This window comes from Podarcis bocagei, assembly GCF_964188305.1.
Source record: "Podarcis bocagei genome assembly, chromosome: 2".
In the NCBI taxonomy this organism is placed as follows: Eukaryota; Metazoa; Chordata; class Lepidosauria; order Squamata; family Lacertidae; genus Podarcis; species Podarcis bocagei.
This window is the reverse complement of record NC_138126.1, coordinates 70,370,613-70,658,336: the sequence shown is the minus strand read 5'-3', so window position 1 is coordinate 70,658,336 and position 287,724 is coordinate 70,370,613. Positions and strand designations below refer to the sequence as shown.

The following is a 287,724-nucleotide window of genomic DNA, read 5'->3' as shown; positions in this document are numbered from 1 at the left end:
ACTTCTGCTTTTAAGTAATGCAAGAATAAGAAGAGATACGAAGGAAAAGCTTAGCTAGCAAAAGAAGACACGTGTACAAGGAGGTGGGAGGGAGTGCTTGGCTTAGCAGAAAGACAGGAATGTTTAGCAAGCAATAAAAATGTGTTTAGCAAGCAAGTCTGCGGGTATAAGAAAGTCTGCTGAAATGTCTTGCTTTACAGCCAGTATATTTTAGGAATTATCCAGCAGGCTGTCTCTGAGTACAGACCTTGACTCTGTGCTCAGATCTCAATAAACTCTTTTTCTCCAAAGAAGATTTCGCTTTCCTGGTACTTTTGTTCCCTCCGAGGTCCAGGGGATGGCGTGGCTAATGGATCCCTAGGTAAATAAGGCTTCATCTCTCTGGGGGCTCGCCCGGGATAAGCCCCCTCTCCAAATACGGACCGGAGGGCCAGGCTCAACCAAGGTGAACAGCTCCGATCGGCGTTCGCATTTCCAGTGCACACCCTGCCAGTTTGTAGGGGGAAATTGCCACACCGTCCTGGAGTGGAGACATCTAGTTGAGGGAGAATAAGAGGACAGAACGGCGCCGAGGGGACAGGTCCGCAGCGGAAAAGGTAAGCCCGAAGGAAAGGGCTAGGGGCCCGAGGGAAAGGGCTAGGGGCCCGAGGGAAAGGGCCAGAGGCCTGATCAGCCTCACCTGGTAGTTGGCAATAGGGTGCCCGGCAGTAAGAATGCCACCAGGAAAGGAATTGGTAAAGGTTTGGGAAAGGGAATGGGGCAGAGGGAATTAAGTGTTTTGTTGACATGTTGTGTGTCAGATACTCCAGTGGATGAATTGTTGAATGAGGGCCAAGGCTTAGTGTCCCCTTGGCCGAGCAATTGTAGGGTTGTGCATTTTCTGACAAACTGTAGCATGTGGAGTGTGAGAGAATTTTGAAAACCCAGTTAGGAGGGGAGTATCTGAGAAGAAAAAAAAAAATAGGGTCTGGAGCAAGCCAATGTATTCCTCTGGAATGCTTTTTAAATAACTGGAAAACAGCCACGAAGAGTGATGATTCAAATTGAAAAACAGAGACTCAAAACTTTATGCGAGGTGGACTTGCCAACCCAGGGAACTGCGTGGCTTTGATTTGCAATTAATCAACCCCCTGTGGCAAATCAACCCCCTGTGGCAAAATATATTAAATGTCCACCCAGACCAGATCCCCTATATTTCTACATGGAAGACCAATGTAAAAAAGAATCTACCATGGCTAAAGTCTTGCTGTGACAGCAACACACAGAACAGGATTTGTACAGTGAAGCCTCTGGTGTTAGAAGACCCAGAAGAAGAGGAGAGGGGAGTGATTAAGCCACCACCTTACACTCCACCAACAGCCCCCCCCAACAACCCCCCCCAGGCCAAGATCAAGAAGCACAGGGAGGTGCTGGTGTAGGGGGAGGAGGACCTGCGAAGGAGGATAGTGAGACGGAAGAAGAGGAAGAGTTTAGGAAGACACTAGATGATATGAATCAAGGAAAGAAAATGTGGACAGAAAGACAGAAAAAGAGACTAAAGGAGTTTTGCAAAGCCATTTGAGGAAGAAGTTGGATATAAGCCCCTTGTTAGTTGAGGCAGCAGAATGCTGCACCCCTGAAAAGAGGAAGAGATGGCAACGTAAGTGGGGACAGGCGGCGAAGAGAGTTATGTCTCACAGACAGTATGAGAAAACCAGGAAGGATCAGGCAACTGGAGAAATGCCCCTTCAGAGGGTTTATGATCCACCAGCCTCTGTCCCAGCTGGACAAACGAAAGCACCACAGACAGCATATACCCTTTTCAAGTGCAGATGTTTGTAATTGAAGAAATCAGAACCCCTCTTTTGAGGAGAATCCAGCAAAGATTGTAAAATTGTTTGAAGGGATTTTTTTAAAAACCTATAATCCCACTTATGATGATGAACAATATCCCCTGGACTCACTACTAACTACAGAAGCATTGCTTGGCCCCTGCATGAGTCAGCTAGGGGAATAGAGAAGGATCTTTTTATATGGGGCAGGAAACAGCAGCAGGCTTTTCAGGATCTCAAAGTGACATTACAACAAGCCCCAGTGCTTGGCATCCAAACCCCAAGAAGCCTTTTACCCTGTTCATAGATGAAGACCAGGGGGGTAGCCAAGGGAGTCTTATGCCAGAAACTGAAAAATTGGCAGCAACCCGTCGAATACTTGTCAGAGAAGCTAACCCCAACAGAACAGAGGTTGCCCCCCCCCCTGTATGAGAGCGATTGTGGCAGTGGCCACCCTACTCACAAAGGCAGATAAATTCACGTTTGGACAGGACACCAGCTGTGTAACTCCAAGAGGAAGTGCCAGATGCTGTTATTACATTCACGCCTGAAGTTTCAGGTTACCACAGCCCTTAACCTAGCTACCTTATTACAGGTAGGAGAAGGTGAACAAGGGAGCTGCCCACTCAGTCTTACCTGTGCCTGTAACAAAACCCACAAACCAAGTGGTTAATATAATTGGAGCCACAGGTAAATCACAAAAGGCCCCGTTTTTGCAGTCTGTTACCTGCTGCCTAGACAAATTTTTGTATATACCAGAGTGTCCCATTCCTGTATTGGGCCGAGACTTGTTAACAAAATTACAAGCCCAGATTTCCTTCCAACCAATGGGGGAAGTAATGATGACAACTGGACCAGCAGGAGAGTTTTCTTTAGAAATACCCCTGAGAGACCATTGATGCTTGATGATGGTAAAAGAAGAGGAGGGAATCCTCCCTGTTAGCCTGCTTCATGATGTTGACCCTGGACTATGGGCGGAAGATAAAAACCAATACCCCATCCCACGACAGGCAGCTGAAGGAGTGTGGGTGCATTTGAAGCGATTGCTTCAACATGGAATCTTGAAACAATGCCAATCACAGTGAAATACCCCACTGTTGCCAGTGAAGAAGGAAGATGGTGGGTACTGCATATAGGCCCCAAAAGTTCTGGAAAATAGGAAAGGAAGAACAGGACTTTGAAAAACCAGTGACCCAAGAAACAGGGTCTAATTGGGTGTTCATGTTGCCCTTGGCTTTGCTTAGAGTTTGCAGCCTCCCATTGAAACGTATTCACTTGTCATCCTTTTGAAGTGATGTTTGGAAGACCGGTTCCTTATGTGTGCATGCTTTCACCTATCCCTGCTCAAGATGTGGAATTGAACAATTATGTACAGTCTCTCTCTCGAGATTTTCTCTCTCAACCCAGGCCCGAACTCCTTGCGTGACCAGTTTGAGCCAGGTGACGAGGTGTGGATAAGACTGGTCCCAGGCACCACTGCCACCATGCTGGAAGGGCCCATCTGCTCTCCACACTGGCACCACCCCTTGGGTCCACCACATTCAAGTGGAAAAAGCTGCTTCAGATTGGACTGTGTCTCAGCATCCTGAAGATCCCCTCCAGTAACGACTGCCTCGCTGATATCACTCCAGAGGCTGATATCTCTACGCACGGTGAAGAATTGGATGGGAGGGGCGCCCGCAGGCAGCGCCCCCAACGTAGACATTTGTTCTCCAGCCAATTTAGAGGCACCACCAGAACTTTTGATATTGGTACCAGAACTCACTCCAGACGATGTGGAACCACGTTACACCCTTGATGAACAGCAGTGGACCAGCCAAGAAGGAGCAACGCTCCAGGAAGGACCAGACAGCCGTGTTTTTGTGCCCCAACATCTGGCCAGCACAATTGTAAAGAATTACCACGAGTCCACCCATTTGGGAGGCCCAGCTGCTAAAGCACATCTTGGGAGAATATTCTACCTCAACTAACTGCTGCTATATCTAACTGCTGCTATATCCCAAAATGTGCCCTGTGCGCCAACCAAGAGACTGAGAACTATCACCCTTTGAACTTCTATATGGCAGGCCAACCCCTTTCGTCCGAGGCATCCCCGCCAGTTTGGGGCAGATGGGAGATCACATCACCCAAGAACAAGTGCAATTCCTGTGTTTGTTGTGTGTGTTTGCTTTCTTTCCAGGTATTCCCTCGAGCGTACACCTGCAGTCCCCCGGCAGTCTCGCTGAGCCGGTTCACCAGTTCCTCTGAGTGACAGCGTCTGGCGACCCCTTCATCCCCAACTGCAGTGAAAGTAGTCGAGGTGATCCCCTGGGTACATCACACGCATCTGAAGAAGGGTGTCTGGACTTGCAAGAGAAATCCTGCTGACCCTCTGAAGTTGATCATCACCTTGTGTCTGACGCTACCAGGAAAAAGCGTTAGGCCACGGGCGACGAGATCCTGCGACTAATCATCACAAGGACAGTTACAAAGACTTTCTCTTTTCTCTCTTATTTTCTTTATTGACTTGCTCTATGTCTTATTGCCCTGACCCTACCGAACCATACCAACCCTATTGGCCTGCTGGCCTCTGCTACGACTGGTTCGTCTTGCCGGTGGTAAGAGATGGCGTGCTCCTTGGCTATTGGAAACTGGGGTTTGATGAGATTGCCGTATTGAGACACCCCACTGCCCCGTTGTGGCTCCTCTCCCACACCACTGACCAGCACGCGTGGACAGTGCTCTTACGGGAAGCTGCAGAGACGATCGAAATCTATCTAGTTCTGGACCGCTCTTGCTGTTGTGGGAGGGTAGTCAACTGTTATCTGGAAGGTAGAGCACTGTACCAACCTCATTTGATAGACCAGGTCCTACTCTTAACCCAGGTCATAGATGGGACAGAACCTATCTTAATGCAAGTATTGCAGGGGTGGGAGCCTTAGCCAGGTGTGCATTGAAATTACTAAACAAGTGCCAGTAAGAATTGCCACCCCAGGATTTCAGCTTCCATATGCTTTGGTCACTAGGGAGGCAGCACGAGAGTTCAATCCACCCAACAGGGTTAGTAGAAAAATTGACCCACATAGTGGGAGCATCAGCTCACCGGTGGGCTCTCATCCTTGAGGCTCAACAGGTAGTCGGGCACAAATATCAGTGGGCTCTTCAACAATGAGCACACCCCCTGAATATTGGTGGGAGGAACCATGGAGATATTGGGTTTGGTGGGTAGGAGTGATATGTACCGCCCTTGTCATATGGATGCTCTCGTATTTCTGTTGGCATGAACGGTATCGTATTTGTGGGAAGAATAGGCCCAATAATGCTTCTATTGCTTTTCTGCTTCTGTATACCCTGCTTAATGCAATGCCTGCAACATATGATGGGAAAGATGATGTCTCGCATGATGGGACCTCGCGTGATTGCTGTAATGAGAGAATATAGACCCCTACCCCAGAACGAATCTAAGTAATAGATTGTTCAAAAGAAGAGGACGGAGTAAAGGGAGATGGGAAAGATTTCTATCAATATTTTATTGTGTTGCTCTCATATATTATCTACACATAGTAAATTCCTGCACTCTGCTAGGAGGGTCAAAACAGCCCAAAAATTGCAGTTGCTTGCAAAAGCCTAAACCAGCTACTTGAAACTGCTGATGCTAGCTACAGGTCAGAAGGTCGCTTCCTGCCCAGCCAGAAACTGCTGTTAACCGAAAAACCACTAGCAAGATGTTTCCTGCTTTACTTCTGCTTTTAAGTAATGCAAGAATAAGAAGAGATACGAAGGAAAAGCTTAGCTAGCAAAAGAAGACACGTGTACAAGGAGGTGGGAGGGAGTGCTTGGCTTAGCAGAAAGACAGGAATGTTTAGCAAGCAATAAAAATGTGTTTAGCAAGCAAGTCTGCGGGTATAAGAAAGTCTGCTGAAATGTCTTGCTTTACAGCCAGTATATTTTAGGAATTATCCAGCAGGCTGTCTCTGAGTACAGACCTTGACTCTGTGCTCAGATCTCAATAAACTCTTTTTCTCCAAAGAAGATTTCGCTTTCCTGGTACTTTTGTTCCCTCCGAGGTCCAGGGGATGGCGTGGCTAATGGATCCCTAGGTAAATAAGGCTTCAGCATCATTTCACAACACAGTAGTTCAGTTTACGTAAATTGAACTAAATGTAAACTGAACTAAATGTAAACGTAGTTTCAGTATACGTAAATCAGTGCCAGATTTACGTATAAGCTAAACAAGCTATAGCTTGGGGCCTCCAAGAAAATGTAAAGGGGGAAGAAGTGGATGTACATTTCCAAAATATAATATAAAAAACAAATAAAATAAAACCCACATACAGCAACAGTGGCAAGTGGCTTTAGATACCTATTGGGTCCATAAATTACCATATAGCATATATTCAACACAAAAAAACAGCGACTATTTGTTGTTGACAAAGGACAGCAGGACATATAAAGGGCCCCATTACCTTCAGTAGCTTAGGGCCTCATCAAACCTAAATCCGGCCCTGGTTCAGTTTTGCAAGCAAACTGGAGTTTAAACTAACCCCTTTCCAGCCCTGGAAGGAGCACGGGGAGCATTTGTGCAACACACCTACACACTGTAGCTGACACACTAATGGGTCATGACACACAGTTTGGAAAGCTCTGGGTTAGAGAGCATTGCGGGGGGGGGGAGTAGGTTGCAGGGTGTGCACCACATGCCGAACAGAGCTGGGCTGAGCCAAACATTATCTGTATCATTCAAATTCCTTTCTTGTAATTTGAAGCCATGGGTTTGGAACACATTGGTTTGGGCCACCACAGCAGCAGCAGCGGGGGACGGGGGACGGGACCCTGCCTGGCTGCATTGGGGAGCAGGGACTTGCTGGCAGCAGCCCCCAAAGTCTGGTGCCAGCTCCAACCCTTGCATCATTTGAACAAATAACAGCTTAATGGTATAGTTCATTTCAAGCAAGTGAATTGCAAGCTATGTTTGTGTTTAGACCAAAAAAGCAGAAAAAAACATTAGGTCAATATCAGGCAGAAATGGCAACAATGAAAGAGAAGAAGCATGATGAGCATAAAAGGGGAGGGAATACAGGCAAGCAAAACGCTAAGAAGGGGTATAATATAGCAGCTGCATAACATTCCTTCTATGGACAGCATAATTCCATCTGCTGCAACTTTTCATATTAGAGTTCAGCCCAGACTAGTTTATTGAATGCTATGGCACAGTGACATTTGTGCTTAGCAACATGTTGTATATTAAATGAAAAGTATTATTAATCCATTAATTGGGCAGCTGGTGTGGGGAGATAGTCTGACAGACACAGAAGCAGCCAACCTGAAGGATTTGTTTCTAACCTGGAGCCACTGGAAGGGATATGAGATACAAATATGCAATAAACAAACAACTCTACAAGGCAGAATTAAATCAATTTGCAGTTCAGACACACCCAACTTTTCACCATGTTATTATTGCCTAAGATTACTATTCCTCTAGTGCTATTTTTAAAGTTGATTTATTTTTTAAGACCTTAAATCAATAGAAGTGCTGTATTCATATTATGATGAACTAGGGTACCTGGACTTTGGTGTCTATAGCTACTCAAGTGAATCTTGTTAGATGCACATACAGTAAATGGATAAAAGGTCTCAATTCCACATATGAACAGAGAAATTGCAATACTGCTGTATCCTATGGAGTTTGGAAAAGCTTCTGCTCAGCAGCTAAAAATTCAGCTACAACAATATGAACTTAGACACTGAACGCCCAGTTTAAATTAATTTCACATTCCCCTGTGGAAAGGCAGGTATATTAATATCTTCACATAACTCACTTTAGACTTATTTGCCCACTTAACTCTGTGATTGATTGAATGAGTGTGTGACAGCTGTCTCCTTGAACCATTATAAGGGTGGAATGTGTTAGTATTTCATTCTCTCATCGCAGGATCATGTGATCCTTATTTACATTCCATGAGCTAATAAAAAACCCAACTGAGTAAAATGTTTTTTTCTCATAAATTGGATATGACTAAGTCCAACACAGGTTCCTTTTCCCCTCCAAGGTGTACATGCTAGAGGGACCAGGTTTCGATCTCTCTTTTCACCATATATATGTCATGCTAAGAACATGTGATATATGAAATGGTCCCAAGTAGTTTTCCTCTGCAGCATTTTACAACTACAGTACAATATACAGCTATAGATTTATCACCTAACAATGCTCATTTTTACCTCTTGGGTCTTGCTATGAAATTGTGAGTTCCTAATTAGATCTATTCAAACATGAATGTGCATCCTATATGTTAACAGTGCAGGAATTATTTTTGTTGTTTTTGCATTCCTTAGTTTTAATTGGCTCTGCTGGGAATATATTGGCTTAACATGTTTCATCTGTATGAATAAATTCACCTTTAGAAACGGATTTCCCTTGCCAGTCATTTGCAATCTGTTACCTTTGTGCTGCAAACTGCATAGTGCTCCATAGTATATTCCAGAAGACATTAAACCCAGTAACTATTTTCATCAGGCAGGTACTATGACTATCTGGAAAGCTAGAATATGAGTTGAGAAATCAAGAAACTACACCACAGCCCATTTAAGAAATCAGGATACACATTTCAGAAATCAGGATTCTTGAAGAACTATATTGCTGCCCATGTTCGCTGGGAAAAAACAAACCAGAATCCCACCCAACCAGGTATGTGACTAGCTCTCTTTGTTCTTAACTTTCTGTTCATGGTTTGTTGGAACAAACATATCGCAATTGTTGGAGTAAAACAAATCACATAAGGCTGAGTCGAGGATTGCGGTATGTTTCCTCCATGTGGTACTGGGGAGGAGACAAGCAGCCCAGATAGGCACGTTTGTGGTAGACCAGTACCTATGGTTTACTGCAGGGATGGCAAACCTCTTTCTGTCCACATTTCATCATGGACAGCCTTCTGGGAGCCACATATCTGTGTTGCATGGGGCCAGATGCAAAAGTGGGCAGAGCAATGACTCTTACCTTTACAAAGTAGGTTACATTCCAGGTACAGTGGTGCCTCGCAAGACAAAAAGAATCCGTTCTGTGATTCTCTTCGTCTAGCGGTTTTTTCGTCTTGCGAAGCAAGCCCATTGAAGGATTAGCGGATTAGTGCTATTAGCGGCTTTTAGTGGCTTATCTGCTGATCAGATCAGCTGATAAGCGGCTTAGCGGCTTAGAAAAAAGGGGGGAAAGGGAAAAAAACCAGCAGGAACTTGCAAGACATTGTCGTCTTGCGAAGCAAGCCCATAGGAAATTCATTTTGCGAAGCACCTCCAAAACGGAAAACTCTTTCGTCTAGCGAGTTTTCCGTCTTGCGAGGCATTCGTCTTGCGGGGCACCACTGTATACAAAAGTCAGAGGTTTCTGTACACCCACCCACACCCACCCCACATCTCTCCATCAAGGAGGGTGTGGCCTGTGGGAGGGGATGTGGTCTGAGGAGAGTTCCAATGGCCAAATTAAGACCACATTGGGTTTCTGGACCTGATGTTCCCAACCCCTGGTTCACTCTGATGTGCCAGTGAGAAGACATCTGAATGAAATGAAATGAAATTCCCTTCCTCTCTTTACAAGCTGGCTTCTTTCTAGTGTTGATCATGTTTCCTCAAATATTCATGCAGATAAGCAGATTCTGTAGCCCTGTAGGTAAGGGATGTTTTAAAAAGAAGATGTAGATGTATTTGCATAATATTCATGAGATTTTCATGTAGCAATCAAATCTGAGGAATAAACATTAATGAATTAAATCCTGGTTCTGGAAAAATGAATGGGTTGGTGTTTTTCTTTTCTTTTTCTTTTCTTTCTGCTCTATGATCCATTGCATCTGTTCTTGGTTTTAGCGAGAAAGGCATGTAAAGAAAACTAGGAGTTTGGGAGGATGCACCCTTTGTTTATGTTTTTTTGTAGTGCAGCAAATGCTTGCCAAACAACTGCCCTATTACTCATACAGGGAGGAATTCCAAATGTCAGTTGAAAACATTTAAAAGTCAAATGTTTTGAATAATTTTTAAAGCCGTTAGATAAGACAAATATGTACGCATCAGTTCATGTTAATAATACATAGATCTTATGTCCAAGGCCTAGTTATTGGAGCAAATGGAACATTCCCATCAACAAGTGGGCCCATAAATGGAAGTCTAATAAATACAACTTAGAACTTTCCAAACATCCAGGTCAAAGCCAGACAATATAGCAGGGATGGGGAGCCTGTGGCCACCAGATGTTGTTGGACACCAACTCCCATCAGCCCCAGTCAGCATGGACAGTGATCAGGGATGATGGGATTTGTAGTTCAGTAACATCTGGAGGTCATATGAACCCCATCCCTGTTATACAGCAATTAGCTGTCATATTCAGTATCAATGACTATCTTGATTCTGGATATGAAATGCCAAATAAAGGAGCATAAACTGCTAGGAAATACCTGAGAACAACCAGAAGGCTGGAGGTTGCCGGGTGTTCTGATCCCTTCCCTCTTTCCACTCAACTGACCACTGCTTCACTTATCAACAGGGCAGTGACCCTGAAGACATACACAATCTAGCCCTACACATTTGATTGACATGCAAGTTCTTTCCTAGCAGGAATAAAAAATCAACTAAAATTTCTTTTAGGATACGAGTGAATCTGTTTCATAGAATTCTAGCTTTTTAATGCTAATGAGATGTCTATTTGCTTTCTGTATACTAAGCTGTACTATATAAACCCTTCCCTTCAACCTTTTTTTATTGTGCACAATTGGTTTGTTTGGGTTTTGGCTGCTCAGGTTCACCCTTATGAGTTCCTGAATACATCATGTTCTAAAATGGGAGACAGATAAACATCTACTTGAACGTCACATTGGGGTGTGTAGCACACCAAACTCATAATGCTGCTCTTTGGGTTCGAGCCCCACATTGGGCAAAAGTTTCCTGCATTGCAGGAGGTTGGGCTAGATGACCCTCAGGGTCCCTTCCAACTTTACAATTCTATGATGTCTATGATGTCTATGATGATGTCTTTGCAGATTCATGGTCTCATTTGGAAGATGTTCAATGGAGCTTTCTGTTCTGTGCACTTTCTACCTAGTCATATTGTTGCCTTTGCATGAAAATGAAAATATCAATGTAATACTGTCACTGTTGTTTAGTCATTTAGTCATGTCCGACTCTTCATGACCCCATGGACAAGAGCACTCCAGGCACTCCTGTCTTCCACTGCCTCCCGCAGTTTGGTCAAACTCATGCTGGTAGCTTCAAGAACGCTGTCCAACCATCTCGTCCTCTGTCATCCCCTTCTCCTTGTGCCCTCCATCTTTCCCAACATCAGGGTCTTTTCCAGGGAGTCTTCTCTTCTCATGAGGTGGCCAAAGTATTGGAGCCTCAGCTTCAGGATATGTCCTTCTAGTGAGCACTCAGGGCTGATTTTTTTCAGAATGGATAGGTTTGATCTTCTTGCAGTCCATGGGACTCTCAAGAGACTCCTCCAGCACCATAATTCAAAAGCATCAATTCTTCAGCGATCAGCCTTCTTTATGGTCCCGCTCTCACTTCTATACATCACTACTGGGAAAACCATAGCTTTAACTATATGGACCTTTGTCAGCAAGGTGATGTCTCTACTTTTTAAGATGCTGTCTAGGTTTGTCATTGCTCTTCTCTCAAGAAGCAGGCATCTTTATTGTCTATGAACTCTTCCTGGCTGAGAGGTTTCACATAGGGAAGGAGTGTCATAGATTCTACACCCCTCCACTATGCATAGGCACTCAATGCAGTGAGCCCATGGATTCAGATCCCCAAACCATGTGAGTCTTCCCCTTCCAAAAAAAGGGGGGAGTGGGGGCAGGTTAAAGACTGTGAATGGGGCATCTCCTTACACAGGCCTCCATATGAACTCTAGGTGTGTGGCAGGGAGGAGACCCTTGCCTATATTATACTGTGTGAAGCTGTTGGAATCAATGTCAGGAACCAATTTGTGTTTTTTTTCCTAATCCCCTTTCCTAGCAATTAGCAGGAATGGCAATATCAGCTGTCTGAGTGTCATCAGTCTCGGGGCCTGAGATGTCACAGAGTGTTTCCTCCTGCTGCTGCTTTCCGCCCACCTCCTCATTTTTCTCCCAACATAAATGAAGGGAGACTACAGCAGTATTATTTGTTAAAGGTAGATAAAGGACCTTCAACAGAGACATCTGACACACAAATTCACAGATGTGATGTGAATATAAACCTGGCGCGACATTTAAAGATAAGATAGACTTCCCATAATTGATAGTAGAAGTTCAGATCCATGTTTGACAAGTCAGTTATTGGCCTTTGCTTTCCCAAGACGTGTAACAGTTTGAACTGGAGATGCCTATGGTCAAGTGGCCCATTTCTTCATATTCCATTTCTTTTGTTGTGGGGCTGCCTTTCAAAGGCAGCCCTGTCAAAGCAGCACAGCATACTGGAAGAGCAAGGTCACATAGGGTAGCTTAGTCCATAGATACCTCAGGAGTAAACTATCTTCTCCACTTTTCCTTATATGGAATATTGCTGAGTATTTAATAAAGCACCGTAAATCCTTCTTCCTGTCCAGCTGCTTTGCCTGATTAAATATTGCTCTCCTCATAACCAAGTCACAGGGTGTAATCCTGAAAGAGCATTAGTTCTCTAGCTTTACCCCACAGAAGTTCCTCTTTGAGCTGCCAGAAGAAGAAATTATCTAATGGCCAAAGCTAAAACTCACTTATATGGCTCTATAATTCTTAAGAGTGTGAGGAAGATCTTCATAAGGAGATACAGGCAATTGCTAGAGAAGGTGTATAACAGTGCAATCCTAATCAGAAGGAAGTTTTATTGAATTCAGTGGGTCTTTCTCCTGGGTAAGTGAGGTTAGGATTTTGGCTTTAATTATAAAACAGTGTAATGGTCTTCAGTTATATTATTCCACTAATTAACTGAAATTAGTAGTCCATTATTTTTGTAAAAATATGATCCCGTTCAATGCTTTTCTTAGAAAATTATTTACCCTTCATAGGGGATTCCAACTTCTATCAGTTGTGGTTTATACATGTGCTCCTATGAACAAGGGTATGTTGGGGAAATATTGGGGTTCAATACCCAGTACCCTTTGGGTTCAGCCTGGATGGCCAGTGGGATCCAGACTCCAAATGTCAGTCAAACAGGACGTTTATTTAAGCCTGTGCAACACAACCTGAACCAGCAGGTAGTTGAAGGGTGGCAACCCAAATTTAACAAAGGCACAAACATTTATTCACTTACAAGCAGAGGGGCAGTTCTTGCTTTGACTAGCTTCTACTGGTTTAATTACAAGGCATAGCAACTTTCTCATCTTTCCCTCCTTCTTTTGTCTTCAACAGTTATAGCAACAACTCCTGTGTACATGTTGTTCTGTACTTCTCTCATGGTTCTCTTGCAAACAGAACCTTCACATTCCAACCTTCACTTGCTCAACCCTTCTCACACACATTTCGACTTTTAATTGTATTATTTCTATAATTTCTGTGACAGACCCATTGAAAGCGACAGATAAATAAAGCATTCCAGCAAATGAGTCATGACCAAAGAAAAATCCCATTGCTTTCAGGGGACCTGGTCTGTGTACACACCAACACAAGCACAAACACACATGAAATAGAATCCTGGGAACTGAAGTTTGTCAGGGGTGCTGGGAATTGTAGCTCTGTGAGGGGTAACCTACATTTCCTGGGATGCTTTGTGGGGATATGCTTGAAAAATGTGGTGCACACAGTTGTAGTAATGGCTAGCTTCAACACAGGGATAACCAACATGATTCCCTCAAGATTGTTGTTGGACTCAAATTTGGCTATACTGGGTGGGGCTGATGGGAGCGGGACTCCAGAACAGCTGGAAAACACCAGCTGGGCTGTCCCTGCTTTGGCGGCACTGTAGCAATGGCCTTCTAGTGCTATCTGTCCAAACTGTAGTTTAATTCAATTAAAAGGAAGACCAAGGAAGTATTCCACTGCAAATAATAATTGCTATTTGTTACTTTATATTATCCCCCAACATGCAGAAAGTGCTTATTCTTTCCAGAATGATGGAGTGTCTATTTGTGAACATAATGTGTAGCATTCATTGTTTCTTTCCAAACACTGATCTTGCAGATTCAGAAATATCAAGTATTCTTAGAGATTAGACTCATCGTCTGTCAGGAAAGTTGCCAATTCTCTTATTCGTGTATATTCAGGAAATTAGACATATTTCCTTGAAAATCCACCAGATGGGTTAGGCATGTGCTTGTTTACTAGAGTGGGTCAAACATTTGCCCAGTTGCAACTGCAGACCATTAAGCAACTTCATGATAATTTATTCCTACCATTTCTTTGGGGATTGTGTCATGTATATGTGTCAGCAGCTGTGAGGTCTGTCAAGCTCCATTCTCAGCTATGTGCTCCAGTTCTCAAACTGTTAATTAACTGGTCCAGAAATGTTTCTGTGAGATTTTACATTGAGCTTGAAGTGACAATTTATGCGAATGAAAACAAAAACTTGCCAGTCTTAGGCTGGCATTTACTGATATATAAACAGGAAAAGAAGTGCTTGCTGCCTAATTGTTAGTGGCTTTTCATTCTGTCCGTAAGAAGGTCCCACCTCCAAATGGAAACAACAAAAGGAATGTACACAGGTCTATAGTGAGGTTAACATACCTCACTATACCTCAGAGAGAATATCCACTTTGATAAAGATATATTCCTTTTAGGATCTTTTCTCAAAGAGTAATTTTCAGAATTTCACTGACAGAACCGAGAAGGGGCAAAATGGATTTAGAGGAGGGTTCAAGCTTTATTTCACATGTCAGATTTTTTAAAGAGAATCATTCATTCCCTCTAGTTCCACTGTTCAACCTTTTGGCGCCATTGCTTAGGAAGTCAAAACGGCACCCCCCACAGGAAATATCAGGGGTTCAGGGGAACCCCAAGGTTCACAGAAGTATTTAAAAAAATTAGGGAGAAAACTAAGGGAAGGAATACCCAATACAGCCTAGTGAGCACTGAGCATGTTCATTGACATGAGATGATGTCTTATTGTTGGGAGAGAGGAAACCCAAAAAACCAAAGTGGAGGGGAATAGAGTATCTAGAACATTTTGTTACTGGTCCCAGTTATAACAGTATTTTTTTCAGATGAACATTCTCATTCTAACCATATTTCTCTGAAGGGTTTGATGGAGTTAACATTAATCAAGAATGCATTGTTATTTGTGGGGTTGCATTCATATTTTTATTTATAATTTATCATTTCTCTGAGAAAAGTGCCTGTCCTTCAGGCAGCCACAGACACCAAACAACGAGGAGGTGTGTCGGGCCCTGCCCCACCCTCATTGTCAACCTCCTTTGGCATTGCCTATGCAGAGGAATAAAGCTATAGTTGGTGACAAGATGAGAGAAGGCCCTGAGCACAGAACAGAGGCTGACAAGGCACTCAAAGGAGTGGATGGTCAATCCATCCCTTAGCATCTAGCACAGCACATTACAACTGCTAAACAACAGGCAGAAAAATCATTAAGTTGTCTGCCAAACTGTTAAGTTGTGGGTGAACATATCAGACGACACAGCGATTCTCCAAACAGCTCTTGTTTATTCACAGGTCAGAACAGAACTGAACTGAAGGGTTCAGCCAGCCTGCTTATATAGAGCTCCAGTACAACGTAACTTTAACAACTTTCTGTAACTATCCAATCACTGAACGTCACTTTCGATCCCTTATTTGCATATGTGGACCTGAGCTATCTACAGTATCCCCCTGCTGGCCCAGGGTGAGAACTTCAGTACATAACACAAACCTTCAGCAATTTTCAAGAGGTCGGGGGGGGGCAGTTTGGGAACCACTGCCTTAGATCATTCCAGTGTGCTCTTTAAAGTGATGCTTACTTCCTACTGATTTACATGAAAACATCGGGACTCAACATCCTTCCATAATTCTTTCTTGTCTATGCTACAGTTTTTGTTTTCTTGTTATCCATAAGTAATTAAATGTTGTCTCCCTTAAGACAAAAAGCAACAACACTTTTAATATGCGACCACTGCAGCAAGAATACTATTAGCCCAAAGATGGAAGCAAGAAGAAACGCCAACAAAAGAAGAGTGGCAAATAAAATTGATGGACTACGTCGAGCTGGCAAGACTTACAGGGAAAATTTGAAACCAGCGGGACGAGACTTTCCTAAAGGACTGGAAGAAATTTGAAAGACAACTGTAACTACTTAACATCACTTGTAGGATTGCAAGAAGTTTTGTAAGGAGAACTATTCAATTTATTGTGAGAAGCATTAAGATTAGCTGATGTAAGATTGGATTTAAAACAATAAGCATAGTAATAAAATCCATAATTAGAAAGGAGTTCAGAAAACTATTAGAAGGGGTTGATGGAAGCCCTAGGCTATGACAGCCAAGAATTTGTTATGTTTTGTTGGAAAAATTGTGTAAAAATCAATTAAAATTATATTAAAAAATAATAATAATAACACTTTTAAACAGACTTAGCCATCTGGAAATAGTAGGAACAGAATTTTCCCTACCATTGTATTTGCTGTGTTCCTCTCCCTTGCCTCTTCTTCAGTTGGCTGCCGTGACATTTCCCCCAGCTTTATACACTTTGCAGGTGCACATCTTTGCATCATCTGGGGGTTGATGTTCTCTCCTTTTAATTTAAGGCTGTTCATTAATTTGTACCCTGCAATGTACAAGAAGGTTAGTCGATAAGAGGCAAATTCTGCTACCTAGAACAAATCTCTTTTACTTGTCCTCGCATGATGAAGCGCTCACTGCCTTGCTGCATGCAAATAGGGTGGTCCAGACTTTCCCAGCCAAGTACAAAGTGCAGTGATTTGGAACAGTCCTAAGGACCAGGTGGTATGCTACAAATCATTACATGTTGAGAACAGGAACCCCCTGTTGCATCGTTCCTGTGGACTGCAGTCCTGTGCAGTTAGGTTATTTGTGGCTCATGGGATTCATTGTGCTTCAAGCAGCACAGATGATAAATCTTCTCAAATTAATTAAACTTAATATGTCAGAGGTCCCTTGTAGACTATCAAGCCATTTGCCTCATATGGACACTAGAGATGGAAGGATCTGCAAATTTTGGCGCTCTGTTCATCATTTTTCCAATCTGAAATTCAGTTCTTCGCATTTCTGTACCAAATTGTGAATTTATTTATTTTTAATTCTCTTGAAATTGGTTCATTATTATAGTGCAAATTCTCCTAGTAAACACAGTTTTGCATGTTTTTTTATGGTACCTATGTTTGCATGCAATTTATCCTAATATTGTTGTACATTATTTTCACTAATATATTAGTTTTAATGCACATTTCTCATTAATATAACACTATTTACAGTTCTGTATGCATGCGTTAACCATTCTTACAGAACACTTAACATAGCTGCTTTTTATAAATACTTAATGGACTTTGGTAAGGTAGAAGTTGAGGAACTTAGAGAGATGTGGAATAGGGAATTTGAAGGTATTATACAGTTTAAACAATAGAAAATTGCTTTAGAATTTATATAGAACGTTTCCTTAGATCTGGAACTGAGACTGATTCAGCAGAATTTTAGTATTTTCTGCCTGCCTCAGGAAGTTCACCACCAGGACCATCAGTGCGTAGACTATGGGATCCTAGCTCAAGTTCTGGTTGATTCTTACAGGACCCAGTTGAAGAAGGATTATTCTAACTATAGGTACAATCTGCATCTCTTCCTGAGCCCAGTTTCAATGCCCTGCTTTACATTGCTGAGTTACAAATATATTGGTTTGGATCCAAAGGTTCACTTCCTCTGATATGGGCAGAGGCATTATTCCCTTCAGAAATATTTCAACCCACTATGTAGAAAAAGAAGCTGAAAGCAGAATTTTGTGGGAAAGAAAAGTGTGTGCCATAAGTTTTGTTAAGAATGATATATCCTGTATGTCAAGCATCTCTTTCCAAGTAATGAGAGAAACAGGAGCATTATATTTGGTTCTTTCTATTAGCTGTCTTTGTTAGAAAATCCCTTCTCTAATGGTCATCAGGGCTTAATTAATTGTCACCTTTCTCCAGGATCAGATTTTTTTTGGCAGTTTCCCCAGCAAAGCAGGCCAAACAATCCAACTGCATGACAAAAGGCCAGCAATCAAAACGAGAAACAAGGACTTATATTGAGGTTTGATTTCATTCAGATTGCAACTACTGTGACATCTGCTTTGTTTTGTTTCTGGCCCTGGTGATGCACAGCCTGGCAACAGCCTACATAGGTGTCAACTCACAAGCTTCCTTTTCCCTGTTAATTAATCGAGGATCAGCAGGTCCTGACCCAAGACAAATATGTTCCTGAAAGGAGGAACAAGGCTGTTCTTGATGCCTAGTAAGGATCCTATTCTGAACTTATTTAACAAAATGCAGTTATATGACAAAAATACTGACTGACTTAAATGGAGAAAGAACTGGGTTTCTATTCATCTTGGAAACCGAATGATAGGTATCCCTTAACTTTTAGCAAGGCTTCATATGGTTTCTCCTCAGAAGCATTTGTTCTGCATTGACTTGCATAAAGGTCCAGTGGCATAGCGTGGGTTGCCAGTGCCACTGCCAGAGCAACCATGCCACTGAAGCCAAGCAAGGCCACATTGCATTGCCCACCCACCTACGCAGTGGGGAGCCTGGCTGGCTGACGTGGCCCTTGGTGGGCAAATTCCCCCAACACCCGTGGAGAGGAGTGTCAGGTTGGATGTGCCAGGCAGCAGTCCCCTGATCCCCACTGAAGCTGGTGCCTGCATGGGGGTGCCCAATTGCGCCCCCTCAGAATTTTGCACCCCCCGTGCTATGCCACTGTAAGTGACCATCCTAGTGGTGACTTTTTGTTCCACGGCTCTCTGAAACCTGGAGTCAGCTTGGCTTTTGCTAAGTTTGCCACTTTGTCCTTATTTCAAGGAATAGTATATTTAGCAATGCTGAATGTTCATACTAACTACAGAACTATTACAGATGTCACTCTCTGCTATTGCAGGCATAATCTTTATTCAACTGAGCCCAAGCATATCAAGGCTTGGTAAAACTCCCCTCCTCAAGGCAACCTGAGGAAAATAAAAGAAAAAATAGTGCGTAAATTCCCATAAAATTAATGCTTATTCCCAATGGCATCTGCCTGATCACACTGTAGCGTGAGGCACATATGTTGTTTTAAAGACAAGATGTATTATGAATTAATTCATATGCTCCGGAACATTGCCGAAGGGTTTCCTAAATATTTGGAGCATCAGTACTTTTAAGAGGAATCTGTTTTGGTTTGTTTTTAAAAACTGAAGCTACCGGAAGAACATGTTGGGAATTTGTTTCCAGGGCGTAGATAAACACTTAATTAAAAAATTAATTCCAAGATACTGGCTTGGTGTCCTGAAAATTGATTAGAATATGCCCCTAAAGCCCAATTAACAAAACTGATTTCTGCATTTGGGCTGTTGTTTTTGTAACACGCTAAAGTTTCCAGATTTAATGGTTTAGTCTGCCTCAATCCCAAGGCATATTTTATAAGTGCTTTAGGCCTTGAAGAAAACATCAAACAAACTAGCAACACAATTTACATAAAAGGGAGGAAATAGCCAAGCTTCCAAAATTTAAAATGAGCATAATCTGAGGCCCTTGAATCTTCCCAAAGAGATTTGTTCCTGTAAGACTGGCACACATTTATGCCACTTTGTGCTTCCCCCTTAAGGAAGCCCCTTCTCCTGGAACATCCTGTTAGATCTGGTAATGATTTGCTGCAGATTCCAGGTGCAAGACCATGTATTGTTAGACTTCTTCAGAAAGCAAGTTTCAGCATGTAAGGGCCAGTTTACATAATCAGCAGAGTATTCCAAGAGTCAAACAAGATGTGAATCTAACTATTGTGTGAATGCAATAATGTGTATAATGCAAATAATGGCTCCCCCCCTCCCCCCAAAAGCTCAACGACTTTCTAGGAAAAAGCCCTGGTGTTCTTGCACTGTGCGTCTGTGTGCAATTATTATTATGAGTCAGAGTGGCTTCTTAGTACTCTTTCACCCCACCTTTCTCCCCCTGCCCCATCTTCAACTTTCAACCTGATGAAGGTGGGAGTGAATCTGTGGGAAGGAAGTGTCTTTCATTTTACTATCAATGATTAGACAGTCATCACAACATAGTTTTCCATTTAACAATAACTCTAATGTTTAATTTGTTGTTGTTGTTGTTGTTTAGTCGTGTCCGACTCTTCTTATGTTTAATAGTTCTGTGCAAATGTTCAGATGCATATGTGTTCCAGATACTTGCTACTACCCTTCATAGCACTCAGTGTTAAGCTATTACCCACTTTAAAACATGTAATTCACAAACCAGCAGATGTTACATCAAGCAGCTAACAATGCTGTAAATATTTGCTTTCATATATTAAAACACCACAGGAGGAAAAGGCAAAAAAGAAGAACTGCAGACAGAATGGAGCAGATACCCCCTTTTTATTAGAGAAAAGTTGGTCCATTTGTAATCCCAGAAGTTTCTGCTCTAGTGCTTAACACATTTCACCTAGTTTAAAATGTACTTTGTGAATTATTGCTGCCTGGTAATCCCTAGTAAACAATCTTTGCTTCATTATTGGATTGTTGCCTATGATCATGCAGAAATGATCAAAATATGAATTGTAGTCAATCTCATATTAAGCTTGACATAATATAGCTGACCTCTTGTCTGACTTTTTCACCTTGTCCTTGTTATTTCCTTTCAGCACAGCATTTTCTCATCAGTAATTGCCAACACAGAATCATAAAACTATAGAGTTGGAAGGGAACCACCCAAGGGGATATTTGTTCACTTTTGCATTCATATCTCTGGAAGAGTAAAGAAGACTTAAGAAGTCTTCTGAAGAAGGAACTTGGTTAAGTTAGTATTATTGCTTGCTCTCAAGTTACAATGTAGTGAAAATATTTTTGAAGCTTCAAAGCAGTTATATTATGGGTCACAGGTGATGAACTAGCGGTAGACTTGGGAGTTACTACAATGGAAATTACTTTATTGAGCAATCTTGGTTTCATAAGATTTTTATTTACAATGAGTCGTCACATCCATTGCCCTGCCATTTACCTGCTGGCAGACTGAGAGGTTGTCCCTTCCACTGGGAGTGAATTATTTACTAATTAACTAGAGTTGTACCTTTTCTGGGGACACAGTGGGGAAATGAAAGGGTTTAGGACAGGGCATGTAACCTGCAGCAAATCCCTGACATGTCCTGTTCTCCTCCACTCTGCTAGTATAACATCACCAGCAGAACAACTACAATGGCACATCTTTCTCACAGTGCATGTGCGTGGGGGAACTTCCAGTGGTGAAAGTGCTACTCACAGGTGTACTTCAATCCCTGTTGGCCCTGTTGGCCGAGCAGCACTTATGATACTTATAACCATATCAGTGAGGCCAAGAGGGCGGCCTTGTTGCCTGTGCAGCCCAGGACCTCCATATACACTGCCCAGGCTTGCACCCCAGGGAAGTCACTTCGGTGCTGCTAACACAGCAGTTTGACTTCATCCCCGAAGGTGTACTCCATTGTCTGAGACAGATAGATGCCAACAACAATGAAGTTTTGCATAGGATCGCACTGCAAACACTGGAAAATCGAATATTTGCTGATTTGAAAGGGATACCCATCGCAGCTTCAATCCAATTGGAAGAATTATAATTGGATAAAAATGCACCAAATGTTATCAAATCTACCAAATGAGACAAAAATTACAATGAAGAATAATGATAGTAAAGTGCTTAACAGACAGCTCACTATTTAGTGGATCCCAATTGCAGAAGCCATTAATAAAGCATTTAAACTAAGCATGGGCATGGTTTCAAAATACTGAGGGCACTGCTGCTTCCTCACTGCACAGCTTGGAAAACTGACTGTAGAAACCCTGGGTAATTCTTAAAGAGCAAATCTTCCGTTGCTGAGCAACAGCACACACTGATATAAAGGATGCAGGATATTGGAGGACTTAATATTTGGGAATTGTGATTTCAAAGGGGAAAAATAAAGAAGCAATTCAATCTAGTCAGACAAGCTCAGTACAACTGAAATAGAGATTTTATTTTATTTTTAAATCGGATGGAGCAATCATGGTAGTATTAATCTTTGTGTAACAGAACTAAGTTGTTGTTGTTTAAAGTTAACATTGAGAGCTAACCAATACTGGAAATGCATGAAGCAACAGAGAAGAAGGAAAAGCATTTCAGAAAAGACCTAACAAGTAGCATTTTCCTTTAGAACCCAATTTCAAGATGCATTTCAGATACAAACCTAGAGCTTCATCCTAAAAGATGATGAGCCTCCTGATTTAATCCTTAAGTAGAAAAAGATATATTTCTATCCTCAAAACAGGGATGAGGAATCTGCAAGCCTCTAGGACAGAAGTTTCCAAACTTATTTGGCCTACCACCCCCATTCCGGGGGGGGGGGGGGTTTACTCAGTGAACAAACAGGAAGATGCAGTGACAAATTTGCATTCTTTTATGTATCTAAATTTCTACCTACATCCTACAATGTAGTGAAGAAAGATGTTGCAAATAAGACACCTTGAAGCTGCAGCCCACCTGCCATTGGCCAAATAGGCAGGCAAGCTGCGATTGATTTCCCAGGCCTGGGAAACTGCCAGATCCAGGGGAGGCGTTGTCACTGTCCCACAACAGCACTCAACCTGCCAGTAAGTGGCATCACACAACAGATGAAACATGCATGAACAGTTTTTCAAAATTTTATTTTCTTCTCTGCTTTCTTTATTCTTCCACTGCCCCCTTATTTTTATTCAACCTCCCCCAATTGCACCCAAGGCTACTACCGCCCCCCTGAATCCTTCCAGCACCCCCCAGGGGGCAATATCACCAACAATGGGAAACACTGTTGTAGAAGGACAACCCCCATAAAGGTCATATTATTTATTTGGAAGGCACTGCTTCTACCAGGAGGTGTAATTTCTCTAAGAGTAACCTGGTGCAGGATCTCAATCATGTTTTCTAAAGACAAATGCTATTTTGGTGAACCCTACATTATTATACTTTAAAGGTCAGATCGATATAAAGTGCAGTCCTATTTATCTAATAGGACTAGGTCATCAAAAACAATCAGAGGAATGGAGTTCAGAGGAAATCTGAGGTCACCAAAATCTGTCTTATTCTAAGAATCCAGAAGTAACATTGTTTACCTGCTGCCTATCTTAAGAACACAAGAAGTGCTGTGGCAGGATCAGACCAAGTGTCCATCTCGTTCAACATCTTTCATTCCACATTGACCAACCAGGTGTAACTTCCTGCTAAACTTGTTATGTACTGAAGTTCTCACCCTGGGCCAGCAGGGGGATACTGTAGATAGTTCAGGTCCACATATGCAAATAAGGGATTGAAAGTGATGTTCAGTGATTGGATAGTTACAGAAATGGTTACTGTTGTGTTCTAGTGGAGCTCTATATAAGCAGGCTGGCTGAACCCTTCAGTTCAGTTCTGTCCTGGCCTGTGAATAAACAAGAGCTGTTTGAAGAATCACTGTGTCGTCTGATATGTTCACCCACAACTTAACAAAACTCCTGTGACTTTTTATACCACAAATGTTCAGGTATATTTTTCTTCCACTTTTATTACACTATAGCTCCTCTGGACAGCAATAATATGCTAGCTTTGGAGCACCCTCACAGAACTACTGGTAAAACAGAGTAAGTCCACCGCTAACACACTATTATTATGTCAAGCAGTGATGAACCTTGAGATCTCAAATTTCAGTGGCACCCTGGGCAATGCCAAATTTTGGTGCCCCCCACCAGTATTCGGAACTCCCATTGTTCTAGGCGCATTTTGTGACAGGGAATATCATTAGTGCAAGCAGTTTCTGAACTCTGGGTGCAGTACTGAGCCTAAGATTAAAACTGTAGAGTGGAAGGAAAGGAGGACCTTTTTCTGCCTCCCCACTTCCACTACTCTCTGAAGACTGGAGAAGAAACGCTCTTAAGATTATTAGGGGGGGGATTAGACCATGTGAAAAATGATCATAATATTTTAGCTGCAGTTCATTCATTTTCAGTTTTGTATTATTGTTATATTAAAAAAAAACATGCCTAGACATTTCACTGTTGCACCCATAACCTAGGTTTAAGGTGCCATTTAGCTCTTAGCTTGCATATCTCAGTTTCTAACACTGCCCCCTGCCTCTTGCACTCCATTCTATATCATAGTTGTATCATCTCCTGCAGTACCCTTGTGGCTCCGTTTCCAGTGTGACCGAACCGAACATGCTCCCCTAAACCTGCGTCTGTGTCAAGAATATACTGTAGACTACACCTGCAACAAAACAGCAATCTGGAATGGTCCTTTTGTCAAGTATCCCCTAAAGTAATGCACATATCAACAAATCTACAACTAACAGATTCATGCACATATGTACAGCTTAAGTTCCCTCAAAAGCCAGCTTATTGCATAGTAAAACTGTTCCCAGAGTCTACCATTTTGCAAATGGGGAATTACATGGCTGACGTGGGGAAATACTTCAATGAACACAGAAATCTGCTCTTAGTGGCCATTCTCTCATGCTTTCTCCCTCTACAACAATCTGAAGTGATACAATCAAAGAACAGTTTTACAGCAATATGAAAGTTTTGACCATAAAATTTGTCCAGGGTGCCAATTAGCAAGGGTAGCTCTCTGTGCCATCTTTCAAACCAGATGTGGGCTGTCTGAGAGCTCAGTTCACAGGAGATATATTGTAGATTGAGACAATGGCACTGAGTGAAAGTCCTGCTCGTGACTGCAATTATTAGCTGCAGACAAAATTTCATCTCAATAACCAGGCACTCTGCCAATTGCTAGGGGGAGCCCTGTGCCCTGTGAGGCCCTTGGGGGAGGAAACTGCAAAGGGTCCTGAGAGACGTTTACCTCTTTGCCATTAAAGCACTGCTTTTCCTTCCCTCTGTGCCTGAAACTTCGCTGTACTCATGATATCCATTCTGCCGCTTCATGCAGCAGCTCTTATCTAACATGTTTAGGGAAAACACTACAGTGGTACCTCGGGTTAAGAACTTAATTCGTTCCGGAGGTCTGTTCTTAACCTGAAACTGTTCTTAACCTGAAGCACCACTTTAGCTAATGGGGCCTCCTGCTGCTGCCACACCGCCAGAGCACAATTTCTGTTCTCATCCTGAAGCAAAGTTCTTAACCCGAGGTAATATTTCTGGGTTAGCGGAGTCTATAACCTGAAGCGTCTGTAACCTGAAGCGTATGTAACCCGAGGTACCATTGTACCACACAGCTTCCTTTATGACCTGCAGTATTTTATTTTATTGACCTGTGTTTCTTTAGGTTCACAGTCAGGTCTCGAGCTGTTGTATTCTATGTGAATTTTCCCTTCAGATGCTATACTGCTAATTTTTAGCAGTTAGAAGTCTATCTCTGGCTGCTATGAACAGCACCTTTTGTCAAAGGGGAGAAAGAGAGAGAACCTTCTTTTGAGGTTGGAAAGGGAGGGAGTGAATACAGATTGCATAAGCCACAAGACAAATAAACATGCTGAGCTTACTCTGCCTCTCTATTAGTGCTCGGAAGAGATTATATAAATATCAGGCTCTGGGAGGATAAGATATTGAGGAGTTTGGAAGATCACCTATAACTTAAAAGGTTTTAATCATGCACATTCAAATGGCACAGTGATGAGAACCTCCATGTAGCCAAGCACCTGGGAAAACAGTTTTCATGTGTTGAAAACGTTGCCTGCTGAAGCGGTAGTGTTTTCTTCCTGACTTCAAGAAGGAAAGGAAGCAGAAAATGTGTGGGCCTGACACCACACATCAGCCAGGAAAAGCTGCTGAGAGATGGAGGGTGAAAAGTTCCAGAGGAAGCCAGGCGCAGAGCAACGGTGAGAATTGGCAAATGTATTTTAATACTGTACTGCGGCTTGGGCCAGAGGCTTCCAAAGCAGTGTACAAATAGCTTAAAAGACATAAGCATACTGTAGAACAAAAATACAGCCCATAACATCAGGAGAACAGGCTGAAGTACAAGCATTTCAAACAGAAAAGGAGACTGAAAAACATTAGAGGCTGGAATAATTCCAGTTTTCACTAACAACTCAGAAAAAGGTGGTTTTTTGCCATCTGCCAGAGAAAGGCAAGAGAAAAGGCCCAATATGCCTCTTGGTCAAAGGAGCTCTACAGTCTAGCTGTCACTGTCAAGAAGACCTGATTCCTATGGCCAAAGACGTTAGGAAAAGCCAGGAAAAGTGGGAGATTCTTCCAAGCAAAATGTTTAGGATTTTGTCATTAGACACCCACATCTATGTGCTACTACTTATTGTATCTCTAACGGGGCAGTGTTATGTTTTTTGTTTTGCTTTTTTAAGTGGCCTTTTTCAAGGGTGCTGAAAGTACTTTATAAAATGCCATTAAGTTCTAGACTAGATATGTATCCTGGTACACATAGCCCAAAGGCATCTGGCAAAGACAGCATGTGGCATTATAATAAGGTAAAATGCATTTTTTTTAGATCCTCTAAGTGTGATTTACATACATTTTAACTTTGGTTCTGTATAGAGCAGTATTTCCAGAGAGAGGAGCGCAATCAACAAAAGCTTGGTGCCCTTTTCAGTTTATAATGTCACCCAAGCTTGTGCCTAGGAAACAGATGTGGACCCATCATTTCACCCTTTATCTTACATTAAGAAGCCTCTTTTGTAGCTAACTAGTCCCATGTGTACCATATAGATGTTGCAAATTCCTAGTGAAGCTACAAAAAGGGAGCTTTTTGTCAACTGCCAAGGCAGCCAGAATCAGTCTTACAAAAATGAGGCTCTTATTCAGAAGTTCAATACTATTATTTATTGTGCTGATGAGAAGTGCACTTCCATGAGAAAAACAGTGTCAAAGAAAGGGGTTTGGACTAGATGACCATTAGGATCCCTTCCAATTCTACAATTCTTTGATTCTTTGAAGTCGATTGTATATTCAGAGTCATATCATCCACAAATAATTATATCTGCATTGCTCCAGTGATCTTCCCAAAATGCCAACTAAACAATAGCCATTACAGTTTGTGATATCAAGACAGCGAGGAAGAGGGAGAAGGGAACCACTGTAGAAATGCACAATAAAATGATACAAGGTTTTGCAGCCACTCAGATGGACATTTTAATTCATTAAAAACAAATGAAGATCCCTACTGGATCATTGGCCTTGATACAGCTGTGGCCTTTACATTTCCTCATTTATATGTGGCAAGCAAGCAACAGGGATAGCGCCAACACTAGCAGACGATCCCTACAGCACTCACCATGGGTTCCTGCTTAAAGCAGTTTAAAGATTAAAATTCCCATACAGTACCATCTCAGCATATGCGGTAACTTGCTGTGAGAAAGCAGAATAGGCAGAATTAATCTCTTAAGGGGCTCATAGGACTCAAAATAACAATGGTCTTTGTGATCTTCCAATGCAAGCCCTGAAACATCAAGTGATGTTTTATCCAGTGGGGCATCTGATTTGCCCAGTGAGTATAACCACAGCATCCAACTAGTCAGTTGTCACACATTATCACCAAATACTGCAGTAGCCTATCAAGATTTGCTATCTGCTTTCCAAATCCTTCATGAAATGCGTCTGTACTCTTCAGCACAGAGAAGGATTCAGTGTTGATATGATATGGTGCAAATCCCACAAGCACTGTGAAACTCTCATAGAAATGCTACGATTCTTAGGAGACTGGCACAATGCTGAACAATACAAGAGTAGGATGACCAGGATTGGTATTGCAATGTCTTCCTCCTGCTGGGGACGGAGAGCTCTATACAACAACAAGAAGAAGAGGAAGAGGAACATCAGGTTCCTAGGTGTGATAAGATAGTGAATAGCCAATCCAGCACTTTGACACAGGCACAAAATGAGCCTTCAGACAATTAAAACTATGTATTTTCCAAGAAAAGCCATTTTATTTCCTGGATTCTTTTAAAACAGAATGAGCCTATTATTTGCTATTGGTTAACCCACAGGAAGACCAAAAGAAAACCAACATGATGTGATTTCTAATCTATTACTTTCTTTCTCTCTCTTTCAATAAAAAGAACTGGCTAGAACTTCAACAAAGCCAACCTTTCCTTTAAAGAGAAGGAAATAAAAGTTTAAAGCAGATAGCATTTCTCTACCAGCTTGGGCTGGGTTCTCTAATTCCAATTTCAGAAAGTCAGCCAGTTCCTCCCCAGCATTATGCTGCATTTTCATTTATGTCAGGTCCTTCTCTAATAACCAAGCTTATTCCCTCAGCTCAGTGAAATAAACATTAATTCTCCAGCAGAGTGAAAGAAATTAAATGTGCAAAGCCCCAAAGTAAGATGGGAAAACAGAATGAAATTAGGTTTGGATATATTTGCAGGCATTTTCAAATTTCCATATTTGTGTAGCGGGGTGGGGCGGGGGAGTTGGTCATCATTCAGAATTTTAGATTGATGTAAAGAATTAGAGAGCTAAGATATAAAGTTACAGTGCATGGAGTCTGGTAATCATTCTCATAATGAAACCTGGATTTGCCTCTGAATACCAGTTGCTGGGAATAGCAGGTTTGGAGAGTGCTGAAGCCAACAGGTTTTGGTTGGCCACTGTGAGAACTTCTTATGTTCCCATGACACAACACAGCTGCCACAAAGACAGCTGTGATTACTAAGACCCAGCATGGGTTTCTCAAAAATAAGTCATGACAGACCAATTTGATTCCTTTTTTTGATGGAATTACAAACTTGGTGGATCAGGGAAATGCTGTGGACATAGTGTATCTTGATTTCAGTAAGGCTTTTGACAAAGTCCCCCATTATATTCTTGTGAGGAAGCTGGTAAAATGTGGGTTGAAAAAGGTAACTGTTAGGTGGATTTGTAGCTGGTTGACTGACCAAACCCAAAGAGTACTCATTAATGGTTCCTCCTCATTAAGTGACAAGTGGGGTGCCGCAAGGTTCTGTCCTGAGCCCATTGTTGTACGAAGTCTTTATAAATGACTTGGATCAAGGAACTGAGGGGATGCTCATCCAATTTGCAGATGACACCAAACTGGGAGGGGTAGCTAATGCCGCAGAAGACAGAATCAGAATTCAAAATGACCTTAACAGATTGGAGAACTGGGCCCAAGCTAACAAAATTAATTTCAATAGGGACAAATGTAAGCTTCTGCACCTAGGCAGGAAGAATCAGATGCACAAATATAGGATGGGGGACATCTGGCTTACTAGTAGTACATGTGAAAAGGATCTAGGGGTCTTGGTGGACCACAAGCTTAACATGAATCAACGGTGTGATGCAGCAGCAAAAAAAATCTAATGTTATTCTAGGCTGCATCAAAAGAAGTATTGTGTCCAGATCAAGGGAAGTAATAGTACCACTCTATTCTGCCTTCATCAGACCACACTTGGAATAATGTGTCCAGTTCTGGGCACCACAATTTAAGAAGGATGTTGACAAGCTGGAACGTGTGCAGAGGGGGGCAACCAAGATGATCAAGGGTCTGGAAGCCTTATGAGAAGTGCTTGAAGGAGCTGGGTATGTTTAGCCTGGAAAAGAGGAGACTGAGAGGAGATATGATAGCCATCTTCAAATATCTTCAGATAGGTGTCACATGGAAGAGGGAGCATTTTTGTTTTCTCCTGATCTGGAGGGTAGGATTCAAACCAATGGCTTCAAGCTGCAAGAAAGGAGATTCCAACTAAACATTCGGAAAAACTTTCTGACAGTAAGAGCTGTTCAGCAGTGGAACAGACTCCCACGAGAGATGGTGGACTCTCCTTCCTTGGTGGTTTTTAAGCAGAGGTTGGATGGCCATCTGTCATGGATGCTTTAAGCTGAGATTCCTGCATTGCAGGGGGTCAGACTAGATGACCCCTGGGGTCCCTTCCAACTATGATTCTATGATATCACAGTCATGGTTGAGTCAGCTGACTCACATTCCACCATTATAATGAAAATTGAAGGCAGTAGGACAGAAAAAGGATGGTGCAGGTGGTGGGAAAGGGAAAGAGGAATGTATGGAGTTTTGTTTATTTATTAAGGGGCCACATGTGTGGCCCTGTTGTTAAGAGAAATGTGAGTCAGCTGAAACTCACCCCACCATTATAATGAGAAATTAAGGGTTCTACAGTCTCTAGTTTGCAAGTGGGTCACTGGATTGATTTGGAACTTGGCAGTGTAGGAGAGGAAGGCTTGAAGACAATGCCAAATTTGGGGTAGAAAGGATAAGAAAAATCTTATTCTGAATGAGTTAAATGTTTGAGAAGAGACTGGCATTTTGCAGAACAGACCTCAGCCTTGAAGAGTTAACATTTCAAATAGGCCCACAGATTAGAACAGGCATAGGCAAACTCTGGCCCTCCAGATGTTTGGGACTACAATTCCCATCATCCCTGACCACTGGTCCTGTTAGCTAGGGATGATGGGAATTGTAGTCCCAAACATCTGGAGGGCTGGAGTTTGCCTATGCCTGGATTAGAAGCTAGGTGTGACAGGTGACAGGGAGAAGAAATTATAGAAGTTGGCATGGGGGTGGGAATATTTCTGAGGTGTACATTTCTGGATTTTCTGAGAAGAGAAAAGGAAGAAGCAGTTTAAGGGGGCCGTGACGATGGATGCTTTATCTGCTGAATTTCCTCTTTTTCTGTTGCAATCTTTATAGGCTAGGCATGCCAACTTTCCTCGAAATCCCCAACCAGGCCTGCTACTGTGCCTTTTTAGAATTATTACATAATTTGTGCACTTGCTTCCTCTAAAATGTATAATGCTGTCCCTAGAAAGTGTCAAAGCCAATCAAAACTTTGTGGCTACAGCAAAATTGAGCAGTGACTGAAACTGTGATATTGACTAATTAATCTTCACAGACTCTCATCTGTTTTGTGAAAAACAAGGTCACAGAAAGGATTAAGACAAAAAATAATTGTGTGAATAAGACCTTAAATTTCATTCCCCAAAGGCAGGTTTCTTTTCTTGCATTTATCTTTTCTATCATCCAGTTCTCAAGCCACCAAGAATTTATGTAAAATATATTGAATGCAATTTTCAAAATTATCATAATCCAGACCACAGTATGACTAATTCTACCTGCACAGCATGGTCTTTGACTTAGGACTTTTTCAACCTTGATGCTAAAAGTGCCTCTTGTGTAGACTTAGACCAGTCAAAACAGTCTGAACTTCAAAATAATTGCAAAAGAAATGAGTTTTTGAGAGAAGAATCAGACAAATATAAGGAACTATGTTCAAAAAGTTGCAATATTGCACCTGATGCAAAATGGGTATTTTTCATCCTCAGTTGTTATCAAAAATGGCTGACAAGTAGCCTTCCCTTGGCATTTAATATGTCTGCTTCTATGGGGTCAAATTAGTCCCTTGTTTTTGGTAAACATTTTAAACATTTAATGGGGTCGTTTGTGTCTCTTTATTATCAGCACAATTATGAAAAACAAAACATAAATCTCTAATGCTTCTAAAGCTCATCTTGCATTAGCACCTGTTGATGTTAACAATCACTGTCATAATCTTCTTGCTCCATGACAACACCATTGTTAGTATTCAAACAGTCTCTGGCCTTACACACTTTGCATAATATTATGCAGTCAGGTCCTTTTTTTCTGCAGCTGCAGGTGACTATTTTCAGGAGTTGTGCAGGTAGAAGATATGTCATGATCAGCTTCAACATGACATCAAGTTCCTTCCATTCCCATTCGCTACCATTCATGCTTGAAACCTCCTTCCCAATCCAAGCCTGTACCTGATAATACACCCTCAAACTGCGGTATTTCATAGCAGCAGGTGTTGGGGGCACTTGCTCAGGGTGCACAGATGGTCAAGAGCTAGCCACTTTCTCAGAAAATACCTGGCAAGACTGTCCGTCCATTGCTATTTTAGGTGAAGCACCGGAGAGGCTTCAGAGAGCTCTTTCAACAGCTGCAGCAATGTTCCATAGTTTGACAGCTTCATTGGATGTCCATGACTTCTAACGTTATGAGAGACGGAGGAAAAACTTTTCACTATCCACTTTCTCCATGGCAAGCATAATTTTATATACTGATATAATGCCACCTCTTACTCACCTTTTCTCTAAACTAAAAAGTCCCAGACACCGCAACCTTTCCTCATAAGGGAGTCGCTCCATTCCCTTCATAATTTTGGTTGCCCCTTTCTGAACATTTCCAACTCTACAATATTTTTTTTTGAGTGAGATGACCAGAACTGCACACAGCACTCCAGATACAATCGTACCAGAGATTTGAATCCAAAAAAAGGTCTTGGTTATGAAAGAGCAATGTTTGATTTTAAAATGCACTACTGAGTGACTATCAATGTCAGTACAGTACACTGAAGTCATCTCCAAGTACATAAACCCTGGGAGGATGCCATCTGCAATTAGTACAAGAGTCTCCATATATTTTTCACTGAATTGCTGTTCACCTACTAATGTTCCAAGACTTTGGGACCTGTCCTTTCTTTGGCTCTGGTGAAAAAGGCAATGTCTTGCATTGCAGGATGAGCAGGTCAGTATCATCTCCTACAATGATGGAATCACTGGACCATCAAGGTTAGCTTGGTAGTTATTTGGGAACATAAGAAGATCCTTGCTGGATCAGAACAAAGGCCGTGTAGTCCTTCATCCTGTTCTCATAGTGACCCACCAGATGCCTATGGGGAGCTCAGATTATGAGCACAACAGTATTCTCCCCACATTGCCTCCAATGCTGGAGGTAGCACATGAATCCTTTTTTTAAAGCCATCCAAGTTGACGGCCATCACTACATCTTATGCTGGCAAATTCCATAGTGCAACCACTGTGCACTGTGTGAAGAAGTACTGCCTGATTCAGTGTTTGAAACTCCCATTGTTCTAGGCGCATGGTGCGACAGGAAATTTCATTAGCGTGAGCAGTTTCTGAGCTCTGGGTGCAGTACTGAGCCTAAGATTTTAGATTAAAACTGCAGAGTGGAAGGAAAAGAGGACCTTTTTTCTGCCTCCCCACTTCCAGCTACCCTCTGAAGACTGGAGAATAGACCCTCTTAAGAATATTGGAGGGGTGGGCAGGGGAAGGACTAGACCATGTGAAAAATGAACATCATATTTTAGCTGCAGTTCATTCATTTTCAGCGTGGGTGGCGCTGTGGTCTAAACCATTGAGCCTCTTGGGCTTGCTGATCAGAAGGTCGGCAGTTAGAATCCATGCAATGGGGTGAGCTCCAGTTTCTTGGTCCCAGCTCCTGCCAACCTAGCTGACAGGGACACGCCCAGCAGAGAGGAATCTCCAGAGGAGGAGGAATTGGCTGCACCTGAGTCTCAGACTTCAGAGGAGGAGGAATTGGCTGCACCTGAGTCACCAAGAAGTAGGAGGCAGAGCAAGCAATTGGAGCAGAGGCGGGCCAGCAGGAGGGGGAGGGGAGGACGTGGCGTTTATCTGGCCTTGGGAAGGGTCAGAAGCCACTCAAGTCAACTGACTCTGATGGCGAAGGATGAGTTGTGGAAGCTTGGACTGCTTTAAGCCTGTTATTGAGAAGTGAACCTCAGCTATTTAACTGCCAGCGTTCTGTGTCTTGTGTGGGGGAAGCGCTAAACCTAACACTAGCAGTTCGAAAGCACACCAAAAAAAGTGCAAGTAGATAAATAGGTACCACTCTGGCGGGAAGGTAAACGGTGTTCCCGTGCGCTGCTCTGTGTGATGGCCTGGGAATCTGATTCAGAGGCTGAACCGGAGGAATCCCAGCCTGCACAGGAGTCCCCGCCTCCAGGGCCGGCTGAGCCGGGGCAGGGCCTTGAATCTGAAGGGCCTGCACCTGTGCCAGATCCTCAGGAGCAGACACCAGATGTATCCACTCTGGCTCCAGAGGTGGTTGAGGACCCATTGCCTGCAGGTGCGCCTCTCCCAGCCCTGTCAGGGGAAGGTGAAGGTGCCCCTGGGTCCAGTAACCCTCCAGCCTCTCCTGAGCTGCAGAGGCTCAGGGCAGAGAGGCGGAGGGAGCTGGGTTCTCTCAGGAGGAGTGCTCGCCTTAAGGCCAGGAGAGGCGGGTCACCTGTGGGCCGGGACCGCCCCTGGCCTCAGAGAAGATAAAGGTCAGTCAGCCCAGTCCCAGGTTGCGGGAGCAACGACGCTAGAAACCTGTTTCTGCCAGCACCCAGACCTCTTTTTCCGGAGTTCCCGACCACACCCGGCTTCTTGCTTTGGACCCCGCTTCACCCTTGGTGGACAGTCTCCAGACCCACAGCCCAGGACCGGACTCTGACCATGCCTCACGATAACCCCCCCCCCCGGGACCAGCAGACTCTCGTTCGCCAGAAGTGGCTTAGTCATGCTGGCCGCATGACCCAGAAAAACTGTCTGCGGACAAACGTCTGCAAGATGAGCACCGCAACCTCAGAGTCATCTGTCACTGGACTTAACTGTCAGGGGTCCTTTACCTTTACTTTTTTTATTCTGGTTATAAAATAAAGCATGCCTTTTTGAGATTTTGTTGTTTCGCCCATAACCTAGGTTTAAGGTGCCATTTAGCTCCTAGCTTTCATATCTCGATTTCTAACACAGCTCTGGTTAATGGAAGGCTCTAACTAGGGTGGGAACCATTTACTCTGCCTACATGTAAAAGAAGCCCTCTACCTGTCTGTGAAGGGCTTCTGTGTTTCAGATGCTGCCAACCCCACTGTGGTTGCCCAAAACAATATCTGTGTCACCACCCAAGGCACACAAGGGCCATTTCAACATAGAGTCTGACCACCAGTCATTCGTGAGGAACGCTGTTCAAGGGAAACGGGAATCAGACTCTTGTGAGACATGCCCACACCTATGGGAATCTTTTGTGTGGCAGCCACGCATTTCTTTCCTAATAATACTTTATTCCATTTTATTTGGTACATATTCTTATCAGCATTGCCATTCACCATAAACAAGTGACTTTACAACAATTATATTTAGATTAGAAAAACCATATTTTAAAATAACATGGAAGTTATATATACACGTTACTGAATTAATGTCAAAGTTCAATCATAAACAGAGTTTATTAGATTTTGTTTTATTCTTCCCTCTGAATTATTCATCGAGCTGCTATAATTTCCCAAAGAATAATTTCATAAAGCACTGCAGCAATAAGGCTCTCCATATACTGTGCAGCAACCGTGGTTGGTATTTATTATGCATTCGCGGAAAAGATCAGCCCATTACATTAATCATGTAAAAGTCCTGGGAAAAAATGTATTTAATCATTTCCATTTGAAAATAAGACCCAATCAGTACTTCAAAACTTGCTTGAAACCAAATAATTAAATTTCATGTGTTTCTTATAACAATGCACGTAAATACTCTCAATCTTTCCAACTTTTTCTGGAATTTGGTTCTGCTTTCTCTTTCACACCCCAGAACTTTGATTGCATTTGATCTCTTCAGTTTAGTGTATTTTCCAAACATTTTATTTATATGCTGATTTATTTATTAAAAGCATTTATGATCTGCCCTTCGGCTGAAGATCCCAGGCTGGAAGGTCCATGAATATTGAAAAATAAGCATCAGCAATATTTGAAAATCAAAAGAAAATAGAGCACTGTCTCATTAAAATTACAATAAATATCAAAAACCACAAGGTAGGAGTGAAACAGAACAGTCTCAGGCCCCCATAAAGGTAAAGGTAAAGGGACCCCTGACCACTGGGTCCAGTCATGGCTGACTCGGGGGTTGCGGCGCTCATCTCACTTTATTGGCCGAGGGAGCCAGCGTACAGCTTCCAGGTCATGTGGCCAACATGACTAAGCCGCTTCTGGTGAACCAGAGCAGCGCACGGAAATGCCGTTTACCTTCCCGCCGGAGCGGTACCTATTTATCTACTTGACTTTGACGTGCTTTTGAACTGCTAGGTGGGCAGGAGCTGGGACCGAGCAACGGGAGCTCACCCCCTCGCGGGGATTTGAACCGCTGACCTTCTGATCGGCAAGCCCTAGGCACTGTGGTTTAACCCACAGTGCCACCCGTGTCCCTCAGGCCCCCATACACATCACCTATCCAAAAAGACCTAGAACGAGTTTCGTGTGGAAGGAGAGCCAAGTTGAGGTGTGATACACCTGTGAGGGGAGGCCATTCCATAGGCATGGGGCCACTACAGGGAAAGCCCTACACTGGATCCCCAAACCACAGTCCAACTGCATGTGTGAACCACCATAGAGCTTCCCCTACAGCTCTTAAGGTGCAGGCAGGTTAGTATGGGAAAGAACATAAGAACTGCCTTATACTGAATCAGACCCTTGGTACATCTCAGCACCAACACAACTGAACACATCCATTTGCACCTATGATGGCACAACAGCCACCAGTACATTCCAGACCAACTCCTGCATGGCACAGGTACAATACTCTAGCTATGGATTTTATAAAAGTGCAGGTCATGGCTACATATGCTAAGGTTACCAGATTTTTTTCAATGAATCCAGGGACACTATAAATACATACATACTACACATTTGGGATGTTGATGCTGCAGTGGTGGCGGTGGCAGAGGGGTGTCCGCCGCCTTGACCTCAACTGCCACGTTTCCCCTTCCTCCGAGACTTCTATCTCCTTTCTCCATGAGCCTGGGCAGCCCCTGAGTTGTTGGTTCTTCGGTGGTGGTAGTGGTGGGGAAGCAGTGTGCGGTGGGTCAGGCATGGAAGATGGAGAAGGAGGGCCGAGAGTGGTGGTGGCCTCCCTTCCCATCGGAGCAGCCCCAATCCCATTCCTACTTGCATGCAAGCGGGAGGGAGCAGGGATCCCTCAGCTGGGAAGGGAGGCTTCACACTGCCTTTCGGAGCAGTTCCATCCCAACTCCTACTTGCCTGCAAGCAGGAGGGGGCAGGAATCTCTCAGCAGCGCAATGCCTCCCTACCCATCGAAGCAGCTCCAATCCCATTCCTACTTGCGTGCAAGCAGGAGGAAGAAGGGATCCCTCAGCTGGGAAGTGAGGCTTCCCGTTGCCTAACTGAGAGATCCCTGCCCCCTCCTGCTTGCACGCAAGCTCTGATAGGCAGTGTGAAGCCTCCCTTCACAGCTGAGAGATCCCCGTCCTGCTCCTGTTTGCACACAAGTTGGGAGGCTGCTCCGATAGGCAGCATGAAGCCTCCCTTCACAGCTTAGTTGCTGGGGTCAGGGAAGGCGGAGGCAGCCCGGAAGCTGCATCTTAGAGCCCCTGCGCCACCATCATATGGGGACCTCTGAGCAGATCCTGAAGCCAGCCAGAGCCAACTGCTCTGGGCTGCTGAAACTGCGGATGCTGCATTTCCCGGGGACATTAGATAAAATCTGGGGACATTCCAAGGATGGAATTTGTCTGGGGACTTATTTGCAAATCCGGGGACTGTCCCCGGGAAATGGGGACGACTGTTGTTGTTGTTTAGTCGTTTAGTCGTGTCCGACTCTTTGTGACCCCATGGACCAAAGCACGCCAGGCACTTCTGTCTTCCACTGCCTCCCGCAGTTTAGTCAAACTCATGCTGGTAGCTTCGAGAACACTATCCAACCACCTCGTCCTCTGTCGTCCCCTTCTCCTTGTGCCCTCCATCTTTCCCAACATCAGGGTCTTTTCCAGGGAGTCTTCTCTTCTCATGAGGTGGCCAAAGTATTGGCGCCTCAGCTTCACGATCTGTCCTTCCAGTGAGCACTCAGGGCTGATTTCCTTCAGAATGGATAGGTTTGATCTTCTTGCAGTCCATGGGACTCTCAAGAGTCTCCTCCAGCACCATAATTTAAAAGCATCAATTCTTCGGCGATCAGCCTTCTTTATGGTCCAGCTTTCACTTCCATACATCACTGGGTAAACCATAGCTTTAACTATATGGACCTTTGTTGGCAAGGTGATGTCTCTGCTTTTTAAGATGCTGTCTAGGTTTGTCATTGCTTTTCTCCCAAGAATGTCTCCCAAGGACGTCTAGTAACCCTAACATATGTAGCACTCACAGGACAGCAGGGTTTTTGCAATGGCCACTCTTTATGTATTTAATTTATGTATCACTGTCCATACTTTTCTGCATCTCATTTCCTTCTGACCTCACTACAGTTGTAACCTCGGGTTACAAACTTAATTCGTTCCGGAGGTCCGTTCTTAACCCAAAACCGTTCTTAACCTGAGGCACACTTTTGCTAATGGGGCCTCCTGCTGCCGCCCTGCTGCCGCCATGCTACTGCCACACAATTTCCATTCTCATCCTGGGGCAAAGTTTGTAACCCAAGGTACTACTTTCCAGTTAGCGAAGTTTGTAACCCAAAGCGTTTGTAACCTGAGGTACCACTGTACTGTATTTGTAATCTGCCCCCAATGTATAAATGTATCTGCAACCCAGGATAACACTTCATACATCCGATGAAGTAGACTGCAATTCACAAAACCTTATTCCACAATGCATTTGTGAGTCTTTAAGATGCCACATCGTGCTTTGTTGTTTTTGCTGCAAAAGACTTTACAGTTACCCCTCTGTAAAAGGAAGCATACATAAGCTTCCACACAGCTTCAAATGGTGTGCAAAGCAGCTAGACTGAAAAAGGTGAATGACATTTCACATAATTCTTATGACACGTGGATGTCTACTTGCATTACGGTGCCCATTCACACATTATGTATTAACTGCAGCAATCAGTACAGTATGTTCAAGTTCTTATAACACCCCCTTGTGGGAAACCCTATTATTGCAGATTAGGAGTCTCACTTCCCGCTACTTTTAGAAATAATGAAATAATTAAGGAATCACTTTTAAACAACTATGTGCACTTTCATCTCCATTACGCAAAATATATGAAGTCTTTCAGAAAAGAGCAGCCTTTGCCATTTATCACTGTTATCAGTAGTAATAATTTTATTATCAATCATTTGTTACATCTCTAGGCAACTTACATACACAGTTAAAAAATAACCATGCAGTTTTAGAACAATGAGACAGAATCACTAGCTGTGTGGAGTGTGAAAAGGAAGGAATCCTTTGCTGTACACAGGCTTCGGGGTCATCTTTCCCCTCCCTGTTTTGTCTACGTGTTAGTGCATCACTCTCAGCAAGTAAACAGTTTGATCAATAACTTGTTATGGAAGCAATTAGTTGGTTCTTGCTCACTGACAGTGCTGTTTAGATTTAGGACAGGGAAAGGTAAAAACTATAGGTTGTTTTCCTCCCTTCCATTGCTATACAAGGCAACTGTGCAAGCTTTGCTGCTGTGGGTCTTGCACATCACTTTGATTATGTGTAAATGACATGCAAAGGCTTTAGCTCAATATTGCTATGGGCAGTATCTCTCCAGCGTTTCAGAGAGGGCCCAGGGGTATTTCCCGGGACTGAACATGGTACTTTCTATATTGACACAGAGCTACAGACCCTTCCCTAGCCTGGATGCCATAGTGGTGATGCTTGTCTTTCATAAGTTTTCTTCCCTCTCATCTGTAGATGATGATGAAGAAACTGAAAACTGCCTTTTACATATACTGTATGTCTCAAGGTGATTTACAGCAGTGTAATCAAAACAGCTAAGAGAGCTGTTTATACAGTACAAAAGCCAAACTGAAAATAGGTTTTAAAATGATACGAAATGAACAGCTAAGGCAGGGACGTTTTCACCCAGCTTCACTTAACTGAAGCTTGTCTTCAGTTGTTTCTGGAAAGTACAGATAGTGGGCACATATGCTTTTCTTGAGCTATGAGCGTTTCCCATGTAGGGTGTTCTTCAATAGGCTTGTAGCAGTTTATTCCTAAACAGGAGATAACAAACAAAAAGAAGGAAAAAGCCAACAAAACCTCATCAGTGATTCAAAGGAAGTAAGCAGAACAACAAGGCAGGGGAAAGAGTGATAATGCATAATAATAAGCTCTTCTATAGAACAAAGATTACAAGAATAGGAATGGAGAGGTAACGAGGAAGTCTGTGAGTACAGAATTTGGATTTCTTTGGTGCAATATGTGAAGTCCCTCCCCTTATTTTTTACGTAGAATATGATTGGCTTTTGCTTTTTGTGGTTCATGCTTCCTTGAAGGGACAATTTACATTTATTTAGTTATTGTGTTTATTTATATCCCACCTTTTTCTCCCATGCAGCTCAAGATGGGGTACATGGTTCTCCCCTCCTCATTGAATCCTCACAGCAACTCTGTAAGGTAGATTACGATAAGAGGCAGTGGCAGGCCCAAGTTTACCCAATTTGCTTCATGGCCGAGTGAGGATTTGAACCCTGGTCTCCCATAGTCCTAGTCCGACACTCTAACCACTACACCACAAGGTTACTGGTCTGGGGGCAGAGGTTAGATGGTGCCTGTGGTGCAACATATTGTAAAGTTAGTATTCCATCCCTACAGTAAACGTATTATATGGGCATTTGTGTGCCACCAGTCAGACTTTTAATACAGTACCCATGTGAGACAGCAATGCAAGAGCAACCCAGAATATCAAAGGCAAAAACAAAAAACAAAAGAAACAAAGCCTCCATGTGCAAACAGCAAAACTCATTTCATTTGTAAACACAACTAGATATGAGAAGGGATAGTGGAATTACTTCTAACAAGCACAGTGGTAAGGTTGATCATATCACTTAAAAGGCAAAATTAGTTTTGACAAGCACAGTTGTCAGGTTGATCCTATCACTTAACAGGCAAAATGTAATAATTCCAGAAAGATCCCATACAAGAAGGTGAGACCAACTGTGGAGGAGGGTTGGAGGAGAAATTTGACTCCATGTGTGTTTAAAGGCAAATCTACCTTTGCCTTTAAACTTCAAACTTTCCAAAATAATACACAAATCATAATACAGCTATCCTTCAAAATTCACACTTAGCCAAACCTGGTGATGCAGTTTTCGAACCAAATAATGTTTATAAAAATGCAGGTATTAGGGGGAAATTGTACATAAAAATGAACGTATCCCTGAAATCAAAATGCATTGCATTAGGAGAAATTGCTTTTAAAAATGTGTCTGTTAGTCAAAACTCAATACAAACAATGTGTTTATTCGGAGAAATAAGCACTAAAATGCTAATGAATGTTCATAACAATTTTTTTTAAAAAAATTTAATTGCTGCAGAAATGTGGAGAACCAAATTTAAGACTGGAAAAAAATAGAAAATGAGTTAACTGAAACTGACACATTCAGCCATCTCTGGTGTGGTGTAATTGTGAGGCTAGGACCAGACACAATTCAAATCCCTGCTCAGCCATAGAGCTTGCTAATACTGCAGTCCTATACACCCAGTGAGACTTAGTTCTGAGAAAACATGCAGCAGTGGATAACCCTATGGCCTTCAAGATGTTGGATGCCAATTCCCATCAGCCAGCATGGTCAATGGTCAGGGATGATGGGAGATGTGGTCCAGCAACAACTGGGGGGGGCGCACAGGTTCCCCATCCCTGTCTTAAGGGGTTGTTTCAGAAGTCCTACACATTTCCCCAGGAGGACCTCAACTAAATCCCAGTATGTTTCCCACAATATCTCATACAGGAAGAAATTTGAGGTTCTGACTGAGGATTTAGTGGATAACGCTTTGATATGATCCCTGCCTGGCTCAGCTCTTGGATGCAATATCTTTGAAGAGTATTAATTCCTTTGAAAAGGTTCAGCCCCCTTCAACACAGTCTGTTCCAAAGTGACTTTATTCTCTTTATGCCAGATTCTTTTCAGCTAATTTTCATCTTAGTGTGTGTCAATAAATTTGGTGCCTCTTGGGCAATGACTTTTACTCAGCAAATGTTACGTAGAAATATAATGGCACACAAGAAACCATTCAAGTCTCCATATATATTGCTATATATTGATTGGCTTCTCTTTTTCTCATTATTGGGTCCTTTGAATCCTTGACCTCAAGAAGGAAAAGGTCTAATGAACACCATATGGCTTTTTGTGCATGTGTGCATGAGCATTTAGAGGATGTGTGCACATCTCCCAAAATCTGCTGAGATCCTGATCATGATAAGTGTCGTCTCCAAAAGCTATTTGCATTATAAAATCATGCATGTTACATACAGAGATGTATTTAACATTCTAGTTTGGCCTGTTGGCTCCATTCAGCAATTAAATAACTCACCTGTTGGCAGAGATCTGAATCTACAGAATTAAATTTTAGCCAGGTCTCACCAGATCTCAGCCTCTGGCACTGACAATAGGTTTAGAAACTGCTACAGAGCACATGCTGAATGCCTGTCCCTCCCAAGTAAATTGAGAAGGGAACATATTACAGTGACAGACCATATGCTTTGAGACTACAAAAGGTAGTCCAAAAAGAACCCTGTCCGAAACCTTGGAGAGTAAGGATGCACGTCAGTCACCATCATTAGAGTAATCAAAAGAGAGCAAAGTGCTCTAAATATTAGGCAACACTGGGCCCCTACAGTATTGCACATTTATGATGATTTGTGCTAGTGATGATATCGGGGCGATCACATGCATTTCCACTTTCAGTGCTGGAGCGGGAGCAGCAGCAGAGCCAACCTGCCGCTCCAAATGAAGCCTCCTGCACGGTAATCCCCTCTTCTGACACCCTCAGTAACTGGCAGCAATAGGCGGTATTGGGAAGCCAGATCAGAAATGCAGCCCCACTTAGAGAATAGCAATGTAGCTTTGCCCATGCTGTCCTGCCAACCACTACTGGCTAGTATATAGCGAGTATGACTAGTAGGCATCAATTGCCTAAACCTCCATGTTCTGGTCTTAGCGCCTTTTAAAGTAGGTGATCATCACTGCATCTTGTGGGAGTGAATTCCATGTGCTGTGTAATGAAGTTCTTTCTTTTCTCCCATTAATTTTCACAGTTTTTGTCATCTTATTCTAAAGCTGTTTTAAAAATAACCAAGAGAATTAAAATCAAATACACTTGAGACATGATCAGGGAAGGGTAATTTTAAAAAAAGAAAAAACTCCACATGTTAGAATAAGCTTGCCAAAAACAACAACCTCAAAGCCAAAACCCTGAAGGCAGAACAATTTGTTCTCTGCTTTGCCAACAATGAAGCACCATTGACTCTAGACATTTTGAGAACAGATTGTTTACTTCATTTGCTTAATTGAATGAGTGTGGGCCTTGAGCGGGCACTCCAGTGTTGGTGGGTGTCGTTCAATAGCATTTCATGGAAATATTTTCCCATCCAGATGTGTGAAATATTTCTGTAGCTGGTCATCTGAAGAAGGGTAGGCAGAAAATCAAGGGAGGACCTCAACATTTTGGATGGCCTCAACCATCAGAACAATTAACAGAACAATTCTAACTCCCTGCTGCCATCGCTGGGGCACCGCAGAGTGGCAGGGCCACTGCAACCTCTGCAGCCTGGCTGCTTACAAGCAGAAGAAGATGGGAAGTGGTCAAAACAATTCCATTGCTAATTGGCAGCAGCTATGAGAACAACTCTGGATCCAATGGATCTCGGCTCAGCTCTGTCTCCTTGCCACCCTCAGAGTGCTCTATTTTGGTGCTCAGCTGGTGGGGATATAAGCAGTGGCCAGCTGCATGCTCATTCTGGTGGCCAGAAGGAGCCCAGCTGAAATGGCAGAAGTGAGCAGAGGGATACTGCTGCTCAACCCACAACCCAGCATAAAGGAGATTTGGGTAGTGGCCTAAAGCTTCTTATTTAATTGCCACTTTACTATAACAGTATCAAATGAAATTGAAGTTCAGAACCAGCAAAAATTATTCAGAGGAGCTAAATGTTTATAAGCAGCATGGTCATCCTCAAAATTCAAGGGCTTCTTCCTTCATTCCTGCTTGTCATCATGAGCTTCTGCTTCCATTCCATTTAACAGGCATCTTCAACAAGTGCTGAAAAGACAGCAGACATGATGGGAGGGAGTTCTCAATGAAGGGGTTGCAACACTGAAGGTCCAATTCCAATATCCTATGGAACTGACCTCTTCACGACATGGTAACTTCCAGAGTCCCTCTGTTGCAGAAGGCAGCGATCGCTTGCATATTTAATGGATAAAATCTTCTTTTAGGTATCCTGGTCCCAATCTGCATAGAGCTTTGTATACTAGTGCCTATGAACTGGACTTGGCTCAGACAGCCCTCCAGATGGAGGGCTGCCCTCTGTAAAGTATTTCGCCTGACCACCCTAATCTCCAGTGACATTAGCTGGTGGAGGGGAGTTCAACTGACTTTGCAGGGTCATGACTGCATCTTTAAATATATCTGCATATATGCTAGTTGTTTTTTATCTGCAGAAACAGATGAAAACCAGTAGAAATATCAGAGATCACTGAAAAGCAGAGATTCTATATTTGTATTGGAATACTAATAAAGATGTGGTTCGGCCTCAGTCATATAAAGGGTGTGTCTCTTTTTTTGGTGATGTTTTGTTTGTGTCTTGTCAACTGTGTTTGACTTCAGGTAGAGAGGAAAAAGAGGGGTTTGTGCTTGTCTGTGCAAGCAAACGGCTTATTTTTACATCTTATTTCAGTGACACTTTTTCTGTTATTCTAATGCTGAAATTGGCTGGGTTTGCTAATTGTTTTCTTTCTCTCTCCCTTTCTCTCTCCTTCCCCTCCTGTTGAGAATATAAAGGTTTGCATATTGTAGGTTTTTGAACTGATTCATGTTCTCAGGTAAAGGTAAAAGGTCGAAGGTTCAAATCTGCATGGCGGAGTGAGTTCCCATAGCTCTGTCCCAGCTTCTGCCAACCTAGCAGTTCAAAAGCATACCAGTGCAAGTAGATAAATAGGTACCACTGCAGTGGGAAGGTAAACAGCGTTTCCGTGTGCTCTGGCTTCCAGAAGTGGTATAATCATGCAGGCCACATGACCCGGAAAGCTGGCTGCGGACAAACCCTGGCTCCCTTGGCCTGAAAGTGGAGATGAGCACCACACCCTATAGTTGAATTCAACTGGACTTAACTGTCCAGGGGTCCTTTACCTTACCTTACCATGTTCTCAGATAAATAAATAAGTAAATAAATAAGTGTGAGATGAACTGCTACACACACAAACACTAAGATACCTAAGGCTGGATTTCTTTTGTGGTTATTACAGACGTCTACAAAGCCTTATCACTATCCCAGGGTTTTACATTAATGAAGTTACTTGATGCAGTTTAGACCCCATTTTAAGTAGCTACTGAGAGTCACCTGTTGCGACAGGAATAGGCCCACGTTTCCCACCCAAGAGTGCTTTGAGTGGAGTGGAGGGGTACTGGTGTTAGTCTTTTGGCTTATGCCATGAGCCTCCTGCTGGAGAAATATACTAACTGTTTCTCTCTTTCTGCAGTCTTTCATGAGTGCATGACTGTGTACGTGGACAGTCTACAATCTACAGCATATGGGACTCTAGATTGCACCCTCTGTACTTAATCCTCAGCTATTGGCTTTTTATTGACTGTGAAATATGCAGATATGCCTTTCCAATGCCTGAACGGTAATTTACTACAACCAAAGATAAAACTACAATTTGAGAAGCACTTTTTAAATTCTGAAGTAGTAAATGTATAATCTTAGGGCCATAAACACTCTTTATGGTATTTTTTGGTCCTCTGATTACTCTGGCTTATAACCCCCCCCCCCTTCTCTCAAAATATTTATTTAAATGGGTGAAGTGAGGAGGGGAATAAAGGTCAACTATCTGGTACATTTTGTTTCTAACATCTGGCTTGAAGAGCAGATGAAAGCGTTATCCAGAGAAAGCCTATAAATTTGCAGAGGAAGGAGAGATGTGGTTGTTAAAGTGCTTTTAAAAAACAGTTTGGAAGCGCACCAGTACTTGCATGCATTTACAAAATTTGAAGTACGGTATGTGTTTGTGAAATTTAAAGCAAATATCTGTGTCAAGTGTCTGAAATTAATTGTTTTCAAGCATCACTTATAAAATGAATGCAAAAATTCATCCAATAACTAAGACCTTAACAGGACTGTGATTCTCTGGCCTTTGCCCAATGTTGCACTTGCCACGTAAACTCTTCTCTGCAACACATTTTTTAAAGTGTCCCCATATACTTTGTGCCTCGCCTATTTCCTCTCTAAATTATAGACTTCAGGAACTTTCCATGCTAGCGAGTAGTTCTGAGGGATAAATTTAAGCTCCTGCCCCAGTACAATTCTTGAGACATATTCAAGGTCTCCACTTATGTGATCCTAGCAGGTTATCTCCTGGCTGGTTCAAAACAGACGTCACTAGGGAAGCAGTGTGTGTGTGTGTGTGTGTGTGTGTGTGTGTGTGTGTGTGTGTGACCGTATATCAGTGAATTAATTTGCTTGTTTGTTTTCCTCTCCACCTTAGTAACAGCTAAGAGCAAATTAAAAAAATTCAAAACATTGACATGAGATAACATGGAAGAGCAATTGCCTTTTCTTACCATGTGGGAATACTGAAAGGGCGTCAAGACGCTCTGGTGCTCCAAATGTTGTTAGATTCCAAATTAATCAGCCTCAGCCAGTGTAGCCAGTGGTCAGGGCTGCTGAGAGCTGTAGTCCAGCAACATCTGGAAGAGCACAGATTCCTCGACCCTGGTTTCACCTCTGCCCTAGCTGTAATTTTTTATCGATGTTTTGTTTTAAGCTGTAAGCGACTTTGAGAGATTGCTTGTATCTGAAAAACCACATCAACAAGAAAGAAAGAAAACTGTTGCGTACACATGTTTAGGTTGGGGGTGTCCATGGGAGCCTACTGCAAGGGATAGGCAGGGGCAGAGTCATGTGAGTGAGTGTGTAGACTCCACCGAAAAGCTCAGAGGAAGCAGCACTGTGAGGTAGCCAGCAGCAGCTTAGTGGGAAACAGTGATGCCACAGGCAAAAGGTGGAAGGTTCATTTCCACCTCTGACAAATGGGAGTCTGAACTCAAGAAGAGGAGGGTGGGGGAGACATTTGGCTCAGCACACATTTAAAGGTGAAACGATATGTGGACTGAATCACAACCATCCTCCAAAATTCGCACTTCTCTCAGTTTTGCAGTGCCGTTCTCCAGCCAAGCAATGTGTACAAAAACCAACATATAAAGGTAAAATGTGCATAAGGAATGAAAATGGTAACACAAATGCATTGTGTTATTAAGCTTATGTTTTGTAAAAATGTGTATATTAGGCAAAATCTAGGCATACAAACATGCCCATTTTGGGATAATTTTGCACTAAAATGCTGGTGAATTTTCATGAAGCCTTAAAAACAAAAAAGCAAAATGATGTGGAAATGTGGAGAACTGGCCTAAAGACTGGAATAGACCAATTCACCTATCCTTACTTGAGAACAACAGTACTTTTCAACAGAATAAAAGGCAGGCTTTCCATTCAACTGACAATCTTTCTAACCACACAGCCAAAAGAAAGTTATGGAATTTGCAATCTTCCAAAGGAGCTCAGTCCTCCTTCCCCTTCTCCCTCAGCCAAAGAGTCAATAAAGACTAGAGTCCACATGTTGCTCTGTAGCAGGGGTGCCGTGTCCTGTTTTGCTGCTAGAGGTAAAACAGGAAGTGCCGCCTTGCCCTGCCGCCACTCCCACCACTACCATACCTGCTGCTACTGCTACCGCCATCTACACCACCCATTCTATACAATAACAGGTCAAGAGAACCTTTTTCTAGCCTTCTTTCTAGCAGCCCTTGCCTGAATATTAGCATGCAAATACAGGTCTCTTTTTCTGGCATGGTGTTGAGCTTCACACCTTTCAAACACCTGTAGCTTTGTTCTCAACTGAGTAAAGTATTTCCATCATGGCTGAGAAACATTGCTGATTTCCTTGTGAAGGTTCAGCGCCATCAAGCCTGACATTCTGTAACTGGAGATGTGATGGTTCAGTGCTTCACGGCAAAATAAGCCAATTTTCTGCCCCTTTCTGGTTTTGCTATAATCTGGAGTGTGAAGCTTCTCAGCTAGTCAGTTCCTGCTCTCTCTTATATCAGAGATTGTTGTGTCCAGGGGCTTAATTTCCACTCTCCAGCCTACCCACTCCACCACATGGCTTTACACTGCTCAGCTTTGGGGAATCTTCCAAAGCTACAAATTATTATTTTCAAATTACACGTGGATGCTCTGTTAGAGATTCCTCTATCCACGTCTAAAAGTGGGGTGCTATCAAGAAGTTTATTGGCTTTTATTCTACTGAAGGAACTATTCCCAGCACCCAGATCCTATGAGTAAAGAACCCTTATTCACAGGAGCAACACACCACACAACCCCCATATGTATGAGTACTGGAAGGTTTAGGCTCAAGCAGCTGGCTGGTTCCTGAGAGCTCAGTATCACCACTCTCCTCAAGAGTAAAGGGCACCTTAGGAATAACTGCACTCAACAGTAAAGAGATCCCAGCAAGCAGTTTTTAAGCATCTGCAGCTGGTTTGGGGCAGGATGCCGGGGGCCGGGATAAATGACCAGTGGTCTGGGATGATGGGAACTGTAGTCTCAAAGCATCTGGAGGATCAATGTTGAGGAAGCCTGCCACAGAATGATGGTGGATTTGGCTGCCCCACCTGCATTTCTTCACTTTTCCTTTTTCTCAAGATTGCTCAAGAGGGGGGAAGATATGCTGCGAGTTGTAGAAATTCCTTTCATCCTCATTGAGAATTTTGCTCCATTTCCTTCCTCCTACATTGCATTAGATACAGTTTGCTTAGCGGAAGTTTGCCTCTTCACTCTAGTTAGCTTTACTGACTTGCTAGGCTCCATACCATATTGATTGGCTACGGAGACTAGCCAGACTTATGTAAATCTAGGCAGCAAAGGTTTGTGTAAATAGCAGCAATGGTTGGTTATGACTGTACTAATTCACAGGACTCAGCTTCATACCGCTCTGATCCATTGCCCAATTCAAACCTTTCCTGGTTAGCAATAACTGCTGGCCTGAATTTATTTATTAACGATATGTATTATAAACCCCATTTCAGCAGAAGAACGCCTAAAATATACTTCAGAATAATTAAGCAACAACAACAACAAAAATATGAAAATTGCCTTGCTGGATCAGGTCAAAGGCCTATCCAGAAAAGCAGCCTATTGTCACAATGACCAATGAACGTGCTCCGCATGACCTCAAGACGGCACTAGGAGGAGCCAAAAGCGGCGGCAGCACAGCAGCTGTGCAGCAGCAGTGCGGCTCCAATGACCACGGCTCCTGCTCCTTCCCCGCCACTGCAGGAGGAAGAAAAGAAGGAGCTGGCCACTGAAGCTGTGCCACCCTCAGCTCTATGCTTGGCCATTTGAACACGGCGAGGGCCTGGGTCCCTCCCAAAAATATTGGGGGGGGGGAGAGCAAAAGGGCTCAGCCCCTAGAAGATGGTGCCCCTGATTCCTAGCAACTGGTATTCAGAGGCATGTTGCCTCTGACAGTGGAGGTAGAGCAGAGCCATCTTGGTTAGTAGTCACTGATAGGCTTATCCTCCATGAACTTGTCCAGTCCTCTTTTAAAACTATTCAAGTTTGTGACCATCACTGCCTCCTGAAGAAGTGAATTCCATAGTTGAACTATGCGCTGTAAGAATTTTTTTTTGTCTGTCCTGAATCTTCCAACGATCAGCAAATTGAATGGCTCTGGGTTCTACTGTTACAACATCTTTAAAAAAACAACCACCCAGAGGTTTCTACCCTACCCACTTTTTCCAAAACATACATATTATACACCTCTATAATGCCCCCCACCATACTCTTCTTTTTTTCTAAACTAAAAAGCCCAAATGTTATAACTTCTTTTCATAGAGGAGATGCTCCTGTCTTTTGATCCTTTTATTTGTCTTTTTCTGAACCTTTTCCAAATCTGTAGGTAAAAGGTAAAGGTACCCCTGCCCGTACGGGCCAGTCTTGCCAGACTCTAGGGTTGTGCGCTCATCTCACTCTAGAGGCCAGGAGCCAGCGCTGCCCACAGACACTTCTGGGTCACCTGGCCAGCGTGACAAGCTGCATCTGGCGAGCCAGCGCAGCACACGGAACGCCGTTTACCTTCCCGCTAGTAAGCGGTCCCTATTTATCTACTTGCACCCGGGGGTGCTTTCGAACTGCTAGGTTGGCAGGCGCTGGGACCGAACGGCGGGAGCGCACCCCGCCGTGGCGATTCGAACCACCGACCTTTCGATCGGCAAGCCCTAGGCGCTGAGGCTTTTACCCACAGCGCCACCCGCATCCCTCCAAATCTATAATATCATTTTAAGGTGAAGGTAACCAAAACAGTATAACGCTGTCTTTTATTTTCTTCATATATTATTTTTGGTGGGTTTTTTTGTATTTTGGTATGGATAATTTTAATTTATCTCTATTCTACACTGCCCTGGATTCCATGGCTCTTTAGGAATGTTTGACAATGCATCAATAAATTAATGGAAGCAACTAACTGCTTCACCTAATCAGCAGACAACTCACTCCACAGTCACAGATGACAGTTTCCAAAGGCTTCAAAGTAAATGCTTAAGAGTAAGGGAGATAAGTTCAAATAGCTAGGAACCCTATGGTAATACAAAACACATACAGAGCCTGCTGGATTAAGCCAATGGCCCATCTAGTCCAGCATCCTATTCTCACAGTAGCCAACCAAATGCCTGTGGAAAACCTGCAAACAGGACACAACCACAAGAGCCCTCTCCCCTCCAGTAGTTTATGGCCACTGGTATTCAGAGGCACAGGATAATTCACACAAGGATATGGAGGGAAATCAGTCCCCCAACAGAACTTCCTGCACCATGCCCTCTTAGAAGGAGGTGAGCCACCGCAAAGTCTTGCCTATTGTCCCCAGCACTTGGCAACCCAGGTCGTGGTCCAGAATGCATATCCCTGTTCACACTAAATCTTAAAAGCAAGCAAGATCATGCTGGTTCAACACATTGATAAGATATTTAAACAATGCTGTGTGAGCATGGAGAGATTGGTACTGGGGTGAGATGCTGTGAGCAGCTTTTCAAATACATAATGCATTCTGATCACATCCCAAACCAAACTTCATTGTCAGAGCCAAACCAGACAAGACACAGGAAATGTGTGAGGAGCCTCCTGATTTTTTAAAAAGCTGAAGTACAGCTGGAAAGGGCTGAGATGTGGCTGGAGTAGCAGTATGAAGGAGTAGGCAGTGATTTGCTGTTTCCTGTGGGCTGCCATCACTATCCTCACGCCTTCCCTTAAAAAAATCCATAGAAGAAAATATACTTCCTTGTATTTCTCCTGAGAAAAGCAACAAGGCAATTTTATTCAGAAAGATGGACCACAGGGAAGGGTTTCCACACCACCACCACCCCAATGCATCTCTGATCGGATTTGCACAGACACAAACAGACAAAAATTGCAGCTGCATTTCAATTTAACAAAACAACAAAACTGGGAGGATATTCATGTGCCTTGCCTTGTCAAATTTCACCCTCAGGCCTACTGAATCAAATCTAAATCTGTGTCTCAGATTTAAGGCTTTGGTGAAAAGCAGGACTTTTTTTTTCAGCCAGAACTCACTGAAACTCATTTCCAGCACCTGTCAGGTGGGCACCATTGCCATTATATGAGAACACGGCATTCATGCATTCATGGTGAGTTCTGGCATTTCTTCTTCTAGAAAAATAGCACTGTGTACTGTGTGTGTGTGTGTGTGTGTGCGTGCGCGCGCACGCACGCACGCACACACACACACAACAAGGCCTTCTCTGTAGTGACACAGCACCAGTGGAACTCCTTTTCTATGGAAGCCTACTTGGTCCAATTCCTGTTAACTTTAACAACTTCCTTAAAGACCTTCATTGTAATGGGTGTTGGTTTTTGTTTTAATTTTTTACTGCCGTTTTTAAACCTTTAGGTTTATGTTTTTGTTGTTTTTACAATTGTAGAGTTTTGCTTATTGTTTTTGCTGGGGTTTGTTGCTCATTGTACTTTGTCCTTATTATGCAGATGACATTGAGAGCTGATAAGCAGAAAGGTAGGGTATAAATAGATAAAGAGGTGGCAACGTAACATTAATTTTCTGTGTGGAAATAAAAAGGTGCTCTTCTGGCTGGCTTGCATTAATAATAAAAAGGAAATATAGCTTTTGTTTTTCAAAAATCTTTGACAAGCGCACACACACACACACACACACACACACTTTAGGCCTTAACCAGCTAAGTTGTCTTGTAGGTGCAAGGACTTCTGCCTATGCAACGGGACTTCGTCTCCCTTTCCTAGTGTTCTCCTACAATCTGCTCCAGAGGGTTGTGGGAAACAAAAACAGATTTGGGCCCATGCAGGGTGGGGGGCAGAAGGAGAGGAAGTCTTTGTGCTAACAGGATGATTGCTCTGGATACAACCCAATGTATTACAGATTACTAATAAATTCTGATGACAGCAGAAAATATTCCTCTTGTTTCTTTGACAGATGAGTTTCATCTATAGTTTATTCCATTTACAATCAATTTGCTTTTAGTAACTCCAAGACAGCAAGTGAAAAGGATAACATCCACCCTACTATGGAAGTCTCCTGCTAGGTCAGGGGTGTTGTGGCACGCACACACACACCCCTCATCCCAAAACTCGCTTCTTGCCTCCTCCCTGCAATTTTGGCTCCATCCTCCATTCTCTTTTGTTTGTTTGTTTGTTTGTTTGTTTGTTTGTTTGTTTGTGGCATAGTTTTTAAAAAACAACTCAAAAACAACCTAACACTTAACAAAGAAAAAAATACATGGAAAGATTTAAAACCATTATTAACTCATAGCGCTCAGCCCAGCAATAACTGTGTCACTGTCGTGTACATTTGCACAGGTGCTGCAATTGCTAATCTACTCCTCCTAACAACCTCTGGGTCAGCTAAGTTACTTGGCAACCACTTGACTCCAAAACAAGAAAGCAAAGTGAGTTGCCAGAGTCACAGGCAACAAATTCAGTTGCTGGGGGGCGAGGGGAGGATTTCTGATTCACAGACAGTAAAACCACAGGAGTGCAGAGCCAGCCCTAACATCTGGCAGAGTGAAGTACCTCCCTCAGGCAGCAGAAGCTGGAGGGTGGCGAACATAAGAGCTTGCCGGATCAGCCAATGGACCACCTAGTTCCCCCAACCTGAGCGTAACAGAACCCTTTCTATCTGTGATTCCCAGCAATTGGCATTCGGAGGCACACTGGCTTCAAAGTGGAGGTAGAGCAAAACGATTGTAGCTAGTAGCTACTGATAGCCTTGTCCTCCTTGAATTTGTCTAATCCTCTTTTAAAGCCATCCAAGTTGGTGGCTAGAGAGTAGTGTGTCCATATTTTTAAAAGCACTACACAGCTAAAGGTGCAGGAGCTCTGTCCTCTTTTGAATCTGTCCACCTACCAGAGAACAGAGATAGTGAAGGAAACGAGGCTGGGGGTCCATTAAAGGAAACTAAGATACTTTTGCACCATTACCAGTCATAAAATATTGGAGTTGCATCAGAGTCCTGTGACAGGCCACCATCTAAAGTAGGCAAGCCAGAGATGAGAAGGCAGGTTGTTTCTCTCCGCTGGAGATTATATTATTGCATTGAAAGGAGGGGAAAGCATAATTTGCAGACGTGGTAACACACATTAATTAAAGTGTTAGCAATAGAGTTAGCAATAGAAATATGCTGAGGATACTATTCATGGTGTGGTGCAATGACCAACCTTTTTCCTGGCAGGACTCCTGCGCCTTTAACATTAGGTGCTAGAGAAAGCTGCACCAGAATTTATCTCTGGCATGCTATTGCTCGAGGCACAAAGAACCTGCTCTTATTTAATAGCAAAGTAGAAAATAAAGGTTTGTAACAAAGTGAGCCAATGCCATCGGAACTTAAGGAGAAATGTGGTGTGGTGGCTGGTGCTTTGCCGCAGCTTATGCTGCGGTATGTTAAGTGCTATCCCACTTTAAAGCAACAATTCTGGGAATTAAAATACATAAATAAATATGCCTTTCATCTTTATAGGCAAAGGAAATACTAGTCTTTCAACAACCACCCTTTTTTGACAAAAAAGGGCAAAAAAGATCACAAAGAATCTCTGTAGCAAATTAGCAGCCTAAGTCTCCACAATCAAATGGAACATCCGAGCCAAGCCACTGAAACAGATTTTTTGTTCAGTTCTTTCTTTTCTTTGTTTAATTATACTTTTTCCAAAGCAAATAATAAAAGGCTGACTTGTACAATGGCATCTAAACCCTTTAGTATTTCCACTCTGTGCATTTCTCATTTATTTCTCCTTTCCACTGGCCGTGCTTCTCACACTCTTTTTTCTTTGTAGAGCTTCCTGGCTGTCTGGGTTGTTTTTGAACAAAACCTTTTACATAAGGAGCTAAAGCAAGAACTAAGAAGAGAAGCAGTGAGCATCATAACTCAACATTTAAACTTAAATCCGCTTAGCCCCAGTACATAACTTGTGTCTTAATGAAGAATCACAGAGAAGGAAGCCTACCAGCTACTGTAGTGGCCAATGGCTCCCAAACCACCTCACATACTTCACAATCCTCCTTCAAGGCCTTCCTCCCCACTCCATCTTTCAGGCATGGAGAAAGCCTCTACCACTCCCCTACTGGCAGTCCATTGCCTGGCTGTTTGGAGATTTCCTTGGCTGTGTCCACAGTAGGGAGCAAATGCATACATGGATCCCAGATGAGCCATTATAAGAACAAAGCACCAAAGGGCTTGTGAGAGATGGTGAATGGGTAGACCCTCCCACCACAACAGATACTGCCACAGTTTAGAGTTGAAAGGTTAGGAGTGATGTCACCGAGATGGAAAGCGGCAAGCTCAAGAGAGAGGGACAACGTTAAGAGAGCTATGGCTGATGTCTTCTTGAATCCAACTCTGTGGTTATGGAAGAAGCAAGCCTTGATTAAATTCTAGCAGTTACTGGTTCAAGGGATTTAGAGGAGTCTGGCACTCACAAAATCATAGGAATACTGTGAGCATGCCCTCAGCAACAACTAGTGGAAAAGGCAGACTGGTTCTTTTCCTTATGGGCTGATGGTGACAACCCAGAGATTGCATCTGATTGTCGGTTTTTAAAATAGATATCCAGTAAAAATGTAGCCTAAGCCTCTCTTGTCCTGCTTCTTCCCCAGACATCACCCATCATTATCTCCTCAAACACGCAAGCAAAAACAAACAAACCTCCTGTAGGTAAGGAGGAAGGATTGGTGTCAGGATAACGAGAAGACTTACATGGAAGAAGCTGTAGCCGCATCCTAGTTCACAACCACCGTTCTGTCAAAGAAGCCGACACAGACGCCAGCTTGTGACCTTACCACCCAAGTAGCAAGAAACAAAGGGTAATTGGTTCCATAATGTCTATTTTCACTTTGCTGCTTCTAATCTAGGCTCTTTAAGGCTATTTCCATAGTCAAGAGAATCCCTTTTATGTTTGAGGTTCCTCTTAGGGGCATATAAAAAAGATAAAAGCTATTGGATTTATCAAAGGGTGAGACAGGTGTAATTTTATAAAAATGAAGGTGGAAAATAATGAAGAGTGGCAATGCCCTCTCTGAAATGAAGGCTAAGATTTTCCTATCTCAGGTGAAACTTCTTTTTTTAAAAAAAATATTCTGCTATTTGAAAGTGAGAAAAGATCACTAATTAAATTGCCTGCCTGAAGTGGGCCAAGAAGGATACCTCCACTGAGTTGCTCTGTTTGCTTGAGAGTGAGAATAGTAATTGGTATCCAGCTGTTGAGATTCAATGTCGTGTCATCTTTTCATTTTCTCTTCATCCTATTAATTCCAGAACATTTTATACATTCCATTTCTTGGTTTCTGGAAATATCTGCCTAGTCACTGTAACAGTATTTTCTTGCAGTGCGTATGAATAACACACATCCCCCCCAAAAAAAAACTTCACTTGAAGGTGGTTTGGCTCACTGAAGTGTGTAAGAAAGAACACAAGACCATAAAACTAACACAGGACACTGAAAATCATTTTTATTTGTTTTTCCAGAAAACATAAAAATCTCAGGGTTGAAGGTACTCATCTGACTAAGCCTTTGCTTTACGTGAACTGAATTTGTAAATAAAAAATAATGCCATTTATATTGTTGTACTTTATAAAATAGATTTTTTAAAAAAATCAGGGTTTATCTGCTGCTTTAAAAAAAGTTTTGAGGATGAGAAATCAAAAGCTTCTGTATTGTTCACTTATTGTTCCAGCTTATACGCTGGTCAAATATAATAAAATAAGCAGAACTGATCCAGACCATCAGTTATTGTGGAAGACCTCATTATGCCAGGAACATCAGGATGTGGAGGCACTGGCCTGGTGTGTTATTGAAAATCACTGTCTGTCAAGCAAAACTATACACAAGAACCTCTGGCAAGCTGTTGAAATTCATGTTTTGCAAGCACTGAGCTGCACAAATGACTCAAGCAGAGGCATAAAATCTAATGGTGAATTTATAATCGACTTGAGACAGGGGAGAGGTGGGGGGTGCATTTGGAATAAGAACCTAGAAATCATTCCAAAGCTGATACACCTTCTCTTTGCAACAAAAGTATGTATGTCATTCTGATGCTACAAATTCATGCATTTTGAGGTACAGATACCTATTTATCTGGTGGAGAAGGGAGGACTCATGAGCCTCTGATAGGCAATGGGTGCTTTTTAGCAGCCACAGATTCATAGAGTTGGAAGGGACCCTGAGGATCATCTAGTCCAGTGTTTCCCAACCGGTGTTCCGCAGCACACTAGTGTGCCGTGAGAAGTTGGCTGGTGTGCCGTGGGAGGGAGGCGGGCGAGTCGGGCGGTGAGAGGCGGCGGCGGCGAGGATCCGCGTCGAGCCGGGGGCGGCTCCGCGGTGGTGGTGCCGAGGTTTCTCTCTCCATTCTCCCCTCACACACACACACAGGAAATAACACAGGATCAGCTGACAGGACCCAGCCAATGGGGCAGCGGCGGGGCAGCGCGTGCAAAAGGGAGGAGCGCGAGACAGCGGACGAGGAGGAGGCCGGCATGTCCGGGCAGCAGCAGCAACAACAGCAGCAGCAACTCCCGGCGACGGCTCCTCAAGCCCCGGGCAACCCTACTCCCTCACCGGCCTCGGCCGCCCTCCTGCTCCACCCGCCGCCGCCTCCCCCGCCGCCGCCGGCCACCTCGGCCCCGCCGCCGCCCCCTCCTCCGCCCGCTATCGCCGCCACCACCACAACAGCCGCCGCCGCCTCAGCTGCCGCCGTCCCTCAGTCCCTCGCTTTGCTGCCTCCTCCCCCCCCACCCCCAAAGCTTGGAGGTTCCCCGGCAAGGGGTAGGGGAAAAAATTGAAAACTTTCACTTTCGTGCGTCCCTCCCAGCGTGACGCTGCGCGCTGACGTCACGGGGCTGTAATGGTGGTGTGCCGCGAGATTTTTTTCCTCAAACAAGTGTGCCTTTGCCCAAAAAAAGGTTGGGAAACACTGATCTAGTCCCAACACCCTGCAATTCAGGAATATGCAGCTGTCCCTTACAGGGCTCAAACCTGCAACCTTGGTGTTATCGTGCACCTCTTTAGCTTGGACTTTGGTGGTTAAGTTTTTTTGTTTTGTCTTATGGGTCCCACTTCTAACCACTAAACCACACTGACTTTTACAATGATCTCAATTCCAAGCCCTGTCCTAAAGCCGTCTAAGAATGAGAAGCAGGGTGGAGATGGGATCCCTATCTGCTCATCAACAGCACCAATAAACAACAGCTGTAGGCTATGGTGGCCAGCATCAGAGCTGGAGTTGGGATTCTGGAAGCCAAGCAGAGGAATAGGGATGGGTTGCCAATGTTCTCATCCTAGCAGGGCCCCTGTGGGCTCCATAGCATAGGAACCCAGATCTCAGCAGAGCCCTTAAATCCAGTTAAAATCAATGGGACTGAAAGGTGCTGAAATTTGGATTGTGTCCGTACAGTTTCATCTTTATTTATTTTCCATCTTTGTGGTGTTTGAAATCATTTTAGGAATGTGCTTTGCATTTTCTTGGGTTAACAAAAATATTTAATTTTCTCCCGTAATTCACAACATGTTTATTTTGCATCAACGGAATCATGCTGAGTTCCTTATGAGGGCTATTTATGTCCTATTTAGACATTTTCATGGCTGCTAACCAAAGATGTGTCATATTTTTAAAACTATTGCATTCAATTTGTGTGTTTAATCTATATTTATACCCCTTTCTTATCAAATACTTCAGGGCTTTATTAACTGTTACTACCTTTTAGGAAGCCAAAACAAAGAATACTTGACACCTCATGTTCCTCTGTACAATAGAAGCAAAGTTCAATGAATTGGGGAGAGAGGGAAACGCAGTAAGAGCTAAAACAAATAAACAAGCAAAGTAAAACACAAGACAAGGAGTGAAACAAAAAAAGAAACAACCACATCAGCAAAAACTAGTCCAAAGTATGCAAAAACAATTATAATTGATAACAGTTCTACTTCCCTGAAGGGGAATTATCTCACCCAGAGGTGGGGAAGCTTTTTTCAGATCAAGGGCCACATTCCCTCATAGGCAACCTTCTGGGGGCCACAAGTCAGTGGTGGGCAGGTCCAGAGGCAAAAGTGGGTGCAGCAGAAAGCGTGACTCTAACCTTTGTACAATGAAAGCCAGAGGTCTTTACATTCACCCATGCCCCACCCATGCATTTCTCCATCCAGCCCAAGAGGAATTGTTACAGAGCAAGCATACATTCTAGCCAGACAACAGCACTCAAGGAGGGCCTAGGAACAGTCCCCAGGGGCCAGAAAGAGAGGCCTGGAGGGCCACTTTAGCCTTTAGGCCTGAGGCTCCCCACCCCAGCTGTAAATAGTTAGCCATTTCTTCCATTTTCTAGTAGACCTCTGAAAACTTTACACGTTACATACTTTGACCGGATGTATACACTTGTTTATTTTTAAAAGAAAGTCCCACTTGATCCAGTAGGACTTTCCAACAAGTAAACATGGCTGGAATCTGCCTGTTATTCTGGACTCGCTGCCATTGTGAATTGACAAGCAGCTTCTCCAGCCCAGACTAGGGCTCCTAAGCCTTATAACCACCCTTCTTTGTGTGCCTTCAACAGGCAGGCTCACACGCAGGCATTTAACAGATGAGGCTCTTACTCAGACAGAAAAAAGAGCACTGGGGGAAAGACTGTTGCCTACTACAGGCACAGGGAACTGTGGACCTCTGCACAGTGTTGGTTTCTGCCGCAGCCAATGATCAGGGGTAATGGGAGCTGTAGTTCAACATATGAAGGAACACAGATTCTCCCTCCCTGGCCTGGATATTCTTATTTGTGATCCCAGAGGGAGCAATAAAATAAACAAATGAAAGGAGCAGCATTGGCTCCGTTACCTACAGACTGATGAAGCAGCATGGAAACATGGATTGCATCACAGCTGAAGTGGTGGGAGTGTGCATCTCTCAAGACTTATATCCAGGCAAGAAAAAGCTTCACCTGTTATATTTCTGTGTTGGAAAGACCCAGGAACTGTTTCAAATGTGACAATTCTGTATCCACACAATCACTTCAAAGCATAGTAAAAGATCTCCCAGAGCTTGGCCTGGCAACCCTAGTAAAAGCCCACAAATCTTTACTGTTTATAGCCTTGTTGTTACCTGTAAGTAAGACATGTAATATGCGCTCCTTCCCTAATTTGGGGTGCTCCCTCAGGCTGCTTTATTTTAAGGGCATTTGGCAACTGTAATTATTACGGTACTTCTTGATTACAAACTGTTGCCAAAACCACTTAACTCTCTCTTTATAAATAGGGCTGGAACCCTGTCTAGACATTTCAGGCTACAGCTCCCACCATCCCTCACCATTGGTCGTGCTGTCTGAGGCTGATGAGAACTGGAATCCAACATCTGGAGAGCACAGGTTGAGGAAGGCTGCTCTACACACTTACCTGGGAGAACACCCCGTTGAATTGAACAGGACTTGATTCTGAACAGCTAGACGTGGGATTGCACTGTTAAAAGCAAATCTTGTTCATCCTACAGTTAGTGGCCTGGTTTACAAAAAAAGCTGAATCACCAAAAGCAAAACTGATCGGTGGCAGCTGGCAGATTGAAGTTCTCAGCAACTTTCAGTGGAACATCTCTCTGATTAGCGATAAACTTTGTACAGGAGAGAAGGTTTAGGTACCCCAGTATCAATCATTACATCTCTGGCAGTTCTATAAATGTCAGGCAGGCTGCTGATTCATTTCCTAAAATGGCTTCCTCTGGTACGGCCAATGTCTCTGGAGATAATGACTTTAAAGGCTCCTTAGGTAAGCGATGACTAGTGTTTCTTTTAAGGTCAAAAAGCAAGATTCTCCCATAAATCATCAGGAGGCTTTTTTAAAAGTGAGAATTTAAGAGAAGTAGCAGAATTTATAGCATCCGTTGCTCCAGCCGCAGAGTAGTAGAAGGTGGAAGCATAAATAAGGTTGCCATATTTTGAAGAGCAAAAAAGAGGACACATTTGCCAACATCTACTTTTAACTATGGATCGCTTTGATGACTCTGCCAATGAAAAAGAGGACAAATAGCAACCCTACAAGCATTTGTGACCCCATTATTGGGCAAGTGAAGAGAGGCCTTTTTGGCGTGAATGTGTGCCCACACCACTTCAGTGGCAGAAGAAAGACAGAAAAGCATGTTGGCCATTCTCTAACAAAACATGAGACATTAACTACTTCCAAATAAAATCACTGGGGGGGGGGGGAATTGGGGTGTGTGGAAATTCCAGGTTTTCCTGTGTGCTTTATAATATCACTTCACTCCCAAATATAGTATCCCTTCCCAAATCTCATTAAGCAGTGTTTTCTTAATGTTTTAGCTTCCCAGTGAGCAGCACAGGAGTCTTGAGTAAAGCAGCTCCCCTTAGACAAATGTATCCATGTTTTCCCTCTGAGTCGAACTTCTCTGTTGTGGCTTCCTATAGAGTTAGGACTTATCACAACAGCACAGCACATTCAGCAGGGTTGCAATGAATGAGATGAGCTTTAAAAGGATTCGGTATCCGTCTGCTTATTTTGCATTAGCCAAGCAAATGCTTTGAGAGGACACATATTCTTGAACTGCTACTATATGGCAAGATAACGTACCAAATATGTGAGTTTCTTGATACTTGCAATTTGGAGCAAGCATCTGAAAATGTAGGGGGATATGCTGTATATCTTCATAGCGTTAAGATTCTATTGGCTTCATTTAGTATTCCACCTCCCCTTTTAAAAATAAATACTTTTTTTTTACTCTTCTTCTTCTGTTAAATATTATTTATGAGGAAAATTAGAAGGAAGTGCATCCTATGTACTATATGGCGGGGAGTTAGTGGTGAGCATTATTTTACTCCATTCTCTCCCTGTGAACTAAGAATGTGCCTTAATAAACTAGGGTTGTTTTTAGTAATCTCCTGAGATATGTCAGGGGAATTACCCTTTGAAAATGGTGTAGTTTTACTAAGCAGCTGTATAGTGGATTTGCTAGAGGTCTGAGCAAGTAAAGCCTATTCTGTGAAGTGCAGATTTCCAATATGAGTAAGGAAGTGCTACAGTGACATCTATTGGAAAGCACTATGATCCATCATTACAGGAAACAGATTAATCCAATAATCTGTTTTGTTTGTCTGGAAGAATGTACAAGCCACTTGATCAAAGAATCCCTAAGCAGCGTACATAGAACAGTTTTTTAAAAATTATTAATATGTTTCTTGGTTTGCCATGAAAACCAGTGCTTTGTGAGTGGTAGTTAGGAAATCACTTTCTACTTCATGATACTTTTAATTGGGCTAATCTTTCACTGATGTTCACCACGGTAACACTAAATCCCAGTTGTCTGCACAAAAAGTTCTTCTGAGATGAAGTAATGCTATCCAGAGACCTGATGCCAAACTTTAGACAGGAATCAAGCATGGCATCCCAATTCAGTGAATTATAGAATGACTATACTGACGATACATTTTGCCAATAGTGGCTGGCACAGGCAATGATGTGTGCTGTTGGGAAACCAGGTAAGCAACGCCACCCTCTCCACACTGGCCACTAATACATCTGCTCCAGATGCGTGATAAATTATCCATGAGACCTAAGATTCACAGAATGGTAAAGTTTGAAAGAAATACACAAAGCAGAAGGATAAAAGGTGAGATCCTGGGATACAGATCCTTTTTATCACCAGAGCAATCAACAACCAATGATGGGGTAAGGGTGAGAAGATGTAGATTGGGGAAAGTAATGAAGAGAAAATCTGAATTCTCTCCCCCCCCCCCACTGTTCTAATTTGGAGCCCCCGCTCCACTCAGAAAACAGCTTCTAAATGAAACGGGGGGGGGGGATCAGGGAGGTCTGATCACAGATTTCCAATGTAATGTATAGTTTGGTCCAAACTCATTTTCCTTCCCCAACAATTTGCCTCACCCACAGCTACTCAAGACATCAGTCACAGCTGTTGTCCAGCTTTAAAGTAGAACTTTTCATAAGAGCTTCTTGTGGGCCTCAGGAAGGAAGGAATTTGCCCCAGTTCTTATTTTTCTGCATGACTACAATGTGTGCAGCTTCATTTAAGCCCTGAAACAAATTGGTGTGACCCAAGGAAGTATCTTATCGCAACCCTACAGTTCCTTTGCTGTTCCTTATAACAGTGGTACCTCGGGTTACAGACGCTTCAGGTTACATACTCTTCAGGTTACAGACTCCGCTAACCCAGAAATGGTACCTCGGGTTAAGAACTTTGCTTCAGGATGAGAACAGAAATCGTGTGGTGGCGGCGCAGCGGCAGCAGGAGGCCCCATTAGCTAAAGTGGTACCTCAGGTTAAGAACAGTTTCAGGTTAAGAACAGACCTCCAGAACAAATTAATTTCTTAACCCGAGGTACCACTGTAGTATAGAAGATAACCATCCCCAGAGCAGAACAAATAAATAAATAAATGAGCTCTTCGAAAAGGACATTCCATGTGAATGGAAGGCATCTTTGTGCAGCAACAAATTCCCCATCCTTTTGAAGCTTGGAGAATCCTGCAAGATATATAAACTTTTCTCTTCTAATCTGAAACTCTGAATCTTTCACTTCAACAAGCCAGAATCTCAGGTGTCTGATTTTTGTGGTGGAAGTCTAAGTCTGTGGGAAGTAAGTTGGTTGTGTCATAGTCTGTCTCTCAGCATTTAGATGATTAAACGCCTTTCGTGTGCAAATTTTAATATCTGGAAAAGTTGTATAAAAATAGAGAGAAAGCAAAATCTCTAGGAAACCAGAACCAAGCCTTAAAGATGAAAGAGTAGCCAAATTGAAATTTATCTGAAGAGATACTTTTGACACTTTGAAGTTATGGTGAGCAAAAACAGTTAAGTACAAGCAGTTGTCACATTTTTTAACCAATCATTGAGAGAGGGGGGGAATCTAGGGAACTTTTATTGGGCTAACAATAGGTTCAGTAAGAAGAGAAGACTTTAAGATATCAGATCCATAAATAAAAGTTAATATACACTGACTGGCCATGGAATGCCTGGGTGGAAGCCAGCTGAGCCTGTGGTTTATTCATTTTTGGGACCACACTACAGTGTTGCCTCCATGTGCAGCCCATAGAAACCTTCCTATAGGAATGAATGGCAGCCATTCACATATACAGTGGTGCCTCGCAAGACGAAATTAATCCGTTCCGCGGGTCTCTTCGTCTTGCGGTTTTTTCGTCTTGCGAAGCACGGCTATTAGCGGCTTAGCGGCTATTAACAGCTTAGCGGCTATTAACGGCTTAGCGGCTTTAAGAAAAAGGAAACAAACTCGCAAGAACTCCCAAGACGTTTCGTCTTGCGAAGCAAGCCCATAGGGAAATTCGTCTTGCGGAACGACTCAAAAAATGGAAAACTCTTTCGTCCAGCGAGTTTTTTGTCTTGCGAGGCATTCGTCTTGCGGGGCACCACTGTATCAGAGAAGGTAAGTAGATACATTAGGGTGGAGGGAGCTAAATCTGACCCTGTACTCACCATAGTAATCCCACTCTCTGGCACGAGGAACACAGTACTTCTTGGTCATGCTTGAATGCAGTGAAACTCAGGACCCAGCTTTTTAAAAACATTAGACTTTTATAACTTTCCTTTAAATAAAATTACCTTTACAGCCAAAAATTACCAATGAGAGGGGCCAACTGTGATGGTTTGCACTTGTCCATCAGTTTCCAGTGGAATAGCAATTACTATGAAAACTCCTCTATGAAGAAAGGTTGCAACATTTGGGGCTTTTCCACCTAGAGCAAGCAGTGGACTGGGACCTCCTGGTGGGTCTTGGGTCATTTTCAGGTGCCTGCCCCATGCCCTCCTTCACTTGCCTGCTCCTTCCCCTGGCCATGCCATAGCCTTTTGGTTGGACTGATGCCAGCACCAGCAACCCCTTGAATGCTGAATAAATGTTGGCAGAGATAGAGAAGTTTGTGGGGGCAAGAAGAAGAAAGGTAGGTCTCCCTCCTCTGAGGAGAGAGGGTCAGAGAAGGCATTGAATGAAATTTGAAAGAGAAAAGATTTGTTATTAATAAAATGTATTTGTTATTAATAACAATGGTTATTAATAAAATGGTGTCAGTAAGGACCAGCTGCCAAACTCTGCCTCTCTCTCCTAATACAGTAACTCAGGACTATCCAGGCAATGTTGGTTGATTGAGGACTGATGGAAGGAAACATTTCTTTACACAATGCATAATTAAACTATGGAATTTGCTCCCACATTGTAGTTAGCTGAATGGCTTTAAAAGAGGATTCAACAACTTAATGGAGTTTAAGGTTATCCATGGATACAGTACTAGGAATGGTGGTTATAGGATACCTTTGCTGTGAGAGGCAGAATGCCTTTGAATACTATCTGCTGGGGATTGCAAGTGAGGAGGGGCCTTTTGCACTCGGATCCGGCTTGCAGGCTTCCATAGGTATCTGGTAAGCGACTGTGAGAACAAGAACCTGGCTGAGATAGTTCTTTGGTGTCATCTGGCAGGACTTTTCATATGCTCTTACTACACATTGGTGTGTTTTGTGACCATACAAAATATGTCTCTAATCTATATATATACATACTGCCCAATGACAATAAAATCCACCATAAAAATGATAAATCTGCATAACATAGAACAGTATAAAAGAACAATAGAAAGATTTAACAAACTTAAAAGTTGTTTTTTCTAAAGGCAAGCAGTTAAAAATAAATTAGATGTGAATTAAAACACATAGAATCATGGAATTATAGAATTGGAAGGTACCCCAAGGGTCATCTCGCCCAACCCTCTGCAATAAGGGAATCTCAACACAGTCCCCCACCCAATTTAAAACCAGTTTGCAAACCTGCTTAGCTTTGCAAATGTGGTAGCAGTTTATTGGAGGGGGGACCTCTCTATTTTCTCATGGGACAACCTCATTTGGGGGGGGGAATGCTTTTTTCATATAAGCCTCTGGCTAAATGCATCCAAATGGTTAGAGCTTTTTTTTATTGCATTTCTGAAGGCTGAGATGCGACTGATGAGTGCCTCAACGTGTGTCCGAGGACTGCCCTTGAGGTTTTTTCTGGTGATCTTCAGCAACATTTGACACCCCACCCAGCTCCCATGCTGCCTTCCCAAAGCTGGGTAACCAAGGTGCTGGTCTTTGGGAAGGAGGTGTGAGGGCTCTGACAGGGTCTTAGAGTCCTCTCTATCCTTCCCAAAGCATAGTTAGCACCTTCCCAGCTTTGGGAAACAATGGGGAGCTCTAGGACTCTGTCAAAACCTTGTGCCTCCTTCCCAAAGCCCTGTGCCTCACTTACCAGGCTTTGGGAAAGCAGAATTAAGGGCTGGGGTGCCTCAGATTTGGGCCTCAACACTCCCCCCCCCCCCGTGACTAGGCAGTGTGCAGCCTGCATGTTCTGTATTGAAGTACTCTTGCAGCCCACTTGGTATGAAATGTTAGACTGTCCTGGACTAGCCCCTTCATCCAGGTAGATGAGATCATTGTAGTGGTATGAGTATGGTCCACCCACAGAGTCAATTACATAGAAACCTCAGTGCCTTTTTGTTTAGGTTTCAGCAGAGGACACATGAAAGGCATTGAAATCTAATGCTTCACAGCTTTATTGCTTGGTCATTGATTGGTGGCCTGCGAGTCATTAAGGGTTCAACCACAGAATCCATTGCAATATTTTATTGCAAACCCCTCCACTCTTTGTTCTTGTTTCCAAAATGAGTACAGTACGGTAGTTCCCTAGACAGTGTAATTTACCAGATCAACCCACTAGGTGGCAGTGAAAGCTCATAGTTCATGATACCGTGCTTGGAACAGCACTGGAGTCCAAGCTAAGCTCCCATGCCAGCAATTTATTCAGCCTTCATCCTTATTTGCTTGCACAAAGCTTACCCCAGTGATTAGACCTCTAGTCTTTACTGAGCATTTATCCTGATTTGTTTGCAGGGTACAGTACTTACATGTCTTCCTGTTAATCATTCATTCATCCTACGCTTTTCAGTGCATTTTCCTGTCACTTTCCTAATTGCACTTTCTTTAAAGTCACTTTAAAGAAAAAAGCAGTTTTGTTATGCTAGTGGTCACTTCCAGATGCCTTGTTTACTGAACATTCATTCAACATGCATGGAGAATAAATGACATTTGACTATTTCTTGAGTGATCCTTCTGATTTGTTTGCAAAAAATGCTATGCCAAGCAATTCTTAACCCACACTTCCCATTCCATTTTCTGGGCACTTCCCTTATTTCATCAAGTTCGAACTTGGGGGGAAGGGGGTTTATTGTGCAAGATCTCCAAATCAGTGTTAACTGTGCAGCCTGAATTTGCCAGTGTGTGAGTGAATCCTGTCCGAAAACAGCAAGCGTCTGGAAGTGTCCGCTTTAATTGCACAAACTTTCTGGTATGTGCTTGAATCCGTCCCGCAAAATAAATCATTTCAAGACTGGTGATGGCCTTTCATTCTGATGCTTTTTAAAGAGCATCAGAGGGAGAGATCCATCCCAAACGGAAAGCTTCCAACTTGGGAAGCTTTTCTTACTAGATGCATGCTGGGGGCAAAGGGCAGAAGTTATTTCACCCAGCCTTTCTTGGGTCTGGGCCTTTGGAGACGGGGTTACACTGGATGGACCTTGACCTGGTCAGTCCTCAAGGTAGTTCTTATCTCTCGAAAAACAACTTTTGTCCACCCCGCCCTTTGCTCAGAAGCTGCCCACCTGGAAGCCTGCAAGCTTTTAAAATCAGGTCGGTGGGACTCCTGGCTTTCCTTCCCCTAAGCAAAAGCAGCAACCCCAGACCCTGCTCTTCCGCGAGTCGACTCGGAAAAGCAAGTTTCCCTCAGTCCCAGGTGAGTGCAGGGTTGCGGCCTGACAGCGCGGGAATCCCATGTTAAACGAGCCCAAGGGGGCAAAGTTCCTGAGGCAAAAGTCGGCTTTGCCTTGCGCGCGCGAAAGAGGCGCTTCCTTAGGAGTAAGCCCGCCCAAGTTCCTCCCTCGACGCCAGTGCAGAGCAGCCACACCAGGGCTGTGGGCGAGGAAGCCAGCGAGAGGGACCCGAGAGGGACAGGAAGAAGTTGCCGAGGCCCCAGGGCTCCTGACTCGCGTCATATGACCCAGCAAAGATGGCTGAAGGAGGGCAGAGTTGCGAAGTAGTAGTACCTGCTGCTCCCGCCGCGGGAGAGAGCGAGGGCTGCGAAGCCGCCGCCGCCGCCGCCGCCCGGACCCCCGGCAGCGCGCCTGAGCTGAGGGGCGGCGGCGGCGGCAAAGAGGACTCGCGGTGGCCGGCTCCCATCCTCTCGCTGGCCAAGAAAGCCTCGGAAAACTTAGCAGCCGGCTATAGGAGCGCCCTGAAGTCCGAAGCCTTGGTAGGACTCGTGCCCAAACCGCTCAGCAATGACAGCCCAGCCAACCCAAGTAGGGCCATGCTTATTGCTTGTGGTATTGAATTTATTTTTTTTAGGGGGGCGGCGGGAGGAGTGCGAAGAAGCAGCAAGTGGTTTTATTTCCTAAACTGCCGGTGGGGGCGGTAGCGTTGGTCGCCCGGCGGAGGGAATACTTTCTTACATTGTTAGCCAATATAAACATAAGGAGGTGGCTAGGCTTAAGTCAAGGCTGCCTGCATACGATGGATACCTTTATGTTTTCCCCCCTTTTATTTTTTTTTGGGGGGGGCATGATAGAAAGCGTATAAAACGCACGTGGTGTGGGGAAACCTGCCGCTTTCCAGATGTTGCTAAACTACAACTCCCATCATCCCTGGCCGCTTGTGCTGATGGGAGCTGCGGTTCTCCACTCCAGAAGCAGAGTGAGAAATCCCCCCCCCCAGTCTGTCATGATGTTAGAACCATGGGCCACGTTCAACAAAGATTCAGGGCAGGCAAAAGGAAGTACCTCTTCACACACCTTCTATTCTGGGATTTGCTACCGCAAGAGCTGGTGATGGTCACAGACTTAGATAGACCTTCCATCGATTATTCTGCTACCGTCCCCCCGTCCTGTAAAGCACTACCAAGGGCTGCTAGTCATGATGGCTATTTATTGCCTCCAGTATAGGAGGCAGATAGGCTTTGTTCTTATCCAGCAGGGCTCTTTGTATGTACTTTTGTTTGATTGGCCTAGAAACACTCCCCCCAAATTCCAGACTGAGGCTTTGTACTTGGTGTCACAGATACAGAAAAGCCACTCTGCACAGCAGAGAGCAGCAGATCCCTGACTGGTTTGAGGCCAGCGTTTAGAACATGGAGCCTGTTACCACTGCAAAGCACAAGGCTGTTGTGAACTAAAAGTGTGCCCCCTGCAAGAAGATGCTTGCTGCACTGAGAAGTGCAAGGAACAACGCCCAGAAGATTGCCAGGCGATGTGCCAGTGACTAAAGCTAAAGCTGTGTCAGAGCATTTGGCTTGCTGCTGACAGTGGCAGTACTCACAAAATATCCAAAAGCATAAAGAAAGCCTTTGAACCAACAGTAGAAAAAACTGCACCACTAAAAACCTTGTCTGGAGAGACCATCACAGACCATAGCAAGCAGATGAAGTGATGGGCAGAGAACTATCAAGAACTGTACTCACAGGAAAACATAGTCTTCAACACAGCTGTTGATAGTGTCCAGGCTCTGTCTGTCTCAGGTATGTGGGGAAGCCCTAGGACAGGATGGAATTCCAACAGAGGTGCTGAAAGCATGCCTCAATTTGCTCATGACTCACCTCCACGGACTTCTCTTGCAGTGTTGGGGAACAGGATCTGTGCCACAAGACATGTGTGACCTTCTACAAGAACAAATGTGACTGCCATGACTGTAACAATTACAGTAGCTTGCTGAGTACTTTCACGCATGTAGTTCTCAACAGATTACAGTCACTTGCTGACAGGGTCTATCTTGAGTCACAATGAGGCTTTATAGCTCAGAGGTCAACAGTCAACATAATTTTCTCACTGCGCCAGAAAAATGCAGAGAGCAGGAATGCCCCATGTACATTGCCTTCATAGACCTGATGAAGGCCTTTGACTCTGTCAGCCAGAAAGGACTCTTCACACTGCTCAACAAGATAGGGTGCCCATCTAAGCTCTACAAGATTACCATGTCCTTCCATGAGAACATGTGTGGCACCGTTCAGTATGACAGTTCATCCTCGGATACCTTCCCTATTAATACTGGTGTGAAACAGGGCTGTGCTCTCACTCCAACTCTCTTTGGCATATTCTTCTCCCTGTTGGTTTCCCATGCCTTCTGTTTGACTGAAGATGGTGTGCACTTCCATTCAAGGAGTGACAGGGTGTCTGTTCAACCTGTCACGTCTCCATGCCCCAAAAAAGTGTGATGGGTTATCATCTGCTAAATTTTGTTTGCAGATGAAGCAGCCTTGACAGTCCGCTGCAAGAAAACTCTACAGAGACTCATCAACCATTTTGTCCAAGCCTGCATGGAGTTAGGACTTAACATCAGCCTTACAAAGACCAACATCTTGGGTCAAAACATTGCCAGCACTCCACACATCAGCATTGGTGACCACACACTTGAGGTGGTAGACAATTTTGTCTACCTGGACTCCACCATAACCAGCAACCTGTCCATTGATGCAGAGCTAGACAAGTGTATTGGTACAGCAGCTACAGTAATGGCTTGTCTCCCCAAAAGGGTATGGGAAAATGTGATACTAATGACCAGGCTTGAATGCTGAGTATGCTGCTTTATGGAAATGAGTGATGGCCAACTTAGCACCTGCCTGGAGCAACACTTCAATGCCTTCCATATGCACTGTGTCAAGATGATTTGGGGCATCCCATAGCAGGACAGTCTCAAACAAAAATGTGCTCTTCTAAGCCCACATTCCAAGTTTTTTCGCAGTTTCTCAACGAGGTCTATGTTGGCTTGGTCACATACACAGAATGAAAGATGTCAGGATCCCCAAGGATGTGCTTTACAGGAAGCTGGCTTCAGGCACTAGGCCTGTTGGCAGACCAACTCTGTGTTACAAAGATGTCTGCAGGTGTGACGTGAAGGCTGGCAACATTAAACCCTGCCGTGTGGGAATCTCTTGCAGATTACCATAATGCCTGGAGACAGGCATTCAGGTCATGTATCCACAGCAGCAACCAGAGGAGAAGTGGCTGCTATGAGGAGTGCAGAGAAAAGAAATGCCATGGCATACCTGTAACAGCAAAACCAGGCACCTTCATCTCTCCCTGCTGCAATAAAACATGTCTCTCTCATATTGGTTTCTACAGTGTCAGCAAGCACTGTAACTCTCCCAATGGTTTGATGGTGCATGCTTCCATTGCCTCTCGAAGCAGACAGATGCAAACAGCATGCTCAGAGTTCATCTCCTTCACATGTTCTAGTGTTGAGGTGTGGAACTGAAAATAGATTCAAGAACTAAACTCTAGCAAACTCTTTGTTAAAATTTATACACCATTTGATTGTAGAAAATCACAAAGAGGTTTGCAAAAGATAAAACAGTAGTAGCAGACTGCATTTTATTCTGAAGTTCATTAACATTTCTTTCATCCACCTATTACATTGATGTATAGATGTCTGGAAAACTGAGGTAATTTTAATCTGTTTTAGTATTTTAATTTTTGCATTGCAGGGGGTTGAACTAAATGACCCTTGGGGTACCTTCCAACTCTACAGTTCTATAATTCTGTGTATTTAAGAATGGTTGTTTTCTCCTGGAGAGTTTAGTTCAGTTGAAAAATGACTTGCACCGATTGCCTGTATCAGGTGACAATGACTTAGATGAATATATAAAAACATAATTGCGTAGAAATAGAGCATAAAGTTGTAACTACTAAATCTAGGCAATCAAAATGTTTTCTTCAATTATTAAAAGTCCATAAATTTATAAATAAAGGCTGATGGATGTCAATTGTAGCTTACTCCAGGGGTCCTTTATCTTTTTTACCTTTACTAGTCTTATATATAATATTTGGAGTATTATCAAATTCCAGTAGGGAAAAAATCACTCTAAGGGTAAAGAAAAAGGGATATACTAGTGTAGAAATGTAACTCTTAAGTTAATTGGAAGGGAACAAGATGGGAGAGAGAGCTGTTACAATCAAGCCAGTTATGTAGGAAAATTAGGAGACCCAAATGTGTTGCAAATTACCAGTTCCTTTCTGTGCATTTTTACTCAATGGCAAGCCCCATTGCGTTATTTGGGGCTTACTCCCAAACAACTGTGCACTGTATGTCCACCACTTGAGAATAAGTCCCATTGGGCTGTTTTATCATTCTTCTATTCCTGCAAAGGACTGGAAAGCTGATTAAACATTTAGTCCTGGAACTTAAAACAATTTTCCAACACTGGGATGCAGGATTTGTATGAATAGTTGTGTTAATCTGTGTTATGGCAAAAACAGAATATTGTGGTACTGAAAGAATAAAAATAATCTTGTTAGGGTTGTATCGATTGAAGTTCAACTTGGAGTAAACCCACTGAAATGAAGGGACCCAAGTTAGTCATAGCCATCATTTTTAATGGTTCTACTCTGAGTATGACAAACATTAGTTACAACCTTCAGGGTTTTTTAAGACACTGTATTTTTTATCCATGGTGTAAAATATGTTGGAGAAATAGAAGGCAATAAGGGCATGGAGAAATTCACTACAACTAAATATAAATACCTACAAATACACGGAAACCTGAAAAATAGAATAGTATGCCATTCCAGTAGTCTTAAATCATTTAAGTTTTCCGTAGGTATTTGGTTGACCACTATGAGAATAGGATGCTGGACTAGATAAGACTTTTGGTGTGATCCAGCAAGGCTGTTCTTTATATTCTTACAGACAAAGACTAACTGGGTTATTGTGCCACTTTAGAGGCATGTGTGTACCACCCCACCTAAGCTATCAAGCACATCTTGATTACTGGAGCATTAAATCAGGGGTCAGCAACCTTTTTCAGCTGTGGGCCGGTCTACCGTCCCTCAGACCATGTGGTGGGCCAGACTATATTTTGGAGGGGGGGAAATATGAATGAATTCCTATGCCCCACTAATAACCCAGAAATGCATTTTAAATAAAAGCACACATTCTACTCATGTAAAAACATCAGGCAGGCCCCACAAATAACCTAGAGATACATTTTAAATAAAAGCACACATTCTGTTTAGGAAAGCTTTTCATGTTTAATAGGTTATTGTATTTTAGTGTTTTGTTGGAAGCCGCCCAGAGTGGCTGGGGAAACCCAGCCAGATGGGCAGGGTATTACTCATGTAAAAACACCAGGCAGGCCCCACAAATAACCCAGAGATGCATTTTAAATAAAAGGACACATTCTATTCATGTAAAAACATGCTGATTCCCGGACTGTCCACAGCCCGGATTGAGAAGGTGATTGGGCCGCATCCGGCCCCCAGGCCTTAGGTTGCCTACCCCTGCATTAAACCATATGATGCCCTGCCAAATGGGCAGGCAATGCACTTTTTTGTAGCAAGTAAGAAAATAGCCTTATCAGGCTTTTGAGAAATGCAGGTGCTACAAACTTTTTATGAATTCTGATTTACGTAGGAATTCTTAAAATTTATATGATTCAGTTAAAGTGCCATGACAAGAGTATTGTGGCTCAATATTTTTTTTTACATAAGCTTTCGTGGGCTATGGTCGACTTAAGCAGATGGATTTTTGCTGCAATAAACTAACACAAAAAGGGACGCGGGTGGCATTGTGGTCTAAACCACTGAGCCTAGGGCTTGCCGATCAGAAGGTCGGCGGTTCGAATCCCCGCAACGGGGTGAGCGCCCATTGTTCAGTCCCAGCCCCTGCCCACCTAGCAATTCGAAAGCACGTCAAAGTGCAAGTAGATAAATAGTTACTGCTCCGGCAGGAAGGTAAACAGCATTTCCATGCACTGCTCTAGTTCGCCAGAAGCGGCTTAGTCATGCTGGCCACATGACCCGGAAGCTGTCTGCAAACAAATTCTGGCTCCCTTGGCCTATAGAGCGAGATGAGCGTGCAACCTCAGAGTCGTCCACGACTGGACCTAAGGGTACCTTTACCTTTACCTTTAACTAACACAACTGGAATTTATGACAATAAAAAGTGACAATGCAACCAAAATATTCCCTCACTGATTTCTGCACAATCACAGTTACCTGAGTGTTTCAGAATTACCATCAAAAAATAAAAGATAAAAACAATCGTTGCTTGTACATTCACACTTTTTATAATTGATCTGTTCTGCCACTGTAACTTGCTGAAGGATAACTGCTAGCAGATTATTGTATCTGTGAAATGTTTTATTGTGAGTTTCAGGCTGCTGGGCATGATTCCTTAGAAAGAAGCTCCAATGAAAGCAACTCAAGTTGTTTCTGACTGAGGTTGTTGGTCCTTTGTTCTGTATTTTATGGTTTTAGATTTTTTTGATGTTTTCATGATTTTATTATACACCACCATAATATTTTTAATGAGTTGGTGGTTTGTAAATACTCTAATAAACAAACAAGTCTGCAAACCTACCCACACTTAGTTTGAAGGAAGCTACAGTGGACTCGAGAGGGAGTTGTGTATGAATGCCCACTTCAGACTATTCATGTTTGAGAAAGTGTAATGTGTATACTTTTATCAATTTCAGAAGTGTCTTAAACTTTTAAGTTATCAATTCTATACAGTTCTATATTAACTACTACCATTAAATGTTTCAGTTTGTATACATAAATTGCCTTTATGCTTAAAGCTGGCTATGACTCTGTTTTAAATTAAATGCAACTCAAATTATCTCAAATGCTCTAAAATAGTCTTCATTTAAGGAATTGTCTCTCAGATATAACAAAACACCCCAGCCATTGCAAGTTTGCAGTTTTATGCTCATATCTGAAAGAAAGCCCCCATTGAACTCAGTGGAACTTACTTCTGGGTAGACATACATAGATTTATAGTATCAATCCGCTGGTGACTATTAATTCATTGGTTTGCCTGCTGCAGTTTTGCAAACCAGAACTCTTGACATTTTTAATTTTAAGCCTAAACATAGTGAATGATCCATTTTTACAACTCCTAAAGCTTGCAAAAACCGTACTAAGTTCAGAATGCTTTGCTTCTGTCTAGCCACACTGCAGGCAAAGTACCTAAGCACCTTAATACCATAACCCTAACATATTAACTTCAGTGGGAATTCTTTCAGCTTCACAAAACTTGTGTTTGTGATAGGAATTTTATGGTTTTAGATATATAGTAATGTTCATAACTGCACATACATAGATCAGCACAGGAACCATTTTGATTCCTAAACTGACCAAATCCTTTCTCTGCAAGGTTAAAATTGGAAAAGCCTCCCCATTGTCTCTTCCTTTAATCTGTGTTTGAATAAGGTGTGAGCCTGTGACCTGGCCCAGGAAATAAGTATTTTAGCACTACAAAAGAATGGCCAGGCTCCCCAGAAAATCCAATCAAGTAACCTGCTAGACAGGAGATAAACAAGGACAAGAGAAAAACAACATTTAAATTTCTGTGATGTAGGTGGGATGTATCTGAGGGGTGGTCTTAGGTTACACCCCTTCTGTGATGTATGCATAATGTTTCTGGGGGTGGTCCTGATCTAGAGAAGGGGAATTTCAAAAGTCTTTATAAGGCCTTGCAGGCCATTGTTCTGGGTCCTCTTCCTCTCCTGCGTGTGAGGGGAGTACCCTGTTGCAACAGATCAATAAAGATCAAGCTTACTAGCTGCTTTGCTTCTCAATATTCTCTGGTTGGCCTCTGTTATTTTCTCCTACCAATAGGGAACCTATGTAAGGACTCTATATGGGCTCTTGGATACCCCATAAGGGAAAAGGGCATATTTTTATTTACAACATGTTCACTTCATCCACCAGAAATTTGGCCATATACTAATGTGTCATTAGGAACACATAGCTAATACTGTACAAGGCTGCAATATAATTACAAAACATCAAGTATTATATATCCCTTATAGTCCCAGGTGCTGACACTGAAATAACCATACAGCTTTGCTAAGTGCCTAACAGAAACGAAGTGGTTCGTTTAAATTAAAAAAACTCCACTTGTGGCTGAAATTGTACTGTACTGTTAATTATTCTTGAGGTCTTGATTTTTATTTGAATTCTAGTGTTACCTTGTTGACAACAATTCAAATTTTATTTCAAACTGGGAAAGCATTTCCCCCATATAGTTGAAACACATGAAATTGTCTAGCAGCGTCTTGAAAAGGGTTGTATTTGTCAGCCACCAAAGCTTTTTGAATGACGTTGAGGTGAGTGGGGGAAGGTGGGGAAAAATCAGCATTTGCTACAGAGGAAAAATACACGCAAGTGTAAAAACACAGTACAGTACTATTATCCTCGCGTTTGGTTTTCCACAACGAGAGGAAGAGGCCTTTAAGAAAGTAACAGCGACCAGACAACTAAAATGGCGCCACCCCTCCCTTGTTTACAGTGTCGCGCTGCCTCTGCCCAAAGCCTCTTTTCCCTGTTTGCCCAATGAGGGCTGCGGTAGCGGCTGGGCCTTAAAACCATTTCCTGGCCGGTCGGAACATGGGAGGGCAGGTCGCTGGCTGTGGCCAATCCGAGACACCGGCTTTGTGCACCGGGCGTTCCGATTGGCTTGCAGGAAGGCGATCAGCGGCTTGGGTGCCTTTAACCAATGAAGGGCCTCTCTTTGGATTTTGAGGGGGAGGGAAGTGTTGCTCTGGTAACGCCAGGTGAAGGTGAGATACCAATGGGGAATTAAGCGGGGGGAGGGGGGTTATCGAGGCCTCTGCTTAGGGGTCGTAGAAATGATGGTGGTGGGTGGGAGCCTCCCTGGGGAACCCACATTGCGGGAAGCTTATTAGCACTGAGCTGCCAAAATGCAGGTGTGTTTGTGTGAGCCAGAAAGAGACTACAGAGGAAAGCAGAAGGCAAAACATGCTCGGAAGCGGCTATTACTGTACTCTGTTCCCCTCCTTCCAGCGTTGATCTCGCTGCTCTGATCCTTCTCCCTGTGAAGTTAAGATGCTTTCCTTTTCACTGCAGAATGCGGGTCGTACCAAGGCAGAATCCGCGGGGGCTTCCCTTTTAGTCTGACTGGCAGATGTTTGTTCCTCTGTGTCACCATCCTTATGAGCTCTTTGTATTTGGGCATAACTAGGACTGTCATTCTCATACGAGACACAAAATAGAATTAAAACATTGCACCCAAAATGTTTTCGCTGCTTTCTTTTTAACAGAAATTGGGATGGAAATAAGCGGGGTGTTTTAATGCTTGTGGGTATTTTAGACCTTAAAGGTCTGTGATTGCTCCTTGGTTTGTTAAATGTCTCTCTTTCTTTCTCTCTCTCACACACCACCTAACTGCACCATTTCAACCCTTTCTAGAGTGCATCTGTTTCATGAACATTCACTGTCTTAACAAGAGAGGTGTATATATAGTTCCTGATATATGAACAGAAAAAATCTTGGATTGTTTTGGTTTTTCTATTGCCTCTTTTCTCCTCCACCACCACCTCTGGCATATTTCTGTTGTGCTAAACTATGAAGCAAGAGGGTGTTTTGTGGGGTTTGATGTTTTGAGAATAAGTCTATCAATCTTACGTCAGTTTCTTTTCTGATATGTATGTGTATCTACATTTGTTCAGCAGCCAAATTCCACATGATGGAAGAACGTTCAAATCTCATGAACATGATGAAACTGAGTGTTAAAGTCTTAATCCAGTCAGCTCTGAGTTTGGGTCGGACCCTTGATTCAGACTTCCCTCCCCTGCAACAGTTCTTTGTTGTGATGGAACACTGTCTCAAGCATGGACTTAAAGGTGAGCTTCCTTCCAGTATTGGTTTTGCCTTGTGGTTTCAAATAGTATATTTTTCTTATCCTTGTATGTATGTGCCTTTGATTATAGGCTTGCAGCTTTAACCAGTTTATCTGGGACTATCCCCCACTGAATTCTGAATAGGCATATATAGGATTGCATTGTAAAAGTATTTTAATTGATGTGGATCTTAGCTTTAACTGTGCACATAAGCACAGTTAAACTTCTAGAAGTTTTAATGACTTCTAGAAGTCATTAAAAAATGTCTGGTTTGTGCCATGAGAAAATTCTTGGAAGGAGTAATAGACAAAGCAAAAAGGAATTACATGTTCGAAGTGGAATTCATAGCCTGATTAATTCATCAATTTACCTCTTACTAAGGAAACAGAAGTGGCATTAAAGCAAGGTAACACCCATCTGCTGGACCACTTACAGACCTTGTTCTAGAACTCTGTAGGATGAGAAATGGAACTAGTTTAATAGCATTGAGAGCATTGTTGTGTGTGGCACTAAAGATGACTCTGAATCCTTCCTCCTGCTACTTGTCTGAAAATGTAAATGGAATAAATGCGTGACAGAGATGGACTGCCATTTTAAACTAAATGTTCACTATAGCCACAGAAGTTTTACAATAAAATTGCAGAATGCAAAGTTGGGGGGTTGTTTTCATAAAAAGAACTTCATAGCACAATCATATATTACTTGAAAGTATTATCATACTGTGTTCAGTTGGTTTTACTTCCAGGTATGTGTATGCAGAATTGTAGCCTGAATGTGAGGTGTGAAAATACCTTAATTATGCAAGCAGATCCATGTTTACTTAAAAGTTCCACTATGTTTAATGATGCTTACTCCTTCCCTTGTTAAGTGTGCTTTCTGTGTTTTACATTTGCTTTCTGTTCATTGAACTGTTGTGAACCTTTTTACTTTGCACACATTAAACTGAAATAATGCAACGTTATTTCCTTTCCATTGCCTCCCTTTTATCTAGCTAAGAAGAGTTTCATTGGGCAGAACAAATCGTTTTTTGGACCTCTAGAGATGGTGGAGAAACTTTGTCCAGAAGCATCAGATTTAGCAACAAGTGTCAGAAATCTGCCAGAGTTAAAGTGAGTTTTAAAAGATTCAGGTTGAGGTTAAGGAAACAAATTGTTATAAGGAATGAGGTTGCTAATAGTATTCATGTACCTTCATAATATTCTATGGGTTGATTTGTTAACAAGATGATGGGCTAATTTCAAGTTAAAAGATGGGGGAAATTTCACTGAAATTATCCTTTATTGACAGGGGTTTTCAGTGCTAATGCTGTTGTTGTATACAGTGACAGTTTAGCTACATTTTCCTGTCATTTAATGCTTTTACTAATACCGTTTTACATTTAAGACTGTCAAAATTATTACAGGTTTCTTTTTTCTTTCTTTATAAGAATTGTTGTGCCAATTCAGAGCAATGGGTTTTCAACAGGTGTCAGATGCCAGAGGGAAACATTAAAGTGGGTACTGGGAAAAAGTCATACTGATCTCAGTAGGACCTGCTTCAATATTAACTATTTAGACCTGCCCATATGACTTTCCCAGTAGTCAAACTTTCCCAGTTTGCAGTTCTTAGTACAGAAAGTATTGATCTGATATGTAGAGATCTTTCCTATTCTAATTAATTCAAGAGGGTTCCGGAAGCCTCTCTGTGTGAAAGAAACAAGCAGAAGGTTCATGATGTTTTGGTTATTCCTTCAGAGAAGCCGAGTACAGCTGGCTTAAACTGGTTCTCTTATCTCTTCTGGCAAGGTCATGCTGACTATAAAAATAGGCCAGAAGGAGCCTGGGGTTCACTTTTTCTCTTTCTATCTCTTTTCCTACTGGTGTGGTGTTCTGTACATAGTATGCTTAGTGTTAAGGTTTAGACTTATTACAGGTTATTGTAAGTTTAAGTTAAGTCTGCTGCAACTGGATTTCTTATGGACAGTACCAATCCTGAATGTATTGGATTTGTGACCATTATGCTCATTTGCCTTCAGTAGCAGTAAAGCTCTACTGGATGAAATATTAATTGCCTCTGGTCTATTTTTTTTGGAATCCTGCAAAGTGTTTAAGATTTTACCCTGCTAACTATACGTTGGAATCTGCTATGGATCAATAAGGGTAGAATTTCAGGACAATATTTCCTTTACTTAAATGTTCTTTCCAAATCTTCTGTAATAAGGTATTTCCAGTGCTTTTTTCTTAAAAAAATATGTTTAGGGGTACTCTCATTTTCCTATTCATATTGAAATACTGCCCATCAATGAGACCAAACTTAGATTCACAAAATGTTTAGGGGTATGCGTACCTCCAGAAAAAAAGCACTGGGTATTACAGTACTTATATTAATTGGTAATTCACTAATTAATCAGTTAAAGGAAAGGCAATGAATAAATGTGTAGGCCTAAATGTTTTTTTTATCTGGCTCGTATAATAAACAGTTATCTGCTGCAGGAAATCTGTACTCATGGTAAACTGCAGAAACATTTATCGGATGCATTTTTATATACCGAGTGGATAGCATGTTTGACACCTGGTGTCCTTGTGGAATTGTAGGACCCCAATTGGAAGAGGCAGAGCTTGGCTTTATCTTGCTGTGATGCAAAAGAAACTGGCAGACTACCTGAAAGTACTCCTGGACCACAAGAATCTGTTGAGGTATCTTTTGAACTTTTTATTATTATTCTGGAATAACACATCTTGCCACACAGGGAAGTATCTAAAGTAAATGAGTTTGATCCAGAGAAAAGCCTATGGAAAGGGGGCTGGCAGTCCTCAGCCCACCCCATTGTCTCCCAACCCTTGAGAGAAGATTTTCAGAGGCTGCTGTTGCACAGGGTAGGGTAAATAATGTTACTATTATTTTTTAATCTGGATTCAGACTAATGCTTGTATTCTGGCCATAAAGTTGATAGGAAGGACTGAGCTCAGTATAATCTTTACTGAATTGGTCTTAATTGGGTGGATAATACAGTACCCCCCACATTAGTTATTAAATTATATGTTTTCTTTCCTAGTGAATTTTATGAGCCTGATGCCTTGATGATGGAAGAGGAAGGAGCTGTGATCATAGGTCTGCTTGTGGGACTGAATGTCATTGATGCAAATCTCTGCTTAAAAGGAGAAGATTTGGACACCCAGGTAAACCTAGGAGTGATATTTAACATTCATAAACAACCCTGTAGATAGGAATAACTTGTGTTTTGGTAGTTCAGGCCTATATTATCCTAGTAGTCTAAATCTGTCTTGAAGCCAGGGGGGTCATATGGGGGCATTAAGCAAGCAGAAGCAATTCTGCTCATTCAAGGTTGGACACCTGATTTCTACCACTTGTCCCTACTCACTGCCGTATGGGAGAGCCTCCTACTGTGCTAAGGCCACTGTGTGTCTTTGTGTGTGAATTGAGTCCCTATGAGTAGCATTTCCAAAAGCACTTTTTGTACTATGAGCCGTAGTGTTTCCTTCCTTTCCATTTTGTGGGGTGACCACACCCAGCACTGGCTGGTGCACCCCATGGAGGGTTGGTCAAGGATGAATGCATCCCCCAGGCTGAAAAAAGTTGGCCTCCTGTGCTTTATTCCCTTAAAACTCATTTACAGTGGTACCTCGCAAGACGAATGCCTCGGAAGACAAAAAACTCGCTAGACGAAAGGGTTTTTTGTTTTTTGAGCTGCTTCGCAAGACGATTTTCCCTATGGGCTTGCTTCGCAAGATGGAAACGTCTTGCAAGTTTGTTTCCTTTTTCTTAACACCGCTAATACAGTTGCGACTTGACTTCGAGGAGCAACTCATAGAACGCGGTGTGGTAGCCTTTTTTGAGGTTTTTAAAGACTTTGGTGATTTTTGAAGCTTTTCCAAAACTTTCCCGACACCGTGCTTCTCAAGACGAAAAAAATCGCAAGACGACAAAACTCGCGGAACAAATTAATTTCGTCTTGCGAGGCACCACTGTATTAGAATGTGAATGAAAGGTATGAAAATAAGTAAAGCATAGCTAATCCTGTTGAGGCACTTAATTCAATTGTAAATGAATCTTATTTGTCTTTTCAGGTTGCAGTGATTGATTTTTCCCTGTACCTTAAAGATACACAAAACAGTGACAATAGCAAAGAGTATGTAAGGTTGAATTTATGTTCCTAATCTTTGTTTAATAGAATTTTTAATTAAAGTAGATGAACCTATATTTAGGGATTTCTTTAGTTCTTTCTGAGAAAGAGAGGAGTGGGAGAAATGGAATATAGAAAGGCTATTGACAAAAAAATAAGGCAGAGGAAATATATAGAGGCTCAAACATGCTAATTCTGGCTTCAGCGGCCTTCCCTAGAGTTCCACTCAAATTTGGGTTTAAGGGCAGGCATCCTCTACCCATCCCCTGTTTCTACACACAGGTCCTATACACCTGTCTTGTTGAACTAATGGGGACTGAAGGAGCTATGCTGTGCTAACTGGGGAACCTGGACAAGCTGCATAGAAAACCTGTACATTTTATATTTGTATAACCTGTATAATTCATAACAATGCATTAAAACTGCATCCATTGCAGTCCTGGGTGCTTTTCTGACTGAGCTTTTAAAACTCTGCTTTTTACCTGCTCTTAACTGTGTGGAGAATTAATTTTTAAAAACCCAGTTTCTTTGTGTCTTTACACACTGGTGTCCTAACTATCTTTTCATATTGATAATGGTTTTTCTCAGCATCTCTATTTTGGCTGTAGCTTCAATTTGACCTTGCTGGTCAGAATGTGGGGCTGGTTTTAACCCCTTGGAGTCATTTATCCCCTATCATTTTTTAAAAAATCCAGCTGCACATCTTGTTGACACCAAACTGGTCCTAATAAAGGAAGAGCATTTGCATATATAATGCATATGTAGCTTTTTGTATGATAACTTTCCTCTAATATAACATGACAAGTCTTGTGGCAAACTGACTATAGTCCACAAAAAACCTATTCCATAATGCATTTATTAGTCTTTAAGATGCCACAAAGCTCCTGTTGTTTTTGCTGCAAGAGAACCTATATGGCTGCCATTCTGGAATGTCTCTAATATAAATGTTGCACTTGAGAGAATGAGCCGTTCTTTAAAATACCATCTTTATTTCAATATCAGAGATGGAGGCATTACTGCGGTGCTTGATCAGAAACATTATGTAGAAGAACTTAACCGCCATCTAAGGTAGGCTTCCTTGGTGAAAACTTGATTTCCCCCTGTCCTCTTCCCCTCCCCCATGTTTAAAATCACAGCTTTAGCTACGGCAGCAGTTTAAGGAATGCTATACTATTGAAAAACGGGTTTCATGCTTATTCCTTCAGAGGGATCTGCCCCTTTTCTTCGTACAGCGGTACCTTGGTTTACAACCATAATTTGTTCCGGAGGTCCGGTTGTAAACCAAAACAGGTTGTAACCCACGGCACGCTTTCGCCAATGGGGCCTCCCCAAAAAATTGGTTGTCATCCAAAAATAAATGGGTTGTAATCCAAAAAATGGGACACAGACTTCCAGGTTTGACATGGTTGTAATCCAAGACGGTTGCAAACCAAGGTACCACTGTACTATCTTGCTCTTCTAGCACCTAGTTCTGCTAGCCTTGTAACTCCCCCACTTTAAACCCCCATATTTACAATCCAATAATAATGTTTTGCATACCATTATATTTTTCATTAATTTTCTTAAACTGTGAGCGCTAAGTGTTTCTTTGGGGGGTGGGCGGGAAACAAAAAACAGAATAAATCTTGGTTGCTTAGACTTCCCTTCAACACCTGGCATTTTTTTGAGTGGCTAATGTTAAGTGGGTCTTGGTAATCTTTTTGTCACAGTTGCACTGTTGGAGATCTGCAGACCAAGATAGAGTGCCTAGAGAAGACAAATTCAAAGCTCCAAGAAGAGGTTTGTGGTGCTCAAGTTTTTCAATTGCTACTGGTGCCTGCTCCTTTTTGAAAATTTTGAAGTGACTTCCTTCTTGAAACTGCGAGTCTTATCAAATGGGTTTCCTGAGCAGAGCAAAACTGATAGGAATTGGGAAGCTGGAAAGGTCATGGTGAGGAGAGCCAGATAGTTCATTTCCTCTCGTATACAACCTAAAGGTACATGGAACATAGGAAGCTGTTTCCATACCAAGTTAGACCATTGCTCCATCTAGCTTAGTGTTGCTGACGCTGACTAGTAGCAAGTCATCAGCGTTTCAGAGGGGAGAGGCAAGTGCTCTGCCATTGAACTACAGCACTTACAGCACTTAAAATGGTTATTTTAAGACTGAGAAGTTTTCCCTCTAATGCGTCCTTCTGTTCATCAACAGAAAAACTTGCCAGTTTCTGTCTTGGAATAATAAAACAGTTGTGTGTATCCACCTTAGTGGCTGAATTATGAAATATGAGCTTGCCTGGTCTTAATTTCAGGCTGCAGTTGAGTGGGATGTTTTTAAATATTCATCCAGATGATGCATGGCGGTTTGTCTTCTCTCTTCTCACACCCACCTCTGTTTGTCAGCTGGCAGCAGCAACTGATCGGATCAGGGCACTTCAGGAAGAGCAGCAGGAGCTGAAGCAAGAAAATGAACTAATCCGTGAACGAAGCGAAAAGCATGTCGAGGTCAGATACAGTATGTAGCTGATGTGTGTGGAGGTCCACCTAGGATCTTGTTTTCCATTTAAACATTAGCATACCTCTGTAGGACACTTTGTGCAGGAGAGTCTTCTTTAAGTCCCTAAAATATCAGGAGCCTGCAGGAGGACTTTCAGTGTGGCTGCCTCTGTTTTAGGGAACATCTTCTTTGACATACAACAGGCACTCTGTATTTGTAGCTTTTAGAAACAATTGAAAACATTTTTGTTGCAACAAGCTTTTCCAGGTAGATTATTTTATATATTCAGGACAATTCATAAATTAATAAAACAACAATAATACATATCTTCCTGTAGTTAATACTGTCTGTAGATATAAAATCACTTCTAAATAAACATAATTTCTCTTGTGAGAAACTTGCCTACTCTACCAACAGGTTGATTTCTCAAATAACCTTTTATTCTAGGTAACAAAACAGGACACCAAAGTTGAACTGGAAACATACAAGCAGTCACGGCAAGGCCTGGATGAAATGTACAGTGATGTCTGGAAGCAACTGAAAGAGGAGAAAAGAATCCGAACGGTAAAACACCATAATTCATTAACTGGAGCGAATCATTGTTTGTTCGGTTTCTGTATGCACCATCATAGCAAGCTTGCTTGGATGCTGTGCCAGGGGTCCCCTGACCCCTCTTTGCGACTATAGGGGTGGGGACTACTGGGGGTGTGCAGAATAGTGTCAGCATGCTTTCAGAAGCAACCTTCAGCTTCTTTTGATTCCAGCCATTGTCACACAATCTATAAAAACACAAGTTCACACGGGTCAGGTTTTACACAGCTCAACAGAAAATATTTGTTATTTATGCAGATTTGAATTTTATTTTTAAAGGAGCTGGAAAAAGAGCTGGAGCTGCAGATTGGAATGAAAACAGAAATGGAAATTGCTATGAAGCTCCTGGAGAAAGATACTCATGAAAAACAAGACACTTTAGTGGCCCTTCGCCAGCAGCTGGAGGAAGTTAAAGCTATCAATTTGCAGATGTTTAATAAATCTCAGGTAAATTTGTTAAGTAAATGGAGAAGCAACCTATTCACTAGGTATGAGCATAACACTTTAAATGTGTACAGTGCGTTCTGATCATTAGCTTCGTCCTTGCGAAAGCCCTGTGTTGTAGCACAGGGGTGGCCTGTGTGCAGCTCTCCATATATGTTTGGACTTTAACTCCCATCATTCCCGACTGCTGGCCATGCTGACGTGATGGAGTTATGGTCCCCAACACAGGAGGTCACCACACTGGCTACCCTTGATGTAGGATCACTGTTGAGCTCAGGTTTATAAATGGAGAACTGAAAAGGAGAGTGGCCTGCCCAAGCCCACACATTCTTCCTTCCCCTTATATGTTGGCTTCAGTGGAGAGATCCTGGTTTGTTTAAACTAGAGTTCCCCATTGCATCCAAATGAACCAAAGTGAGCATGGCAGGAAGAGTGCATACAGACCTGATGCTCATTCCTAGCTTCAGAAACCACGGCCCTCTGTCTCAACTGCATATGCCTTCTGGTTCAGTTATATAGAAGTTTCTTACATTAATTTTTATTGTGGGGATTTGTCACCCTGTTAGGTACAACGTCAGGATTCTGAGCAGACACAACCAACCTTGCATGAATATGCATTTTGAGTGGAATTTAACATTGCACTCTTCCAATAAGCATTTCATCTTAGTAGTTGGAACAATCCCCCCTTTTCTCCCCCCGCACTCTGTTTGGAGTGGGGATTCTCATGACACGCCTTGACTCAATTAGGGCGTGTGTTTAGAGGGATCCCCATTGCCCAAGCAGAAGTCCTTGCGCAGGGCTTCCACTGACAGGGCTGATAAGATGAATCCTGCCCTTTTCATGTACTCAATGATGTATAGTGAGCACAACATTCATTCACATTCTTAGTGGCTGGAAGAAAAAGAAAACTTCCTGCTTACGAGTAAGGGCCTCTTCACATGATACAGTTGAAAGGAGGAGATTGCTTAGCTAAACATTCTTTAGCCATGACAGCCGGGGAAACACGGCTCTTGATTTCTCTCTAATCAGCTTAGTTTTTCAGTCACTTGTTTTGGCCAGGAGGTCTGAAGATTGCAATGCCTGTGTACATCTCTGCTTATTGTTTGGATGATAGATAGTATTAAGGGTCAGTGAGAGAATCCCATTAATCTTTTTTTTCCCTCTGAGATGCCTTAAAAGTATGTGAGAGACTCACGTGGTTTGTATATAGACATAGGATGGGGCTTGCACAATAGTGGTTTCCTTGTACTAATTTGGCTTTTAGCTGTGGAGTATTAAACTTATTTTCAAATGTCTGATTCATCTTTTCTCAGATCCCAAGGTTAAGCCAGTTCCTTGATTCTTGCCTCCACGTTGCCTGTTCTAGCATTACGGCAGTGAGGCAACTTTATTCTCTGCCTTTTGAAGTGGGGGGGGAAACCTATTTCAGTATAAAGAGGGAGACATGATGAAGTAACTTTCTGACCTGTTTCATTACTAAGCTAATCATATATGGACCTGGAATGGTTTGGCTTTTGTAGTCACAGAACAATTTTGCAGTGAGCAGTTTGATTCTTTCCCTCCAGAATGCAGAAGGTTCGTTGCAGCAGAAAAGTGAAGCAATATCATCCTTTGAAGGCAAAACGGATCAAATGATGTCTTCTGTCAAGCAGATGGAGGGCAGGTAATCCCTTCCATAAGCCTGATTAGCTGTGACCTGCCTAGTTCCCCAATTTTTAATGTTTCCAAAGTCCATTTTAGTTTCCTTTCATGGGTACAACATATTTCTAGGAAAAGCATGGATGACCCACTGACCTATTTCCTGTAATCCCCTTTACCTTTCTGTGATCAGGAGTGGCATGGCCAGACTCCCAAGGGCCATGTAGAAAGCCCTGGAGGGCTTAATTTGGCCCCTGAACCTGAGGTCCCTCACCCCTGTGCTAGATGCTGAAGAAGGATAAGGCAGACATGTGAGAAAGTTCAATGTGGTGGAAAAATCAGGGGAGGGAAAGGGAAAGAGCCATGCAGGGGAGGCTTGGGATGCCCTTGGGCGGAATGGAAAACTGATGAATTTGCAAGAGGGAACGGCAAGTTGTACTTTTAAGAGAATTGTTCATTTATATGCCGCGTTTCTGCCAGTGCACCCTAAGGTGATTTATGCTTTTAACATACTAAAACAACAGTTTAAAAGCATAGAACAGGATTCTCTCAGGCTACTCGATGGTCCCTTCAGGAGCTGATGGCATGAGCTGCCTGGCTGCCTTTTCTACTGCCCTCCATCAGGGCACATGGGGCTTAAATAGCTGTTAGGGCCGTTCACTGAAGCACTGTTCACTGGTGGTCTCCTTAGGAGCTGAAGACATAAGCTTATTGGCCCAACTTCCCCAAGCTCAGGCTAGGACTGGTGAACATCTGTCTCCTTGCTAGACAGGGTAACTTAGACAGGCCCTTGTGGGCCAGAGTGCTGAAGGCTGACCTACCTACCCTGCAGCAGCTACTGACCAGTGTGGTGTAGTGGTTAAGAGCGATAGACTCGTAATCTGGGGAACCGGGTTTGCGTCTCCGCTCCTCCACATGCAGCTGCTTGGTAACCTTGGGCTAGTCACACTTCTTTGAAGTCTCTCAGCTCCACTCACCTCACAGAGTGTTTGTTGTGGGGGAAGAAGGGAAAGGAGAATGTTAGCCACTTTGAGACTCCTTCGGGTAGTGATAAAGCCGGATATCAAATCCAAACTCTTCTTCTTCTTCTTCTAATATAACATGTTAATGCATGATAAGGGTGTGTTCAAAGGTGGTAGTTTTGGCAAGAGGAAAGCCTACTATAGTTCTATGTAACTTGTGTGTGTGTTTTTTTCTTCTTTTTTAGATTGCAGCATGCAGAAAAGGCCAGGCAGGTTGCAGAAGAAAAAAATGTCAAACTGAAGCAAGAACTGGGTGGCAAAATTGTGACCTTGAAACAGCAGCTAATCCAGCTGGATAACAAGTGGTAACCTTGTGTTACGTATTGTTTATCCTTGGTTTTCCTGGAAACAGAGCGTTTAATTCACAGCTTAAATGCCTCACAAAATCAGCTAGCCACAAAGCTAAGAAGATGCATCAGCATAGCAAATTAGTTGACACTAAACTTTCTAATATGATATGGGAGCTGTGATCGTTTTGAACTGTCATTTCTTATGCATTCTTCCATATATTGCTTCAGATTGTTTGTGCCTGTAGTTTCTAAAGGCAGGGCCTGGTTTAACTTGTTGCCACTCTTATTGGCTGGGACTAAAGAAATGAAGAACTGCATATCTATTTTCGTGCATGTCCCAAAGGAGCCTATGAATTTGGATTTCTCAGCAGCGCTCAGCTCAAGAAACATGGCAAATGACTCGTGAAACAGAGACGTTCCAAAATGAGGGTGTGCTGTTAAAGTAAAACATCACCCAGAAACTCACATGCCTAAAGTAGCTCTCTGGATCCCAGCCACTCAGTTGGATCCAGCGAAAGGGGTGGGCAGAAGCAGGCATTCCCATCTCCTTATCCCCCTGGCAGCCCCAGATAAGCTTTTGCAGGTTGGATTCCCCTTGCTATATGTGGTGGGGGAGAGGGTTGGGGGGTAAGGGAGCAATTCATTAAAAGTGGACATAGAGGCCTTCCGTGAGTTGGAATTTTGCTTGTGGAAAGTGCCTCTGCTAAATTTTGCAGGGATCACCCCCTCCCATGCCACAGCCCGCCTCATTTTCAGAGGGCCCCAATCTTCATAGACATCTCTGGGGCTGCTAGGGAGAGGCAAAAGCAGGAAAGTCAGTGTTCACCCCTTTCCATAAGCTTTTCTCTACATCATCATCTTTGGCGATCACTCATCGTTGAGTAAGATTGTCTTCCATGAACACGTTCTTAACGGTTTCTGTAGGTGACTGTGGAGGCCAGTTCTGGATCCGCACATCCTTCCACGGTGGGGACATAGATTTCCGGGCAGGAGTTTATCATGGTGAGGGTTTGCCAAACCTGCCTTCCTCTTAGCTTATTTCTCCCTTTCGTTCTGAGTTTGAGTGTCTTCAAAGTCCATGACACCTTTGGCAAAGGTTGTTCTCCAATTGGAGTGCTTGCAGGCCAGTGTTTCCCAATTGTCGGTGTTTATACTACATTTTTTTAGATTTGCCTTGAGAGAATCTTTAAACTTCTTTTGCTGACCACCAGCATTACACTGTCCATTTTTAAGTTCAGAATAGAGTAGTTGCTTTCGAAGACTATAATCAGGCATCCACACAACATGACCAGTCCAACGAAGTTGATGTTGAAGAATCATTGCTTTGACACGGGTGATCTTTGCTTCTTCCAGTACACCTGTCTTCCCAGGTGATATCCACTATCTACACAGAAATTCAAAACTCCTCCCTTGTGGCTTCAGGAGCATGCTACCTCACCCCACCTCCGTAATTATTTCAAGAATTTCTAGCGAAGTAAATACTGCTGTTAAACAAGCTTTGTTTCTAACTTGGCATTTGTTTATTTGGTCTCTGAATTTAAAACAGTTTAACTCTTGAGAGAGAATTAAAATCCGAGAAAGAGCAGCGGCAGACTCTGCAACATCAGCTGCATCAAGAGAAGGACACTACAGCTTTGTTAAAAACAGAACTGCAGCAAGTGGAAGGGTTAAAAAAAGTAAGTGAGCTGGAAATCCAAATCGCAGCCAGACCAAATGCTGTAGTCCAGAACCTCTGTAGGGCATCAACTTGAAGAATGCAGGACAGGAAACGTGGGGAAGTAACTCGGGTGCCTTTCTACTAGTATGTAACGTGGCAGATTCTCTCCTTTAAGGGTACAGAGGTTGTTGTAAGCTACTGGTTCAAGAACACTTAGCCACCAGGAAAGAACTGTTCTTTCTCTGATCAGCAAATGATCAAATGAGCATCCTCCTTAGGCTGAATAAAGCCAGTCTTTTGGCAACATCGCCATGGCTAAGACTAGGAGCCTTTCCACACACAGGTTTTTTCAACATATTGGAATGTTGTTCTTAATGGTTAAGGCGAAGTCAACCATTCATTGGCTTAATAGCAAGGTAATACATTTTTACAAACGGCAGGTAGTCAGTTTTTCTCTCCTTCACCCAAAAGTGATATGGTTGAGATCTTATCAGTCAAGTTCAAAATAGCAGGAGGAGGAGGAGGAATTTCCTAATGAAAATTATATAGCCTTTTTTGTGTTTTGTTTTGTAGGAGTTGCGAAAACTGCAGGAAGAGAAGCAGCAATTGGAAAAGGTCTGCGAAGAACAGGAGCAAGCCCTTCAAGAAATGGGGCTTCACCTTAGCCAGTAAGCATGTTCTGATATTGGGCCCCTTTCTGTTCATCTCTCATTCCCAGAGAAGATGCATTATTGAGTTAACTTGTGTAAGATAAGAATAATAGAATTGTAGAGTTGGAAGGGACCCCAACTCTAGTTATCTAGTCCAACTCCCTGCAATGCAGCAATCTCAACTAAAGCATGTTTTATATGGCAATTGTTTGTCATGGCTACACCAGTGTTTCCTGCAGCAAATTGCAGAAGCACAGCTGTAAACAGGAGGAAGCACACCATGTGACTCCAATTTTAAACATAATTCACAGACCTGCTGGATCAAAGGCCCATCTGGTCCAGCTTCCTGTTCTCAGGGGCCAACCAGATGCCTATGGGAAGCCCACAAGCAGGATCTGAGTGCGAACACTCTCTCCCTGCTTGTAGTTCCTGGCAACTGGCATTCAGAGGCATACGATCCTTCGGGTTGGAGGTAGAGCAGAGCCATCATGGTTTGCAGCTTTTGATAGCTTTAGCCATGAATTTGTCTTTCGGTCATCAAAGTTGCTCCTTTGTGGGAGCAAATTCCATGATTTTAGCTCTGAATAAGCAGCACCTCATTTTGTCTTCCTAAATCTTACAGTATTGTTTCATTGGATGGCCCCCAGGTTCCTATTATTACGAGAGGGGGAGAAAACCTTGCTATTGCACAGCGCGAAACAATAGAGGACGCTGCTGTTAAAAGTTAGTAAGATGCTGCATAAGGAGCAAGTGATTCAAAAACATGCTACTGGGATGGAAATATGGGTGGTTCAAGGCAACTTTTTGGTCCCTTCAATTTGGAATGTGCTTCCTTCTAGAACCATTTCTCCAGTCTGAGAGCTTGCATATCAGTAGGAGGATGAGCTACAAATTGGAAGTCACTGGTCTGAAACACTCCTCTGCCATGAACTCACCAAGTTGCCTTCGACTAACCACTATTTCACCCTTCGCTAGCCCCACTCCATCTGCAGTGTGGAGATGATGATGATGATAATAATAATAATGGACCTTGCGGGGGTTATTGTAAGGATCACCATACAGTGTATGTGGTGTCCTCTGAATACTGTAAAGCACAATACAAATGTAAAGTGCTGCTATTAATTTTATTATTTTTTCTAGATCCAAGCTTAAGATGGAAGATATTAAAGAAGTGAATAAAGCATTAAAGGTATTGCAGCTTTAACAGCATTCTGGCATTCAATAGCAAGCTGGTTGGTGATTGCTGCTGCTGCTGCTTCATTATTTGCATCTCTGCCCCTGCTAGCATGGGATACTTTGCCTCAGTTATCAGGAGTGTGTCATTTTCAGACTTGCAGTAGCAGCTTTTAAATACCTTAATTTTTTATTTTTATTTTTGTTCTCTAAACATGGCATGCTCTAGTCTGAATGGACACTACCAGTTACATATAGTCCTTTGGATGCTTATTCAGAAACAAATTCCATTATGTTTGATTGGCACTTACACCCAGTTAAGTGTGGATAGGGTAGCAGCTTAAATCTTTTTTTTCCCCTTTTGGTAGGCAGGGAGGGGGGAATGCTAGATATACTTGATGCTATGGCTAGGCCAACGTCACCTAGACAACCATTCAGCCTCTTTGAAGCCTACAGTTCACTGATGCCTTACATGAGAAGCTGTATATTGAAATAATTCATTTTGTTTTAGGGTCATACATGGCTAAAAGATGACGAAGCAACCCACTGTAAACAATGTGAGAAGGAATTTTCTATTTCAAGAAGAAAGGTAATATAAAGGGCTAACAAGCCTCCTGGTAAAATTCTGAATTATTCCATGTATCTGGGAGACTTGCCTGGGAGAGAGCAATTTCTAAAGCACGACCTCCCTTTATAGAACAGCAACAAGGAGGATCAGGGATGAAAGTGCAGAAAAAGTAATTTGAGCCTTGAAGCACATCTACTAATGGTTGTTTTTTACACCCTGTGGAAGTTAGATTTGTAACATCCCACCCAGTTCAGTCCCGAGACATGCATCAGCAAACAAGTACTTGGTGGATACTATTATGTTTTGGTATCAAAGACCTGATACTAAGTGAGCTTCTGGGGAAAGTATATCAAAATTGGAGTGCCACCGCTGAGGAATTACCGTAATTTTCGCTCCATAACACGCAGTTTTTTGCTCCTAGAAAGTAAGGGAAAATGCCTGTGCGTGTTACGGAGCGAATGCACTTGGCCGGAGCCATGGCTGCCGTCAGTCAAGCAAAGCGGAGCCGCTTGCAGGGCTTTGAACGGCTCTAGCTTTGCTTGCTTTACAGCCAGGAGGAGGGGGAGGAGCTGAGGAGGAGGGAGGGAAGGAGAGCCATGGCAGCAAAGCGGGCAGCAGCCGCTTACACGCGAGGAGGGACAGACGGGAGCCATAGCAAGCCGGGAGAAGGCAGGCAGTTCAAAGCCAGCAGGCGCTTTTAAAGTAGCCGGTAACAGCTGCTGCAGCCTCAGCTAGCAAAGGTCCCAGCGCTCTCTAAATGGAGCAATGAGGCTGCAGAGGGACAGGAGGGCTTGGATCAGGAAGGATAAAGTTTAAGCAACCAGCAGCAAAAAAAAACCCAAAACCAACCTGGAGCTCTGAGCAGTGAAAACCAGGAAGTAAAAGAAAAGTCTATCCCCCCGCTTCTCAGCTGTTTTCAGGCAGGATAGATTTGAGCATTGTCTGGGTCCTAGTGCCTCTACTGCTTTTTGTGCTCCATTGTATTGCTGCTGGTGGCTGCTTATCACTCAAACTGAACCTGATACCAGTAGCCACCTGTACAAACAAAGTAGAAAGCTGCAAGGAGGAGAGCTTTTACACAGCTAATAGCAAATCCCCTGCAATCCAAGTCCTCCTCACTTGCTCAAATCTATTCTGCCTCAAAACAAGGAGCGAAGAAAAAGGCTGCAAACTGTTAAATGGAAAAAACCCCAGGCACAGGGCAAATACCTTAAGTATACCTTTAAAGCAACAGTGCTCTTTCCCTCCCTGCTCAGCTCGCAGAAAAGCTGCTTCTCCACCCACCCCACGCGTGCTCCTTATCCCTTGAGTGCTTTTCCTTCCCTCCCCACTTAAAACGTGGTTACAAAGCACGGATCCACATGGATCCTCAGGATTTTTGCACTGGGTCACCCCAAACTCACCATCAGATCACATGTCTGTGGCCACAGCATGAACCACAAAAATCATACATCTACTGTTTCATTTAGAATATTTTTTTCTTGTTTTCCTCCTTTAAAAACTACGTGCGTGTTATGGTCAGGTGCGTGTTATAGAGCGAAAAATACGGTATTTCCTCAGTTGAATTATCTTAATGTACAGACCTGTACAAAAGGAACAGCTCCTCCTCAAAACAATCCAGTAGTAAAATCAGCAACTTTACCACTTTTGAAAAACCTCCTAACAGCAAAGGGACACGGCAAGGGGATGGTATCCATAATATACAAAATACTGCTCCAAAATCCCACACTTAAGGTCTCACAACAAATGAAACTGTTCTGTAGAAAATGTGAAAAAATAGGCAATGTGGTACTTTTGTAAACTGAGAAATCTTTAATACTTTTTTTAAGGAGCAGCTCCTTTGGGGCCATGTTAAGTTTGCAAATTTAGAATCATTTTACAAAGCCAGGAAACCATACTTTTACCCTAGATAACAAATATGAAAATTATCTGAAATGCATTCTGTTGATTGAGACCATAGGCTTTTATGTTGTTTACAACTCTCCTTTGATTTCAGCCCAAACTCATTTATTGTAGCACTTCAGGAGGGCTGACTTTATTTCCATTTATCTTAGTGAGACTTGCAGTTTCCTTTGATTTGGAGCCTATATTTAAGAATTGCTTTTGCTTAGAGTCCTAATACTGTGTTTTCACTACCTTTGCAGCACCACTGTCGAAACTGCGGTGACATCTTTTGCAACACTTGTTCCAGCAATGAACTTGCACTTCCATCCTATCCAAAGCCTGTACGAGTTTGTGATACTTGCCACACTTTACTGCTTCAAAGATGTTCATCTTCTTCCTAAGACATTGGCTTGTCCACAGGAAAATCATTTAAAACTGAGAATGAACCAAATGTTTAATAGGCTTTATTGGGAATCTAAATGCCACCAGTATGTATCACTTTCTTATGGTACTAGTTTCCCATGATAGAATGGGACATGAGGTTTCATTTATACAAATTGGGCTTACCAAAATAATAAAAACTGGTAATGCATAGAATGAAGTGCCAGAGACAACCCTAAATGTGCTCAATGTGCCGCAATCTTGAGATGCAGTCATACTTCTGGTTTTGTTTTTAAGATGTAAAAAGCTATTGTTTGTATTTAACTTTGTACTTCGACATTTGTACATTTGACCTCTAAAATACATTACTTTTCTCAACACTTTAATCCCCTCTACCTATTGTAACAGTTCCACTTAAAAATTCCTCTAGATTTATATGTCAAAGAAAAAATGTCAATCTTAGTCCCTATGGAATAATTTTTTACGTAATGTATAAAGAATGTGCCTTTACTTCAAAAGTAAATAGAGTATATAGTGTTTCTAAAGCACCTACAAAATAGTGATTACGCAATAAAGACTTAAACGCAATTAAACAAGTTCATCAATATTTGCAAGTTTCTTGCAATTCAGATTTAACAGTGACTTCAACCATGTGCAAAAAAAATCATATGGCAAAACTTGCTTACAAGGTGGCGATAAGAACTGCAATGGAGGCAGAAGCTAACAAACATGTCAATGCAAAGTGAGGATCTTTTTCTTTACATTTGTGAAAGTTCAAAGAAATGTGAAACAGTGGTGTAATGCAGTGATGATGTCCATTAGCAGAACTTCTACCTGTAACCATCTCTTCTGGGGTTTTTCCCAACCTTCAGAGCAGACTGGTTGGGGCTGTTATGGGGAGATGGGACCCTCCTGTTAGCACAAGATCCTCTTGTAACAGAAGAAGAGGAGGAGTTTGGATTTGATATCCCGCCTTTCACTCCCCTTCAGGAGTCTCAAAGCGGCTAACATTCTTCTTTCCCTTCCTCCCCCACAACAAACACTCTGTGAGGTGAGTGGGGCCGAGAGACTTCAAAGAAGTGTGACTGGCCCAAGGTCACCCAGCAGCTGCATGTGGAGGAGCGGAGACACGAGCCCGGTTTCCCAGATTACGTGACTACCGCTCTTAACCACTACACCACACCACAGGATGACTTCATTGGAGAAAACCCTGTGTAGCCCTTAAGCCTCCTGGTTTCCATTCAGGTTTAAGTTGGTCTACACCAGTCCTTATAGGTAACAGCAGTCATGTGACACAGGCACATGTGGGAATGAAAAGGCACCCCAAGTAGTTCCCTGTTCCCTAAATCTATACAAGCTAACCAGAACATCCAACTATTTTAAGTAATAGGTAAATAGAGAATAGTGGTGGGTTATGACTGCTCTTCTTCAGCATTAGCGTTTACATTCTTTGTCAAGTTCCGTTTCAGTGGTTATTGACAACTCTTGAGTCTTTCTGCTGCTGGATGAAACTACTAAACTGGTGGCAGTAATTAGTGTATCAATTGCTGCTGGCAACACAGTGCTCATTTCAAATCAAGAGAGGTTCCAGTTTTTAAAAGGAAGTTTTATTTTAACAATTTTCACTTAAGCGCAAACACCTAAAAGTAAATCACAATACAATGAAAGATTAAATCAAGGCCTCAGATTTCATACGAACACCAAGACCAAAATCCTAAAGGTAGCCGTATTGCGTCTCACATTTCCCCATTAACTTAAAAAGCTTAAATGTGCCTTACAAGATATTAAAAAGAAAAAACTAGAACTAACATGCCAAATGTTCACTTTTGAGATTCCAACACAGCTCCTATATCTTGTTTGTACAAAAAGGCATGTTCTTGAACATGCTCTGAAAACAGCGTCTGGTGTTATATGGTATAAGAGCAACATTTAACATAATTGAAACAGTTTTAACCTAAATACGCTTACTGCTCAAATACACTCCTACAACAAAAACTGGAAAAAAGCTGAAAATTGTTTAACAGGAACTTCTTTACTTGACTTATATCCTAGATGAATGTTTCAGCATATTCAAAAATACTGAACCTGAATGTTTTAAAATGATCCTGATTTCACTTACAAGTAAAGCATAAATCACAAGCTTGTATTGCAAAACTGTTAAACTTAGTTTGTTTTGTTTTCTTAAAAAAAGTTGACCAAAAATTAGGAGACCAGTTACATTCCCCAGCCCCCACTCATGTTGGACATGTTCGACATTCCAGCCATGCCATTCACTCCCATGGATGCACGATTCCCACTGCTGTAGTAGCTGCTGTTCATTGCACTCTGGTTACCTAAGACAGATAACAAATAAGACAATTCAGTGCAGTCGCTTCAATACAGTGGTGCCTCGCAAGACGAAAAACTCGCTAGACGAAAGGGTTTTGCGATTTTTGAGCTGCTTCGCAAGACGAATTTCCCTATGGGCTTGCTTCGCAAGACGAAAATGTCTTGCAAGTTTGTTTCCTTTTTCTTAACACCGTTAATACAGTTGCGACTTGACTTCGAGGAGCAACTCATAGAACCCGGTGTGGTAACCTTTTTTGAGGTTTTTGGTGATTTTTGAAGCTTTTCCAAAACTTTTCCGACACCGTGCTTCGCAAGACGAAAAATTCGCGGAACGAATTAATTTCGTCTTGCGAGGCACCACTGTACATGGCACCACATTTCCCTCACCCCAAGTTATCCTTATAACCTTGCTTTAGATCCTGTACTATCACACAATGGAAGTGGCAGGCTAGCTTCATATAGACTGGATCCAACTCTGCATCACCCAACATCATCTTTTAAATGTGGTTTTTTTTATCTAGTCACTAAAAGCTTTTCCTGCTCGCTCATCTGGACTGATTTTCTAGCTGAAACCAAATATTTTGGACAATATATTTTAACTTTTTCAAGACAAGGTGATCCTTGCATTAGGTGGATAGCTAACTGCGTAACACATCCAAGACTAATAACAAAAACATCTTACCATATCCGCTCATGCTGCTTTGACCACCATAGCCTCCTCCATAACCACCACTCAACTGCTGGTTAGCTGGACCACCGTAACTGGATTGGCTTCCTTTCAAGTTAAGGACACACATGTTAAGAACTTGGCTAGTCACCTTCTACAAAAAGCATATGCCTACATGCTACCTTAAAAAGGCAAGTCTGCTCCTAGTTCACTGTGTACCTGAACTCTAATTTGAGAAGATTCTTCCTAATTTGCTCTTCACTCATGAATTTATTTGCAGATAAGCAATTTATAGATTCTTATAGCACCTGAGTTTTCAAATTATATGAACAATTGAATTGGAAGCAGAGGAGGGTGTTCTCCCCCTGAAACTGCTATTTTATTTCTTGGCCATCATTCATTTCAAACCTATTGACCTAATCTGAAGTAGCATTTGGCAATATAGAGTATAGCCATTATGTGGCTAACAGACAACACAAACCCTTTTCTATATGTAGCTTTAAACAGCTCAGGGGAGATGCCAAAAGAAGTTGGCCTTTCCAAGCTGTGACTAGGAAACCTGCACCTGACACACAACACCTTTTTACATTTTTGTACAAACTACAGTATTTTTCGCACTATTGGACGCACCGGTCCATAGGACGCACCTAGATTTGGGGGGGGGGGGGAAATAAAGGCCAAAAAAAAATTATTCCCCCCCCCCGCCAGGCGCGGGGCTGGGGAAGCTCGAGCTTCCCCCTCCCCCAGAACGGGACCCAGAGCCATGCCGAAGCTACACGCAGCTTTGGCATCGCTCTGGGAGCTTGCGGGGCTGGGGAAGGAGGAAGCCCTCCGCCAGCCTCCAAACCATGTCGGGAGACAGCGGGATGGCGCGCTGCGCCTCTCCCGCTGTCCCCCGAGTTTGCGGGGCTGGGCCAGCCTTCTAACCAAGTCGGGGGACAGCGGGAAGGGCGCGCTGCGCCTCTCCCGCTGTCTCCCGAGTTTGCGGGGCTGGCGACGGGGAGGAGCAGGCTCCCCCCCCCGCCAGCCTTCTAACCAAGTCGGGGGACAGCGGGAATGGCGCGCTGCGCCTCTCCCGCTGTCTCCCGAGTTTGCGGGGCTGGCGACGGGGAGGAGCAGGCTCCCCCCCCCCGCCAGCCTTCTAACCAAGTCGGGGGACAGCGGGAAGGGCGCGCTGCGCCTCTCCCGCTGTCCCCCGAGCTTGTGGGGCTGGCGGTGGGGCTCTCCAGGCTTCAGCGAAAGCCTGCATTCGCACCATAGGACGCACACACATTTCCCCTTCATTTTTGGAGGGGAAAAAGTGCGTCCTATAGTGCGAAAAATACGGTAAATGCAAAATACAGCTGGTAACCTATTTCACATCTCTGCAAAACTCTTTTGCAGTTGAGGATATGAAGTTTGCTTTTTTAACTTAGTTGTACCTTGTAAAGCACGAAGCCATTCTGCAAAGTGCTACTAAAACAGCATATGCACCCCATACAAATAAAACGAACCACCACTTCAGAACAAAACTTTTTAATACAAGCAAACCAAGCTTCTGAAGTTTAATAATTTGGTTTTACTGAATATTCAAGTATTCAAATATTTAACAGATAGGTAGCCGTGTTGGTCTGCCATAGTCAAAATAAAAAAATTCCTTCCTGTAGCGAGTGTATCTGAAGAAGTGTGCATGCACACGAAAGCTTATACCAAGAACTAACTTAGTTGGTCTTTAAGGTGCTACAGGAAGGAATTTTTTTATTTCAAATATTTAAGTTAACAGAATATCCAATAAGAGGAACCACCATTGTGGTATAATCTTTGCCAGTTTAATTCTACCTTCTATTCAACATTACTACCCTCACCCTCCCGGAAGTGACTGCTGTAGGTAGAAAACTGTAGCAACATTACGGACAACAAGCATCTCTTTCCCCAAACACCCAATGTTACCACTCTGCACCCTGAAAATCACTCATACTACCATTCATTCATGCAGTTTTTATTTGGCAGTCTAATTGTCAAAATGTAAACCCAAAAGGTTTATATACCTGCCAATGTGTTCGTGTTCCAATCTTGAACTACCCCTTCCGTTTCCTTGACTGTGATTAAGACAGAATGTTGAATATTAGTTTTAGGCCACCGAGAAAAAGCAGAACTGTAAAAATTAGCCAGTTTTGTTAAACATCAGCGGGACAACATGAAACTGAATTGCTTACACATACCCATTGCTCCCATCATTTGACTGCCATATGCACCACCACTTCCTCCAGCTGTGGAATTCAAGAAGAGTTCTACATATCGGTGTTCTAAGGAAACAAAAAATAGCCATGCTCTGAACACAAACAGTTCAACTTACCTCATGTACAGTACAAAGAACTTAGCCACCTTGATGCAAAACTTGAAGGCTGTTCAATTCTGAGAATCATGAGCAGTAGTGAACATTACTCTCTCACCAAGTTACCACAATGTTAACAAGCAAAGCCAGTATAGTAAATGGATTCATTCTACTCTACAGTTTTTTTTTAAGTGCATACATCTGCAGGGGAGCTTTAACTTACGCATATTTGCTTTGTCTTTAGACATTGCAGCAACAGCATCCTCATGAGTAGCAAACTCAACATCTGCCTCTCCTGTTACTCGACCATCAGGCCCAATTTCAATGTGTACTCTTACAGGATTAAGAGGCGAGAAGAACTAGGTAGAAAAGAGAGTCATTAACTCAATGAAAATTTATCAGGCAATGTTCTGCAGCAACAAATCCAAATAAAAATGTCAAGACAGTCACTTACATTGTAAATGTCGTTCTCTGTAGCTCTGTAAGGTAATCCTCTCATGTGCACACAGTGACCAGTTGTGCTTTGGAAAGTAGAGGATCCATCCCCATACCTGTGGTCTGACATCCCTGTGGAAACAGTCCATTCTAAATCTTTTGTATGTAGGACAAGTTTCCTCAATTGCCCTAATCAAGAATTCTTACCTCTTCCAAATCGATCTGATCCAAAGCCATAGCCATCATTATATCCATTATAGTCATCATAACCACCATAACCTGCAACCCACAATTTAGAGTTATGTTGAAAATGATCTTCCAACAGAACTATCTGTTTTTGAATAAGAAAGCTCTATATATTTACCTCCTCCATATGCACCACGTCTCATTCTTTCAAAACCACTTCCTCTACCAAGGCTGTTGTAGCCTCTTCCCACGCCCGGCCGGTCATAAGGACCTGGCCTCTGCATGGCCATAAGCTTGCGAGGAGGATCATAATGAGTGCGCACTTCTGCTCTGCTACTCTTGAAGATTTCAATGTACCTAAAAGGTTCACACACATAAAACTAGTTGAGTTTTTTTTTAATTTGCATATTAGGTTATACAATATAATACATTACAATACCACAGCCTTGGAACTGGCAATTTTAAGCCAGAATTTTTACGTTTAGTCATAGAAAATAATCCAAGGCTAATTCAGTAAATCAGTTTGAGGTTGCTCATTAAGATATCCCAACCTTAAGGGTTAGGGAGAGCAAACTAGTTTAAGCTTCTGAAGAATCAGAACTTGGAGGGACTAATGTCCACTCAACAGCACCCATATTTTGCTCATATGGCAATATGCAAGAGGGTTAGAAATCCAGCCTCCGCCAGAATTCTAATCCATCAATACACTCCAAAAAGCACTATGTGCTCATGAGCCCATCCTATGCGTTTGCATAGCAAATCAGCAAATGCAAAAAAGGTGCATGCTTCAATTAATACGTCACAAAACTTAGAATAAATCCCTTTGTGACATTTTCGGAAATTATGTGTTTATGTGAAAAATTATACAAGAAAATGTTACATCAATATATAGAACAAGTTTAGTAATCACATTTTCTTATGGTAATAAAATGCTAAGTGTCTTTAGAGCTAGAGGCATAATTGGTGCTATTAGAAAAATTTAAAGCCATAATCTCTCAACTTCCTTAATTATTTAAACTTGTTCAGAATGAACAGTTTTGAGAGGTCTAGGGAAGGGAGGATGAACTAGCCTTTCACAGCCAGTTTGCACAAACATAACAAAAATTAACGTTTCATTATAAAATTGGGGGTGTTAGTAGGGCATGAAATTACATGTTGTGAGGTGAGCACTTAAGAAGAGAGAATATGGATTTAATAACAGTTTACCATAAGAAGAGCGACATATCCAACCAACCATCCATCCCCACCTGTGCCCTATTCTTTCCTTGTGTTTCTTTAGAGCCTTTTCAGCTATTTCCTGTGAAGCAAACTGCACGAAGGCCTCCCCCGTACTCCTCCCCTGGAAGTCCACCGGCAATGTTATCCCATTTGGCACGATTTCCAACCCTTCAACCCAAGGACAAATAACCCCAGTAGGGGGGTAATATTAACATCACAAGCCCAATCATGATTTTCTTATAGCTTTAAAATACACCAGAAGTTATACTTTATAAATTTCAGAATCAGTAAACCATAGTATTAAACACTATAAAAGAAACATGTCAACAAGAAACACTTATTACATACTATTTAAGATTCTTAACTCAGCCTGCTTGCATAAAAGACATTTCTGTAACATTTCTATTATTTCCAATTAGTGCAGGATGTGTTAAGAAAAACATTAAAGCAGCAATTTACTAATAAATATATTCAATCGAACAATTAAAATTCCTCTAAAAATATGTCAATTCTAGATCTTAACAAGAATCAAATTAAACTCAAAGATAATTTCATGCAAAATATTTAACAGATCTATTTACAAAATCAAAGATTTGCATTTTCATAAACACTTCATTTCAAGACACTGTATATACATATTAATTTTTATGAAGAAAAAACAACTTGGGAAAAAATATTTCAACAGAAATCTAATACTGTGCAAGTTGATCTGTTCATCACAATTCATCAGAGTACATTCACACTTATCTGGACTACTGCAATATATTCCAAACATTCTGATGTAACGCTCACTTCAATTTGCTTTAACATTTCAGTTTCAATAGTTTTTAAAAGCAAATTACTTTATGACATACCAAACCTTAAAGCAAATATTTTTAAACCTATCGGACAAATACTTATTTTCTGTATTCCTTTTACATGTCATAAAGAGGTTCTACTACACATGTGAGCATTTCCTTCCATCCATTCAACCAAACTAAAGTTATAACATTTATTCAATAACCTTATTCTAGACACTCAAATTTAAAAAAAAAGCATTCTAAATGTTTGGCTGAGTGGAGTGGAAGAGTTAAAATGGCAACTTTGCTTCCAATATGGTTTAATGATTAGTTAATCCTTAAAGCTTTGCAGGGTTAGACTGGAATAAAGTTTTACTTGCTATATCAAGTTTTAGAGGCAGTTCTCAAATTATCAAATAATTTAAACTACTGTGTTTGTCTTTAAAAACACCTAAAGCATAACCATACAGAATTGGCCGTTCAAGGATTATTTATTATTAGTTGGCTAGGCATTACTTCAGTGCCATTGCAATTCTAATCTTTACCAATACAGCTATAGCTAGAACTTATACCCCACATACCTGAGAAAAACTGAACAATTTCTTCCTTGCTACAACCAAATGGAAGTCCTCTAAGACGTACAAAACCATCATTAGCCGTATCAGGGCTGTTAGGACCAGTATGCTTCAGAACCCAATCCATTTCAACGTTGTTTGACTTGAAGACTGCAAGAGGCACTTAGAATTAATGAATTTTGGAACATGGCACAAAAAGGTCAATGCACGACATTCATTTGGAGAACAGGTTCACATTTACATACACACAGAAGAATAACCATGCATCTAAGCTCCACCCAACTGAAGAGCTACTTAAGTCAGTTACTATGTCAATTCAATCCAAACCTTCAACATATCTGTGTCCCATTGTTTCTCTGTCTTTTTTCAATGCCAGCTTCACATCTTCTTCGGTCTCCAGTTCAACAAATGCTTCTCCACTTGGTCTTCCTTCCCTTGTGTAGATAAAACGGACCCCTGAAGATCCATTTAGTATTTTGCATTCTAAGAAAAAGCGGAAGAACAAGTTGAACACACTGTCAGAAGCACCACTAACTTCATCAAGGACTTCTAACTGTGCAAAGGCTTGGCTTGTACGGCTACAATCTGATGTGTGTCCTTGAAATCTCAATAGAAGTCAATAAGCTTCTTTCAAGTAAACAGTTTCATCCTGCAGTACAGAATATATTATTTATGTAATTATATGTTTAACTTCAAAAAAGAACAAAAGCAAAATTAACTTAGCCATAATATTATTATGGGGGTGGAAAGTGACAAAAGAAACATAACCTTATGATCTTTATTTCTGTTCTCATTACCATGAGTTGTCATTCTCATTTCTTTGCAGTTTTAAGCATTGTAGTCCTTAATACTATCTGAAGTAAACAGCACAAATCTAACCATGTCTACTCAAAAGTAAGTCCTACTGAATCCAATGAGGTTTACTCCCAGGTAAGTGGGGTTAGGATTGGAGCCTAATTTGTGAACTGTTATATCCTTGAAGGCAGCTTCCCCTATTATCAGAGGGGAAAGTACTTAATTGTCCATTTTACTCTTTTTCTAATTCAGAGTTCTAGATTTAATCTAACCTGCAACACGGAAGTTCTAACGGAGGAAAGGGTATGGAGAAAAAAACAACTCTACAGCTTGTTTACCTTTCATTACAGTAACTGAGTAAGGGAAGGAGCCTGCTCCATGGAGACTGGGGGGGGGGGGGGGAGAAGAAGCAGACACGCGAACGGCTCTTACCGGAGAAAAACCTCTGCACCTCATCCGCGGAGCAGGACCAAGGCAACCCTCGCACTTTCACGACATACCCCTCGCCGCCTTCGGTGTTTAACATCATGCTGGAAGTGAGCGTAGTCTCCGTTTCGCCTTCTGTTGCTACGGGGCAAACAAAGACGTCGCCACACTGAGTGGGGCAGAAGATCGGCAACGGAGCAACTCTCCCGCCCAAACTCGCCGCCCGCCCTCCCTCTTCCCCACTCCTCAAGTATCTTCCCCACGTACACATGGCAAACCGAAATGCTGGTCCCCCGCGGGCGGGTTTTAGGGTCGCTTCGCCTCTGCGAACCCAGTGGGCCGGGCGGCGGCGACGCGCTCTAGGTTCACTTATGAAATGGCGCCGACGGAGGACTTGCGTTTCCGCTCGGCCGAGCCCTGGCGCCGCCTCAGAAAAGCAGGCCTCGGTCGTCGACAGCAGCCCGAAGAACCGGCTGCGCAGAGAGGCCCCTCGCTAGTCGAAGCAAAAAATACTCGCGGAACCCGAACTGGGAGAGGACCAACGGCTACAAAACTACGAGGGGGCTCACCTGCTTCTTGCGCGGCGTGGCCGAAAAGGCAGCTCACGGCGCGTGCGCGCACATCCCCACCCGGCGCATGCGCTGCGCTGTCTGCCCATCCCTCCCCCGCGCCGAAAATACAAGCGCCACTTGCGCATGACTTGTGGCGGACAAAACTCCCCCGCCCCCTCCCCGCTGCGAGACCAAGGCTACCAATCGCTGTGCGCTTTTATTTGGGAGTACACCCCAGTGAACTTAATGGCATTTACTTCCGAGTAAAACAAAGTTGGTAGGATTCCGCCGCCCCCTCCCGCAACAACCGATCCTGCTCTCGTCCTCCTCAGCCTGCCCAACTCAATCCCCTCTCATCCTACGCATGCGCGGAAGAACAAAGCCAACCCCCTCCCCCCAAGTTGGCTCTTTTGATTTGCCCTTACAAGCAAGACTACGAGGCCTATACCCTTCATTGCATAATCAAGCGGCGGAGTCATCCATGTTGTACGTGCTTTCAACGCATACGGAAATGGCCATCAAACATGGCAGCACCGACAAATTTCGCTCAAGACAGCACCAACAGCACCGCAAGCTGTACCAGTATTAGACTAATGTACAGTGTCGGTATAATTAGCCTCTTCCAACTCAAAATGGCACAGGAACACAAATGGCGCTCAAAGTACCTTATGAAATATGTTGGGGGCTACACAGACCTAACGATTCCTTACATGCTTTATACTTTAATGCCACTCCCTTGATGATCGGGGAATTAAGCCACAACTAATTATTCCACCTCTTTCCACTTTAACCCGATTCTACACGACCTCGTGCGCCCACTTCTGCTTATGGAACATTCTGGTTCCAGAATTGATAGAAATTGCAATTTTACCACGACAACATAGGCGCCAATTGCAAAGCCCCCAATAATACAGCCGAAACAAAAATCCAACCTGAAATTGCGAGTGCCAGAGGCACTTTGTGAAAGGGGAGACACGCGGCAAGGGGCTAGGACTGCAAGAAGCAACTTCAACCGCGTCTCCCCACAAGAAGGGCGGGCGGCGGTTTCCAGAGCGCGGGAGTGAAGGGTCGAGCTCTCCTTGGCAGCAGAGCCAAGAGGGCGGGACAGGAGAAAAAGCAGAGGCGGGTCGCCGCTATGGATTGGCTGAGCACAGGCGGGATTCTTGAAGAGACGCGAAGGCGCGGGAAGAGCTCGCCCCAGTTCCTTCCTGAAGCCAGGCAAACAAAGGCCGCTCGCCATGTATCCCCCCGCCAAGCGCCCCTGCGTCGGACCCAGTGCGTTGGACCGCAGCTTCCAAAAACGCCTGAAGAAAATCACCATTGAAGGGAATATCGGTAAGTGCCTGGCCGTGGACCCGCCTATGTTTGCTTGATAGGAATGTCTTAACTTTGGTGTCTGCCTTTTTAAAAACTAACTCCTGTAAATTAACGGTGGCAAAAAATGAAGTCTTTGCTTCAAAGGAGGGCTTCCTATTTATAAAGACAGAGCTATCGGGACGGCAGTAGCACGTCCCAGTAGTACTTGTCCCAGTATCACGTCTTCCGGCGCCAAATTACAGCTAGGAAGACGGACGTTGATATGGCGGGATTTAAGGCGCTGGCGCCTAAACATTGATAAGGACAGTGCTGTGTTCGCCTGTTACCTCTGCTAAAAACACGGCTCAAGGCTGTCCTTATCTATTTACCGAATAGATTCACAGTATATGCTTATGGAACATCCGCTTATATAATATTAGGCCTTAATAAAGCAATGGTAACAAAAACAGTTTTTAAGACAAGTCACTGCAAAGGTCTGGATTGAAACAGCTAAGTCACACAGAAGGCTTCAATGAAAAGGGTGCAAGGGTAAAAGCCATAAAAACCTGGAGCTCTACATACTCCAATACTTCTCCAAGTACACTTATTTTCTGCCCTCATACCTTCCACACAACACAATGTTTTGTCATTTGGGGATAGAAAGCCAAGTTACACGTTATAAATGCATTCCAAATCAGGAGCCTGAGGAAGAAGGGGTAAATAGGATTCATAGGAGAAAGAAGAGCCTAGCCTTTCAAGTGTTTTAATACCCCAGCTTCTGGAAAGGCCAGTGTGTCTCTCTGTATTATACTACCAATGTCTTAACCCAATACTAGCTGAATTTTCTTATCAGCTGCAGGGAAGTCCACATTTGTCCAACTACTAGCAAGGAACAGTGATGAGTGGGAAATAATTCCTGAACCAATTGCCAAGTGGTGCAACATCCAGACAACTGAAAATGAGTCTGAAGTAAGTAAGCATGCTGGCCCTCTAGTGCTAAATGTTGCAATACCACAAATGTTGCAATAGTCAATGTAACTTAGCAATACTTTATGCTGCTTAGGTTACACTAGATGCTTTGTTTTACTTTCCACAGCAGATGTTTGGTATGTCTAACAACCAAGTGACAAGATTACTGACAGACTTTCTTTTTTATCATTATCAGGAACTTTCAACATCTCAAAAGAGTGGTGGAAATCTCCTTCAGATGTTGTACAGCAAACCTACAAGATGGGCTTATACATTCCAGACCTACGCCTGTTTGAGTAGAGTTAAAGCACAATTAAAACCAATTTCTGCCAAGTTACTTGAAGCAGAACATCCTGTACAGTTTTTTGAGAGATCAGTCTACAGTGATAGGTAAGAGCATACATACATTTACAGAAATAGATATTGGTAGAATTAAGGGGCTACTTTACATACACCTTGCTAAAATAAAATATGAAGTATGCATCCAAATAGTCATTTTAAATGTAAACAGTACAGTGAAAGATGCACTGAGTTCAGTCAATTTGCTTTCATGTGGGGAACCTGTGGGCCTGCAGATGTTGACTTCATCAGCAACAGGGAGCCATGGCTAATTGTCAGGAATGATGTTTTCCCAAAAACACCTATTTCTGGTATATAGCAGCTGTGATCAATAGTTGCATTCTGAATCTCTTCAGATACACAGTATCAATTTGCATTTAAAAGCCTTTTCTATTACAGGTATGTTTTTGCCTCCAACTTATTCGAATCAGGAGACATCAATGAAACAGAGTGGGCAATTTATCAGGATTGGCATGCATGGCTTCTGAACCAGTTTGACTCCAGCCTAGAGCTAGATGGTATTATCTACCTCAGGACTACCCCTGAGGTATGCTTCCTTCTCCCCAAACTGACTAGTTTTAGATGCAATACTAGTACCAGAACTAGGAGCTCTTGGTACTGAATAGAGTACAGGCAACTCCCCATTTGCACAGGGGTTGTGTTCTGAAACACCATACACAGCAGGATGAACACAAGCCCACTGTTCTGCAGCCAAAGATGGCACATGTGCCAGTGGGTCACAAGTGCCTTGACAGTGTGCAAATGGGGAGTTGCCTGTATTGTGTTAAGCTTTTACTTAATCAAATTTGAATATGTCTTTGATGGCCCCTAAAAAGTAACTTTTGTCCTAGACACTAAACATGGGCAAATCACAATCTTACCTTTTAGTCCAATATTCATGAATAGCAACTTGATGCTTGATTTTACGCAGAAACAGTCCTGCTCAGAGTACTGTAAACCTAGATCTCAAACCTTTTAACAAGACATTCTGATGTCAACAGAATCTACTTAAACACTGTTGCCAAGAGACAACAATGGACTTATGTAGTCCTTTTAAACATTCTTATTTGTAGGATCTCCATCTAGACTAAAGCATTGTTAAAATCTTGTGTATCCTTCTCTCAATAACAGTGTTTTACTTGCATTGTCAGGAGACTGCAATCCATTTTCTTAAGTTTACTAAGCATTAAGAAGGCTGGAGTCCTAAGCCTATGTATGTAATTGGGAGCAATTTCAGTTCATCACACTTGCTTCCAAGTCAGCATGCTTTGAATCAAAGTATTAGGCTGTGTTAAAGCTAATTGAAAAGTTCTGATATTAAAGTTTAAGAAGCTAGTATACCTAAGTAGTTCGACTTCAAGAATGTTTCAAAGTCCAACACTGATGATTAGGTAGCACTCATTTTAGATATATGTAACGTATACAAGTTTAAGTAGATATAAATTTACAGCAATTCACTGAAGGTAAAGATTAGTTAGATACATGTGAGAACTTTTCATAATAACAATTCAGCGTGCTAAATGTTATATTGTGACATTAAAAATTACAGAAATGCATGGAAAGGCTACGCCATAGAGGCAGAGAAGAAGAACAAGGAATTCCACTGGAATATCTAGAAAACCTTCACTATAAACATGAAACCTGGCTTTATGAGAAGACAATGAAGTAAGAACTCCCATAGCTTTGACACTTTCATTATGCTAGTTCTGCCCCGAACAACAAAAAGCCTGCCATTTTTATCATCACTGCAATCACAGTTGTTACTAGATTATTGTTTAGCTCATTATATTACTACTTTTTCTTAAGAATGCCATACTGAAATGGCAAAAAGTGTTATCTTGCAACACAGTGGCTACATACTTCTAAAAGTGTTTTAGGTGCTGCTGGTGCTTGTTGCCTTTAGGAGATGCAACCCTAACTTGACTCGAAGTTTAAGCCACAAATTTCATAAACATAACAGTTTAGAAACTTAGTTGGTCTTAAAGGTGCTACTGGAAGGAATTTTTTTAGTTTAGAAACTGACAGGTTAACAAATGGGATGTCATTGAGATTCCTTATTTTTAAGTTAATTGATATTTCTTCCAAGTAAACACTGAACTTTGTGGATTTTGTTTTGTAGGGTGGATTTTGACAATCTTAGAGACATACCAGTTTTGGTTTTAGATGTTAATGATGATTTCAAAAATGATGAAATAAAACAAGAATACTTGTTGGAAAAAGTAAGTATCTTCCATCCTATGTTTTTTAAAGCCCACGTGCTTGATTTAGCTCAATCTACCTTTTGTAGTCAGAAATTCCACGAGGGCATAAATGGCCCATAGCTGACTCCTTTTCTTGTTTACAACTTTATTGTTTAAACCATGGGTAGGCAAACTAAGGCCCGGGGGCCAGATCCTGCCCAATCACTTTCTAAATCCAGCCTGCTGACAGTCTGGGAATCAGCATGTTTTTACATGAGTAGAATATGTACTTTTATTTAAAATGCATCTCTGGGTTATTTGTGGGGCATAGGAATTCATTCATTTTTATTTATTTATTTTCAAATTATAGTCCGGCCCCCACAAGGTCTGGGGGATCTCTTGCACTAAAGCTTGACTAGTGTTTTATACACATGAATCAAATCCCATTAAATTAAGGTCAAATTTCCAACTCAGTGTATCAGACTGTTGCCATGAAAGTTGTCTGCTACAGGTTAGATTATCTAATGTGCAGAATGCTAAACATTATTAGCTAGCTTTTTTCCTTATGTGACCTCCTCCGTGGACATATTATAGACAAACCCACATGCAAATGTTTAATACCTGGTTTGGCCCTAGGGTTTGATCAGAATTGTTTTCAATACCTCATTCACGTATCTTGTTTTTACAGGTCAAGGCTTTTTTGACAACTTAGCAACTAAAAATACCAGTCTAGGAGGATATTTGGAGAAGTGCCATTTTATCTAGTGTATAACTTTGTAAAGCAAACAGTCCCTGCTTTCTTTGTATGGACATAAGGTGAAAGGTTGCTACCCAGCAGAAAAGCTTTAATACATAGATGTAAAAAGCTATTCAAGACACTGGGATCATTTTCAGAACCAACTCATCTTGTGGTCTGAGTTTCTCTGAGGTAAAATGAGAGAATTTGTGCATCTTGCACAAATATACAACTTCGAAGAAATTCTACTCATTACTGGAAGTGTCTAAAAAGCTTACTTGAAAGTTGTTACAAAGCTGTTTTGTTCAGATACCTTGTTTTGTGTAAATCAGATATGTTTTAGGTGCAATAAACATTTTGTAAATAAAACCTCTGTGAATGCCTTCATCAGAACTTGACTGCAGCAAATGTTTTCTCCAAGAGAACAAGGCCACTACATTCACAAGTACTACTGACCATGTGCTTTCAGTAACTAAATTGAGACAGATCAGATATCTCACCAGCATGTGCCCACTCTTTGGTGCATTTAAAGCATATTCTTATCAATACACCCATTTCTTAGTCACAGGGGTTCATAAAGTAAGAACTGGCAGGTTGAGAAATGTCAAGATTTAAGACTAGCAGGGTTTTTTGTGGGGTGGGGGTTGTATGAGATTATGGAGGAAAACTAAAATAGTATAGAACCATGAAATGTTTACCTTAGAAGCAAGTCAAAGTTCAACAGCTCTGGAGTGAGACTATATACAATACAGAGGAACTTTTTTATTTATACAGAAAGACAAGTTTTCCTTTAAGTTTGATTGGTTTTTTTCCTCTAAAGGTCTTACTCCTCACCTTTGCTTAGGTAGATGAAGCAGAGCAATTAAAATACTTCTAAGTAAAGGACCGCTTGGCTGGTTGAGCCTATTGCTAGTTCCATAATTGAAGAGAGGAAGGAATCGGGCATCTTGCTGAAGAGCCACTGCCACGTGCGCCCTGAAACCCGGAACCCAGCACAGCCAATTCTTTATGGCTCGATTAAGATGTCGGGGAGGCTATTTTTATTTTCCAAGCGTGCCAGCAACACATGGCAGGGTAGGGCCGTCTTCAGCAGCCACGCCGCGGAGCAAACAACGCGGTGCTTTGTGCAAGAAGACGCGCGGTGTGAGGGGGGGGGGCGGAGGACTGGGACAAATTCTCCCCGCGTCGCGCGACCAGTCTCCGAACCGCCGTCGGTCACGTGTCGCGCTACCCTCCATTTCGGGGATTTCCACTTATCGAAACAGCTTTTCTCTCTTTCTCTCCCTCCCCCCACTATTTACAGCGTGATCCCACCCGCAGTCCTAGAGCTAGTTACGTTATTCTCTTCCCCGCCGTCGCCTCTAAGCAAATAAGGGTCCGACGTGGGGGGGGGGGGGAGAGGAAGAGAGGCGGGAGAAAGGCGGCCAACGGCCGGGCCGATTCCAGCCGTTTCCTACCGCGACGGTCTCCAAGCGCGGCTCTACCGCCTCAACTGCCGCCTAGGCCCCGGAATGGCCGCCGAGCGCACAGATTGGGCAACACCCACCACAATGGCGGAGGCAGGACGTGGTCAAAGGAGAGAAGGGGGGGGGGATGAGAGAGAAGAAAGGGAAGAGAAAAGGAGGAAGGCAGAGAGCATATAAAGGGAGAGGGCCGGAAGAGCTAAGGGCGCGCTCCCGCCGCTTTCCCCACTGGGGAGGCTGGTGGCTGCGAGAGGCCTAGAAAGGGAGGGATGAGTGAGCCTCGTTGGACTTACACAGGCAGGCAGAGCGGAGGACCGAGGCGTCTGCGCCGAAGCCCCTCCTCTCCCCCTCCCCCCTCCCCCGATCTGCGCCAGCGCTCGAAAGCCGCAGCAGCAACGGCCTTAACCGCCGCGGATTCCTTCCGCCGCCGCCTCCTTGCCAGTTGGCGGCGCCCACTCACCCAGGCCGGGGATCTCTGGGCCGGTTTCTTCAGTGTGGCACGGATCCATCCCGTCGGGCCTTTTTCCCCCGCTGTTCTTTTTGTGTGTGCGTGCTCACGCGCAAGTCTGTCTTTCCCCCGGCGACGATCAAGGCGGCTGGCGGAGTCGATCAACCGAGCGTGGCGCTAAAACAATGAAGGAAGAACACGAGAGGTGGTTAAAAAAAAAAACCCTCGTCGCCCAGCTTCCCCAGCCGGAACTGGCGTCGCTTCCTTCTCTCTCCCCCCCCCCGCTTCCCCCATGGCGCACCTCAAATTAAGGAAGATTGTATTTTTGAGAAAAGGCCGAATCCGATGGCGCGCGCACACCTCCCGCTTCCTCCCTCGGACTCACCAGGCTTCCTCGCAGTTGCTCTCCGCCTCTATAAATAACTCCTTCCCCCCACTTGTAGGCTTGTGACATCAGATTAAGTAACCCCTCCCCATTCCCGTCCAGCGGAACCAACCAATCGCTTGGCTACAGAGGAGCCGGAGGGGCAGCGTCTCCCCCATGCCTTGTTCTCCGTTAAAGCGCCAAGGCTTTTTTGTACCTTCAGGATAGGGGATCTGTGGGGCAGGTAGGGTGGAAGGAGACCTACTGCATCGACCAGCCCAGGGCTGCAAGTCCCTGATCCTCCCGAGGAAGAAGCGAACGCCGCGGAGCGCGCTAGGGCTGAAGTGAACACGCTTAGGCTGGAGCTGCGGATCGAGCCCCCTATCTTGGAGCAGCTGGAATCCTATGGACGTTCTTACTCCGTCACATAATAACTCTGCATCCTTATCTCCGTTGGTGGTTCTGCTCCAGGAGATGATCTGAAGAGCCTTTCCAGTCTTAAATAGAGAGGGGCCAACGAAGGGCAGTCAGTCGTATCCTTGCAGACCCTCCAAGTGTCCCTATTTTCTTATGTCCAGGTTTCTGATTTGATCCCGGAATGTCCCACTTTTCCTTAGGTTGTCCTTATTTTCATTGGAGAAATATTGGAGCGTATGGCATTATCCAACCGCCCACCCCAGACATCTGAAGGCAGCCCTGTAAACGGAAGTGGTTTTTTTAAATGGTTAATGTTTTAACTATGTTTTTATGTATGTTGGAAGCTGCCCAGAGTGGCTGGGGCAACCCTGTAAGATGTGTGGGTTAAAACTAGTTAAACTGTCATTATGGAATGGGACGTCCCTATTTTCATCCGAGAAATGTTGGAGGGTATGTCCTTGGCGCAGGGGAGCCAGGTATTTCCCCCTCAATTTAGCTTCCATAGTGTTGGGCTAGGAGACTAGGGTTAAAATCCCTGCTCAGCCATGAGGCTCACTGGGGCCAGTCAAAGCCTCTCAGCCTAAACTACCTCACAGTGTTATTGTGAAGATAAAAGAGAGAGGAGGAGAACCACGTGTGCCACCTTGAGCTCATTGGAGACGAAGTGCCATATAAATGTGGCAAATAAATTTCACCTTTTCCCAACATTCCACACCTGACACACAATCTGTTCACTAGCACATTGATTGCAGTTGATAGGATGTGTGTCATTTTAAGACTGGTGACAAGTGACTCTTTCCCCCTATGCTTTGTGAACTTCTAAAACGAACATGGGTGTAGACAGGGAGGGGTAGCTGCCCCCAAAATCAATAAAAATACATAGCTAACTGAGGTTCTGCACCCCCTAACAAAATGCCTTCCCCCCCCAAATCCTGGCTAAGTCCATGAAAAAGAATGTCTGTTGCATCACCACAGTGAAAAAGGGTCTGAGGTGTGTAGAGCAAAACAAGACACACCAGCAGCAGCTCACAATTTGGGCAACCTTTTACTTTTGTTTTTTAAAGCTCTTAAAACACTCTGCTGATTTCTCCTGTACTCAAGCGCTTATCTTCCATAATTTAAGGCTGTGTGTGTATGTGTGTGAGAGAGAGAGAGAGAGAGAGAGAGAAAGAGAAGCAGAAAATGCAAGTATGGCTGTTCCTCAACTGTGGGCCTTATCCCCCTTCCCCCATCTCTATTACATACAGCCAATTATCTCTTGATTCTAGCTCTGAACTGGAATAGTAGAGCACTAAAGTCTAAAGTCCAAGTTTGTCCACTTGCAGAAATGTCTCTGGTTTCTCTTACCAGTCCTACTTTAACAAGTGAATGTATCATCCAAAGGTTAAACTAACAAAAAGTTTGTCTATCTGCTTTTAAAGACTTCCACTGACATCACCTGGTGTATGTTTGGCAGTAAGTTACATGAATTTCAGTGGGCCTTATTGCTAAGTAGGTTTGTATGGGATTGCAATCTTTGGGTTATCTCTTAAAGAATTCAGCAGGTAAAAGAATGTAAGGGGGGGTCAATTATTTGCAAAGACCTGGTGGCTGCACCTCCTAGTAGCAGCACATATGAAGAGAGCAAAGCATTGGAAGATGGTAGGAAAGTATACCATGCAGGTTTTATTCATGTGGCAGGTAGCATTATCATCAGGGAGAAAGACATAGTGGGGAAAATAGGATAACTTTGTGAAGATCTGGTTCCTCTTTTTCTTATACATCAAAGGGTAGGATGTGTCTCTCCTCTGATAATGCAGAGGTCATTCTGGAGAGACTCAGATGGTATGTGATATAGCCATGATTCCTAGCAAGTATGAGAGAAGTCAGAGGTTGAATTCATTGTACTCAGGCTGATGTTTTATTGTTTTGCTTTTTTTATATATAAAAAACCTGTCCCTTAGTTTAATATTTTAAAAGGCTGCCCCATTAGAGCACTTGTCAGACATATTAGGTGCAAAATATTCTATCCAAGCAGAGTTTGATAGCAGATACTCCTTTTAAAAACAATCAGAAAGTGTTCAGAAAATGATGTTGGGGGATGAGTGTTCGGACCCCTGGGTGTGGGGTGCCTCAGGGTTCCGTCCTCTCACCCATGCTCTAGTTATCTCCCATTTGGACTACTGTAGTGCACTCTACATGGGGCTGCCTTTGAAGGTAACCCGGAAACTGCAACTAATCCAGAATGTGGCAGCTAGACTGGTGACTGGGAGTGGCCACCAAGACCACATAACACTGGTCCTGAAAGACCTACATTGGCTCCCAGTATGTTTCCAAGCACAATTCAAAGTGTTGGTGCTGACCTTTAAAGCCCTAAACGGCCTCGGTCCAGTATACCTGAAGGAGCATCTCTACCCCCATCGTTCAGCCCAGACACTGAGGTCCAGCATCGAGGGCCTGCTGGTGAGTCCATCACTGCAACATGAGGTTACAGGGAACGAGGCAGAGGGCCTTCTCGGTGGTGGCACCCGCCTTGTGGAACGCCCTCCCACCAGATGTCAAGGAAATAAACAACTATCTGATCTTTAGAAGACATCTGTTTAGGGAAGTTTTTAATGTTTGAAGTTTTATTCTGTTTAATATTTTTCTGGGAGCCGCCCAGAATGGCTGGGAAAACCCAGCCAGATGGGCAGGGTATAAATAATAAATTTGTATTCTTATTCCTTATTTTTACAAATTTTGCTGCGCAACAATCCATGCGAGTCACAGAAGATTAGAAAAGGAAAGCATTTTAAGGCGTAAGAGGTAAATTATTAGTCTAGTACAGGCTTCCTCAACCTTGGCCCTCCAGATGTTTTGAGACTACAATTCCCATCATCCCTGACCACTGGTCCTGCTAGCTAGGGATCATCGGAGTTGTAGGCCAAAAACATCTGGAGGGCCAAGGTTGAGGAAGCCTGGTCTAGTATGAGTTCTACTTTGCTTCTTAGTATCCCTCACGTGAAGTGTGAGTCTCTAATTAGACTGCTATATAGGGCAGAGAGCTGTATATAGGGCAGTGGAGATGTGCAGAAACAAAGCTTATTTAACAGCAGAGATGATGGTGGTGGTGGTGGTTTTGATGATGACTCCTATGGTGCTATTTACTAATTTTCTGTGAGCTACATAAAAAACATTTTATTAAAGAAAAAACCCACTAAATCAGCTAAGGAGGGGAAGAGGTAATATACATTTGCTTTCGTAGCTAGGGGTTATTTTGAAGTATTATGATGAACCAAAATGTAACAAAATGTTTTGAGTCTCCATAACTTTTTATCAAGCTGAATATTATAGCAAAGTGAAGTAGGCTAAAATATTGATTCCATTAGCATGACAGCTCCTACATTCTGGAACTCCCTGCTTATGATGCATACTTCTAGCTGTTGATTTGCCTGCACATAAGGCTGAATAAAAAAAATTCCTTCCAGTAGCACCTTAAAGACCAAGTAAGTTAGTTCTTGGTATGAGCTTTCGTGTGCATGCACACTTCTTCAGATACACAGTGACAATATACTTCAGTATATCTGAAGAAGTGTGCATGCACACGAAAGCTCATACCAAGAACTAACTTAGTTGGTCTTTAAGGTGCTACTGTAAGGAATTTTTTTTATTTTGACTATGGCAGACCAACACGGCTACCTATCTGTAATAAGGCTGAATAATTAGACTTCAATTACACTTATTTCCAACCTAAAGAGTGCTTAATTTTGGCTGGATAATCCCTACCAGTTTTCTTTTTAAAAAATATCCAAAGGGACTAATGGCATACAGTGGTGAATTACCGTATATTAGAAGTTGTCTGATTAGTTGAAAGATAAACTGGATTTCTACATATCTTTTACCAGTTTTTCTTCTAAATAAACTGCAACAATCTGTTTATCCATTTGTATCAACAAGGCATGCAATGCACTAGAAACAATGAAGAAAATATAAAACAAAGCATATTGAATTTTGTATACTGTACCAGTCTGAGAGGGGGGGGGGATGTTACCAGTTTCTGAAGTACAGTAACAGAACCACAAATTGGAAAATATATCTGAAATACAGCCTTGAATGTTGAGGAAACTGGCACTGTCCTTCCAGCTTCACCTTCTGGCTTTCAGCAACTTTACCATATGCCCATTCCGTTCATTGCAAAGAGCAACCCTAATACCATTTAAAACAGCTGCAGATGATTTGATAAGAGCTGCTACTTATCTGAAATGGCAAAGAGGCAGAAGCCACTGCTCGGAGCCAGGTCAGCAAAAGATAAGTTTAAAGTATCAACATATAATTTTCCAAGTAAGAACGTTTCCAGTGAAATGTTGTATAACCCCAGGGATGAAGGTAGAAAAAGAGAAGCAGTTGTCACAAAGACCAAAGTGGGGGAAGAGCTTTTGAGTAAATTATAATAAAATATTGATGTGCACTGTAGTGTTACTGATTAGATTTGGATTTATATATTTGTGAAAGTTTCTTCTGTAGCAATTCTGCCAAGAAAAGTGGATTTGACAGCACATTCTTTTCTCCTGGGCCAACTCAACAGCTGTATCTGCCTGCCTTTATATGGAATGTTATGAGGTTTAGAAATGGAGCAGCCCAACTACTGGGTTTACCACACGTGCTGTAGCTAGGCCCTCTCAAGGAGACCTGGGCCCCTAGTCAGTGGTGTCTGGTGCCCATTGGACTTGGTGGGGCTGCTAGAGGCATGACCAAGTTGTTCAAAGCAGCATTCATTGTAACATGGCCATTCCAGCACTGATAAACTAATTAACACTTGTAGTGGGGGGGGGACCCATTATCTTGATTCAGGCTACAGGCATTAGGATTAGATTTATTAAGAAATTGTAGCCCTGTTGTTTCACACACCCTCTGAAATTCTTCTGTTCAAGAAGGGCCCCTTTAAACTCAGAATTTCCACAGACGCTGAAATGCTCTCTCCCCCCCCCCCGACCACTCTTTCTGATCTGAAATAATTTATTTTACTTCAGTACCGGCCTGTTCGTTCCATAGAGAATGCAGAAAGGCATTGCTGACCGATATCACATTGGAAGGTGAGCAGATGATTGAACCCTTGATGTTGTGACTGACATGGTGTTTTGTAATAGTGTTGCCTAAGTAGATACTAGTCCAGTGTTTGTGTGCCTGCTCTGTGATTTATTGTTGCTGGCAAGTACTGTAAGTGTTTTAGGTTAGGGCGCTATCTGCCTATCATCATTGATGTAGCCAGGATTTATGTTGGGGGGGTTGAGGCTTCATGTTAGAACCTCAGTTAAGTTTTTTTATTGATTTACTTGACTTGGAGGGCAGCCCCCCCCCCCGGCTATGCCCACGATTATAATGATGATGATGATGATGATGATGATGATGATGATGATGATAATAATAATAATAATAATAATAATAATAATAATAATAATAATAATAATAATTTTCTTATTTATACCCCACCCATCTGGCTGGGTTTCCCCAGCCACTCTGGGCAGCTTCCAAAAGAATATTAAAATACTGTGATACATCAAACATTAAAAGCTTCCCTAAGCAGGGCTGCCTTCAGCTGTCTTCTTATCATGTTATGTGTGCTTGTTAGTTGTGCAAGCTACCTTTTTGCAAAAGGCCCGGCCAAAAATCGTTCCCACTTCTTACTCCCAGTTCTCTACCCACACTGCACATTTTGATACATTAAGATGTTCCCCTGCTGGATCCATGCTGCTGTGCTGTAACTAGGAGTCCTGTCCTCTAGTGTTGGTGGGGGTGGAAAGGGAGGGTAAAGGTCAGATTTAGTTGTATGTGGCTCTCCATTCAGACAATTTAAATTACATTGCCTCTTTTGCATGTGTAACATTTCATTCTTGAACACCAGCCACAAGTAAGCATAAGATTCCAGCTAGCTTCCATTTATTCCCTACCATGCCCCAAGCCCCACATTACCGTATTTCTCCCTTTGCACTGGAGAAATGACAGTGTGATTTCTCTCCCCCCCCCACCCTGCCCAAATTGGTGTAGCATTGTCTTCCAGCAGCTCAAGGAGTTTTGCAAGCAATTCTATCTCATCCAAGTAATCAGTCAAAAACAGTATCATGCAGTTCATTATAATGCAGTTCATGTATTGTTTCTGATAGCTCTGGACTTCTGTGATTACACATTGCAGTACATAGAAATGAAGTGTGAGATGGATGGGAGAGAATATTATAATTCAGCAGTAGAATTATTTCAGTGATAGCCGTGAAATATAGCCTGTCAGTTGGGATAACATATAATGGGCTAGGATATTTTGAATCACAGGTGTAAGTTGGCTTTTAAGAGGCAGGCTCTATCGAGGATATTGTAAGTAGGAAAAAGAGATCAGGTATATTTGTGACTTGTTTTAGTTATGATCCTTAGATCAAAATATAAAAGCCATGTGCTATTCTAGGGAATGGAGCAATAAAAAAATATTGATCCATCAAACGCAATCATTTTCTTCAAGATTTTATTTAATGTCTGGACATGGGAAGGCAAACTTCTTCAGAAATACAATTCTCTCTGGTCTTGGGTCCAAGATGTTTATTAAGACCGGAGCATGAGCACCTTGCTTGGCTTCTTAATCTTTGGGTGCCATGAAGTCATGTCCAGCTTTTTCTCTACTGAGTGTAGTCGTGCTGTGGTCTCTGTCAGCATGTCCATTAGCAGCTCAAGCTGCAGCTTCAAGTAATTGTTCTCTTCCAGTAGAGCTTTGTTTGCTTTCTTCAGGGCCTTGTTAGGTGATTCCTTATCATGATGAGAGGAGGAGGAATATAACTGTAGTAAGGGCATCTGTGGAGGGACACCATCACCCTGCCACGCACCCCCCTGGAAGACAAACTTGGCTTTGTTCAGCTGAGTACTTGGAGGGCCGTAATCCATCCCTAGTTCAGCTTGCCGGGTTTTGTAGTCCAACAGATAGTAAGTGGACAAAGAGGTTGTTTGGCGAAGTGTTGGCCGCCTGGGTAGAAATCTTTGAGAAAAATGGTCAGCCCAGTAATCACGCACATCCTGCAGAATTTGAGAAATGGTTTCCATGCTGAGGAGAGCTAGGGATGGAGGATGTCAATAAGAGTCCTACAGAACAGAACAGAAAGCCAACATGTGCAGTGTTACAGAGGAGCAGAGACATTATATGGCATTGCTAAAGTGAAAAAACAACAACCAACAAGAAGCCGAAAATCAATAACTACACTATGACATTGAGGGGAGGAATGACAGGGAGATAAACTGTCAGGGTAACTATTGCAAAACAGTGCAATCCTAAGGTGATAGTGAGGAGCTTCCTTGGTGGAGAATCTGCCACTTCCTAAGCCCATCTGGTTGATGCACACCAGGGCAAAAGGGTGTGTGGGTGTGGGTGTGTGTTATTTATTATTTGCCATTGGGAGTTTTAAAGAAATAAAATGTTGCCCCTCCTAGCAGAAGGAGACATAATTACACCCAGGGTGGATTAAATCAAATTGATTTAAATCACAATTTAAATCACTAGTCAGTAAGGCTTGATTTAAATAATTTTTTTTTTTTTTACAGGAAGACTTATTCTTGCTGGTATGATCTTAATTTTTACAACAGCTGGTTTCATTTTTGGAATAATAAATTTTCAGAGTAGTTTTTACTTGTTTATCTGAATAATTTATATATTGTCTTTCTGATATACAGCATCCCAAGGGATGCATTATTGATAATGATTAATATAATCCTTAAAAAAAAAAGACAGATTGACCCATAAGTCAACCTTAACTTCTTTAAAAGTCTGGGCACATTTTAAAAAGTCTTCAGCCAAAAATGTAATACTTCCTTTGGGAATCGAGTTCTAAATGTGGAGCACCACAGTGAAAGAGTCATATCATGATATGAAAGAGTCATAACATAGCAAGTCATATCATGTCTCGTCTAGCATCAGGGAGTAGAGAGACCCACAGAAATCCCTTCATTGAGGATCATACCTAGTCATAAGCATGTGGAAAGAGGCAGATCCCCAAGTTAGCAATTGCTTGTGAAAGACATATTTTCCTTGTGGTGGCCCCCATTTCATTTTGGACAAACTGAGTAAACACAACAACACTATTTGGTATTCGGGTTGTGTAAAGTTTATGCTCCAGCACCTGAGGAAATACAGTGGGATTACATTTTATTCAACTAGTGCCTGCCACCAACATTACCGGGGGTGGGCGGGCATAAGTATATCTCAGTTACTTTGGTTTCATACCAGTTTAGCATGCATGGCTTCCTCCTAATAATTCTGGGAATTGTAGTTTAGTAAGGATGCTGAGAAATATCTGTTTAGAGGACCCTCCAGCTCCTTCCCTTACAGAACTATCAGGGGGAAAAGAATGACTATTATCCAGTGTATTACAATGGGAAGATGGGGAACCTGTGGCCTTCCAGGTGGTGTGGGATTCCTGCCCATATCAGCTCTAGCCAGAATGCCCAATGGTCAGGGATAATGGAAACTAGTCCAGAAACACAATAGGGATAATAGACGTTGTACTCCAAGTATTTCTGTGTGACTCACAGTGTCTATACAGTGCTGCTTCTGTTTGGATTTTTTTTTTTTGCTTGTTTTTCTCATTGAATAAACTGTTTTACTTGTTTTTAATTATGTAATTATATTGTAACCTGCCCTGGGACCTTATGATGAGAGGCAGGTATAGAAGTATTATAAATAAGATTCCTGCCTCTCATCATAAGTATTATAAGTATTATAAATAAGATTCATCCCTGCCATTGACCTATCTCCTCTGCAGTATCAGTGGATGATATTATTAATGAGTACAGATAGCAGTCATATAATAACCCAGCTTCACACTGGATGGCAGTGCCATTGCCACATCACCAACACCTTCCCATTCCCTCCCCCCCCCTTTTCTCTTCCTTGCCTAAGTCCTATTCCACGTAAATAACAGCAAGGGATTGATGTAAAATAGAACATTGACTTGAGGGATTGCCGTTGCTCAAATCACCAGCACCTCCATGCAACAACTCGATAGAATTTGGAACATGGATCCTAGTAGCACCATGGGAAGACCATTTACCCCATTGGATAATTTTTTTAAAAAAGTTAAATGAGTCTGACCTGGATCATTTCCTCAATTAAGAAAGTCATACAAATGCATTTTTCCCTTAACTTGCCTCCCCCTAGTCCTAAGAAAGCCAACTGGCTCTAGGGCCAAGACCTTGGTGAGCTTGACACAAATGTCAACGTATGTCTCATTCCCTTATGCTAGTAAAAGAGCATGTCATTTCATGGCAATAGGACCAGTGAGCTACTCTGGTGGGTGTGAAGAGATTCCGTCTTCCCACTGTACAGTATTTTGTGGAACTCAGTGCAGCCATAGGAGCTGCTGAAGTTAGCACACGTACGCACCAGTGGAATAAGATTAAGGGAAATATTAAAGAAATGCTGGGTTGAAGTCAACTATCTTCTATTCACTTAGGTTAGCCAATGTTTCAATGGGTCTACTCTGAGTAGGGCTAACATTGGCTACAGCCTGCAATTTGGATCTCAGTTTAATAAGGATGCATTGTTTTATCTGAGGCACTTCTCCTAATTTAACCCGTCACAACCTTGCCACACCTATTAAAAGGCTTTCTAACAAACATATGGAGGCAGGTCACCCACCAGCCATTAAAAAACCATTTTCTTCTGTTTCTCAAAATACTCTGCTCACCAGACAGTACTTTGTTGCAGTCACTTAATTTTTTGCTTCTGTTGAAACCTCAGAAATGAACAAGTTGGGCATGGGAAATAATCTGTTTGTTGCTTTTCAGTAACACATGCAAAAATTTTGCCTGACATCATGTTGATTGCCTCATGTCATCATGTGGTTTGCAGTGTCTCACAATTACTTTTCTTACTTTGGCCAATCATATTTTTGTAGGCAGTAGACACCCTGATGTGTGTATCTGTGCTTCACTGCTGTTAGCAATCAGCTCAGTGTTTAGCTTGAGCTGATTAAAACAAACAGGTAAGTTAACTATTTACATATATGGCACCTGTACTGGGCAAAGTACTCAGAATTAATGAATAAATCAATATATTGGACATTTGCACAATAACCTGTTCATTACTGGTGACAGTATAGATTCAATCAATGTTCAAAGACTTCCTAACCTTCTTGATGATTGTGGCTAGTAGCTAACTACCCAACATTGGAAGACGGCTACCAACCTGAATTTAGAGACATGGTGGGGTCGAGTATGGAATGTAGCCCAAATGGAGAAACTGACAAAACAGCTTGGAGCACTGCAGAATATAAAAGGCAAGGATCTTGTTGGTCATTGACCGTATCAATGCTTGTTGGTCATTGACCGTATTAAAGATATTTATTTATAAAAGGCAAGGAGGACTTTGGAACAGTTTGGCATATGTTTATTCAACATGCTAGAAAAGACAGGGTTGCTGTATTGCCACTTGTCACCATCAACAAATGGTTCATGTTGGAATAACCTGTTAAGAAGACATGCAAGATACTCTTGATCTGAACAGAGATCAAAATGAATGGCTGAAGTATTTACAAACTTACCTGTTACTTACCTAACTGGGGAAAAAATAACATTATTGGATTGTCTGGAGGGAGGGGGGTTTCCTGTTAGATGTATTTTTGAAAATGCAAAATTAAGTATTCAATTTTTAAAAATTAAATGGCTGCTGGTACATATTTGACACAAGGATGTATTGTGCAAATGTAGCAATTAATATGTTCTTTGAGTATATTTCCTGCATATATTTTTATCTTTCTGTATATTCCCTAAGATACTTAGTTGGAAGGCTTAAAGCGTGTTATAAGGTCCCAACTCTCTGATGCTACATTCATTTTGAAAATCAACTTCATACTATATAGTAGCTTTCATGCAACTACTTCAAGGTGTATGGACTTCAAAGGTCATTATTAGGAAATGTATGGAGTAAGTCAGAGAACAATCTGTAGGATTCCAGTATGTTTGAATCTAATTAGCGCATGAAGAGGTTAAGCAATAGAGAAAGCTGTTCTATCAGGCTAAGCCCATGTCATCATTCCCTACCTTGAGATGAAATGGGTCACATAACCTTTGTTATCTCTCTATGTGGATTTCAGTATGCAGGGAGCTCTGAGCTGGTCACTCCAGCTGCCCACATGGCTTTAAGGATCTTCTTTAGTGTTAGACCAGAGTGGAGCAGAGTAGACCCATTGAAATTAATTAACATTATTAAATCAGGCAAATTAATTTAAGAAGTATACTCTGAGTAAAACTCATCTGTGGTATCGTGCCACTTTGAGCAGTCATGTCTTCCCCCAAAGAATCCTGGAAACTGTAATTTGTTAAGGATGCTGAGAGTTATTAGGAGACTCCCTATGTGCTTCTCATTACTAAAGTTCTTAGATCTCCCTGGGAAGAGAGATTGTTAAACCACTTTGGGAACTGTAGCTCTTTGAGAAAATTAGGGATCCCCTAATAACTCTCAGCACCCTTAACAAACTACACTTCCAAGGATTCTTTGGAGGAAGTAATGACTGATTAAAATGGCATGACAATAAGTGTACTTTTAATGTATAGTGGAGATTGGGCCTCAGTTGAATACCAATCTCAGTATTTTGTGGGAGCTTTAGTTTTGGATAATCAAAGTGGACTGAAGTCACCCTAGCATGACAAATCCATTTTAAAAAATCCATACTTTTCAGTTATGAAAGAAATGGGGAAAATGTCGATGAACAAATTATTAATGTGAAGATGTGTAAACACCCCACAAGCAAATCAGAATAAAATGCACACCAAAGACCAGACATTATCTAAGCATTGCAAAAGCTTTGTGCAACCAAATCAGGATGAATGCTGGATAAACAGGTTGCCTGAAGGAGCCCTAGGATCCCCTTCCTTACAAGCAAGCCCTGTTTGGAGAAAACTGGTCACGGCAAAGCAGCTTTTGGACAAAACCATAGCTGGGGAAAATATTCAGCACCCACCTCCTGACTGATACTTCTCTGCTTTAGATCACGTACAATGCGCACTTTATATTTATTTGGGAATGCTTAGAAGTCAAATCACTGTCAGAGCTAGTTAGAGCTTAAATCTTTTGGTCACAGACGAAAGTGGGTCAGAAGAGAATTGGAGTGCAAACCTGTGCACACTTACCTGGGAGTAAGTCCCATTAAATTTAGTCAGATATGCTTCAAGTAAACTGCGCATTGGATTGGGCTGTTAACTGTGAGAGGATTTAGGCCCCTCTAGAAACAAAATGGAGTTGGGCCGTTTACTACCCAATTGCACACTGTTTTAGATCTGTCTTAAGACAAACTTAATATAAATGTCCAGTTAAAAGGTTGCCTCTGAATTTGTTTCTTGGCCTGAAAAGAACAAGAAACCTTTTCTCTTTCTCTCTTTTTTTTAACATCATAGGTTTCCATCCTTAACTCTTGTCTCTAGCCTTCCCATTTCTCCTCTTCTTTCCCTCACTGATCTGGATGTGCTTTTTCTGATCAAAGTGAGTATTATTTAGACCAGTCTGACCTACTTCTGCCCTGCAGCTGGCTCCCTTTTGTTATGGATGCAGCTACTATGGCAACCTGTGTAACACATCTGCATCACAAAGAGTAGCTTCAAGTAGACTCATTTCCATTGCTACTTTGGGGTTTCACGCAGGCTTTTTTCACACACTTGTGGCAGGCTATTTGTTCACATGCTGGGAAATACATTGATGCTCAGTATGAGATGCACTGCATCCAAGATACTGACCTGTATTCTTTTGAAATTACAGCTCTAGGATTCAGGATATTTCATTAGGCCTTCAACACTCTTGATAGTTGAGTGTAAATTGCTACTGTCTGTAAACTGGATGCTTACTAAATGTTAATTTGTGAATATATTACCTGCTTTGTGCTTATAAAGGTATAATGACTCTGGAGGCAAACACACACATTTTGCCCATTAAAGCTGAAACTTAAAAGTGATAGGCTGTAGCCAGCTAAATCATACTAAAGGTAGATCCATTAAAATCAATGGACTCCATAACTCCATTGATTTGAGTGGCTCTATTCTGAATATGGCTTAGATGGATACAGTCCCATAGGGACTATTGTTTTAAGGGGGGGAAACCAAAAGTTTCATGATGTGGGGTGAATTAAAATATACATTTTTGTTAAAATTATTTTGTTTACATAATATTTAATGTTTAATGCCAAAAGGACTGCTAAAGTAAGAGATGACTCACATGACTCCTATATGCTGGGGCTGTTCACCAAATATCTCTTTAAAAGTTTATTAAATGGATTTTTAATGCATACGTTAGTAAAAGAAAACAATAGGAAGGAAAAATGTCTAAAATGAAGGAATGTGAAACATATGAATTGTGCATACACGAACTTATTTTTTAAAAAATATGATACCTGGCATTTTTCTACTGAGAAGGTTTTCAACACATTAGAATAATAGAATTGTAGGGTACACAAGACAGGGACAATTAGAAGGGGCCACTAGGGTCATCCAGTTCAATCCCCTGCAATACAGAAATCTTTTTGCCCAATGTGGAACCCAGGGCCCTGAGATCAACAGTGTCATGATCTACCAAAGAAGCTATCCCTTCAGGATTAGTTGAGATGCAGGGAGCTTCAGTCTAGGATATCTGTACAGCCTGTAGAATGGCAAGTCCTTCAGGTATGTAAAATGACTTAAGTTTTGCTTGTTTTCAGCCGCATCTAACAATCAAGCAGGGTTGAATCTGTGCTTAAAGTTTTGGTTGATTAATTAAAGGCTGCAGATTTAAGCCGCACATTAGTATACCAGCAGCAAGTATTCACATGAGAGGGATAGGGTTTGAATGTCTGTTTTTTGTTTGTTTGCATTTTCAAAAACAGAAACAGAGAGCATACTTAACCCCCCTCCACCTCCCCCATCCCACTTACAACTTCGTACCAAATACAGCATATATACATATACCATATGACTTCCCTTCCACCCTTTTCCTGGTTCCTTTGCTTTTCCACTACTCTGCATAATCCACATCTTTTTAATCATCCAGTTTGTTATCTATTAAAAACTCTTTATCTATTTCAACTCTGCTAGATTTACTCAAGACCTGCTAAGCTATGTATTTGTTTATAAAATATTCAAAAAACATTATCCATTCAAAGCTTTGGTTGATTAATTGAAGCCTGCAGATTTAATCCGAACAAACATACGTACCAGTGGCAAGTATTAGCATGAGAAGTATAGGGTTTGAATGTCTGTTGATGGGTCATGTGAGTATTCTCAAGCTGTGCCCACCCCCAAATATCTTGGCTATGCCTATGGTTGGTTGCACAACATTTAGCTAAACATTACACAATAAACTTTTAGATTTTGCAAAACAAGTTCTAGGTAACTCCTTGTTTTGACTACACCACATATTCCTAATGCCTTTAATCTTTGCGTCTGTGTTTTGATCTAATAGTGACCACCATGAGAATTAGCAACGGTCTATATCTTGCACACATACTGAGCACACTGAATCAGTATGCCTGCTGCTACCCACCTTATCCTTATCACAGTATTCTGGAAGCACTGCTAAAATATCCCCCAGCCCCGAAGAAAAAATTGTAGTAACTACTTTGCCATTGCAGGACTATTGAAATGGTGGAATAATATTGGTTATTATAGATAAGGCACAGTATTTATTTAGGTAAAGGGACCCCGACCGTTAAGTCCAGTCACGGACTCTGGGGTTGCGGTGCTCATCTCGCTGTACAGGCTGAGGGAACCAGCGTTTGTCCATAGACAGCTTCTGGGTCATGTGGCCAGCATGACTAAGCCGCTTCTGGCGAACCAGAGCAGCTCACGGAAACGCCATTTACCTTCCCGCTGGAGTGGTACCTATTTATCTACTTGCACTACTTGACGTGCTTTCGAACTGCTAGGTTGGCAGGAGCAGGGATCGAGCAACAGGAGCTCACCCCGTCGTGGGGATTCGAACTGCCGACCTTCTGATCGGCAAGCCCTAGGCTCTGTGGTTTAGACCACAGCGCCACCCATGTCCCTTTATTTATTTAATAAGCTCCATAGTAAATAGATTTGTATAACAACCCATAAGTTGTTTGAGCTTCAGGCTTATTAAAAGTGCTTTAAAAATGCTGTGATTTAAATTATTATCCACTTTCTGTCAGCAGCTGCTTTTGGTTTTCCAGCCCAAATTCCATAATTCAAGACCTCCTACCCAGCCTAAGTCTAGAACTTGACTGGCTTCAGAAGGCTCCTGCTTTTTTTGACTTACAATCAGAGACATTATGTTTTTGCCCCTAACAAAGCTTCCAATGAAAATTCCAACAGGAAGCTGGGTGACGTGCGTAGTCTGTGTTTTAGTTTTGACACAAACAGCAGGATACAGTACTTTAGTTAAAAAAATCTGATTTGTCTGAAGTGCATAAAAAAACAATGTGGGTGCTAAACAAGAAGAGCAGGTAAGACACTGTCTTAGCTCCTCATGTGATTATCAGCTTATCATGCCAAATCTGGATACACCCAAATTACAAAACAAAAAAGTTCAACTGTGCCAATGATACTGGTTCAATGTGCAGTGTTCAAGGACAGTGCCTTTGTGAACAGTGCCATCTGGCGTGAAGGTGGGGTATTCAGGTATCCCAAAAAGAGCTCTCCTTGGTTTGCCCACTTGAAATGGATTATGTTTGACTTATCCTTCCTTCAAAACTGAGCAGATACCAAACAGAAAAATTGTAAAGCTATACTAGTAACTTTCCTTGGAGCCATATCTATATGTATGCTTAAAGATTAACCAGTTTATTAAATAAGCTTTCTTGGGCTAGAGTCCAGTTCACCAGAAGCATCATTCTTAGTAATCCATGAAACCTATGCATTAATACTGTTAGATGCTTGTTCATTTCTGAAAATAAAATATTAAAAAAAATAATTAAAAGACAGGTGGTGGATAAAACTGCCCCAAAGGTACACAATAATTTGTATGTGTGCTTTTTGTACACCGTTATATGGATTTATTTATGTAAGATTTATACTCCGCTTGATTGGGGGGGGGGGGAAATCCCTCAAAGCAGTTCTCAAAAGAAAAAACAGTAAAATCAAGAAAAAAATCACACATCTCCTTTAATACTAATGCAATTAAAATTACCTCAACTTTTTATGCATCTGGGTAGGCCTGTCTAAACAAAAAGGTTTTTAGCAGGCGCCAAAAAAAAGTGCAGGGAAGGTGCCTGCTTGAGCTCAATAGGCAGGGAGTTCTAAAGTGCAGGCGCTGCCAAAGATCAGAGTTCTTACAAATGCGGGTATTTTGTGGCACCTGTAGTAATACCGGTTCCGTCCTATACCGCATGAGCGAGGCCCTACATCAGGTATAGGCAAACTCCGGACCTCCAGGTTTTGGGACTACAATTACCATTATCCCTAGCTAACAGGACCAGTGGTTAGGGATGATGGGAATTGTAGTCCCAAACATCTGGAGGGCCGGAGTTTGCCTATGCCTGTCTTACATGCTGCAGGCTGAACAGGTGTAGAAATACAGACCACTGCTGCCTCCCTCCCTCACAGTCTTTCCACTTCATTCAAAGAACACCTCCCTGTCACTGCCTACGGAAACGCTCGGTACCCGTTTTAAAAAGGCGCCCGAAACTACGCCTCGCTTCGGACCTCTCGGGACAATGCGCGAGACTACATTCCGCCCCGAACGCAAAAAGCGCTTCCCTCTAAGCAAGCCCGCTGTCTCTTTAAAGAATGAATCGGGATCCGATTCACGCTACGTACCCGCCTTCCCCGCCTCTGCCGCCCAATCCGAGGGGTCTTCGTGCCGAGACGGGGGAGCCAATGGGGACGCTCCACGAAGGGCAGCGCCGTAGGGACGTGGCTGAAGGCGAGAGCCTCGGTAAGTGACATGCCCTCCCGGCCAATCGGATCCAGGCGTGAATCCAAGGGCGGGAAGTTAGTACCCGCCGGAATCAATGGGGTAGGGAAGCACCCGAGCGTCGGAGGCGGAGCTCGGGCTGGGAAGAGAGGCGGCGGAGTGGGTGGGCGGCTGGCGGCGCCGACTCTCTCTCTTTTCTTTCTCTCTCTCACTCACTCACTCTCCTGAGGGGCACGTGACAGGAGCCGCTGGGGCTACTACAACCGAGTTCTTCGGCGGGTGGGGTGCGCCGAGAGGTGAGCGTTCCAGTCTGTCCCCCCCTCTCAAAAAATGAAACCATCCTTTGAATCTGACAGGGTGGAATAGAATAAGCCTTTTGGTGGGCAGCCCCTCACTCGCCCGCGGAGAGAATGCTGGGACTCTGGAGGGGGGCATTTTGACCCCAGGGAGGGCAAGTGAGGGGTGGGTTGTACCATTGCATGTAGGGGAGATTGGGCCATGGGGCTTAAAAGAGGGGAGATGAGAGTGACGGGGGAGGGGGCCAGTAAGGCCTAAAGTGTCAGGCCAGGTTGTGGGGTGGGTATTGATGCGGTGGGTCCGCAAAGTCTGGGCGGTTGAGTCTTTTTTGGGGGGGCAAGGGCCCGCCAGGAGCAGCCAGGCCTGGCCTGTTGGGGTTTTCTCTCCTTTTTTGGGGGGGGGTACAGAGGAAGGAGAGGCGTCGCAGGCGCACCGCGAGTGGGGAAGTCGGGCCTTCCCCGTTAGGTCATGCTGTGGCAACGCCGTGAGACCTGCTCGCGAGTAGCACATGCGCGGTATGACTAATCACTTGGTAGGTCTGCGCGGTCATGCCTTGGAGTTTTTTTTTGGGGGGGGGCGCCGCCTCCGACTGGGCTGGGGACACGGGGCGTCGAAGGAGCCCGCAGTTTCTCACGTCGCGTATTCTTGAATATCAGAAAAGGAAGAAGGGAGAAATGTGGCGGTTGTGGGAGAGGCCGCAGGAACCCTCCCTGCCCCCTGTTGGGTTTAAAGAGTATGCGTGACTTTGTGACTATTTTGTGGCGCTTTTTCACATGAGGAAAGAACATGGGGCATGGGAGTGGATTTGGCACAGGCCAGTTTAATAAAATTGAGTATAAGTCAGGTATGGTGACGTTTGAATGGATTGATGACTTGGGAACGGTTTTGCACATTTTGTTGCTGCATATTTTCTAGTGGGCATTCTCAAAACTGGAATTTAAGCTATTTTAGTGCTGAACTACTTATGCAGAGTCCCAGGGCTCCCAGGACACATATTCTGGAAATAATTGCGTGGGCAGGGAAATGTGCAACATAAAATAATTGAAGTTAAAATTAAGTCTTAAGACTGGCTTGTACTTAATATAGATTACTGGCAACAGTTGCGTGAATGTGAATTATTATTTATTTTTACTGGAATTGGGTAGTCAAAGAAGATAAGGGCAAAAGTCCTGTCTGGTGTGAAGAAGGAAGTGATAATTTTGCAATGTGCCAAGTGAAAGCAGAAAGAGGACAAAGGTGAACTGCAAAGGGAGGGTAAGGAATTCTCTAAACTATAGAGGCCTTGAACTTCAAATGGATAGTGTAGTAACTTATTGCAGTTCACACAATACTAAGGGGGGAAGTATTGGGGTATTATATTGGCACAAGTAGTAACAATTTCTTGTTTCGGTTATGTTGTAGTTATGTTGAACTGAAAACGACAGAAATTTCCTATATATGTTGAGAGGTTTAGGTGTTGCCTTAAACACGATTCACTGCCTTTATTTGGTATGGAGTTAAGTTAACTGGTGGGTGTGGTGTCCTAAAATAACTAAAAAGCTGATTTGTATGTAAAGGGACATACAGTGGGTGAGTCTGACTCCATTGCCTTCCTACATTGCTGCCCCACTGTTCACACTCAAACTAATTTTTCCTTCTTGCCCTCCCTCTTAGGAAACATCAAGGGGCAGCTGCTATTGGCACCCTTCTAATCTTCTGTGATGTAGTTCTAAGGGCTGCTGCTCTCCTTCAAGACTGGTGCTGCAGGCTCCAAAGCTGGAAGGAAGAACAGTAGCTTGGAATTTGCATTTTGGAGGCCCTCTGTGGCACCTCATGCATGAAGCCCCGTCTTAAAATAGATTATGTGTATCTTCCCCCCCCCCTTTTGTCCCCAAAGAAACTCAGATATATAAGCTCGGTACCAAATGGCTTCCTATACCAGGGTTACAGTCGCCAAAATGCAATGCCTAGTTGCCATTTTTGTGCCAGACAGAAGTCATTTTTCAATATGACTTTTTGGTTCCTGAAATTCATTCTGATTGTGCAGATAAAATTCAATGGATAGAATTGTACAGGATGCATTGCTAGTGTGTAAAAAGAGTCCTGATCCAACGATCCCCAGATGTGCACCTCCAGATGGTGGAGATCTCAGGCAACATCCTGAGGCAACTTGGTCACAAGTGGCCGATAGCCAGGTGCAAAATGTACCTGGCGCACATAGGCGCCGACTCCATGGGGCTTGAGGGGGCTCGAGCCCCCTCAAAAAAATTTTGGGGGGGGCTCAGCCCCCCCAATAATCTCGGGCGGGCGCCCTTTCAGCAGAGCGCCGCCGCCGTCCCCCGCCTCCTCCTCACCTGCTCCTTTGCCAGCCAGCCAGCCGCGCGCCCTAATCGGAGGCACTGCCGGAAATCCCGCGAGAACAGGGGAATCCCGACTGGCCACACCTCCCAGCCAGCCAATCGGCTGGCTGGGGGCGTGGCTTGCCCTGTTTAGGGCCGGAGCTACTTTATTTGCATATTCATGAGCTTATTTATTATTCATGAGCTTTCCCGGGCCCCCCCAATATTTTTTCTAAGTCCGCGTCCCTGCTGGCGCATAGTGAATTTCGAATGCTGTCCACAGATATAGCTGAACTGTACCTCCCTTAACAACTGTTTATTGTTATTTATGGAGGCTCAGGTCACAGTTAGTGAACCATGGATTTAAAATATTGATGGCTTGCTAGTTCAGTGGAGTGCAAACTTGAATGAAATCTCTCCCTGCTAGTCAGCCTAGTTTGATCTAAGAAATACACTTAATGTGGAACCTAATATCCTCTGTAACCCTGGGTAAGGGGTTAGGCATTATTAGTACAGTGGTACCTAAGTACTTAATTCGTTCCGGAGGTCCATTCTTGACCTGAAGTACCACTTTAGCTAATGGGGCCTCCTGCTGCCCCTGCACCGCCAGAGCACGATTTCTGTTCTCATCCTGAAGCAAAGTTCTTAACCTGAGGTACTATTTCTGGGTTGGCGGAGTATGTAACCTGAAGTGTATGTAACCCGAGGTACCACTGTACTGGGTAAAATCTGGCCTGTAAAACAATTTTACGACTCACTACTGCTGCACCAAATTTAAATAAAGGTGAGAGTTACATGAGAGAATTTATATGGGTTTAATAATAATAATGTCAGAAGTGTTCTCAGTTTTTTCACTAGGACTAGGGCAGACGAGGCAATAGCCCCTTGATATTTTATTTATTAAATTTGTATAACACTCGCCATCCATAGATCTCAGGGAGGTTCACAGCATAAAATAGTTGAGTAGAAAAGCATGCATTTTGACCATTGTTTGTTGGAAAACCTGGTTCAGAAATAAAGACTAAAAAACTACCCCCCCCATGAAATACTGTATTAAACTGTATATTGGGGGGGGAGATGTGATTTTGTATGTCGGCTTGCATTTAGAATAGAAAAATTTAGATTTGAAGAAGATAAATTTGTCCAGCTGTTTTCTTCTGCCTCCTGGTTTCATATTATGCCAAAGTACTTTATGCTGCTCTATTTTATCACACTGTTCTCAGCACAGAACTTCCCAGTGTGTTACTAACTTCACATTCTATTTCTGTGAGCGGTAATACACGCATTCAGATACCAACAACTGTACTCTCTTCAGTAGCTGTGAACTGTTTCAGCTAAACCTGGAAAGGCACTACACGGTAGCTCATAACTTGTTACAAATACCATTTGTAATGTATTTGCAAACATGCAGCTTTTCTTAAAAGAACAGATAAAACAATCTGCAAACACTTTCCCATGTACTCTTAATAACCTTTAACAATTAGTGCTTGGTGTGCACAACATAATAGTATTTGCTTTAATTACTTCAAGACAAGTTATAGAAGATATATAGAAAAGGGGCAACTTGTATGTTAAATATTCATGTGTGTATTTTAAAAGCTTCCAGTGTTTGCCAAGTTATAAGGAGATTTAAAAAAGCCAAGAATTCTTCTTGGAAACTCGATCCTCTAAAAGGTCTCATAAGAATTGGTTTATTCCCCCCCCCTCGCAACAGCCAGCCATGTGCCTATGGCATACAGTGGTGCCTCACAAGACGAAATTAATCCTTTCCGCGAGCCTCTTCGTCTAGCGGTTTCTTCGTCTTGCGAAGCAACCCTATTAGCGGCTTAGCGCTATTAGCGGTTTAGCGGCTATTAGCAGTTTAGCGGCTAAAAGGCTATTAGTGGCTTAGAAAAAAGGGGGGGAGCGAAAAAAAATCGGAATACTTGCAAGACGTTTTCGTCTTGCAAAGCAATCCCATAGGGAAAATCGTCTTGCAAAGCAGCTCAAAAACGGAAAACCCTTTCGTCTAGCGGGTTTTCCGTCTTGCCAGGCATTTGTCTTGCGGGGCACCACTGTACTTAGAATCAGAACATGAAGACTACCCCTTTCCTATTTATCCTCAGCGTTGGATATTCAGAGGCATATTGATTCCGAAGAGAAAGGTTCTATCACTCAAATTAAAACTGTCAGTTACCTCTAGTTCTGTAGGAGCTACACATACACTGATCCACTTTGTAGTTAGTACCCTAAATTAAATTAACCTGCTTGCTGTGTAGGCCTTGGTTCTTTTTGCTTATAAGGCTATTTTTCTAATGGCAGAAGGACAGAAGTGTTGGTTACCACTTGAGCAGACTAATTTGCTTTTCTTCTGCAGGCGACAAATGCTCATCACAGTAGAAACAATCTGTTTACAAAGCAGAATTTGCTGGAAAGCCAAATTAATCAGCAGGGCTGTCGTAGATAGGAAAACAAACACTTGGTAGTAATATCCACAAATCAGAATATGAAGGGAGTGTAGCAGAATACATTTAAAAGACAGAAATCTCCAGGTTTTCCTGTATTCAGTTTCAGCTGAGGTGTTGACTTTAGCTAAGCATCACTGTCCTGTAGATGTACTTGAGCTAAGTACTTGCATTCTGGAAGCAAATGTGCATCTCAGCTATCCATTTTTGGATGTTCTCCCCCCTCCATATAAGACATAGTCTGAGTGAAGAGGCAACAAAAGTTGTACATCCCTAGGATTATATCACCTCTACAATTTGGCTTGCTCTGTGCTAGAATGTTGGGGTCATGTCCAAGTTTTGACTGCAAGACCTAAGAAAGACTCAGACTTCCATGTACTAAGCTCTTGGATTTTGTGTATTACAGCTTTCTCTGTAGCAGAATTCTCACTAATGTGGGAGTAGGCTAAACATTTTGGGATAAGACTGTGTCCCAAGCATCTTTGTATTTATTATAGAAACAAAAATGTTGTCATTCCAGTGAACCGGTCTGCAAGCATATGTCTGTAGCTTCCTTTGCGCTTGATTTTGGACCCCTTAGGAAGTACTGGAATCCCACCCCCCTTTTCAGCTGAGACCTGTGGGTATAGGGTGGTATACAAATTTAATTCAATAATAGGCTCTGGAAACAGTTTAGAACACTAGAAATCTTAACAAATGTATGATATAAGATACATGAGAGTGCATGGCAGTCTCTTCTGTTCCCTGGCACTTGGTGAAATGATCAACATCCAGGCTGTTCCCTCCAGAATGTGGAGTTGGAAGGAGCTGTTTGTTGCTGGACATGGACTGGCTAATGGGAAAGATGCCAACCCCTGTGTCTTACCCATCACTTCCAAATTTGGGCTGAGTGCAAAAATGTTTCATTTTAAAATCTTCTAATGTATGGTGGGCTAATAAATGTGCACCAAATACAGTCATACCTCGGGTTACAGCCACTTCAGGTTGCGGACCGCCAAAACCTGGAAGTACCGGAACAGGTTGCTTCCGGGTTTCAGCGGTGACACATGTGCAGAAGCGCTAAATCGCGCTTTGCGCAGAAGTGCCGAATTGCAACCCGCGCATGCACAGACGTTGGTTGCGAATGCTGCGGGTTGCGAACGTGCATCCCGCACAGATCACGTTCGCAACCCGAGCGTCCACTGTATTAGCTTCCTTCTTTTTTCAGAAATAACCATATAGGGGTGAACTTCAAAGCTCTGGTTTTGGAGGGGAAAGGTGTACTAATGTCCCATTCTCTCCTATGTATGATATTTGTCATGCTTTTAAATGGCCCTCTTTTCTGGAATCCTAGAGATATGACTGAAGAATTAGTTTATATCCCATCTTTCCACCAAGGAGGTCAAAGTAGTGCTCATGGTTCTTCCCCCAACTTATTTTATGCTCACACAACCCCATGAATTAGAAGTTGGACTGAAAGGCTGTGCCTGTTCGAGGTCACCCACTGAATTTCATGGCTGAGGGGGGATTTGAACGCTCATCTCCCAGAATGAATCCAGCGCTCTTTGCACCACACTGGCAATGTGCAATCCTTTTTATATTCCAAAAAGCCCCTCTAGGTGATGCATGCAGACATATGCTGTAAACATTTGTCTTGCTTAGTGGTTTTATTTACTAAAAGGTTACTTTTCATAGTTCTTGTAATGCAGGGGTAGCGAATTGGTTGGCCTGATTTGGCTCACCAAGCCATTTTCAAAAGACACATCAGCCTATGCCGAAATAGACTGGTGGTGGTATTTTCAGTGGTAGCTTCAGCAGTGGTGGTGTAGAACAATCTGCCACCATGACAAACAATCAGGATCCCTCTGGGAACAGGAAGAGGCACTCTGATCTATTCCAGTGTTTCACTAGTACTCTGGTATACTACTTCCTTTTTTCTGAGCACTCCAATCTGCTCTCAATGGTAGCAGGCTGTTCTGCGCCACCACAGGGAAGCTGGAGGAAGAGAGACTCACCACTGCTCTGCTATCTGTGCTTTTCACCATAACTGCTGTTGGTACTCTCAGTAGAGCAAGGGAGCATGATGGAAACAAGTGCTGGGGCAATTCCTTTCAGCTATTGATGTTGCTAGTGCGGCAATGTGTATTGTATATATGGGAGTGTGTAGGTGGGTGTCTGCTTTCTGTTTGGCCATGTGCACCTGGCTCGTGGTGGTCCACTGAGGTTGGCCATCATCGAATACTGCCTTTGGGCAAAAAAAGAAACTAGTCACCCCTGAAGGTTGGAAAGAAATGTTTATGAATCAGTAGGCAGAGATTTTCATTGGCCCAGAGGTAAGACCATCTGACCAGTGTCTCCCTCTGTTTCTGCTCACAGAATATCAATGTGCGATTTTGCACTTGACTTGTGTCTACATCTATGACAATAATCGCATGAAAACAAAGCATGAAAAGGGGACAGAACGGAACTTTGTATAAAATGCAGGTTTGCTCATAAGACTGGAACAGCCACCAAAAGCTGTTTTTTTTAAAAAAAAGGCTTTCAGTTATGAAACTTAGAGAAATTGATATGCTTGTTTCTAGTATGGCGTTCTTGCTGCTAGTTCTGACTCATTCATACTGCATTAGCTTTTGCAAGCCTCTCTACAAGTTTTACTTGTTTGGTTGTGGATAAATCTCTTCATTATTTGAAGTGAAGGGATGGGGAGGAGCTCCTGTAGTAGTATTAAAAGGAACCAGGAAGTTGCGTCTCCATGGAACCAGCACTGATACTTTACCTTTTTCCTCCTCCTGTGCTTGTCTATGTCAATATTACACGCCAGAAGTAACCATTTCATACTGGAAGCGTGTGTTTTCAGCATGGGAGCCGTGGCGAGAAGCTTGAGCTAGTGAAGAAGCCAGTCAGGAGTTAGAACATGGCAAGGCGGAATTCCTGAGGGATCTTCAAAGCCAAATAAGGAAGGGGGTGGTTGCTATGGGGACTGCTTCCTGTTTCCTCTTGGGTGGGGGTTCTGTGTGCTGTCCCATGGCAACAGCCCCTTACTTGGGCGGGGGGGTGTGTGTGTTGTTTGGATACAGTAGCCTCTCCTTCCTGATATTTGTGGTCCACCCTTGGGACACCTGATGTCGTAATCAAAGGGGAAGGGTGTCTCAGAGTATGTGCAGAGTGCCTTTTCATTTTCATGCCCTAAATTGCTGACAGTTGGGGTTGTCTAATAATCCTGTTTCAGTTTTATTTTACTGGGTGCCACCTTACAAAAAACAACATTTAGCAGGGCAATGAATGACTCAATTTTTAAAAAAAGTCTTTTCAAAGCTCTACTGTTAAATTTTTAAGCCTTAAAAAAATGATAGGCAGAATGGCTATTTTACAAAACAACACAGGATTTTACCAGGTATCCCACAGGGGAGTAATCGGTTAAGGGAACTGGGGACTCATAAAGGTTGAAAACCACAGGTCTACACCATTAAATAGCATTTTTGTGCATGTATTGGCTGGGACCTAGTGATGAACAGAGAACCATTTTGGTAGCATATGCCTAATAGTGTGCATATATGTTGATTTATGTTGATTAGCCCTTTCCTTTGCTGGTAGGCGTAGTGATATTTCATGCTCATTTTTTACCCTTATGCATAGACCATGAAGCAGAAGTGGTTGCTGTGTGCAGCATTGCTGTTAGCTGGAGCCTCTGCTATCCTGGCACATGAAACTCACGATCATGATCATGATGACGACGACGTAATAGATATTGAAGATGACCTTGATGATGGCGTTGAAGAGGTAGAAGAGTTGAAGCATGAAGCGAGCACTCCACCCCCACTCCCTAAGGTTTGTTTGAATACTTAATTCAAGTGTAGATCTCCAGATAGAAATTATTAGCAAGTTCCTGCATTCTGATGATTGGACCAGGTCTGCAGCTTTCTAGCTATAATTCTAATTTTAACCGGCCCATTATCTGAGTGGGGTGCACTCTTCCAAGTTGTTGCTTTCCTTTGGCTGCTAGAACTTGCTTCTTGAAAAGATGTGGAAAATTCCTGCATCCCAACTTAAGTTGCTGCACTGTCCAGAGAGGCTTCTCCTGTTGTTTAAAGCTTTGTGCTGTTTGCATGGGTGTAGTGTTGCTATCCATATGTTTTGGACTGCATCTCCCAACAGCCCCAGCCAAAATAGCCAAAGGTAAGGAATGATCGGAGTTGTAGTCTGCTATATCTGGCAGGCGCTACATTGACTGCTGTGGTGTTAGTAAATAGGGATGCTTGGGGAACTTATTCTTCTGAGTTCTAGTTTGAACTGATCCATTCAATGTCTACTGGATGACTGTGTGGATCAGAAGATAGTTTTCCTTGTGTGATGTAGTTGTTGGGCCTAAAAACAAACCAGACTGCATATAAAAATGCATATATGCTTAGAAATGCTTATGTAGTGAGAACACATTCAAAAACATCTGTTTAAATCTGGTTCTGTGCAGATTAATGTGGAAATTGGACAGAGCAGGCTTTGTCGACATGTGAATGTGATACAGATGATATCAGTGGGAAAGTAGCATCATGTACATTGGAATTAGCTATGCTTGGAAACAGTAATACAACTATATTAGCAGTTGATGTCGCCATCATAGAACTATACCAAGACATTATAGCAATGCAACATAGCTTTGTGTTGTACAGTGGTACCTCTAGTTGCGGACATGATCCATTCTGGGGTGCCGTTTGTACCCCGAATAGTCCGCAACTAGAGCGGTGCTTCTGCGCATGCGCAAAGTGTGCAAAACGCTTCTGCATGTGCACGCGCGGCGAAACCCGGGTTTGCCGCATTTGCAAGCTGAAAAGACGCAACATGAACCTAACGCAACACGAGGTATGACTATGCCTAGCTCTCTCTCATGCTTGCCTTCTGGGCTCCTAGATCTTTAAGGCAGAAGGAACATGAAAATTGAGCCATGGGTTGCGCTCATCATAGTGCTGAAGATAACATTTCATCAGCACAAGGATTTATCCTCCCGCATGCCCCCTAAATTCCACCAAAACTCCAGAGCAGATTTGGGGATGGTGCAAGGGGAGAAGGACATCCCTTTGTGGTAGTTCTAATATTTCATTCACTACTATCCTATGAATTGCTAGTGTAGTGCAACACTATACCCTAAGGTTGGAATCTGCAATAGGAAGTAGAGTAAAGCAATGAGTTCAAATTTCTAAACCATTATTTGTAGTGTTCTTTCCAGTGAAGAGCTGTTTCAGTAATTCTGCTGTTCAATAAGAAGTGGAATAGTTTGGGATATTAACATACAAACTATGGGCAGTATCCAAGATGTTCCATTAGCACAAGGACTTTTGCCCATGCCACAGAACGTCTCCTGCCTCTCCTTTTCCCCAACCCCAAATCTGTTCAGGAGGTTACCCCAGCCCTTCAGAGCCAATTTGGAGAGGGAGGGGAAGTTTTATTGCACTAACGGAAATACTTGTGCTGTCAGAACAAGTGCATTGTGTACCCAAAAGCATATTTGTCAATTCTACTTGATCACAAATAATATGATTTGGTTTATAATATTGTTCAAGATATCACTTATCAAGGTATATCGGACATCTTTCTCAATCAGGTTACCTATAAGGCCCCAGTCCCAACAGGAGACGTTTATTTTGCCGAGAACTTCGATAAAGGAACTTTAGAAGGGTAAGTTTAAGCCCAAGAGGTGTTAGTAGATTTACAGAGAGATGTTTCTGTTGTGTGCATTAAAAGCATTTATATCCCTTTTGCCTCAGTATGAGTAATTCAGTGGGGCTCATATAACAAAAAAGCAATTCTAAACAAAGTCAAAGCAAAATGTACACAGGTACTTGGCAGCAACCAATAATCACAGTGCACTACCATGCAGATACATGGTAAAAGATTAAGAAGCGGGTCCTCAGATGCATGTGGGGATTAAAAACAGGTCCTGGGTCTGAAAAGGTTGAAGATGTGTGTCTTAGGGCATGGCATTTCAAAGCCTAGGTGTTGAAACAGAAGGCCCTGCCTTACACCTCTGCCAAAGTATATCTTAGTTATAGTGCACCAATCACAGAGCCAGCAGTTTGTTACCAGTGAGCCATTCAGTTGCAAGTTCTTAGACTTAAATATTTCAAATCATGGACATGTGGTAACATGCATATTTATTGAATTTGTTGCAAGACATACTAATTCACTAAATTATGTAATTACAGAAGATAAAAAGGTGTTTAAACACATTTAAGCTATGCAACGCTCTCATATCGGGTGTCTCAGTTTGCTTGTCTTTCTTTACCCTTCTTTTCCCCCTTCTCCTTTTTTGCTATGTTTTTTAGATTGTAAACCTGAGGGCAGGGACTGGCTTGCTTGTTAATGATCGCTTGTTAGCCACTCTGGGAACTTTTTTGGCTGAAGGGGGGGGGGGGAGAGAATGCTTTAAACAAAAAACAACTGTTTTTAAATTTTAGGTGGGTTCTATCTAAAGCTAAAAAGGACGATATAGATGATGAAATAGCCAAATACGATGGTGAGTATAATGCTTTGCTTGGTCTTCACTGTATGCAATGACTGGGGTTAGTAGCTAAGCACAACTACTTTAACTGGCTCAGCCTCCTCCCAGTACAGTGGTGCCTCGCAAGACGAAATTAATTCGTTCCGCAAGTTTTTTCTTCTTGCGAGTTTTTCGTCTTGCGAAGCACGGTTTCCCATAGGAATGCATTGAAAATCAATCAATGCGTTCCTATGGAGACCGTCCGGGGACAGAGGGGAAGTGCCGCGCGCCTTCCCCTTGTCCCCGGACCTGTTTAAAGCAAGGGGCGGCGGGTAGAAGATTGCTTCTCCCCGTTGCCTGCCCCGCAATCTCCGGGGACAGAGGGGAAGGTGCGCGCGCCTTCCCCTCTGCCCCTGGACCTGTTTTAAAGCAAGGGAAGGGGCAGCGGGGAGAATCGCTTCTCCCCGTTGCTGCCCCTTGGTTCAAAAGGGGTCTGGGGAGAGAGGGGAAGGCGTGCGCGCCTTCCCCTCTGTCCCCTCTTTTGAAGCAAGGGGCGGAGGGGAGAAGATCGCTTCTCCCCGTTGCCGCCCCTTGGTTCAAAAGGGGTCCGGGGAGAGAGGGGAAGGCGTGCTGCGCTTCCCCGCTATCCCCGGAGCTTGCGGGGCAAGTTTCGTTTTGCGAAGTAAGCCCATAGGGAAATGCGTCTTGCGAAGCGGCTAAGAAAACGAAAAACTCCTTCGTCTAGCGAGTTTTTCGTCTTCCGAGGCGTTTGTCTTGCGGGGCACCACTGTACTGGATGGTATTTTTGTTTAGAACTGTTTTATTTGTTTTTATAACAATTGTTTATATTGTTATCATATGCTTGGGACCTTATGGTAAAGGGTGGGTAATAGATCTTAATCTCAGGGTTGTGGGTTCGAGTCCCACGTTGGGAGAAAAATTCCTGCAGTGCAGGAGGTTCAACTAGATGATCATTGTGGTCCCTTCCATCTCTACAATTCTAAGATTCAAATGTGACTAAATCTCAATTAAACCTTTGTCTTGCTGTGGCATTAGTGGCCTAGTTCTCACAGAGATGATAAACCTACATCTGGACTGTGATTGCATGCATCCCAATACAAAAAAAATAAAATATTTTCCACATAGAAACCATCTAGGCTTAATCCTAAAATGTTTTTTTCTGTGGAAGAAATGGTTTTTTTGTATGGAAGAACACTCAGTCAAATGAGCCCCCACTTGCAAAACTGTACAGACCTGATACAGATTGACTGCATCAGTGAGATCTGGGGCAGAGTCCTGGGAGAGCATTTAAACATTTCTGTGAACTATTCAACACCACTCATGTGAAAAACACATGGCATAAAGCTGGCATTTATAACTTCGCACATACCTGATTCTAACAATTTCATTTTCATGTGTATAGAATCTTGTTTATTGTTAGGTTGCAGTTAGGCAGTGTTGTGGATGAGTGGCTGTCCTGAGCAAAGTTCCTTGTGTGTTGTGGAAGGTTGTATTTTCTCATAAACTAGAGCTGTAGTTTATTGCAGTCAGTGGTAGCTGAATTGTGCATATGGGTTCTAAAAGTGGTAGACATTATGTGCAATGAAATTTTGGCTGCTTATGTAAATACGGTGAGTAGAAATGACATGGGGTGTCTGTGTGTGATTTCTTATGAATAGAGTATTAAATCAGCAATGGGCTTCCTGATGTGTTGTCCTGTTTCTTAATAGGCAAATGGGAAGTGCAGGAAATGAAGGATACTAAACTACCAGGGGATAAAGGACTTGTGCTGGTTTCTCGAGCTAAGCATCATGCAATCTCTGCCAAACTCACCAAACCCTTTGTCTTTGACACCAAGCCTCTCATTGTACAGTAAGTGACCCTTTTTATTTTCTATTTAGCAGTGAATGGGTGTGTATACTGAGCAGTTAAGTTTGGTGGAAATGCACTCACTGTATTGTATATAGGCCTATAAGGACTGAGCTCTGTGGAAGCAGGTTTTGCCAGTTCACAGCAAAACCCGTCGATTCTGTATAATGGATAGAAACTGCCATGGGCTTTTTTTCATAACCAGAGTCAAAATGTCTTGCCTTCCTCACAATCTGGACTATAAGCTTGCTTCACTTGTAATGTTCAGACCATGGTTTGGCAGTTGGGGACTTGCTTCGGATTTCCACTCTAGATCTGTCTTTCATTTGGTGCTTTGGGCCAACCAGTAAGTGCTGTGATACATGAATTGGGAAAATTATGATTTGTTGCAAGCCAGAATTGAAAAACACGGCTTAAAAGTGGGGTTCCATTTCTGAATTGAGTCGCACCAAAGAAAGAATTGAAGCATATGAGGTGAGACGAGGAAAATGCCATCTCAGTTGTGAAAGGAGGATGTGGTTGTTGTTTGAAATGAGTCATTGTCTTCAGGAAAAAATGAGGTGGGTTTTCTTTTTAAAATGAGAGTATTATTTTATATTCCAAACTAACTTAGGTATGAAGTCAACTTCCAGAATGGAATTGAGTGTGGTGGTGCTTATGTAAAGCTGCTTTCGAAAACTCGTGAGCTGAACCTGGTAAGTGATGTTCAGACTGTCTTCCAGTTTCATTCATAAAGCTGTTACCTTCTGAGTTTTAGCTCCTAATGTGTGTTGGGCTGTATCCACAACTATGTTTACTGTGCACTTACTGTGTTTCCAGTGCTGGGTTTTGATTTTTATCCAAAATACATATCCTGTACTTTTTTGATAAAATACTACTATTTGATGCATTGTTTCTCCAACCAGCTTCAGACTGTTTGGAATCCTTAAGTTACTCCTAATTTGTCTGTAGTTAAGGTGTGCACACCTTTCTTTGCATAGAGTAAATACATCTCCACCTTCCCACCCTCAATGTCCCCTGGTGTGTATACAAACAGAGAACCTGACAGTAATGAAGCCACGCTGATGTGAACATCTGGGGGGAGCTAAGAAGTGCATGGGCGGGGTAGGGAGAATGTCACTGCACTCTAAGGCAGTAATGTGAGCACACCTTTGGACTTCACTTCCAAACTGAGTATGTTCAAGGACTAGTTGTGGCTGTAAGAGTAGTCTGCTGGCCTACTTATCTACAGTTTGTGGGTCTATCATTCTTATGATTTCTGTGGTCTACCAAGTATGTGTTTGCTGAAAAATTATTAATTCCTTGCCTTTTGGATTACTCTAGATGGCACATTTCATACATCTCATATGCTAATACCATGAAAAATGCCCTTGAATCGGTAGCATGAATTTCGCTTTTTGACTAAGCATCCATGACTTATAAGTTGGTCGGTGCAGTGTTAACAGCAGTTTTTGAAACTTCAGGTTCCTGAATTGCACTATTAATACTCCTAACAAGGAAAGCCTTATTTTTTAGACTTTTACAATTTTGGTTGATGTAAGTCTGCTTATACAGAGGTTATTGATTTCTAGATTTGTAGAATCAAAGTGTTCATAAGATGTAGCTTAGGAGCTTGTCTTGAAAGTTAACTTATGCTGTGTGTTTGAAGCTTGGGCCATATTTATATTTTTAAGGATCAATTCCATGACAAGACTCCCTATACCATTATGTTTGGCCCCGACAAATGTGGAGAAGACTATAAATTGCACTTCATCTTCCGGCACAAGAGCCCCAAAACGGGCATGTATGAGGAGAAGCATGCGAAGCGTCCTGATGCTGATTTGAAGAATTACTTTACTGATAAGAAGACTCATCTTTATACACTGGGTAAAGCAACCACATATTTGGATTTCTATGTGAAAGTCTAGTGCAGACGGCTTTTATGGAATGTGGGAGAGGCTGTTTGCAACAATGGAATGTATTGTAAAGCAGGAAGTGAAGAGTTTTTTTATTTTATTTCCTGTGTAAGAAACCTTAATGATAGAACAACTTCCTGCAGAGGAAGAGTAGACTATAAAGCAGGGAAATGGACCTTCTTGAACCTATATTTTTATAGGTTCTTCTCAAAAGTATTCAAGTTAACTTTATTTTCCTTGGTCATCCTAGTTCTGAACCCAGACAACAGCTTTGAAATCCTGGTTGATCAAACTGTTGTAAACAGTGGGAATCTTCTTTCTGATATGACCCCTGCCGTGAATCCGCCACGAGAGATAGAGGACCCAAATGACCAGAAGCCAGAGGATTGGGATGAGAGAGCTAAGATTCCAGACCCAGATGCTGTTAAACCAGATGATTGGTGAGTAGCTGTTGAAATTTAAGGAACCTTGGGAGAAGCTTGCTACAACAGCTTTTTCTGAGAGTGGCATGAAAAGAAGCATAAAGGGAAGTAACTGGAGTGTGGTTTTTCTAGCGTATTCTCTGGTTTTCTAGGTAATCCTTAATTACATTCCCATATATCTGCATGAGCATTGGGCAGAGACTTGATTGTGGTTGAACCTCAGGAAGGTTAGAAATGGGCTGAGGGGAGTTGGTCTGACTATTGTTCTGCAGATTCAGTCACAAATCAGCTGAAGTCTGTGTCTTTTCTGCAGTCTGTGCTGTTTGAAAGGCCTTGAGCTAGCTGCTGTTGATCCCCCTGCTTTTCTGGCTCGGGATGCCAGCATGTAGCCTAACCTAGCACCTGAGAGGGGGATGAATTGGTAGCAGTTGCTAGAGACTGGAAGAACCAGGTTTATGGCACCACATTTTACCTCTCATGTCACCATCTGTAACACTGCTATGCCTTCACTTGCTGATGACATAACTTGGAAGGGAGTGACTGTGAATTGTACTTGACCCTGAATGTGGGTGTTGGATCCAAGTTGGAAAGCCACACCAAAACTCATGGCTCTGAATAGTCAATCAATTAATTAAAGCATGTCCTGGTTGCATTTTATGTTTTCTAAGAGCTTATTGGGATGCGGGTGGCACTGTGGTCTAAACCACTGAGCCTAGGGCTTGCTGATCGGAAGGTCGGCGGTTTGAATCCCTGCGACAGGGTGAGCTCCCTTTGCTCGGTCCCAGCTCCTGCCAACCTAGCAGTTCGAAAGCAAGTAGATAAACAGGTACCGCTCCGGCAGGCAGGTAAATGGCGTTTCTGTGCACTGCTCTGGTTTCGCCAGAAGCGGCTTAGTAATGCTGGCCACATGATCGGGGGGGGGGGGGAGTCTGCAGACAAACGCTGGCTCCGTCGGCCAGTAAAGCGAGATGAGCACCGCAACCCCAGTGTCGTTTGTGATTGGACTTAACGGTCACGGGTCCTTTACCTTTACCTTTTTAAAGAGCTCCTTAGCCTCAGGCCAGGAGAGCCAGTATGATCTCTTTTCCCTGTCAGTAGATGGCGGTGGCTGGTTCTTCAGGCACACCCTCTCCTGGCTTGCTAGCTACAGACAACTGGAGACCTGAGGAACAAGTTGAGAGTGGGGACAAAATGGAGGACAACTGGTGTTCTCTAGTAGCAAGGCCTTATTTTGTTAACCATACTTCTCATGCTCTGTCAGAGTGCTCCAAATAGCTTATGATACCCTAAAAAAAATAATGATAAAGTAACATCACAATTATTACAATTGTAAAAGGTATAACTTGGAAATGAAAGACTAAACAGAAGGCAAACCAAAGCTTGCCTAAAGAAGTCTTTTATGCCCCTTACCTTGTTACCAGCTGTGGTCATGCAGGTGGGTCTCTCCAGCTGACCACAAGAGATGGGCAGGATCAAAGATACCCTTCTTTTAAATTGTTGGGGACAGTAAGGTGGTTCACTCATTGAGTTGCACCCAGAAATGACCTAGAAGGTCCCAGCATCTACAGGCCTAGAGCAACATGCTCCCTGAAAGTGTTAATGGTTTCTTCCATCTTTTAGGGATGAGGATGCTCCTGCTAAGATTCCAGATGAGGATGCTGTGAAGCCAGAAGGCTGGCTAGATGATGAACCAGAATATGTTGCTGATCCTGATGCAGAGAAACCAGAAGATTGGTAAGTTGATACTGATTCCACGTTGCGATGTCTTCAAACTAAAATAGTAACTCTGCTGGTGATCCTTAAAATAGGGTTTTTTTGTGAGCGTTTCAGTAACCACAACTAATACTTCCAGATGTGTGGTACAGTGGTGCCTCGCAAGACGAAATTAATTCGTTCCGCAAGTTTTTTCTTCTTGCGAGTTTTTCGTCTTGCGATGCACGGTTTCCCATAGGAATGCATTGAAAATCAATTAATGCGTTCCTAGGGAAACCGCCTTCAGACCAGGTCCGGGGGCAGTCTGTCCCCCGACCTCTTCTGAAGGCTGGGGGGGGGGGGAACAAGGGCTTTTCTTCCCACCCCCAGCCTTCAGAAGGCTGTTCTGAAGGCTGGTGGTGGGAAGAAAAGCCCTTCTTCCCACCTCCCGCCCCGCAAGCTCCGGGGACAGGAGGGCTTTGCTGCCGACCGCCAGCATTTTAAAAGCCCCTGCTGTCCCGGGGCGATTTTAAAATGCTGGCGGGCGGGAGCGAAGTCTCTGCTGTCCCGGGGAGATTTTAAAATGCTGGGGGTCAGGAGCGAACGCTTCGCTGCTGACCCCCAGCATTTTAAAATCTCCCCGGGACAGCAGAGAAGCAGCCCCCTGCGACCCTCTCCCGGCTGGAGAGGTGACGTGCGCCTATGGCAGGAGCCTCCATAGGTGCGGGACACCTCTCCAGTTGGGAGAGCGCGCGGGGAGCTAAAGCAGCCCCCTGCGACCCTCCCCCGGCTGGAGAGGTGACGCGCGCCTATGGCAGGAGCCTCCATAGGCGCGCGTCACGTCTCCAGCTGGGAGAGCGCGCGCGGGGCTAAAGCAGCCCCCTGCGACCCTCCCCCGGCTGGAGAGGTGACGCGCGCCTATGGCAGGAGCCTCCATAGGCGCGGGTCACCTCTCCAGCTGGGAGAGCGCGCGGGGGGCTAAAGCAGCCCCCGGCGACCCTCTCCCGGCTGGAGAGGTGACGCGCGCCTATGGCAGGAGCCTCCATAGGCGCGGGTCACCTCTCCAGCTGGGAGAGCGCGCGCGGGGCTAAAGCAGCCCCCTGCGACCCTCCCCCGGCTGGAGAGGTGACGCGCGCCTATGGCAGGAGCCTCCATAGGCGCGGGTCACCTCTCCAGCTGGGAGAGCGCGCGGGGGGCTAAAGCAGCCCCCTGCGACCCTCCCCGGCTGGAGAGGTGACGCGCGCCTATGGCAGGAGGCTCCATAGGCGCGGGTCACCTCTCCAGCTGGGAGAGCGCGCGCGGGGCTAAAGCAGCCCCCTGCGACCCTCCCCCGGCTGGAGAGGTGACGCGCGCCTATGGCAGGAGCCTCCATAGGCGCGGGTCACCTCTCCAGCTGGGAGAGCGAACACGGGGCTAAAGCAGCCCCCTGCGACCCTCACCGGGACAGGGGGAGATTTTGAAATGCTGGGGGTCGGCAGCGAACGCTTCGCTCCCGGCCCCCAGCATTTTAAAATCTCACCGGGACAGGGGGAGATTTTAAAATGCTGGGGGTCGGCAGTGAACGCTTCGCTCCCGGCCCCCAGCATTTTAAAATCTCACCGGGACAGGGGGAGATTTTAAAATGCTGGGGGTCGGAAGCGAACGCTTCGCTCCCGACCCCCAGCATTTTAAGATCGCCTGGGGCAGCAGAGACTTCTCGCCCAAAGCAAGGGGAGCTCTCCGAAGGGCTCCCCGTGCTTCGGGCGACAGGCTGCCGTCCCAAGCCTCGCGCACCCGGCAGGACCTCCTGCCGGGCGCGCGAGGCTTGCAGACACTCGCCCAAAGCAAGGGGAGCCCTCTGAAGGGCTCCCCGTGCTTCGGGCGATAGGCTGCCGCCCCAAGCCTCGCGCACCCGGCGGGACCTCCTGCCGGGCGCGCGAGGCTTGCAGACACTCGCCCAAAGCAAGGGTAGCCCTCCGAAGGGCTCCCCGTGCTTCGGGCGATAGGCTGCCGCCCCAAGCCTCGCGCACCCGGCGGAACCTCCTGCCGGGCGCGCGAGGCTTGCAGACACTCGCCCAAAGCAAGGGGAGCTCTCCGAAGGGCTCCCCGTGCTTCGGGTGACAGGCTGCCGTCCCAAGCCTCGCGCACCCGGCGAAGCAAGCCCATAGGGAAATTCGTCTTGCGAAGCGCCTCCAAAACAGAAAACCCTTTCGTCTTGCGGGTTTTCCATCTTGCGAGGCATTCGTCTTGCGGGGTACCACTGTACTTAAACTTCTGTTCTGTTTTGTGTTTAATATGTCTATTTGGCATCTAGTTGTATCTGTGGAATATAGCCTGATATACTTCAATCTATTGTGTGTGTTCAGGTTCATTTTTTTTCACTGATTGAAAAACACAATTCTGTTACTGGTCTAAGACAGACACTTGGCTTGTTTGCCACTTTCAAAAGCAGGTGAGAGCTGTTGCCTTAATGTGCTGCTATGGGCTTTCTGGAAAGCTGCTGCTTAGTCCAGCGTTCCCCAAACTGCTGCCCAGTAGCTCTTCTGGACTACAGGGGAAGGCTAGATTGCATGAACCCTTGGTCTGTACCCCTTCTTTGACTGAAATGAAATGGGGTAATGGTCATAGTGAACTTGATCATTGAAATATGGCACTTGAAAGACCATAGCTACTGGCCCAGATAGTCAGCAAACGAGCAGGTTGATGTTTGTCATTTTGTATGGATGACATACATGGGAGTTGCTGTGGCACGCTCATATATGATCACTCCTGGAAGACATGATGTGTAGTTAGTTCAAGCCCATCTAGTCATGGTTACAGTTGGAACTCTTTTAGATGAGCAGCACAAAGAAAACAGAATGAGGAGTTCAGGAGTATGGATCTGAATTAATATTTGATTATAGTAGACTTGTGACTTCTTGCCCTGACTGGCCGAAGCCAGAAGTTCTTTGATTTGTTTCTTAAAAGACTTTCTTTCAAATGCACAAGTTGATGCAATCAAAGTCTATTGTTCAATCAAAGCTGGAGGTTGCATAACAGCTTTAAGACTTTGCCTGATGAAGAGATTGCTCTAAGCAGCTGTTGATAAGATTAATCAAGAAAGAAAGATAACTGTGAAAGGCTTTACAGATAGTGTGATCAGCATTGTGTTCCTCACACAAAGAAAGGTGCAAGCAAGTTGTGAAATTTCATGTATTTCCAAATTTTGTATTACCTAGCGTGAGAGAAAACTCAGAGTATAAGAGGAATTCAGTAGTTGAGGAAAACCTATAAGCTTTGTAACATTACTTGTATCTCACCAGCTTAGAGGCATTGTTAGTGGGTGGTTTGCTAGACCAGATGGGTGGAATATATATGTTTAGAGGTGGCAGTGGTATTGGAATTGGGCATTTGGTTACCTGATGCAGCCAGTGAGGCAGAGTGAGACACATGACTTGCCTGTTGTTGAGTGGTAACTTGGGGGTAGGAGTTTACATGTCCTTACTAGTGGATGTTATATGAGAGGTAGTGAGTGTTGGCTGAATACAGCCTTCTGCCTGAATTTAGTGGCTGCATGTAAAGGCAAAAATTACTCTAGGTTGCTCATTTGATAACTTGGTGGTGGGAGATGCTAACCTGCAGGTAGATCTAGTCAGAGTAACTCTGAAAGTGTTGTAGTCCCTCTCAAGTTCTTGCTGTAACTTATTTCTGCAGTAGCTCCCAGATCTGGGAAATTAATGGCCTGTTCTGGATTGAGTCCAACTCCTTCTTGAAAGAGTAGGTTCATAGCCTGGGAATGCTACTTGAGTCGTCTCTCTAATTGGAGGGCCCAAGTAGCTTCAGTGGCGAGGAGTAGCTAGTTTGTTGGCTACAGTCATTCATGGTTTGGTATTGCCTCGCCACATTCTTGCGTGCTCTGGCAGCCACCTATCTCAACTACTCTAATGTGCTGTTTCTAGGGCTATCCTTGATGAACGCTTTCTGGAAATTGCAGCTAGTGCAGAATGCTGAGTTGGTGAAATCTGATGGAGCACCTCTTTGCATACCAGCCTGCTTGGGCATTGAGTTCAGCGTAGGAGGCTTTACTTTCCATTCCTTCAATGGTTGAGCCTTCTTGAGGGTTGTTCCCTGCCTTTAGGACTCATTCCCTGGAGGCACAGTTGGCTGTTTAGTTGATGTGTTCCCATTGTCATGGGAAAAGATTTCTGTTCACCCAGGCTTTACAGTGGATTTGATTAGCTTGCTCTGGATCAGAGGTGTTTGTTGCTGTTCCAGTTTAATGTGCTTATGCTGTACTTTTTAATGAACATAGGTTTTCACTTCTGTGTTTTCATTTTATTAAACAGTGTAGATTGGCAAAAGGTGGTCTTTAAATAGTGGAAATAAGCTAAAATTATGCATTTTCTGAATTGTTGACACAAGTTGATTGTAAAATGAATTTGCTTAAATTTTGAATTTATTTGATTATGCTAAGGTAAGGAATTCTAGCATAATTGGTGTAATCATTTTGATTTTCAACACTGATAATTATTTCTAGATCAAAATTTCTACCATAGGTCAGGGACCTTTTAAATTTCTTGTTAAAAAGTAAATGGAGTCCTAAAACAGTGTTCCCTTTTTCAGGGATGAAGATATGGATGGAGAGTGGGAGGCACCTCAGATTGCAAATCCCAAATGTGAATCTGCCCCTGGTTGTGGTGCTTGGCAACGTCCCACAATTGACAATCCCAACTATAAAGGCAAATGGAAAGCACCCATGATCGATAACCCTAACTACCAGGTAAATTATCTAGTATTACAAATTATATTTCATACTCCTATTTCAGGGTACATTCTTTGTATTCTGCTACTTTTTTCAGCTATTTAAGACTAAACTATGATCTGGTTAACACATAACACAGAGTCATGGTTTGTTTAGTCAGAGTTGATTTCTGAATCTAGCACATCAATAAACCACAGTGTGCAGTGGTTTATTGGCTAATAGAATATAGCATTTTAAAACTATGGTTTGGTGTTTTGTCCAAACCAAAGAGCCTCACTTACACATTGATTGTTTGGCTATGTCACACAAAAAACATGCCAAGATACAGAGGCATAAGGCAAAGAGCAATTGAAAATCATTTTGGCTAAACAAGCTTGGGGTATCATTATGTGCAAATAGAGCCGTTACATGCTGTAGCGTAAGAGCAGAATAGAATTAAAATACTTCCAACAACGTTTTACTGACGTGTGTCTGAATTTTCCAGGAAAGGAAGCTAAGTGGGTTAAAAAACAACAACACATACATACACAAAGTCCTTATTTGAATTTAGACCTGTATCTATCTCCATATAAGAGAGTTTCTATCTACAGGATCTAGGCAGTGGTCTTTCACAACTCTGCTTCCTGGAGATGTGAAAAGCTGAACCTGGGATTTTCTCCAGACACAGCATGTGCTCTGTCATTGCTCTGTGAACAGACAGCTGCTACAGAAGTGGGGAAAATAGCAAAACAAGAAACAAAGGGAAATAACAGTACACTGTATATATAGATGTTCAACAAGATTGTGAATATAAGCCAAGAATAAAATGAAGTATTCTATTCTGTTCAGGAATCTCTGAAGGGTCATTAAAATGAATTCTTGTGGTATAATTGTTCTGTTTCTTCATCAGGGCATCTGGAAGCCAAGAAAGATTCCAAACCCAGATTTCTTTGAAGACTTGGAACCTTTCAGGATGACCCCCTTTGCTGCTCTTGGGCTTGAGTTATGGTCTATGACCTCTGACATATTATTTGATAATTTCATCATCTGTACAGATCGGGCAGTGGCAGATGACTGGGGTAATGATGGATGGGGTCTGAAGAAGGCAGCTGATGGCGCTGCTGAGGTGAGAAATAAAAGCTTTGTTTCTGACAACAGACAGGATAACAGAGACTAGAATCCAAATGTTATTATTTAATTAAATTTGTATGCTGCCCTATACCCACAGGTTTCAGGATAAAATCAGAATATAAAACCACAAAATACATAACCAAAATAAAAACAAGGACAACCCAATAACCCCTCCAACACATTTTAAAAGGGCATAGGATGTCAACCAACCAAAGGCTTGGTTAAAGAGAAACGTTTTTGCCTGGCGTCTAAAGGTGTATAATGAAGGTGCCAGTTGAACCTCCCTGGGGAGAGCATTCCACAGACGCGGTGCCCGTTCTCGTGTTGCCACCCTCCAGACCTCTTCTGGAGGAGGCACATGAAAAAGGGCCTCAGAATATGATCTCAGGGTCTAAGTAGGTTCACATGGAAAGAGGTGGTCATTGATGTATTGCGGTCGTGAGCCGCTTTAAGGCTTTATAGGTCAAAACAAGCACTTTGAATTGGGCCCAGAAACTAATTGGTAGCCAGTGTAGTCGGACCAGGATTGGTGTAATATGCTCACACCGTCTTACTTCGGTGAGCAACCTGGCTGCTGAATTCTGCACTAGCTGAAGTTTCCAAACTATTTTCAGAGGTAGCCCTACGTATAATGCATTGCAGTTATCTAACTTTGAGATTACCAGAGCATAGACAACAGTAGTTGGGCTATCCCTGTCCAGTTTAGCTGGACTCCCAGCCAAAGCTGATGGAAGGCACTCTGCGCCACAGAGGCCACCTGAGCCTCAAGTGACATCAAAGGATCCAGGAGTGCCTCCAAACGATAAACCTGCTCCTTCAGAGGAAGTGTAACCCCATCAAGAACAGGTGATCTCCCACCCATCCGGCCTAGGGAACAACCTACTAACACTGCCTCAGTCTTACCTAGATTGAGTTTTGGTTTGTTGGCTCTCACCTGGTCCATTATCAAGGCAAGACACCGGTCCAGTACTTCCACTGCCTCACCTGCAGATATAAAGGAGAAATAGAGCTGAGTGTCATCAGCATACTGCTGACAATGTACTCCAAACCTCTTTCTGTTCTTTGGTCATTAACAGATTTGTATGTCTTTTTTGAGTTAATAAACACAGAGATCCCACTTTACAAATGTTCCCTATGTGAAAATTCATATCGAAACATGAGGAATTAGTACACAAACCTTGCTATGCACACTGCAGATTCAGGCATTTGAATAGAGAGCATTTTTTACTTCTTTGTTTACCTTTTGCTGGTTGGCTGAAGAATGGGGAGGTGTGATTGGATAGATCACATAGCTTCTTTTCTGGGTTTTCCTGGGCTTTTTGGCTTGGAGGGAGGACAAAATTCCATGGTTGGGTGATTGTTAGATCTCTTGGGCAGCTATATTGCCTCATAATCACTGCTAAGTACAGATAACTTCATAGATTTCATTTGTCTTCCAGCCCGGTGTTGTGGGTCAGATGATGGCAGCTGCTGAAGAGCGTCCCTGGCTTTGGGTAGTCTACATCCTTACTGTGGCTTTGCCTGTGTTTCTTGTTGTCCTCTTCTGCTGCTCTGGAAAGGTGTGTGCTTTGGAAACAACTGGTTTCAAAAGTATGTTGAGTAGGATTGGAATTGGAAGTGAATAGTCTCTGAGAAACTTACTTGTGGAATTCCTACAACTGTTTCAGAAACAGCCAAGTGCTGCAGAGTACAAAAAGACTGATGCTCCTCAGCCAGATGTAAATGAGGAAGAGAAAGTGGAGGAAAAAGACAAGGGAGAAGCAGAAGCAGAAGAAATACATGAAGAAAAGCCAGGTAAGCAAAGTTGATGATATTCACTAGTCCCAAAATCACTAAAGCTTTATCCTGATAAAGTTACATATTTTAAAATTTGAAGCCTAATCTTGAATTGGAGAGTAGGCAGCAAAAAACACAAGTATCCTGTAAATAATAGTAATAAAACCTTTTTACACACTTCAGAAGAAAAGCAGAGAGGTGATGGTGATGCAGGAAGTGCTAGTCAAGAGGAGGAGGAAGAAGAGGAGGAGGAGGAAGACGAAGATGAAGAAGATAGCAAACCTATTACAGAGGTAAGGGGTTTTTTTTAATTCCAAAGTGTTGCACTAGAGCAAGCCTGGAGGTAGTAACCTGTTTATAAGAGCAGCCGGCAATGCAGTGCTTCCTAATTTTGAATTGCAACCTCAGTGCCATCAGTTGATGGGATCATTTCACTTCATAACCTGTGGAATCAGTTTTGTGAATTCTGAAAAGCCAGTGTAACCTTCAAATAAATTTTGAAAAACTTGTGCGAATGGGATAAACACAGTTCTGTTGATATGAGTATTGTAGTTTAAATAAGTGGGTCCTAGTCCAGGATTGAAGAATTCATGGCCCTCTAGATGTTGTTGGATTCAACATCCATCAGCCACTGGCGGAGGAAGAGGAGTGCGGGGGGAGCGCACCGCCCCTGGCAGCGCGATCCCATTGGGGTGCCATTGTGGCTGCCCTCCCGCCCACACTGGGTGTCCTGCCCCTGCAGGCAGCGTGCCCCGCCCCCAGGATGCGCATTACGCCCCTGTGGGCGTGCCAGCCCCGCCCCCACTTGCTCTCTGCCCCCCCCCCCGGTGCTGGAGCATGAAGCTCTGCCACTGCCATCAGCCCCAATGGTCATAGGAGCTGTAGTCCATCAATATCTAGAGGGGCACAGATTCTGCATCCTTTATCTAGTGCAGCCTGCTCGCTTGTACAGGAAATCCAGCACTACAACATCAAAAAAGAAAGAAAGATGGAGAACCACTATTTTAAGGTGATCAGACAACTTTCTTCTATGACTGCTTTCTGTTGGATAATCCACTATCTTAGACATTATGCCAACCAATCACAGCTGCTCAATATTTTTTTTTGGGGGGGTAGGCATTACAGTTCAATTGAAGAACATAAGCTTTAAATGTTTTTCTTTTTCTTTTTGGTTCTAATGTTTTTATGTGGAAGTGTTGTCTGTATGTCTGTTGGAATGTCCTGGGCAAGATAAAAGGGACTGACAAATTCAATAAATAATAATAGATGACTATCTAACCTGTTTTAAAAAACCTCAAACCAAGAATCTAGTACCTTTTGAAATGGGCTTTTCCACTGTTGAACAGTTCATATCGTCCGGAAGTTCTTCCTAATGTTTTGTTCAAATCCCAGTGAAAAACTTCAAAGATACTTTCTCACAGGAAGTGGCTTCATATTTATGTAAGAGTTGTGTTCTTTTACCTTTACAGGAGGAAGAAACTGTGAATAGATCCCCCAGAAACAGAAAACCAAGAAGAGATTGAAATATCCTAAAAACTTGATCTGATTAATTTTCCCCAACATGGTTTTGGGAGAGGACCTTGGATACCTTTTGCTGAAACTCAAATAAAAAAAAACCAACCTCAGACTTCACCATCCACAGGTTCCTGTCAAATGCTCTCCAGTGTAAATGAGTGTTAGCAGTAAAATATTCGCAATTGTGTTTTTAAATAGAGTATTCCTGTAGAAAAAGAATGCATTTAACACAACCCAGCTAAGAATTTCTGGAATGTTACAATAACTAACATTTTTTTGTTTTGAAAATTTTTGTTTTTGAATAGAATGATAGAATTGCCAGTCTCAAAACCTTGGCTCAACTTAATGTATTAATCTATCAATGGAAATGAACAGCAATCCTTAGAAAATTGCTTGGTATACAATTTTTATATGTTTATTTTTCTTATTTTTCTTTTACCAAAATGAACATACTCATACATCACAGTTCCCTTAGTTTGATCATGTCAAAGTATGCTGGTCAGTTATGTTAAAACTTGTACTTCAGTCAGATAGGAGAGAGAGAGAGAGAGCTCAAATCCATTTCAAGAAACTATTATCAAGTGCTTAAATAACTTTCCTTCTTATTGGAGGAAGGGCATAATGAGGCCATGGAATACATATATTGGTCATGGGTACTGCCCAGTGAAAACAGTATTCATAATCAACTTGAATTTGAGAGTAAGTTCTGATTTAGGTTACTAAGACTGAGACTGGATTTAGCCCTTGGAATTCTTTTCAGTATAGAATTTATTTTCATGGTGTTTGGTTTTTTGGTTTTGTTCTTTTTTTAAACAATCCCCCCCAATGGTTTTAAAACTAATTCCTCCTGTTCTAGCTTCTGCTGCTGCTATGCAGTTTGTTCAGAATGCAGCTTAGCTGCTATAGAATGCATATGCTCAGTTCATTAAATCTGTTTGTGATGTGTGTTTTTAATCTCAAAGGTAGAACTACTTTCTGGGGTCCAAACACTGTGGATAGTACAGTGTTGCTAACATTCTCATTATTGCCATTGTATGTACATTCATGCGCAGAGATGAAGCAAAGGCAAGCCAATCTAAAGATTTGCACCAAAAGCAGATGTCAGTATTTTGCGGCTAAGGAAGGAGCATGTGAAAGCTTCCCGGGTATATGTACCATTTTGAGACTCAATCTGTTCTTCATGTATCAAACTATATTGTTAATGTAGGGGGTTCCAATTCCAGCTGAATAAATTTTTAAAAAATGTGTTTAATTTTGTATCTAGCAATTGTAATCCCTTTTTTGTGGAATACACACTCTGCCTCTAAAGATAAAATGTAATTCTGTGCTGTTGTATTGGAAGACTAGGGGGTTGGGAAGAAAGTAAATAAGCTTGTGGGCAAAACTACTGTATGTGCACTGAATAGAAACACTCCAGAGTTTTATGTGTGGATAAGAGGTTCTCAAAGTCACAGAGGTTTTGCTTCTTTAAGGTATGATTTTCACATTCAAATTTCCCTATATGCTTTTCAGGTATGCTTCCTGGCACCTGGTTTGTTTGTTTTTCTACAATAGTGTTGCTGTTCTCATTGGAGGCTCCAGAGTTCACAGACTTAATTAACTCCTTTTAGTTGTTTAGGCAGCTGATAAAAAGAAATTGCTTCCATAGCTGCCTCTTCTGTCTTTCCCCCCTCACATGGTAGACTTGCAGCGCCCCATTCAACACCTCAGTTTGTGCTAATTGTAACATACTTTATTTAATGCTGTGCGTCATGTGAACAATCTTATGTTATTCTTTATTTCTGGTGTGTTCCTCTTTCTCCAGACTGTGAGGGAAGTTAATTTTTAATTTCCTTTTCTGATGAAAGTCATAAGGCAATCCTTAATTTGAAGCTAAAAGTAATATATTTTTGGAATTTGTAGGACCTCTTCAGAATATGCCTGTATGCATCTTTTGGCATTTTTTATATCAGTGAAATTTGCAAAGCACTACATCATTTTTATCAATTGTTTTAAATGTACTACTTAAAGACTTTGAGCCTGGTGTGTAATTGTGAACCCATATTAAGAAATATTCCACACGAGAGGGTTGCCCCATCAACAATTTCAGATTAAAGCACGAATTTGCATATTATGGAGCAAGTTGAAGTTTCCAAATAATTTGAGGTTCTTATTCTATCTGACTTGAAGATGATTTTGTTTGTTTGTTTGAAGACAACATTCAGCTGTAGGAAATCTTTTATTGCCAACACAGATGAATTTATAGTGGGGAAGAAGCTGAATCCTAAAACTGCATTGGTACCTTGATAAGACTTCTAAAGGAAAAGGTTCCCTTTCAAAGAGGATGACTTCAAGGTTAATGGGATGTTAGACTACCTATTTGGCTTTTTATTTTATGTAAAAGATAAAACTGCATTCAAGCAATTTCAGATCTATCTGTATTAGTGTGTTGAGTAAAAGGTAGATGATTTTAAGCAAGGTAATGCTATACAATGAAAAAGTGGTTTTTCATAGGATATTTACACTGCAAACTTGCTTAAATTTTAAAATGCTAATGTTAAAATCCACTGAGATGTGGATGTTACAGATGCCTGGAGTCTTGTGCAATTAGCCATGAATTGGGAAAGGTATCTTGGATCTTCAGTGCTTGGTTCCACTTAATCTGTGGCAGTAAATATGGTGCTAGACTAATATCTTGGCACCTTGCTGCCTTCTCTTCACTATAGTTTTCTAAATGCCAGTATTGCCTCCATACAAGTTTCAGATGCAAACCCCTTAAGTGTTGGTAAACAAGACTGTGACTTTCTTAAAAAAGTCCTGACTGTTATTAAAAAATCTAAAGATGCGGTATGCATATAAATATATTGGTTAAGTTATAAACAAATGTAAGCTTGCTCTGATTAATAAAGAAACTTAAATCACAATTTTTCTACTGTCTAGTTTGGTATATTTTTATCTTTTAAAGTTCAGCTGATCTAAGGGCAGAGGATTCAGCAAATGCTAAAGAAAAATCTAGGCTTGGGGCAAAGATTTCCAGAGACAAAATAAGTACTGGAAGACATTACCGTCATACAAAAGGCACAACAGTAAAATGTTCTCCATTCTCTTATGTGCTACTGAAATACCTTGAGTCCAAGCTTAACTGTCTTAAAATCTCTGAATTGCAACATTTCATGAATAACATCCTCTTGTTTGGATTAAGAAAGCTGAACTGTTAAGTTACAAAAATGGAATAGTTCAAGTAAGTTGCACCTTGCTTTCAACCCTGGTCATCAAAATGCAGTGGCTTGGCTTGTTCATATAGGTTTTTAAAGATTGATTTGTTTTAGCATTAGCAGTTGTGGACATGGCAGGATTTTAATCTCCCATAACCTTTGTAGAACTGGCTACAGATAAAATTGCCTGAAAACTAACTAAACTCTAATCCGCATTTGCAAGGTTTCATTGCTTGGTCACATCAAAGCAATCACACCACACCTTCAAAGACATTTGGGATGTTAATGTGATGTGTCTCCCCCCCCCCCAAGGTAACTGACTAGTCTGGGAGTAAGTTGTCTTATTTTGTCCAATTATTATCTTACAGGTTTAATTAAAGCTCAACACTTCTAGGGCATTATTTTGTGTAGTGTTCCAGAATTGGTGGCTTCCAATGCTTAACTGAAAATCTGACCAGATCTTTAAAACGTTCGTGTATTTTCACTCCAAAAAGTTTGCTGTTTCTTCTCTCTAGTCTAGTACCTTGTTCAAGTGAATTGCATGAGACTAGTTCAATCTTAAGCATTCCTTGGTTTTAGCGGGGTGGGGCGTGAGGTGGGGTAGTGTTGCCTAAATGGTAAAATGTCTTGATAAAACGTCAAAACAGAATAAAAATTTCCTTCCAGTAGCACCTTAGAGACCAACTAAGTTTGTCATTGATATGAGCTTTCCTGTGCATGCACACTTCTTCAGATACACTGAAACAAAAGTCACCAGACCCTTACATAGAGTGAGAGGGTGGGGAGGGGTATTACTCAGAAGGGTGGTGAGAATGGGTGATTGGCTGATAGGTGTGGTAAACCTGTTGTCTACTTCATAAAAGAAGTCAGAAGTTCTTGTTTGTTTGCTTCTGTGACTAGAGCTTCCAAATTTCCAGAGCCTACAAAAGAAATGTTTTTTGCTGCTGGTAGCTGTGTTTTCATTCCTGTGTTGAACCACTATATTGCCCAATTAATGAAGTATTTCGACAGTAAAACTATCAGACCCATATAGCTGCACAAAAGTATTTAATCTTTGGACAGCAGCAGGGAGCAGAAAGAAGTATCAGTTGCTGTGCGTGGTTTTCCCACACAGGAATCCAGCAGGATTCTTATGTTCTCAAGAATAATGGGGGGGGGGGGAGTTGATTAAATTGTCTTGTCCTGCTGTATCGACAGAGGCATAAAGCCTACAGATTTTGTGTGCTGCTTTTGCTATGCATCAAAAGCCTCAACCCTAAAATGGTAGGCATTTTGCTTTAAGTAAATTGTGGGCGAGAATTCTACATCTTTAATCTTGGCCTTAAGCTTAATACTCCATTAAGTCACGAGTTGTTGCTTCTTTTTTTCAGGCCAAGGAGACTACCACTAAGTCACTCTTTCAAGTACTTCACCATCTCTCCCTTCTTTGGTAGGCGGAGCAGCCGCGAAGTTCCAGCTTCTATCACCTTTTAGTCACACCTAAAGCCCCGCCCTTTACCCACTTCCGGAAAGGGCGGGGTGGCGTGGGGGAGGGGAAAAGAAGAGATCAGAGGCGGAGGGGAGGGGGAAGGGAGCTCTGCCTCGTCTTTCCGCCCACCCACCCCTCTTCCGATCTCGCGTCCGATAGGCTTGCCCTGCTGTCTGTTAAACCCCGTGAGCAATGAGTGCGGGGCCGTGACGTCAGGCACCACATAGGAAACTCCGCCTTCTTCGCTGGGGCTGGCTCTCGGCGGGGGAGGGGAGGGAGGAAAAGGGGTGAAACAATTTCAAGATGGCGGCGACTGAGGCGCGGATAACAATGGAAAGCGGGAGGCTTGGGTGGCTCCGGGCCTGAGCTGGGGTCGGGGCAGGAGTGAGGGAAAGTCGGCGGCGCGTCGCCAGGCTCCCGGCAGGAGGCGGGGCGGGCCCGGCCTGTAAAGGGTGGCGGCAGCGGCAGCAGCGAAGGAGGAGGAGAAGGACGACGACGACGACTACAGGGGAAGAGAGCCGAGGCTGTGAGGGCTGCCCGGTGTCTCTGGCCGCCAGCCATGGCGGAGTGAAGCGGCCGCCTGGTCTCTCTCGTTGCCTTTCTCGCCCTCGGCTCATGGTCCTGCCCCCCTGCCCCATGGCGGAGTTCGTGGTTCCGCGACACAGCGCGGTGATGGAGCGGCTCCGCCGGCGTATCGAGCTGTGCCGGCGGCATCACAGCGCCTGCGAGTCCCGCTACCAGGCCGTGTCCCCGGAGCGGCTGGAGCTGGACCGCCAGCAGACCATCGCCCTCCACCAGCGCTGCTTGCAGGCCAAGGCCAAGCGGGCCGGGAAGCACCGCCAGCCGCCTCTGCCTCCCCCGGCAGCCGCTCCGCCGGCCGCCCCGTCCCAGCCGCCTCCCCCTGCTCCGGCCCCGGGCTCCGGGGGCTCCTCTGCCTCTACCTCCGCTCCTCCCGACAGGCCTGGAGTCAACGGCCTGGACGCCGACACCGCGGGCGGTGAGCAGCAGCATCAGCACGGCCGGAGCAGCGCCCTCATCGCGGTAAGGTCCCAGCTGGCGGGCCCCGGGGTTGGTTGGGGCTTTGCCCGGGGGAATCCGCGCCACCCCTTGAAAAGGACCTGTAGGGCCGTGAAGGCTTGAGGCTGGTGGTCAGAAAGGAGTCGTGGCTTTGAGGGAACTTTCCTTTAATAAGGCTGGAGAGGTTTGAGGCCTCCCTCAGAGCTCGAGTTCCTCATATTGGGAACAAGATAAGAGGATGTTTGTTTCCACCTCCCCCGGGCCGCTCCAGCTGTGCATGAAAGAGAAACTTGATTGTTTGCTCTCCCGATTCTATCTACCCCATCCCCCGGCATATATAAAAATATATATAGTCTTGTCTCTTCCAGCTTATTAAGGTAGCGTACATATGTAAATAGTGATTAAAGAAAAAGCGGGGATCTCTAGCGAAGTATGTAGGAAAAGTAAGAAATGGTAGGCTTCCAGTTCTGTTATGAGCAAAATAAAGGTTAATGCGATTCTTTACTTCCTTTAGCGTTGCTATATTTTGGCTTTACAGCGAAATGTGGCATGAGAATGATCCATCCAGGCAGGCAGGCAAGTTGGTGAAATGCTCTTGAAACTCTGCTCATGCCCAGTGTAACAAGCCTGTGCAGATAGTCGTTTGGCAGGAAAAATAAGGACTGCATTTTCCCCATTTATATATGTATTGCTTTTTCTTCTTAGAGTGGTTCACATGGGAGACACTGTTTTTATTTTCACAGCAACATTGCCTGATAGGTTACTGTATGTGAGCAACTGGCCTTGTCCCTGCCATACTGGCTATGCAACAGAGGGGGAGCTTCAGTATGAAGAGTTTTTAATGGGGGTTTAGGGACCAACTTGGAGACTGGTATGGAATGTCTGCATACACAGAAATTGAGAATTTTACTCCATATAGTGGAGCCTGCTTGTTCTGGTTTTCTAAGCATATTGGTCCAATGACTCAATCCACCACATCATGTGTATGAGTTGGTGGAAAATGAAGAAGACTGCTTATGTCTTTTCCTGCTGTGGGTTTAAAGATGTAAAGATAATACCTGTCTTCCCTGTAAAAGAGGAAGTTTTGCTAACTTTCCCTATAGAATCAGGTCAGTGCTTTGGGATTGAAGCAAGGTATAGAAAAATCACACAAAGTTAGATGGTGTGTTAAGAAAGCCACAAATAAGAAACAGTAAAGCTGTTGTGGGTAATCCCAAACAGCTGTAGGTGACTATGTTTCATGTTCACTTTGAGATGATGCCTTTGAGTTTAGGTTTGCTCACCTTTGATCCAGTGTTAGAAACTTAGATACATAAGCTAGGCGCCAAATGGTTCCTTAAACCAGGGCTACATTCGCCAAAACAGAATGCCTAGTTGCCATTTTGGGGGTAGACAGCTCAAAAGTAATAATTTTCAATATGACTTTCTGGCTCCTGAAATTCATTCTGATTGTGCAGATAAAATATAGTTGATAGAATTGCTAGTGTGTAAAAACAGTCAAGATCCAAAGGATGCCCAAGCATGCACTCCAGATGGTGGAGACATCAGATGCCATCCTGGCACCTGGGCATCTTCACTTGGTCACAAGTGCCCGATAGCCAGGTGCAAAATGTGCCTGGCAAATTTTGAACGCTGCTTTGATCACAACTGAAAAATAAAATGAAGCTGCAACTGTCTATTCAGCCTAGCACCAGTGGTTCAAGGTCTGAAGTAGAGGCCTTTCCTAGTATTAACTTCTGTGATTATTTCACCAGGATTTAAACCTGGGACTTTTAGACAGGCAAATCACTGTGCTGTGGCCTCTCCCAAATAAGTATCAAAAATTTGGACTCCTATTGGAATTGGAAGATATACTTTCTGACGGTAACTTTTGTGTTGAAATAGTGAAGCATAATTCCAGATACACTGGAGAGGTAGAATACTATAAATTTGTTGGGATTTTAGTTCTCCAAATTTTTCCTCATGTACCCTTACTTGTGCTTTATATTATAGCTCTGTGAAAGGATGGGTAAAGACTCAGAAACATCACATAAGCATATTTTCATTGTCTTAAGTAAGGCAATGTGTATTTCTAATGGATTCTTAGAATTTGTTAATAAACATTGTAATCTGAGTTGCATTTTAGCAGCCTTGAAGAGAAGGACATGCCTTGGGGAAAGTTGCTTACTTATGTTATTAGTTGTAGATAGTCCCTAAGTCAAAATAAGCAACCATATATCAGATTGTATCCAAAGGGCATATTTTTTTCCAACATTGCTCCTTTCTTTAGGTGTAATATTTTATCATTTAAATACCAAAACCAAATTAATTACAGCAGGAACAATATGGTTGGGTATTATCCAGTGATTCCCCACCCCCAATGTACGATACATTAATTTTCTAGCAAAGCACTGGACTTGGTTCCTCTTCTAGTTCTTTTCAAATAATCATCTAAGCTATCTCCCGAGTGCGTTTGTACAAATGCATTAATAATAGAGCTGTAGCACTTTTTCATAAGCAATGCCCATTAAATCCAACCTCCTCTCTTCAGTGTCCAAGCCTATGGGAAGCCTGCAGGCAGGATCTGAGTGCAGCAGTGAGCTCCCTACTTGTGAATCCCAGAAGCTGGTATTTATAGATATACTGCCTCTGACACTGAAACATGTTATTTTTTTCCTACAAAATGAACATTTTAAAAACTGTGCCTTCATCCTTTAGGGTAGATAAAATGTTACTAATCTATGCTCCAGTTTTATCACCAGTGGCTATTGGCAAGTCTCCAGTGGGTAAGATTAAGTGGGAAGGAAAAAGTATTCTCTTTATTGGTCACTGAATATTTGGCTAGAAAAATGAAACTAAAAATTAAAATCTCTCGCATTCCTTGTAATATATTGTGATTTATTCTTGATACAAGAGATTGACATATCTAATCTTGAATTTCTTCTGTGCCTGAGCTCATAGTGATTTTTAAATACTGAAAACAAAGAAAGTTAACTATGTTGGTAAAGTTAAAGTGAATTGCCAAGCTGTTTAGGTCAGTATGGTTAACAACACATCAGAAAGATGCATCCAAAATGATACTAATACCCTTAGTAAGCTAGGGAATGAGAAAAGGAACAAACCAGGTAACCCTTTCTATGACATTTTAGGTTGTGATCTTTGCATCTGGTAGAGTCAGGAGTTGCCTGCCCTATTAGTCATTTGTCTGTTTTAGAATTTGGCTGGACAGAGCTAGGACATAGTCAGAAGGATGGGTCACTTTAATCTTTTTCTGGCAGTGAGGTTGTAAGAAGGCCTTGTGATCTGACAATGTCTTAAATGGTATGTGTCCCAGATAGAAGGTTGTTTAAAACTTTGTAAGAAGAGCTTGGTAAATTCCTTGATACTTTAAACTTTATGTTGCATTTCAAAGTGTACGCTTTAAAATACACACTTCAGAAAGGAAAATGGCTAAGAACATAAAACATAACTCTATAACTTTCTGTTTTATACATATTTTGCATTGTATCCAATGCTGTCAGTGCATGAACAGAACAGATTTCCACTCACACAACTGGAGCTCACTTCCCTCTTTTAACCCTGCAGTCCTCACACACGCTAAAAAACTGCTTTGTAGGTTTGGGAGACCGCCAGAAAACATTTTGGGGTGTGGAGTTGCAGAGGGTAGAAGAAGATGATTCCTTGTTGCTCTAGTACAGGGGTGCCCAAACTTTTTTCAAAGCGGGCCAGATTTGATGAAGTGAACATGCATGAGGGCCGACCAAAGTTGTTGAGCTTTTTTTAGGATTATTGAAGTTGTTGAGTAGCAATGTTGGGTTCCACCCTTTATTGTCAGAAAAGTAAGTGTTAAGCAGAGCAATTGAATCTTCCATAGAGTTAGAAGGGACCCTGAGGATCATCTAATTCCTGTACACTATGCCAATATTTCACATACACCCCGTAGCCCTGATGCTGCCTTTCCAAAGCTGGGTAAGCAAGTTGCAAGTCTCTGGCAGGGTCCTATAGCCCTCACATCTCCTTCCCAAAGTTCAGTGCCTTGCTTACCCACAAAGACAGCACATCTGCATGAGGGCTGGGGGGGCATAAAATGTTGCTGAGGGCCACCAAAAAAGGCTTCGAGGGCCATGCATTGGACCACCCTGCTCTAGTATTTTCCCTTAAGCCTTTTGGTTTTGAATTTCCACATCACCTGATTATTTTCAGGTGTTGATATCTATGTAACCCTCTTGCCAAAAGGAAAGCAAAAGGGTAAGAAAAGCCTGATTAGACCTCTTAATGACCTTCTAATGACTAACTGTTTTTAACATTGTGTTTTAATTGTTGTAACTCGCCCTGAGATGTTAGGGTGAAGGGTGGATAATAACAACTTTATGCTTACTTTTGAACAGTTGGACCATACAGAATGTGACCATATAGTATGGGTTAAACTTCTAATTTTTAGATGATCTACAATCTATATTTTAACAGGAAAAAAGCACTTATACGGATATAAGTACCATACAATCTGGTTATCTGCTTTTTCTGGTTTAGCAACAAGGAACTAATGTGCAAACTATATGCTTGATGGTATTTCTCACCATCAAGGTTTTTCTTTCAAACCAAACAATATTCTTAAGCACTGCTGGAAGAGATGTGGATGGATCTGCCCCTATTTTTGAGCAGTCAAACTCCAAATTGCTTTACCATTAAGTGTGGTAATGAGCAGAAGTTGGGGACATTTTATCAATGAATAAGATACCACCACAACTGAAAATTATGTCAAACCCTACATCCTTAGTTGCCTTTCCACAAATGGAATGGCTTCTTCTGTTCATGAAAGTGACATGAGTCCATCTACCTCCCATGCTGTTTCAAACGATCCGCCAGCCTTCTGGAAGAGATTTTACTGGGGCACAGGGAGTGCATGGGAAGAGGAAATTGGCGAATATCACCTTTCCCCACTTCTGGTAGTCAGGTAGTGGCAGTACCCCAGGTGTGGACTTGCACTCATAGGAACTTAGAATCTAAGTCCCTCCCTTGTTTATGTTGAGGCAAGGAACAGATCCAGCAGAGGTTCTTTCCTGTGGGAAGAGAGAAGAGCAGCAATTGCAGTGATTCCTCATTGCCCCAGCATCTCCCATTAGCACCTCCCTTGCTTTTCTGGAGGCCCTCCCTCCCCACTCTGAAACAGCTTTTCAAGGCCCACAAGTGGCTGCAAGCACCAGCAGAGCTCCAGTGAGCACATGAGGGTTGAACCCTATGGAAATTATGTTCTGTGTTTATTAAGATGGTGAGCACCTTTTAAAAATTTAGCCAGTATATATCCTTTCCTCGTACTGCTGTTGATACTGACAACTTGCATCACATGCAGGCAAGTGCTGTATGTTGTCAACAAGAACACTGTTTGCTTTTTATTGCTTATTAGTGTACTGAAACATAAACAAGTTTTAATTAAAGTACTCTCGCAATGACGATGATCCGGTTGTGTGTTCTGAAATTAATGTTCTCCCTTTTACATGTAGGCACTTACCAACAAAATAGCGGTATCTACATGTTTCTGTGGTATTCTCTCATCAGAGGTCTGTCATTGACCTTACTCACTTCCGTAGTTCAGGGAGCCATGGTTTGGTATACATAGGTGAACTTGGGACCCAGAAATTTTGCAGGCAGTGCCACTGCCCCAAGCAGTTGTATCCATCCTGATTGGGAGATTTTGTGATTGATTAGAGACAGGACAGTACTGATAACAGTTACATTGCCTGTAAGCGTGTGATAGTTGCCTTCCAGGCATGCCTAAGATCTGCTTTGGCTGCCTGAAGTAATGCAAGGTGTGGAGTTGGAATGACTGCAGACCATTTTGTGGGATTACACACACAATTGCTTTCAGTGCTTGGATAGAAGTTTCTGCTAACAAGCTGATTAACTTGTTGCACAACAAGTTGAGGTAGGGTGTTGTTTACTGGTCTGTGTGCTATTGGCAGTTTAAATGCTGTCTTCTCGCAAGTCTCATTTCATTCTACTGTAATGGTGTTTTCTGTGATATAAAGCACTCAGAGCAACTAGTAATGCTGTTCAACTTTAAAAGAGGTGGACCGGCTAGCATTTTGTTTCACAAGTCACAGAAGTTCTGATTTAGAAAAAAAGTTTCTACTGTGGCTGTGAATTAACGTATTTTTCCGTCTATTAGATGACCCCATGTATAAGATGCCCCCTATTTTTGGGGACTCAGATTTAAGAAAATGGGGGGAGATGGTCCAGAGTATGACACCCCCTAATTTTTGACATTATTTTTAAGGGGGGGAAACCTAGTCTTATACACGGGAAAATACGGTACTTCACTAATAGGTTGAGCTCAGGAATAAAGGCTCTATCATTAAAGTCCGTTCAGATTTGTTTTTTCCTTCAGATAGGTCGTTGTGTGTTTGCGCATTGGGAACAAATTGTTAACATGGTTCTGAATCTGCTTTTATTTCAGTGCTGCTAACTGAAATATGTAGAATATAGAAATAAGTATTTTAAAATATTTTATGTTTACAATATTTTAGAAAACTGTTGATCTCTATTGTAGATCAAATAACATTTGGTTAGGGGAGATAATTCATATTGTGAACTGCCCTGAGACCCCTGGGTATAGGGTGGTATATAAATTCAATAAATAACAACAACAACAACAATAATAATAATTGTACTCTTGTAGGAAATAAAGGAATTATCAACACTGTTATTAGCAGATGAATACCTTTTTATTGCTCTTCAGACAAATTGTCCAGTATTTCCCTTTTTATTCTGTTCAGAAAGCAGAGAATAGAATAGTTTTTAGAAAGGCTTATCAGGGTGTTAAATATACACATTGCTAGAACAATAATTTAATTAATTTTTAATTCAGTGTAATTGTCTGGCATCAATTAAACTGATCAACAGGATGTAGTATCTCGGCAGATAGTATTGAATTATTTTCCAGTTGTTTCCTCTCCTTTGAATTTTCATCTTAGAACAGGTTTTTCTCGCCTTGACATACTTTGGCAGGGCTGCTATCTGACTCACTTGCCAAACTGTTGTAAACTGCTCTTTGGAGAGAGCTGTACATGGTAGTGTAGATTTTGCCCATTTTTTGTAGACTGCCAAATACATGATTCTTAAAGAATGGAATACAAAGTTCATGCATGTGCAAAGTCATAGAACACTATCGTGATGTTCACAGTATTCTGGTTAAACTGAGACTAATTAAGAGTGACGCACTGTTGCATTCTTTCTTTGTTTGTGTTAAGTTTGCAGTGAAATAGTTTTGTAACACTGAAAAACAAATGAGAACCACAACAGTGTGGAGTGCTCCCATGTAGAGTACCAGGCAGCCATTTCTTTTCCCAGAATTCTCCTTTCTGCTGCTGACCCGCATCCAGCTTGTAGCATTTTGTAGCCACTGAGGATGCTCAGTCCTTATTGTGTATTTTTGGAGAGTGTTTTTGGCTCCCTTAGGGGGGGTCCCCTCAAGTAAGCTGATAGCACCCTCTTGTGGGTGAATGGAATATTTTTTTTTGCTGCATACAGATCAGCCCTAGAGAATGAGTTTGTTACTAGTAGTATAAGATTTATTTATTATTATACAGTAGCTCATTCTTAAGTGAAATTATTGCAGGTGAGTTCACTCTATACTTGTAGCTGTATGATTTAAAATAGAATTCCTTTCAAGAGTTATAGTGAAGGGGAAACTTGGCAAGTACAGTTTCTTTTATTACTACCGTACTATGATGTTTAAATCAGGCTTATACAAGCCACAAAGCTAAATGTGGACATGTTTGGCAGTGTGCCAGGAGCATCAAGTTCTTGTTTTTGGCTGTCTGACTGGGACTGCAGTATAGTGGGATTGGTGAGCACCTGGCAGGTGACAAGTTGTGAAGGTCTGAAAAGTTATAAAGTGGCACAAAAATCCCAGCTCACAAAAGCAGCCACTAGAACTAGAGTGAATATACAATTGTTTTTGGAAATAAGCTGGAAAATGCACCATCTGAACTGGCTTGAAAATCACAGTTAAGAAGTTTGACGTAAGATGCTTCCTCAAAGCCACTTAACACAAGCTGGTTTTCACATCCAGATGGCAGTATCAAGTAGGAACAATAAAGTATAAGTTGTGACAAGGGCACATGTATCTGTTTTTTCTACATATGGGCACATGTAGAAGCTTTGTAAGCTTTTTGCACCTAGTAAAACAGATAATATGCATTTGTCCCAATGTTAAAGTGCAATATTACTTCATTGCACTAAAGTGATATTCTAGTAGAAAAATGATTTTGTATAACATGTCCTTTTAGATCAATGGTTGCATTTCAAATTAGTGCAGGCTGCTCGCAAAAAACTTATATCAGTACAAATCTCCAATATTTCACTGACTCACTGTGGTTTTGTATAAGCACAAAAAATGAAGGCTCTTTACAACGCAGAGTTAGAAAAATGGATGAAGTTGCCTCAGTCTTAAATATTGACAGACTTTGCTTCTTTTTTAGAGGACTCTGATGATAAGACTTTCCCCCTACTACTTATACACAGGCTATACTTTAAAATAGTTTTTATCTTCTTAGGGCAGGTTTACTTAGGATAGGCGGAGGTTTTCATTTTCTCTTCTAATATGTATACAGTACAGCATTTTTCTACAGTATTTTGTGTGCTAAAGCTCTTTAGCAGTATGTAGATTGTATCCAATTCTGCTGTTCTGCTCACCCAGCAGACCTGCACAGTGGAACTTTCCTCTCCTTCCAGCCCCCCATGCCCCCTCAAAATCTGCCCCAGAAGGTTGGAGCACCCTCCAGATCAGATTTTGGGAGCGCACAGTGAGAAGAGGGGGAAGTCTCATTGTGGAAGTGCAAATCCCCTTGCGCAGTGTTGAATGCAACTCGGACTGTATAGACATAACATCTTCTAGAGGAGTAGCCATGTTAGCTTGCTGCAGAGAAAACAACAGTCCTGCTACAGACTGAATTTGTGGCCATTTAGCCTCACTGTTTTTTTTCTTTGTGTTTGTGTGTGTAGTGGGCAGTAGTCCACAGAAGCTTATAACAGAAACAATCTGTTCATATATTAGATGTCACAACTCTTGTTCTTTTGCCAAGGTAAGATTGTAGTAGGTAAGATTCCATTACCTTAAAAATTGGTAGAAATTTTTTTTTGCAACTGATTCATGGGAGAAGAGATTACTTATTAATATTGTAGTTTGAGGATAGTACCAGGGAACAAATAAGACATTGTGGACTTGAAGGGCTAAACAAATTGCTGTTTCCTTTAGTTACATCTAGAGGGCACTACAAAATAAGAAATTGCATCATAGCTCATGAACAGAGCATGGATCGTCAAATGCAGTTGCTGTGGGAAGAAAATCTTCACTATTAAATTTATCATCTTGTGCTATAGGAACATAGACCAGTTAGTTTGTAGTCAGATAAGATTAAGGAAATGAAAATACATAGCAAAAGTTGATTTTACAAATTTTTGTGGAGTAGGTCAGCAATGTGGTCTGCCTCCGAAAATCTAATAGTAACTGAAAGTAATGCAGGTTTACATGTTCTTATATGTGTTTCACTGAGTACAATGTGGCATGGGTTTGGAAAATTACAAGGTAGTAATATTTTATTGATGGGCAGGAGGGTCACCAAAATGCAAATAATATGATAATTGAAAATACAGGAAGTTCAATATCTTCTTAGTTCTTATTTATTATGGTTGTATTCTGCCCTTGAACCCAAAAGTTCTCTCCAACTGAAGGTAGTTGACTTTAAATAGGGAAAAATATTGATCCAATGGAGGAATAAAACAATAACCAAAGGAAAAGGGGTAGAGGGGGACTGACATAGCATATAGGTGAAAATTGGATTAGAGTTTAATCAATTATACAACACTGCTTGAAATGTTTGCCAAATTCCACTGAATTTCTCTGCATTCCCTGTTGTGCCACATAACTAGGCCTCTTATAGAGAATTTTAGAATGTCCTTAAAGCAATTCTTAAATATAGGTGTGCATTGTGTTGTCCAGAACTGTACCGCATCTTGTTTTGCTACTAATTATTGCTTGCATTCCATTAAATAGTAGGTTTTTTTAAAAAAAAGTACCCACATTATAGGAATATGTTCCTGAATTAAGAAGTTTGAATGATAATTCTAGTTTTGGAAGCAAAGCTAAATTGGTTTTGCTACTTTTTCTAAATAGATTTAATGGTGCATCAGTTCCAAAACATGCAGACAAGACTTGCTGGTGAAGTTCTACGGATTATTGGTTACATGCTGGAGATGCTAAAATGTCCACAAGGGGGCAAAATGGGGGTCGAGACCTAGGGAGTATGGAATTCAATTTCCTGCTGAATAAGCCAATTTCATTGGTGAATTGATGAGATTTGTGTTGAGTGCAACCTTCCATTGCTGTTATATAATATTTTCACTAAATACAATCCTCTCAGGTTTGGGGCTACCTGAAATAAACTGGTATAAAATTACACCTTACCTCAGGAGGAAGGGTTGAATGTTTAAAGTCTAGTGCTTTCAGGAGTTCTGAGGCGAAAACCCAGTCTTTTGAGACAGACAGAGCTGTAATTGCTTCTGTTAAGGTTTTTATATTTTTTGGAACACTAGTCTGCTGCAAATTTGTAATACTCCCCCCCCAATTATTATAATAAAATTTTGAAGAGGAATATTATCTACTCTGAATCATATCTCTTTTTAAAGTTGGAAGTTAAAGTGTAGATTTGTAAATGCTTGCTTATTAGTCATAAAAACATAGGTTGGTTGAGTGGTGAATTTTCTGAGGAGCATAATGCAGCTTGCTACTAGACTGTGGCGAGTAACAATTATCTTCAGTCAACTTTTTTTTTTTTTTTTTTTTTGGTCAAACTGTATGACCTGTAGCTTGTTTGCTCCGTGATGAGCTTTGTGCTGCCATGACCTGCTGTGCTGGTGAAGTGCTATTACAACTGTATATTCTACTGTAAAAGCCTGAGTAATTGTTTGAGTAGAAGGGCAAAGAGAGCCGTGAATTGTTGGACAGCTCTTGCATGGCTGCCTTGTGTTGCAATGTGGGAGTTGCATGTACAGTGCTCTTTTGCAGCGTTAGCCCTTTAGAGTTAACAGGTACATTGTTTGTAAATTCTAAAAACATTTATGTATAATTATTTCATTTTATTATATGGGGCTTCCAGTGCTCTCCCATCCAAGGGATTCATCAGGTCTAAAGCTGCTTCAGCATTTCTGTAACCTCATATGCTTTCAGACTTTTCCCTGAGTTCCCAAGTTATACTTCATAATGGTGTTGGAGGCTGAGCCCAGGCAAACAAAGCATTGTTGGGGGGATGTGGGGGAAAGATATCCAAGGTTGCCTTAGGTGTTACCTTGAAAGATGCAAGTCTTGTTGCATTTTTGTAACTCCAAAGCAAACAGGTTTTTAAATCACATGGTTTTAAGTAGTTAAAGAAAAGGGGATTTTACTCCCCTGCAATTTTTCAACTGCAGTGAAAACAATGGTGCTCGGTAGCTAAAAGAATGATTTCTAGACTAAAAAACCAAAATGGCACTTGGTGTGAGGCATAAAACTAATTTAGAACTGTCTCTCTTTCAGCAGCTTCATGAAACAGTCAAAAGGAAACTTGATAGTTCCGTTTCACCGCAGAATGGCGACCAGCAGAATGGCTATGGGGACATGTTTTCTGTTCCCAAGAAATTGCGTCATGATGATGGTCTTGTTGGATTGAGTGGCTCCTCTAATGGAATCCCTCCTGCATCACCTCTGCACCAGCTTGACAGCAAATCTTCTGGTGGAGACACCTTACAGCTTAATGGAAAACATTCCATGGGTCTAGATGGCATCAACAAAAAGTGTCTGCCAGACTCTAACCTTCAGCTGAATGGAAACAGTGATGCTGATGACCCCTTTGCTATGGTTATTAACAAGGAGCTTAAACAAGAACCAGATGACCTTCCTTGTATGATTACGGGACCAGGAAGTTCAATATCTCAGAATAATTTGATGTCTGATCTTAACCTTAATGAGCAAGAGTGGAAGGAGCTCATTGATGAACTTAACAGATCCGTGCCTGATGAGGATATGAAAGATCTATTTACAGAAGACTTTGAGGAAAAGAAGGATGTTGATGCTTCAAATTCAGCTGCACAAACTCCATTACCACAGGACATCATTATCAAGACTGAATTTTCCCCATCAGACTTTGAACAAGAGCAGATGGGATCCCCACAAGTCAGATCTACTTCTGCTGGCACAACGTTCATTGGTACCTCTTCTGTTAGTGCTGCTTCTCCATCAGTTAGTAATTCTCAAACTATGATTCAGCCTTCCAGTCAGTCAGTAACTGAAAATTCCAACCAGTCCATGATGCAGCCATCAAGCCAGTCTCAGAATATTCAGAGGCCTCTTCCTAGTTCATTGTTATCTGGTCAAAGTACAGGGGGTGCCAAAGAGATGTCATCTGCTAAACAGCTTCAACAGATAGCTGCTAAGCAGAAGAGAGATCAGCTATTGCAGAACCAACAGCAAGTCCATCAACCCAACCAGATTCCTAGCTGGCAGCAGTCTGGGCCTTCACACAGTCCATTAGCTGTTTCATACACTATGGAAAATCCCACTAGCCCTTCAGTTTACCAACAGGACTTCAATAACCAGAAACTCATGATGTCTAGTATGCCAAACAAGAGTTCTCCGAGGGCTGGAGTTAATTATCATGGTGGAAATATGTTAAGCCATCAGCCAAACAGCTTAAACCAGAACTCTGTATCTAGTCAAAACTCTGTGCTAGACTATGGGAATACGAAACCTCTTTCACATTACAAAGAATGCGGTCAAGGAGTTACAGTATCTGGACAGAACAAGTCTCCAATGTTGGCATACATGCAGCAGCGTCAGCAACCCACTCTGCCTCATATGAGCGATGAGCAGAATGGGATGTTTGTAATGAAGAAGTCTGGAAATACTGCTTATAGACCTCTGGGGCCACACAGCCAAGTAAGTGCTTGAAGTAGAAGGTTTGATAATAGTAAATGAGGAGGGCTGAATAAGTAGAGCAGCCATGCAAAGTAGTTCCATTGTAAGGTGTATATTTTAGAGCTTAATGTAAAATAGTACAATGGACATGACAATTAGCAACAGTCTCAATTGAGAAAGAAACATACTGTTTTTCATAATCTCTGTAAAGATAAATACCATGATAATATACTATTTCTGTTCCAAAATAGTCACTGCAATGATCTTTATAAAGACAGGGGTACAGTTCTTCAAGATCTGCTAAATAGGATCTAATTAAATTTTAGGAGATCTTTTCATTGCTCTGATTATTTTGTTTGAATAGGTGTGACTAGGATTGAAGTTTCTTATGAGATATTACTAGTTACTCTGAAGACTGGAGAAGGGACCCTCATAAGAATATCAGGGGAAGTGTGGTTTTGTTTTATTCAGTCTTAAGATGAGGACTAGACCATGTGAAAAATGAACATAAGATTTTAGCTGCAGTTCATTCATTTTCAGCTTTGTATTCTTGTTATAAAACAGCATGCCTAGACACTCCATTGCGGCGGTGCCCATAATCTAGGTTTAAAATGCCATTTAGCTCTTAGCGTTCATATCTCAGTTTCTAACACTGCATATAGGGCTTTATTAGTCTTCATTTCCTTGAAATCATCCAAGGGTAAAGATTGAACCTCACACAGTGTATTTATGGGAACCTAGAGTCAGAAAAAAACATGCCTCTTAATGAAGATGGATAACTGTTTTGACCAATGAGGAGATACATTCTATCTCTGGTGTAAGTTGTCTAAAAAGCCAACCAGAAATTTACTTAAAGAATGCTTCCACCTCCTTAATGAATAATACGACTGTTATTACAGTGTAATGTAAGTCATATTGCAAAAGTGGCTTACTTCAGGGGTACCAGATCACATATATAGGGTTAAACTGCATCAGAATGTTGGGGTTTTCCCCCAGTGAGAGTGCAAACCCATAGAGGAAATCAATTTCTTTCCCTTATTATTGGAAAGTATGTGTGCTGTATTTAACGAATCCTCTTGGTTATAAATGCCCTTTGGGCGTCTTCTCACAATGAGGTTCCTTGAATCCTGTCACTGGATGGTTGCTGCCCCATGCGGCCATTTCATGGATCTTGGCTTACCACTCACTAGACATTAACAGACTCAGACTTCATTGTGTGGTTTTGTTTCAATATCACTGTTAGTATGCATGAGTGCTGCATCTTCAGAAGTGGCTTTTAATTTAATGAAGATTTTTATTAGACAGGCTTGCTGTACTTCCATTTATCTTCTTTGCTACATTGTAATAGTTGCTGAAAGCAGTACAGTAGTCACTTTTAAAGACTTTTTGAAAGGGTGATCTTTGTGCTGCCTGCTGCTGCTGCTGCTGCTGCTGCAGTCCTCCTCTAGTAGTTGGGCTTGAAAAAGCCTAATTGCTAGGAGAGGGAAGAATGGGGGGGGGGGAGAGTGTGTGTATGTGTGTGCGCACGCACACACGCACATGTGTGAGATATGTGGTTGTATGTGTGTATGTGGAAAAGACCCTGTGTGAGATATGTGGTTGTATGTGTGTATGTGGAAAAGACCCTTATGTTGGGAAAGATGGAGGGCACAAGGAGAAGGGGACAACAGAGGACGAGATGGTTGGGTAGTGTTCTTGAAGTGACAAACATGAGTCTGACCAAACTGCGGGAGGCAGTGGAAGACAGGAGTGCCTGGCGTGCTCTGGTCCATGGGGTCACGAAGAGTCGGACACGACTAAACGACAACAAATGTGTGTTTGTGCAGTGTGTTTGTAAGTCTGTAGTGTGTGTTTGTGCAGTGAAAGCCACACATATTTTTCTTTGGTAAGTGGCCCCCACAGGTGGTGAAGAGGGACTGTGACCTGTACGTCCTCACCCACTTTATAATGTGTGGAAATATGTCTCTGTTTCTCCAGTCTGGTTTGTGCTTTTGCACAAAGGTGGCATCATAAGAGAGTGGGTTTCAATCAAAACTAAAAGTAAAATTCAGTCAAAACTAAAATTACATTGAGCATCACTTCTTGGCAGATAGCTATGAATATATGACAAGTCCTCCATCAGAAGCAGAATCATAGATTTAATCCTGTGTTCCCAAACTGAATTCCAGGCTTCCTATCCAATTTATGTGTTTGCTTTTATAGGATCAAAATCCTTCTGCTGGTGTTCCTCGCATTCCTGTTTCTGTTCCCGGCTCTGGTGTGAATGCACAGTCACCCAATGTTTCCATGGCAGGTAACCATGGCAATCCAGCCTATCTCAACAGCCAGCAGCAAGCAGCTGTAATGAAGCAGCAGCACCAAATGCTACTAGATCAGCAGAAACAGAGGGAACAGCAACAAAAACAACTGTTAATGGAACAACAAAAACAGTTTATAATGGGGCAGAGGCAACTAATTGCTGAACAGGTAGGGGACATCAGAATAAGTGTAACTTTTCCTTTTTGTATTTGTCTTATTATTTTGATGGACTTGAACTCCTTCCTGTTACCTGATTACTGTATATTAAATAAGGTTTTGCTGAAGCCAAGGTGCATGTTATGCTGATTGTATAAGAGCAGCTCAGACTCTTCCTGCTCCAGAAGCAAACAGACAAAAATGGAGGGGATTACAGTCACGTATTACAGTGGTACCTCACAAGACGAACGCCTCGCAAGACAGAAAACCCGCTAGACGAAAGGGTTTTCCGTTTTGGAGGCGCTTCGCAAGACGAATTTCCCTATGGGCTTGCTTCGCAAGACGACAGCCCATAGGCAAATATCCGGGACAGCGGGGAAGCGCAGCGCGTCTTCCCCACTGTCCTCGGACCTCCTCCGAAGCCGGGCGGTGGGGCGGGAACGCCTCCTCCCGCCGCCGCCGGGCTTCGGAATGATGCTCCGAAGCCGGGCGGCGGGGCGGGAACACCTTCTGAAGGCGGGCGGGGGGCGAAAGTCTTTGTTACCCCCTGCCTGCCTTCCCGGGAGAGCGGAGAAACACGCTGTCCCGGAGGGCTTTTGAAGGCAGGCGGGGGGGAGCAAAGACTTTCGCCCCCCGCCCGCCTTCAGAAGAGGCTGCTCTTCTGAAGGCTGGCGGGGGGCAAAAGTCTTTGTCCCCCCTGCCTGCCTTCCCAGGGGCTTTTAAATGCGCAGAAGTCCTCCGCTGTCCCGGGGCAATTTTAAAATGCCGCCCGCCAGCATTTTAAGATCGCCCGGACAGCGGAGAAGTCCTCCGCTGTCCCGGGGTTTTTTAAAATGCTGGGGGTGGGAAGAAAAGCCCTTGTCGTCCCCCCCCCCCCAGCCTTCAGAAGAGGTCCGGGGACAAACTGTCCCCAGACCTGGTCTGAAGGCGGTTTCCCTAGGAACGCATTAATTGATTTTCAATGCATTCCTATGGGAAACCGTGCATCGCAAGACGAAAAACTCGCAAGACGAAGAGACTTGCGGAATGAATTAATTTTGTCTTGCGAGGCACCACTGTACAAAGTCACATACCACCTTTCTCCTCTCACTGATATCTTTCATTAGCTCCTGACAAAGCACAGAGGTAAATATAAATTCTTATGCAACCAAAATGGTAACTCCTCCCCTGCACACACAGCAGACTTGAATGGATCCCCAAGGTTTGCAAAAATAAAAAAAAATTGTTAGAAAAAAAGGATTGTAATAACACCTCAAACTGGTTTACAAAAAGAATAAAACAATAAATATTAGTAAGATCAGTTAAAAACAAGTATCCAAAACATTCAAAAATAAAATAAATAAACTAAAATGAAATTAAAACACTCAGCAGCTTCTGCATGTCTGGATAAGCTTGCCTAAACAAAAAAGTATTTAGTAGCTCTACAAAGCACTTGGCAAGACCCGCCTATCAGCTGATTGTTAGGGCTTGATAAGCCTCTCGCAAAGTGCTTTGCAAAATCCATTGATGAGCAGATTGTCACATCTTGTGAAGTGTTTTGAAAGGCACTTTGTTGCAGTTTGATTTCAGACCTTACGGACAAAAAATGTTCTCCTGATGACATTGTGACATCAAATAATGAGCCGGAGGGCAGTGCTGCCCACTTGTTAAATTGTTCCTGTGAGAGGTGGGGGGAGATCTGGCCAGATTCTGTTCTCTAGCCCCCACAGTGCAGTGTAAAAATGGTTCTGGCATACTGTACTACCATATGTATTTAAAATGAAGGTACAGTGGAACCTCGTGACATTATTTGGCGCTTCTGTGAATGCGCAAAGTGTGATTTAGTGCTTCTGCGCAAGCGCCGAAACCCAGAAGTAACTCGTTCCGGTACTTCCGGGTTTTGGCACGTCCGTAACCTGAAAAAGCGTAACCTGAAGCATCTGTAACCCAAGGTACCACTGTACAGCAATGTATTGCTGGAATGCCAAAGGAATGTTTTCATTGTACTTGAACATGATGAACGAACCTCCACAGGATTAAAATGTCACACTATTCTTCCCCTTGAATAAATTTGAGAGGAAGCATTGCAATGTGGATGTTGAGTCCCTCAAAATTCCGCATTTCCTTTACTAGAGAGGAACTACAGCACAAAAATCTGTGAACTTCAGTGAAAGGCAAAATCTGTTATTCTACATTCCCTTCTGTTTTAGATAAAAAGGCTTAACTGTTCTCAAATTCTTCTAGGCAGTTTGCCTAGTGGAATGTCAGTTTATTATTGAGTGGAGCTCATTGTTTTATAGATATGACTCCCTTTCTAGCACCTTCTGTGATATATTCTGCTATGTTTTATTTTACATCAGCCTTGATTTTCTTACATACTAAGCAGTAGCATTTTTTTCTTTAATTGTTTTTATGATGTTATTAACGTGATTGTAGACTGCTTGAGACAGCAATCAACCTATATACAACATTGCTGTTTACATTAAGGCATTGTTTATGACAAAGTTTAGGCTGTGTGTTCTTACAGTCTTGTATCTGCCCTGTTTTAGGAAAAGCAAAGGCATCATCAGGAACAACAGCAACAGCTCCAGAGGCATCTAACACGACCGCCCCCTCAATACCAAGACCAGACACAGAATCCATATCAACAACAGTTCACAGGTAAATAGGACTGTGGGATTTATTTGTGAAAGACTAGCTGGAAAGCAGGAGAGGTGTATGCAGAAGCAAAGTGTCTTCAGCCTCTATGGATTTGGTCATTAGTTAACTTTAAAATGTTCTTTTACTGCCATAATTCATAATCTTATGCTCTGGATTTAAGTGCTTGGCCTTTTTTAAAACAAACAAACAAACAAACAAACAAACAAACAAACTATTGCATCCATACAAGTTACAGAGGAATCACTTCTACTGTGAAGTGTGCAAATGATGGATTAATTTTTTCTCAGTACTGGTAGAACTGCTAAAGAGAAATGTAAGCTGATACATTACCTCTCTCGCCCTGACCTAGCCACTGTGATCCACGCGACGGTCACCTCCAGACTGGATTATTGTAACTCGCTCTACGTGGGGCTGCCCTTGAGACTGACCCAGAAACTCCAGCGGGTGCAGAATGCTGCAGCGAGACTCCTTACGAGGTCTTCGCTGCGAGATCACATTCACCCGGTGCTATACCAGCTGCACTGGCTCCCGGTGGAGTACAGGATCAGGTTTAAGGTGCTGGTTTTAACCTTTAAAGCCCTATATGGCCTAGGACCCTCGTACCTGCGGGACCGCCTCTCCTGGTATGCCCCACAGAGAAACCTACGGTCTTCAAATAAAAACATCTTGAAGGTCCCAGGCCACAGAGAAGTTAGGCTGGCCTCAACTAGAGCCAGGGCTTTTTCGGCTGTGGCTCCGATCTGGTGGAACGCTCTGTCACAAGAGACCAGGGCCTTGCGGGACTTGACATCTTTCCGCAGGGCCTGCAAGACAGAGCTGTTCCACCAGGCCTTTGGCCAGGGCACAGCCTGACCCCCTCCCTCGGCAATCTTCGCAGAGCTCTGGCCCAATGGTTGCTAGTGGCTTGAATTAATTAATTTTTATAATGAATGATTTTAGAATGTTGTTTATGTTGTACTTTTGTACTGTTTTATTGTTGTTAGCCGCCCTGAGCCCGGCTTCGGCTGGGGAGGGCGGGATATAAATAAAATTTATTATTATTATTCTTTACTTGCTATCTATCAATTAAATCAAGCATGTTAATTTTGGGAGGGCTCAGTACTAGGATAGTGGCAGATGAGACAAACTGGATTGGCATATTTTTGCATGTGGTGATGGTAATTTTCATGTTAGTGCATATTCACTCTGAATTTCCAACACAGATTGACTAGCTTTTCAATATGTGCAAGTGACAGCTGTGAATGAGGACAGAGGTTTCCACATCAGTGGTTCATTTGAATTCACCCTCATGCATTGTTGTTTTCTTTTTCCTTGCCCTTGTTAGGCAGTTAACAAGACTTGCATAGTGCTCCTGTTCTGCCCTACAACCTCTTCCTCGCTATAGACTTTATAGCAACACTAATGAAGTAGACACATATATAATGGTACAGGTTGTCCTGGTCTCAGAGCTTCTTCATTCTCTGATACGGCCAAAGTTGTGCTCCCAGTGTTCTAGTAATTTTGCCTAATTACTGTTATTGCAGCAGCTGAGAAAATAGCTGCTGTTGTGATTTTATCCATGTATTATCCAGTTTACAATTACACTGTCTTGTTTGGGCACATGCACGGTCAGGCGTGGCTTGGCTCATGTGTGAAGGAATGTGACGGTGTCAAGCAACCCTATGTTTGCATTAAATTTAAGTAGCCAGCTCAGATAGGTTTATTTGGAACAGTATATAGGTGGCAGTCGTGATTCTGCCCTTGCACCATAATATTCTGTTTAATTAACAGTCCTTATTCCTGTTCTTAGCTGCTAGCTTTGTGATGTGTGAAAGGTGCCACCACCCAATTTTAGTGATTGCCCTCAACCCCCTGCAAATACCACCCTATTCAAGAGGATCCCCTAACTCTTAAGAGAGGTTTTTCATGGGGCTGCTGGGGGGAGGTAGCAGTGGCAGGAAAGTCACCTTCTGCTGGCACTTCTCAAGGTTCAAGACAATGAGTCCTAAATACAGCTACAAAATGTTGCATGCTGCAGTATATGTGTAATGTTGCACCTTAACTGAGGGTATGTTCTGCTTAGTTTTTATAAATGTTGAAACTCTCGTTTTGTGTTATAGGCTCATCTCCAGCGATGGCAGGGGTAAATAATTTAGGCCAGTCTAACTCCAGTAGTCCACGCATGTTTTCTCAGACTCAGAATATGATCCAGATTGGCACAGGACACAGTTCTGTCTCCTCAAGCAGCAATCAGCAAGATCGAGGAGTAACTCAGTATCCTAGTTTGCAGAGCATTCAGCGAGGTACCTTGTACAACATGGCATCTGGTATGACACAGATGGTTCCACAGCATGCAAATCCAAGTGCCAATGGACAGCCACAAATGCAAAGACAACCCAGTTTGGCACAGGGCACTGCTCTTCCTGCTGGATATGGACAGAGCACCCTAGGAACTGCCAGCATTTCTCAGCAGCACAGTAAAGGAGCACTGAATCCCAACCTATCCAAGCCACAAATGGCAAGGATGCCATCTATTGGGGTCCAAAATCAATCATGGCAGCATCAAGGTATGTCAAATATGAACAACCAGGCACAAGGGAACGGTGGTTTAGGGACATTTACTGCCAACTCCACTTTCCATATGCAGCAGACTCACCTAAAGTTGACCAATCAACAGTTTGCGCAAGGAATGCCTCAGGTAAGCCTCAACACCAGCAGGCCGATGACGTCCATGAACTCTGCTGTCTCTGGACAGATGTTGTCATCTATAAGTGCCCAGCAGAGGACAAACCCTCCTACCCAGCAGGCAGTCCCGTCACAGCAGGTCTTGCCAGGCATGAATCAAGGTGTCCCAGATATGACTTCTTTCAGCCAGAATCAAAATCAGCAACTGCCTAACAGAGCCAATCTGCATTGTAGTCAAGGTTATCCAGTGAGGACACCCAGTCAGGAACTGCCCTTTGCCTACAGCAACCCATCTGGTAGTAATGGACTGCCGAACTTAACTGGGGATACAGATCTTATAGACACTTTGTTGAAAAACAGGACTTCAGAAGAATGGATGAATGACTTGGATGAGTTGTTAGGGAATCATTAAAAAGAGGTTTGGGGATCCCCCCCCCAAATCTTTTATTTTTAATTACAACTATCTTTGGACCAAATACCTGTGGAATTGAGAAAATTCACAGGCACTAGTGGGAATGTATTGGAGCTGCTCCCTTCTGGGTCTAACAGCATGAGAAGTATGCCCCAATTTGATAGGATATAACATTCTCATTTTTGTAGTGGGCCTGGAACACTGCTCATGGAAACAGTCCTGGTCAGTTTGGTGTGCATCCCAGCCAGCCCTTCAGAAGTTTCAATTTTAACAGTGTTTTTCAGTTGAATGTTTAAATGCGAACCATGCTGTGGTGATTCAGAAAGTAAGCCAGCAAGGAAGACTCAAAATACTCAGTGTTAAGGCAATCGTTTCTACAACTAGTACTTGACAGGTTTCTTGATTCTAACTTGACCTGCAAACTAGTGAAAGTTAACACTCTGCGACCTTTTTCTGAGGAAAGATTGTGCAACACTTTCTTTGCAAAATCTACTCTAGTTTGAGAAGTCGTTCTTCTAGTCTCTAGTGATACTTGGCAAGCAAGGTATGAGAGTTCACAATAATAATAGCTGATGGCTTTCTGTGCTGAAGATCTTTGAGTGTTAAAACTTGTCCAGCAGTAGGTTGCTAGAGCCCTAAACTGGGGACCTCATCCTTAAATAGCTTGTGGCTTAGTAAGCTAAGCAATTTGCACTCTGCTGTGGGGGAAGACTGAGCTCTTGGTTTTTTGATGATTATTTTTTTTAATCGGAGAATCAGCTTAAAATCAAGTATGCACTTTTTCTATCTCCTTTTTAGCATCCATTAAATGAGAACGTTGGGTTGATCACAGCTTATTTCTTCTCTTGGATTCAGAGGGCATTTATAATTAGCAATCTTTTGTTGCCACACATAGGCTGTACCAATGAGAACAGGATCTGTTACTTTTGGTCAAGCAAGTGAAGGAAGTTTTGTGCCTTGGAAACTGTTACTAACCTGAAAAACTTTGCAATAATGGCACAGAGAGCCCGGGGAAGCGTAATACTTTATTAAAGGTTCTTCCATTGTGAGAGCCCCCATATTTTGGGGAAATTTTTTTTAGTGATTTAATCTCTTTAGAAATATGTAGACTAATCTCCAGTGAAGCAGATGCTGCTATTTCATCACGGTTCATGGAGACCCCTTCATACATATGTAGGGACGGTCCCATGCAGGGCAAGGAAAAGAGAGAATTGTTCTTAACAGGTTACCAAAAATTCTTCTACTTGCCAACAAACCACCTTTTGCCTTAACCTTTCGTTTATAAAGGTAATAAATTTGAAAGTTGTTTTAGATGCACAGATACCTCTGTTCCCTACTCTGGGTCTGGTTTTGTTCTTTAATGAACAGGGCTGTTTACCTCCTTAATTCATCACACCTGTCACTGAGAATCAAAGAATTTTCTTCAGGCCTATTCAGGAGCATCTCTACACAAGAAAAGTGTGAAGATTTGAGTTTGGGATATTTTAGACAGGGAAACGGATAAGGGATACAACAGTTGAACCATAGGAAGGAAATATTTTACTGTATCTGCAGTGTTTTTCTCAGATGTGCACTTTGGAAAAAAAATCCGCTTTAACACTACTTTTATTTAATCTTTTCCCAAATTACACATGGATATTAGTTCTGTTTTATATGCTTGCCACCCATGAGTAGTTATGTATGCCATGCTAAACAGATTTTTGTATTGTATCTTGATGGACTGTTGATGGGGGTTAAATTGTGGAAGCTGCATGTTGATGAATGGTTTTACTGCTGAATGTCCAAACTGAAGCAAATCACATTATTTGTATATTTTTAAAACACCATTTTCTAAGAGGCGGCTCATTTTAATGAATGAAACCTTGGTATGACTGATACTATAAGTAAATTAGATTAGAGTTAAATTTACTAATATTTTCGACAAGTCAGCGAGTGAGTGAAATTGTTTGTGAGCTCGGTTTATTAAAAAAAAGTTGGTCCAAAATGTCACCAGAATATCTTTTAATCTCTATAGATTTTTTTGGCCAGGGAACACATGCAGGGGCAGGGAGAGGGGTTAGGTATGGAAATAATTGAACTTGGCTTATAAACAGTTTTAAATTTTGCACCAGCGTGCCTTCCTTTTCTTATTGGAGGTGTTTGGAGCCTCATAGTTTTTTAATTGTCTGGGTTCTGCTGATTTTTTCCTCTCCCTCAGGCACACTGAAAAATAGCAGGTTTTAAGGAATTAAATAATACTAAATTCTAGTTGGATCTCCTAAATATAATTTAGGTCAAAAGAAAATGAAACCCTTGTGTTTCTAATGCTGCAATCAGATTTTGATGTCCAGTAAAATGCTAATGTCTTTTTCAGCTGTGGGCATAAGTTGTTTAACTTTGTTCAGATACAGTTTTAAGCAGAATGGCTTAGAATATTTTTGGCAGTCATAATTGAGTATGGAGGCTGGGTGGGGAAGGGCTAAGTGCTGCCCTTCAGCCACTTGTAGCAGTTCATAAATGAATATGCACTTGAGCTTTGCATTTGCTGCAGCTTTAGAGCAATAAGATGTGGCTCCCCTGAGCTTTACCTAGCCTGCTGCCTCAGCTTTATTTATATACTGTGGTCATGGACAGGTGAAAAGGTGTTCAACATCCACTGCCTTCCAAACCCCCTACAACTGAATCGAAAAGGGTGCTCAGTTTTCTATACTACACATTTTTTGTGTGTAAATAAATGTTTACAGTTTTATATTAAAGATTGAGTAAGAGTTAGATCTGAGTGTATATTTTTTACTTTTTATAGATTTTAAAACTATAATTCTTTAAATATATATATATATATATATATAATATGTGCGTGCGTGTGTGTGTGTGTCGGGGGTGGTTATGATAAATTTTACACTTGTTTAAATGAACAGTTCAAATTTGATGCTAACCTTTTTTGTCATTGAAATGTATAAAGAGCCCATTAATCCATTTATTTTCTTTAACTACAATTACTGTGGCACACCAAAAAGAAATATTTCACTTCTGTTACGTCATTATAAAAAATAAATATTTTGCTAGTGTATTAAACAAATAGTCGTGTTTTCTGAAGCATCACCTGAACTACATATAGTTTAGCTTTGCTATGGAGACTAATTTTAAAAATTCTGGTTCCTTTTATCTGGCAGAAAACAAACTTACAAACTTAACTCTCTCCCTTTTCTTGAACTAACCCTAATATTGAAAGACAGAACTAAAATGTGTTTGAAAGTCAAGACCGCTGTTGTTGTTTAGTATTTTTTTTTAATTTTTAATTTTTATTCAAAGTTACAACAAAACGTATTTTCCCAAAACATATCCTTACCCCCCATTTTTCCTCCCTCCCCCCCACAGACCCCATCCCCCCACCCCCCGACTTCCCTCAGTTCCAGTCCTTGTTTTCTCCAATAATGCTATTTTCTGCATGTTAGAGTTGTATAGATCCTCAAACTGTTTAGCTAATTATTACCAGTAAAAAAAATTGTGCATGTTTATTCAAAACCTGCCAAGGAGTCCAGTTCGCTTTGTTGCGTCTTCAAATGCTTTGTGAAAGGTTCCCAGTCATCCTTAAAGTCACAGTTATTCTTGTCCCGTAGCTTATATGTCAATTTTGCCAGTTCTGCATAGTCCATCAATTTTTCTTGCCATGATTCTTTAGTTGGGGTTTCTTCAGTCTTCCATCCTTGTGCTACCAGAACTCTCGCGGCCGTTGTCGCATACATGAAGATGTTTTTCAACTTTTTTGGCAGGTCTTTCCCTACAATCCCCAACAAAAATGCCTCGGTTTTTTTAAACAAATGTTAAATGGAACATTTTCTTCAATTCATTATATATCATTTCCCAAAAATTTTTAATTACTTTACAATCCCACCACATATGATAAAATGTTCCCTCCTTTTCCTTACACTTCCAACATATATTTGAACTAGTATTGTACATTTTCCCTAACTGCACTGGTGTTGTGTACCATCTGTACATCATCTTCATGTAATTCTCCTTCAATAGGGAACAATCTGTAAATTTTAAGTCAGTTTTCCATAATTTAACCCAATCTTCCATCATAATGTTGTGACCTACATCTTGTGCCCATTTAATCATAACTGATTTTACCTCTTCATATTTCGTCTCCCATTCTAATAATATGCTGTATGCGGCCTTCAGTAGTTTCACTTTCCCTTCAATCACTTCCATTTGAAACCTAGATCTAGTATAACTAATGTTGTTTAGTATTTCAACAATAGGTAGAAAAAGCTTTTACTAATGTTACCCATTTATTTCTGATCACATTTTGGTAGCCTTTAACATGAAGAGTTGTTATATAGGAAACAAGCTATTTTTCACCATTTTGAATTGTTGGCCTTTTTGCCACTTGTAGGCATTCAGCATACAATGTTCGGTTTTGTTAATCACAGAGGAAATGAAAATGTTCAACAGATTTGTATATTGGAAAACATCCAAAATGATATATCTATATCTATCTGTCTATATGAATATAAATATGAATATGTATGTGTATGTGTATATGTATATGTATATAGGCTTCACTTAACAGGAAACTGCAAAACAGGCATTTTCTTAACGTCATTTTTCACTAGGGAGACATGCAAGTTACATTCTAGAAAAGATTATTTTAAAAAATTAACACACTGGAAAGAAGGTGGTGTGTTGCTCTAAGCTCTTTAAGGGCCATTTCATTCCTTTTGAAGAGGCAAACTCCGGGGTTCTACAGAGTTAACCTGTATGGTGTATATTTGTTTACATTCTTGCTTCTTGTTTTATTTATGTAGGCATTTGTGTAATGCCTTTCAGGGCTATATAGCCCTTTCAAGGCAGTTCACATCATAAAATAATGGGAAAAAGTAATTTCACAAACAGCAATAAGCACACTTCCCACAGGAGGGAGTGCCATAACAATTGGGCCACCTCTTTTTATTTACTTGACCACCTTAAAGTAAAATGTTTGTACCTGCCCGCCTGATAGACCATGCTAGTGGTCCCTCACCCTGGGTCTTCAAGGTCAGGAAAATTCATATGGGTCTCCCTGGTCCCAAGCCATTTAGAGCTTTAAAGGTAGTAACAATAGCAGTACAGAATCACAATTAAATATTCCAAGCAACTGGACAGATGCATTTTTAACCAGCTGAAGCTTTCAGACAGTCTTCAAAAGCAGCCCCACATAGTATGTGTTATCAGTAATTAAGTCTACCTGTAACTAGAGCATGACATTGTGGCAATACCTGCTTTCTCGAGATGGCGGTGCAACAGGTGAATCATCCAGAATTGATAAAAGGCGCTCCTAGTCACTGATGCCGTTTGCACCTTCATTGATAGTGAACCCCAATTATTAAGTACAATAATCTGTCCTTTTATGCATAGGCTCAGTTTCAAGTGTTCCATGTATACATGAAAAATTGCATATACTCTCAAACCCTTGGAGCCACTCTATGGCTAATAGGTGAGGGGGAGAGAGAGAGAAATCCAAGTACTCACACAAAAGCATGGTAGGCAGCTTAAAAACTCTTTTGTGCCAGGTCTGCTTGGTGTTACATGGTGCAAAAAGAACCTTTAAGCTTTCAACCTTGCTTGTGACTTGACTTGTGCAATTTCAACCAGGCCACCTTCAACTGCATATTGTTAAAATTGCATAATTCAAATGCACATACAGTGGTACCCCGCAAGACGAACGCCTCGCAAGACGGAAAACCCGCTAGACGAAAGGGTTTTCCGTTTTGGAGGCGCTTCGCAAAACGAATTTCCCTATGGGCTTGCTTCGCAAGACGACAGCCCATAGGGAAATCTCCGGGACAGCGGGGAAGCGCAGCGCGTCTTCCCCACTGTCCTCGGACCTCCTCCCGCCGCCGGACATCGGAACGAAGCTCCGATGTCCGGCGGGGGGGGGAACGTCTCCTCCCTCCAACGGACATCGGAACGAAGCTCCGATGTCCGGCGGGGGGGGGAACGTCTCCTCCCTCCAACGGACATCGGAACGAAGCTCCGATGTCCGGCGGGGGGGGGGAACGTCTCCTCCCTCCAACGGACATCGGAACGAAGCTCCGATGCCGGGCGGGGGGGGGGAACGCCTCCTCCCGCAGCCCGGCATCGGATGGCTGTCCTGAAGACTTGGGGTGGGAGGAGGGTTTTCCTTCCCACCGCCAACATTCAGAATGCTGTTCTGAATGTTGGCGGTGGGGAGGAAAAACCCTCCTCCCACGCAAGCCCCGGGAACAGAGGGAAAGCGCTGCGCGCCTTCCCCTCTGTTCCCGTACCTGTCCTGAAGGCTTGCGGTGCGGAGAAAAGCCCTTCTCCGCACTGCCAGCCTGGCAAGCGGTTTCCCTAGGAACGCATTAATTGATTTTCAATGCATTCCTATGGGAAACCGTGCTTCGCAAGACGAAAAACTCGCAAGAAGAAAGAACTTGCGGAACGAATTAATTTCGTCTTGCGAGGCACCACTGTAAAACGAGGAATTACTATACACCTAAAATGTTAATGTGTGAGGAGGTCCTAACTATGCTGTTGCTCTTGTGTATAGGTTAGAGTAAAATCCCATGTACAATTGTGTGTTGTTCTTTTGCATAAAATGTTCTTCTGCTCCTTTCCAAGAAAACTTAACTTTGCAGGTCCATACTGGTTTGCATGACAAATGCAGACCACAGAATGATAGCAGCCAGCGCTGTGCATGGTAAGTAACTTTTTATCTGTTTCCCCTTTCAAACTGAAGAATCATGTTTTGCATCAGAACAAAAATAAAGTATTTCTGACTTCTGTCAGTCCATCCAAGCTGAATCAGCGGTTTTCACAGTTCTAGTGCAGATCTTTTGCAGAAATCAATTGTGCCTTTAGCTTGAGAGTCTATTTTAATCTTTTTTTGTGGTTACAGAATATTCATATTCTAGTCTGAACCCTTAATTGATGCAGTATCATTCAGGGGGGGCGGGAATAGACTGTTCCGTTTAAGATACTTACTTGTGTGCTTTGTAGTCACTCTACAAAGACATGTGCAATTATTAGATAAGGGGTTGCTAACCTCCTTTGGCTTGAGGACCACTTTCACCCTTGGTTAACTCGCCTGGGTCTGTATGCCAGTGATGGATGCCATCACCTGCATGTACACACACAGAATGGACCCAGCCACACACAACTCCCACTCCTCAGCTGATCTGTGCAGACCAGCAGAGGAGGCATGGTTATTCCGCCCCTCCATGCTCATCAAATGATTGATCTGACTGACTGGGGAAGCGACAATTCCCATTCCCATCAGGGTGCTGGGCTGGATGGAGAAGTTTAAACAGGGTCTACATCCCCCCACTTTTTGCTGCTGCTAAATCAGAGGGATCTTGGGGTTGTGTCAGGGTCTTGGGATTGGGGTTACACTTCCTTGTTTTGAGATACTTTGTACATGGATACTCCAGCACAGTGGTGTAGCGTGGGTTGTCAGCACCCGGGGCAAGGCAAGTAATTTGCACCCCCTAACCCGTGGATTTGCGCCCCCTAACCCTAACCCCCAGATGTTGCGCCCGGTGCGGCCAGCCCCCCCTGCACCCCCCACGCTACGCCACTGCTCCAGCACAGGACGGAGGAATCTTTTTCGTTCGTAGGGCATTTCCCCTTCCTTCCTGGGCAACCAGGGGCTGTATGCAACTGGTGGGTAGGGCCAGAGACCAAAGTGAGCGGAGCAACAGATGTACCTCTAAGCCAGTGTTTCCCAACCTTTTTTGGGCAAAGGCACACTTGTTTGATGAAAAAAATCTCGAGGCACACCACCATTACAGCCCCGTGACGTCAGCGCGCAGCGTCACGCCGGGAGGGACGCACGAAAGTGTAAGTTTCAAATTTTTTCCCTCCCCCTTGCCGGGGAACCTCCAAGCTTTGGGGGTGGGGGGGGAGGAGGCAGCAAAGCGAGGCAGGAAGGAGAGCGCGGCTTGGCTGGGTGAGCTTTGGCAGGGGCAGGGAATGAGAGCCGCGAGGCGGGCGCTGCGGGCGGAGGCGCTGCCCGCCGAGCTCGCAGGCAGCCAGGCAGGCAGACGGCGAGAGCCCCGCGCTGGGCGGCCTCTCCTCGCCGCCGCCGCCCCGCCTCTCGCCGCCCGACTCGCCCGCCTCCCTCCAGGCAACATCTCGCGGCACACCAGGCAACATCTCGCGGCACACTAGTGTGCCGCGGAACAGTGGTTGGGAAACACTGCTCTAAGCTGTATCCCTGCCGTTCAGAAGTCAGGTGTTTCTCTACATCTGCACATCCATCTCTCCATCTAGCCAACCAAGAGACGGATACATTCCGAAGAGGCAAAGCCACTTTGGGGTGGGGTGGAATAGGGCTGGCAAAGAGCATGGTCTGAGCAGAGAGTCTTTAAGGATCATATAGGGAGCCTGGATTTTGACCCAGAGGCATGAGGTTTCCCATCGCTGCTCTACTCTATCAACAACTTAGGGTCTTGCTACATGATTTGCCAAACTTTGTTCAGCCATCAGTTATATATTAAATTAGGAGGACAGTAGAGATGCAACTTTTAGCTGTGTGGTTTCTCTTATGGTTTTAAACACTGCAGTACAAGATGCTAAAAAGAGCTGCTTTTTCTGGTGGTGGAAGAGCGGTGCAACATAGTGGCCACAAACTGACAGAGCTGGCAAGAATTTTAAGAAAGGTTGGGCTGCGATGCCTTAAGGCAGTGTTTCCCAACTGGTGTTCCGCGGCACACTAGTGTGCCGCCAGACGTTGCCTAGTGTGCCGTGGGAGGGAGGCGGGCGAGTCGGGCGGCGAGACGTGGGGCGGCAGCGGCGAGCAGCGGCCGCCCAGCGCGGGGCTCTCGCTGGCTGCCTGCCTGACGCGCAAACCCCCGGCGCAGGCGCCCCGCTTGTTGACACGGGAGGGGAGGGGGGAGAGGAAACGCTGCTGGTGTCGCAGCTCCTCGGCGGCGGCTCCTCCTCTCAGCCCGCCCTGCCTATATTTGCACCAATCCCCGCCCACTAAAGCATTCGCGCCTCCCAATGGGAAGCCTTGCCGGGCGGCGGGTGCTGCTGCCTGAGAGTTCTGAAGCCACGCCCACTTTCCCAGAGACTGGCGGTTCTGAGGGATCCAGGGCAGGGCCGGCGCGCGCGCGCTTCTTGCTGCCCGGGCGCTTGCTCTAATCCCACCTTCCCTGGGAGGGAGGGATGGCGGTGGCCGCGAGCGTCCGGGGTGGGGCGCGCGCTGGCTCTCCCTGGCGGCCCCCGTGCCTGGCGTTCTATCAGTGCGCCTCCTCTCTCTTTCCCCACCCATCCTCCACGTGCTGCGCTCTAACCCGGAGTTAGAAGCGAATTAGAACACGCCCCCCGTGTGTGGTGTGTTTTTTGTGCTGCTCCTCTTTTTTTAGGGCTTTTTGGCGGCTTTTGGGACGGCGTCGAGGGGTGGCCGCCTCAGCTGCCGCCGTCCCTCAGTCCCTCGCTCTGCTGCCTCCTCCCACCCCGGCAAGGGGGAGGGAAAAAACTTTCACTTTTGTGCCTCCCTCCCGGCGTGACGCTGCGCGCTGACGTCACGGGGCGGGGCTTTAATGGTGGTGTGCCGCGAGATTTTTTTCCGGTAAACAGGTGTGCCGTTGCCCAAAAACGTTTGGGAAACACTGCCTTAAGGACCGTCATCGCACTATGAAGTTGTGGATTAGCAACTTGTCCTTTGGCATTCAGAAGAGACTTTATAGCCCCATTTGCCATTGATCCACTTGCTAAAAAGCACATGTGCAGGTTTCTCTAGAGTTCATGGCTGTAGGGTTGGCTGCAGGCTGTTGTACAGAGAGCTTGACTCTAGTCTGTTCTGCCATCTTAAATTATTGATCTATGAAAAATGGAATAATCCTCATAGGTGTCATGACTTTTAGAATTATTTTGGAATGTGTTTCAATAGAGGTTAAAAAAAAATCTAAAGTAGATTTAAAACTCAGGAGGATACTGGGTCAGTTTTTCACACACACATTTTTGAATTCCTTTTGTATTTCCTAGGGAGAAAGCATTATAAATGCCTTGGAAAATCTTACATTAGTTGCCACAGATTTTTGATAGTATTCTGATATCAGACCTTCACCCTAGATGGCCTAGATGGTTCAGGGATGAGCAAGGAAGACATAAGTTCTTGTTTCACTTCCATCCCTCAGTGCATAGGGCTTGCAGAAAAATACTGTGGTCACCTGCGCACCTTGCTGAGCTGCATTATTGAATCCTGTGGGATTTCTAAGCAAATGTAATTTGAATACATCTGCAAATTCCATTTTTTATCAGCTCTTTTAGTGGGGAAAAATGAAACTGAACAGGAGGATTTTAATATGAAAATATATTTCAAATAAGTCTTGTGTTCTTCACTTGCCTCCAGTAAACTACACAGTGGGTGACATCCGGTATTAGTCATACTTAGAGCAGACTTACTTAAATCAATAGGTTTACTCTGATTTTGATATTGCCTCCTATTTCTATGAGATATCTAAAGTTTTCACATTGCTATAAGCTTCAATAAGTGCTTTAAGAAAGTACATTAGACATTTCAAAAAAGGAAGATTTGTATTCAAGTATAATCTTCAATACAGGTTTTTTTTACTGTTGCAGATTTGCTATTTGAAAATCTATCTCTGCATCATCAATACCATCTGATGATTTGTTTTTATATTTCCTTCCTCCGCACATGCATGAGAGCACACAAACAAAGACCACTCTTGAAAAAGCCTTTTCAAATAAGAATTGCGATTTGCATTCCCTGGATTTTGTTTTAACGCTTGACTTGTGCTTGGCACTCATTTTGCCAATCTGTGTGCAGTATTTTCTTACTGTGATAATCTATCAAGGCATTCATAATACCTGAAAAATGCATTGTGAACAGCTTGCTTATGACTATTGATGTGTGGCCCGGGACAGCTGGTAGAAGTGAGGGGAAAATCTTGGCTGCTGGAGCAGATATAGAAAATGAGTTACTTGGAAGGACTGAGGCTGGTTTGGGGTAGTGCAGAGAATAGCAAGAGTTGCACAAGTTTTATTTTGGAGGTCAAGGCATTTATGCCAATGTGCAGCTCTTGGAGCCCAGAATCCAGATAGGAATGTTTATTTTGGGGGAGCAGCAGCAAGGTGGACTCATTTAACCATGTATGCTGCTGTACTGATAGGTCAATGTCTTTAACTATCCAGAATGTTTATGCATTGGACAGTGGAGTCTGTGTGTGTAAGACACAGAATGGGAGAGTGAGATAGAAAGGAAATTATTCCCCCCCACACAGTGTGATAGGAGGCAGGGAGGAACAGCAGGAGGGCACAGCCTGGGATGGCAGGAAAAGGGTAGAGACCTTGCTGGCTGCTTGGACATATGAAAAAGTAAGTTATAGATGGCAGAGAAATGGAGATGTACGAACAGTCCTTTATCTTCAGGGATCAACAGTAGTGATGCCCTCTATCCCTGGCCAACTCAATCACACCATTAAGTTCCAGCATGTTCAATGGGAGTTATCCCAAATTTTCAAAAAGAACCACACATTATTTCCCAGGTAATTGCATCCAGTCCTTTTTGAAGTCATGGATGGTGACATTTGCACTATGACTCAGCCACCAAGATGACATGGTCAAGCCCAGCACTGCAGGAATCACAACAGAAGTGTGTTTATACTGAAAATATATCCGTTAAACCTTTGGATCATTCATTGTCCTTTTTTGCTGACGCAGTGAAAATCTTAATGAAGCATATAAGGGCATCATTGGAGAAGTGCAGGTGCATTAAGAGTCTCCTCCCCTTCTACACTAGTGGTGTCCTCCTGAATAAGAAGACCACAGCAGCCATACTCCACTGGCATCAAGCACAGCATCTGAAGCTGTGCAGTGTTCTGCAATAAAAGGAGGGCTGTAAGGGCAGTAGATGAATAGTTGAAGCATTCTAATCAGTCTCCACTAAATTTGAGGTGAGGATCTAGAAGAGCCACTTGGTGTGGATGTGGCATTAGCCATGGTTGAAGTGTCCCTGATTGAGATAATGTCTGCTGCTATTCTACATCCAGTTGTATCTAAAACTCAGAAAACAACAGAACAGTATCTTCTACAGCAGAAGAGTTTGGACTTGATATCCCACTTTATCACTACCTGAAGGAGTCTCAAAGCGGCTAACAATCTCCTTTCCCTTCCTCCCCCACAACACTCTGTGAGGTGAGTGGGGCTGAGAGACTTCAGAGAAGTGTGACTAGTCCAAGGTCACCCAGCAGCTGCATGTGGAAGAGCAGGGACACGAACCCGGTTCCCCAGAATACGAGTCTACGGCTCTTAACCACTACACCACACTGGCTCCAGCACCTTGTTCTGGAAAACAATTTCCTTCTGAAGCAGCCGCAAACCACCACTGCCACAACTATGAAGGCCACTTCCTTTTCTTCTGGCGATAATAAAGTAATGTCACACCACTTCTTCACATCAAGGTGGCACCTACAGCTGCGGCCACGCTAGATGCTGACAAATTAGGGAGCACAGCAAGCATGGCTGGCAAGTGTCCTCCTTTGTATGAGAGCCTAACTTAAATGACAATGGCAAATACCTTATCAACAGCAAGTACTGCAAAGTGATTGTGTGGTTGGGGAGAGATGGAGGTTGTTCGAAGGTTGTTACTACATTCCATGCAGTATCATCTGTCTGCACTACAGGGGACTGCTGCAAAATAAGAGAAGCAGAACATATCAACAGCATCTACACATTCTTCCAGGTTCCCCTCCCCAGGGCAATCTCCATGTCCATTGAGCAGGTAGGAGATGTGCAGTTGAGTTTGCATCAAGGTATTAACAATGGCTTACAAAGCCCTAAATAGCTTGGGACCCAAATACCTGCAGGAGTGCCTCTTCCATTACCAGCTAACTTGCTCCTTAAAATCAGGTGGCAGCAATTCTTCTTGTAGTCCCCACTTGGATTTTGGGGAGGGTGGTTGTATATAGAAAGGCCTCCTTGGTAGGACTCAAACTTTGGAACGATCCTCCTACAAATGTATGCCATTATTATTGACCTAAAGATGTCAACTGAATACATTTCTATTTTTCCATAGTTTTGTAGATTGACGGTGGGACATTTAATCCTCAGCAAGAATATTTGAATTGGTGTTTTAATGAGTTGCTGCTATTTCTTTTTAGTATTACAATTTTTTGTTTGATGTACATTGCCCTGAATTCCTTTGGAGGAAGGATGGTTTATAAATACTTTAAATAAACAGAAGAACCGCTAGGAAGCAAACCTGACAACCCAATCACCCCACATGCTTCACAAGGTACAGTCCTGGGTGACGTTTGAGGAGTAGTTGAGGAAGGCCATACAGGAGAATGGGTACCTGCTTGTGCAACTACAAAACAGACATATCAAGGCTGTGGAAGGTATTGATTTCTGATCACCTGGACCCACATTTCCACGACACCTCTGGCAACTAGGTGTGGAGAGATGGTCCTCTGGAAATAAAATCGAGAGAGCATGTGACGGCCACCTGTTCTGCAAGAAAAAGGGTAAGAAGAAGCTTCCTCTTGAGTAGCAGCACTTTGCTTGCCTTTCTCCCAGGCGTACAAAGCTGTTTCTTATCATACTGATCTTGGGCTATAGGTTCCAGGAAGCTTACAGCTTTCAGATTTTTCCTCCCTCAAGCAAAGAGATGTGCCACATTTCACATCCAATGCAATTCTACTGCCTTTACATTTGAGCCTCAGGGCAGATCAGCCTTCACAAGTTAACCCTATCCTCAAATGAACAGACAGGAAAGATGCCCGTTTCTGGATAATTCACAACAACTCATAAAACAAGATCCATGTAAGCCGTCCAGGACAGCAAAGTTCAAAGGAGCACAAGCACCTTTTTGGTGAAACTGTCAACATCAAGTTGAATAAGTGCATTGAGGCTCTAGCCAATGAAGCGCTGATTGAAGTATCCCATGTGCAGTAGAAGGCCATATCCCCAATCTGGCTGGTTGGGACCACTGCTCACCACCTTCCTCCTCCTTTCTAGCCTGGAAATCCACTCCTGCTGCTTCTGCCACCACCCAAATTAGGATGCAGGAGGAGCAGAGCAATGATAAGGAAGATGGCCCAAAGTGGCAATGAGCAAACCTGCTGATCCACTGTTTCCTCCACAAAGCAGGCAGCACCAACAGGGCTTCTCCTGTTGATTGTAGGTCCCAAGATTGTTGATATTGATGGAGGGGCTTTTTTAAGCACTCTGGTTCCAAGCCAATTAGGACTTGATACACTGATGCTAACACCTTGAAGGGAACCCAGTAGTTCACTGGTGGGCAGAGCAGGCATGCTGGCTAGGGCAAATAGGAGTTGGAGTCCAAGAACATTTGGAGGGCCACAGGATTCTCAGTTGTGGGGCATTTATGGTGGTGACTGCCTAATACTGCTCAGAGCAGTAGTTGGGGCACTGTTGCTTCTGCCTGTCATTGCCACCAGAAGGTCCTGCCCAAGGCCCCATAAGACATGAAATGGGCCCAGCAGCCAATGCTGCCTTTCAGACAAAGTGATCAGGAAGGGAAAAGAAACAGGCCCATTATGGCCTGGACCAGGAAATAAGTTTTCTTGACTTTTTAAGAAAAACTTTGCGTACCTAAAAACCTTGGATATACAGGCACAGCCAGTGTAATTGGAAAAGGAAGACCTAACCAACTTTGGGGTGTGAGTCAATCCGAGATGACTGTCCAGAGGGCAAATTGGATTAAACTGTGTAAATGCACCTGTGCTCACAAGATGTCACTCATTCTCATCTGTTCGCAAGTCACTCATAGGAAGGAAGCAGTGTGACTATATCTGCTTAATCAAATGTGTATATGCTGTGTTTTTGCTTTACTCCGAAAGCACACGGTTTCTAATTTTCATTGCTTTAGCTAGCAAGAAAACAAAGGTTGGTCATTGAAGTGGTCATCTGCTGTCACATTGGTTCAGTATTTCACTAGTGAGCAAGTAAATGTCCAAAAAGAAATCTTTGGCCTCAAAACTGAATGACATTTAAAAGGAAAAAAAAAGAAAAAATCAGTAATTCCTATCATACCATGGCTGAAGTGGTGCATATAGTGCTTATTGTAAAAGGCTAGGTATTCAGCCATTGTGAAGTGCCCACATCTTAACAATAGACTATTGAAAAGGTAAATGAAGCTCAGACTGTTTCAATAGTACCACTGTTGACGGGATCCAGTCAAAACCATCCAGCAAGCAGTGAGTTAACTAACCAGCCCTTTGGAAGAGGAAATGGAGGGTTGTGCTGTCTGATTATATTGACAGCCACTGTGGGCATATATTAAGGAGCAGAAAAGTCATAGCTTCAAAGTCTGTGTAGCTCTGTAGCTGTCTCACTTTTGTCTCACAGTTTCAAGATCCAGCATGCTGCCTCAGATAGCCTTGCTGGCCACTGTTACTGTCCTGGGAGTCTTGGAACAAGGTAAGGAACATGCCACTACTATTAGAGACAAGTTTAATATCTCTTTTTAGGCAATATAAGCCAAATAAGATCTCTCAAGTTAAATAGGAAATATGTACCACTGATGTAGCTGTTGGGAGAAAAAGATGAACTTTAAAGTCTAAAAAGATAATTGACTTGCAACTCTTGCCTTATATTTTAGAGCAGCAGGGAATGGAAACTGGATTGTAAAGCCATACTTACAATGTTGATAATGGTGTAAACAACTTTTTAAAACATTTGTTCATTAGAATGCCAACAATTGCCTGAAGAAACAAAATGGTAAGAAGGGTCAAGATTAACTGAACTAAATCAAAGGGATAATTTGCTAGGGAATTTAGGCTTCTCTCATGGGAAACCTTGAGTAGTAACAAGATGATTTAAATCTCTGTCTCCAGGAGTTAGAGCAAAATACTGCATAAAGTGAGGTACATGGAATGTAAAGTGTCCCTATTGCATCCTAGCAATTTCATATGCAACGGCAGATTAATACATAAAAAGGCACTCAAATCAACTTTATTCTTTTTGCATAACGAGCAGAGGAAAGAATAATGATCAAGACCATTCAAATCTGGCAACAATATAAAGAGACTTTAATGTGGACTTGATAGATAGCAGCCTATTCCCAAAAAAACAAAAAATCCAGCCCTTTAGTTGTGGTATAAACTGACAGTGAGATTTGTTTTTAATTCCTAAATTGACAGCTTGGCTAATTAAATATGTCAGCTAGAGTGGTGTGTTTATTGTGTGCTGATGTATAATATCTGAAAGTCTGTTCTGGTGATATGCTGGGAACTGTCTTACCCTTTTTTTAAAAAAACCTGTTCATACAAGTGGGGTTTTCATATGAGGGGATAACATACAGAGCAAACTTTCATGAGTTTATGATTCCCCTTACAACAAAAGTAAAACTGTAGGTTGTAGGGTGTCCCCCCCCCCCGAAAGAGGAGGCTGTAATCTCACAGGAGCTGATGACCCCCACATCACGCAGTTCATGTGAGTAAACTGCCTGTTTTTTGTTATTTTTTTATTTCAGTTGTCCTAGCATATTTTTAGGAACCAGGTTTGAGTATTAAAAATAGAATTGTAGAAAATAATCGACTTGATGGAAACCTGATGGCAAATCAACAGTGTGTGTCATTTAAGACTGATCCTAATTGTAGTAAGTAAGATATTTTGGCACCTCAGGCAAACCACAAAGTGTTGCCCCACCTCCCAGCTAGGAAAGAAGGGGTGACTGAGTGTGTACATCAGCAAGAAGCAACATAGGGATCAGCTGCCCCTGTGGATCCTGCCACTTGAGGTGGTTGCCTCACCTTGCCTCAGGGGTGGGCCAGCCCCAACTAACAGAATTTGTGGAAGCCCTGCCATTCCTTGTTCCAGTCCATCAGGCATGTCTCCCCTGTGCTACTCTGGTTTTCCATCTCCCCCCCCCCCAACAGTCGAGTCAGTACCTGGGCTGCTCCTGGGTTTCTTCCCTCAAGATTTTTTTTCCTTTTGTGGTACTTCTACAAACTTTGGGGTTCCTCTGCATTTGCTGATACCTCCAATTTATGCATGGCTATGACTGCTTTGGCATCTTAAGGAACTGTACACATGCCTAAAAGTTAAAGGGACCCCTGACTGTTAGGTCCAGTCACGAACGACTCTGGGGTTGCGGTGCTCATCTCCCTTTTTTGGCCGAGGAAGCCCGTGTACAACTTCCGGGTCATGTGGCCAGCTTGACTAAGCCGCTTCTGGCAAACCAGAGCAGCTCACGGAAACGCTGTTTACCTTCCCATCAGAGCGGTACCTACTTATCTACTTGCACTTTGACGTGCTTTTGAACTGCTAGGTGGGCAGGAGCTGGGGCCGAGCAACAGGAACTCACCCCGTTGCAGGGATTTGAACCACCGACCTTCTGATTGGCATGCCCTAGGCTCTGTGGTTTAGACCACAGCGCTCCCTCTCCACAAAAACAAAAATAGTTAAGTGCTTGTGCAGGAAGCCAGAGCGATCTTATCTTTACCTTGGAAAGGCAGTACCCAGGCTAATATGAGTCATATTTTCTATCTTTTGGCTTTCCCGTTAAAGCCTGACATCCTTAGTCAATTAATAAATCTCTCCCTTTCTTTTCTGGAATAAGTCAGTGGGGGTGGAGGCAGAGAAACATGAAAGTCAGCTGAGGAATGCAGGTCTTATAGAGTGCTTTCTGCAGCAACTAAAGTATTCCTTAAAGGCGCTCACAATTAATAAATATTGGTTTATTCAATTCCTGAAACTGTCAGGCTAGTTTCCTGGTAAGGTAATGGGCCATTAAGGTGACAAAGGAAGTCAGAATTAGAAAGACAAAGGCCAGAGCTGAGAGTTGAATTATGTGAGCTAGAAGCTAGATGCTGGCAGGTGGCAGGTTGCGCATCTGGGAGACATAGCCATGCCTGATTTCTTTTGGAATCCAAGGCTGTGGCTTTGAGGGAGGCAAGATCCTCTAGGGGTGATAATGTTGTGAACCCCTCCATCGTAGGCTCAGGTTGTATATATGTGTAAATAAGCCTTCTATCATAAAGACACCACAGTCTCCAGAGTCCCTCATTTCAAAGGAAACACAAAGGTAAGCACCTTTAACCCCTAGAATTTCACACCGCTTCGAGATTAGGGTGGCATGCAGCGATATGAATGAGACATGCAAGGTATGTGGAAAAATAAGAGAGCTGAGAGATTGAGGAGTCAAATTAGGAAAGGGGAGCTGAAAGACACAGTGGAGAAAAAGGAGCGAGAGTAGGCACAAAGTGAAGAAGCCATTTGTAAAGAATGTCTAGAGCATGCAGTAAGATAAAAAGGCTGGAGCAGGCGCATGAATAAAAGTCACACTAAAAGCCTGAGGAGATGATGATGGAAGAGATGAAAGTGGAGCTAAGCATTACCAAGAGATGTTTTGGAGAGGAAGACTGAATCTGAATATAAGAGAGGCAGAGTACTGGAGGAAAAAAAGGACATAAAATTAATATAATCTAGGAGAAATGGATTCAGTGCCCGCCCCGCTGTCAAGATGTTGTGCTGCAAGGACACAGTTCCTAAGCACTTAAAAGAAAGCAGACAGCACTGAGATGGAGGTCATGGAGAAGGGAGCAAAATCATTGGGGGATAAGAGGCAGTTGTGATGTCGAGAAATGCCTCTCAGAAAGTAAAGCAGGGTGCAACAGGAAGCAACTGGCTAAGAAACAAACCAAGTTTTCACTCAGATCTCCCACAACATGTTTTTAATAAGTGAGCAAACCTTTAATATTTTACTTCATGCAGCGCATGATTCTGTGATTAGATGGAGCAGAATCATAACAAGGGCAGAAGTTAGTTTTCCCTGGGGGTCTGCAACCTCTGCCAGGCTCTTCAGACCACCATTGCTACCTGGGCTGAATTCTTTATTGCTTTCTCCTTGTCACCTTGATGTTGGCATCTTTAATTTAGAGAGCTAAATTTCATATATTATGAACCCTTAGATTGATACACAGAGTGTTATCTGTTTGTAGTGCCTGGGCTTCACCTTTGATCAGGTGCAGAGTGAAAATCCTTCATGGTCTTCATGTGTTAGGGATGAAGGCTTTCTCTTCCCATATCTATGAAATGCTTCCTCCTGGGAGACTTGACTGTCTGCCCTTTTTATGAAGTCTTTTTGAGAGCAGGGAAATACATTTTCCGCCCCTCTCCAAATATTTCAGTAATTTTGGGAAGTGTTTTGTCTTAAAAGTAGCACAAGTTTGTAAGGTTTTAGAGTCAACATATTTTAACTGATTGTTTTTGTTTGCTGGGGTCACTACTTTTTCATTTGGTATGAGGAATTTTCTTTTATGAATAGTTTTGTTTAACAGAGCGGCTTGGTGGTTGTTTTTGAGATATACTCATGTGTATTAACTTTTGTCTTTGTGATTCTTTGTGTTTTCGTAAGTTGCTTAGAGGTTCTGGTGCAGGCCATACGCATACCCAATTAAATATACAAATAAAAAAAGAAGACCTTCCAATTCAGAGTGGTGTGTGTGCACGTCCGTCCATCCGTGTCCCCTTTCCCTGGCCAGGGTTGAGCTCTCGTATCTCTTTTTCCAAAGGTGAAGTACCAGGGTGTATAGCAATTGCTGTTAAAAGTTTTCACTATTAGATACATTCAGCCCTTTAGCCATCTAGCTCTCCAGTCATTGGGACGTGGGTGGCGCTGTGGGTTAAACCACTGAGCCTAGGACTTGCCGATCAGAAGGTTGGCGGTTTGAATCCCTGCGATGGGGTGAGGTCCCATTGCTTGGTCCCTGCTCCTGCCAACCTAGCAGTTCGAAAGCACGTCCAAGTGCAAGTAGATAAATAGGTACTGCTGTGGCGGGAAGGTAAACAGCGTTTCCGTGCACTGCTCTCATTCACCAGAAGTGGCTTAGTCATGCTAGCCACATGACCCGGAAGCTGTACGCCGGCTCCCTCGGCCAATAAAGCGAGATGAGCACTGTAACCCCAGAGTCGTTCACGACTGGACCTAATGTTCAAGGGTCCCTTTACCTTTACTCTCCAGTCATTATGTCTTGACTGCCCTCTATGTTTGTCACTTGACAGTGCAATGTGGACTGAGCAATCCCAAAGACCATACAATTCTGTGTCTATGCTGGTAGAGAAATGGAAAATGCGTGGAGCGGGGGGCAGGAGATGGAATGGGTATCTTGGGAGAGCATGGCTGGCTGTCTCTTCACAGTGCAGGACTCAGGTCTTGATTTTATTGGCCTTCTCGTGTTAAGATAAGCCACAATGCTAGGCTACGGGCAGCTGGGAGCAAATCTGTGCAGTTGTGTTTCTAAGAAGCAATGACTTCATTGGCTTGATTCTCTGCTTAATTCAGGGGTCTTGAGGGGCTGCTGAATTATAATTTCATTTCTTACAAGAGACCAGGCTTCCTTGACCTCGGCCCTCCAGATGTTTTTGGCCTACAACTCCCATGATCCCTAGCTAGCAAGACCAGTGGTCAGGGATGATGGGAATTGTAGTCTCAAAACATCTGGAGGGCTGAGGTTGAGGAAGCCTGCTAGAGACTGTTATTCAAGAACTGATCTGATGACAGTGCCAATTCCATTAATGAAGATAAAAAGAGAGAGGGAGATGTTATACAGTCAACCATTTTTCTTAATAATCAAGTTTATATCTCAAGTTTTCACCTCTGGATTAGGGTAGAAGGAGTGGAATCAAAATGTTAATTTAAAGATTGTCATTTTTCTATCTTTCACTGCTGGGAAAGAAAATGTGCAGGCTGTTTCAATTAAATGTTTAAAAATGTGAAAATGGTTTGGGTATTAGAGATAAAAACAATGGAGTTTTGTGGTCCCTTGAAGTCTAACAGATTAATTGTGGCACAAGCTTGGGATGGAGAAGCTGTGGCCCAAGATGTTCTTGGACTCCAGCTCCCATCGTCTTCACTTGGCATGGCCAGTGGTCTGGAATGATGGGAGTTGTAGTTCAGCAACATCTGGAGGGCCGCAAGTTCCCAATCCCTGGGATAACCCTTTTCTAGCCTAGAATCCACTTTGTCAGGTACATGAAGCATAATCTTCAGTTGGCAGGCTATCTTTTTGCATTTCACTGCCACTGAACTCCAACCTTTACCTGTTTTCCCCTTTTATAACTGCATGCATCTGAAGAAGTGGACCTCCTTGTTCAATGGAAATTTTACTTGTTTCTTTTCCTAGTTTTTGGTGGCACTGGTTAGCCTGTTTTTGAGCCTTGAGTCTGTTTTTGTTTCATAATTCTGATTTTGTGGTTTTACTATTGATAATGAGGTTGTTGACTGCTATCTTAATTGTGTCTTATAATTATACTTTATTTTTTAATGCAACCCCGCTTTGTGATAAAAAGTGGTATACAAGTACATCAAAGAAAGGAATCTTTTTTTAGGTGCCACAAGGTGTCTGTCCTCTTGTTTGTTTGCTGCCACAGACTCTAATGGCTCCTCCTCTGAGTTATGGGTCTTCATGCAGGATCTATACCCATTTCTGTTTTAGGACCTTTACACCTATTCCCTTGATATCAAGTGTTTCAAAGCAACCTGAAGCAAAACTGTGAACCCAAAATGAAGTATGCACACCAATCAACAACATAAATCTGCTCAGACTGCACAGTTTAAGCCTCTTGCTGAGAATTGTGGGTTTTTGGCTGCACAATTTTAGAATTTTTCAGGCACCTTTATTGCTGTTGAGAGGAAGGCAAGACCAGGATGATGAGACTAAAGGTTAGTTTGCAAATGGATGATTCTGTAATGAATGAGACTTGCGTTTATTACTGTTGCAAGTGAAACGTGAATGGTGCTTGCTAGTGCAGATAAGCAAACTATGGGCATACTACTCATCATCCACTGTGCAACTAGCTGCTATTGGTTGTTATTTAGTGTAATAAACATCATTTAAAAAACAATAGAGAACCCATTGTGCTTCATTGGGTGAAATAACTGGCTTCTCTTTCCTCCTTGTTTTACTTCCCATCCAGCCTATTTTGCCATGCAGGTGATCTACGTTCGGCGGAAGTGCAAAGTCTCTCCTCCTGTGACTTCAGGTCCACCAGAATTCGAAAGGATCTTCAGAGCTCAGTAAGTTAACCTGCTTCCTCCTTCCCTTCCTTTCCCTTCCTTTCCCTTCCATGCCATCCCTCTCTATAATTTAATTTTATCTCAGCTTCCCACCCCTGGAGATGTGAATCTAGATTATTCCAAGTAGACATATCTCCCAATGGCATACTTCCAGTCTTGTGGTGACATTGGTTACCATACAGTCATCTACTTAGTTCCTAAACCATACTTAGAACCAACTTCTATTGGCACCATCAGCTGTAATTCTGCGTACACGTTTTATGTGATCAGGGTGTTAACCAACCACATATTTCCTCCGCCCCCATTTCAGTCTCTCCAACGGCCTGCATAGACTGGCAATGCATCATCTCCAAACGTTGCGTTCGAAAAATTCTTAGAAGAGAGTTGCAGCAACAGGAGATGCTGTGGTCTTGTTTGGGGGTTTCCCACAGGCATGTGGTTGGCCAATGTGAGAACAGGCAAAGACATTTTGATGAAACCTTTGACCAGTTTAAGAGACACTGACATGCTTGCTGGCACAGATGAGGTGCAACCGCATACACTTTGCTCTTCAGATTCTTCGTATACTACTTCTTGCCGTAGTTGTGTAACAACTGTGTATTATACTCACTGGCTTGATGTCTGTGTGATGTGACTACAAGATCACTGAGTTTGAACACCAAACCTTCCATACATTGCAACATTTGTGGAACAAATAGTCTTGAGTTTTCGGCAGTTCAGTGAATGTTTGGCATTGAAGTGATTTCATGGCCCTTGTGATTTTGTCCCTTGGGTAGCATTTTGGCCAGCATGCAGCTGAATTCTGATGGCAGGGAAGAGCAAGCTGTGACTGGGAGGCACTGCTTAGCAAAGAATTCCTACCCACTCATCTTCACAGCTCACTTGACCACCTACTCTGGTTTCTAACTGACACTTTCAAAGGAGATGCTAAAAATTGCTTTTAGAATTCCGCAAAGACATCGTGACAGTCTGTATTCAATGTATGAAGAAAGGGATTATTATTATTTTGCATTTTCTCTCTCTCTTCTCCTCACTCCCACCCCACAGCTTTTTATTTGGGAGATGCTCCAACTGCAGGAGTAGAGCTTTTAAATTCGGCAGAAATGTGAACACCTTGTCGTGGGTTCCAGTTAACACATTCATTTTAAAGGTAGTAAAGCTTGCCATAGACTAACAGTGATGGTCATATACCCTTGTGTCCGCATGGGAAGTCACAAAATATATGTTGGGTGGGGGGAAACAGGTAAGTTCTATCAAATAAGCTGATGCTGTTTTTACACTGAAATTATAACTGCTTAAGAGCAATCTGTACTTCCCACTGACAGCCCCATATCTTCAAAGTTCAAGGTAGGAGGGAACAATTTGCTTTGAACAATGGACAGGGAGAAATGGAAGGCTTCACCTTTCCCTTATTGGCTGTTTCCCTTTCCCTCCAAACCCTCCCTCCGGGTTCCAGACCCATTTTCGTGAAGTAAACATGTACCTGGAACACAGTTGTGGGCAAAACCTGCTACCCGCAATTTTCAGAGGAAAAGCAAAGTAGCTTTCACCTCTCCAATGCAAATTTTCTCTCCAGTGGGAGTTTTATGAGAGCAAAGAGGACCATGGGCCTTTATTGTACACAGCTGCAGTATAATATGTAATTTGCCTCTCAGCTGAATGTAGCCGCCTGCAGACTTTACCATTCTAAAAATAAGCATCAGTCCACCCGCATCTGTTCATAAACAGACACACATGTGTGTCATTTAAAATTAAATGGGTTCTACTGTGTCCAGCTGTATCCTATTCAGACTTTAAATGATTGATGTGTGTACTGGTAATCACCAGATTGCACTACTGTAACATAACTTTACATCGGCCTGTCTTTCTGAAGACTGAATTGAAACTTCAGTCAGTTCAAAGTGTGCTAGTATGTCTCTCTGATGGATACAGTGCAGAGGAAGCAGATACTACCTGGGCCAAGATACGTTCATTGGCACAATATCTTTTTTCTGGGCAATTTCAAACCTGAAATGACCTAAACTCTAGAATACATTGGGGAAACAAGTGCCCATTCCCACATGCCAACCTTATCCAAGATCTGGCTGACTTGAAATAAGGGGCAGGGCCTGCAGGGCCTTGTGAGTGGTCGCACCTATACTCTGAAATTTCTGCTCTGCAATGTACCTTAAGAGCACTGTTTGGAGATGGTGGCTAATCAGATTTTGTCTTATTGTCCTGCTGTTTTGAATGGTTTCTAATGGATTTTAATAGCTATTTCATTTTATTATATGTTCTATTTTACATATTTTTTGTTGGGACTGTCTCATATTTCTGCAGTGACCTGTCCCATGGGGTCCGTTGAGCCACAGTGTGAGATTTAAAACGATTAAATAAACCTTGTGTTGTTCTCCCACCTCAGTCCCCTTATTCTTTATTCAGCTCTCCAATGGCAAATATGTCCACCTCTGTTAAAACTGCAGTTCCGTGATACCACTGCTTAGCTCTCTTCCCTCTTGGCTTCCTGTCTGCTCTTACATCCAGCGTGACCTCTTCATCCTTTCTCTTGAAAACCTTCAAGCAGTCCTTGACCCCGCCTCTTTTCTTTCATCCCATCACGCTAACCTTTCAGAGTTCCTTGAGAGTGGCAAGCATACAGGCAGAAGTGATCCAGTCAACACAGCATACATAAGACTTTCAAAAAGACTCCCCCATTCAGCTTAGCAGTCACAGAACAATAAGTAAGTTCCTCTTTTGGATCAGTAACTGGTTACAGAACAGAGAGCAGAGAGAGTATGCATCAGTACACACTTCTGGGAATGGAGGAAGTAGCGCCCCCCCCCCGGCATTGGGGTCTATGCTTTTTCTTGGCTGCTCTGAAGTTCTCCGTTCACAACCTCCACTCTTCTTACCTCTGAAGCTCTTGTCTCAAATGACTCTACCCTTTCCCCCTTGCTTCAAACTGCCTCTTAGAACACTTGTAGGGTCCCAGCTGTTCCTTCAAATTTCACCTCTCCTTTTCCATGAATGCTTTGGCAGAACCTCCTTTGACCAAACTGCATCTAAGCCTAAGTATGTGCATCACTGTATAGAGTTGCCTATGTGTCCCTTGTTATCTGTCTCCTTTGCTACCCCCACCCAGTTCCTCCCTTGTCTCCCGTTTGTTTAATTTTTGAATGCGAGCCCACTGATGTTTTTTTTCTTAATCGTAACACAAGGTGCATTGATGGCAGTATATAAGCATAGTGAATTACATAGCACAAAATTTTCCCTGTATTTTCAGTATCTCTCAGCAATAGAAGCAACTTCTTTGTTCCTTTTTAACGAAAATCTTTAGATTCTCTGCATTCAACATGAGTTCCTTGCTGCCGTTCCTCACCCGCCAAGTACCAGAGTAGTATGGCCACAATCAGATAGTACCTTGCATTTGCCTCATGAAATGTCAAGGAAGCATTAAGATATTCCAAATGAATTGGTACCAACTTTCACCTTCTTGCTAGAGGTCAGGGGAGAAAGGTTCTATTCCAGCCTTCTCTCTGACATCCTCATCTCAGGGAAGAGTTTTCTTTGCAGGGACATTCAGTCATGTAAAATGTCTCAAAGTGGTATAGCCCAGACACGGGTCCATTCTCTGCAGTGTGAACTAGACCATAGTGTTGTGGGTGGAGATAAGGTTAGTGTGCCCAGTGTGGGGTGCTTCATGATAAATCCAGTCATTAAAAAAGCTGCTTAGGTGGGATATTGTCCAGGGTGTAAGCCTCTGTGATTGTTGTGTGTCATCTCCTCATCCCCAAACTACAGATTAATTAATTTTCTTCTTTGTTTTGTTTAGAGCAAATTGCACCGAATACTTTCCAATATTTCTTTCACTCTTGTGGGTGGCTGGAGTCTTTTCCCATCAAGGTAAAAAAGCAAACCTTAATTCATAAAACTCTTAATGTGAAAAGCATAAAACGTTTTTGTCAGCTAAGCTGCTGCCGCTGCACTACTTACGCAGCTGCAAAATGATGTTTGTTGCTACATAAAGGGTGGCACTCGGCTGCCGTGTCATGTCAGTGCAAGAGTTCTGCTTGTGCAATGGGACTTCCCCCCCACCCCTCTTCCCTGTCTGGTGTGGGAGTAGGAGAGAGGGAGAACTTTTTCTGGGCAAGTAGAAAACATTGTGCTGCTGGAACTGTTGGATTTCACCCTATGCTACCATTATTGCATATTTTGAGCAAAGGGTTCAAGTCTTCTGCTCTTTAATTGAGGTAGCTTCATGCTTCAGGTTTGAGGTGGGCAACTTATTTTGCTTCTGAAGATCACATGTGATGGGTGGCCACTCAGGGGCCTCATTCCACTGGGCTGATGTTGGCCGTTGCCTGCACATAGATGTTTTATGTCTCTTATGTGCAGACACATGCACTCTCTCACTCACTCGCACATGCACACTCTGTCGCTTGCACACATTCATGGTTAACATGATTGCTGCAAGTGTCTTTCACTGCAAAGTGTGACTAATATAACCTGTAAGTCGTGACCCAATCAGAGATACAGGCACACAGGGGGTTTAAGATGTCAGTATCCTGTCTATACTTGACTTGCTTGCTGCAGTGGTGAACCTACAGCAGTTGTTTCTGCCACATGTAATGTGTGCAGCCACTCTAACATGTTTTTACCCTCAGTTTTGCTTGCAAGTTTGTGAAAGGGTGAAAACAAATGCTCATTTGAGCCACTTCTTGAAAATGTTTTGTGTAGCATGTGACATAATGGCCCAATCCACATAGCAAGTTCTTTACTCCCCAAATTCCCTTTGGTTGTGGTAGCATGGTAATTCCAGAGCCTAGGGGGGAAATCTTTAAAGTTCCAGGAAAGTCACTGCTGTCAGGGGGAGGGCTAAGTAAAATCCTTCTCCTCTGATCTCTAGCTGGGAGGTGCTATGACCTTCCAAGTTGGTGTTGATTGATTTGGAAGACCTCAAAGGCTTATTTTAATGCTTTAGTCACAGCAAAAACAAGAATCCTGAGGCAACTTAAACACTGACAAATTTAATGTGGCACAATAGCACAGGATGCCTTCAAGTAGTGATGGTGTGGTAAATAGTTGTTTTCACTATTAAGGCAAGGCTAATGCAGGGGCTGTTGTGACCTCAGACTGAAGGCCTCCTGCTTTGCTTTGGTTCCCTTCTCCAAATAACTGATGGATGTGGACTTCTGCAGAACTTTGTGTGCTTGGATGTATCTTGTGAGTTGCTGTAGCATAGTGCTTAAGAGCAGGAACTGTAAGTGTAAGCTTTTGATGGGTTTTTTGTTTGAAAATAGGGTCAATCTTCCCGAGTCTCTCCATAATAACTACTTTGATTGTCTCCTCCTATAGTTTTGGCTGCATGCTGTGGGGTTCTTTATCTGATTGCTCGCTACCAGTACTTTAGTGGATATGCACGATGTGCTCAAGGAAGGTGAGTTGTTCTAAGCACAATGCTCTGTGTTTTTCAGTGTGCCAGTCAGCTTCTCTCTCTCAAATAGGCAAGTGCCTGTCTGCCGCCTCTGGATATTAGCTGGCATCTGCAGTCTTGATGGCAGCCTAACCTTGTATCCCTTCAGGCTACTGATGGGGGGCGGGCATACAAAGTCGAGGGCTCTTTCATACCAAACACATTCCTTACTTATAGAAAACTAAGTATCGGGGGGCATTACTGTTTTCCTGGCATCTAGATTTCTATGTGTAGGCATGTGTTGTATTTTCTTGATGCAGAGGTGCATTTAAACCTGTGAGCTCCAACTGCAGCCTGAAATGATACACCCCACAAAGACTGACCACTTTACTGAGAGCAATACCTTGCTCCAGCAACCACAGGTGGCTCACATTCTTGATCTCCTTTTTACAAAACCTCTTTGGAAAACCCCACAATCCTGCTGTTCCTCAGGTGTATCATTGCATGTGGCCTAGTACTGGCAGCCCTGCTTAAGGATGCCCCATGTCAGGAGATAATTGCCCTGCATCATTATAGAGGGGTGGGGCTTGGACTTGACTGATGACTTTCTTAGGAAAGAGAACAGGATGGGGGTCACTGGACAAGGAGCTTCATAAGTCCTGTAAGTAACTGTATGGTTACATCCCATACAGGGCCTGTTCCAACAGGTTCCCAGTTCCAACAGGATCCTGTGTTATATGGAAAACTTCCTATTTGTTGAAATTCTGTTTGGTGTTGTCATCAGAAATGTCCAAATAAAAATTAGAATAAGATTTAAAACCAGATTTAACAAATGGTACACATGAGGTTGTGAGAGCTAAAACTTTTCTATACTTTCAAACTAATTGCAGTTGTCTCAAAGTCTATTTATCATATTACTATGGAAATCATCACCCAAGAGAAGCTTTTAATAAGTGTCCCAACTGACCACCCGATCCTAATAGTAACTAGCATCTTGTGTTCTTGTTCCTCCCCACAGACTCGCCCCCTTGTACCTCAGTGCTGGAGTTCTTTGCATTCTTATTGGCTTGTCTGTGACAGGGCTCCTTGTCTATTTTGTGCCACTCCCACGTTTTCTATTCCCGAAGTGAGCTTCTGAGTCAGCGTCTACTGCCCTTCTGCTGGTAAATTATCCTGCTTATGACACCATAGGTTTCAACTTTCCAACATTCATTTCATTTCTTTAAATTAAATTGATTATACATCTTTCTTCCTTTTTTAAAAAAGCAATTTTGTGATGGTACATTTTCTTAGCTGTGTTGTGGTTACAACAGCTTTTACATTAAAAGTGACATTGGGTCAACTTCAACTGGTAGGAGAGAGTGAGCAAGAGATTTAGAGTAACAATTATTTGTATGTGCCAGCAAGTTTTGGGAGTCATCAATGAGCTCTGAGATGGCCAGCCCAGTTTGCTTCTCAGAAACTCTGCTCCAACATGATGGTTTCTAAACAGTATCTGTCATAACCAAGCTGTCAACTCATAGTGAATTCCTGTCTGAAGCAAGAACTTACTATCTCTGGTAAGGGTGAGGGCTAACCTGTGGTCTTTCGGATGTTGTTGAATTTCAGTTTGTTTTGGAGCTTTTCTCTCCCCCCCCCCTTTTAAGGTTTTCTATCAACCTTTACCTTTGCTTACATGTGGCTGCCTTATACAATACATTTAACTCAGTAATGTCTTCTGTGTGGCTGCAACTCTCCAATATCACAGGACCTTCCTCCATGCAAAATGGCTGTACTTTGTGCTCCAGTTGGAAGCCACAATGCTGCTTTTATTTATGCCTCAGTGGTGAGCTTCAGTGCCTGTGGGAAGGCAGCCTTTGATTTGGTCACAACTGTTTTGCACCCTTTTGCTTGCATTTGTGCACAGCGCTATCCATCAAAGGGAACCTACTACCATTGTGAGTTCACTAATGGATCGCACGGAGAATACCTGTGATAAAGGAGGAGAACATGCAAGTTTGACGACGTTAAGGGCCAGTGTGTTAAATAGGTTACTGTGTAGAGGAAGTATCCGTAGGTTTTGGTTTAAATAGAAATCCTCCCCATTGCAAAATCTGTCTTAGCTGTCTCTGTACAGAAAGCATGTCATACTTTTAATAGCCCTATAAAATCACGCTTTGCCTTTCTGACTTTCCTAATTAATGAAAGAGCCAGTAAAATAAAACATGCTACTTTAAGTTGAATTAAAATTTTACAGTGCACATTTTAATATATATATATTTTATATAGATATACTTAAAAATCAAATGTATCCAATAATAAAAAATACAGCACATTAAAGTAGTATAACGCATTCCAGTGTATAGCTAGAGACATTGGGGGTTTTTTTGTTTTAAATTACTCTAATCCCTACCATTTGAGGACTGGCCTACATGGTTTATTTTTCTCCAAAATTCACACCAACCAGTAAATAACAGATATGGATTTAAAAGGATGGACTTTAGCACTCATTCTCAAGGCATGAAGACACTGGAGACTTCGACAGGAACTCTTATTGTATGAAGGGCACATGTACAACCCTGGCAGGCACAGTGTGGTTTTTCATTTCCCTGCCATTCTGTTCCCTCCATACATCCCTTCCCTCCCACCCCAGACCAGTTACCCCTCATATTTAATCCTCAGCTTTAGTCTGCAGCAACTGCTTTTACTTACACACATGGGGCCGGAGGTGCAGTCTGCTTTGCTCCCAAGGTGGGTCAGTGCTTTGCTTGACAGTTGAGCTGCCCTCGCAGTTAGCCTTCATAGTCCTTAAACCCGTATTTCTAAATGCACCCTTTAGTGATACATTCAGGAATCAACACCCAAGGGGCCAGGGGTAGGGGTGGGGAGGAAGAGGAAGAGGCATGGGAATAGTGTGTGGTCCTTGCTCAAAGGAAGGGGGGAGAACAAATCTTTTACATGGAAAGTTAGTCTCCAAGGTCCTCTTTTTGTAGCTGCAGAAGCAGCTGGATCCAAGATAGGCCAGCACTAGTGCTTCATTTTTTAAATACAGTCCAGCACCTGTGCATGAAAAATGCTTCTCTTCTCCCGGTAAATGTGATCCAGAAACCCTTAAGGCCCTGCCAAGTTTCACCACCAACATTTTCTTCCTGTTCTGGGAGCAGCAGGTGCCCTTCAGCAGGCACCTTTGACTAGGCTGCTCCTATTCTGCTGTGTCTGCAGTTTCATAGACAAGAGGAAGAAGAGGGGAAGAGCTGACAGCCATGTTGTGCATTATCCCTGTGTCTTGAAGTTCAATCAGCTTTCTTCAGGAATATCTGGAAGTACATGGGATTAGCAAAACAACAGAAAAAGGTCAGAGCTTGGCAAATCTGTTTTTCTCCTCTAGAATATTGCCCTATTAATTAATGCCAAGTGCAAGTGAAAAGAGTTTTGTCTTTTTTGGACAACCGTACCTGAAGCAAATCACAGCATGAAATCTCTGTCGGAAATGGGGAGGGATTTCACAGTTGAGACATAAAATCACAGCTGCAGGCAGATGCAACTGCTGTCCAGAGGAGCTGACTAAAGGTAAAGGTAAAGGGACTCCTGACCATTAGGTCCAGTCATGACCGACTCTGGGGTTCCGGCGCTCATCTCGCTTTACTGGTTGAGGGAGCCGGCGTACAGCTTCCAGGTCATGTGGCCAGCATGACTAAGCCGCTTCTGGCGAACCAGAGCAGCGCACGGAAACGCCATTTACCTTCCCGCTGGAGCGGTACCTATTTATCTACTTGCACTTTGAGGTGCTTTTGAACTGCTAGGTGGGCAGGAGCAGGGAGCGAGCAACGGGAGCTCACCCTGTCATGGGGATTCAAACCGCCGACCTTCTGATCAGCAAGTCCTAGGCTCTGTGGTTTAACCCACAGCGCCACCCGCGTCCCTAGAGGATCTGACTACCAAGCTTCTATTTCACCAACTCAGTTTGCATCACCTCACAAGCCCCATGCAACAACCAAATAAGCAAACTACTCCTGTTCACCTGAGCACCAAAGTGTGTTTTATCTTCTAAGCAACATACATTCTCCTTTCTGGCTTTGGGAGGTAGGTCTCTTGAGTTGTGGGGGGTGGGGGACAGCTCCTGTGAAGGTGGTTGTCAGGAAGCTAAGCCTGTCTCTGTGGAGGACTGTGGTCAATTACTGTGGTTACTTACCGAATGCATGCCTGGGGAAAGACCCAGAGAATCCCCGGCAGGTTGCATTGCCAACTGGCATCTGTGCTCAGCCCCTGGCAGTTACAAGCCACAATTTTAAAATTCCCCACTGTGCCCCAGATAGAATTGTCTGGGGCATTGCAGGCAATGGCCCTAAACAGGCACTGTATCTTTCAAGAACTTTCTTTCCCTGTCCTGCCTAGATACATCAGTTGGTGGAAAGGTTAAGTGGGAGCTGCTGTAATCACCACCCTTATAAAGGGTGTTTTTCCCAGGAAAACAGATTACCTCGCTCAAGATGATCCATACGGGAGAGTCAGTCTGGATGGTTAGCCGTATTGCTTCCAGAGGCCCAAAGGAAGGGTCCACTTCTCCTTCAGCAATACCCTTTGAAAAAGAGCCTGCACAATGGACGAAGAAAAAAAACTTCAGGACAACTCTCAGTTCCTCTTAGTGGCAGCAACACCACTGCACGCTCAGCTCTCCATGGTGAAACAGGATCATTTCTGCAGGCTGGCTCCAGCATATGCAGCCATGCACTGGAGCCTCTGTGCTCAAACAAAGGGGCGCTGCTTGCAATGTGAGATGCAGTCAGTCATGGTAACTGCTGTGGCTCCTAAGCCACCATCTCCCTCTTTCAGAGAAGTCAATGGAGCTACCTAAAATTGACTCCTCTTTTCAGTTTACGTGACTGGCTGTAGGGGAACGTGCTCATGAGGAAACGTTTCCTACCCACTGTTCTACAAGCTGACCCGGTTTATAAAAACCACGCCTTGTGTGAAATCGCATGACTGGATTTTCAAGTGATGAGCATGTCACACAATATTACTGCCCTACTTGCTGTAGGGTTACTCTCTGTCACGGGCCACTTATCACCCAAATATGTATGGCAAGCCTGGCGTGGTCATGTTAACATTAAAAGACACACATCTGAATATTTAGTGATGACCAAGTGATGAACCTCCTGCTAGCTCAGTGTAGATGTTTCAAATGCAGGCAGCCTCCTGGGTTTGGCTTCCCCTCCTGCCTAATTTTTACACACTGACCTCTTCCCTTTTTAACAGAGCTAACAAACATGTAGTAGTAAGAATCACTTTGTGAATGAGTTATGCCCTGTAGACATACAAAGGTTTTTTTCTGAAAGAAAATACCATATTGCCCAAGAGGAAGGATGTGGCTATTGGCATCTGTTTTAAAAAGAGTTCTTGAGAAATCTTATTCTTAATACATTACATGATGAGGGAGCACAGTGTCTGACCTCCATACTAGCGGTCCCCAAATAATAGCTTTCTGGAGGTGGAAGCAACATCCAAACAAGACATAAACATGACAGTTACAGACCACCAAACAATATCACTACACTAAGTTGTGGTGTGAACGGCTGCAAACGTCAAATCTTCCCTCCCCTGAAGAAACTTAAAGGACTACAGTAGTACCTCGTTTTGTGATCGGGATCCATTCTGGAGCCCCGGTCGCTGGCCAAAAAGGATGCTGGCCAAAGTGCCACATCTGCGTGCGGAGCAGTTTGCACATCTGTGCATGTGGCAAACCTGGAAGTAGCCTGTTCTGGTACTTATGGGTTTGCCGCGGATGTTTGACGGAATGGGTGCTCGACGAGGCGGACACTAGACGAGGTGCCACTGTATTTAGTTCCATGTTTTTATGCTTTGCAAAGCTGCAGCTGTCCAGTAGGTGGCACTGCTTTATCGTGTATTATAATATCTCTCTCTCTCTCTCTCTCTCTCTCTCACACACACACACACAAATAGTGTATTCATTCTCTGTGTACTGATCCTTATGTAATGAAAATGGCACTATCCGTAACATAAAGGGGATGCCCCTACACACACATGCAACATCCCACGTAAGATGGCACATGGAGAGTGCCAGTTGTCAGTGCTATTTTTTCTAGAAAAAGAGGTGCCAGAACTGAGTTCTGGCGAGTTCCTGCTGAAAAAAAATTGCTTGTTGATGTAAATGGAAATCTGGAGGGAGAAGGAAAGGAAAGGAGTGTCCTCAAAGGCCATTAGGAATCCTAGGAAAATAAGAAGAGCCTGCTGGACCCAGGACCCATCTAGTCCAGCATCCTGTTCTCACAGGGGCCAGTCACATACCTGTGTGAAACTTGCAAGCTGGACATGAGAGCAACAGCACTCTGCCTGTCTGTATTACCCAGAAAGTGGTAATCAGAGACACACTGCCCCCAACAGTGAAGGTAGAATATAACCATCATGTCTATTAGCCACTGATAGCCTTGCCCTCCATTAATTTGTCTAATCTTTTAAAGACATCCAAGTTGATGGCCATCACTGCCTCCTGTGGCAGTGAGTTCCATAGTTCACTAGGCACTGTGTGAACAAGGACTTTCTTTCATCTGTCCCAACTCTTCCAACATCCAGCTTCATCAAATGTCCATGAGTTCTGGTGTTACGAAAGAGGGAGAAACACTTTTCTATATCCACTTTCTCCATGCCATGCATAATTTTACAAACTTCTACCATGTCCCCTTTCACTTGCACTTTCTAACACTTTGTGTATACTCTATTGCCGTACTTGCCACAAGCCTGCAAATCAGAGTATTGTGCCATATGGCTGAGGCTGACAGAAGAGCAGTTTGCCAAAATGACAGGAGTGATACTTGAAGGAGTGATTTCTCAATTTGTAGCACAATCTCCTAGTTGCTATGCTTTATTTGCAGGGCTCTAATCTTCATAGTTAAAGTTATGGTTTTCTTTAAAGCTATGGTTTTCCCAGTAGTGATGTATGGAAGTGAGAGCTGGACCATAAAGAAGACTGATTGCCAAAGAATTGATGTTTTTGAATTATGGTGCTGGAGGAGACTCTTGAGAGTCCCATGGACTGCAAGAAGATCAAACCTATCCATTCTGAAGGAATCAGCCCTGAGTGCTCACTGGAAGGACAGATCGTGAAGCTGAGGCACCAATACTTTGGTCACCTCATGAGAAGAGAAGACTCCCTGGAAAAGACCCTGATGTTGGGAAAGATTGAGGGCACAAGGAGAAGGGGACGACAGGACGAGATGGTTGGACAGTGTTCTCAAAGCTACCAGCATGAGTTTGACCAAACTGTGCGAGGCAGTGGAAGACAGGAGTGCCTGGCGTGCTCTGGTCCATGGGGTCACGAAGAGTCGGACATGACTAAACAACAACAAATTCTCATAGTTACTGCTACCTGCAGTTCATAATGTAAGAGCCACTTTATTCCTGGCATCTTGCACTTTGGCACAAAAACCAGAATAAAAAATACATGTGAATCTTCTGACACACACACAAAATCACAGGCCTTTTACCTGCTACCTGATCCCTGCTAACTGGTGATGCAAGGACTGAACCTGGTGCCTTTTACATGCAAGGCATAAGCTTGTATATACATACAACACAGTGCTTTGATTCACCCCAATGACAATTGTGAAGGACACAAACTTTCATGCAAACAATTTGTTAGTTTCATCTGTATGTTATTTTATTGCTTCCAGGCATTTTTGTAGTTGCATATGTAACTGTACAAAACTATTAAATAAACAAATTGTTCTTAGCACTATGCATAGAAGTGGCATCTGGCAGCGGCGGAGCATATGGCTGTGCTGCCCAGGGCAGGTGCACTCCTGAGGGGGGCGTGGCACAGAGGGTGCCCTTCCAGGTGCAGGATAGCCACTCAGGTGCCCTGCAGCCAGTGGCGGAGCAAGCCGCCCATGGCAGACATTCGGCGCGCCACCTGCCCATGACTCCCAAGCCTCCCCCAAGCTGTCAAAACAAAGGGGGAAGGGGGGAATGCCTCCGGCAAAGGGCGCAGCTCCCCCCTTCCCCCGACAGCTCGGGGTAGAACTGGGAGTCACGGGTGGGTGGCATGCCAAATGTCACCCCCCTCAGTGAGGGCACCCTGGGCGGTCCGTCCCCATCTCCCCCCCCCTTCCTACGCCCCTGGCTTCTGGTAAAGGACTATTCCCACTTCTGCACATTTGAAGGGGAAACAGCTATTGATCCACAGATTTGCCCTTGCTAACTGAAGATATGTATGGATATGGGAACATTTTATCACATGTGGTGGGAGTGTAAGAAAGTGAAAGGCTTCTGGGAAATGATTTATAATGAGATGAAGAAAATGTTGAAATATACTTTTGTTAAGAAACCAGAAGCATTTTTAGGAATATTAGGGAATGAAATTAAAAAGAACGATGTGAAATTATTTAGGTATGCAGTGACAGCAGCTAGAATTTGGATGGCCCAGAAATGGAAACAGGAAGAAATGCCGACGAGGGAAGAATGGAGAATGAAACTGATGGAATATGCAGAAATGGACAAATTAACCGGGAAAATTCGGAACCAACGCGATCAGAGATTCACCGAGGACTGGAATAAATTTACAGAGTATACCAAAAATGTATGTGAGGAGCAAATAACGCTTGTTGGCTTTCAAGAAGCTCTGTGAAAACGATGGATAGAAATGTTGCTTAAAACATATGATAAGATTAAGATTGTTAAAGCGCAATATAAATTTAAGAAATGTGAGTAATGGTGATTATATGGAAAATTGTCAGATAGGCTGAGGGAAGTCTAAAAGATGCACATGCTAGAAGAGGATGTTAAATATGGATGGAATGTATATTGGAAACTGAATAAAAATTAATTATAAAAAAGAAGAAGATATGTATGGATATGATGTACTCTTGAAATCTATGCCTACATTAAATGAGCAGCCATCTTAAAAGCAGCAGGGAATAATATTCTTGCCTCTCTCTTTCTGCTACCCAGCCATTACCATGCAATTGCCTCTTTTTCCTCTTCAACATCTCCCAAATCAATTATTTTCTCTCTGCTAAAATTATCATTTGCAACCAGTTCCTGTCTCTCCAAGTCTACTGTAACGTCTTGTCCTGATCAATATGCCTGCAGTCTTTCCTTTCTCGTGTCAACTAGAAACACCTTTGGTAAAATTTCTCCACCCACCTGTCACACCCTGTGCAATCCTGTCACCTCTCTCCTCAAGTGAACGCTGGTACCCTGCTGTTTTGCACTTCAAATCCAAGCTTCTAGCTCTGGCATGGAATGCAGACTCTCTTATTTGCCTCTGCTTCTCTCCTTGCTTTCCCTGTTTTGCACAAGGACATTGTGACATCATCCCACTTTGGCTGCCCTCTCCTGCTGCTGCTATCATGGAGTTTCCTAGGCCTGGAAAAGCACTTCCTGTCTTATCCAGTTAGTCACCTCCTCTGCCTTCAAAAGTCCACCAAATTCTGCAAAGCCTTTCCTGCGCTGCTAGAGTCTCCATTTTTCCTGCCACCACTTAAAACTCTTCCTACTCTCAACTTATTTCTCTTAACGTTCCCCAAAGGCCACTTCAATGAGACTTTAAATTACAAGTGAGCAGTGGCCAGGAAAGGACTGGATACCTACTCAAGGGCATTTTAAAGAGACAGACAACTAAATATACATATGGACTTAGTTCACATTGAGATGTATAGCACATGTATTTTGTGCTCATAAATCATATTCAAATTCCAAAACAGCCTGTTTTCAAGAGGACTGCAAACCCTCTGGGCTGGGCATGTGCAGATCACAGCTTCATAAATGGGGTTTGAAGGCACAGCAAAACCAAACAGCTATTGCACTTTGGGTGAAGACATACCTCTGGTACAGAAATGTGCAAATATGACTTGGAAAAGTGGCAGGGAAGAATGACTTTGCTTCATTTTAAGCCACTAATGTGTACGCAGCCTCAGACTTGGTGCTAAATGAGGCTTAAGCCATTCTAGCAACAAGAATGCGCAGACCGCTTACAAGGTGCAGCTATGATACTTGCTCAGCTATAGCTTATGCCTCTCAACAATCAAGGAATTCTCTGATTCACACAAAATAACTGCCTAAGCTGAGGACCACTTCTGATGTTACAGCTCCTGCTTCCTTTTGCTTTTGCTTATTCCCTGGAGGTATTGTAACTTTTCAAATACAAAACATCCCTCTTCCATTCCTCCTTCCCCCAATCCCAGACACACAGATGCTCAGTGAGACCTGAAAGTTACTGGGGCCAGAAGTACATCATCTAAGTACAACCCCTAGCATGGTTTTCGACTTGTTAAAAAAACAAAAACAACCGGTAACAAAGCAACCATGACACAGCCACTGGCTGGCACATGTGGAAAGTGCTCAGAGTAGGGTTTCAGACCCACAAGAAGATACCATTCCTACAGGCAGGAAGATGTAAACCTGTAACCATTTGCTCCCCTAGTTCCTGCAATTGTTTTCAGAAAGCAAGTAGGCAGAGGAGATGGTGCTGGAAGCTGCCCAGAAAGAGCAGCAGGATCAGTAAATGGTTTCTGCCACTGAGCGCCAAAACTCCAATCATAAAAAGACACCACATGAGAACAGGCTCCACTGATTCCACACATCAATGTGCTTAAGAAGAGAACTATAGAGAAAACACTTTTCATTTCATTTCTTTTCTTTTTTTACTGCCCCAAAGAACAATTTGAGATTAACTGTATAATCAAGCTGTTCTTTCCGTCCTTCAGGTTTATCCGTACTTCTTGACCTCTGCAGTGTTGTCAACATTTGCATTTGCACAGTGTTAGCCAAGAAAATCCACCTCAGCAAAGTCTTTAAAATGAAGACATATGCAAATTCTAACCCTTGGGAAAATGACAAAAATGTCATGTGTGTTCTGAGTGAATGACTTTCACTCTAAATTCCAGGTCAAGGGTGGAGTGGGGGATGCTAATTAATTCAAGATAAGCTTGTCTCCCACCCCTGGAACCTTCCATGCAATCACTCTGCGTAATTGTGTTATCTGAACAGCAACATACCACAGTGCATTATCCACAACCAGCAGGCTGCTGTTTGCCTTGAACCAGCAATTTACCTATCTGTATGTAGCCGTCAGATGTCCTGTGGTACTTGAATGCTGTTGCTCTTCCCTCCTGCAGGGCTTCCTTATCTGACTGGAGACTCTGTGCAGGAAAAGAGACAATCTTTGCAAAAAGCCAGCAAGAAGGATTTAGGCAGCCTGCTGCGGGTACAGTTTAAACCACTATGGTCATAAAACATCAGGCAATGTTTACTTTTTCAGAGACACAGAATTACTCTAGCATACTTGGTTGCTGGAAGACCTTCTCTATGCTTTCAAGGACCCCCCCCCCAAAAAAAAAGTGTATTAAAATATACCTTGTAAGGACTACCTTCTTCCTGCCATAGGTAGTGTACTTTAAATAGAGAATGAATAAGCAGGCTTGCTCCTAGGTTTTGGAAAAATGCCTCAGGAATTAGAATTTGAATTCAGATTAGGTGGCACAGGCTTCTCAGAAGCTTCCATTGCTAAGCCCGTTGACCCCATACATATTCTTCTCATGGTATCCAACCACAAAGTAACAAAAATCTGGGTTATAATCTCCTAAACCTTGGTCTCCCCCCTCACCTGAACTCCTATGGTAAGCTCAGTAAACTTACGTCAAAAGGTAACACTTCCACAGTTGTGTTGAAGAGCTTGTCTTCAGGGTGTTCAATATTGCCACTGCGAAAGAAAAACCTGTGGGGCAGGAACCAGCAATGAATGCACAGCTTCACGGGGCTGTAACACAGAAGGACCCCACCAGGCATAAGCTCACCCAACAGGGGCCTCTCTTCCCACAGAAAGCCGCATTTGCGAGAAAGATGGCTCTAAGTGCACAAACAACTAATTATGGGTTGATTGTTTGATTGCGCTTGCAAATTAAGCACTCCATCGCATATGAATGAATATCAGTAAGAAGTGCAATTATCTACTCCTGTGATGAGAACAGTTCACTATTCAGTGATACCAAGCTGGAAAAGTAAGAAGTGACTCCTTGTGCTTCCTGAACGGATTCTAGGAAGGATAAAGCCACACATGTTAACAAATCGAGAGGGAGAGGAAGAACACCCACCCACCCACCCTGGACATTAAATGCTCAGGGAAATTTAACAGACAAACCAATGGACTTCTACATACCACATTCAATTTCCCCCATAATTCCTGCACATGATTTAAGTTGTAGACCAGGGGCCAGATTCAGTTCATGAGTTCTGCTAGTAGAAGCCAGTGCAAGATTCTTCTGCTAGCACAATAGGACTTTTTGCCCTCTCACTTCCCACCACCTTCCTAAATTGTCTGGAGTGTGTGTGTTAGGGGAACCCCTAGACCAGCACATGGGGGACGGAGAAGGGAGATCATTCTGTCTGGCAAGCTGATGCAATAAACTCAGCACTACATTTAATTCCTCCCCTGGAATGGCAACTTGTGGCCCTCCAGAGACCGCTGGACCACAAAAGCCCTGCTTGGCCTATCATTATGCTCTCAGAGGGGCCAGCCCAATGCCTATGGGAAGCTCACAAGCAAGACATGAGTGCAATAGAATTCTCTCGCTCACGAGCCTCTTATCAATGGCTGGGACTGATGGGATTTGGAGTCTAGTTACATCTGGAGAGCCACAGGTTCCTCATTCCTATTGTAGATGAATATTTCTTAGTGGTATCAAAATGAGGCAAAACCTCAGTCATAGAGCCACTAAAGGAAGGAAACACACACAGACAGGCTGAACTTTCATGAAAGCACTACACATGATTCACAATGGTATCAGAACCAAAAACAAACAAAACCTAATTAAGCATACCCTGTTAGAAAGCAGGATGGGGTCTAGGTGACTTGGGCACCACTGAGACTTGGGTAGAATTCCCTTTGTAACTGAAAAAGCCAATTAATTTCATCTGTGCTTTAGTTTACTATCTGTAAGGCTGTGCAGGCAGAACTGAAAGCTAAAAGGCCGTATGTGGGAGAAGCAGGGCGATGAGTGGATGAGATGCAACCTGCCTTTCAGATGAACTCTTGTTCTACCACAGGGGAGAGGGGATGAGTGACTTTTAAATGTCAAGCTAATCTTCCTCCACAAATCTCCATATACTCACCGTTCAATGCGTAGGGGCTTAAAGAAGCGAAAGCGTATGAAGTCACCCGCTGTAGGGGTAAATGCCCAAAAGAAATCTTCCCTCAGATACGCTTTCTCTAAGGAGAAGTGCTGGTAGGTTTTCAGACTGGTGCTAACTTCTGCAGGAGGGTTGACGTGTTCTTTTCGAAGCGCTTGCTTTCCAAAATCTTTGTCCTCAACATGCAAGGTAAAAGCAAAACAATTCAAACTATATAAAACTGTGTTTCCTACTCCCATTGCACTTTTATGGAAATACTACTATTCTGATGCCTGGGCAGTGGTGGGGCTGCTTTAATTAAGGGGGCTTTAAATCTTTCCTCCCTAGCCTCACTCTCCTTCTGTATCCCCTGAGCCAATGAACATCATCACCATCCAGGCTGCTGTTTGGGCTTCAAAAAACCTTAGCTTTATCTCTGTTCTCTCCTTCCGCTTTGCTCCCTCTATATATTCAGTCCATCACCAAAGTCATGTCACTTCTGCCTGCACATGGTGAAAATACACCCCAGCAAGAAACTCTGGTTCACAAGCCAGTCATCTCCTGCCTTTGTATCTTTTCCTTGCTGGGCTTCTGTTGTCACTGCTCAGGCCCCTCATTTCTATCATTCACCTCTCTCATCACTCCAGTCTCTCAGACAATGTGATGCCTCTCTTTAAATATCAGCACTGGCCTCCTGTCCACCCTGGGATCCAGCACAAACCCCTCACTCTTATCTTCAAAAGCACGCCATGGCCTTGGCTCCCCTTTTCTTTCCACGCTTGTATGTCAATATATCCCTGACTAAGACTGTTTATTATTATTTTTGTTTAGAAAAAATATATAATCCTCTTAATCAAAAATAAATAAATCTTTAAGGGGTATACATAAAGCAAAGAGAAACAGACAAATAAGCAAATATTTGTTTGCATAACTGTTGCTCTTCAAACTCCCTCCCTCCCTCCCTCCCACCCCATCCCAACTTCTGTCTGCCCTTTCTCTCACATTGCCCCACATGCCTGGAACTCCCTTCCAAGAACACATGCAACATTGCCCTTCTCACTCTGTCTTCAAATCTATCCTCAAAACTCCCTATTTCTGTGATGCCTCTGGCAATACCCCTCTCTCCTGAATCCTCTTGTTGGGAAAAGGTGGAAAAGAAAGAAAGAAAGAAAGAAAGAAAGAAAGAAAGAAAGAAAGAGAGAGAGAAACTTAAGAATCCTAGAACTAGATCTTTAGATTGTAGTTTTGGTAGAGCTCACTGAAACTAGTACAACTCTTGAATGTTTGCATGGCGTTCCTGTCCTCTGCCCAGACTCACTTTCCAAAGAACACTGCTGATATGAGGCTTTTAAAGCTGCTGCAACACATAGCTGCTGAACGCTGGCTAGCAGCTATTAATCAGAGTTGATACCTGCCATGCTCCAGTTCCCTTGGCTCCTGACCCCGATGCCTCGCCTTTGCTTCCAAGCCATTAACAATTTCTTTCATACTCTGTCAGTGAAGCATCCACTCCTTCTCTGCAGAAGAAGCACAACTGACCTCTCTTCCCTAGGGAAGGCACCTGCATTTGAAAGCACCTGCTTTCCCTGCCTAAACTGCTACACATATTTGAAAACTTATCACATTTTACAATATAAATTTGCCCAACGCATAGGGATGCAGTTTCCCAGTGCTATGACGTCACATACTCACTTTCAGCTTCTGTATTTTACCAGCGAGGGAGGAGTGGGTTCCTACGTGCTGGAAGAGTGAGGGCTTGAAGCGTATCCTCAGGTTTGCCTTCTGTCTGTCACAATGTTTCTAAAATAATAATAATAATAATAATAATAATAATAATAATAATAATAATAATAATATATAAAAATCAAGAATTGTGCTTCCTGCTTAGGAGGAAGCACAAAGTAGGAAATAGGTTGGTTAACCACTTTCAGTCAAGTTTGCCATTAGTGACTTTTTAACTGTAAGTGTGAAAGAAGTGGCTTCAAAGAAGGCATGTCCAAACCACACTTAAGGTGCTATTTCCTTCCTCACCCTAAGGCTGTGTACACACAATGGGTGGGATTCAGCTAATGAGTCCCACTTGAGCAGGTGTAGGCAACCTAAGGCTCGGGGGCCAGATCCGGCCCAATCGCCTTCTAAATCCGGCCCGCGGACGGTCCGGGAATCAGCGTGTTTTTACACAAGTAGAATGTGTCCTTTTATTTAAAATGCATCTCTGGGTTATTTGTGGGGCATAGGAATTCATTCCTTTCCCCCCAAAAAATATAGTCCGGCCCACCATGTGGTCCTGAGGGACAGTGGACCGGCCCACGGCTGAAAAAGGTTGCTGGCCCCTGCCCCTGCACTAGAAGAAGCCAGCACCAGTGCTCCTGTTAGCACAACAGGGCTTCTCTCCTGTAAACCTCCAGAAATGGGCTCTGGGGAGTGTTGAGACAACCCCAGAAGAGTGGAGCAGAGGGAGAGAGAGAGTATTGTTCCATGGGGCAAGCTGAAATGCTTGCACTGACTAAAAAACTGCCACTGCACTACAGTCGCACCTTGGTTTTCGAACAGCTTAGTTCTCAAATATTTTGGCTCCTGAACACCACAAACCCGGAAGTGATTGTTCTGGTTTGCAAACTATTTTTGGAAGCCGAATGTCTGGCAGGGTTTCTGTGTTTTCAAATGGCTGCAGGAGCTTCCTGCAGCCAATCAGAAGCCGCAATTTAGTTTCCGAATGTTTTGGAAGTTGAACGGACTTCCAGAACGGATTCTGTTTGACTTCCGAGGTATGACTGTAATTTGAATCCTTCCTATTACATTTAAAGCGCATTAAAACACATTCTATCCCTCAAAGAATTCTTGGCCCTGTAGTTTACCCTACACAGAATTACAAACGACCATGCCCAGAATTCTTTGAGAGATAGAATGTGCTTTGAACATGCTTTAAAGGTATAGTGTGTACACAGCCTAAGTGTTGTGAAAGTATTTTGAATACATATTTACTACCCTGAAAACAAATACCTCAGAATGCAGCAAATGTGTATATAAAATGTTTCTGCCACACTTAAAACAGGTATGCTTTCATCTACATCAAAGTTGGTATGAAGGTCTAGTTCCAAGTGGACCACTATCTTCCCTTGACTGGTATTGCAACTTCTTAAAAATGTTTAAAAGATGATGGATATGGATTGAGATCAGCTGTCCAGCTCAATTCTGGTGTCACCACTAGTGAGTCGGAATGAAGTACAGCTCAGGAATGTGTTCTTTAACTGGATTTCAACTGAGCCAGGTTGCTAGACTCAACTCTAAGGGAAGTGGATGGGTTAGGATCTCACTAGGAACATAATGATTAGTATAAAAATATAAACTTTTGCACGGATGTTTGCCCTTCGTTTTGTTGATACATGCTTGGCTGTTTATATGGAGCCTGAGTAGCAATGTATTGTTGATCTCTAGCAACCTGCTAGAGTCAGGGAATGGGAAGGAGGCGGGAAAGAGGCAGCCTTGGGCAGCAGGACGCTATGACCTTCTGGTTGGTGTAGTCTCATGAATGTGTCATTACTGTTAAACTAATTAACTAGCTGTCAGGATTAATCATGGGCCTTCCTCCCAACTTCATATGTTTGTATTCTTTGTTCATAAAATACTATTTTGCTGATGTTCATTGCAACCGTCTCATTTTGTCTCTACACAGCTAAGAGGAAACTGAGCCACCTTCTGTTTCTACCACCAGTTTGTAAAAGAGAAAATTTTGATCAACTCTAGAGTGGTACCAAGCAAATCTGTGGCACTTTTTCTTAAAAACAAAAAAAAATCCTCTGCCCAACTCTGTCACCTGGGAGACTTTGAGAATACATGTGTGAATGAAAATATGCTACAAGTAGGAGACTTATGAAAAATAGAGACACATAGGCATGAAGGAGAAACTGAGCTCCGAACAAATAAGCTTTTGACATTGGCACATGCGCAGACTATTCTTTTACTTATAGTACTGTGAAAAGGAGGTATAATCTGCGCCTAATACCACTTTCACTTCTACCACCACCTTCCCAAAGTACAAAACTTGTCCAGATGCAAATCTGAAGCTGTTTCTCGTCTACTCATTATCAACCCTTCTTCCTCCATCACCAGAGGCTTTTTTCTCTTTTAAAAGTCTGTAGGTGCATGCCGCTGAACCCTTGCGCCAATTCACCTTGTTCATTTCACTTGCTAATTTCTCTTAGAATAAGCTAAAGCTGCCTACTTAAGAATACTATTTTGTTATCTTTTCCCAAGGTCATTCCCCACTGCCTTGCCCTGCCTCCCTTTCATGAGGCAAATGGCAAACGGGTGTATAAAAGGTATGATTGCCTGATGCCAGCATTTATTAAGGAAAACATATTTAAAATCTTAGCCTGCAATTTTATGTGAAGGAAAACATGCAAACATTAGGAGGACTAGAGCAGCAAAAGACAAAGCAAAATGAAATCTGCCCAAACCACCATGTCACTCTCTGACCATTTTTTAAGGCATCACCTACTCCTGCCCCATTTTTGTCCCCTACAAAAAATCTGTCTGCCACACATTTGCATTCCCACCTCGTTTCTTGAGATGACATACTTTATGGCTGGTCCCAAGAAGTGGTGGTCTGGATGTACATTCTTATTAATGTGAGGTGCTAAATTAATCTTTAGCTAGGAAATTATTAAACAAATATAACAGAAAACAATAACAATAGAACTCACAAATCCCACTGGGTAGGCCTTTTTAAGACCAAGAACTTGCACATTTTAGGAAAGGCAGTCACCTGTGGTTCCACTGCCAATATAGCTGTCTACCTAATATGTGTAAGAAGGGGCCCCTTGAGGCAGCCCTCTTTCACAGACACAGGTTGCTTTGCAAAACCATTTGTACTACCTGCAACACTTGGTATTGCAGACATATTCCCTGAAGCCCTGCTCCAAGATAATCCCCTAATCCAGCTCTCATTACTTTAGAAAATTAAAAACCTGGCTCCACTCATGAGAGAATTCCTGAATGCAGCTAGCAAAGGGCTCCTTCCCGCCTGATGTTAAGTGGGACACAGCAGTCAAGAGCGGTTCCAGTCTCTGCCTTGTGCCTTCTTATTGTTGTTACCGATGCAGCTAATGAAAGCAGCTACAGTGGGTGAACTATAAAGTTGGTTTTCAGACAAAAGGAAGAGATATTCAGATCAGGCAAAGCATTTCACCACTAAACCTCAGGTCAGGCAAACTTTCAATCAAGGAGACAAATCCTACAAGTTACCAATTTGATTCTACACAGCAGGATTTACAAGAGCAAGTCTGGTTTAAAAGACTGTTGTGCAGAGTTAATCAGGCAAGCAGCAGGAGTGGGAGCCAGAAATCTATGCTGGAACTAGGTTACATTTTAAAATAGACAATGATTTAGATGCTCTCAGGATCCCCTGGAAAGCATGCCAGGGGGCGGGAGGGGGGAATTTGGAAGGGGAAGGCAAGTGAAGGTGGATGCACAGTGACATTGAAACTATGTTCTAGTTCAAGGCCTTGTAAACAAGATAAACACCAGCAACACCTCATTATATTGACACAGAGCAAACCACAAGGCAAATCCCAGCCCAGAGAAAATCACTGTCCACCCAGCAAACCAGGTATTAGTCAGCCTCAGCTGAGCGGAAGCAAAGTGTCTCTTTTGGGAAAGTAGATATTTCTTTCTGTGGCAACTGCTGGTCTTCCCTGAGCGTTAAGTGCTATGGGGTGAGTGAAAAAGCTTTGCTTGTTCCAGAAAAGGCTACGTGTGGGTGCTAAAGGTAGACTGGAACCAGGCAAGGAGATAGGCAGTAGCCGAGTCTTACTCTGGGTACTAATGTTGTCTCTTAAAAATAAGCAAACATTAAGTATGATATCACAAATGATTATCTTCTGACTACCTTGCATCCAGTTGCAATAATTACTTCATCACCCAACTATTTGATGTGTTTTTATTGGAGAGCATTTTGCATCAAAGCAATGCAAACCAGCCCATCTCTCTCCAGTGCCAGGAACACACTTGTTTTGGGCAGCATCTCACAGCATGCCAGAGGGAGGAGTTCTGTGGCTTGTAATAGCTTTTAGGAACCACAGATTGTATCCCCTCCGACCAACACCCAGAATTCCTTAACATTTCCACAAGTGATTCCATCCTTTACAGAATTCAGTTTTTAATTTAAAAGAGACTCAATATACCTTAAAAATGACCCACTGTAGAATCCCTGCATAATTTCAGTATCATTTCGTTAAAAGGCACATCTGCATAAGTTAGAAGGAGACCATTTCAACTAATTTGGGGTTAACTTACTGCATCTTTCTCTGGGTTGCAGACTTTTACCCAGAGGATATGATCCAGGAGCCAGTCTATGGGCTTGTCCTTATAGAACATGAGTATGAATTCCACAATAAGACTGAGATCCAAAGACTTGAACATCTTCCCTGAAAGTGTGGACAAGAGAGAAAAATTAGAAATGCATGTTGGATCAGAGAAACAACCCTTTCCTTGCCCTGGAGTATTCTCCACAGATGTGAACTTCTTTTTAAAAAGGCATTCAGCCTGCTGATGCTGAGCCAATTAGCCTCCTTACAGGAGGTCAGACACTGTAAATAAAGTTAATGCCTCATATCAGTGAGGGCTTTATAAGAGTGGACTGTATTTGCTCCTGCACAGCCTAAAATCAATATGCGCTATTCTAGGGAGAAATGTAGTATCGAAGCAGTGGTGGCTAACTAGTGGCCCTGCAGATGTTGCTGAACTATGACATCCATTATCCCCGATGACTGGCCACGCTCACTGCCTGGGGCTGGAGATGTAGCTCAGCAACATCTGCAGGGCCAGAGGTCAGCCAGCCAGCCATCCCTGCATTTGAAGAGTGCAGCAGGTCTGTCTCCTACAACTTTTGGAAACATTTATTTTTCCTTACAAATGAACCTAACGAACACACACCTTATGCTTTAATGGCCTGCCAATGAGATCCTGCTTGGGGTACCATTTGTTGTTTCAAGATAAGCACCCACTCAGAGCAGGGCCTTCTCACTTGCTGCAGCAGTAGAGTGACAAGCCCTCTCCCTGGCCCAGGCGATATTGGAAAGCGGTACAGAAACACTGCAAACGAATGAATGAGGAGGAAACTTCTTGACCCAACCTTGATTAAATTATAGAGAACCAGTGTGGCATACCAGCTGGAGTGTTGACGTAGAACCTGGGTTTCAAATACCTACTCAGCCATGAAGCCTACTGGGTGACCTTGGGCCACTTACTCTCACAGTCCAACCAACTTCACAGAGTTGTTGTGAGGGAAAAAATGGGAAAGACAACTATATAAGCCACCTTGAGCTTATTGAAGGAAAGGTAGACTACAAGTGCTATTTATTTATTTATTTATTTATTTTTATTTTTTATTGGTCCATGAGCCATTTCTGCTCTGCTCCTTAAATGGAATGGAGGTTTGAAGCAACCTTTCCTGTTAGGCTTCATTCAAGGCCACCTCTCCAGTTCCTGATTCAGTTGCATTCAGTGCCCCCATATCCCTTCCAATATTGTTGCTGCCCAAATAGGAGTGGTATGAAAGACTGGTTTTTCCCCACCTGTAATCAGTGAAGGATCTCTGCTGTTTTAACATCATAGTAGTGGTAGTAATAAATTTATATGCCGCCCATCTGACTTGGTTGCCCCAGCCACTCTGGGTTGCTTTCAACAAATTAAAACACAGTAAGACATCAAACATTAAAAACTTCCCTGTACAGCAGTGTTCCCCAACCTTGGGCCTCCAGCTGTTTTTGGACTACAACTCCCATCATCCCTCGCTAGCAAGACCAGTGGTCAAGGATGATGGGAATTGTAGTCCAAAAACAGCTGGAGGCCCAAGGTTGGGGAACACTGCTGTACAGGGCTGCTTAACACCTCTCTCTTTCCATCTCCACAAGACAAGCATGCACACGAACCAGCTGCTCCTCCCAGCTAGTAACTAGAGCCTCTTAAGACGCTTGGCCTGTTTAACAAGCCACATCAATAAAACATTTGTGTCACACAAAAAAGCAAAGTGAAACTAGAGATGGCAGGCTTTGCTGTATGTTCTTTGTGTTCTGCGTTGAGTTTGGAGGAAGCCAGAGTGCAACTGTCACAACTTTTGTGTTCCATTTGTGCCAAAAGAAGCACAACTGAGAACATGGATGGTGCTTTCCTTTCTCCTGCAGGCAGAGTTAGGCACAGCACTGAAGCAGGTGCCGCTGGGAGAGGGTTTCTCCTCTAAGCAAAATGCACCTGAAGGTGCTGTTGGTGCTATCTTGAAGGGAGCCTTACCAATAAACCCAAGCTGCGAGAACTCCAGGATCATCCATTCCTCTGATGGCTGCTGCAGAGCAAAGTTCTTCATTGTGCTGAGATAGTTTGGCTTGGCTACAATATCATCTTCCAGCTACAAAACAAACAGTGGGAGATGCCAGTACTCGTGACAGATCATGCACTCTGCTGAAGAAAAACTCTACCCTATAACATGTCCAACAAGCAAAAATGGGAGGAAGAAAGATCTCCCCACCCAGGGACAGGGTTTTAATAAGGAAGACAAAACCTTCCAGCAGTTTCCTGTTTTTGTTCAACGAACTAAAATTATGAATAATACTCAATCAGTAATGGTCAATTAGCTCCAGGCATGCCAGCATTATACAAGAAAAGACCTATTCCCATAATCAAACACGGATCTTGTTTTTATAGCCATTGGAAGCAGGCAAACATTAGAAATAGACCCTGCTGTCAAAAGTCATGTTACATAATAAGGTACCAGCAGCAATATGTTGATTCCACAGTTAGGCTACCAAGTCAAGACCACATAATGTCAAAGCTGAAATGCTTAAAAAACAACAACAACCCCCTCAAAACGTCCCATTCTACCACTCCAGCTAACTCAGGATATAGGAACATATGAAGCTATCTTATACCGAGTCAGACCATTGATCCTTCTGGCTCAATGCTGTCAACACAGACTGCAGCCAGGAGCCTGTCCCTACCAGGAACTGAATCTAGGACCTTCTGCATTCAAAGCAAATGCTTTGCCCCTTAACTATGGCTCTCCCTCAAACCTTGTGAAGGTTAAAGTGATTATTTCCCCGTCTAAATCTTAGCAAAATTCATTTGGCCAACTGCTATTAGAACACCAAGGTCTTACCCAAGAAAGAGACAGAGTTAAAAGTAACAGTTTTAATGAAACACATAACAGCCAGATCAAAATAATGAACAACATGGTCTACTGTATGTACCCTCCCCCCTTCTAAAACACAGGCTTCCCACACATACTTTTGTGTTTTGATCAAGGACCCAGACAAAATGTTCCTTGCTGGGAGCAACAGAATCTATACTTTAGCCAATGTTTAACTTACCTGGACATAATAGATGCCTTTGGACTGTGCATACATCATTAGAAAGCAATAATCTAGGTTCTGTTTAGTCCTCCACCTATAAAATAGAGAAAGGCTATAATGGCACACAAGGCAGAAAGTTGTTCCATTGCTGGCAGGCAGCAGGTGCTTTCAATGGAGAAAAACACAAGTTCAGCAGGGAATTCAGAATCCGGTACACTCTCATTCTGAGACCATAATGAGTTCCAGATCTATTCTGAGTACATAGCTATCATTCTAGCTTGGACTCTAGGTGATTTTAGGACCAAACGACATCTGTTGTTATTCATGGGATTAGCAACGTGTAGTTTTAAAGACCTAAGTAATGGAACAGTCATGGGAGGCGGTTCAGTCCAGATTGTAACTTCAGCATGGGGGGGGGGGGGAGTAAGAGATTTAACCCTTTGTCCCTGCCGCAGCCCTTACTTTCGTGGGGAAGGGCCATAGCTCATTGACAGAGCACCTGTTTTACATGCAAAAAGCTCCAGGTTCAATCCCTGGAGCCAGGCAGGACTTGGAATGTCCTTGGTCTGAATTCCCAGAGAGCTGCTGCCGCTCAGTGTAAGGAATATAGACCAACAGCAGTCTTGACTCTGCATAAGGCAGCTTTCTATCCAGCCCCCTTCTGGCTGCTATTTGCATTAAGATTTTTCCCCCTGTGGGTGCCAGTGGGAGTTTCCTTTCTGATGCAAATTGCCATGGGAGGGGCCAACATCTGGATCAGAACTGCAGTGGGAGCAAAGGGTTGTGTCCCCCCCACCCTTTGCTGCGGGGGCTGCTTATGTTAAATTAAAAGAGCTGTCACATGATTAGCAATTGTGTGAATAATGGCACTAGCTCTAAGGCACACATTCCATTGGAGTCACAAGAAAAGAGAAACAGCGCTGTTCACAATCTGAGCAGCTTGCTCAGGCAAATACATTTTGGAAAGGAAATACAGGCCATTCAACAGCCAACAACCTCTACTTTTCTCCCTTTAAATGCCTGTTTCTTCTCTTACAAAGCCATGGTGGTGGGGGGCGGGGCAGACGAACACAGAGTGCCAGCAGGTATCCAGTCAGCAGGCTCTCTCTTACCTGACCCTTTCCTTGGGGTCGCCAAAGGATTCCCGGAGGCGAGAGAAGTCTGGGTAGAAGTGTGGAGAAGGGGAAATAACTTCTAGAAGGCCAGAATGTATTTCATTGGGGAACCTGAGAAGGAACAACAACAACAACAACAACAAAAAAGGTAAGGAAGAAGCTGTCACTTTCTGCAAAGAGGAGAATGCAACCCAACACTAGCGATTAATAGCCTGAAAATCATGGCACACCACAGGGCAGGATGACATTAAAAGCTCTGGGGAAGAAAACCTCCACAGGAGCTACTGTGCTTTCAGGTCCTATTTTAAAACAGAAGAAACAGCAGCAGGGGGAATTGTTGCCATTTTGAAAAGCTCTCCCCCTGCCTTGGATTTCTCAAATACCTCACAGCAGCTTGTGGAAGGTGAAGTTAGATTTTCCTACCACACTTGTGCCCCATTCTTACATGAACATTACTTTTGAATGCTGCTCAGTATGAGGGCTTGTCTGCCTGCTTGTTTGTTTATTGTGATTTTTTACGTATTACATGCTAAATGTCCTGATTGTTACAAAAGGCAACTGGGTACTAGCTCCTCCCCCTAGTTCATGGATGTGGGGCCTGTAGCCCTCTTGATGTTGTTGGGACTCCCAACTGCCCTCACCCCTGACCACTAGCCTTGTGTGTCTGTATGATGCAGTGTTGGAGTAGACCTGGCTGAGAGTGTTTGTAACTGTTTTTAGAACGTTTTAAAACTGCATTTAGTTTTTATTTCTAATGTGTTATTATTACTGTGTCTGCTGGCTGGGCTCCTTCAGAAGGAAGGGCAGGATGTAAATAGGATGTAAATAAAATAAATAATTTCTTAAATGTGTGTCCTTTCCTTTCTCCCAAAGGAGCCCAAGGCAGTTTAGACTAGACAGGTTCCCAATTCATTTTATTTCTGATGTTATCTGTGTTATATATATTATCTGTGTTATATGAATCTTCATTAAGTCAATATTTAATTATTAAATTTGTTAGTCATTTCCCCAGGCAGGCCAAAGCAACATACAATATTCTGTTACAAAGATTACATCACTGCATTTTGTCTCTCTGTTCTTTAGAAAAGTCAAATACTTTGATGTTTTTCCTGTCATGGCAGAGCTACTGCATTATTATTAATTATTATTATTATTATTATTATTATTATTACTACTACTACTACTATTCCAAGGGTCAATTAATGACTCGTTCGCTTTTCACTTTGTTTAAATGTCTTTTCATAGGGTTACATCAATATACCAGTACACATTCAAATTCCAAAAAGCATCTGTGTTTTTGGCAGCCCTTAAATAATACATGTTTTGACAGTGTTTGCCTGTAGATAATCAGTCTCAGCATGTGCCCTGTAGTAAGTCTTTTTCTTAATCAAGTGATTGCAAGGCGACAGGAACCAGCAGTGGGATTAAGGAATAAAAAAGTAGCCTTTCTGTCTACGCACTGCCTCAGTGTGTGTGTGTGTGTGTGTGTGTGTGTGGCTATTTCCTGTTGACAACTTTGTGTTCCTTTCAATTGATGGATCCAAACTACAAGAAAGAAGATTCCACCTAAACATTAGGAAGAACTTCCTGACAGTAAGAGCTGTTCGACAGTGGAATTTGCTGCCAAGGAGTGTGGTGGAGTCTCCTTCTTTGGAGGTCTTTAAGCAGAGGCTTGACAACCATATGTCAGGAGTGCTCTGATGGTGTTTCCTGCTTGGCAGGGGGTTGGACTCGATGGCCCTTGTGGTCTCTTCCAACTCTATGATTCTATGATTCTATGATTCAATTAATCATCTTTCTGCAATATTTGAACAGTGGCTTCTAATTGGGAAAGCTGTTCTCTTGATACAGGAGCAATTGCTTTTCCTCTAAGCCATCTAAACTAAAGATGGCATTTGCCACCACTATGTTTCCCCTCCCCACATAGAATCATAGAGTTGGAATAGACCACAAGGGCCATCGAGTCCAACCCCCTGCCAAGCAGGAAACACCATCAGAGCACTCCTGACATATGGTTGTCAAGCCTCTGCTTAAATACCTCCAAAGTAGGAGACTCCACCACACTCCTTGGCAGCAAATTCCACTGTCAAACAGCTCTTACTGTCAGGAAGTTCTTCCTAATGTTTAGGTGGAATCTTCTTTCTTGTAGTTTGGCTCCATTGCTCCGTGTCCGCTTCTCTGGAGCAGCAGAAAACAACCTTTCTCCCTCCTCTATGTGACATCCTTTTATATATTTGAACATGGCTATCATATCACCCCTTAACCTCCTCTTCTCCAGGCTAAACATGCCCAGCTCCCTTAGCCGTTCCTCATAAGGCATCGTTTCCAGGCCTTTGACCATTTTGGTTGCCCTCCTCTGGACACGTTCCAGTTTGTCAGTGTCCTTCTTGAACTGTGGTGCCCAGAACTGGACACAGTACTCCAGGTGAGGTCTGACCAGAGCAGAATACAGTGGCACTATTACTTCCCTTGATCTAGATGCTATACTCCTATTGATACGGTAATTATAAATGGTAATTATAAATGAGCCTCTTGCATAGAATCATAGAATTCTAGGGTTGGAAGGGACCCTGGGGATCATCTAGTCCAGCCCCCTGCAATGGAGGAATACACAGCTGCCCCTTACGGGAATCGAACCTGCAACCTTGCCATTTCAGCACCACGCTCTAACCAACTGAGCCATGCTGTTTTGATGCAGCCCAGGTCCTATTGATGCAGCCCATGATTCTTCCTGTTCAGTTTAAGGGAGCTAAAACAAGCCATTTGTGTGCATGCAGCATGCGCGTGCGTGCATGCATGTGTGTTCGGAAATCAAATTGCTAAACTGATAAAAGGGAAACATTTGAGGCATCTGATAGAGAACTGCTTTCCAAGACAATGTCCATCCATTTCATCGGGGTCCATTACACAGTCAGCCCTATAATGACTTGATAATTGTGTGGTCTCGTCCAGAGCCAAAAGGAGTTTGCCAGACTCCACATAAGCCACAGACTCTTCATCAGCACTGGAAACACAATGACTCCCACCTTAGCTATTACAAGAGCCTTCTCTCATCACCTGTACAGCTCACGGAGCAAAACTTTAGTTAGTAGGTCACATCCTTTTTTCCAGGTCTTGATCTTAGCGGCTGTTATAAATAGGCAACATGCAGAATGCAGAAGCGGTAATGAAGTCAGGGACTCTTCCATTACCATTATCTTCTAAATCTTCTGTCCTCTGAGCACTGATGCTACTAATTCCTGCCCAGTGTCTTCTACAAGCTCACTAATCATTTTTAAAAAAACAAACCCACCAGAGCCTCCCATCCAAATCCCTAAAACCCCCAGAAAACGCCCTGAGCAACTTATTGATGAGAGAACCCTGACACTGTAAAAAGAAACCCACATAATGCTTTGAGACGGAAATTAACTATTAGGTTGACACAGAGCTCTGGAGAAATCAGATGCAGACCTGGTAGGAGCAGCAGGGAGACAGAATATAACCCTAATGAAGCAAAGGACATCATGGCAGGGATATTGATGTTGGAACTAAGCCTTATTTTGGTTTGAGGTCTGTGTTGCTGGCAAGCAGCCGCTTCTCCTGCTGTGAACAGGCTGTAGAATGAAGATAACAAGAACTGTCTGCCCAGGACCACTGTAACTCTTAAGGCAGCAGTTAACTGACATGGAGCCCACAAGTAACGTAAATACTGGCCAAAGGCAGCATAGCACATGCTGTTCCAAAATAATGACTCTCCTGATAATCTAAGAAACAAAGGGGAAATAAATGGATGGCATGACTGATGCAGACTCGCAACTTGTTTTAACAGGGGAGGGGAAATTAAAGGTTAATCAGTATGCAAACTCAATGCATAGGCTTAGTAAAAAAAGAAAGAAAAACCTTCCTCAGGAAGAAAACATAACATGCAAAAAAACCCCAAAATACTTTTGTTCTCATTTTTAAATTAAAAGTAAAAATTGGTATTTTTCCTAAGAAGAATGCAATAGTAATAAAGAATGAAAGAATGCTGCTTACAGGCTTTTGATATTTTCTGCCACTCCTGTTGTATACTGTGGATCTGTCTGCAAAGGAAAATTGAAGAGTACAAGTCAATAAGAACAGGCAGATTTAAGAAGTTGTCAATATGCATATTCTGCACCTCAGAGATCATGCTTACTAGCCCTACTTATGCCAACATGCTTGTCCTGTTGCCAAGTGCTGCTAGTCTTGCCAAGGGCTGCCAGATACACTTTGTTTTTAAATTTCCTACTTCAGAAGATGCAGTATGCGTTTACATTCTCAGCGGACTCCTAATAGCAAGATAAGGCAATTTGAAAAGTGAGATCTGGCAACAAAACAACATAATGAATGAAAGGTCAGGATTTTATGCCCAAAATCAGAACCATCTTGGAAACAATGTTAAGGGAACAATAAAAGTGCATTTAGAGGGGAGGAGGGAAGAATCTAAGGATGCTTTCAGTTTCCCAAACAAGGAGTGGTTTCTGATCTAAGAAAACAGACAGCAAAATGAAGACAAGGTGCTTTATGTTCTTCGTAAATGGATGCAGCACGCATCTGCTCCAATAACTGCCTCAGAACTTGGCACCAGAAAATGAGAAGTACACATGTGCCTTCAGGAAATGCCACCTTGCCTTGCTCTGTAAGGCACTTCCTCATCAGACACCCAGTTTAGAGGAAGTCTGCCTGTTCCATTTCAGTTGTGCCTTAAAGTACCCCAACACCACTTTAGCAGCCATAGGTTCCCCCCCCCAAAATAATCCTAGATTGTCAAGAATGCTGGGAATATTAGCTCTGTGAGTGTAGGGTGTGGATGTGACCGTAGTCTCTTGGTGAGCAACAGATCTTCAAATTTCCTCACACATTCAAAAGACATATATAATGATATTCTTCTTTCATTTGTGGAAGTGACTTGGTTTTAGCAGAGCCTCCTGCAGAAAATGGGGGCGGGGAGAGAGAAGAGGTGATGTTCACCAATTTAACCTCCCCCTGGCAGCCCCTAGTGCCACTTTCCATGCTTTTCCAAAGGGTTCTCTAACTGTCCACAGAAGAACTGGGGGAGAAAAAGGGGGCTGCAGAGGCATGGGGAAGTCAGCAAAAATTGCACCCCCCTCTTATGCCCAAGGGAGCAGTTAGTGGAGTTCCACTCTGGGCAACCTGAAATCCAAGCTATTTCAAGTTCACTATCTCCTTAAAATTCTCACAAGATGCACACACACTGGCTAAAAGCTAAGACGGAGACATTAAAATGTGTTGTCTGCAGGCAAAGCATGCCAATCAAGCTCCTTAAAATTACTTGACATGCAATTTTTTTCATTGAATAATTTGTACAAAAAACAACATGTATCCAGGCAGTAAGAAAAGGACAGCATGAGTATCTTATCCAAAACAAGAAACAAAGGCACACAGAGGCTTTCCAGTGCATGCATGAAATGCAAGAGAGACTCAGACAGCCCTTGATACACTACAGATCAACTTAAGTGTAAAGGAAAAAAAATATGTGAAGCAGGCCCAACTTCCAGTCTTGGGGGGAAATTTGGGCAAGATGGTCTCAGTGGTCCCCTACTGGTGGCTGCCCCTCCCCCACCGTGGACAACTTAGTAGCTTGAGGGTAGACTGCCTGCCTATGTCTGCAGCAGTCAGTGAGTTAAAGCATGCTGCACAGATCTGGCACTCCATTTAGTGTACAGTGGTGCCGCGCAAGACGAAAAGAATTTGTTCCACGAGTCTTTTCGTCTTGCGATGTTTTTCGTCTTGCGAAGCATGGTCCGTCGCAACTGCGCCTCTTCAAGCGGCTTTTTAAAAAAAGCGCAAGACGTTTTCGTCTTGCGAAGCAAGCCCATAGGGAAATTCGTCTAGCGAAGCAACGCAAAAACGGAAAACCCTTTCGTCTAGCGAGTTTTTCGTCTTGCGAGGCATTCGTCTTGCGGGGCACTACTGTATTTGCCCTGCACTGTTCCTGTTGCCACATAGCTGAGCCACATAAGGTATGGTGGCAACAACATCAGCAGTGCCTCCTCCTGGGCTCCAGAGCTTCGCCATTTGCTGGAGTATATTCTGTACTGGGCCTGATGTGAAGCAGCCCTGAGTTCTCCTTTCTGCTAAGCAAAGTATCTCCCGTTTTAGAATAAGAAGCCATTTGCTCCTCAAGTGCAGCCATTTTCTTCTGCTTAATTGCAAAGTGGGAAGGAATTCCACATACAAAAATACCATCAATAAATGCTGAAAAAAGGAATCAGTAAAGGGGTCATTAAGGGCTGCTGTTCTCTTCGAAATAATTTGCTACTGAAGGCTATTTTTGCAGAAAGGATTTCTGGAAAGCAAGAAAAACTAATTTGTTTCAAGCTTGAGACAAATAATCCCAATGGGACTGCTACATGAAAAAAAACACACACACACAAACCCTGAGACAAAAAGTGGCCACAGCGGATTAATGTGCAAAGGTCATCCTAACTCTCAAATCCAGAAGCTGGTTATGATGTGAGGCATTTAGTACAGCAAAATGCATAGGCATTTTTTTCAGTTAAGGTTCTTTTTGGGATCTCTAGCAGGGGGTGGCAGCAAATGCCCAGGATCCTGAAAGAACACCCTGAAGGCAATTTTGTACCAGGCCCCTTTTTTAGAACAGCTGCCTAGCATTCTGCTGGAGCAAAGGTCAACAAGCCGAGTGCAATTTAAATTAAAGGGACATACACAAGTGCCTTCTTGGCAACAACCATGCAGCCTTCTGCTAACATATTGACCCTCTACAGCTGAGTGCATCCAAGCATTGTTTCACACTGGAAACAGCCCGCTGGGCCCCATTGGCGGGATGTGCCCGATGATCCTTGTCGGACAGCAGCCTGAGGTTAGACTTATCTCCCTGTGCCAAAGGAGAAGTTGGCCCGCAGCCATGTGGAGAGAGACATCCTGCTGTTTCATGACTACATGCAGGCTCCTGGATCAGCATCAAGTCCCTGTCAGATGGACAATAAAGGGATACGGAGTTATCAAAGCTGGATTCGGAGGTGAGGTGATAACTTTACCTCCGCAATCATGACAACAATGACAGAGTCTTCCTTTTCCTGCTGGTTGAGCTCTGAGATCAGAGAGTTTAGGGTATCTGTAAGATAGGAATGCACCTCCCGCTTGACACTAGGGATCCCCATCACTATCGATACTGTAAATGAGCAGAACAAAAATATAGTTAATTTAGCTTGCTAAAAAAAACACCACAGTTTCTCACGTCATACTTCACATCTCAAAGGAGCACAATTTCCTTTTCTACTTGTTTTTGGCAAAGTTCTCCATATATTCTGGATAATGAAGGTGGCTTGTCAAGAAGGACATCAAGAGCTTCATGGCAGGTCAAGGGCAAGACAGCAGGAAGATGGGCATAGTGCAAATGCACCAGTGGGCCAAATATGGCAATCCTGCCACTATGTTTGCACCAAACCAACCTCCCAGCCACCTTCTCCCTCCCACTCCTGGTAAGCAACAGTGACCCACATTCCAGAAAGCTAGCAAAGCAGTTCTGCACCACCCAGTAGCTGCTTCTGCTGGAGAATGAACTAATACCCTCAAACGAAATGTAGATGGATGTGTAGCAGTGGCCACCATGGCTGTCCTGGGATTGTAAGCTGGCAGAGAGTCCTTGTACACCATATTGCTTTTGACTGAGGAAGCAGAATCTGCCCTACATTGCTAGAACAAGACTTGGGGGGATCAAAAGTAGAGATTTAACTTAAGTACTTTACCTTCTGGAGGATTGGGTTTGTTCTAACAAAGGCTTAGCTAGATCCCCAAAAGACACTCTATACCTGGGACCCCACAATCTTTTTAGGCCAGTGTGCACACTTGCAAATCTAAGAAACTGTTGTGGGTACCATAAAATACCCATTTCACAGAAGAAAACCTGGTGATGCACATACATAAACGTCAAAACAACAACAACATAAAGGCAGGCATTCCCCTCCTTCCAAAAGAAAGGTAACTCCAGATCAAACAACCTCATCCTAAAATGAAACAACTAAATTAAAAACATTTTGAAAATTGAAGGGGCTTTGCAGACACCAGCAGGGGTACCTGAAGGTGCAGTGTGGGGATCCCTCCTTTATGCAGTAAAGCATTGTCTCTTAAAATAATATAGCACAGGCAATATACCCCTGAGACAGTTTCTGAATGGAAAGTACACAGCACTCGTGCTCAGCCTGGGCAGGTCATCTTGCCCATCTGTGCCACAAAGTGGTGTATAATGAGATAAGTGCAGAAGGAACAGTTCACATAACTGAAAGGAGAGACTCTAGCAAAGCAAACTGCCTGCCAGACCATTTCCAGGAGCTTCCTTCTGTCTCTGCTGCCTTGTGCACAGAAACAGAAAGAGAAGGACGGGAAGTTCATGTCCACACATGCCCTTGGCAGGTATAGGGAAGCTATTTTCCATGGAAGCACCATCTCAACTGTATCAGAAGCTGGCCACACAACCGGCTGGCTTCTCAAAAATGGCTACCACAGGAAGTGGCCTAGGTATGGCAGCAGCCGTTAACATATAAATCTTATGCATCCTTAGCTTGTCATTTGATAATTCCGTTAGGTCTGGGACAGGGTAGGCATGGGGGAAGAGTTGGAAGGGAAGTGGCCTAAAGAGCAACAAGAAACCCACGGCATCCACTTACCTCCGGTGCGTCCCTGTCCAACATGCACAGCCGGCTGCAGGCTGTTCTCCTTGGACAGCAAATGAGGCAAATGATGGAAGATGGTGGGGAGATGCAACACATTCTTGTTAGTGATATTCCAGAGTTTCAGTTTTGTTTCATCTGTTTGAGAAAAGAAAAGACGAATGTTCTGACATTTTCCCCAATGTTATAATGAGGAAGGAGGGAGACTGTTAATCTTGAAGGCATACCCACTTCATAGCACCATCTGGCCAGCTGAGATGATCACTTAACTTGGGTTAATCAGTCCAATTTTTTTCACTTGTACCCTATAATCCCATTAAGTTTAGCAGGAATTATTTAAGGCTCAAGACAGATAAGCACTCACCCAAGTCATTTGAGAGAAGAATAAAACTTAAAACAAACCTTTGGCAAAAAGGCCTAAATTTGCACCTGGTATTATTGTGCTTTTACCAAATCTCAAGGACCTAATTTTGCCCCTTTACTATGTACTAAATCTGTGCTATTTGTGGAGACTGAACACACTAGCGATCAGGAGTTCCAACAAGTCATTAAAAAATCACTTTGTTCAGGGTAGTAAAGTGTTGTTTAAAAGCAACTGTATTGAAACTTTTATTTTAAAAATGGTATTTATACTATACATCCATCTTGATTAAATTCATGATTTTTTATAAATAATGAAAAGGGGGGGGGAATCAACATTCTGCCCCTCTTAAGTGCTTATTCAATCACCACTAGGGAGCACTGAAGGCCATCTTCTGCAGGCTGCCTCTGCTACCAGTGTAGCCTATGAAGGAAAGAATGGGCTTTCACTGCAGAAGGAAGCAACATTTACAAGGCTGCCCAAAGCAGGAATGATGAACCTTTGGCTCTCCAGATGTTGTCAGGCTTCTCCTCCAGCTACCACAGCCAATGGTCAGGGAAGGTGGGAACTGTAATTCAACATACTTGGAGAGTCTCAGGTTCCCCATCCTTGGCCTATGGGAAGCTAGGATAATTGCAAAAGAAAGAAGCAGGCAGTCTGGCCATTTGAAAACACAACTGCGCAAGTGGGTGCGAGGAATGATATTTGCGGCAATTCATAAGGGACCAGACTCATAAGCAGGCGGAGACAAGTAACTCGGTTGCCAAAGTTTAAGCGCATAGAAGTATAACTTTCACAGAGATTTCACATACCATGTGACAGTAACTGGCAAGTTGAAGATGACTATGTTTTCACTGGATTTCCAACCTTTTTTTCATCATATTCACATCACATACATAGTGAGGATGTGATATAGGTGAAGGGAAATGTCTTAATGCCACTCACACCCGACCTACCAATATTATTTTCAGTCTTTATATGCTCAACAAAACATCCAAATGACCTGCTCCCTGTGGAAAGGCATGCCTGTCTATCTGGTGATCTGTGTGAATGCACACACTTCTGTGGAGAAGCTTCTTCTCTGCAGCTTCAGTGTATCATGAGCTCATCCTTGTTAAAGCCAGATTTACCAGATAAGCTGCTCCACGTCCGGTTTATATCCCTCAGGGCCTGCTTCTCAGAGATGGCTCGCTTTATCTCATCCAGGACTAGGTTCAGCTCCTTCGATCGCTTGAGGCTCTCCTGTTCTGCAGCATGCAAGCGGTCTCTTAACGCCAGGAACTCTCGCTGATAGATATCCACAACATCACCTGCACAAAAGAGAAAATGCTGATTATTATTATTTTGCTGAAAAAGGAAGGATTTCTGTAGTGCAGACAAATTGGTTCCATGTGGAGAGGGGGAGGCAGGGAAGAGGGAGACCCTCCTCCTCTTACTGGTTTGGAAGGGGGGGCACACTTTTGATTCAACTAGAAGTATATTACTCAGTTCAATATGCTCATTTGGGTCCTACACACCTCTAAACATTCGCACCTGCATTCATGGTTAATGCCTTTGGGCAGGAGTACAGATAAATTTAGAAGTAGCCGAGAGCAAAGTCACTGTTAAATGGTTTATATATAAACTGGATTCCTTCGAAAGTCACCTTGAGCTGGAAGCTTGCTATGCAATACATAGAATTGTCCGTTTTGTTAGAATACCTACTAAGGAAAACAGAGGGAAGCAGTGACTAGTTTCTTCTGCTTCACTGTGATCATATATGTAGAACAGCTAAGGGAGTAATTTGTTTGAAGTAGTATGTCAGAAATTGGCTCATACACACACATTGTAAGGTGGGAGGGGGAGGTTAGCCTACTGGCATGTCCACTGAGGATTTGCAAGTGAAAACAACAGGATGAGCATGTCATTTTTTACCATTCAAAGTAAGTGGATAAATACCACAGAGATCTATATCCTCCTCCCCATCCTCTGAGTTTTGTTTGCTTATGAGTTTTCATGTGTGGGCTAATCCACTGAACTTGGAGTAAGGTTACATTAGTGGATCTGTGCCCTGCCAAGCACATCCTGGCATTTTGAATAAGACTTCAAAAAACATTTCAGAAAATAACCAATGCTAACTAATTTGATATTCCTAATTTCCCAGGTGTTAAGTTCATGTTTTAACTATCCTGAGGAAGTGAACACCATTTTAAAACATGCCATTTAAGGAAACAGGGAGAACCTACTGTGTCATGGAAATACTGTTCTAGCTTGCCCTTTCAGACCCAGCAATTACAGGAAACGTCACTTTGAAAAACCAAAGGGTTTTTTTGTGTGTGGGGGTGTGTGGGGGTGTGCACGCCTCAGGACTATATTTGAAACCAGGAATGATAAACCAATCTTAAATTTAACCTCATCTCAAACATTCAAATGGGTATTTCACAATGCTAAGTGATGTTATTATTAATATTACTATAGCAACCAATGTTCCCGAGACCAGCCACCAGAAAGACACAAAAATAGCCTCACCACACATACACAAAACATGAAAAAAAAACCTCTCTGAATTGTTTCCCACACTACTGATGCATTGTGTACAAACTGGAATTCCAGCAGCAACCAATTTAAAGAGAATGGAAAAGTAATAAAAGGGCTAAATTAGAATTCCAGGCCAAAGGCTTTGTAATGAAAAAAAAAATGCATGAAGACTACAGGACCAGGATTCTTGCCACCATCACCTCATGGCCAGGTCAGGAGAGGCTCAAAAGTCAGATCTGCAAGGCACCTTTTCTCCAGCTGCATCCGAACTGCCAGCTGCTTCCGAACAGACCTGCATGAATAATTAAGGGAAGGATACAGGACCTCAGACTGCCCCCTTAGACAGATGGCACAAGGCAGCTCTTGGGAAAACAAAATCAATGGATGGAGCGAGTATTTAATTAGCAGGCTGTTAGGCAATTCCCTGAGTGTCCTATATGTAAACCATGCTTCTGATTAGCTAGAAGTACACTGCAGGCAAAGTCAAATTCATATTATTTTCAGCAGGACATACCCAGAAGGCAGTGATGGACAAGCAGCTGCTCCCCCAGCCCTGACTTTTATCTACCAAAGGCTTCTGGCTCAGTCCCTCCCTCCCTGTCTTAAAATCAGCGATGAGTGAAGACTGCAAGATGACCCTGTCCAGATCCTGCTGGCACAGAAATCAGAGATATTGCTCCTCCACAGAATTTACACTGATGGAGCACAAGAAGGCACTTGGGCAGAAATAAAGCTGTAGCAAAGGTTGTGATTTTTCACGGCAGATGTATGCTTGGCTTGCCCATTGCCAACTCACAAACTCACCAACAGAGTCATATTTCCAAGGTATTTGTTACCTGAGTGCAACAGTACAGCTACAGAACCATCAAATGGCATTTTATATTCTGCAGAAAATCTCTTAAAGCACCATTCTTGCGCTGTCTAAAGGGCAGCCTTTACATGATCCAACAATCTCTCTGTAAAGCCAAGCCCTTTCCTCCTTTGGACCCCACAAGCTGCAACAGATAACAACTGTTCAGAAGTGTCACAGGCAAGGCTTAAGAGAACAGGCCTTTCCAGGAGCAAGATGGGAAACTGAACTCCACACTAGTTGTAAGAATGAACATGGATCAACCTGTTCAGAGAACCAGAGTACTTTCAAGCCGACTACCAAAATAAAGGCCAAAGACACAATATGATGCAGAGACCCAGAACACAAAGTAGGGGGCAGGAACCTGCACCTAGACACGTGAGTAGGATTCAACAGAGTGCAAAAAGAAATGGTTCCTTGAATGCTGATGTTATTGATGGCTCTCCTGTCCCATCCCAGAGGATGTGCTCAGCTCAGAGCAAGGGAGGAAAAATTGTGGCAAGTCCAGCCTTTAAGCATTGTCTAAACATACCCATGTTATAATTCTGGATCAGCCCAGTGCAGTTAAGGAAAGCAAGGTGCAACTTAACTTTTGCTTCAAAAATATTTTATATAAAACCTGGAAGATGAATAGAATTCTCTATTCAGTAGTTTAAAAAGAAGCCAATTCCCCCATCACAGGTACAGTAGGAAGAGAAATGTCACTGATTATTGGTCATTAATGATCTGCCTGTTTCATCAGAGAGTGGCACTGCTCATTAACCTGCAAAGATGAGGCAACATCGGAGAGATTCCCTTTCATTAGCTGGAAATTTCAAATGTGAAACTGTATCTGGTTTTAATGCTTCTGATTTGTAAGGCTCAGAGCTACTTTGCTCCCAATTTCCTGTCTCTGTCTCTCCCCAAGCCCCAAACAATTTTAGCCTGTAAAGACAGAACAGGCAATTTATAAGTAGTCCCCTAGTTGTGAAAGATGATGATGATGATCATTATATTTATGCATACCCCACCTTTTTCCCTGATGGAACTCAAGGTCGCTTACAGATAAAATCAAGAATTGCTTAAAACATAGAGAAAGCTATCATTAAAAACAATTAAACATTAATAGAATTAAAACCAGATACATAAATAAAACCTGTTAAATAATGAAACAGCACAGCACCAGCCCTTTCATTAAACGCAATCAGTTCTCAACGGCTGTAAAAATCAGTTTTACAAAGGCTGTAAAAATATGATTCAGACAATGTCTCCCCCACCTACAAAAGTCAGAAAGAAACAAAGAAATGGCTAAAATCATCATTCTAAAAGTCAGAGGCAGGCCTTCTTATGAAATACTCTTAGTTTCCCCTAATCTGATTTTGAAATGTGGAGCAATCCTTAGCCTTCCTTAGGTCTCTCCCTATGAGGATATTAAAAGCATGCAAGTACTTTGGTGAAGGGCCATAGATCAGTGGAAGGGTCCCAAATTCAATATCTGGCATCTCCAGGTTGGGAGATGAAAGAAGTACCAACACCCCATGCTGTACACATGAGGAAGCAGACTATAGAGACACATTAAGAGATCAAGACTGAATCATTTGGGGTTCAGTTGTTTGCTACATATAACACTCATAGCAGTGATAGATGCATGAAAGACAGTCTCCCACATTTAACCACACACTCACCATATTGATGCCTGTCTGTTTAGATAAATACATACAAAATACATTGTATTAAATACAGTACATACAAATATTTAGCTTTTGTTTGTTTAAGGTAAGATGACAAGGTAAGATGACAATACTAACCAAATATATGGTAAGATATATTTGGTTAGATATATTTTGTTTGTTTAAGGTAAGATGACAAGGTAAGATGACAAGGTAAGATGACAATACTAACCAAATATATGGGGCAGGAAGCATGTTTCCTAGGAAACATAATGTAAATAACAGAAAATCAGTCTCAGTGCGACTCAGAATGGGATTGTTCTGAGGCCAAATGTGGAGAAAGTTTGAGGAAATGTGTTGTTGAGCAGGATTTCAGAAATAGTTTCCAACCTGATGCTGTAAATGATATGCCAGAATACAATGCTACAACCATAAAATAAACTAGTTTGAGAAATAGTTCATACATGCCAGCTCTATGCTGGAACACATCAGGCAAAGTATTTTGCCAGCTAATGAACAAACTGTACTGACTTGAAAACCTACACTTTGGGGTCTGTGCCAAGTTTTGCAACCTGGCACATTAGCTACTCAGCTTTTACTGCCTTGAATTTCAAAGCAAACACTGACCAAAATATCTACAGCCACAGCACCACTTGGCAAATGTATTACTGCTCTGAACCATTTACAAAACAATCCGGCAGAGCCTAGATGGATAGCACTTCAGTGGGATCAAGGAGAGAACCTGCCAAAGATGACAGAAATGCCCTTGAAATAAGTGCTTTAGGGTCCTGAAATCCAATAAATGTGCCTTTCCACTTCATGTAACAACCTGAAGAGATCCCAATAATTAGCTAGTTCAGGCGCAGCTTAATGGCTACCATCAAAAAATGGCTCCTGTGAAAATACTAAGAATTTCAGCTAATTATTAAAAACTTTCTAGACTAGTGTAAATATACTGAAAACTTGAAATAAAATAGGAATACATATCTGGGAAACATTTAATAAGAGACAAAAGCAGTGACTTACAAGGGATGACCATATTTACCAAATCCACTGCATGTTGCTATTTTTTTTAACAGAAAAAACATGTGTTTAAGATATCAGGAGCTGACTATAACAGCAGGCACCCCTTCATTTTTTCCTTTTCTCCCCTGGACTCTCCCCTTCTTTGCTGCAAATTTTTTGCACCCTTCTCCTGCCAGCTTAAAAATAAAAAAGCTCCCTTACAATTAGGATTTGAAAATAAGATTTGACCTTGGATAATATTTAAATGTGCATAGGGGCTGCAGCCACTATAACTATATAGATTTACTCACACGGCATCTAAATAATATTTATGCTACTCTATGAATTGGTATTATCATTACTGTCGCAGTATGTATCACTTGGGTTAGGGACCTGAGGCTGACAGTACCTCGCCAAAGACCACTCAATAGGTTCACACCTTAAGGAAGCAGTGACTAGTGAGGTGAGATGGAAAGCAATAAGCAGTTGCTGAGCAACAAATGAGAGTTACCAGTAAGTGTCTGTTGGCGGCAGCTGAGTCAGGAGGCTGCTCACACGGCACTGGGCAACCATGCTGCTGGCTGAATAGCTAGTTCTCTTGGACATGTTATATTTAGAATCACAGAATTGTAGAAAGGACCCTGAGCATCATCTAGTCCAGGGGTAGGCAACCTAAGGCCCGGGGGCCGGATGAGGCCCAATCAGGAATCAGCGTGTTTTTACATGAGTAGAATGTGTCTTTTTATTTAAAATGCATCTCTGGGTTATTTGTGTGGCATAGGAATTCATTCATTATTTTTCCCCCAAAATATAGTCCAGCCCCCCACATGGTCTGGGGGACGGTGGACCGGCCCACAGTTGAAAAATGTTGCTGACCCCTGATCTAGTCCAATCCCCTGCAATGCAGGAATCTCAGCTAGCTCATACATGACAGGCGGCCATCCAATCTCTGCTTAAAAACCTCCAAGGAAGGAGAGTCCGCCACCCTCGAGGGAGTCTGTTCTGCTTTCAAACTCCTCACCACCAGAAAGATCTTAGTAGGAATCTCATTTCTTGCAACTTGAACACACAATGATTTACCTGAATCATCTGCAACCTGAATTATGATGACATAATCCTTCTGAACTTAGAAAAAATGCAATCCGTGTCCAAATAATTCCATGAGGCTGCAATGTCATTCATAATCCAAATGGCACTTAACATGTGGCTCAGCATGCACCTTTAAAAGTTCTCATATACATCTAAATTCAAGCTTAGCCATGAGACACCCCTCCCCATTACACACCATGTTCACCCAAAGCTCTCAGTTAAAAAGTAAATGCTGCACGTCAGATTTTTTAAAAAATTGAGAAAACATAATAATAATAATAATAATTTTGCACATGATCATTCAGAAACCAGCTGATCCACATAGCTCAGTCTCTTGAAACGCTCATAAGACCAACACTAAAGCACCATACCATATGGTAAGGGAGGAACAGGAATCTTCCTGCAGTGAAACATCCTGTGTCTGGGGCCCAAGGCAGTTGCCAGGAGGAAGAGGCTTGCTGGAGCGCACAGCTGACAGATGCAACATTGTGATGGATAATAATCTGTGCCATCTCTGACCTGCTGTTTACAGAAATAAGGGGGCGATCTTATCACAAGTGCCTTCCAGTTTTCAGACAAGGGGATGGGGGGGGGGGAGAAAGCCCTTACGTAGGAAGATGTACGTGACTTCTTCTCTGAGAATATAAGGTTTCCACGCTGCCTTTTTGCGAAGCAAGCCTTCACAAGGCAGTTTATTTTTTACTTTTTAAGAGTAAACACAAAAGAGTGGAGTATGCCTGAGCTAATGTCAGAGTATGTCTGAGGCCTTTATAGCTGGTTCTGATGTTATGGTTAGGTCCAGTCAAAGACAACAATTGGATTGCGGTGCTCATCTCTCTTTTAGGCCAAGGGAGCCGGTGTTTGTCCACAGACAGCTTTCCAGGTCGTGTGGCCAGCATGACTAAACCGCTTCTGGCACAACAGGACACTGTGACGGAAACCAGAGTGCACGAAAATACTGTTTACCTTCCCACCACAGTGGTACCTGTTTATATACTTGCACTGGTGTGCTTTCAAAGTGCTAGGTTGGTAGGAGCTGGGACAGAGCAACGGGAGCTCATCCCATCGCGGGGATTCAAACCGCCAACCTGCAAGCTGACATTTTATTGCTTCTGCACTAATGTAAAATAATCCATTGTACCCATGTTAGAATAGCAGAATAGACCTGCCAACCCACCCCAATAGTCAGTATTTAAACCGATTACGGCTTCTATTCAAAGAAGTTTAGTACAGATGTGATGCCAGCCTAACCCTCAAGAGGTGATCCACAGCACCACACCGGTTTATGAGCTGTTCCCCACTCCTTTTCAGTCTTGGAGCTAATGATGGCTAGTATCGTGCCTGCACAAGTGCTTTTGTAGCACCCTACTTCTAACCTGGTTTGCAAACTGTCATTTGGTGCTAACTATGATTAGCGAAACGCTAGCGCAGTTGTAACATCAACCACAGTGCACTCCAAAACTGGAAGGGTATAGGAAATGACGATGCAAGGGGGCGGGGAGAGACGGCAAGGAGTCGGTTCAAGCTCACAGATGCCTATTCAGCTTTTTCCAACCTGGTGTCACCCAGATGTTTTGGGTGATTAGTTTATCTACTTTCATAAACCGCTAAGGGTTTTTCTTGCAATCAAGTGGTATAAAATTTTTGTGAAATAAATAAAATAAATACTCCCACCACCCCTGACCATTGGCTATGCTTGCTGGAGCTGATGGGAGTTGTAGTCCAACAATACCAGGCTGGAGAAGGCTAACCTAAGCCAGGGGTTCCCAAATTGTGGTCCATGAGCTTCATACAGGTGGTCCACAGCATGTGTGGAAAAAGCAATGAAAAATCCTACAGCATCTAGCACAGCACACTACAATTGCTACAACAGTCAGGAAAACCATTAACTGCTCCACCAAGACCCTTAGCAATTTCAAGTCGTCTGTGGGGTTGGGGGACGTTTGGCAACCACCAGCCTAAGCAATTGTCTGACAGCTTTAGGCCTTCACTAGGCCAATATTAGGAAAGCAGATCCACACAGTTTAAGGCTCTCCTCCCTTTTACTGTGGATTTTTGCTCTAAGCCCCCACCTACCCCCACCAGCAGAGCTACTTCATAAACAGACTAATTATTCAAGGCGTGCAGCACAAATAAAAGCTTTCTAAGCATTTTCTCTGTTCTGTACAAAACAGGAGTTTTGTTTTTGTTTCTATGTTCTCATTTGATTGGGGAATAAAACATGCTGGGAATAAACAACAGAACATATTATGGGGGAAGGGGGGCAGATAATCAACATCTAAAAATAACGTAATAGAAAGGATGGATTCCTAAGTTAATGAATGCCTGTTGGTTACCAAAAAGGAGAACATAAGCAATTCTGCATGGTGCAATGGTAATAGTCCTATTTTAAACAGTAAGTGTTCAGCATGACTCACTGCAATTGCTAAAAGAGTGGAGTTGTGAAACTGATGAGGACCCAGTGCTACTTCGGGCTGGAGGTGAAGGAAGATGTGTAGGATCTAATTAAGCATTCCAGAGATATATAAGAGATGGTTAAACCCAATGAACTATAGTTAACCAACACCATAGGAAAAGTCTTTTCATAAAGACATATGAGAAACAGCAAGGTTTAAATCCCACTTTCTACACAAATTTCAAATTAGAGCCAAGTTTTAAAATGAGGAGCTGACATTTGTGACTTGTTTAAAAGTCTCACTTCTCAGCTGCCCCTTAACTAATGTAAAATTAAAATTCTTGCTAATCTTCTATTTAAAAGCTACTGTACAGATCAGAAAGCATTTTTATTTTTGCAAACTACTGCACACCACTTGGCATCCTGCAGACTAATGAATTCACCAGACAACCATTAAAAATAGAAGGAAGGTTTTCAAAGAAGCAAAAATTCTTCCCTTTGCAACTTATCTATAATTGCGATTTCCCACGAGCAAAAAGTGCAATTCAATCATTTCAAAAAATCTCTTAATCAACATACACTAGAAAGTATTAAACAGATATAATTCCCCCTCACACAAAAAAATATTTCAGTACTTGTATATACTCTCAGATTAATAATTCAGTGCCATCTGAATTCTTGGTAATGCAGAGGTAAATTTAAAAGTTCAGTAATTATACTGATCCTACCAATCAGCTACAGCATCTAAGATACTTGAGTCTTCCGAGCAGTTTCAAATTAGCCAGAAAGAGAAAACATAAAGATTTGAAATTAGCATTCTTTGGCATACAAGTACAATCATAACCGACAAAATTCATAGACAAGTTTGCAAGTTTATATTTTCTCTTTTTTCCATAACCATTCCAATCTTGATGGGCAGTAAATTATGCCTTATTCTGAGTTTATAAGTGATGCTAGAAGCAACTTGCACACAATATGGAAATGCTTCTGTAGCAAAACACCATAATTATTTCACAACAAAGCAAAGTTGGCCAGTGTCAGACAGAGGCGGAGCTAGCTACTCTGGCACCCAGAGTGGCGCACATGCAGTGCACCCAGGAACAGGGCTAGCCATCTGATCTGCGAGCATCCCAGGGGGGGGCGGCCTGGCGATGTCACCCCCCTCAGGGATGGCACCCGGGGTGGACCGCACCCACCACACACCCCTTCCTCCACCAGTGGTGTCAGGAAGTCATAAAGGATGATATCAGATCCCGTATATCTGTACACTTACCACTAATAACAAAACATATGTTGTATATATTTTTCCATATTTATTATGCTATTTTTGTGATATACAAATGACCTGAGAAAACTTGGGATACTTGTTTGTATAATATTATTCTTGTTAAATAAACCCAATCAATCAATCAATCAATCAATAATTTTTTATTAAGGATTTTCTTAGGTTACAAAAGTACGTGTGGTCTCTATTTTCAGGTTTCCACAGATCAGTTTCATTCGATGTGAAACATAAATGTTGCATGCAGCATAAGGTTGGGGTAGAAGAGTGGTGCGGAGAGAGAAGGGGTGATAAACTTGCATTCTTTAACTTAGGGCATGTGTGAGGTTTTTTGTGTCAGTGTCACTTGGGTGGGTTCTCTTTCTATTCATTTATTAGTTTTCATGGGCAGTGAGAGAATGTTGAGTGGGGAGCTCAGGGCATGCTTGGTTGCCTTTAGTTGACTGCAGTGAGATGTGTTTTTGTGTGTGAGGAGGGGGAGGGGTGGTTGGGCCAAGCTAGCTATATTGATTCGTATGCTGTCAGTGGATTCTTGTTGTTGTCTTGTCCGGATTCATGTGTAAGAAAGGGGAGCCACACCAGGGTGAAGGCTTCCTCCTTTATTTGTCTCTGTGTCAGTTTCAGTCTGTTGGTTAGCTTTTCTAGTGATGCTGTTTCACGTACAATTTGGTACTAGTGGTCCAGGTTCACTCCTGACAGGTCTCTCCAGTGTCTAGCTACAGTGCTTCTGGTTGCTGAGAGTAGGTGGGTTATAAGCTCTTTATAGTGTGAGTGAGCGACTTGGAAAATATTCAATAGGGCCACTTCTGGGGTGCCTTGTTATTTTGCGTATTTCTTGTAGGACTGCCATCCAAAAGGGTTGGATTTGGGGGCAATCCCACTACATGTGGAGCTACATGCCTGTGGAGGTGCAGCCTCTCCAGGATTTTGGTGAGGTTCCTCGCCAAAATGAGAAACAGCAACACCAGTCAGTGCCAATTTCCATGGTGTTAGGTGCTATCTATAAGTAAGATTCAAAGAGAGTTCCCTACATTTGGCTGAGATGGATTTAAAGGGAGGTTTAGACCACATTTTAGTCCGTTGGGTAGGATTTATTTCGTAGCCTATGTCATGCTCCCATTGTTTTTTTGAATGTGTTGAGGGGGGTTGTGGGATTGTGAAGCAGCATTTTGTATATTGTGTATATTGTGGATACCATCCCCTTGCTGTGTCCCTCTGCTGCCAGGAGAAGGTTTTCAAAGGTGGTCAAGAGCCTAGTGACTGCTGTTTTTACTGCTGGGTTGTTAAGGAAGACGTGTAGTTGGTGGTGTGTTAGCTAGGGTATTTGGGTGTCCCCTAGTTTGTCTTGTATTTCTTGTGTTGATATGGGTTTGTTATTTTTATAGAAGTGTGTTAGGCGGTATAGGCCTTTGGCTTGCCAAGTTTTTATTTGGAAGTTTTGGGCTGCGTGCTGGAACAGTGGGTGATGAGCCAGGGGGGTCTGTGGGGATGGGTTTGGGGACAGTTTGCCTACTTTCTCCTTCCATGCTTTAAGCATGGACTTTGCAAACCTGCTTGGTATAAACTGCTCTTGAAGCCAGCTGGAAGACTACAGTTGGTGTATGATCAAGAAATGATATTTGGGATACAAAACAGAGTTTAAATTTTTACATTTTACAGTACCCAAAAATCTTAAAATTTGCTAGCACAGAAAAACATTTGGCCCAAACAGTTGACCCAGTACCATCATAAGAAGGTGCTAAAATCCCTAAAGGGCTTGAGATAGAAAAGAACCGTGTTTTCTATGCTTCACTGAGATTTGGCCAATCCACTAGGTGCAGCTACTCCCCCCCCCTCCCAGATTCAGATGGTCTTTGTGGGCAACTATGCACTGCATGCATAATTGACTGGAAGCTTTTGGTTTTCAGCTGGCAAGCATCTGTTAGTTACGTTACCATCACCAGCACGTAATTGCATTTCCCCCTTTGTTCCTCTATGAACAGTATCCTGTACTTTGTGTTCTGTTTTGTTAAGCCCATAAATCCTGCTTTCACTGTATTTTGTAGTCTGTGACAATCATGCAAAAAAGTCCTGTTTCCATGTCCCAGTATAAGATGGTGAACTATTAGAAACTTGTCTCAAAACAAGTCCTCATATTGCCCTGCTTCACTGAAGAATGGCTACAAGAGGAGCTTTCCTTGCTTACACAAATCCTGTTTAAACTCCGGTGAACTTGCAACATGAGTCAACATGAGTATAGTGCCCATATCAGTGGAAGTAATAGTACCTTGGTCAGACCCCCACCTGGAGTTCTGTGGCCAGCTCTGGGCACCACAAATTGAAAAGAATATTGACAAGCTGGAACATGCTCAGAGGAGGGTGACCAAGATGGTGAACGGTGTGGAAACCAAGCCATATGAGGAACTGTTGAGGGAGCTGGATATCTGGAGAAGAAAAAGACTGGGAGGTGGCATGATAGCCACCTTCAAATATCTGAAGGGCTGTCATGTGAAAAATGAAGCAAGCTTTTCTACTGCTCCAGAGAGTAGGAACTGAACCCATGGATCCAAATTACAGGAAAATGAGATTCTGACGAAACATTCGGAAGAACTTTCTGACAGTAAGACCAGTTTAATTCTGTAAAAATAAATAAATAACTGCAATATATAAAGGTCAGCAATATTGACAAATAATCCCATCTATACAAATACAAATTATTTTACAATTTACAGGTTTTAAGCTAGCAAGCTAGCTAGGTTTCATCATGTACAAATGTGTGACTGAAGCACGGAAAATGAATGAAACTCACCAATATAATTTTTCACCAATAAGATCAGTAGGTGCCACAGCCAACTTTAAAAGATTGTTTTGCCAGAATCTGAATATATCCAAGGAGGAAAGAAACCACAGAGCCTTGATATAACCAAGTTTTTTGTACAACTATGGATTTATTCTATGGGAACATCTGTCTCATCAGACACATAAGCCTCTGGCTAGAATTCAGTAGCGCAAGTAACTGCAGAGCCACCATCTCAGGGCCATTTTGCACAAGGCGGAAGTTGTTATACTTTCTGATTGGTGAAGACACTTCTATTCTGGAAGGCTTTTGCCAGCTAAATGCCTGGTGTTTTATTCAGAGGTTGTGTTTTATCGGCAGTCCCTGCCTTTGTTGTATTTTTATTGTATTTTTTATCTAAATGTATATTTTAGACATGATATTGTGATTTTTAATTGTTGATAGCCCCCTCAGTAGTACATAGGCAATAGAAGGGCAAGAGATAAGATTGTGTGTGTGTGTGTGTGTGTGTGTGTGTGTGTGTACACAAACACACACATATGTATGCATGCTGATATTGCTTTTGTGTAGGAAGTTATACATTCCCTGTCACATACAATTAGCACACAAAGGGTTTTCTGCTGTTTGCACTGAAGTGAGAGAGACGTGTGCTCATTATACTGACAGCATGCACATAAATTTCCTATATAACAGCAAAAGTCATGTAGGAAATCAGACAGTCTCATTAGGTGAAGCACTCCTTCATCTGAACAAAGAGCACTCCTAACTGATTACAATAGTCTTTTCAAAATTTGCATCAATATTGACTGCAGCTGTGTGTGTTTATAAAACACATTTTTTTAAAAAACTAAACTTTTAAATAACATTTTTCATATCATTTGTGCTTTCAGATTCCAGGTTAAATATGAAATAAACTTTCATATGGAAGTAGAATTAAGGTAACACCGAGGGTAGAATTAAGGTAACACTTTTCTTTTTCTCAAATATTTGGCACTTTCTGCTCCCCAAAAAGAACTCACTAAAGTTATGCAATGTTAAGGTTTCAATAAATGAGTCATTTTTAGTCCTTGGGCATTTGGAGAAGCATTTGAAAAAGCTTCTTCAAAAGCTCAATAACAAGATTAGAGGAATCCAAGTTCAAATGCTCTGAAGGTCAAAGTTGAGGGGTTTGGGGGGATGGAGGGTACTGCACAACAGCAAGGGTTGACCCTGCTCTTCCTTTACCCCACTTTACATATTTCATCAGGACAAATAACTGAAGTTATATAGCAAAACAAAAAAAAAACTGTTCAAGCTGATAGATGCCAACACCTTTTAAGCTGTAGCTGTCTGAGCCAACCAAATCTGTGAAATAGTTTGCAAGAGTAACTTTATGTTACAGAATAAGAAAAAAAAAACCCCACACATAACCTAGAGAACCACAAAATTAGCTACACATGCCCATGTGGCTTTGAATCTGTATTTCTTAAAATCAGAAAAAACAGGACTTTTATCTGGATTCCTTAAAAAGCAGCTCTGTTAGTGTAGCAAGCTGCTTTTGAAACTCAGGAAAGCCTTAAAAGCACATGGATGTTTGCTGTCCAAATAAAACAGAATAAAAAACCCCTCTAGTTGTACACAAGAACACACCTAAAAGAAGTAGCTCCCTGGAACGTGGCCAAGATAATAAAAGTCTTAGCAATTTGGAGTGATTAACTTTTCTGCACCAATAAGTCCAGGGACATAATGTCTCTGTGGTGCTTAGAGTTTGCAAATCAATAAATGAGCTCCATTATGATTTCTGATTTTTCCTTTGTTCAGGATATTTTATTGGCAAGAGTAAGAAATATAGCCATTTGCGTTAATTCTGAGTCTAAATATGTACCAAGTGGGCATGCAAATTCTCACCCACATCATCAGCAGTAAGAGCTTCTGCAAATCTGTGTAATACCCAGTAGCATTATGGAAATGGATTTTACAAGGGGTGGGGGAAGACAAGAGAGAAGAACAGTTGGAAGGGATTATAAACAAGCATGAAAGCAGGCCTTCTAATAAAAACGAACTCTATGGAAATTAACAAGAGCAAGAGGAAATAATGGCATGGGTGCAGTAAATGCGGGCTCTTATTACCAATCAAACCTAGAGGAGCTGAATGCATTTCTGCCTCTTCTTCACTTTGCTTTCGTTAAGAGGTCAACTCAAATAGGCCAACTCACAGAATTTCTGTGAACATTTGCTATTAGTTTCATGAGAGGGAAACTTTCCACTTACAGATTAATCATAGATAGGAAAATGTGTTGAAGTCATTGCGCAATAAGATTCCTTTGCAGCAAAGGAAAGCTTCTTGGCAGCACTACAGTGGGGTAACTACTGTAACCCACATGCTATAATAAGGATTTCCAATAAATATAGAAGGCTGCAAGGAGCCTTGGGGGTATGTTAACAGGTAGTGTTGGAGGCAGTGCAGCAAGAGATTGTTTGGAAGGGAACAACTACCTAAGCAAAACCAGCAGGAAAGTCCCAAAAGCAGTCTGAAGCTGCAAGGATTGTTTCATCTCCCCACTTTCAAGAGAACACCTGTTTCCTCATGGGAGTAAATCACTGAAAACTCGCAGGACTTATATGGACTAAATAAATAGGTTGCACTAGCACCAAAGCAGTGTCAGCCCCCCCCCCCACATTGTTTCTTGCCCGCCTGCTGTGAACACTAACTTCCAAAATGCAAACCTGCTTCACAAACCGAAAACCTCAACTGGTATTTCAGCCTCCAGCCAAACAAGAACATGATGTATCAAAATATGGTCTTTAAAACAAAACACCGCCATCAGAGTTTTAATGGCCACTGCCTCCACCCCAACCTCAAATCAAACCACAAAACCTAAGGGAGGAGGCATTAAATGGAAGAGCCAGTGTGTCAGTATTTAAAGTTTTTAAGTAGAGAGAACTATTTTAAATTCTTTGGCCTAAGTGTTGTATGTTTAGAAACCAAAGACAGCATGAAAGTGTTTCTGGGTGGAGTGGGGCATTCATTTTGGGAACTAAGGAAGCTTCTACAGCACATCTGATGCTCACACTCCATGCACTTAAGCCTTCCCTTCTTTCCTGTCCATCCACTTGGCAAATCGGAATGGCTGAGGAATTTGGAGACCAAAGGCATTCCAGGATTGGGGGAGAAGAGACGAAAAGGCAGCTTCCTAAACTTGCAATTATGAGCTTCAATGCCCAAATCAGAGTGCAGACAGCTGTAGACAGATGCTAACAGCTCAGGTAACATATGTATGATATTGCTCCCATTTAGTCATGGATTTGCATTTCTGTGCCATCCAAAATACTGAGACACTGTGCTACCTTTCCATAGCCTAGGATGGCAGTATGTGCTCATTTCAGCATTGTGATCAGCTCAGCTATGTGAACCCCAACCCTGTCCTCTTCCTTACAATTTGCTACTTGCAAGTCAGAGACTTTAGAGCAAGGACATCAAAGGGATGGACATCTCTATGTGTCTCTCACAATGAACCTGATGCTGGAGCCAGACTTGTTTCCCTCATAAAGGAGAGTCAACAGATGAAAGGATGGTGTTTCCTTACTTTTCCTTACCCACCAATGCTTCCCTTCAAATGCACCCTGGGTTTCTGTATTGATCAATAGCTAGGCTCCTAGACCAGAATTAAGTCCAGCTGGGGAAATGTCTAATGCGTGGATTTACAATAGATAATTGACAGGAATAGAAGAGGTTAAGCACCACTATCTCTGCTAACCCTCCTGTGCAAATGAGTCCCTACATTTCAGCAAATGCAGATTGGGGAAATTGTGTTTCGTCAGGATGGAGCCCAACACTGAGTTAAGCTAAATGTGCGTCAGCAGATAAGTAAATATAATTTATTCATATTGGGGGTTTTTTAAGTTGAAGACTGCAGAAAGTGCTGTTCTGGTGAAGTTCTTTAAGCCTTTCATCCCACAGCAATACTTTTCTGATCTTCAAAACAGCCCAGGAAGCTAGTAATTAGCAAAAACAAGCAAAATCATACAAAATATTAATCACAGATGTCCAGCCTCTTTTAGACCACTTCAGACATTTTATAGGATTTGGGAGCTGGGGTGGATTATGCCTGTGAGTCCCCAACAAATCTGTGTTATTGTATCTAGAAGACTGTCATCTGTAGTAGAAGGAACCACGGAACTTGTCAAATCATTCTCTTTATTAAGGTAATAGGCCTGACCATGTCTCTTAGACATTATGTCTAAAGAGTTGGTGAAGAACAGATGTGTTGCCACAGAGGCAACTGGCAGGTGATGCTCTTTCAGAAATGGGTAAACCTCCTCTAAACCTGGCAGGATATGGATCATCCTAGGGGTGGAAGAACCAGTTGTATCTTTGTTTTAAATCAAAACAGTGCCAGGCCACAAACATCTGCAAGGTTGTACTTATGAGTAGTGCAAAGGCAAGGTTGTAAACAGAAACAACAAATAAATCCTGCAAAACACCTGAAATTCACATGCTGTACCTCTGCCAACTGAAGGTTTTTCTGCAACTTATAACTATCTCTTTATGTACCTTAATCCCTCTATGTTTTACAAAGCCACAATAATAAGCTTGTTTACCATAACCTTGGAGTGAACTGAAAGTTAACAGAGGCTTTCAAGTAACAGCTGTCCAACAGGACAGCTACCACAAAGCGGGCTGCATCTAAAATCAATAGCCTTGTTGCAGGAGATCTAGTTGGCTATAAAGAGTCCTTGCTGTCAAAGTGCCTCAGCAAAACCTTGCCACAACCAGACACTAATGCCTCCCTCTAGGGAGTCCTATAAGCTTTTATCATTCCTCTGAGGATATCCCCCCCATTTGCTTTCCCCAGAGGCCTTGTGTTGTTTCTGCTGACCATGATATTCAGCACACAGCTTCTTCTAATCCAGTAAATGTCATCTCTATTTCAGATACAGAATGAATCCTAATCAAACAGCACACTAAAAATATGTCTAAAAGGCACAGACATCTGGGTGCTGCAACTGACCAGCCTATGCAGGTGTTGTGGTGATTTCAGGGTACCACAATTAGGTGCATTTCCCCATCCCTGCTTTCAGTAAATACAAGAAAAGCAAGCAAGCAAGCAAACAAACAAACAAACAAACAAACAAACGAACAAACCACCCTGATGCTGCCAAATTGCATAAGGTAATCAAAACAATGCTTTAGAAAGAGGGTTTTTATTAAAAGTTGCCTAAAACAGAAGATGGATTCTGGGTCTCAAAACAGGTGGCAAGTTTAGCACAATGGGCTGTTTCCAATTAAGTTCAACAAAGTAAAGCCATTAAAATCAATGGACCTAAGTTAATCAGCTTCATCCATTTCAATGCGTATGCTCTGAGTAGGGTTATCACTGGATACAACCCACAGCTCCTTTATAAGGGTCACATTTATTTGGATAAGATACATTAAAAGGTTTTGCTTTGTTCTGCAGATAAAGTGAGAGAGCAAGGCCAAACCTACGACAGACCTAGAAGCAAAAGCAACAACAGGAACAATAACCCACCCATCTCCCAGCTCATAGCCATGCAATCCATTCCCTTTGAATCTTAGGTATCTTAAGACTTCATCCAATTATGAAGTCCTGCAGGAATTCACGTGATTTCATGCATGCGATTCCAACCGCCTGACTAGAAAAGAAACTGATACTTCCCATTCTCACATGGAAGTAGTCAGGTCAAATGTTTCATTGCCACAGATTAGGAAGCACTTTTATAGAACACTAAAATTAGCACTTTCAGACTATGATACATATCCCCAAATGCCTCAAACTGTATATCCAGATTAGCTGCATCTAAAGATGTTATATAATAAGATGTTTAAAATGTTTAAGCTCAGCACTATTTTAAAAAAAGGGTAGTATGTATAGATGCTGGTACTCTGTGTTTTGTACAGTTTTATGACAACCCTTATGAGAATTTTCCTATAGCTTGAAAAATCTCCCCAACATTTCTAAAATCCTACTTTTCTTAGCCTGAAAAATAGCATACAAAATATGAGCAGTTTCTAGTAAAAAAAAGCAAGCTTAAGGTAAGTGTTTCACACAACCAAGTGTGTAAGATAGCTCAGCATTTATTTAAAACAAGTATTCCAGTCCAACTATAAACTCTTGTGTTCTATTGTCTTCTATTAGAATGACAAAAGTCCTGCAGCATCTTAAAGATTAACAATCCACTGCATCCCACCATGAATATAAACTGGCCAATTTAGAATTTCACTTTGTATGCCTGATAAAGGGGGCACTGGTCCACAAATGCTAATGCCATGATAGACTCATTACATTTGTAAGATGACACAAGATGGGGTTTTTTGTCCTTGTTGCGACTGACTAAAACGGCTACTTCTCTGGAAATGGAACCATGGATGCATAAATGAGCTCAGGAATATAGCTAAGGAAACCAATGAAGCTAGGCCTGAAATAAAATTACATGTTGGTTTTGACAAGCCACTCCAGGTAAATGACATCGCTACCATTTCTATATCTATCCCACTAATACCAAATTCCAGGTACCTTGTCTTTTTATCCCTGCTAGTATGTCTACTAATATATTTCTGAGATTTACCGAGTACAAATAGGATCTCTGCTGGAAGCTGTCTTGTACGAATTCACAATCATAATTCTGCCAGCCTTTTTATTCATCCCATCTGGATGTATTTTATATTGCTTTCTCTGGTTTTATACAAGAGCTCATTCAGATTAATTGTTAAGCAGAAATATTTTGGACATTGGCACAGTCCTCCAGTATGTTTGTGCCATGCTCTCACTTTTTGATAAATAGCTTTTGTTAGGGAAATATTTGTTCATTCTTTGCTCATGTAAGGAGGATGCAGAGATTGACCCTCAGGTCAAAATCATGTGTTGGTTGCAGCAAAAGAGAAACGAAACAATTAGATTCATAAATCCAGTACATGGGGGTGGGGATGGGTTGGAAGAGGGAAGAGCAGTGATACTGTTAGCCCTGGGCTTTGTGGCAGAGGTCTAGGGCCATGCCAGCTCAAGCATCACCCAAATGAGTAGGAAAGGCAGGTGGCAACATCCCATTTAAAAATGCGAGAGAAATTACTTGGTTGCAGGAAGCCAGGACATAGATGCCACAACCGTCTGTGTTTGCCCAAGGTGCCTCTGGACTCTGGAGTGAGAACTCATGACTGGAGCTGGCTCTCAGCTACTCTGCTCCCACTCCTGGACTGACCGTTTCCAAGAAATCAGAGGAACAAAACAGAGCCCCTGCTCTTCCCAACATCACCAGGTTGATTGGGTGGGTCGGTGGGGAGAGAACGGAGTAAGCTCAGCATCTGCCCACCATTCTCTCCTCCACACGCACCAAGCAGTGTCAGGAATGGGTTTATTACTCTTCCTTGTAAGTAACATGGCAGCAAATGTACTGCACTGAAAAACAAAACAAACAATAAAAAGGAAACCCTTCCCAACACCATTTGGTAAGCTTGGGGCAGAACAGGGAGCAGAGCAACCAGAGTGGCAGGGGAGGGAGGGAAAGGTATGAGCTTCATGGGTGAACACAGGATCCGAACTCCAACGTTATTTCCATTATATCATACTGGTGGGTTGAAACGATTCCTTCCCTCTGTTTTATATTCTGTAATTATCTCACTGCCAGTAATGTGTGGTTCTGGGTAGAAATTCTGCCTCCACATAGAAAAACCCACCTCCCCCAAACCCACCAGCATGAATAGGGAAGCAGAGCCACATGGAAGGAGGCCAGACTTCTGTTTCCCTTACAACCATGAGTCACTTCTGGCTATACATGCCCAGCATAATTCAGCTGTAACTTTGCTTCCCATTGCAAAGTGGGACAAGATACAGATTTTGCCTATTAAATCGACCCCCATTGATGCATTCACAATCATTTGTTCTTTTCTGAATGCTAGGTCTCCAAACCTAAAGGACAGTTGTGGATTAAGTCACATTCATAAAGGTTTATGACAGTTCTGCTGCATGCAGTTCTAATGCAGCATTTGTATTTAGATCTCTCCCAGGTCACATTTTAATTAGAGATGCCCAATATGGGTTTCTGCACCCAAAGTTATCTACAAAAAGGGTTTTTAAGAGTAAATGTGCACGGATTGATTGCAGGATGCTGAGTCTCTAGAGAAGCCAGAAATGACATATTATTAGACAGACTCTCAGCAGTTGTGAATTCCAGTCACCATGCAGCCTATTCTATGCAGGTATTCTCCAGAGGGACTTATTCTCATGTACCTTTTCAAAGGACTGCAACCTTAAATTGCTAAAGGGTGTAAATCAGCTTTTGTCTGCATAGTCAAATGATCTGTGGGTCACATTGGCCTGGCTCATATCACACGTTAAGTCAAACTATAACTTACTCCTGGACTACACATACTCCCGGAGAGAAGTGTGCAACCCTAGTCCTTTTGCTCCCACACTGCAATGCGCTGAGCCAAGGTTTGGCTTAGTGTGCTATGCACACCGGGACTTGCGGCTAAGCTCTCTCTTCAGTAACTATGAGCTGTAGCCAAAAACAAACCTTCATGTCTCAGCACAGGATGGCAGCAGAAAGGAGAAGGGAGGAGCAAAGTGGCCAGCAGATCCTCTCTGAGAGCCCATACATTCACAAAATCCCACTAAGTTTTAGTTTTGTTTACTATGCCGTGCAAACTAGGCCATTATCTGCTTCTCTCTTTGTGTATCCCAATACCAGGGCACTTGAACCTTAGGTGAAAAGCAGGAAACTATAATCTTAGCTAGCAAGTCTATGATTAGATGCATGACAATTCCCTTAGTACACAGTTTTAAAGATATTATTATTATTATTTATTTTTATACTAAACTTTCCCTAAAGGAACACAGGATGGCATGGATGGTGTACCCCTTGTATGGTGTACAGCCTAGCTTGTGAGGTAGGTTAGGCTAAAAGATTGGAGCAGGCCAAGTTCATGTTAACTGAACTGAGCTAATTGTTGAGTGGGAGGTTTGAACCCATATATTTAGTAAACTTGAATCTGCCACTCTTTAGAAAATACCATGCAGTTCCTACTTCCTACTCTTTTACCCTTCCTTACAAACTGAGACATAACTAGTAAGATAGCTCAGTTGGTTAGAGCGTGCTGCTGATAATGCCAAGATTGCAGGTTAAATCCCAGTAAGGGACAGTTGCACATTCCTGCATTGCAGGGGGTTGGACTATATGTGCCTCAGCGTCCCTTCCAAGTCTATGGTCTATGATTCTATAAGAGAGAAAGGGGGCAAACACCATAAGCACACAGAAGTAGAAAAACCCCCTGCAAATAAATGGTTAACTGCAGCAGGAGACAGGGTGGCTTGTAGGTGACAGCAGCAGAGGGGTCAGATAGTCGTGGAGGTTTCTGAACACGCAAAAGAAAAATACAATTCCTGAAATACCATTCCATGATTCAAAAAAGAGATACTGTAACCAGTTACATTTTGAAAGTATCTAGGCAGGTTTAGCACTCCAGACTGTGGAAACTGTGTCAAAAGCAAGAGTAACCTACTGAAAGGATGGATAGTTAATGCAGCTGAGATAATTATCTGGATCCTTCTTTATTCCATTAGTAGTTTTCATCCATGTCTGGGAATACCATAAGCGGATTGCGCAAGCATTATTTGTCCTTGCAGCTTCAATCCCGATTGGAATTATCTCTATACCGTTGTATCAAATGAAGATTACACACTTTCTAGGGCTAGCTGTAATGCCTTCTGCTCAAAAGCTTCCCTATCACATGACAGAGAAAAGTGCTGTATTTATTTATTATCAATAAATAAGAAAAGGACTCTACAGCTGAATTTAGAAAAGGCAGATAAAACAGTGGCCAGTTACGGTCTTCAATGTATACCCATGATTAAAATAGGCCTAACAAATGCTCCCTAATATTTACAAGCATCATCATATACAAGAGGGAGGAGGAAAAAAAATGGTGAAACTTAAAGGCAAGGACTACAGTATAAATCTGGGATGGCCAACCTCTGAATTATTTTTCCAGACAATGGTTTGGGGTCAGAAATACATTTTGCCATACCATCTGACCCTCTCACAGGTGTTCTATAGTCATGTTTGCAATGTTTAGCTCATTTTAATTCAAATCCCAATTAAAGCCCCTTAAGCGGGAAAGTGGGGCTAGAGTAAGAGAACGCCTCTCTTTTCCCATCTAGGGATTTTATCAGAAGCTTATTCCACTGCACTTTCCTGTTACATGGAACGTGTAACATGATCTATTAATTAACTGCAAAACAAATCTCATTTTATTTGCTTAATCCTGCAAACCTATCAAATATGTAGCAACTGAGAAGGAAAGCAGCCCACCAGATATGCTGCCATACAACCTCTGCTCACGTAAGTGGGGCTTGGACAGGAACACTGCCAAAGAGTGTGGGCAAAGGGAGAATATACTTGGTTGAGCCTCTCATGCAAGGAGAGAAGTTATATATTTAAGGACCAAGTTATATGTTACACACAGATGCTGGTGATGAAAGCCCAAAAGGTGTTTTTTCCCCAAAATGAAAAGCAGATACAGTAAAAGGTTTTGAGTGGAAGACTGGTAAGGATGTTTGTTTGCTTTCTCCTACTAATCCTTTTAATCCTAAATGTACCTTTATGTCCCGTTCCCCCCCACGGGATTCCAGAATTCTGGGATTCTTATAAACATGCTTTTGGAACTTCTTCACAAGGAAAACACAGGGGTGGTTTTTGTTGTTGTTGTTGCTGCTGCTGCTGCTGCTGCTGTTTTGGAAGTGGGGAGGTTTTGGCTGCAACTTTGCCATTTATCTAGGATTATCCACAAACACAATAGGACTTTTACCACCACTTTTCCACCCATCACCACAACCTTTCAAGGGTACTTTCCATTACAAAAAAAACCACACACATTTGTTTTTCATGTATATTGTGCATCTAAGATATCTCACATTAATATGTGCAAGCCATTTAACAAGTATACATTACAACGCTGTAATTGTAGCCGTGGGAGAGTTGTCTTACATAGCGGGATTTACGCTAGCCTATAAAGAAAGGAGAGAGTGAGAGTGATAACAGGTGCCAATTATCCTTAAATCCTCCAGTAGGGGTTCCTTTCACCTTTCACCAAAGAAAGCTGCAATATTACTTGTAAAACTGTTAGCACAGCTTTTCCTCCCCCCTCCCACACAAGCAGTGAATGTTTCTTTAGACACTCCTGAAATAAGCACTAAAATTCCTATGGACACCGTGTAAGCAGTCCTCCCATAGATTTCTCTACAACAGCCCACAAGTCAACTTGAAATCAATATAACCTTCAAGGTGTGTTAGTAATTCAACAGGCACTTAAATCTTTCACTATATTGAAAGGTATAGAACCTAGATATCCCTATTAACAAAACTGTCAGCAAATGCCCTGGGTTTCATTTTAACTGCAGGGCTTTGTGGAGGGGAACCTGGTGATGACACAATTTAGTATTTAATTATAGGAAGCACATCCCTCAGAGGTCTTATTTAAGTGGCACAAAAAATATCTTATACAGAAGTTATTCACCTACTAAACTGGCTTCATTTTCCTCATTCAACAAACCTCAATCTTTTTGCTAAAATTGGCTTTGCTATCACTATTTTCTTTTCTTTTTTTAGTCAAGTGACCTGCATTCAGATGATGCCAAACAAAAAACAAAAAGTGGGTGGTCTAAGAAGTAGGTACGTAACAGAACGGCACATAACAAGGCAGGCTTTATCAATCTGCAGATACCAACCCTGGTTTTAAAGACATTAATATCTTTAATTAATTTATGTTACAACAACTGTTTTAATAGCACATAAGATTGCAGTAGATTACACAGTTACGCATTATTTTAAAATCAGGCTTATGTAAGGCAGAAGATGGGGAAATAGGCTTACTGCTGTCAAATAAGAGGGAAGGGGGAGAACCAGTGTAGTAGTTACAGCGTCAGACTGAGAACAGGGATACTCGGGTTCAAATTTCTTCTTCACTATTAAGCTCACCCACTGGCTGATCTTGAGCCACTCAAGATCTCTTGGCCTATCCTCACAGGATTGCTGTGCAAATAAAACGGATGGGTGAAACTGTATGAATACCTCCCTGAGATACTTAAAAGCAGGGCAGAACAAAAAAATATATTCTAATAAATAAATAATAAACACCATAGGTAAAACTGGCGGAGAGAGTGTTATCATAATGTGTGGCCAAGACACAGGATCCAGCAGGGATCACAGATAAAGTTTCAGCTCACATCTCCACCACACATTTAAAGCAGTCAAAGAATACTGCTTTGGAAGATAAAAATGGTATATAAATGTATAAATCAATCTTTATTGCGGTCAAAGACCAGAGAGCAAAGTTACCAAGAAGGGTAGGCAATTTGCAAATAAGCAAATTGTTAAGGGTGCTAAGAGTTGTTAAGAGACCTGTGACAGAATTACAGTTCCTAACAAGCTCATTGGGTGACCTTGGCCACTCACCATCTCTTAGCCTAACCTAGCCACAGAGTTGTTGTGAGGATAAAATGGGGAGGAGAACCATGTACACCACACCTTGAGATCCTTGGAAGATAAAAATGGTATATAAATGTATCAACCAATCTTTATTGCGGTCAAAGACCATAGAGCAAAGTTACCAAGAAAAGTAAGCAATTTGCCTCCTTGGGGAGGCATCGGAGGAAGCAAAAGATCTAATCTCCAATACAGAACATGCTATACCACACACACAAAGTATCTTAACTGCAAGGTTATGAAATGGCTGCATTGTACGAAAGAAATAGAGAATATGAAGGAACTTACACAGTATAATGTCCTTCCATAAAATTCACTCAGATACGACAAGAGTGTGGCTTTGCAATTTAAATACACTCTGAAATACCCAAGAATTTGTCTTACACGCAATAAATTTATATAATTCATAGTTATGAAATTAAATGTATTTTACTCTAGTGCCTTCAATACACATGGCACTTTACCAAGTAGCATAAGCAAGAGAGACAGGCCCTGTCCCATGGAGCTTACATTCTCCTTTTCGTTGTGGGTCTTTTGGTTGCAAATTCACATTTTTTCCCCTTCAAGAAAAAAAAAGTGCTACAGGAATCTACCGTAATCTCTGACCAGTGCAGTTTCTATTACATTGCAACGCTGCTTGTGGGGATTCTTTAATCAGTTTCTTCCTGTGAAGGGAGAGAAGAGGTGAGACTGCAGGACCTTTCCTTTAGCGGAGTGAGGTGGGGAGCACATCTGAACAAGTGAGAATAGCTACAGGCTATGACTTCATTGTCAGGCTGTGTTGCATAGGGAGGACATTTTGGAAGTTTATACCCATAATGCATCCCATTCCAATAGCCTGCTGAAAATTAGATGCTTTCCAGCATCTCGATTCATGCAGACTGGCATCGATGGGAGATGTATGACTGCATTAAAGTGTAGAGATCTACTCTGTAAGAGAAATAATCTACAGTGGTACCTCGGGTTACATACGCTTCAGGTTACAGACTCTGCTAACCCAGAGATAGTGCTTCAGGTTAAGTACTTTGCTTCAGGATGAAAACAGAAATCGTGCTCCGGCAGCACAGCAGCAGCAGGAGGCCCCATTAGCTAAAGTGGTGCTTCAGGTTTAGACCGGTTTCAGGTTAAGAACGGACCTCCGGAACGAATTAAGTACTTAACCCAAGGTACCACTGTACAGGAAAACACAGAATCTGCCTAGGAATTCTGGATAGTAAAGAAGAGAGCATGTGAAAAGAAGAATAAATTTAAACTGGGGGGGGGGGACACCTGAAAATATATGTTAATAGGCTATCAGGTGATCAAATAAGATGCCACGAAGGGGACAGGCTTGTCTGACTTAGCAAATGGGAGACTGAGAGCAACATTCCCTTGAACTATATGTTAACTACAGTAATAGAGATTACAGCAAAATAAGGAACAAGCGATTAGAAAACACAGGAAATGTTTTATTCCAGAGGGTGGTACCCAAGTAGTAAGGGAAAAGGTAAAGGGGTAGTATGTCCCATCAGCACAAAGATCTCCACTTGTATAACTGGACTCCCCCCCCCCCCACATATGCCCTGTACCGTCTGCATATCTGCTTTGAAGAGTTGGAGAAACCCCCTAGAACAGATTTAGGGGGCATGCTGGGGTAGGAGAGTGGGGGGGGATGGAAATGTTCTTCTGGTCAGTGGAGAGAGCAGCATACAGGAAAGAGTGAACGCCTCTTCAGCAGACATAGTGTCAGATGACCAAACAAAAAGAAGAAGAGGAGTATTTCCCCCTGTCTGGCAGGAAGAGACAGGAAACTCCCTCCAGTCACCAGACTTGGCCTCTTCAATAGCAGTAAGAACTTGTCCAGAGGAATATCTATACAGTATCTACTTAACTGGAAAAAAACCCATGCCTATTTGCAATGAGGAAATTGATAAATCCTAAGTAACAGAATAGAACGTAAGGGAAAAGATGAGAAAAGGCTGCAGAAAGTAGTAGGAAGTCCTGACTGTATTACTGGAGTAAACCACACAAATTCAATACACCCTATGTGCAGAATAAAAAGCTAACCCAGGGCAGGTTCAACTTGAAGAGTGGGCAAATAGGGATGTAAAGCCTCTGTTAGATCTGCGGTTTATATTCTGTGAAAGAGATTGTGGATGGATAAGCCTTGGCTTGCTGGTCTGTGTCCCAATGCTTTGTGTGTTGGGTGAGGGTCCAGGCAGGAATCCAATGATCCCCAGTTGAAACCTATAGGACATTCAGGCTGCTTTCCAAGCAGTAAGAGGAACAGGAAGCTAAAAACAGAGCCACAACACCTGGGAGACCCAAGGGAGTCCCAGCTACCACAGCTGTTGTGTTCAATCTACTGCAGGGCTTACCTTCCCTGCCTCTCAGTATGTGAGGGAAAGCGAGTTTCCCCCACCTAATTCTAACTAAGAGCTGATGGAAGGGGGTCTGTGGCTTCCCTGAGGGAGAAAATAAGAAAAAATAACTATGCTTCTCAAAAGAGAAGAGTCCCTGTACCCAATAATGGAGAGTACAGGAGCAGGATCTCAACTGCAGGGAGGTTCTCTGCTCTTCCACCTAGAAACTGAGGGGGGGAAATCCTTTTCTTATCATATGACCCTGCCTTCTGAAAAGGAGTTAACCCCTTCCTGTATGCTCCACTGTGCATACCTCACTGTGCAAGAAGAAATCCTTGCAGTGATTGCACTGATCCTTTGGACGCAGCCCAAAATAATATCTTTGGAATGGCAGGATACAACAGATGATGAGTTATTCTTCTTTCTCAATTGCTGTCTGAGTGTCAAGAAGAAATCTATAAGAATACTGTAGGAAGAAGTGAATATTGCTTATCACTGTTTCTCCTCCTCTTTTCTATCAATTTGCTGCACTGATAATGTCACACAGAATATTGGAGCAAGAATTCTCCATTTTGCCGAGTTCCTTTTACACAGGAATTGTATGTCGGTCAGGAACATCAATCTGGTATTGTATTCATGCTTATGCTATAGAACCAGCTCCTCTGTAAATAAGAATTAATAATGTCAAGTATTCAACATCACCTAAAGAATTCTGGGCTTGGCACAATGGATAGATATATAATGTACCATTGCAGCATATTCAAAGGCCCAAAATAAAAGGAATTGGGCATGGCGCCCCACAGCTCCTTTTGGGGGTGAGGGTAAACAGTGCAATGTCATGCCAAGCATGTTTCCATGGGAATTTGGAGAAAAGGCCATTTGTCTGACTTTTGCAGTTGGTATGCATTGAGAACAAAGTGGAATTAATTCATCTAAAGGGTTCAATGCATCATGCTCATTGTACATTTTTGCAGCTTGTCCAAAGGACTGTGGTTACAAATTCATTTTTCCGCTCAGCCTCTTTAAACTTGTTCCACTTGGTGCTCAATACTACAAAGCTCAGTATTCTGGGAGAACACATTCATCTGTGCATTAATTAACAGCCACCCAAATTTCAAAACTTGTAGACAATGACCTACAATTTAGAAAATACCAAAAGCTGCTTCCCTTCAAAGCTGACCTTCAGAGTTGTTGCTTTTCCTTTCACATATACATATGTGCTCACTGTGCATCACCTTGGCCACACATATTAATGCTCATGGAGAAGAGCCATAGCTCAGTGAAAGAGCATCTGCTTTGCATGCAGAAAGTCCCTGGTTCAATACCCAGTATCTCCAAGTAGGGCTGGAAATGTTGTCTGCCTAAAACTCTAGAGAGCTTTGGCCAGTCAGCGTGGACAATACTAATCCAGACAGACCAACAGGAAGCTGTCTTATTTTGAATCAGACTATGTTTTTGCACTGTTCTTTCCTTAGGCACGCTTATCACATACTAGCACTTTTCACAAAGCAAAAGCCCTATTTGGAGATTGGGGGTGGGGATGGAATAAAGCATGGAGTGAGCATGAATGGCCTCCACCCCCAGCATCCCTGCGTGTACCTGCCCTGCCAGCTCCACTGGACCTTCCCACGCTGAGCGGGAAGGTCTGAAAGGGTATTCTAAGCACATTTGGTGTAATGCTATTAGAAGCCTTCCTGCAATCAGGAACATTGCATGGTTGGAGTTCCGAAGAGCACGGAGGATTCTAAACGCATTCAGCTGAGCACACAAAGAATCCCGTTTCAGTTCTTCCACCCAATGAGCAGGAAGGTCTGATTCTTTAGCCTGAAGGGATAGGGATGTTGGCAGCAGGGCTAGTGCTTGCTGCTCTGCTCCTCCCTCAACACATTTTCAGGTGAATGCTTTAATAGGGCTAAAATCACAGGCTGTTAGCTTATTATTTATGCAGGGTCATTTATAATATTTCTTCCTCATGGGCACAGAAATCAATGGTCTCTTCTACTGGACATTAAACATTTCACCATGAAAATCATACCATTATTCCAAAAGGAGATAATACATATACTCAGCTTTTTCTTTGCCTCTTTTGTAAACGCCATGAGGTTTATTATTATCATTATTCAGGGCAACTGTTTGGCTACATCTTTTGTAATTCTGTATGTAGTTGATGTTGGTTCAAAAAGCTATACAAATAATACCAAATACCAAAGTACAACTGCCAAACAGGCTGAGCAAACAACATTAGTTGCTCCCCACCCCTGTTTCTGAAAGGGATAGTTCCATCTGAGATGTGGGAAAATGAGTTATAAAAGGGTTGATTTTAAGCCGGGATTAGTGAAACATGACTCTAAGACAATCTGGCACATGTCGTAAGTCAACATTCACATGCAGGTTTTGGTAAGCCAACACCACGGTGAAAACGTTTACCGCAAGTCTTCATACCAAACAGTTAAGCTACACACCCGGCAAAATAAGTAATTCTAGGACTAAACTGCTGCAGTCGAGAGACAGCAATTTTTAAGCTTACCCATGTGAAACAACAACAATCAAACCACCCACTCAGCACAAACTAGCACATTAAGGAGAAAGCTAATGTTTATTTTACATGGAGGAATGTTAAAAATGTGACACAAACACATGCACCCCGTTTAAAACTGCAAAATTGCACAGTTCCAAAAAGACTTTCCAACCTAATTTTGGTGGATGTTTGTAGATCAACCCTTGGTCAATGTCATATTTTGGAAAGCCTAGCTTTTCAGATACCATGCTGTCCAGTTAACTTGGAAGATGTAGCAACCAAAGAATAGATGGGTACAGATGACCACTTTTGCCATATCAAAATTGATTCACAGCCAATTAAGGAGCAAGAGGCTCCAAGATTAGCCTGAAATTCATGCTTCAGACATACCGTATTTTTCGCTCTATAAGACGCACCCAACCATAAGACGCACCTAGTTCTAGAAGAGGAGAACAAGAAAAAAAATGTTCTCTCCCTCTCTGTGCAGTTCCCCTTCAGCCAAGCGGCAGGAGAAGCGGAGCCCTTTCCATTTCTCCTCCTGCTTTGCAGAAGGGGCGCTGCGCAACTCCCTCTCTCTGCAAAAGCAATGTGAAGCCTCCTGAGCACAGCGGGAGCGCACCAATCCCTCTTGCTCTCCTGGCTTCAGCGAAAGCTGTGCAGCCTGCATTCACTCCATAAGACGCACACACATTTCTCCTTACTTTTTAGGAGGGGGAAAGTGTATCTTATAGAGTGAAAAATACGGTAATTAATCCAGGTCTCCACTGGTGGTTCTGATTCAGCCAGTCATGCTGCTGTCAACAATAAGAACAGTAGGTCCTCGTGCTTGATCACTGGGTTTGTGTCAATTTCCAGCACTAATAGGGCTATGGATTGGTTGGGCTTTAATTCCAAGCTTATTATGCAAACAAATCTTTTCCCAGAGTTTTACACTGTGTTGCAGGCCCACCATGCATGCAAAAAGAACCATAATTCCAACAGCCTTTCCAACATAATGGGGACAAAGTCTTACTTATATTAGACAGTTGCACTGGGAACCAATGGCAGCGGAGAAGGACCTTAAGGCATGCCTCTTGAAGGTGGATAGAGATTGTCTTTAATGTGTGCAGGGGACTTAAGCTTGTCAGGTTTGTGGTTTTTTGTGCAGCTGCCTGTGCTTGCAAGAGACACAGAACATACTCACTTATTAAGTTGGCACTTCAAAGCACACGTCGAGGTTTGGTTGAGAAAACATCACCTCTGAACCTTCCAAGTCTACAAGTTCCTTAGAAAGCTGTAGTTGGACAAATTGCAATGTTTGTGATACTGGCAAATGCTGAGCCAAAGTGTAACAAATACCAAAAGGTATCTGGTTAACTGCTAGCCCCAGGAGAACCATTTCGCTTTAAACTCTCCAGACAAGGCTCTACAGTAACTAGAAAAAAAAGGGTGCCGCAATTGTTCCTGGATAGTCAAGATGAAGAACAGAACACCTATTTTGCAACAGAGGACCTTGAAATGCTTATTATAAGGAAATGTCCTGTGATCTTTAATTAAAAGCAGAATCACAGCAAGAGATGCCTGTTGCTACAAGGGGGAAATGTGCCTTTCTCCTTAGATACAATCTCCCACACCTTATTTTGGTTAGATGAGCACTACTAGTCAACAGCATTTGCTGAGATCTCATAACTAACATTTATCTTATATTAGAAAAACAGCATGTCAATGAAATATGTGTGGGCAGGATAAAATTAACTATATATAAGAAATGCCACCTTGAAGTCGTTTCAATAATTTTTTCATTACTGCTTTTGTTCTGTTCTTTCAGTTCCCCTGACCTCCTTAATAGTTTTGTAACAGTTAAGAGGGAATCAAAGCAAAAATTTCACAGGGAAAAGAGAGATTTGATAATTTTTTATATTATTATTATTAGAAAACCAGAAGTTTTCAAATTTTACTTTTTAAAAGGAACAAGTGACTTCAGCATAATCTCTCTTAAAACCCCAAAAGACTGATTACTCAAGGCTTAGCTAACCTAAAGATGAAAGAAAAAGAAGCAAATACTTTTATTCTTAGCAAAAAAAGAAAAGGGGGGTGTTAATGCAATATGGAAACAGTAAGACACTTTAAAAAAAAATAATTCAACAGGTATTCCCTGCAGTGATGATGGACCACAGGAAATCTCAAGTTCTATGCATACAGCAACTCTAATTTTACTGCAGAAGAGTAGGCAACACCTCTGTCACTCAATCTGCCACTCCAAAAGTACAGGGAACCAAATAGCAGACACACACCTTTGAAATGATGCTGAATTAAAATCTTAAAACAAAGCAAACCTTCTTCATATTTTTGGTATATGAGGTAAGAAATAAAAGGAGAAATGCAGGGCAGATACTGCCATCATTAAATTATCCTAATTTCCCATGGGTTTAAATTAAAGTGTGTTTTCAAGTTATGAAGTTTCTTAACATACCAAGAAAGCACAAAACTAGCTGGCCAACACCAATTATTAGAATCACAGAATTGAGGGGGTATCTATTCTTGCCTCCTCTTCCCCAACAGATGGCTGTTCAGCTTCTGCCCGAATGCTTTCAGCAAGAGATCTTACCACCCAACTAGGTAATTGGTCGAACTGCTCTTGCCATGAAGACATTTATCTCATTGTTCAACCAAAATCTATCTTTCCATAATTTCAGCCAATACTCAGAGAAAGAGTATTTACCTTGTTCTAACCAACTGCCTCTCAGATATTTGGAGAGCGCTATCCTGTCTTCCCCCTCAGTCTTCTCTTCTCCACGTTGAATATACCTAGTTCCTTCAACCATCTCACAGGATTGTTTTTCATACTATTGATCACCTTTTATGCTCATCTCTGAACCCATTCCAATTTGTCTATATCCTTCTTAGTGTGAAAACTAAGGTTCTACTAATGAAGCCTAAAATCACATTAGTTGTTTTGGTAGCTGCATCACACTGCTGGCTCATGGTCACTTTGTCATCTGCTACAATCCTGAGATCATATACTACTGGAAAGTCACGCATACCCCAACCTAGCCAGGTGAATTTGCCTAGATGCGGAACTTGTTAGTTGCAGCCCACCTTCCCTTCTATCAAGATCATTGTATTACTTTCTTCTGAGGTGTTAGCTATCCATCCCAGTTTTGTGTCATCTGTAAATCTGATGAGGATTCCTACCTGCCTTCTAACCTATTAGTAAAAGGATTAAAGATTACTAGACCCAACCTCCCTCCTGTTTGATGAGGAATCATTAATGAGCACTCTTGAATATGGTTTTCCAGCCAGCTGTGAATCTACCTGATGGTACTAGCATGTGGCCCACATGCAGTCAGTTTGCAAGCCAAAAGGGGCTTTGTCAAATTGCCATGCTGAAATCAAGTTAAATTACAATCATGGCATTCCTACAACCTACATGATAAAAAGAGATTAGTCTGACAGACTTTATTCTTGAATGCTGGCAAGAAGAAGAGGAGGAGGAGGGAGGAGGGAGGAAGGAAGGAAGGAAAGAAGGAAGAAAGAAAGGAAGGAAGGAAAAGTTATGCTGGCTCCTACTAATCACTATAGTTGCTTATATATTTCTTACAAATTGACTCCTCTATAATCTGTTCTATTACCTTTTTAGATATTGAGGTCAGGCTGACCTGTCTGTTAGTTTCTCAGCTCTTTGAAAGTTGGGACACTTGCCCATGGTACCTGTTCTCCAGGATTTCTTAAAAGATTATAAAAAGAGACCCTGATAGTACACAAGCAAGTTCCTTAAAATGCAAGTCATCTGGCTTTAAAGATATGCACTCATTTAAAGAAGCTAGGTACTTCCTGGCCAGCTCCTTTTCAATCTTAAAATGAAGTCCTACCCCCATACCAGTTATGCTACTTATGTAAGGTTGCACCCCTTTTTGGAAATAAAACAGGGGCAAAATAGGAATTTTTGCCTTCTCTTCATCATTTGTTAACATTTCACCATCCTTACTGAAAAACTTCACATTAAATTTTGTGCGTAATTGTGTCTATCCTTCTTTTACTGGATACTGGGGGGGGGAGGGTAATCTCCTGTTATCCTGTACAACAGGTAGCCTAAGCAAAAAGCAGATATAGCCACAGACATCCGTATAAGTTATCACCAGCTGGTAATAAGCCTGCATTGGGTAAGTGGATCACATTCTGTTTGAACTTGGTGCTAATTCAGATAAATAATTTGCTGGAAAAATTTCAGAATGTGTGACAAGGAGTCACTCCTTTGTGGAATGCAGCTGCCACATTGGAACATAATGGTTCAAGGGTTTAATTGCTACTTGGCCACCAGAGCATTTCCCCACCTCCAGATCATCAGTCAAATCCGTCACTACAATCAGCAGGAAGAAGTCAAGGCTACCTGGTAGCCTATTAAATAAATGGCTTCCGTCAACTTCCTAATGAGCAGGTTTCAGCTGAAAAAACCCACAACTCTGCTTCCTTCACAGATTCAATGTGGAGAGAGAGAGAGAGAGAGAGAGAGAGAGAGAGAGAGAGAGAGCTTCCAGGGGTGAAGGCAAACCACTACATTAGTAGCACTACATTAGCAACATGAGCCTGGGCAGTGTGTATGGAGGTCCTGGGCTGCCCAGACAACAAGGCCCCCTTTCTCAGGTTTGCTGATGTGGTCCAAAGGAAAGCAGAGCAGTATGTTTGGCAGCAGCTTGGCTGCAGGAGTTGCTGGAAGGAAGCATACAAGGTGCCATCCAACCGTCTTAGGGGCTCTACTCCGGATTTGTGTAGGGTTTACTCCTTAGCCTTTTCTTCTCCTGAAAATATCCTGCAAGGCAGTGAAGGTTTAGGGTAAGTTTTCCTTCTCTTAGATGGGCTATCTTCCCAGGTTGATGAGTCCCATCTGCCCTTAAGCAGACAGAAAAGGATGCTAAAAAATAATTTGAGGAACACATTGCTAAAAACACTGAGACATAAGATGTCAAGACAAGGAGCTCTTTATATTGTTATATGGCTCAGGAGTTGGTTAAGTTGCTCAAAACAAAGAGTAGGGATGAATGGACAGTTCTCTGAATGGAGAGTAGAAGTGGACTCACCCAAGGTTCAGTATTTGAAACTGTGCATTTTAACTTCTTCTTCATCATCATCATCATCATTTATATCCTGTCCATCAGGATGGGCTTCCCCATGAGAATTAGGAGTGAGAAGTGAGGTGGCCAAGTTTGCTGATGATATTAAATTCTTCAGTCATTAATACAAAAATAGTGAATAGCTCCAAAAGGATGTCTTCAAACCAAGTGAATGGTTAAATGGCAAATGCAGTTCAATGTATACAAGTGTAAAGTGAGGCATGTTGGGGCAAAATATATTAATTTCACATATGTGCTCATGGGGTCTGAACTGGCAGTGACAGACTAGGGACAAGACCTTGGGGTCATAGAATCATAGATCATAGAATCATAGAGTTGGAAGAGACCACAAGGGCCATCGAGTCCAACCCCCTGCCAAGCAGGAAACACCATCAGAGCACTCCTGACATATGGTTGTCAAGCCTCTGCTTAAAGACCTCCAAAGTAGGAGACTCCACCACACTCCTTGGCAGCAAATTCCACTGTCGAACAGCTCTTACTGTCAGGAAGTTCTTCCTAATGTTTAGGTGGAATCTTCTTTCTTGTAGTTTGGATCCATTGCTCCGTGTCCGCTTCTCTGGAGCAGCAGAAAACAACCTTTCTCCCTCCTCTATGTGACATCCTTTTATATATTTGAACATGGCTATCATATCACCCCTTAACCTCCTCTTCTCCAGGCTAAACATGCCCAGCTCCCTTAGCCGTTCCTCATAAGGCATCGTTTCCAGGCCTTTGACCATTTTGGTTGCCCTCCTCTGGACACGTTCCAGTTTGTCAGTGTCCTTCTTGAATTGTGGTGCCCAGAACTGGACACAGTACTCCAGGTGTGGTCTGACCAGAGCAGAATACAGTGGCACTATTACTTCCCTTGATCTAGATGCTATACTCCTATTGATGCAGCCCAGAATTGCATTGGCTTTTTTAGCTGCCGCGTCACACTGTTGGCTCATGTCAAGTTTGTGGTCAACCAAGACTCCTAGATCCTTTTCACATGTACTGCTCTCAAGCCAGGTGTCACCCATCTTGTATTTGTGCCTCTCATTTTTTTTGCCCAAGTGCAATACTTTACATTTCTCCCTGTTAAAATTCATTTTGTTTGTTTTGGCCCAGTTCTCTAATCTGTCAAGGTCGTTTTGAAGTGTGATCCTGTCCTCTGGGGTGTTAGCCACCCCTCCCAGTTTGGTGTCATCTGCAAATTTGATCAGGATGCCCTTGAGTCCATCATCCAAGTCGTTGATAAAGATGTTAAATAAGACCGGGCCCAAGACAGAACCCTGTGGCACCCCACTAGTCACTCTTCTCCAGGATGAAGAGGAACCATTGATGAGCACCCTTTGGGTTCGGTCAGTCAGCCAGTTACAAATCCACTGAGTGGTAGCAGAGTCAAGACCGCATTTTACCAGCTTCTTTACAAGAATATCATGGGGCACCTTGTCAAATGCCTTACTGAAATCAAGGTAGGCTATATCCACTGAGTTCCCTTCATCTACCAGGCTTGTAATTCTGTCAAAAAATGAGATCAGGTTAGTCTGACATGACTTATTTTTCAGAAATCCATGTTGACTATTGGTGATCACAGCATTCCTTTCTAGGTGCTCACAGACTGTTTGCTTAATGATCTGCTCCAGAATCTTCCCTGCTATTGATGTCAGACTGACTGGGCGGTAATTATTTGGGTCCTCTCTTTTCCCCTTTTTGAAAATAGGGACAACATTTGCCCTCCTCCAGTCTGCCGGGACTTCGCCTGTTCTCCAGGATTTCTCGAAGATGACTGCCAGTGGTTCTGAGATCACATCTGCCAGTTCTTTTAATACTCTTGGATGCAGTTCATCTGGCCCTGGAGACTTGAATACATCTAAACTAGCCAAATATTCTTGTACTGTCTCCTTAGTTATTCTGGGCTGTGTTTCCTTTGCTGAATCATTTGCTCCAAATTCTTCAGGTCGGGCATTGTTTTCTTTATCGGAGAAGACTGAGGCAAAGAAGGCATTGAGGAGTTCAGCCCTTTCTGTGTCCCCTGTTTGCATTTCACCATCTTCTCCTCTGAGTGACCCCACTGTTTCTTTGTTCTTCCTTTTGCTACGAACATACCCATAAAAGCCTTTTTTGTTGCTTTTAACCTCTCTAGCGAGCCTGAGTTCATTCTGTGCTTTAGCTTTTCTGACTTTGTGTCTACACGTGCTGGCTATTTGTTTGAATTCCTCTTTGGTGGTTTCCCCCCTTTTCCATTTTTTGTACACATCCTTTTTTAATCTTAATTCAGTTAAAAGTTCTTTAGATAGCCACCCTGGCTTCTTTAGGCACCTTCCATGTTTCCGTCTCATTGGTATTGCCTGACGTTGTGCTTTTACTATCTCCCTCTTAACAAACTCCCAGCCATCATGAACTCCCTTTCCTTTTAGTATTACTGTCCATGGGATCTCACCCAGCACTTCCCTAAGTTTTATGAAGTCGGCTTTCTTAAAGTCAATGCAGATGCCAACCCAGTGTGTGGTGACTGTGAAAGAGAAAATTCCATGCTAGGGATCATTAGGAAAGGGTTTTAAAATAAAACTGCCAATATCATCATGCTGTTATACAAATCTATGGCAAGGCAGTATTTGGAATACTGTACAGTGGTACCTCAGGTTACATACGCTTCAGGTTACATACGCTTCAGGTTACAGACTCCGCTAACCCAGAAATAGTACCTCGGGTTAAGAACTTTGCTTCAGGATGAGAACAGAAATCGTGTTCTGGTGGCGCGGCAGCAGCAGGAGGCCCCATTAGCTAAAGTGGTGCTTCAGGTTAAGAACAGTTTCAGGTTAAGTACAGACCTTCGGAACGAATTAAGTTCTTAACCCGAGGTACCACTGTACACATTTCTGGTTGCCTCACCTCAAAAAGGAGATTATATAGTTGGAAAAGGCAACCAAAACAATCAAGGGAATGGAGCAACTCCTGCCTGTGAAGAAAGGTTGCAGCATTTGGGTCTTTTTAGCCTAGAGAAAAGGCAAGAGGTGACATGATAGAATTTTATAAAATTATGCATGGCATGGCGAAAAGTGGCAAGAGAAAAGTTTTCTCACTCTCTCATAATGCTAGAACTCATGGCATCCAATGAAGCTAAAGGCTGGAAGATTCAAGCACAAAGACAGTATTCCATAGCACATAGATACACTATGGAATGCTACCAAGATAGTGTTTAAATTCATGGAGGAGAGAGCTAATAACGGCTACTAGTTGCAGGTGGCAAAGTTTCTGAATACCAGTTGCTTGAAACCACAGGAGAGGAGAGTGCTCTTTGACTCAAACCCTGGTTGTGTGTTTCCCACAGGCATCTGATTGGCCACTGTGAGAACAGGAGGCTGGACGAGATGGGCCACTGGCTTGATCCAGCAGGCACTTCCTACATTCTTCTATAAAGTCAAGGCTTCCTTCTTCCCGCATCCCCTAAATCTGCTCCAGAGTCCCCCAACTCTCCATAGCATATTTTGAGGGTGCTTAGGGGAGAAGAGAGGAAAGTGAAGTCTCTGTTGTGAGGGTGAAAATCCATTCTGCTCACGTACAGGCAGCATTAGACACAACCCTATATAAGACACTGCTTGTTATTTGCAAATAGTCAATATGAGCATAGTCCATAGACACATATTTTGAAGAAAGAAAAACTTGGAAGATTAACCCCCTTAGATAATGAGGCAGGGAGAAAATGCTGTTATTTTGATACATGAAGTTAAGAGGAGATGATTAATAGTGTGAACAACAAAAATAAACCGCAGAAAAGACTCTCCCTTTAATCTGGAGGATTATCTCACTACAGTAGGTATGCTTACCTATGTGCCATTTCTTTTTTAAATAGAAAATCACATTCCTTTATCTTTTGTAGTCATCATACACACAGTCACATGACCATGTTTTCAAGTGTCCAAAAGAGCGGAATGCCAAAACAGATCATATGTAATATTTTCAAGAAAAAGATCCAAACAGCAATAGCTGCCATAAAGAATTTCTTCACTGATATCAGTCCCCAAATCTTTTTAACTGAAGCTCTGTAGGGAAATGGTTTTAATGAGATTTAAACCACAGCTGAAAGAACCTTTTAGCTGATGAGTAATGCAAAGGAAGCAAGTAACAGAAGCATCACAAAGCCAAAACCCATTATACAGCAGTAACAAAGACGCATTGTTTAAATGGGTAAGGGGAAGTAAAGTAGCCTTGAGACAGATGGATGATGTGGCCCTAATGACTTTTAAAGTGCAGAAACTAGCAGCAAAAGTAGAGACACTAAGTTAATAAAGAGGCTAAGCAGTGTGCAACGCACAATATCCATTAGCTTTGCCAGACTAACACCAAGAGCCATGAATGGCTATTCCTTTAAGCGGTTGCTTTCAAGTGCAGTTTGACAGAGGCCAGGCTTAGCAAAGCTGCCCCCATCCTTTACCCTCAAAGCAGCACTAAGAGCCCATGCCTGTAATCGTCCATTAACAGTATGCACCTTTTGTTTTGGGGCATTGTGAAAACAGAGTACTCCATAAAGGAGGCAAAGCTAAAGAAAATCATTATGCACAGTGTCCTTCCCTCACCTTTTCCAGTCTACCCCTGTCACAAAGATAACATGATGTCGACTGCATGATGGATTCGCTCTGCCTCGTAATCAGCGGCTCCCATTATTGTTGGCAACGATTTTGCAGATGCCCTTTCCTTACATGTATTCCCAGTGCAAATGTGATCAATGCAGAAAGGGAATAACATAATATTTTACTGGCACTTGTACTCTGCTGTGTACATCAATCACCCTGGTTAAGAAGAGGAGCAACAAGTTTCACCAGGTTAAAATGTTAAGCATATACCACCACCAGTGATGCCATTAGGCAAGCCCTGGGGCAAAATTCCACAGCACTCTTCAGCAGAATGAGTAGGAGCACCCATTACTATCAAAACAGTCCCCATAAGAACATAATCTAAAATTGCCTAACTGCACTACTGTATCCTCTGCACATCTAGATCTACTTTTAAACACATCTGTTCCTCTTCCTAGTTATACTTCATTCATTCTATTAAAAAGGAAAACATGAGTGATGTGATGGGAACTGATACTCTTATGCTGTTATAAGATATAAGGTGCAACATGATAGCCAAATCTAATCCTCAGTAGGCCAGTATAATAATAATAATAATAATAATAATAATAATAATAATGATGATGATGATGATGATGATGTTAACCATATTATGAACAATTCATGAAAACAAAATACTTTGGGCACTCAGCTTACTGAGAGATGAAGAGCTGAGAAACCAGCTAATACAAGTTGTATAAACAGCTGGGTAAAGTGGCAAAGAGAAAGAAACCCTGTGTCCAGGTAAGATGATTGAAGATGGTGAGGTTTGGCAGAGCTCTACAAAACACATTCCACACAACTAGGGAAGGACTATAGCTCAGTGGCAGAGCTTCTGCCCTGCATGCCAGAGGTTCCAGGTTCAATCCCAGGCATGTCCAGATAGGGCTGTCAATGTCCCCTGCCTTAAACCCTGGAGAGCCACTGCCAATCAATGTGGACAACTCTTGAGCTAAATGGACCAGTGGTCTAACTCCATAAAAGGCAGTTCCCTACATTCCTAACAGTAAAAAACAAAACAGCACTAAGTTTACTAGACAGAGGCAACAGTTGCCTCTTATTCAGTTAAGCAGCATCTAAAGGAAAGCCTTTCTGTTCCAAGCACTGATCAATCCATATATACAATGGATTCTTTACGACCAAAACTACTTCAGGACTGTAGCTGCGAGTTATTGACAAGTAAAGAGAGAATATAGTCCTAAATCCAATGGCAATCCTCTCTTTTTCATGAGGTGCCCCCCCCCTTAATGTATCGTGGCCCTCTTTGTTTGACACTGGTTTATGCATTCCATGCATGTATTAATTTCAGGGCCTTTTTTTATCTCTCTGTTAATATTCTGTACCACCATAACAATTATTAGGTGAAGGAAGAAGACAAAACTCCCTCAATTTTTCTCAAATAGATAAAAATGTACTAGTCTTGAGAGAGCCTACTTTAGAAATTATTGCTTTCACAATGCAAACTTGTCCTACAGCCATTGACAGGGTTTTGCTGTTCTTCCAGCATAACTGATGGGAGCTAGGTGTATATATTAGCTTGTGGGTGGCGGTGCTAACAAGACTAAGGGAGTGAACTGCACAACCAGCATGATATTCCCTCTGTAACCTGATAGAAAGTTGATTTGATTTATGTTGCACTTAAATAGTTTTCTGTGGTGAAGAAAATAAGACAAGTTGCAAAATTATAACTGTGTGATCACTAGAAGAAAGGGGATACTTGTGACCATAAATAGAATAATCCTTAGGCCTTTTGACAAGTAGATAACTAGATATTTCTACAAAAACAAAAGTGAGGTATCTGATAATGTTATAGCCCAATCCTAAAATCCAAAGCTCCTTTCAAAACAGATCTCTTTAAACATGTTGTTCTGTTATTCCAATAGCATAAGTAGTTAATAATGGGATCAGGATGCAGGTGTAACTCAGTAACTAAACTTTCATCTTGACAGACAACTGATGCTCCTCAGTCATTAAACTTACATCTCAGCAGTCAAGTGTCTACTTGTCTGAACTACTGTGCCAGCAATGTGGTGCATATAACTGAGGACAAGGATTGTTGTGCAACTGTAATATTGCAGAACTGTGGCACTGCAACTCTGATGAGGATTGGGACTGGGTTTACAACAGTATAGCAACCCCGATTCTTAATGCTGTTACACTGGAAATAACCACTACTGCCAGATGTGGTGTAATATAAGGTCATAAAGTGAAACAGAAAAGAACATGAGAAGATGCCCCAGAATGAACAGTGCCTGAAATGGTCACATCTCAAGACACCAACATAAAGTCCATTTTTACTACCCCCGAACAAAAATTGCTAGCACTACCTTTATTATTTTTGTTCAACATTGCGATTCTTAGCTCCCTGTTATCAAGGACCCCAGCAATAGTCCTTGATAAGAATCGTAGGTATAAATTCTTGCCCAAGTTCTTAATATAATTATCCATGCAAGTCATCCTTAATACTGCCACTACCATACATACCATACATACATCAAAGTGCCCAGAAAGAAGGTCTGGGAGGGACAAGTATAAGTTTTATTTTATTTATTCACATCTTGCCCCAACAATGCACAACATTTCCAAGATATGTTCCTATTGTGCATAAGGAGCAAGGGTTAGATTGTTCCACTGAGATTATAGGGGAACACTTTTATCTGCAATACATTAACTGTGACAAATTACTTTACAGGGGTATAACTGACTGGTCAGCCACTGTCCTTCATATTTTACAAAACACTTTTTCTTAATATAGAAAATATATTTTCCAATACAGAGATCCCATTTCTGTTTATGAAAAAGTAATAGATGAAGTGGCCTCAAGAAAAGTAAACAAGTGAGTGGTGATGCAAATATTTTTCATCCTCCCACATTATGAAGTTAGCTGCCAGATAGTCTATCACCTTCCCAGCATATGCATTTTAGAGTGAAAAAACAACACTAGAGCCACCATTCAACACATTATTGTGTTCTTTCCAACATGAAGCTACAAGTCTTAAAAAGTAGCACGTGAAGCAGTTCTCGAAGACCTAATAACATGCCTCCAAAGTGGTCTCTTGCTCTACCTGCATCAAATGTGGTCCCTCGTTCTACTTACATGCCTTAATGTGTCATAGCCATCACTTTACCAAAACATAAAGGTAAAGGTAAAGGGACCCCTGACCATTAGGTCCAGTCGTGACCGACTCTGGGGTTGTGGTGCTCATCTCGCTTTAGTGGCCAAGGGAGCCGGTGTACAGCTTCCAGGTCATAAGAGGTAAATTGCTTTTAGGGAGGCTCATGATTGCAACTGTATTTATTTTATTTAAAACACCAACAGAGGAAGATATGGGGGAAATGCTTAATATTCAGATAAAATGCAGGATGTGGAGAGAGGGATGCAAAGAGGCACTAAATGCGTAAAAAAAGGAAAGAAAACTAGCGGCATAAGAACAAACTGCTTTATTTGATAACTGCTTGGCTGCCCTTAAATAAATACAACAATCACTGACAGCAGTGATGCAATGTCAAGCTAACCCACTCGCCTTCTCTCAACAGGCAAGCTAACAGATATCACACAAAAAGTCTTCAAGAGCACAGGTCAAGACTGGAGAACTCAATTTCCTCCCCTTCAGTTCACTTTGAGCAGTATAAAGTTCAGGGCCATTTTGAACACAAGGGTTGCATGCCCTGCCTGGCCACTTTGGCTACAGCCCAGAGTCAAAGACCTGCACACATAAAAACATCCTGTGTAAATAGGCGATGCTGGGAGTCTTAGATGTTCCATCAAAGAGCAGCCTAAACAAAACATGGGTAAGAAAACAAAGGAAGCTAGGGTGAGAGACAACTACCTGTTCCAAGGGGGCAACCACAGAACAGATTTTGTCACACTCTCTGTGAGGGCACAGAGAAAAATGGTGGTGGGTAGGTGGGAATCTTTAACCACCACTTTCTCAGAAAAACGGAGCCTTTTGTGTCAGAAGCAGGAAAAGAGGAATTGAGGAAAAAACAAATGACCAGACAGCAATCTGGGATGTGGGAAAGACCTGAAGAGGAGGCAGTGCTAGGCGTCAAGGAATCTGGGTTTTCGGGGGACGGCTCGCCTCTCCAACCCCAACAAAACTCGAAATGCGGTTGCCAGAGGCACCCAGAAAAACATTTAAGTTGCATGTCAGGATCTTCTGGCCTCATCTAGCACGAGGGGACATTCTCAGCAGGTGGCGGCGGCCTTTTGGGGTCCCCTGGGGCGGGGGGAGATGCTGCCTCTCCCCCTCGGGTTCTGCCTGGGGTGGGGGCTCCCTCTCCCCTCTCCTCCCGGGCCAGGCGCAGTGCGTAAGGCGGGAACCCTCCCTGGCTCCCTCCCCGCCCGGCTCCGAGCGAGTCCCGTCCTTACCTTTGTGCCCGCCGAAGGCCCCGTACCAGGAGAGCGAGAAGAGCGCGCAGAGGCAGCCGAGCAGCAGCGTGAGGAAGGTGCCATTGCGGAGCCTCATGTCCCCCGTCTCCTCGGCGATGGCTGCGGCTGGAGAGGCCGCATGTCCCGGGCGCTACGCGGCGGCCTCAGCCTCCCGGGCCCGGCAAGGAGAGGCGGCGGCGGCGGCAGGGGCTGCCAGTGCCCGGGCGGGCAGGCGGGCGGGACTCGCCGCCCCCGCCTCCTCCTCCCCCTCCTCCTTCTTCTTCGGCGCCTCCGCCCGCTGCCCTCATGCACTGGCCGCGCCCCACCGGGCCGCCGGCTCCAGCAGGCAGCAAGGGCTGCTCTCGCCGCCGTTTGCCTTTCCCCGGGCCTGGAGGAGAGAGGGGGGCTGCCGTGCCGCCGAGGGAAGAGAAGGGGCGGAGATGATGGCAGCACCGTGTTAAAGGAGCCGCGCGCGCGCGCGCCTGGGCGCCGCCGGCAGCAGTCCGCAAGCGGGCAAGGGGGTGCCTAGCGACAGACACGTGCAGTCGGGCGCGTGTTGA

General features: G+C 42.8%; 9 protein-coding genes and 3 long non-coding RNA genes across 26 annotated transcripts in view; 8 read left to right on the top strand and 4 right to left on the bottom strand.

The window, feature by feature from the left end:
- LOC308579835 overlaps window positions 1–54,885 on the top strand; it is a 97,915-nt gene extending 43,030 nt beyond the window's left edge. Inside the window, exons 2-3 of the long non-coding RNA XR_014004599.1 lie at window positions 8,305–8,475; window positions 54,690–54,885. This is a non-coding gene — a long non-coding RNA (uncharacterized lncRNA). The remainder of the gene's footprint in view (window positions 1–8,304; window positions 8,476–54,689) is intronic.
- ADAMTS2 (ADAM metallopeptidase with thrombospondin type 1 motif 2) overlaps window positions 1–66,861 on the bottom strand; it is a 324,369-nt gene extending 257,508 nt beyond the window's left edge. Inside the window, exons 1-2 of the mRNA XM_081180737.1 lie at window positions 66,728–66,861; window positions 65,975–66,059 (exon numbers count right to left, since the gene is read on the bottom strand). Of these exons, the coding sequence (XP_081036863.1) occupies window positions 65,975–65,993 (19 nt within the window). The 5' untranslated portion in view covers window positions 65,994–66,059; window positions 66,728–66,861. The remainder of the gene's footprint in view (window positions 1–65,974; window positions 66,060–66,727) is intronic.
- Window positions 66,862–67,010: 149 nt separating this feature from the next.
- On the top strand, window positions 67,011–94,242 carry RUFY1 (RUN and FYVE domain containing 1). 3 transcript variants are annotated; one of them, XM_081180746.1, is made up of 18 exons: window positions 67,011–67,423; window positions 76,582–76,755; window positions 77,744–77,861; window positions 79,326–79,427; window positions 79,787–79,910; window positions 80,820–80,881; window positions 81,878–81,943; window positions 82,585–82,654; window positions 83,255–83,356; window positions 83,796–83,912; window positions 84,219–84,386; window positions 85,949–86,046; window positions 87,229–87,348; window positions 88,880–89,009; window positions 89,564–89,658; window positions 90,781–90,829; window positions 91,325–91,402; window positions 93,526–94,242. In XM_081180746.1, exons 1-18 carry the CDS (start codon window positions 67,132–67,134, stop codon window positions 93,664–93,666), a joined length of 2,106 nt encoding a protein of 701 aa, XP_081036872.1. In that variant the 5' UTR covers window positions 67,011–67,131; the 3' UTR covers window positions 93,667–94,242. The 3 variants fall into 3 exon arrangements, with proteins under 3 accessions (XP_081036872.1, XP_081036874.1, XP_081036873.1); XM_081180748.1 differs by having other exon boundaries at window positions 67,241–67,374; XM_081180747.1 differs by lacking the exon at window positions 67,011–67,423 and adding an exon at window positions 75,594–75,672.
- A 989-nt stretch (window positions 94,243–95,231) lies between these two features.
- On the bottom strand, window positions 95,232–111,875 carry HNRNPH1 (heterogeneous nuclear ribonucleoprotein H1). Of its 10 annotated transcripts, none has more exons than XM_081180764.1 (14): window positions 111,737–111,875; window positions 111,364–111,528; window positions 103,376–103,510; window positions 102,476–102,631; window positions 102,155–102,298; window positions 100,824–100,962; window positions 99,755–99,933; window positions 99,598–99,669; window positions 99,410–99,540; window positions 99,179–99,314; window positions 98,843–98,926; window positions 98,669–98,719; window positions 96,657–96,749; window positions 95,232–95,979 (listed from the first exon to the last, which is right to left on the bottom strand). In XM_081180764.1, exons 2-14 carry the CDS (start codon window positions 111,410–111,412, stop codon window positions 95,861–95,863), a joined length of 1,488 nt encoding a protein of 495 aa, XP_081036890.1. In that variant the 5' UTR covers window positions 111,413–111,528; window positions 111,737–111,875; the 3' UTR covers window positions 95,232–95,860. The 10 variants fall into 10 exon arrangements, with proteins under 10 accessions (XP_081036890.1, XP_081036888.1, XP_081036892.1 ...); XM_081180762.1 differs by having other exon boundaries at window positions 111,653–111,788; XM_081180766.1 differs by having other exon boundaries at window positions 99,410–99,522; window positions 111,653–111,788.
- Window positions 105,122–109,833, top strand: LOC308579823 (deoxycytidine kinase 2-like). The gene is made up of 7 exons (XM_081180784.1): window positions 105,122–105,255; window positions 106,070–106,185; window positions 106,382–106,575; window positions 106,924–107,071; window positions 108,074–108,189; window positions 108,644–108,743; window positions 109,393–109,833. Exons 1-7 carry the CDS (start codon window positions 105,159–105,161, stop codon window positions 109,414–109,416), a joined length of 795 nt encoding a protein of 264 aa, XP_081036910.1. The 5' UTR covers window positions 105,122–105,158; the 3' UTR covers window positions 109,417–109,833.
- Window positions 111,876–112,028: 153 nt separating the features above from the next.
- LOC308579828 lies at window positions 112,029–123,285 on the top strand. Its single transcript, XR_014004592.1, has 5 exons — window positions 112,029–115,553; window positions 115,804–117,183; window positions 122,017–122,103; window positions 122,216–122,397; window positions 122,475–123,285. It is a non-coding gene; the product is annotated as an uncharacterized lncRNA (long non-coding RNA).
- CBY3 (chibby family member 3) lies at window positions 118,585–119,632 on the bottom strand. The gene has a single exon (XM_081180787.1). It carries the CDS (start codon window positions 119,168–119,170, stop codon window positions 118,679–118,681), a length of 492 nt encoding a protein of 163 aa, XP_081036913.1. The 5' UTR covers window positions 119,171–119,632; the 3' UTR covers window positions 118,585–118,678.
- Window positions 123,286–129,077: 5,792 nt separating the features above from the next.
- Window positions 129,078–158,366, top strand: CANX (calnexin). Of its 2 annotated transcripts, none has more exons than XM_081180758.1 (15): window positions 129,078–129,250; window positions 137,629–137,820; window positions 139,589–139,662; window positions 140,442–140,500; window positions 142,195–142,336; window positions 142,947–143,028; window positions 144,007–144,199; window positions 144,479–144,668; window positions 146,271–146,384; window positions 150,924–151,080; window positions 151,952–152,167; window positions 153,612–153,731; window positions 153,840–153,966; window positions 154,132–154,241; window positions 155,418–158,366. In XM_081180758.1, the coding sequence occupies exons 2-15, from the start codon at window positions 137,632–137,634 to the stop codon at window positions 155,469–155,471; spliced, it is 1,827 nt and encodes a 608-aa protein (XP_081036884.1). In that variant the 5' UTR covers window positions 129,078–129,250; window positions 137,629–137,631; the 3' UTR covers window positions 155,472–158,366. The 2 variants fall into 2 exon arrangements, with proteins under 2 accessions (XP_081036884.1, XP_081036883.1); XM_081180757.1 differs by lacking the exon at window positions 129,078–129,250 and adding an exon at window positions 129,761–129,783.
- A 1,922-nt stretch (window positions 158,367–160,288) lies between these two features.
- MAML1 (mastermind like transcriptional coactivator 1) lies at window positions 160,289–183,066 on the top strand. Of its 2 annotated transcripts, none has more exons than XM_081180742.1 (5): window positions 160,289–161,166; window positions 172,697–174,091; window positions 176,273–176,536; window positions 179,053–179,164; window positions 181,264–183,066. In XM_081180742.1, exons 1-5 carry the CDS (start codon window positions 160,741–160,743, stop codon window positions 182,238–182,240), a joined length of 3,174 nt encoding a protein of 1,057 aa, XP_081036868.1. In that variant the 5' UTR covers window positions 160,289–160,740; the 3' UTR covers window positions 182,241–183,066. The 2 variants fall into 2 exon arrangements, with proteins under 2 accessions (XP_081036868.1, XP_081036867.1); XM_081180741.1 differs by having other exon boundaries at window positions 172,694–174,091.
- A 5,718-nt stretch (window positions 183,067–188,784) lies between these two features.
- LTC4S (leukotriene C4 synthase) lies at window positions 188,785–210,874 on the top strand. Of its 2 annotated transcripts, none has more exons than XM_081180788.1 (6): window positions 188,785–188,925; window positions 197,562–197,633; window positions 204,135–204,234; window positions 208,046–208,116; window positions 209,569–209,650; window positions 210,645–210,874. In XM_081180788.1, the coding sequence occupies exons 1-6, from the start codon at window positions 188,880–188,882 to the stop codon at window positions 210,754–210,756; spliced, it is 483 nt and encodes a 160-aa protein (XP_081036914.1). In that variant the 5' UTR covers window positions 188,785–188,879; the 3' UTR covers window positions 210,757–210,874. The 2 variants fall into 2 exon arrangements, with proteins under 2 accessions (XP_081036914.1, XP_081036915.1); XM_081180789.1 differs by lacking the exon at window positions 188,785–188,925 and adding an exon at window positions 191,863–194,973.
- A 969-nt stretch (window positions 210,875–211,843) lies between these two features.
- Window positions 211,844–287,398, bottom strand: MGAT4B (alpha-1,3-mannosyl-glycoprotein 4-beta-N-acetylglucosaminyltransferase B). The gene is made up of 15 exons (XM_081180760.1): window positions 287,165–287,398; window positions 243,335–243,514; window positions 241,841–241,981; window positions 240,212–240,345; window positions 237,204–237,250; window positions 233,187–233,300; window positions 232,093–232,168; window positions 231,020–231,134; window positions 229,025–229,155; window positions 224,420–224,527; window positions 222,731–222,924; window positions 221,258–221,336; window positions 220,674–220,761; window positions 214,086–214,198; window positions 211,844–212,922 (listed from the first exon to the last, which is right to left on the bottom strand). The coding sequence occupies exons 1-15, from the start codon at window positions 287,259–287,261 to the stop codon at window positions 212,899–212,901; spliced, it is 1,641 nt and encodes a 546-aa protein (XP_081036886.1). The 5' UTR covers window positions 287,262–287,398; the 3' UTR covers window positions 211,844–212,898.
- LOC308580294 lies at window positions 272,396–275,383 on the top strand. The gene is made up of 3 exons (XR_014004791.1): window positions 272,396–272,480; window positions 274,028–274,183; window positions 275,232–275,383. It is a non-coding gene; the product is annotated as an uncharacterized lncRNA (long non-coding RNA).
- Window positions 287,399–287,724: the final 326 nt, after the last annotated feature.

Coding starts and splice junctions, on each gene's coding strand:
- CBY3 (XM_081180787.1), bottom strand. CDS start 119,170: ATGGAAACCATTTCTCAAATTCTGCAGGATGTGCGTGATTACTGGGCT.
- HNRNPH1 (XM_081180764.1), bottom strand. CDS start 111,412: ATGGATCCGTGCCACACTGAAGAAACCGGCCCAGAGATCCCCGGCCTG. Junction 99,315..99,409: donor CAGAGAACGACATTTACAAT/GTAAGTGACTGT, acceptor TTTTCTACCTAG/TTCTTCTCGCCTCTTAATCC. Junction 95,980..96,656: donor AAGCAGCATGAGCGGATATG/GTAAGATGTTTT, acceptor TATCTGTCTTAG/GTAACCAGAGTGCAATGAAC.
- LOC308579823 (XM_081180784.1), top strand. CDS start 105,159: ATGTATCCCCCCGCCAAGCGCCCCTGCGTCGGACCCAGTGCGTTGGAC. Junction 106,576..106,923: donor AGATCAGTCTACAGTGATAG/GTAAGAGCATAC, acceptor TTTCTATTACAG/GTATGTTTTTGCCTCCAACT. Junction 107,072..108,073: donor ACCTCAGGACTACCCCTGAG/GTATGCTTCCTT, acceptor TAAAAATTACAG/AAATGCATGGAAAGGCTACG.
- RUFY1 (XM_081180746.1), top strand. CDS start 67,132: ATGGCTGAAGGAGGGCAGAGTTGCGAAGTAGTAGTACCTGCTGCTCCC. Junction 77,862..79,325: donor AGAAATCTGCCAGAGTTAAA/GTGAGTTTTAAA, acceptor GTGGAATTGTAG/GACCCCAATTGGAAGAGGCA. Junction 82,655..83,254: donor ATTCAAAGCTCCAAGAAGAG/GTTTGTGGTGCT, acceptor TCTGTTTGTCAG/CTGGCAGCAGCAACTGATCG.
- LTC4S (XM_081180788.1), top strand. CDS start 188,880: ATGACAAATGCAGACCACAGAATGATAGCAGCCAGCGCTGTGCATG. Junction 188,926..197,561: donor AGCAGCCAGCGCTGTGCATG/GTAAGTAACTTT, acceptor TTTGTCTCACAG/TTTCAAGATCCAGCATGCTG. Junction 208,117..209,568: donor TGGAGTCTTTTCCCATCAAG/GTAAAAAAGCAA, acceptor CTCCTCCTATAG/TTTTGGCTGCATGCTGTGGG.
- MGAT4B (XM_081180760.1), bottom strand. CDS start 287,261: ATGAGGCTCCGCAATGGCACCTTCCTCACGCTGCTGCTCGGCTGCCTC. Junction 243,515..287,164: donor GGCCTTCGGCGGGCACAAAG/GTAAGGACGGGA, acceptor TCTTTTGTGCAG/GTGATGTTGTGGATATCTAT. Junction 214,199..220,673: donor TGACGGCTACATACAGATAG/GTAAATTGCTGG, acceptor TCCATTGTGCAG/GCTCTTTTTCAAAGGGTATT.
- MAML1 (XM_081180741.1), top strand. CDS start 160,741: ATGGTCCTGCCCCCCTGCCCCATGGCGGAGTTCGTGGTTCCGCGACAC. Junction 176,537..179,052: donor GGCAACTAATTGCTGAACAG/GTAGGGGACATC, acceptor GCCCTGTTTTAG/GAAAAGCAAAGGCATCATCA. Junction 179,165..181,263: donor ATATCAACAACAGTTCACAG/GTAAATAGGACT, acceptor TTTGTGTTATAG/GCTCATCTCCAGCGATGGCA.
- CANX (XM_081180757.1), top strand. Junction 153,732..153,839: donor TCTTCTGCTGCTCTGGAAAG/GTGTGTGCTTTG, acceptor CAACTGTTTCAG/AAACAGCCAAGTGCTGCAGA. Junction 154,242..155,417: donor ATAGCAAACCTATTACAGAG/GTAAGGGGTTTT, acceptor TTACCTTTACAG/GAGGAAGAAACTGTGAATAG.